The sequence below is a fragment of the Sus scrofa genome, chromosome 1 (genome assembly GCF_054392235.1).
Source record: "Sus scrofa isolate SSC_HxYL_T2T_F1_AM1 chromosome 1, Sscrofa_HxYL_maternal_Yorkshire_Landrace_v2.0, whole genome shotgun sequence".
NCBI classification, from domain to species: domain Eukaryota; kingdom Metazoa; phylum Chordata; class Mammalia; order Artiodactyla; family Suidae; genus Sus; species Sus scrofa.
In genome coordinates, this window is record NC_139383.1 from 247189716 (window position 1) to 247459130 (window position 269415).

A 269415-nucleotide genomic window follows, 5' to 3' on the forward strand; every position below is an offset into this window, starting at 1 on the left:
AGGGGAGAAAGGGCTCTCACGGCAGCTAAAAGACCTTTGAGCTGCGCATACGCACAATGAGCCATTAATTCCCTTCCGTTATTTAGCTTTGGCTTTAACTTCTTTGACCCCGACTTCTCAGACCCACTAGCCTAGGGCGTCCCGGCCACTGGTGGCGGGGTGCGCACCTGAGGGGGCGTGGCCGCTGCCCCGAGGCGGGCTCGAAGGAGTTAAGCAGAGGCCCGGCTCAGCCCCGCCCCCGGCAGGCCGCGGAGCCTGAGCCCCAGCGGCGAAGTGGAGCAGCCGCCGCCCGCCCGCCCGCCCGCCTCCGCCTGCGGGGAGTCCCCCCGCCTGCCCGCCGGCGCCCGGGAGCGCCACCGCCACCGCCCGGCCCAGGCCCAGGCCCAGGCCCTGCGCAGAGCCGAGCGGAGCGGCGTCCACCCGGGCGCAGCAAGCCGGCGCGGCGGGGGCGGGCCCAGGAGCTTCGGCAGATCTTCCATTCTCCAGGGCGGGAGAGGGAGTGGGAGCTCCGGCGCCCCGGATCCGGCTGGGCCCGCACCCATGGCGAGCGCGGCCTGCCCGGGCCCCGGGAACCCTGCCATGTGAGGCAGGCCCGGGCTGGGGGGCCCGGCCATGGCCGGGGAACGGCCCCCACTGCGGGGCCCTGGGCCCGGGCCCGGGCCCGGAGAGGCGCCGGGGGAGGGGCCCCCGGGGCCGGGGGGCGCGGGCGGAGGCCCGGGCCGGGGCCGCCCCTCCTCCTACCGGGCTCTCCGCAGCGCGGTGTCCAGCTTGGCACGCGTGGACGATTTCCACTGCGCGGAGAAGATCGGGGCCGGCTTCTTCTCTGAGGTCTACAAGGTAGGACCAGCAGAGAGGGCAGAGGGGCGGGACCGAGCCTTAGACGCGAGGCTGGGACAAGGGGGCCCAGACCCTGGCGTTTCGCTCGACCTGCGCGGGACTCGCCAGCCCCTGCTGCCCCCAGGTTCGGCACCGACAGTCAGGGCAAGTCATGGTGCTGAAAATGAACAGACTCCCCAGTAACCGGGGAAACACGCTACGGGAGGTGCAGCTGATGAACCGACTTCGGCACCCCAACATCCTAAGGTGAGCGGCCCCAACCGCTTGCTGGGGGAGGGGGAAAGATCCCGCGGGAAAAGTGGGAACTGTCCAGGCGCCGGGACTCTTCCAGACTACCTTGCTGTCTTTCCCATCCTCTTCCAGGTTCATGGGGGTCTGTGTGCACCAGGGACAGCTGCATGCTCTTACAGAGGTGAGGATGAACCAGCAAGGGGGGACCCCACCACCAAGGGGCGAGTCAGCGGCCTGGTGCATCTACAGACGAATAATGAGGGGCAGCAGGACGTCCTCCCAGGGGAGGCTTTCCTGAACTTCCCTTTAGGCAAACCACAAATAAAAGGCCTCAGCTGGTCCCGTCCTTTATATCCTCTAGAACGGTGCTGTCCAATAGATCTTCCTGCAAAGATGAAAATGTTCTATATCTGCGCTGTCCAAAACCACAGCCACTAGCCACATGTGGCTAAGGATCCCTGGGAATGTGGCTAGTGTGACTGAGGAACTGAATGTTCCATTTTGTTTAAATTTAAATAGTTGTGCGTGTGTATGGGACAGGACAGGCTCAGGATATGAATGGAGGAGCCCTAGAGCAGACTCACCCTCCTGACTTTGTGATCCTCCTGGGTCCCCTGGCTTAAAAGTGGGAGACCTAGGCTACTGACTGAAATCTTGACATTCATTCCCCTTCTCCTACCCCTGTGACCCAGTATATGAATGGGGGGACTCTGGAACAGCTGCTCAGCTCCCCTGAACCCCTATCCTGGCCTGTCAGGCTCCGCCTGGCTTTGGACATCGCCCGGGGCCTGCGGTACCTGCATGCCAAAGGTGTATTCCATCGAGACCTCACCTCCAAGGTAGGCTGGCCAGGTGGGTGGGGGCATGAAAGGAGATTTGAGATTTATTAGATTGTAACTAGCCCATGAATATTAGAGTGTGGGTAATAGACATCAGGATGTTGGAGTAGCAAGACATTGGAAAGAGGGGAGGACTGGGATGAGGGGGAGTGCTCTGAGGGACTGAGTATCGTGCTGTTTCTGGAGTGATGGATGACGTTGAAAGATGGGGGAGCATTGGAAAACTGGAAGATTAGAGAGGGCTGGGATTATTCTGAAGTGACAGGTCTTTGGGGCGTATATTGGGAGATCAGAGAACCGAACGTGATGGGCATGTGTGGATGCGATATGTGTATCTCAGAACTGTCTGATCCGACGCGAAGACCGAGGCTTCACAGCAGTCGTGGGTGACTTCGGGCTGGCCGAAAAGATTCCTGTGTATAGGTGAGGTGAATGCCCCACCCACTAAACCTCCCAGAAGGCTCCAATCTAAGTGAAGCCCACAAGGACAGTTCCCTTGGGGTGGGGCGGGGGCTGACCTCATTCCCTTTCGTTTGGGAAGGTGTCTGGGTGGGATGTTCCTGGCCACTCAGCCTCTGCCCCTGCCCTTACAGGGAAGGGGCAAGGAAGGAGCCATTGGCTGTGGTGGGTTCTCCATACTGGATGGCTCCAGAGGTGTTGCGGGGTGAGCTGTATGATGAGAAGGTAAGATATAGGACTTCAGGAGACCCTTGAGATACTCTTATAAGGCCTCATCCCAAGTTCTGCAGCAATCCTACCGGATGTTTAGGAGATGCCCAAGATCCCCCTGACCCCTCACAGGCACCCTCTCCAACACATGAAAACTGGCAAGACTCCCCTGATTTCTGACTTGACATGAAACTATCTTTGCCTCCCCCTGACATTCTCTTCTACCCCTAGGCTGATGTTTTTGCCTTTGGGATTGTCCTCTGTGAGCTCATCGCAAGAGTACCTGCAGACCCTGACTACCTACCCCGTACTGAGGTGAATGATGTCTCCAAGTTTAAAAAAAGAAACTCTAGGAGTGGTGCTGTGGTGCAATTAAGGATCCGGTGCTGTCTCTGCAGTGGCTCTGGTCGCTGCAGAGGCTCGGGTTTGATCCCCAGCCTGGTGCAGTATGTTAAGGATCTGGTGTTGCTGCTGCTGTGGCATAGGTCACAGCTGTGGCTTGGATTCAGTCCCTGGCCTGGGAACTTCCATAAGCTGCGGGTGTGACCCCCCCCAAAAAAAAACACCTCCAGACTGGGCAGCTCATAACCAAGGAGGGGGTCCCTGGAGGTCGAGGCCCTGGTCGGGGCTCAGAAGGAAAACTCAAGGAAGGTTGACCGAGAGACCCCTCCTCTCTGTCCCCACAGGACTTTGGCCTGGATGTGCCTGCTTTCCGGACCCTGGTGGGGGATGACTGCCCACTGCCTTTCCTGCTCCTGGCCATCCATTGCTGCAGTGTAAGTGCCTCACTCTCCCTCCCTGCCTTCCACCCCCATCCATCAGCTGACCAAGCTGGCCGTCCCAGGTGACGGGAGGAAAGCTCGGAGACCCCCTCTTGGAACACTGAGTGAAGCTGCCCCTGTCTCTACCCATCAGATGGAACCTAGCACTCGTGCGCCCTTCACCGAGATCACCCAGCACCTGGAATGGATCCTGGAGCAGCTGCCTGAGCCAGCCCCCCTCTCCCGGGTGCCCCTGACACATGGTCAGGGTAAGTGAACAAACTAAAATCCTTTTGTTTCTCTCTTCCTTAGAGCTTGGAATTACCTGGGGAGACTAAGTGTATCTATTAGTTGAGAAGGCTGGGGGTGGGAGTAGAGTGAAAGGACATCTCAAAAAAGAGAGTTTTTAATTCTAGAGCCTGAGGGATAGGTAGGAGAAAAGAGGTAAAAGGGGGTGGAGGTGACACCTTTCTCTATCCAAAGTCCCCTGTGGGACTCCCTTTTCACAGTTCTAGTCTCACCAGCCTCCTGGTGCATAAGGAGGCCCTCAGGAAACTGTGATCAGTGCTGAAAACAGTGACCACACACTTCTCTGTCTATAGGGTCTGTTCCAAGAGGGGGTCCCTCTGCCACACTGCCCAGGCCAGACCCCCGGCTCTCCCGAAGCCGGTCAGACCTCTTCCTGCCCCCATCACCAGAATCACCCCCTAACTGGGGGGACAGTCTGACTCGAGTCAACCCCTTCTCACTCCGGGAAGACCTCAGGGGTGGCAAGATCAAGCTCCTGGACACACCCAGCAAGCCAGCCGCCCCCCTGCCCCTTGTGCCACCTTCACTGCCCTCCACCCAGCTGCCCTTGGTGACCACTCCAGAGACCCTGGTCCAGCCTGGGACACCTGCCCGCCGCTGCCGCTCGCTACCATCATCCCCTGAACTCCCCCGACGAATGGAGACAGCACTGCCAGGTCCTGGCCCTCCTGCTATGGGCCCCTCGGCTGAAGAGAGAATGGAATGTGAGGGCAGTAGCCCTGAACCAGAACCCCCAGGACCAGTTCCCCGGCTGCCCCTGGCTGTGGCCACAGACAACTTCATCAGCACCTGTTCCTCGGCCTCCCAGCCCTGGCCCCCTAGATCAGGCCCTCCCCTAAACAACAATCCCCCAGCTGTGGTGGTGAACTCCCCGCAAGGCTGGGCTGGGGAGCCCTGGAACCGGGCCCAGCATAGCCTGCCCCGGGCAGCAGCCCTGGAGCGGACAGAACCCTCCCCACCCCCTGCAGCTCCCCGGGAGTCCGAGGAGGGGCTGCCCTGCCCTGGCTGCTGCCTCGGCCCCTTCAGCTTTGGCTTCCTGTCCATGTGCCCACGCCCCGCACCAGCTGTTGCCCGCTACCGCAACCTGAACTGTGAGGCGGGCAGCCTCCTCTGCCACCGAGGGCACCATGCCAAGCCACCCACACCCAGCCTGCAGCTGCCAGGGGCACGCTCTTAGCAGTGGGGCCTGTGGTCTCCAGCCTCCACCTTTGGCCTTCATGATGCCCTGTGAGGACAGAGCGCACATGCTGGACGGTGCCAGCCCCAGACGGGCTGGCCAGCTCTTCTCCCTGTGTAGGGGAGCCTCAGCACGGACACAAGGAACAGAACATTTCCTTTCCAACCCCTGGGCTTGCTCTCCCGTGGGGGTCACTGAACCAGACAAAGCATTGCTGACACATGAGACTAACACGTGCAAATTATTTAAAAATATTTCAATAAAACTGCCTGGCTGGCTCCGGGCTGCCCCTATCCGCTCAGCCCGTGCGCCCTCCCCACCCATCCCACTATGGGAGGTTTCATAGGAAGCCAAAGTCTCTTCTAGAAGTTTCTTCACCTTTCCCCAGGAAGAGTCCAGTTTTGGGGACAGATCTCCAGCAGGCAACAGGCTTGCCTAGAAATGGTGGGCATGGATCAGCCCTTGGCTAGCCACTGTCCAGGCAGAGTGAGGAAACACTGGAGGGAGGTGGATCTTGAGACCTACAGGCTGCATGTTGGGGAATGAAGGGCACAGGCTCTGTTGATGTCAGTATCTGGAGGATTAAAGCCTCAGTCACACAGACTGTCATCTAGCTACCCTGGCTCCCTCCAGTTCCAGGCTTTCCCTGCCCAGCACCCCCTTACATAAGCAGACCAAGACCCTGGAGGCTGTGGACATGGCTGTCACTTTGAGGAACAAGCTTCCCCCAGCCTCTGGGCCCAGCCCTCTGCCTCTGGATGCCCAGGCCTCAGTCCCATCCCCCACACTTACCCAGCGTAGTCCTCATCTGGATGCTTGAAAGCTGCCATCTCACAAAGGGAGGGAAGAGAAGCATGACAGTCCTCTTTCTCCATATGATGTGTCTTGCTTTCCACCTTGACACATCCTGGGCCTCGACCAAAAAACCTGAAGAGTGGTGAGGTAGAACTAGGATAAGCTCTGGCCCCCTCCTAGCCCATCCTCACTTCTCTTGCCCGGCACAAAACCTAACCCAAGTCCTAACTCGCCCTGTCTGCCTAAAGCCATGACTGGGATGGTTCAGGGACAGGTGTCTGGACTCCAACCCAAAGAGGCTATAGGACCAGGGGAGGGAAAAATCACCCAAGGTCTTAAAGACAGAAACTCCAGTTAGGTAATTACTCTGTTTCAGGGTCCCTGGAGCTGATCCTCAAAGTTACCCCATTGCTCCCTTTATCACTTCCTGGGGCAACTCTAGTGCCCCAAGTGGCCTTGACTGAAAAAGTACAACCTCAGTTTGGGTAGTTAAGTGGCTGGGGTTCTTCATCAGCCGTGAAGCCCTAGCTAAACCCTCAAATTCTCCCTCTGAGAGAAAGGTGACATAGTTCACAAATTAGTAATTAAAAAAAAAAATGTGCCAGGGACGGCTTGGTACTAGATACAGAATAGAGAGTAAGCCTGCCCTGAGAGTTATTAATCAAAGAGAACAAATGGACAAATGGGCAATTACAACATTGAGTTGTGAAAGTTTTAGGAGCAGGACCTGGATGGAAATCCCATGACTGTGTCTTTATGAAGGGATTTCAGAAGATTTGTGCTGCCCCAAAGTCCTAACAAACTTACGCAGTGTATCTGGTACCATCAGTCCACTTCCAGAAGTTATTTTGATACCTGAGGCCAATCCAATATGATTCAAGTGAATTCCTGTGTGTCAACGCTTTACTTCCGGGATAATAAGCATGAAAATAACGCTGAAGAGAGATTCAGAGAGAACAGAGGTCTGTGAGGAGTGATGGGAAATACTGGAATAGGGGGAGGCAGTGGGTGTTGAGAAAAGGGGACCTGGGTTAATGGAGGAAAGTGAACACTAGGGGGGCCTATGAGCTTTGGCAAAACAACTGTGCCCAACCTTGGTGCATGACATCGGCTCATCAGTGACCACCCCCACATCCTTCAAGTGCCAGTCACCCTGCAGATGCAGGCTGATCCTTCAGTTCACCATTGCTGTCTCCTCTCTCTCGCTCTCTCGCCCTCTCTCTCTCTCACACACACACACACACACACGCACGCACTCACGCGCGCACACACACATGCAGGGTAAGAATTTCTGCCAGCCTTTGAAGGGGGGTCATTCTCTGGGCTGTTGTCTTTATAATCCAGCCCACCAGGTATGGAGGCCTGAGAGGCCATGAGAGGCCAAGAACCTGTTCCACATCCCAGAGCTGACCAAAAAGCTGAGATGAGAAACAGGTTCAGTAAAGATGGTTTGTAGGTTTCAACTCTCATGCTGACCCTATTCAGTTACTAGGGCTACCTGGAGCACTGGGCTGAGAAGCTGCCTGGAAAAGGTGTGCATGCCCTGTGTGCACCACCTTCCATGACTTGGTGACATGTGTCCCTTTATCCAACAGTATCCACTACAGGCTTTTAAGGAGGGTTTTGCTTACTCCATATGAATAAAGAATGTCAGTCATTTTGGCCAGGTTAGAGGACAGAGATTTACAATGGCTCTGGCTCTCCTCCCAACTTCTCTCATCAACTGAGATGTAAAAGCAACTCCTCTCGTTCAGTATCCATCCCACAGGACAGCAGGTATCTAAAAAGGAGAAAGAGTGTGACAGCACAGCCCAGACCCAGAAGGGAAATCTCAACACTTGGGTTGAAAGTGACTACTCAGAAATCTGTTTGCTAACACTATTCCCTGCAGTAGAACCTCAGTTCCTCAGGTCCTGACTTCTGGTCCCTGATCTTTGCATTCCTTCTCCCTTGGCCTCCCCGGAAATGCCATACCTGTGTGTGTTTGGTAAAAGCCTTCAACATTTTCGACTTTACTCCTTAACAACCTGGGAAGTTTATTTTAAGAGGGCTGGTGAGGGGAGTTCCCATCATGGCACAGCAGAAACGAATCTGACTAGTATCCATGAGGACACAGGTTCAGTCCCTGGCCTCGCTCAGTTGGTTAAGGATCCAACGTTGCCATGAGTGGTACAGGTTACAGATGGGCTCAGATCCTGTGTTGCTGAGAGCTTCCATATGCCACAGGTGCAGCCCTAAAAAAAATCAAATGAAAATTAATATAAAAGGGCTGGTGGTACTCTTCCCAATTTTGAACAGGTGCAGTCCCCACCACCATCACCATTTTGGCTAACCTCACCTGGGCTGTGCATCCATGGCATGTGGAAGTTCCCAGGCTAGGGGTCAAATCAGAGCTGCAGCTTCCAGCCTATGCCACAGCCACAGCAACTTGGGATCTGAGCTGTGTCTGTGACCTATACTAGAGCTCATGGCGATGCTGGATCCCTGACCCACTGAGTGAGGCCAGGGATCAAACCTGAATCCTCACGGATACTAGTGGAATTTGTTTCTGCTGTGCCATGATGGGAACTCCAATCAGTTTTTTTTTTTTTTTTTTTTTGGTCTTTTTTTAGGGTCCAACCTGAGGCACATGGAGGTCCCCAGGCTAGGGGTCAAATCGGAGCTATAGTTGCTGGCCTATACCACAGCCATAGCAATGGGGGATCCAAGCCGTGTCTGCAACCTACACCACAGCTCATGGTAATGCCTGATCCTTAACCCACTGAGCGAGGCCAGAGACCGAACCTGCGTACTCATGGATACTAGTCAGATTCATTTCTGCTGAGCCACTACAGGAACTCCTCCAGATTTTTGTTTTTAAAGGATTACCCTGGGGATTTCCCTGATGGCCTAGGGGTTAGGGATCTGGCATTGTCACTACTGTGGCTCGGGTTTGATCCCTGGCTTGGGAAGTACAGCCAAAAAGTAAAATAAAATAAAATAAAATAAGTAAAGGATTACCCTAGCTGCAACATGAAAGGTGGATTTGGAGGGGGAGTGTTTAGGAAAAACATTCAGCAAGCTGTTGCAGTTATCCTTACAAGAGATGAGGATGGACAAAAAATGCAAATGGATATATAGACTTGGTGGTGGAAAACAGGGAATTCTTCTCTGACAGAGCAGGGCATCTGCTGAAAGTGAGAGAGAGGATGGTAGGGCGAGGAGAGCCAGCCGACCACTGTAGAGTTGCCAGGCAGTGCTGGGGCCCTAGCTGAGATTAAGATTAGAGTTTCAGTGGCACCAAGCACTGCACCGCTTGTCACACCTGGGTGCAGGTATTTCTGTTCATCCAGAGTTGCCAGTCAGATGCACCAAGGCAATGAAACCAAGGAGTGAATGGGGTGGCTGAAGTGATGGGACCCGAATCCAAGATGAGTAGAGAGAGAAGTGAAGACAGGTGATGGCTGATGGGAAGGGAGGAAATGGGAGTTGGCAGGTTGGAAGGTTGGAAGCCTCTGTGAGGTTAAAGAAAAAGTATGGGGAAAGCCAGGAGGAGGCCAGTGGGGGTCAGAGTGAAGATCTAAAGCCATCCTTTCCTCAGATGAGCAGTTTGGGATGCTGAGGTCTAGGGAGCAGCTGTGGGGATGGAAGCAGCATTGGCATGGAACTGAGGTTTGTAGAGAATCAGAAGGTTGGAGAAATGAGGGCTGGAGGTGTCTTACAAAATCTCTCTGTTTTAAGCCTGGGGAGAGTATCCAGATGCCCCCGAGCCAGACAAAGCCTAACCTCTAGACAACCAGTCCATGAACATTCCAATACCCTTGGGCCAGGGACCCTGCCTCAACCTCAGCCTACTTTGGCAAACCTTCTATGTCTCCGCCTCCCTCATCCCCACATACTGGCTGGGCTCCTCCTTTCAAAGTGGATGAGCAACCCACCCTAGTTCCCTGCCCTATCACACCCCCACCCTCCTCACTGTGAGAGCTTCGGCTTTTTTTATCCCACCCAAGACTGCACCTTTTCCATCAGTTATTTTTAATCTTTTGGGGAATCTCAGGTGTGGAAAGAATGAATTAAAGCTATAGATCCTGGAGTTCCCATCATGGTGCAGCAGAAACAAATCCAACTAGGAACCGTGAGGTTGTGGGTTCGATGCCTGGCCTCGCTCAGTGGGTTAAGGATGCGGCGTTGCCATGACCTATGGAGTAGGTCGCAGATGCGGCTGGCATTGCTGTGGCTCTGGTGTAGGCTGGCAGCTGTAGCTTCGATTAGACCCCTAGCCGCCCTAGCCCGGGAACCTCCATATGCCGTGGGTGTGGCCCTAAAAAGCAAAAAAAAAAAAAAAAAAAAAGAAAGAAAGAAAGCTATAGAGCCTGTCTTTAGAAAAAACATGCAAACAACCAATTGCACAACCATATTCAGGTGTGCCCAGATCCTTGATGCTGATGTCAAGCCAGATGAGCCCTGACTTTGCTGCTCTGGACAGTGTCATTTTGCATTGCTGGCTGCCACCCTCCTCTCCTCCACAGGATCCTCCTTTGACAGGATCCTCCTTTGAGCTAGGTGAGTCCCCCTAAATCCTTATCCAGCTAGATCCTTCTCCCCGTTGGCCAAGGCAAGTATTCCGGTTCACTACCCCTTTCCTGAACAACTCAATGGTCCCCTAATAGATGGACAGACCCCTGTCACAAGTGTCTCCTCACTTCGATCCATTGCTCACAGCAGACCCTCCCATCTCTTCTCTCTCAGAGCACATACCTGGTGAGGAGCATGTAAAGAAGGGCTTCAGTGTGTCCTGCATACTTCTCAGCCTCCGCTCCAAGTTTATCCTCTGTACCTCCTTGTTTTTCAAGGCTTCATCTGTCGTCTTCCTGTCCAACTGGCAGGCCTGCAACTCCTCTCTGGTAGTCTGGCAAATCTTCTGTTCCATTTGTAGTGTTTCCTTACTTTGAGCCAGCTCCTTCCTGGACCCCTGCAAATCTTCTTCCCTCTGCCCCAGCTGGGTTATCTTTAGGCGCAGCTGCTGCCTCAGGGTGCTGTTAGTGGCTTCCAGAACCCTGCTCATCTGCTGGAGCTGCCGAGACACCTGCAGATCTGTTTGGCCATAAAGAAAAATTTGAAGGACATCTTCAGCCATGCTCTGATGCCCTGAGACTTCAGCGTCAGCCCTTTTTCTGTTTCTTGCAATTTTTCTGCCTAACAGGCTGGACTATAAGATCTGACTGCCTAAAGCTTAAGGAGATACTGGATTAGTTAAAGACAATTTAGAAAGACACAGTGCTCTGAAGCAGACCTGGCTGGAAGCCAGAGGAAAGGCTGAGGATGTGGTAGTGGTAACTCGGGGCGCTGGGGAGGAAGGGCAACTGTGGGGGAGCAGGTTGTCTGGGGCATGTGGGAAATGGGGGGTAGTCGCCATACTCACAGCGCATTCCCAGGCAGATGGCGGCCACCCCTAACAGCAGGCAGGTGAGGAGCAGGCCCAGAAGGAAGTACCGCGCGCAGCCTGCAGGGAGACAGTAGAATGGGGGTCCATGAACCCCAGGAAAGTTAACAGACTGAGGGGGTGGGAGTGTGGGAGATTCATGGGAAGGAACATCCCACAGAGGACTTGGAGCACGCATGGTGGTTTCTGTCCCGCAGAGTTTCTGCAGGTAGCGGAGGGAAGGTGTTCCAGAAGTAGGGCTGGGCATTGTTACTGGTAAGGACTGACTGAGGCGCACTACCTGGTAGGACCTGGAACTAAATGTCAGATGGAGACCGGGGAGAGGGCGAAGAAGGGAATGCGGACCAGAGTAAGGTCAGTCCCTGGCCAGACCTGCACACCTCCGAGCGGAGCACTACCACCCATGGGAGCGGGCGTTCGCACGTGACTCCCGCGACCACCCTCGCGGACCCTGGAGGGGGAGCGGCGGGGAAGGGCGCACAGCCCGAGGTCCCGCGCGCGGCCCCGCCGGGCGGAGGGCGGAGGGCGGCGCGCGCGTGGCGAGGAGCGTGCGTTACTCACGCGGGAGAATCCGCCTGGCAGCTGGTGACGTCGAGGAGCTCCAGGCGGCCGTTGGCTGCTCATTCTGCGCCCCTGCGGAAGGGAGCGGTCCCAGGTTGAAGACGGGAAGGCCGGGGAAAAGCCCCTTCTCCCTCCCCGACCCCCCCTCACCGCGGCGAGATCCCAGTCGGTCCTAAGGTGCCTTCTGCCACTGCTCCGGGACACCCTTAGCGGTGCCCGGGGTCCCCGGAGTTCCTCATCTCCCCTGGGACTGTCGTGTTCCTCCTGGGTCTTACCTTGTTCTTCCCGGGGGACCCTCTGTCGCCCTCCTGGGTCTCCCTTTATCTTTTCCTCAGGGGCCCCTCATTTGCCTGCCCCAAACCCTCTCCCCAGGAGTGCACTCACCCTTCTCCCCTCCCCTCCCTTCTCTCTCCCGGGACCCCCCATTTCTCATTGGAGCGCAGCTCCCCACAGGGCTGCCCTGGTCCTTCGTCAAAGCCCTAGCTCCCCACTGGGATCCCCCACACACACACCCTCGGAGCTTCATCCTTCCCTGGCCCCCATAAGTGGTGTTCACTCTCTTCCTGAGAACACCTCTCCTCTCCAAGGGTATTGTCCTCCCAAGAATGCTGAGGACGCCCCAGCTCAAGACACAGCACCACCCCCACCACCCCACCCCAGGCAGACACACATCCCCTGGGCTCTCCAGACCTGTGTTGTTCCCTAATCCAGAAGGAGCCAAGATCGAGGGCCCCCCTGGGCCTGGGGGCACTTGAACATTCTCATAGGTGAGTTCTCCATCTTCATCAGCCTCTGGGTCTGGAGAGGAGAGAAAAGGTGGGATCTGGGTGTGGAAGGAGGGGCAGGAAGGAGGTTGGAGATGCAGCATCAAGGCGACATTCATCCACCCTTACCCTGTCCTAGGCGGCTGGAGACGCTCTTCTTCAGGGGAGCCTTCACAAACCGCAGGTCTGCGTAGGTGATGGCCTCAGCCATGATCCTGGGGACCTCTGCTCCCACCTGTCTCCCCCCTCTTCCACGGGCTCCAGGCTTTCCTTGCCACTTTCCCCTCTGTCCCTTCACACTTTTAGGTTCTGTGTTCCCTCTGTGACTACACACAGCTTAGTGCTTTGCCTTGTGACTTACAGTCACAAAAGAGGAAGATATGAGCTGGTCTCAGACAGATGGGTTCAGTGAAGCAAACGGGACCCCTGATCCCCAGTTAGAGGGGCAGGGGAGGGGAAATTGAGGTCCAGAGCATGGGGTTTGGGGTTGTGAGGTGTCACAGAAACATTACTGAGGCTCATTCCTGTGTCCTGCCTGTGCCCCCCTTTCATGCATCCCAGACCCACTTTGGCAGAGCTGGGCTCCAAACACCCACCCTCATCCTCTCCCTTGATTTGCCCCACATTCCTCACCTCACTTCCCAGTCCGGAGGCTTTCTGTGTGTAGTCAGAGCTTTTTTGTGCTGAGCTGTCTATGGAGTATCTCCCCAGTCATTGCTTCTCGGGAGGAAGGGGGGTGTCCTAGCAATGGGGTTCATCCTGGCGTTCCCCGCAGGTGTGGGTTCCCAGAAAAGGGTCCCTGATTTGGTGGGACTTTTCTCTCCGTCAGTTTGGGGGTTGGGGGGATGGGCCCAGCTCCCCTCCTGCTGTAGTCCTAGACAGCTGCCAAGAATCCCACATACAGGGAAGTTCTCGATCCAAAGCTCTTCCTGGGAATGTGGCAATCCTTGGGAGGATGCAGAAAATCTGGGACCAAACTGATTCTCTTATGTAAACACCCCTCGACTCTCTACTCTCGCTTCGCAGCCTTTCCCCCTCCACCCTTTTTGCCCTACTGACAGTCAGCCCCTTCCTCGTTCCATCCTACCCTCTGGCCACTCATGGAAACCTCTGTGTTCTAATATCTAAGCTGGACCCAGCAAGCTGAGTCCAGGAGGCAGAAGCTCTGGGACAGGCTGGACTGGAGTGAGGGACACCCCTGCTTGTGCTCCTCTGGAACAGCCTGGAGCACTGACTGTTCGTGCACCTTGTCAGGGGTCAGGGGTCGGGCAAGCAAAGGTCTTGCACATGGATGAAGTTGGGCCAGAGCTTCTCAGAGGGGAGGCAAAGAAACAGGGCAGGGCTGGGTTCTGAATGGGCAGACTGAAACAGCCAAGGTTTTGATATTTCCTTGCTTTGATTTTGGTTCCTCTCTTACTTCCCTAGTAAAGTTCTTCCTTTTAAAAAGTCCCTACTTTGTCCCTTTACACCCAGCCCCACTGAAAAAAGGGCATTTGTAGGGGAAAACCAGGGACAGAGAGGCCTGTCTGATGGAGAGGAAACAGTGGGGGAGGAGGGCCTGCTGAGCAGTGGTGTTGAGGTGCTCCCTAAAGTTCTTTTACCAGGATGTGACCACCCAAAGGGTTCACTGGGGTTAAGAGCCTGGAACAAGACCAGGTATGGAGCGGGGAAAAAGCCCACCCCTGGCAGGTGACATCCGCCCCCTGAGACCCGGGGCCCCACTGCAGCTGTGGGCAGGAAAAAGGAAGGAGAAAGAGTTCCTCACCACACACTAACTGCTTGTCGTGTACAGTTAGTGGGGTGTGGAGGGGCGCTGTGAGGGGCCTATGAGTCTGTCGAGAGTTCTGCCTAACAGCGTTACCCGGCCCACTCCAGAAGAAGTTCCCACTGACACAGACGCCCACATTTATCACCTGAGAAATGTGTCCGAGGGAGAGGCAGATGTCCGCATGTTTGTGAGGCTGCTGGCATACACACGCATCCCCAGATCTCTGCAGTCTGTGTGAGGCCAGCCTCTCCACCCAAGCCTGTCTGGAGGGTCAGACACAGAAGAGATTTTGTGACCTGAAGGGGGCCAGTGATCGCTGTGGGTTTTTTCCCACAGTGGGAAATGACAGGCCATTTTCAGAAGTCCTAAAATGTCATGGGAAGGGAGTTCCCTTCATGGCTCAGTACCCCGAGGATGTGGGTTGGATCCCTGGCCTCATTTAATGGGTTAAGGATCCGGCACTGCTGTGAGCTGTGGTTTGGTGAGACACAGCTCAGATGCCGCGTTGCTGTGGCTGTGGTGTAGGCTGGCTGCTATAGCTCCGATTCAACCCCTAGCCTGGGAATTTCCATATACTGCGAGTGTGACAACCTCCCCCCCCAAAAAAAGTAGGTCCTGGGGACAGATTCTACAAATATTTCCTTTTTAAGACTCACTGTTTCCTTGGGTGTCCCTGCAGCTGTTAACATCCCTGCTTGATTGAAGTTTCCAACAACCCAGTCCCCTCCCCCAGATAAGGACGGAGGTGTGTGTTGGGGACTCCCTGGGGGCCTCTGGGGGCCTGTGAGAGTAAGTGGGAGTGTATAGCAGCTGGTGGCAGGGGTGGGTGGGGACCATCAGAAACTTGCATCTGTGGTGCACAGCGCATGGGGGAGGGGACAGCATGTGTGTAAATCAGTTGCAGGGACACTTGGAGGAATTCGATAAATTGGAGATGATGTCCCAGTTTTCAGAACCAATACACACCAGGGCCTAGATTAGATGCCAGGTAAAATGCCCAAACCAAGCTTCCAGTATGCACTCAAAAGAAGTATCAGCAGGCATGCTGCCTAACTGAACCCTTGGTGAGGCTTCAGAAGGGAGAATGCCCAGATGGGAATGGATGAGCTAAACTGCAAGCCCACAGTGCCTTGGATGTCTTAGGCCAGCTGGGCCTGTGTTTCTGTCCTCTTTAGCTCTTTTGCTGCTGGTTACACATCTTCAGACATTCTGCATCCCCTCAGTCCTAGACTGTTGTGTAGCCTTCCTTCATGAACAGGGTATGAGAGCAGAGTCTACCTCTTTTCCCGTGTGTATCTCATGGGGTCTTTGCAACACTGACACTCAAATTTCCTTTCAAGGCTGGTCATTAGAAAGGACACTTGTCATTCTGAGCCACACCTTACCTGCCCACGTATCAGGAATGCCTGGGAGCTTCTCAGAGCTGAGGGGCTAGTGCTGTACATTTCAGCTTTTCCAGGATCATAATTTCAGCTTAGATCCTAGAGGAAAAATACCAAAGCCCATTTCTTGTCTCTCCTGACCCCTTCATGATTATTTCAGAGAGTGAGTGCTTTTTTTTTTTTTTTTCCCCAGTCACCCCTGCAGCATATGGAAGTTCCTGGGCCAGGGATTGAATCTGAGCCAGAGCTGTGACCTACACCACAGCCATGGCAGCGCTGGATCCTTAACCCACTGTGCCAGGCCAGGGATTGAACCAGTGCCTCCACAGAGACAAGCTGGATCATTAACCCGCTGCACCACAGTGAGAACTCCAGGGAGTAGATTCTTAAAGTAGACAAGAGGAGGCAGCCCAGCTCTGAGGGCATCGGGAAACAGTTTACTCTGTGGGAAGGGGCTGATCTATATAAACATTAGTGAAGTCCAGCCAACATCAGGAGGTCAAGGAAGTCTCTCAAACTTTAAAAGTTCTGTCCATCTTCATCACCTTTATTTTTTTCTTTTTATGGCCACACCTGCAGTATATAGGAGTTCCCAGGCTAGGGGTTGAATTAGAGCTGCAGCTGCCAGCCTACATCACAGCCACAGCTACGCCAGATCCAAGCCATGTCTATGACCTACAACCACAACTCATGAGCAAGGCCAAGGATCAAACCTGCATCCTCATGGATACTAGTCGGGTTCTTAACCTGCTGAGGCACAACGGGAACTTCTCATCTTCATCACTTTAAGCCACTGACTCCTCCAGGAGGACCTATCTACAGACAGGGTGTGACAGAATAAAGGCCTCCCCTAAATGTTCATAATCTAATTCCCGGAACCTGTGAATAGGTTACGTTACTTGACAAAATTATAGATTTGATAAGTTAAGGCACTTTAGCTGGGGAGAGCATCATGTTTTATCCCCGGAGGCCAACCTAATCACATGGGTCCTTGAAAGGAAGACGATTTCAGGGCCATGGGCAGAAAGAGAATTGGCCATGGAAGAAGGGACAGAGAGGTGTGATGTGAGAACTCCACCCCCAGATACTGGTTCTGGAGGCAGAGGAAGAGACCATGAGCCAAGGAATGCAGGCAGCCTCTCGGAACTCGAAGAGGCCAGGAAACAGATCCTCCCCTAGAGTCTCCAAAAAGGAACCAGCCCTGCCCACATCTTGACTTTAGTCCAGTGAGATCTGTGTCAGACTTCTTACCAACAGCGCTGTAAGGTAAGAAACATATTTTTTAAGCCACTAAGTTTGTGGTAATTTGTTATAGCAGCAATAGAATAGGTTTCCTGACCTGTGGAAGAAGCATGATGTGATGGAAAAAACATGGCACAGTAAGAGAAGCCAGCCCTGGGAGCTCTTAGTGGCTCAGCAGGTTAAGGATCCAGTTATCACTGCAGTGGCTTGCATTGCTGCTGTGCCATGGGTTCAATCCCTGGACTAGGAATTTCCACACGCCATGGGTGCAGCCCTGTCTTCCTCCCAAAAAAAAGATTAAAAAAAAAAAAAAGGGAGAAGCAGCCAGCCCTGCCACAATATGTGACTTTAGGCAGATCGCAGTTTCCTATCTGTAAAATATGTGATTGTTTAAATCTGACATCAGTCAAGGGGGGGCATAGCTGGAGATACAGTAGGTGTTGATTTTAGCAAAAGCATTGCTAAAATCTGCTGAAATAGCTTCAAAGTCAGTAATGAGAACTGTGGGCCACCTGACAGCACTCTCAAGGGGATTTGCAGCTCTTTGATCACTGAAGCCAGAATGCCAATAGGTGTCCAGGGACTGCCTCAGGCCTCTTCTTGGCCCTGTGTGACGCAGAAGGGGCATTCATATATGCCGATGGCGCAGAGCTCTGAAGAAAAGCAGAGATTTCCTATTGTGGCTCAGCAGGTTAAGGACTCAATGTAATCTCCATGAGGATATGGGTTTGATCCCTGGCCTCGTTCAGTGGGCTGAAGATCTGGCATTGCCATAGCTATGGTATAGGTTGCAGATACAGCTTGGATCCTGTGTGGCTGTGGCTGTGGCATAGGCTGGCAGCTGCAGCTCCCTTTCGATCCCTAGCCCAGGCACTTCCAGATGCTGCAGGTATGGCCATAAAAAGAAAAAAAAAAAAAAAACCTCATGATTCAGATGTTGCAGCAGAGCAAAATGATGGCTCCCATCACAAAATGAACTGTAATAAAGATAAATAATAACAGCTAGCATTTATTGAAAAATAAAACTTTGGGCTCAAAAAATATACTATATCAGCATAGGCTTCACAATAGTTTATGCATAAGTATTTGAGGGGAAAGGCAGCTATTCGTTGTTTGGAGCTTGAAGGGATCTTAGTGTGTTCAACCCACTTACTTTACAAATTAGGAAACTGTGCTCAGTAGGCTATAAGTTCATTATGATTTAACCATATGACTAGCTGGGCTGGTGACAAAAGGCTGCCCTGTAGGACTACAACTACTTTACCAAATATGCCAAACATTGTGCTAACCATACCTACAGCCTCTTTTTAGAGCAGCAAACCCCTGATGATGAGGCAGCCATAGACCCCAAAAATTGTGTTAAGCAGCACCTCCTACCCCTATGAACTGAGCTGATTGAGAATACCAAGTGGTCAGTGGACTTGAGGCCAGCCCGTCCAGAGACCAGCCAGCGGCCTCTGGAGTGGCCTGGCCTGGAAATCAGGGAGGATGTGGGCTTATCAAATTGTCGGTCTCAGGAATGGAAGTGGGAAAACACAGAGGTGAGCCCTCAGCTAGCAATAGAAGCCAAAGGTGAAAGAATGCAGAGAGAAGAGTTTACGTGGTGCCACAGGGTCCTCCACCCTAAGCAGCTGTGCCTTGCTCCTTCTCTCTCTCGCCCCCTTAGAGCAGAGTGATTCTTCTGGCAGGGGTGACCCCAGCTTGATTATCATGAGGAGATAGGAGGAATGGATCTGCATGCAGGAGATTCGTGGGTGCCCCTTGGTGCTCTGTGCCTGGTGATACATTATCAATAAATGCGCAGTGGTGGCCACCGCAGCCTGAAAAGGCCACAGTCATCAGGGCTCAGACTTCTTGCAAATGAAGGCCTGGGTTACCCACCAGACAAACCACCTAGGCCAGCATCAAGTGTTGCTTGAGTGTCAGGGGGCATCCTGAATGGATGCGATGGAGGAAGCTGAGGGATCTCAGCTGCAGCCTTAGCACCAAGCACAGCACTGTAGCTTGTCCCACTAGCCTTCCTCCTGTAAGTTTTTCTTCCTTTTCCTCCCCTTCCCACTTTTAAGAAATTGTGACCTTGGAGAAGTGACAGAGTGACTTTAAGGAGGGGCCTGTGTGGAGCTGAGCAATGCGGGGGAAGGCACGCAGAGCCTCAGCCATCCTTGTTCCCCCAGGCCTTTCCACTTGGTGAGCTTCAGCCTGGCTTCCAACTGCCAGCATCTCTGGAGCTTTTCTTCGGCAGGCGGTGAGAGAAAGTGCTGGAAATCAGTGCCTCCCCACAGAGCAGTTCTCAACTGATGACTGGTGGGAACTGGTATATACCCTAGCAACCTCACTCTGGGGGACTAACTCAGAGGGCACATGGTCTACACTGGCTCTCGGCGTTACCCAATGGCGCTGAGCCCAGTTTTCCACCACGGACATAAAGTGGTATCTCCTTGTTATTTTAAATTGCATATCCCTGACTCCTAGTGAATCTGAACATATTTTCATGTTTGTTAGCTAGTTGGATTTGCTCTTCTATTGATGTTAGATCCTCTGTATTTTTTCTCCCTCCAGAATTTTATTTTGAAAATTTCAAGCCTAAAGGAAAGTTTAAAGAACACAGTGAATTCTTATATGTCCTTCATCTAGCATGTCAGTCAAGCCTCAAACCGTTCTTACCACATAAAGAAATGACAATTGTGTGACTGATGGGGTGTTAACCATGGTGGTAAGCATATTGCAATATACAAATGTATCAAATCAACACACTGTACACCTTTCACCTACGCAATGTTATATGTAAGTTCTATCTCAAAAAAGACTCAGAAAAGCAGACCATTAGGGTACACATATAGATATACATACACACATTTTTTTTTCAGTTAAGAATTTTTTTTTTTTTTCAGTTAAGAAATTTGTTTCCTGTCATGGCTCAGCGGAAACGAATCTGACTAGCATCCATGAGAATCCAGGTTCGATCCCTGGCCTCACTCAGTGAGTTAAGGATCCTACGTTGCCATGAATTGTGGGGTAAGTTGAAGACATGGCTCGGATCTGGCATTGCTATGGCTGTGGTGTAGGCCAGCAGCTATAGCTCCACTTGGACCCCTCGCCTGGGAACCTCCATATGCCATGGGAGTAACCCTAAAAAGACCCCCCCCAAAAAAAGAGAGAGAGATTTGTTATAGGACAATTGCTCTTACCCAATCAATGCAATTCTAAGAGCTAGTCTGTGAAAGGTGGTCATCTTTGCTTCTAATGCTGGAGCTTGGAGTCTGCAGGGAGGCAAGGTGGATGGATAGTAGGGCAGAAGGGATAAGCCAGAACCCATGAAGACTGCCTGGAAATTGAGTCAGTCTCTTGCTGCCTCCAGCTTCAATGCCCTGAGTGTCCTGCAAGAGCAGCTTTGCTCTCCCCTACCAGGCGCCACTGCTCTAAAACGCAAGCCCCACTGGTACAGTGTCCCAGCCCAGCGTCGGCTCTCAGTAAACAGCTGCCTGTCCCAGGACCATTTCTTATATTATTCTTACTTGTCCCAAAGAGTTGAACCGCCTTGTTCTCATATGTACAAACACCTAGTTTGGATTCCTGTTTACTTATTGATATGATTAATTGGCCTTAGAGCACATTCTGGTATTTGGTAAGGCACATTTCTCTTGCCTTTTTTTTTTTTTTTTTAATTGGGAGTTCCCTTGTGGCACATATTGGTGTTGTCACTGCAGCAGCTGGGGTCCCTGCTGTGGTGCAGGTTTGTTCTCTGGCCTGGGAACTTCCACATGCCATGGGTGCGGCCAATATATATATATAAATACACAAATATATATAAATATATGTATACACAAATATATATGTATATTTGTCCTTGACTATTCTTTGAAAAACAAATTGCAATTATCTTGATGGTCTACATAAATTTGGGGAGTAACGATATTTTTTCTGATATTTTGTTTTCCCAGTATGGTGGATTTTCTACTTGTCCCAATCTTGCTTTATATCTTTTTTTTTTTTTTTGTCTTTTTTTTTGTTGTTGTTGTTGTTGTTGCTGCTATTTCTTGGGCCGCTCCCGCAGCATATGGAGGTTCCCAGGCTAGGGGTTGAATCGGAGCTGTAGCCACCAGCCTACGCCAGAGCCACAGCAACGCGGGATCCGAGCCGTGTCTGCAACCTACACCACAGCTCACGGCAACGCCGGATCGTTAACCCACTGAGCAAGGGCAGGGGCCGAACCCTCAACCTCATGGTTCCTAGTGGGATTCGTTAACCACTGCGCCACGACGGGAACTCCCTGCTTTATATCTTTTAATTATATTGTATAACTTTCTTCATATGAGTATAGTACTAGGTGTTCCTGACTAAATTTACATACTATAAAACTTCCAGTTATAAAAAAAAAAAATAAGTCCTGGGGATTAATGTTCAGCATGGTGACTATAGCTAATAATACTGAATTGTATATTTGAAAGTTACTAGGAGAGTAGATCTTAAAAGTTCTTACCACGAGGAAAAAAATTGTAACTGTGCAGTGATGGATGTTAACTAGAGGTACTGTGATTACTTTGCAAAATATGCAAACACTGACTCATATTGTACACCTGAAACTAATAATATGTCAATTATATCTCAATTTTTACAAAATGACATACCATAACATGGAGGTTTCAAAAGTAGTCTCAGTGCCAGCTGCCAGGATTACAGCTAATGATCTGGGGTAAATCACTCTATTTCTCAGTGTTCTTTTCTGCAAAATAAGAATGATAATAGTAATCCATCCGAAGAGGGTGTTGGAGGATTGCACAGAATAGTGCATGGCATTATGGTGACTGTTAACAGTTATTACCCTAAGAATTTTATAATTTTCTAACTGTAAATTGAATATTTTTCCTATTATCAATATGAGATGCCTATTGCTAGAATAGGAAAAAAAGCAGTTTATTTTCATTATATTTATCTTACGTCCAGTCAACTTTCCAAATGGTAATATCTTTTTTGTTTGTTCGTTTGTTTTTGTTTTTTTAGGGCCGCACCCACAGCATATGGAAGTTCCCAGGCTAGGGATCGAACCAGAGCTACAGCTGCTGGCCTACGCCACAGCCACAGCAACCTACACCACAATTCATGGCAACATGGGATCCTTAACTCGCTGGATGAGGCCAGGGATCGAACCTGCATCCCCATGGATGCTAGTCAAATTCATTTCCACTGAGCCACGATAGGAACTCCCAAATTATAATGTCCTTTTACTTGAGTTTTTTTTACTAAAGTCTTGAATTTTTTGATATGGTCATATCAGCAAAACATATAGCTATATAATTTTTCAGATAATGTAGCAATTCACCTTCTTGTTTTACTCCATTTGGTAAAACTTCCAAGATATGTTAAATAATAAGGAAAATACCAGGCATTCTATCTAAATTTTTCTTTTTATAAAGTGCTTTAGTGTTTGACTACTGAGAACAGTATTTGCTGTTAGGGTTTAGTAAAAAGTCCTAATTGTATTTAAACAGTTTTCTTCTTTTTTACATAGTTTTTATGAGGAATGATATTGTTATGGTCACTCTATATATTAAATATGGGAGTCTTATTCTATAGTCTCAACTACTTTATTTATTTATTTATTGTCTTTTCTAGGGCCGCTCCAGTGGCATATGGAGGTTCGCAGGCTAGGGATCTAAGTGGAGCTGTAGCCACCGGCCTATGCCAGAGCCACAGCAATGCAGGATCTGAGCCGAGTCTGCAACCTACACCACAAGCTCATGGCAACGCCGGATCCTATGCCCACTGAACAAGGACAGGGATCGAACCCCCGACCTCATGGTTCCTAGTTGGATTTGTTAACCACTGATTTGTTAACGGGAACTCCAGTCTCGACTTCTTTAAATGGCATGGAAATAACTCTTGAAGTTTAGATAGAGCTCAGCTATGGCACTATTTGAAAACAGTCTTTTCTAAAAGTAGATCCCTGGGGTTCCCATCGTGGCGCAGCAGAAACGGATCCGACTAGGAACCATGAAGTTGCAGGTTTGATCCCTGGCCTCGCTCAGTGGGTTAAGGATCTGGTATTGCCGTGAGCTGTGGTGTAGGTTGAAGACATGGCTTGGATCTGGTGTTGCCGTGGCTGTGGCGTAGGCTGGCAGCTGTAGCTCCAATTGGACCACTAGCCTGGGAACTTCCATATGCTGTGGATGCGGCCCTAAAAAAAGGACAATAGACCAAAAAAAAAAAAATTAAAAAAAAAAGTAGATCCCTGATCACCTTTCTGGTCCAGTTTTCTCTAAGATGACTTGAGCTATTCAAACTTTCCTCTTTTGGGGGGGTCAATTTAGATCATTTATATTTTTTTCCTGGAATGTATCCATTTCCTCTAAATTTTAAAATTGGTTGCCAAGGAATTTTAAGTTGTGCTTTTTAAAATTTTTCTTTTTTGGCCATACCTACAGCATATGGAAGTTCCCTGGCCAGGGCCTGAATCTACAAGCCAGAGCTTCGACTTGTGCCACAGCTGTAGCAATACTGTATCCTGTTCCCCATAGTGGGAACTCCAACTCAGACTTTCTTCATAATCCTTTTATACTCTCTTCTATCTGTAATAATGTTTTCTTTCTCATAACTAATCTTTTCTATTTTTACTCTCTTTTTTCTCCTTACTTGGGCTTGCAAGAAGTTTCCCTATTTTATTAGCCCTTTAAAGAACTTTTTTTAAAAGTATATTTTTTAGTATTTTTCATTCTATATATTATAGTATGATTTAATATATATCATAATATATATATATATTCCATTCCATTCACATCAGCTTTTGTTATTTCCTAATTAGTTTTGGTTTCTTTTCTTGTTCTTTTTATTTTTTTATTTTTGCTTTTTAGGGCCACACTCACAGCATATGGAGGTTCCCAGGCTAGGGGTCTAATCGGAGGTACAGCTGCTGGCCTAAGCCACAGCCACAGACAGCAACGCCAGATCCGAGCCACATCTGCAACCTACACCACAGCTCACGGCAATGCTGTATCCTTAACCCACTGAGCAAGGCCAGGGATCAAACCTGCAACCTCATGATTTCTAGTCAGATTTACTTTTTATAATTTTTTGAAGTAAATATTCCCTTTATTTTTTCAGGGATATAAAATATGATACAAGGTAATTGAGAAGGTTTCTGGCATTACGCTATTTTCTCATTCAGCATTTAAGTTTTGTGAACACAGTAAGTTTGCTCTTTTTATTTTATTTTTGTCTTTCTAAGGTCAAACCTGTGGCATATGGAAGTTCCCAGGCTAGGGGCTGAATCAGAGCTGTAGTTGCAGGCCCAAGCCACAGCCACATCAACTCGGGAACCAAGGCAGGTTTTCAACCTACACCACAGCTCAGGGCCACACTGGTTCCTTAACCCACTGATGGAGGCCCGGGATCAAATCCGAGTCTTCATGAATCCTAGTTGGGTCCGTTACTGCTGAGCCACAATGGGAACTCCAATTTTGTTCTTTTTAAAAGCCAGTTTTACTGTATTGCAATTTTTATATATTACATTTTTATATACATTAAATTTTTTTATCAGTTTTAAGTGTACAATCCTATGAGTTTTGCCAAATGTATTTGGCCATGTAACCAACACCACAATCAAGATGCATCACCCCAAAAGTTCTCTCCTACCCCTTTGTTAGCAGTCCCCACACCAATTTCAGCTTTAAACTTGAATTCCCTTTGTTGAATATCATCATTACCACTGCTTTCCGTTTATCTGCCTGGTATCCTTTTCCCACACCTTTATTTTGAAAGTTTCTTTATCACTTTAGTTGTGTTTTGTTTGTTTTTTTGGCCATGCCCCTCCCTCTGCATGTGGAAATTCCTGGGCCAGGGATCAAACCCAAGCCACAGCAACAACCCAAGCCACTGCAGTGAGGATACTGGATTCCCAACCCGCTGCACCGCAAGAGAACACCTTAAGTGAATATATTTTTATTTTTATTTTGTTTTATTTTTTTGTCTTTTTGCCCTTTCCAGGGCTGCTCCCGCAGCATATGGAGGTTCCCAGGCTAGGGGTCAATTCGGAGCTGTAGCCGCTGGCCTACACCACAGCCACAGCAACGTGAGATCCAAGCCGTGTCTGCAACCTACACCACAGCTCATGGCAACATCGGATCCTTAACCCACTGAGCGAGGCCAGGGATCAAACCCACAATCTCATGGTTCCTAGTCGGATTCGTTAACCACTGAGCCATGACGGGAACTCCTTAAGTGCATATAAAGAAAAATAATAGGGGCCAGAATTTGATTTATAACAAAGTCTAACAGCCTTCTAATGGAAGAATTCAGGCCAATCATATTTACTGTAATAAATGATGTATTTGATTATTATTTCCGTCTTGTTCTTAAATTTCTTAACATTATTTGAACTCTTCTTTACCTTTGCTGGATTGAATGAATGACTGCTCATCCCACTTCCTCCCTTGTTATTTGGAGGTTATCGTTCTATTTGTAGTTACCATCACTTGCCCTCCTCTCTTAAATAAAGCACATGTGGCTCTTCTAGTGTGTGAAAACAGAACAGCTATTTCCTTCATACTCTTATCTTCCACTTCCTCCACACCCCAATAAGATATGGCCTTTAGGTCATTTTCGCTCCCCCTCCCCCTCCCATTTCTGCCTCCCAACCCCTCTCCCCTTAGGTCCTGGAACACAAACCTTCCCCTATCCCCACCTCTAGAGTTTTATTGCGATCATTTAGTCTTTATTAGAATTTCCCTCGCAGTGTTCCATCTGTTTCAAGAGTCCTTATTTAGCATTTTTATTACATGTTATAAATACATAGAGGTGTAGATATAAATATATAGATCATGGTTCGTTGCTCCCCACTGCTTTCTTTCCCCTTCTCGTCATCTTCCCCATCTTAAAATCTCTGTTCCGATTCATTTTTTATTTCATTAGAGTCTTCAGAGTATTTCTCAGGTGAGTGATTTTTGCGAATCTTCAGATATCTTCCTTCCTTGCCTGGTTCTGGGTTGCAGACCTTTTAACAGTGTAAGACAGTTTTGCTGTCTTTTAACTTTCGGGGTACCAGATAGGAAGAAAGAACTTTCTTTCTGACTGAAAATGTGTAAGATTTCCCATATCCTTTAAAGCAGAGGAATTTTAACCTGTATATGGCTAGGTGTGTGTTTTTTTTGTTCTAGTCTTACTAAGATATAATTGACATGCAGCACTTATAACTTTAAGGTGTACAGCATAATAATTTGACTTACAGCATGAAATGATTATTGCAACAAGTTTAGGGACCATCATCATAAAAATATGAAATTAAAGAAATAGAAAAAATGTTTTTCTTGTGATGAGAACTTAAGATTTACTCTCAACAACTTTCAAAGGTTAACATACAGCAGTGTTAACTATATTTATCATGTTATGTACATTACATTTCTAGTATTTGTCTAAAAACTGGAATTTTGTGCCTTTCGACTGCCTTGATAAATGTGTGTTTTTTTTCTGTCAATCCAATTTGTAACACATTCTTCAGCTCAGGGAAATTTCATCTATTACTTAATTATGACCTCTCTTGTTCCTTTTTTCCAGGAACTCTTAGAATTTGCAGTTAAGTCTCCTGGGTGTGTTCCAATTTCCTGTCTTTCACCACATGATTTACATCTGCATATTTTTGTTACCTGTTTTGAGATACTTCATCTGTTTATTTATTTATTTATTTTTGTCTTTTTTTTTTTTTAGGGCTGCACCCGCAGCATATGGAGGTTCCCAGGCTAGGGGTCTAATTGGAGCTGTTGCTGCCAGGCTACACCACAGCCACAGCAACGCCAGATCTGAGCCATGTCTGCTACCTACACCACAGCTCATGGAAACACCAGATCCTTAACCCACTGAGTGAGACCAGGGATCGAAACTGCAACCTCATGGTTCCTAGTCGGATTCGTTTCTGCTGTGCCAGGACAGGAACTCCCTGTTTGTTTATTGAAGTAAGTTGATTTACAATGTCATGTTAATTTCTGCTGTACAAGATATTTCATTTGATTTCTAGAACTGTTTTTGAGTTTTAGCAGTGTCTGTCCTCTCCTTTGATTTATCTATGGACATTTTTAGTTCAAATATCACATTTTTCGGTTCAGGGAAATCTTGTGTGTTTGACCTTCACACCTATCTCCTCCCAGCTCTCATTTTTTTTCAGTCAGAGGTTCATCTGTTTCCTTCAGCAGGCCTCTCTGCCCTCTGGTTTGTCTGCACTCTCTCACCTTCAAGAACTGAGAAAGTCAATCCACCATTAGTTTTTTGGAGAGTGAGGGAAATTCAGCGAAACCATGCATTGTTCTTGGGAAGCAGGCCATTTCTGGGACTTGCTGCCTTTCCCAAGGTCCTTGTTCTTGGCTCTGAGGCTATTCTTCAGAAACCTGTCTGTGGGGAATTATCTCAGCCAAGAGTTCAGAAGAGCCCACTTAAAGTTTATCACCTGTAGCTGGGAATTGCCAGAGGGGTGTGGAGGCTTCAGTAGGGTGCCACACGCCCAGAATCCCCTCGATCTGAGCAGTCTAAGTATTATTGACAGATACAGTAATATTTACCAAAAGGCTAAAAAACAGAAGCCATTAATAGTAGGTGCCTCTGGGAACTACAACTGAGTGTAGGAATGAGGTTGGGGCATAGCCTTTCACTTTGTTTTTTCTGCCTCAACTTTGGCACCTTTAACTTTTGGAGCCAGAAATTCTTTGTTGTGAGTGTTTGATCTGTGTGTTGTAGAATGTTTAGGTGCATCCCTGGCCTCTAACTACTATATACCAATGGCACTTCCTCTCCAGCTGTGACAGCCAAAAATGTCTCCTATTGCCAAATGTCCTGGGGCGGGGAGTGGAATGGAGAAGTCATGTATGGTTGAGAACCACTGTTTTGTTTTTCTTTTACCATGTCCTCACACTATTCCTATAATTAAAACATTTAACTGAAGTCATAAGACCAAGTAGGAAATATAATGCTGGAGTGAGGAAGCAGAAATGTGAAGCACGGAATATAAAGGGATGGAAAAGCAAGTTAGCAAAGTGGGAAGCAATTTGCAAGTAAGAGACAGAGAGGGAGTTCCGGCCGGCCCAGTGGGTTAAGGATCTTGTGTTGCTGAGGCTGTGGTGTAGCTGCAGGGGCAGCTGAAAAAGAGAGAAAAAAAAAAAGAAGGAGGCATAATATCTGAGTCATAAGGCTACAGGAGCAGGAGTGTGAAGAACCACATCCTCCTGTTACCGAGGTCCCCTTTGTTGTATTCTTTACCAACAAAGGCCCTGTAGATTTAGTATTCAATAAAGAGATGGGTCCCCACTATTTGTTGCTGCTACTATATTCATTTCACTTTAAGAGAGACTCTGGACAGGCGTTCCCGTTGTGGTGCAGTGGAAGCGAATCTGACTAGGAACCATGAGGTCGTGGGTTCAATCCCTGGCCTTGCTCAGTGGGCTAAGGATCCGGTGTTGCCATGAACTGTGGTGTAGGTCACAGATGTGGCTCATATCCTGAGTTGCTGCGCCTATGGCAGGGTCAGCAGCTACAGCTCAGACTTGACCCCTAACCTGGGAACCTCCATATGTCCCAAGTGCGGCCCTAAAAAGACAAAAGACCAAAAAGAAAAGAAAAAAAAAATTGGAAAGCAGTGTTTGGTAAGGTAGTGAGCTCCCTGTCTCTGGGAGTGTTTAAGAAGCTCATGGTGGTTCCTGCAGTGGGTATAAGTTTGGGTCAGATCTGTCAGCTTCCTTCCAGCTATTCTATGCTAGAAATATAAGAGCTTGACAAGAGACTTACACAGCAAGCAGAAATCTCTTAGGCTCCTATGGCATGATAACACATTTAAGTAAATCAGAGGAGGGTGGCTGGTGGAGGCTGAGGGATAAGGAAAGATCTCAAAGGTTTAGCATCTTCAGCTGGTCCTGGTCAGCTCAGCTGGTCTTTTCTCCCGCAGAATTAGAACTCGTGGTTACAAGATATAGGAAATCTAATTAATTTAGTTTGACTTACAGAAAAAGGGAATTTATTAGCTTACATAATCAAAAAATTCAGGAGTCTGGTCTAGCTCTGGGCGTGGCTGGATCCACAGTTTCAAATGAAGTCATTAAGACTTGGTCTCCATGTCCCAGCTTTGTTTCTCTCCTTTATACCCAAAATTAGCTTGGAAGTTTAGACAACTTTTTTTTTTTTCCTTTTTACCACCACACCTGCAGCATATGGAATCAAATCAGAACTGCAGCTGCGGCTTAGGCCATAGTCTGGCAATGGCAACATGGGATCCCAGCAGCATCTTTGACCTATGCAGCAGCTTATGCCAAAGCCCACCCCTTAACCCACTGAGCAAGGCTAGGAATCCAACTGCGTGCCCAGACCCTCACAGAGAGCATGTGGGGTCCTTAACCCACTGAACTACAACAGGAGTTCCACTTGAGACTCATCCTGACAGAGTGCAGAGCAAAGCCAACTTTGCAGTGGCCTTGGCTGAAGGCTTTCCAAGGCCCCCTTCCCACCTGTAAGTAATTCCTTAAGAATGTTTTATCATTGAGCCTTTGACTGTCCCAAAGACCCTGCCTCTTCACATCTTGAACTTAACCCTGTCCTCCCAGTTGGGATCTCAGGAAGAGGGGGAGAGCTGGGGCCCCTGGACATTTGCCTGGAACAGGGCGTTTCTTCTGGCTGGAAACAGATAGCAGTGAGTGAAGGAAGGCCGATAAAGAAAGCACCTGGAGCTGTGGAAGGGGAGAGGACTACCAGGTATTTCGTGAGCGGTGACCAGCTAGCAAGGTGTGGCCAAGGGGCCCCTAGAAGGTGTCTGAGGCGGGGTCTGGCTACTCCTACTTAGTTCCCTGGACGCAGGAATCAGTAAGTTGGCACAGTCCTGGGCGTTCAATCCTGGGGGCCTAGGCTAGTCTAGGAGCCACGAGCCTCAATGATCGGTGAAGTAAGAAGAAAAATTCAAGGGTGGTAAGGGAGAGAAGGCAGAGGATTCAGGCTTTGGGAACTGAAAGGAAAACCAAGTTCATATCGCACCCAACTTCAAACAGTGAGTCCGCTCCATTCCGCGAACGCGGGAGGCGGCGGCTCTGACAACCACCTGCCCAGAGCTCGGCGAAGTCCCGGGAGAGACTCCCTCTCTCCGCAGGCTGCGGGCCGGGCCGCACGTCGCCTGCGCAGAGGCGGGGGCCAGGCCGCGTGGTGGCAGGAGGGGGCGCTCGGGGCTCGGTCCTGAGCGAGCCGAAGCAGCGGGCACCGCGGAGCCCTGCCGAGAGGGAGGTCTACAGCCTGGATTGGGGGCGTTTGAAACTTTGGCTGCGGTTCCGGGCTTGTCCTAGAAGGTGGGCAGGACTCCAGCTCCTGGTTCTTCTAGAGTCGGGTTCTCCCAGGGAGGGGACACACTGAGCCATCTTCAGCACAGCAGCGCTCAGAACCCCACCTGGCGCTGCCAGTGGTTCCCCGCATCCGGTGCCCGCCCCTAAAGCCACCTTCCCTCCCACACAGCCCCAGCTGCCCGCCCTTAACCGCGACAGGGGCCTCTTCTGGGGAGGCCCAGTTGGGGTCCTCAGAGGTCCAGGAAGGTCTGGGGCATTTGGGTTAGAGTGTGTGTGTGCGTGTGTGTCCGTCCGTCCGCCCGCCCCCCTTCTGATTGGTACCACCAGGCTGATCTCAAGCTCTGTGGTTTTGTGGGGGTTTTTTTGTTTTTCTTTCCGTGACTCTTAAGCGGGAAGGAGAGGAGTTTGGACGTAAAAGCCTCAGCTTCCCCTTTCTTCTGCTCAAATCTTAGTAAACTTTGTCAAGAGATCTACAAAGGTCAGGCGATCTGCAGAGATGGAAGGGAGAAATGGCCGAGATCTGCTGTGGGTTATGGCCCCAGGGAAGGAAGGTCAGAAGCTGGGAAGCTTGCAAACCCTGGGTGATGGGAGTGGGGAGGCTTTGCGTGCAAATCCTGGGGGATATTCTAGAAGTGGCTGGACTCCTTCCTCCACCCTTGGCACCCATCCCTGCAGCACTGATGCTGAGGCCCCTTTCGACGCCTCTCTCTCAGGTAGACCCACCCAGAGACCAAAGTTCACATCCCCACCATATGGAACCTGTTGCAGGTGTGCAGCTCTCTAGGTAAAATCTAAACATTTTTTCAGAAGTTTTATTTAAAAACTTGGGGACACGACAGAGAACAACAGGATAGAGACTGGTATTTTGCCAGGGTTCTCAAACCAGAAATCAAGCTTGGGTTCTTCAGTTCACTGGGTTCCCTCCAGCCTGTGGGATCCTGAGCAGGATACCCATACATATCCTCTCAGGCTCTAACCCCCTCCCCCACTGCCTACTTCCTGTGGCTGAGGAGACACTGAGGCGTCAGCACAGACCATGAGGCAGCCGGAGTGGGGAGCATCTGATTAAACTCCGGAAGGAGGACTGAAAACCTGGGAGTTTGGGGGTTGGGAGGAATAGATGAAAAAAAAGGGGTGGGGAGGGGGCCACTGCCTTTGCTTCCTCCATTGTCAAGAAGCTGGGGGCCTGGCGTTCCTCTGAGATGGGTCGGTCACAACTCAGAAAAGAAGTTAAGGGAACACCCCCCCTGTGACTGGGCAATGGCTGCTTGTCTTCAGGGGGGGTTGGAAAACAGTCACACCTCAGACAGGGTAGCAGTAACCCCTGCAACAGAGGAGGTGGGGGAGATGCGTGCCCCAGTGTGCCAGGCCCTCCATCTCAGCTGGGTGCAGGCTGGCTGTTGGCGTAGGCCTGGTCTGGAAAGGAAGCCCGGGCTCTGCGGGTCTGGGCACACACTGAGGCGTAGAGCTCCGGCTCAGGACCTGAAGCCTGGGGCTCTGGCTCAGAGTCCAGCACCACCTCTGAGTATTTGATGGGGCTTGCAGGGCTGGGGATCCGGCCCTGAGGAGGCCGCAGCTGCAGACTGGTATAGCACATCACCTCTTCTGCAGCCTGGAGATGCAAGGCTGTTAGAAGTTCACTGGACCCTTGAAAAAAATCCCCCACTTCTTCCCGCCACAACTGACTCACCCTGGCAGAGCTTCCAGGTGTTGGTTCCTGTTGGTCTGGCCCTTGTTCTTGAGACAGCCGTCCTGGGACAGGCAACAGGAATCTGGTCACTTCTTGGTCCTCCCCCTGCACCTCTTCATCCCACCCACCCAGGACATGGCCACTGTGCCCCTTCCCTCTGCCACCTTCCTACCTGTCTGCAGATAATGCAGGTTCCCATACAGGGGGACTTCGTCCACAGACTCGCCAGACCTGCAACACAGAGTTTAGGGGATCAGGGGACTTTGTGGTAAGGGGCATCAACCCATTTCTGTTGTCCGCTACTCACCTTCCCAGACCTGGATGCCTCCTGCTCCGGCCTCTAGTCCACTGGGACAAGTGCACAGCCAGCGAGATGAGAAGTAGCAGCGTCACAGCCGCTAAGATGGCCCACAGTCCCCAGGCCGTGATCACAGAGGGGATTCCTGTGGATGTGAGAGGATGGGGGCTCTTACTGCCCAGCCTAACCCTCCAGGTCCCAGCAGGTGGGACATAGGGCCACGTGACCCCTACCCCTGCCCCGCCCAGCTCACCAAGCGCTAACAGATCCGTGCAGTTATGACCTCTGCTCGGGACTGCTGGTGTGGAAGCCGGATTTGCCATCTTGCCCAGAGTCAAGGGTCAGCCTGATTTATGGCTTGACAGCTGCAGCAGCCCCCTTTACTCCCACCCCTCCCTGAGCCTGGCCCCCACAGCGCAGCATCTCCAGTACCAGTGGCGGTGGCCAAGTCGCTGGTTTCCGGGGAGGAAGGGGGAGGGGAGGGATGAGTGAAAGAACAAAGACACCGCCCTGTGCCTGCACCTGCGCCAGCCACCCAGCAGCTCCTAAGCTTCCGCCCCCCCCCCCCGCCCCCGGCGTGGCCCTGTACCCACTTCAGCCAGAGAGGAGGCAAGCCTGAGTTAGCTGAGCCACTGGGCAGGTGAGGTCGTGACCCTGAGGTGGGCAGAAGTACAATGAGGCAGGACCAACAAGACAAGAAAGCCAAGCCTTATGAGATTCCTTTCTGCCACAGGATGTCTGCCTTTTCTCTCCAAACCTTTGAATCCCATGGCAGGGAACAGAGGATGTAGTCCTCAGTGAGCGTGCTATAAAGTGGAGTGGGGTGAGGAGGTCCCCTGGTGCCTACAATCCTACCACACCCTAAGGCTGACTCCCTGGGGCATATGTTAAGATGACACTTGTCTGTTATTACTGGTATAATAGTTTGGAGGATAGAGGAAGCTTAATTCCCTCCTCCTGGGCCACTTCATCCAAACTGTCTACCTCAAAAGTTAGTTGAATTAAAGAAACCTCTGTCCCAGTCCTTGCCTGGGAAACAGTCCTGCCTTCCACTTCTTCCCTTCGGGGAGCAAAGGAGTACCTACCTGCCCTGCCCAGAGACAGCCCAACCACATGGGAGGCTATTGATGTGGGAAGAGGATTTTAAGTTCCAAATACAAACCTTACACCAGAGGTCAGAGAAATGTTTTGTCTGGCCCATACAATGCTTAAATTTTTTTTTTTTTTTGAATCATTGCAGTGATGTGCCAAGGATGGGGGTGGCAGGAGAGGTCCTGCCCCCTCCAGTTGCAGGCGATAAGAGGGTATTGTCTGCAGAGAATTTCAAATGAAAACTGACTAAAAATCAGTCTCAAAGATTTTTTTTTCTTTTTGGGGCCACACCTGCAGCATGTGGAAGTTCCCAGGCTAGGGGTCCAGTCAGAGCTACAGCTGCTGGCCTACACTACAGCCACAGCAACGCCAAATCTGAGCCTTGTCTGTGCCCTACACCACAGCTCACGGAAATACTGGATCCTTAACCCACTGATCGAGGCAGGGATCACACCTACATCCTCATGGATACTAGTCGGATTCATTTCTGCTGAGCCACAGTGGGAACTCCAAAGTCAGTCTTCTTTTTATCGCCATGTTCTAGCGATTCTAAAAAAGATCAATGACAAATTATTCCTTTCAGAAAAATATTTTGTAGATCTACATTCTTAACTTGCTGTGGTTACTGATGAGTTTTAATACTATATAAGCTTCAAATGAGCACATTTGTATTGTAATCTACAAAATGGAAGTTCATCTGTAGAACTCCTAGTTATACAACTTGCTCCTATCATAAGCAGGATGCCACAGGATGTCTGCCTTTTCTCTCCAAACCTTTGAATCCCATGGCACGGAACAGAGGATGCAGGTTCATCTACATGTGTTTTTATATCTAGAATTAGTTCTTAAAAATTTGGAATTGGAGTTCCCACCATGGTGCAGTGGGTTAAAAACCCAACTGCAATGGCTCAGGTCACTGGAGTTTTGGGTTCGATCTCCCACCCTGTGCAGTAGGTTAAAGGATCCGGCAGCTGCAGCTCGGATTCAGTCCCTGGCCTGAGAACTTCCATATGCTGTGGGTGAGGCTGTAAAAAAATAATTTAAAAAATTTAAAATTTGGAATTGTTCTTTGATTTGGCCGCAGTTTTTGTCTCCAACTCCTATGATACTACATATTCCTGCATTTAACCAGTAGATTTAAAATAAACAATAATCGCATAGTGATTGAAAAGTCAAATTAAGCTTGAGTTACTTTCTGTTCTAGGTGACCACATCATTTTTACTTATATTGAAAATTTCTGGAATTTATTGTAAAGTGGAATTTTTATGAATAATCTCCCAGACATCCTATGTTTAAGACTTTCTTTTCCTAGCAATTTTTTGTCTGTTGCTTCCTGTGAAAGAAACTTTTTTTTCTTTTTCCGCCACACCATCAGCATATGAAAGTTCCCTCGGCCAAGGATCAAATCTGAGTGGGAGCCGCAACAACACTGGATCGTTAACCCACAGCTCTGGGCAGGGGCTCCAGCTGGCACCTCCACAGAGACAAGCCAGATCAATAAGCCACTGTGCCACACAGGGAACTCCTGAAAGAAATTTTTCAAAATAAAAATAAAAGATACTCTTTAATCAACTATGAGTGAAGACTGACAAGTCTAGCTATATTTCTCTTGAATATGAATATGCAAAAATTACTTTTGACAAATTTGCGGAAGTTAACTTTTTTAAAAAATTAGCGGAGTTCCTGTCATGGCTCAGTGATAACAAAAAAAAAAAGAAAAAAAGGAAAAGAAAGTAATATTATTCACCACTCAGGTTAATATGTAGTTATACATTTTTTGCTCATTTCTCAAAAAATACTGTAACTAAGAAATGTTAACCCATTACCCTTTCTTATATATTTTTAATTTTTTTGTCTTTTTAGGGCTACACCTGTCACATATGGAGGTTCCCAGGCTAGGAGCTGAATGGGCCTACACCACAGCCACAGCAACATGGGATCCCAAGCCACATCTGCTACCTATGCCACAGCTCATGCCAACACCCAATCCTTAACTCACTGAGTGAGGTCAGGGATTGAACCCAACACCTCATGGTTACTAGTTGGATCCATTTTCGTTGCACCACAACAGGAACTCCGAAGAGGAGACGTTTTAAAAATGATCCACCCAGGTGTTAAATATGCTAAGTATGCCACTGATTCCTCGTCACATTTTTTGTCTTTTGAGGGTCGCACCCGAAGCATATGGAAATTCCCGCGCTAGGGGTCAAATCGGAGCTACAGATGCTAGCCTAAGCAGAGCAAGGCCAGATCTCTAACCCACTAAGCGAGACTAGGGATTGAACCTGCGTCCTCATGGATCCTCAGGTTTGTTATAACTGAGCCACAACAGGAACTCTTTCGTCATCATTTTAAAACTGAGAGTTTTCCAGTTTTTAAAATCCTGATTTGTTGATCTTTTGGGAAAAAGAAGAGCTGGGACTAGAAGGTCCGAGTTCCATAAAGACAAAAATCAGCCAGGGGCGTTTATCCAGCTCAAACCACTTACATTATGTCAAGGTTTGGACTCCTCTGCTCTGCAACCCAGGCTGCTGCCTCTGAGTGGTCTGCTAGAAGTGACAGCTCCCCTGAGTGCAGGCGTCTCCTGTTCTTTTCTGGAAAGACAAGAAGTTACACACGCAATTCTTTTTTCTTTTTGGCCCTCCTCCTACTTGTATTTCGTTCATTTATTTAACACGTGTACCTCATTCATTTACTACACACACACCAATTGCTTGCTTGTGTGCCAAGCTCTGGATATACAAATATGAGCGGATAACGGTTTCTTTCCTTAAAAAGCTCTGGGGGTAATTAGAAAGATGACCCCATGCGCCCTAGACAACTGAAAGACAGTGTGGAGCTGTCGCAGAGCAGGACCCTATGAGGTCTTCCCAGCATGGACCCCCACTCATGTCCTCCATCTGCCTTTTTGACTATAGAAAAACTGTAGTCAAAGAATCAGAGAAGTGAGAAAATACAGAGAAAGAGGAAAACAAGACGTAATAATAGTTTAGCCATTCAACAAAGTCAAGGACCATCAGTTCTTCCTCAAGGACTATAGATAGTATTCTGAGCTGTGTCCTTGGAGCTGTTTTGCATGTGCTGAAGCCCCCAACGGGTATGATGCCCACAAGCACAACGATCTCAGACTAGTTTGAACCAGAAGGTTGATGATGCTGACTCCCAGTTACCTTGCCAGCAACCAATCAGGAAAATGTCCATGAGCTGAGCATGGCCTGCTCCCTAAACACCACACGACTCCTCACTAACGCCCTCCAAGGAGGACAAAGGCCTTGAGGCACTAGCCTGCCCTGTTCCATCTTCGCCTGGCAGTTAAAGCTACTTTTTCTGCTTCCTCCAACTCTGTCTCCACCCTTCTCTTTGGCATCAGGTACAGAGGCAGCTGAATTTCAGCAGCAAGACAAAGGAAAACTATCCAAGTTGGCCTGGAGAAGTCCTGGAAGGCAAGGAGCAGGAAGAGCTCTGGTATCTGTTGCTGTGAGGCAGATGAGAGACTGACAGAAAAGCATTGAGGAGTTCCCGTCGTGGCGCAGTGGTTAAGGAATCCGACTAGGAACCATGAGGTTGCGGGTTCGGTCCTTGCCCTTGCTCAGTGGGTTAACGATCCGGCGTTGCCGTGAGCTGTGGTGTAGGTTGCAGACGCGGCTCAGATCCCGCGTTGCTGTGGCTCTGGCGTAGGCCGGTGGCTACAGCTCCGATTCGACCCCTAGCCTGGGAACCTCCATATGCCGTGGGAGCGGCCCAAGAAATAGCAAAAAGACAAAAAAAAAAAAAAAAGAAAAGCATTGACATCTCTTCCCATCTTCTTACCTGATTACTAACAACTTTCCTGAATCTTAGTTTCTTCATTCTTTAGAAGAGTTTATATTTGCCTGTTGGGTTGTTTTGAACACATTAATTTCATTTAACAAGGATTCACTGATGGGATTGGCACATTGGCATATTGTATGTGGAATGGATCATCAACAAGGACCTGCTGTATAGCACAGAGAATTGTAGCCAATATTCTGTAATAACCTATATGGGAAAAACCTGGGGAAAAAAGGATATGTATATGTATAACTGAATCATTTTGCTGTACAGCAGAAATTACTACAATACTGTAAATCAACTATAATTCAATAAAAATTTAAATTAGTGAAAAAAAAAAAAAAAGGATTCACTGAGTGCCTGTTAGCACCAGGTGCTCTGCTAGGCAATAGGAATAACATGGTTAAAAAAAGAGCTATGGCCCCTGCTCTCATGGAATTTACAGTCTAGAGTATTTTCATTTTATAATTGCATTGATTTTAATTAAAACAGATTTTTCCAGCTTTACTGAGACATAATTGACATATAGTAATGACTTGAAGAAAGTAGAATAGCTGCAATAATGCATAAGAAGTTGACCTAAGTGTTCTGTATAGAACATGCACATACAGTGAGTGAGATTTGAAAATTGTGTTGTCTTTGTGCAGAAAGGAGGTGAGTGGCAGGCAGCGGAATATCTGGGAGAAAGATAATATAATCTCAAGTGCCTGGTGAAATAGTAGCTGCTCAAATTAAAATCACAGTTTTAAGCACTTTTCTTGGAATACCCCCATTTATTCATTATAACAACTCTCATTATCTCCATTCCTGAGTGGAAACAGATTAAATAATTTGCCCAAAGTAGGGGAGGCAGGATTATAGCCCAGGTAATCGGAGTTCAAATTAGGCACTTGCCAGGTGGAGGAGGGAAACAGGAAGCCGTTGTGGGAAAGGGGAATCGCTAAAACAAACAAAAAACAGAATTCTGGGCTTTCTATCCTGTTCCACTGATCTATATGTCTGTCTTTGTGCCAGTACCTTATGGTTTTGATGATTGTTGCTTTGTAGTATAGTCTGAAGTCAGGGAGCCTGATTCTTTCAGCTCCATTTTTCTTTCTCAGGCTATCTTTGGCTATTCTGGGTCTTTTGTGCTTCCAAACAAACTTTAAACTATTTTGTTCGAGTTCTGTGAAAAACGTCCTTGGTAATTAGATAGGGATTGCATTGAATCTGTAGATTGCCTTGGGTAGTATAGTCATTTTGATAGCATTGAGTCTTCCAATCCAAGAGCATGATATGTCTTTCCATCTATTTGTGTCATATTTGATTTCTTTCATCAGTGTCTTATTGTTTTCAGAATACAGGTATTTTGTCTCTTTAGGTAGGTTTACTCCTAGGTATTTTATTCTTTTGGATGCAATGGTAAATGGGATTGCTTCCCTAATTTCTTTCTGATCTTTCATTGTTAGTGTATAAAGATGCCGTTGATTTCTGCAACATCTTCTCAGATCCACCTCTTAGAGTAATGTCAGTAAAAACAAAACTAGGAGTTGCCATCGTGGCGCAGTGGTTAACTAAATCCGACTAGGAACCATGAGGTTGCAGGTTCGATCCCTGGCCTTGCTCAGTGGGTTAAGGATCCAGCATTGCTGTGAGCTGTGGTGTAGGCCGGTGGCTACAGCTCCAATTCGACCCCTAGCCTGGGAACCTACATATGCCGCGGGAAGCGGCCCTAGAAAAAGGCAAAAAAAGATTTTTCTCCCATTTGTAAAGACATGGAAACAACCTAGATGTCCATCGACAGAGGAGTGGATCAAGAAGATGGGGTACATATACACAATGGAATATTACTCAGCCATTAAAAGGAACGAAATACTGGCATTTTTAGCAACATGAATGGACCTAGAAATGATCATGCTAAGTGAAGTCAGTCAGACACTGAGACACCAACATCAAATGCTTTCACTGACATGTGGAATCTGAAAAAAGGACAGAATGAACTTCTGTGCAGAACAGATATTGACTCACAGCCTTTGAAAAACTTAAGAGTTTGCAAGGGAGACAGTTGCGGGGGGTGGAGGATGTGCTGGGGTTGTGGGCTGGAAATCCTATAAAAATGGATTGTGACGATCATTGTACAACTATAAATGCAATAAATCCATTGAGCAATAATTTTTTTTTCTTTAAAAAAAATAAATAAATAACCACCTTGTTACCTTCCAGAAAGGATTAAAATCAGCCGTGCTGAGAATGAGCCCCGTGTGGTTGGTGCGCGGAAGCGCACTGCCTGTGTAACTATTTCGGCTGACGGATGACATCCCTGCCACACGCCGCTCGGCGAAATCGCTTCTTAGCGGATTAACCGTGAGGTGCAGGGACAGTCTACGTGCAGGCGCACGTGGCACTCTCTGCCTTAGGTCCGGGGACTTTCCCCTAGGCGTAAATAAGGAACTAGTCCCTCGTTTGTAGCCTAGGAAACAGGCCTTCAGCACGAGCTTCACTGGTGGGTGGGCTCCTGTAACCTTTTATAGCTGGAAGAAAAAATTTATTTTATGATTAGGGTGAGGATGTGGACTAGTGTGGGAAACCACTTTATCGCATACTCTTCTAAGGTTGTAAGCTTCTGGACACTTTCTGGCTAACCGAATCCCTAAATGGAGATAAGAAATGAACTAATTTCTAAAATAAACTAAGCTGGGCTCCCGGTCCTATGCAAATAAATCCTGGCCCCGCCCATACGCTAGGTGGGCGTGACCTTCCAGGGAGGCCCGGAGCGGAACGGGCTCCAGGGCGCGCGTGCGCGTGCGCATGGGCGCGTGCGGCCAACGCCGGCTCCTCCCAGGTTCTCCTGTAGTCCGCCTGCAATGGCTAGCGTGGTCTCGCTAGCGGGTGCGGTGGGGCTGCTACTTATGTCTGCGCTGCCCGAGGTCCTCGGAGACCGCTCCAGCCCCGACCGCCCGGCACACCCAGGTACCACCGAGGTCTGTTAGAGGGAGGCAGGGACTGCCTACCGGCCCCAACCCCCAGCTCTACTGACCCGCCTCTGCCCTCCTCAGGAGACGCCGCCCAGGTCGGCCCCGAGGCCACAGAACTCCGGCGGCGGTCGCCGCCGCCCAAGGATCAGCGCGACCCAGCTCGAGCCGGGGCGTTGCCCTTGGGGGCGCTGTACACCGCGGCCGTCGTGGCTTTTGTGCTGTACAAGTGTTTGCAGGTGCGGGACGACGAGAGGAGGGAGGGGATGCCCGGGTTCTGAATCTCCCGTTGGGTCCCTATGGTACCAAGAACAAGACTCATTTTCCTGTCCATCTGTAAAGTGAAGACCTGAGTCCTCTGGGTTTCCAGCCTTATGAGATTATTTTGAGTAGCTATCGAGGTGAATGGCACTTGATAAATTGTAAATAAATAATGACCATCCCATTTAATCCTCCCATCAATCCAATGTAGGGGTTAGTCACTTGCTCAAGGTCACCCAGAGCTAGTAACTGGTGGAACTGGGACTTGAACCCAGCGACTGTCCATACTACAGTGAGTGCGGTTCCTGGTAAGATTCCAACCTTGGCACGAGCAGCTGATTACTTAGCCAAAGTGTTTTTAGAGTTCGAGGTACCAAGCAGTCTCAAGTTCTTGGGAAGGAGGCTCTGAAATGTGAACTGATAGTACATTTTGGTAGATTCAAACTGTTGAAATGGAACGTAGTACCTCCCAGGGCTCTGACTTTAGCCGTATCACTTAATTGCATTGGGAAATAGAGGGCTGAGCCAATTTGGAGATAGGAAACTAGGAAGGATAGCTAACCATGATTCATAATAAGACTGGACAAGCTAGGATGAGGGCTGGACAAGCTAGGATGAGGGACTGAATATAATGATGAAATTCAACATAGATAGATAATACTTTTTTTTTTCTTTTTTTTTTTTTTGTATTTTCCAGGGCCACACCCTCAGCATATGGAGGTTCCTGGGCTAGGGGTCTAATCGGAGCTGTAGCCTTCAGCCTACGCCAGAGCCGCAGCAACACCAGAACCGCAGCAACCCCAGATCTGAGCTGAGTCTGCGACCTACACCACAGCTCACGGCAATGCCGGATCCTTAACCCACTAAGTGAGGCCAGGGATCGAACCTGCAACCTCATGGTTCCTAGTCAGATTTGCCAATGGCTGAGCCACGAGGGGAACTCCAGATAATAAATTCTATTCTTGGACCCAAATATAGTCTGGAAGAAACATAATTTAACAGCAATTTATTGATTAATGAGGTTCAGTTGTGTGATGTGACAGCCCACTTCCCAAATCAATGCTAGGAAGAAGGTATTTTGTTCTTTATCTTCTGATTAGAACCCTGCGGGGGAATTCTATTGAGGGCACAACTTTAAGAGCACTATATCCTTTTTTTTTTTTTTTTTTTTGCTTTTTTTGCTTTTTAGGGCCGCACCCAAGGCATGTGGAGGTTCCCAGGCTAGGGGTCGAGTAGGAGCTACAGCTGCTGGCCTACAGCATAGCAATGCAGAATCCAAGCAGCATCTAGGACCTACACCACAGCTCAGGGCAACGCCAGATCCCACTGAGCGAGGTCAGGGATCAAACCTGCAACCTGATGGTTCCTAGTCGTGTTCGTTAACCACTGAGCCACGAACTCCCAGCACGATATACTCTTTAAACAAATCAGAGTAAAACTACCAGAGAAAACCATGTTAAATGAGCATTGACCGAGAAAGACTGGCACTATTAAACCAGAGAAGACATGAGAAAGGGGGTAGGGGGATATCGTGTTGAAAAGATATGATTTTGGAAGGCTCTGATCAGCACCATAATCAGATACATGAAGGACAGTTTTTGGCACTGTATGTAAATTAATAACCAGAGCTTTATCAAACTGGAGAAAACTGCTCCTTCCTGGAGGTGTTTCAGTAGACTGAATGACCATTTTTTGGGGTTACTGACATGTTGCTTCCTGACCTGGGTAAGGAGCTAGACTAGATGTGATTGTGATTCTCTGAGGTTAAAAACTCACTTGCTTTTGCTGCCTGAAATTCTCCTCCTCCTATTGGCTCTGGAAACTGAGGTTATGGAGAACTGTGTTGCTGCAGTGTTGTCCTTTCCTTTTTCCATAGCAGGGGAAAGATGAGGCTGCTGTTCTCCAAGAGGAGGCAGGCAAGAAGGAATCATTGCAGTCAGGTGGGTTTTGCAGAAGTCTGTGCTTGGTGGGGGATTAGGGGACAGAAAGTCAGTAACCATTGCTCTCCTTTTCTCCCCTGCACCAGAGCAACAGCTGGTCCAGCTGACACAACAGCTGGCCCAGACAGAGCAACACCTGAATAGTCTGATGGCCCAGCTGGACCCCCTTTTTGAGCGGTAAGGAGAGCAACGACCCTGTGGCCAGGGGAACTTGTAGGTGGGAGAGGTGCGGACAGAGATTGGGCAGCCTCTGAGCAGACATATCTGCAGTGTGACTACCCTGGCTGGAGCCCAGCAGGAGCTTCTGCACATGAAGCTACAGACCATCCACCAGCTGCTACAAGAGAACAAGCCAAACAAGGGTGTGGAGGTTCCAGAACCAGGTACAGGGCGGGGAGGTGAGATCTGGTGGAGGTAGAGGCAAAGCCACTGAAACTGGAGCATGCCTGATCTTCCCCATCACAGAGGCTCACATACCCTTTTCTAAGAAGTTATGTATAGAGGAGGACGAAGAAGAGGCTGGTGACAGTCAGGCCCGGGACGAGCCCCTCAACTGGAGCACAGGGACAAGGAACCTAGCTACTCCCAGGGAAATGGAGCAGGGCCTAAGGAGAAGATGCAGGAAAGCTGCAGCAGAGGGCCCCAGTCACAGCCCCCACTGGGAGGGAGGGGCAACAGCTGATGGTTTAGTAAAACAGAGTCTGTTCTTGTGACTGGATGCTCCTGTGTGCTTTTTCCATTCCAGCTGGTCACACAAACACACACATCCATACTAGGTGCCTAAGAGCAGCTGGGCCTTCTTGAAAAGCTTCCCTTATTAGGACAAAAAGAAGCCGCCTTCCAGTGCAGGAGCCCAGAAGATAGAGGGAGCTCCAGTCCTTTTTGTATTCCTGAGGCCACCATCACACCAGCTATCAGGGCACAAAAATCCCTTTTCTCATATCACATAGCTGAGACAGAAAGCCTTCTCCAAAAAGGAAAAAAACTTTACTAAAATCTGGTGGGAAAATAAATTATAAAAACTACATGCAACATAAAAGTAGACACATTTGCAAAGCTGCAACCTTGGTAAGTAGCTGTCCAGATAGAGCACAGAGCTTATCAGTCCCAAATCCCCTCCTTTGTGTTGGAGGGGCCGTTTCAGCAGAGGTTCAGTAGGTTCAGACTTGGTGTCCTGATTCTTTTTCGGCTGTTGCGTGGCATGTGGAGCTCCCAGGCCAGGGATCAGACCTGAGCCTCACTTGTGACCTAATTCGCAGCTGTGGCAACACCAGATCCTTAACCGACTGTGCCAGGCCAGGGATCAAACCCACGTTCCAGGGCTCCCAAGACACCACTGATCCCACTGTGCCACATTCTTAAGAGCTGGTCAAATGACGTGGCATGTCTGGGTCCCAGGCAAACACAAACTGACTCTGCTCTAACTATGAAGAGTCTGTGTTTTGTTAGTACTAAAGAAGATTGCTTTGTACTCCCAACTCTGACCTATCCCTGAGGTATCCTGGACTCTGGAATTCATAAGATTCCTCTAGTTCTTCTGGCTCCTGTGGAGAAAATAGTTCAGGCACTGGCATGAGCACTCTATTCCAACAAAATCACCCAGGGTGTTGGAGGGGGGTGGGGATGGGTCCCAGATGTGGGACACGCTCAGAACTCCAGTTCGTGGGCCTCACCACAGCACTCTTTTTGAGGGAAGGTAACTTACGAGATGGCCAGAGTCAGACTGTGGTACCAGAGCAGCAGTTCCTCCTGGTCTGTGGACATAAGCAGTAGCTTCTCATGGGGAAAGGTCAGCTAGGGAGAGACCACCTCTTAGCACATGGCTCAGAAAGTTCCAGCCATAAGCTGAAGGCCTTGCTGTCTCCATGGAGGTAATTCAGGGCTGAAGTGAGAAGCAGGCCAAGAACCCCAAGGCCTAGTATCCTCTCAATGTAGGTGGTTCAGTTCCTCAGGGGACTCCAAGCCAAGGAGATGAATGGTGCACAGACACTTAAGGTATTATTTTAGGCCTCTCCTCCCTTACCTAGGGCTTTTGCCTACTACTTACGCTGAGCAGTCCACCACAAGAGCCTCCTGAGTGGCCAAAGACCCTCTGGAGCTGACACTCCGCCATGGGGTAGAGAGCCCGACAGGCAAAGGTGCCACTCTGCAGCAGGTGCAATGGAGGTCGAGGTTTGGCCATGAGGAGCGCGTCAGAGAAAAGGAAGAACATTCGGGGCCGAGGCTTCCCCTGGGGAGGCACCACCAACAGCCAGCCCTGGCGTAGGAACCAGCGACCTAGGGGACAGGAGAGCTGTTATCCTGGTACAGCTCCAGGACCATGATCCACAGAACAGAAGGAAAGGGAGGCTGAGGAGACAGAGGGTACGTGCTGGTGGTGGAGACGAAAAGAGATCAGAAAAGGGCAGTTGGAGGAGTGAGGGGGAAGCCTGCAGATGACCTGAGGTAAGCCCCTTTGCCTGCCGTCCACTAAGCAGAGCCTGGACACGCTGGAGGTGCTGGTCATTCTTCTGTTTCTGACCAATGGTGTGGACTCTCTGGGCAGTCTCACTTATCAGCCGGGCTGCCCCTGGAATGACATCCCACGCCCAGCTCTCAGCACAGCTTTGATTTGGGGTGACCAGTGATGGTGAAAGGCCGTTCCAGAGGGGACCAGGGTCAGAGTCTGACTTCTTGAAGGGTAGGTAAACATGTCTTTGGATGCCAGGGACATATCAGACATTGGAGGGCAGAGCCAGAAAGGGGTACAGGAGAAGCAGTCCCCAAGGACCGCTGCAGAGGACCAAGAACATACTTGCCAGCTGTTCCTGGTCAGGGCTGTTGGGGCCTGTGTTTTCAGCCAAAGCAACAGCAAGATTCTCATACCTGGAATTAGACAGTTGGAAGTCTCTGAGGGGAAGTTGCGCTGACACACAAATCACGCCCTACACATATGTCAGTTGCAAGGCCAGGAAAGATCTGCTTGTGGCTGTTTTATCCCCCTCTCGTCTGGGACTCAGAACTTGGGTTTATACCACACGGCCCTCATCTTTTCCCACACTGAAGAGTCTAGGGCAGGTTGATCATAATTCAGGAGGCCAGATCCCAAGGTGAAAGTTTATCAACCCAAGGAGGATGCTGCAGACAACCTGACTATAAGTTCTTAACTTGTACTCAGGACAGAAATTCCAAGCCAGGTAAGCCCTTCATCTCCGGAAGCCCTGTTGCTAGCCTTAGTATAAGGCCTTTACCTCAATGTAAGTTCCACAGTCCCAGCTATGGGCCTGAGGCTGCAGAGCCCAGATACTCCAGTGAGTTCACATTTACTCTTGCAAAAGGTTTTTAGGAGCTGTTTGTCCAGGAGAGACACAGTGGGATGATCCCATGGAATCCCACAAAACTGAGAGCAGCAGTCATGCAGACACAGAAAAGAGGAGTTGGTTGAGTAAGGTTGAGTGGACTCACTGCTGGAGCCTTTGCAGAGGCAGAGGGAGCAGGTCCTGGAGCTGAAGACCCCCAAACTCAGGACGACCTTCCTGAAGTCGCACAAACCTCCGGAAACGTCTGTTCTTCTTTAGTTGCTCCTGGCGTGATGGGGAAAGGGTTGGCAGCAAGGAGAGAAGCCATTCCTTATACTGGATTCTTCCATGTACACATCCCCAGCCCTCAGGAAGCTGTGTGCTTCAGAGAGAACCCTGTCTCCCTACAGGGAACTTAGCACAGGGTGGTGGGGCACCCACAGGGCTCTATAAATGCAGGAACAGTATGAATGGAGTTTGGGTCTCCAGATTTAGAGGAAATGTACAGAGGAAGAGGGGAAGGATGTGAGATCTTCAGGTTACCTGCAGGGTGGTCCAGGACCTCTCAGCGTTGGCAGCAAATTGGGTGTAGAGCTCCAGGTGGGGACAGAAGTCCTCCAGCCCCTGTCCCCAGCGCCCTCCTTCAAGGTGGAGAAGCAGCTCTCTGCGTGGGTCAGGACAATGAAAGAGCAGCCCAAGAACTACCGAAGCACCACCTCTCTTAATCCTCATTAACCCTGCCCCAGAGGTAGTGCTATTATCCCGTTTTATAGGTGGAGAACTGGGGCAGGTTAAGGCACTGGGCCAAAACCACAGGGGAGAAAACTGGCAGACGTTGAATGTGGACCTGGGTTTCTCCGACTCTTGAATTCCGTGCAGCTACCAGAGGCCAGGGTTCCCCCTCCTTCTCTATCCCCACGCCCCATCTACTCACTGGCTGGCGCGGTAAATGAGCTCCCAGGGCCCAAACAGGGCCTGGCGCTCTGGTGGTCGCAAGGTGCCCTTGGCTCTCAGAATCCCCACAAAGTACTGCGGGAGGAGAGAATACAATACCGGTATGTAGTGCGCAGAGGAGGCTAAAGCCGAGGTGCCGCTAGGAAGTGTACAAGTCCGCCCGAGAGCCTTATGTGCAGGCGGATGGGCCAGGGCCCACCATACCCCTGGTCACCGACCTCGCAGAGACCCTGCCACACCCTCCGGTCCCCGCCCCCTACGGGAGGGTGCCCGGCCCGCACCGTGGCCACCAGCCCCAGCTGTTCCTGGTAGCGCCGCTCAGTCTCCAGCAGTTCCCGGGCAGTGCAGGCGCGTTTCCGCTCCCAGCGGGCACGCTGCTCTTGCACCGGGCACCGTGCGCTGGGACCCGGGATCTCCATGCCGGACTGAGGGATCGACGTTTCCTCCCGCAGCCCGCCGGAGATTCGAATCCCAACGGCTTCGGGGGCGGGGCCGGAGGGGGGAGCGCGCCCCCTGGCGCCTGGAGGCTGTGCGCGTTGAACCTCATCAGGTCTCTTCCTTAGGGCTTGACCCACCACCAGGGCGGCGCTGTAGGTGCGCGCCTGGGCAGGGCAGACTGGAGCAAGTGGGTGGTCGTCTTCTGAGTGGTACTAAGTTGGGGCAATAGCCTGGACTCTGAGTCAGGAGACTTAGAGGTTTAGACACTGGCAGGGCCGCAGTGTTCCACCCGTAGAATTGAGGAGGGGACGATAGTTAGGCTATGTGTTCTGTTCTGGGCCTATGCCAAACTCTAGGATCCAGTCCCCAGTGCTTTCACTACTAGGAACCCTCACGGGTCACCAGGTTTTTAATATTTTGGCCCCCGAAGAAGAACTGATGTTTTCTCCTTTCATACTGATCCAAAACCTGGTAGCCACTTAGCTTCTAGTTGGCAAATGTCAATAACTAACTTGGTGGTTGAGAACTGCTCTAATTCTGGCCAAAGACAAAAGCTTGGAGTTGATTAATCTGTGTTACCTAGTCAGAGATAAAATGTACCAGATTTTTCTTAGGTCTTTTCGAAAACTGGCAGTAGTGCTGGAGGTAAATGAACAGTGCCATTTTTGTCAGTATGTATATCTTAAAATGTGCCTACTCTCATGACCCAGAAATTCCACTTCTAGGAATGCATCCTAAAAAATTAGATCTATGGACAAAAACATATATATTAGGATGGGAGGCAAAATGTTGTTTGTAACAGAAAACTGGAAATCACCTTAATGCCCACTGGTAGAGAATTGGCTAGGAAAATTATAGTACAGCCATTTGAAGGAATAATATGAAAGTATTAAAGATGATGTAAAAAAAGCTATCAAAATGGAGAAAACGTAGTATATTACCTAGAGAAAAAAAAGCAGGCCACAAAGATGTTTGCACAATATGATCTTATTTAGGTAAAAGAAATATACGACTGGAAGGATAAACAATCAAAAACTAATTGTGGTTTTTATCTCTGGGTGATGGGATCAAAGATAATTCATTCAGCAGATATTTACCAAGCACCTAATCTGTGCCAGGCACTAGATCACTGAGGTTAAAGGGGTAAATAGGATAAATAGGGTGATTTTTAAATTCCCTTAGACTTTTATGCTTTTCCTTAGTTTTCTGCTTGAGCATACACGCATTACTTTGTAATCAGAAAAAAACTGCTATTAAACCCAAAATATTAGATAGAAACTTTCGACCCCATTCCTACCACTGTAGACGCCTATGAATCTGGGCCCCAAGCCAAGAACCAGGGTATTATCATGGTTCTGAGGTCCCTTCTAGTTCACTGACATTCTCAGAATTCTGAGGAAGGAGAAATGCTGGACTTCGATTAGGGAAAAACAATTTGAAGGGCTTGATGGAGGAAAAAGAGAGTTGGGGGGGTCAGACTGTACCTTGGATGGGTCAGAAGGAAGCTGGTGATACCATGTAGGTGAAGGACTGGTTACACTGTCTCAGGTGAATGTGGGACAGACCACACTAAGAGCTCAAGGGTGGAAGAGGACAGATAATCCCATGATGGCTGATAGCACCATGAGCCCCTAACGGGCGGGCGTAGTCCAGATAAGAGGTCATGGAAGTGTGAGCTAGGCTGAAAAATGTGTATGAAAAGCTTAGAAGGTAGAATCCACAGGGCTATAGGGCTTAATGACTAAATGTCGAGGTGAAGGAAAAGATGAAAGAAAAGATGGCACCGATTTCTGGCTTAGGCCACTGGTTGGAGGGTGGGTAGAAGAGGTTTTGGGGACAGATGAATTTGGCTTGAGGCCTGTTAAATTTGAGATGTTTGTGGAGTTCCTGTTGTGGCTCAGCAAGTTATGAACCTGACTAGTATCCATGAGGATGCAGGTTGGATCCCTGGCCTTGCTCAGTGGGTTAAGGATCCAGCATTGCCACTGGTGCTGCAAACAACAAAAAAAAGAGGGATGTGGGCAGAAGGCATGAGGGGCTCTAACACAAGCTCATTATGTCTCATCCTGTGCATGCACTTCAGTTCCAAAACGGCTGATAGTATGGTAGGCTGAATGGTGACTCCCCTAAAGATTGGTCCATGTTCTAACCTCTAGAACCTGTGAATGTGGCCTTATTTGGAAAAAGGTCTTTGTAGATGTAGTTAAATTATGAATCTTAAAATCACCCTGGATTATTGTGGCGGGCCCTAAATCCAATGATAAGTGTTCCTATAAGAGACATCTAGTAGAGCAACACAGAGACAAGAGAAGTTGGAAGCAGACATTGAAGTTATGCAGCCACAAGCCAAGGAATGCTTGGAGCCCCCAGAAACTGGAAGAGTTCTCACAAGGGGCGTTCAGAAGGAGCAGGGCCCTGCCAACACCTTGATTTCAGACGTTTAGCCTCCAGAACTATGAGAGAATAAAATTCTGTTGTTTTAAACCACCCAGTTTGTGGCAATTTTTTATAGCAGCCTAGGAGAGTAATACAGATGGTGAGGTGGGCCATAACTACAAGTCAGCCCCCAAGGCCCCAGAAGGGCCGTGAGCTATCTTTGCTACCAATCCATGTCTGAAGAGTAGGGGGCTTTTTCTCCTCCTACGTTACCAGCAAATAACTCCCGCCTCTGCAACCCTGGGATAAAGCAGAGGCATGTCCCTCAATGTCTTAAGACACAGTCTCTAATGAACAAAGACTGCCTTAAACAACCCAGAGAGGTCGTGTGCCAGGCCAAGGTGGAGCGGGGGAGGGTGTCTTAGTCAATTAGTCCTGAGTACACTCTGTCCCAACCTGGGGAGGTTCAGGAAACAAGACTCTGGGAACTCAAACCTGTTTTAGGGTTTGGCAGACTCCCAGTTGCAAAGGCACGATCCAGGGTCATAGTCTACATTCCCCACCCAGACCAGAGACATAGGCACACACAGAGACAGAGAGTTCAAGAAAGAGACAGCACCATGGAGAATGGCACTTAGCAAATGAGGGAGCTGTAACACAGCCCTGCACCTGGATGCAGATCTGGATTCTGACATGCTGAGAGAAAGCAGCAGAGATAGAGGGGAGACGTGTGGATTCACAGAAATGCCGTGGAGAAGTGTACAAGGAAATCCCGACAGAGATCTAAAAAGGGAAAAGAAGGAAACATTCAGAACTTTTGGAAAAAGGGAATGTGAAATAAAACTAAGATTGGGAGTTCCCGTCATGGTGCAGCAGAAACGAATCCAACTAGGAACCATGAGGTTGCCGGTTCAATCCCTGGCCTTGCTCCGTGGGTTAAGGATCTGGTTTTGCCGTGAGCTGTGGTGTAGGTCACAGACGCAGCTTGGATCCTGCATTGCTGTGGCTGTGGTATAGACCTGCAGCTATAGCTCCAATTCAACCCCTAGCCTGGGACCCTCCATATGCTGTGAGTGCAGCCCTAAAAAGCAAAGGGAAAAAAACCAAAAAACAAAAACTTAAGATTGATGTTAGATAAAGATGTAGACATAGAGACGCCAGACTTCAGTTAGCATGGTGTTTCTGTCCTTTGTGCTTCCCAGGACCTCTTCCACCCCAACCAGATCAGTCATTAGCACATTCTGTCTTGTCTAGGCCAGTCTACTTCAGATATTACCATGTACCTTCCATGCATCAGGGTCCAACCAAGGTTCTAAGAACACAGCTGACCAAGGCAATGAGCTGACCATCCGGGGTGCACACTGGATCAGATTGCCATGGATGGCTCTTATTAGGCCCCAGAAATAGCCACCTAGATCATTTGGCTAACTACCTCCTAAGATGACTGCATGGAGCACAGCTGTTGTTCAGCCATACAAGTTTTGGCACACAGTATGACAGTCACTCTGACAAGGCAGACAGTTTGGGATGCTGTGGAAAGATGATGTCCTGCTCTTGGAATAATTGTGGTTCGACACACAAAGCCCATTGATGGTGAGCTCCCTGAGGGCAAGAAGGCATCTTAGTCAATTTGTTTTTTTTCTCAGACCCTAGCAAGGTGATCTCAGAGAGAAAAATGATCAAGAAAAGACTGCTGAATAAAAGACTGAACCAATCAAATACTGGACCCTGCCCTTTTGGAGCTCAAGGCTATTAGAGCAGATAAAATGTCATAAATCACCTTAATATAAATTAGATCATAGGCAAGGTTATTAGTAAGGGCAGGCAAAGGACTGTGGTGGTCCAGCAGCACCAGAAATCTCTTCTTATGGTGTAGAGTTAGTTGGTCAAGTAAGACTTCCTGGAGGAGGTGGCCTTTGAGTAACAGAAGGGATTTAGATAAAGACAGTAAAACTATTTAACATAGTGGTGGGTGCACAGGTACTGATCCATCAGAGTGGAAGCTGGATGGGGTCCTGGAGCCCTTGCTGTGCCAAGCATTATCTCTTTAGAGAAGAGGTCACAAGGGTCCTGAAAAGTCTCCAGGGAGGACTGAAGTAGCAGGAGCACCCTGGAGTTAGGTTTAGCTACAAATTGGATTATAAATATTTTTTTCGTTTTTATTTTTGGCTGTGCCTGTGGCGTGAGGAAGTCCCCAGGCCAGGGATCGAACTTGTGCCACAGAAGTGACCCAAGCCACAGTAGTGACAACATAGGATCCTTAACTGCTGGGCCCCCGAGGAACTCCAAAATATTCTAGCCTATTTAATTAACCTATATAACCATACTAGTGCACATACCTACTGAATGTTAGCCCCAGAGAAGAATCTCCTGAGATGGCCTTACTCTCTTCTGGTGTGTTGGAGCCATGGTGGCCTTATTAGTATGTGAGCTCTACAAAACATCAGAGGCTGTTCTCCAGTTCAACGCTGCATCCCTAGGGCCTAGAACAGTGCCTGGAGGAAGAGAGGAGGCTCTCTAAGTGTTAAGTGAATAAGCAGATTGGGAACCCCAAGCCATTCTTAGGGTCCTCTCACTCTTTATCGCCTTGCACCCATTCTCCCCCTCCAATCCATGCTCCACATCAAGCCCCAATATAATCCAGTATAAGAAATGGATTCTTTCTTTCTCAAAATATTTGGTGCTTCCCTTTTGCCTGGAATACCATCCCCCACCCCTCTTTTTAGGGCCACAGAGGCATATGGAGGTTCCCAGGCTAGGGGTCAAATTGGAGCTGCAGCTGCTGGCCTACACCACATCCACAGCCACACCAGATCCGAGACATGTCTGTGACCTACACCACAGCTCACAGAAACGCCCTATCTGTAACCCAGTGAGTGAGGCCAGGGATTGAACTCGAGTCCTCATGGATACTAGTCGGGTTTGTTACCACTGAGCCACAATGGGAACTCCTCCCCCGCCTTTTTAAAACTAAACTGAACTGCTACTTTAAGTCCTGATCCAATTTTGCCTACTTATGTATTACTTTCTGAAGCAGAATTCATCTTTCTCCCAAATATTAGGAGAGAGTTCGCCCTCACTCACCAGACAGTGAGCTCCTCAGGACAGTGACTCTTATCTTATTCATTTCCATACCTCTAGTCCACTAGCCCAATGATGACATATGGTAGGTGATAAATAGAAGCGGGAAAGGCATTCCCAGAAGTGAGAACTAGAGGAACAAAGGCAGTCAAAGGTTGGGTAAAAAAGGAGTAGTTTAATTTGGCTAGAATTAAAGGAAAGTAGAATTGAAGGAAAGTAGCAGGAGATAAGATGGAAAGTTTTCTTGGGTAAGATTTTGAAGGGACTTGGGAGTCAGCTAGAGGAGGAGGATGGGCAGGTGGAAGATATTTTGGTAGCCACTGGGAAGCCAATAAAGGTTTCTGAGCAGAGGTGTAATATAATGAATCATACATTTAGTTTAAACCCATCAGAGTTTCTCTCATAAATCTTTGTGGGGGAGTTCCTGTCATGGCACAGTGGTTAATGAATCCGACTAGGAACCATGAGATTTTGGGTTCGATCCCTGGCCTTGCTCAGTGGGTTAAGGATCCGGCGTTGCCGTGAGCTGTGGTGTAGGTCGAAGACGCAGCTCGGATCCCGTGTTGCTGTGGCTCTGGCGAAGGCTGGCAGCTACAGCTCCAATTCGACCCCTAGCCTGGGAACCTCCATATGCCGTGGGAGCAGCCCTAGAAAAGGCAAAAAGACAAAAAATAAATAAAATAAATAAAAAAATGAAATAAATAAATAAATAAATCTCTGTGGGTGTTCCAATCATACTCAAATTTGCCTCCCACCTACCCATCCACCCACTCACTCCCAGACTCCCCCCAGTAGCTTGCCCTGCCCCTCTACCTGCTCCCTGGCTTGGCCAGGGATGTATATATGGGCTGCTTCCTCTCTCAGCCAGAGGATGTGGGGGGCCCCAGCTGCCTGGGGCTGGGAAGCAGGCCAGGTTTAGCTGAGGTTGGCTGGTGAGCAGTGGGGCGGTGCCAGGGAGAACCTGTACAGTGCCAGGTGGTGCCTTGGGTTCCAGGCTGAGCCCATGACCCTGATAACCTTCTGCTTGTGCACATACCTGCCCCGCACTCCACCCCATCCCCTCTTTGCTATCGGGGAGGGGGCACAGGCCAGATAGACCCACAGGACTTTGGCTCCATCTCTACAAAAGGGCTTTCTGTGAGTCAGCCTGTTCCCCTCCAGGCTTGCTCCTCCCCTGCCCAGCTCGTTTCCAATGCACGTACAGCCCGTACACACCGTGTTCTGGGACACCCCATAGTCAGCCGCATGGCTCCCCAGTGTCCCAGCCCCTGGCTCCCTCTGTTGATCCCAGCCCCTGCCCCGGGCCCCACTGTGCATCTGCTGCTATTACTGCTCCTCCTGGTGCCTGCCCATCCCCAGAGCATGTCCTGGATGCAGGGAGCTCCCACCACAGGAGGAGATTCATCTGGGGAAGATGATCCACTGGAGGAGGACCTGCCCAGTGAAGAGGATATACCTGGAGAGGAGGACCAACCTGGAATGAAGACTGAACCAGGAGAAGAGAATTCTCTGAACTTAGAGGATCTTCCTACTACTGAGGCTCCCAGGGATACTCAAGGACCCCAGAAGAATGTCCATAGAGAAAAAAAAGGTAAGTGGTCATCAGCTCTGCAAATCTAGGCTCTAGGAAGTTGGTACTTCCCCTCACTAAACTCCAGCCCATGCAGGGATTATATTCAGGGAAAGAGAGGAGCCTATACTCTTAGTCTTTCCCAACCCCAGGGCGGATCCCCTGCCACCAGCTAGATGAGGAGGCAAAAAGAAGGCACAGGAATTCCTTCTATGACACAATGGTATTGGCAGCGTCTCTGGAGCACTGGGACACAGGTTAGATTGCTGCCCCAAAACAGTGGGTTAAGGATTTGGTGTTGCAAACTTTGGCTGCAGGGGCAGCCAAAACAAAACAAAACGAAACCCCAAAACCAAAAAACAAAAAGGGGGCACAGTTGGAGATAAGCAGGAAGAGATGGAAAAGAGAAGAGGGGGGAGGCTGGGGAGGAGAAAGAGATGAGGAATGTGGAGAGAAAACAAAGGTAGAGAGAAGAGTATGAAGGGAGAGAAGAGGAAGGGTGGGGGATACCAGAGTTAGAACAGGAAGGGCTTATAGAGGTCACCTCAGTCCTCAGTCTACAAATGAAATAGATCTGGGAAGGAGGAAAAAGCCGGTAGGGGAATCTGGTACCTTGACTCTCCATCAAGGAACTTTGGGAAAAGAGATGGAGACCAGAAAGAGAAGAGGGATGAGCAGGGAGAATGACGGTCTACTAATCTGGGCAAAGGGACTGAGGCCCCCACCCACTTAACAGACCTTACCACAGTGGTTGCAAACTGGGATCTCTGGATCCAGTAGGATCTTTGTGTGGTTCACCAAGTTGTGGCCTTATATTTGGCTGCAATGTGCTTTACACTGTGCTTTACACCTGGCCTGCGTCAGGCATTTCTGTTACCTGCTTCTGTAAGATAAGAGTTTGGGAACCCCTGCTAGTGAGGGGGACCCACCTCCTGGCCGCTGGGAGGGACTGGGCTCAAAGATCAGCCTCTTCATCCTTCTCATTTATGCAGGGGATGACCACAGTCATTGGCGCTATGGAGGTGAGACACCCACTCCCTGCCCATACCCAGTCTAGGCACTCAGCTCTGCCGATCCCCGCCTCCCCCTCCTTGTATCAACATCTGCCAGTCCCTACACCCGCCGCCTGTCTCCGTCCACTTCCCTCATTTTTATTTCCCGCCCCGATGCCTCCTGACTCCACCCCTCACTTTTTCTAGTGCGCTTCTTCAAAAGCTCTTGATCTCGTCATCAGACTTCCAGTACATCCTCTCCCACTCCAGGCGCTCCGCCGTGGCCCCAGGTGTCCCCAGCCTGCGCAGGCCGCTTTCAATCCCCGGTAGATATCCGCCCACAGCTCACCGCGTTTTGCCCCGCCCTGCGACCGCTGGAACTCCTTGGCTACGAGCTCCCGCCACAACCAGAACTGCGCCTGCGCAACAATGGCCACACCGGTGAGGCGGTCTCGGGGCGGAGCCTCGGGGGGGGCGGAGACTCTTTGGGGATGAGGGAAGGCGCTCGGGAGTTGGGCTGGCGCTCCTGGGCGGAAGGGGCGGGCCCGGCTCACCTGCCAGCCTACCTCTCCTCACGCAGTGCAGCTGAGTCTGCCTCCCGGGCTGGAACTGTCCCTGGGTCCGGGGCAGGAGTACCGGGCCCTGCAGTTGCATCTGCACTGGGGGTCTGCGGGGCGCCCGGGTTCGGAACATACAGTTGGCGGTTACCGTTTCCCTGCTGAGGTGAGCTCGCAGCTGCCGGGAGAGGGTCGAGGTGGGGCGCGGGGCAGGGGATTTTGCCCACTCCTACTGTGTCCTTTCCAGATCCATGTGGTTCACCTCAGCACTGCATTTGCCAAAATTGACGAGGCCTTGGGGCGCCCGAGGGGCTTGGCCGTGTTGGCAGCCTTTCTGCAGGTACCAGCCCTGGAACACCCCCCAACCCCTCTTCCCCACGCCCGACCCGGGCACAGTGTCTCTTGGCCGCCCCTTCCCCACACCTGGTTATCATCATCATTACTCATCAGTTCTTTCATTCAACACCTGCGAGCCAGGCACTGGGCCACAAATAAGTTAAGAAACTGTGAGTTCTTTTTCTCTAAGGAGCCCACAGCCAGTGAGGGAGGCTGGCAGGATAAACATGTACACAGGACAGAGAGTAGAAGTGGTTAGGGAAGGCGTCGCAGAGGAGGTGAAACTTGAAGCCTCACTAGTGGGAAAGAAAAGGAGATACTCATCCAGAATGAACAGTACCTGCAGAGTTCAGTATATGGCCCATTTGGGTAACAGCAGAGGCAGTAGAATGAACATCAGGAAGAGTCATTTCTCTAATACTCATATAACCCATAATTTCCCCTTTGCAAAATGCAATAGAGTCTAGAGAAACATTTAGTAACCTCTTTGGACTTGTACTGATCAAGCTGCATACGCAGTGATTAGAGGAGGCTAAAAGGAGGGTGGAATGGTGAGACACCTGTTAGGCTCATTTCCTTCCTGACTCCTTAAAGCCAGCCTTATAGCCCAAAGTTCAGAGAAGTGCCGTGGAAGTAGCATGTCCTGGCCCCACAATTAAGGTGAATTATTAAGGTGAATGCAAAGCTAACAGGAATACAGAGTTTATTGGGCTTCTCTCTGGTGGGACCATGGAATGTGTGTGGAGGTGGTGATGAGTGAGACTGGAAAAGTAACTAGAGCCCATTAATGAAAGCCTTGTACCAGAGTCAAGTGGCCTGCCATTCTTTTCCTCCTCCTCCAGTTTGAGAGCTAGTCTGCTTAGTTAGGTCAGTTTGCAGAGTAAGAATAAAGTGACCTTGAGTAATAATACATAAGATTTTGTGTTTCCTCGGCATTCTCAATGCTGAGGAATAGGGGAGGACTGGGGTAGCCCACTTCACCTTCAAGCCTTTTTCTTTAAATTAAATTTTTGCTGTTTTTCTTTCTTTCTTTCTTTTTTTTTTTTTTCTTTTCAGGGCCACACCTAATGTATATGGAAGTTCCTGGGCTTGGGGTGGAGTCAGAGCTACAGCTCTGGCCCACACCACAGCCATGCCAGATCTGAGTCGTGTGTCTGCAGCTGGCGGCAACACTGGATTCTTAAGCCACTGAGTGAAGCCAAGGATCGAGCCCCTGTCCTCATGCATACTAGTCAGGTTCTTAACCCACTGAGCCACAACAAGCCTTTTTTTTTTTTTTTTTTTGGTCTTTTTGGTCTTTTTGCCATTTCTTGGGCCACTCCTGCGGCATATGGAGGTTCCCAGGTTAGGGTCCAATCGGATCTGTAGCCACCAGCCTACACCAGAGCCACAGTAACGTGGGATACGAACCACGTCTGCAACCTACACCACAGCTCATGGCAACACCAGATCCTTAACCCACTGAGCAAGGGCAGGGATTGAACCCACAACCTCATGGTTCCTAGTCAGATTCGTTAACCACTGAGCCACGACGGGAACTCTGCCTTTTTTTTTTTTTTTAATGGTATTTTTTTCTTCTCTTTGAATTACACATGGAAGGCAAAACCAGGTGTTTTTTTTTTTTTTTTTTTTGGTCTTTATTTTTTAGGGCAGGTGGGTGGAGACAAAGGTGGTTCAGGGCAATGTGCAGGGAAGAAAAAAATACTGATGTTGATAGGTCATGATAGGATTCATGAAGCCCTGAAGGCCTAACCATGATTGGTCATGATAGCTGTGACCCTATATATATGTTATTCACCTGTCTTGTACTGTCATCTTCTAGGAAGGCCCAGAAGAAAACAGTGCCTATGAACAGTTGCTGTCACATTTGGGAGAAATCGCCGATGAAGGTCAGTTTGTCGTTCTGGCCACTACCCTTGATACCTTTGTTCATAAAGAACTGCTCTATGCTCAGGTCTGAGGATGGAGAGGGGCTCCCTGGTTTTAGTGTGAATTGGCTACCTGTGACCTTGATAATAACTGTGAAGCTGAGGGGAGTTCCCCTCGTGGCGCAGTGGTTAACAAATCCGACTAGGAACCATGAGGTTGTGGGTTCAATCCCTCCCCTTGCTCAGTGGGTTAAGGATCTGGCATTGCCATGAGCTGTGATGTAGGTCGAAGACATGGCTCGGATCCTGCGTTGCTGTGGCTCTGGCATAGGTGGGTGGCAACAGCTCCGATTCGACCCCTAGCCTGGGATGCGGCCCTAAAAGGACAAAAGACAAAAAAAACAAAAAAACAAAAAAAAACCTGTGAAGCTGAATACAGGCAAAGGCAAACTGCTGCCCACAGGCTTTATGGTTAAAAATCAAACAGAAACCAAAACCGGACAAAAACAGCCTAAGACCAAAAAAATAGTGTTTGGCACTCAGGGGTTGAGTCTGAAGAGCTAAACATTTTCTGAGAACTATTTCTCCTTCAAAAGCATCAAATATCTAAGTTTGTAAATGTTTTTGTTCTTCTTTTCCTTCTCAGTCACTGCAGGTCATTTTAAACCTCACTTCCCCTCCTGTACTTTACGTTTTGTTCAGCTAGAGAGAACCGTACTTTTTGAGTTTTTTTGTCTGTCGTTTATAGTCATAAATATTTATTTACACGTTATTCAGCTCATTTTCTCTTTTGATTCCCTCTGGGCTTAAATCTGCAACCTGGCCTGTTATCCCAGTATGCAAAGTAAGAGGGAAGACTGCCAGGGGAGCAGTTCTCTCACTCTGTAAGCCCCACAGCCCTTTCTTTTCTTCTGAGTCACGTCTTGTGCTGAGTTGTGGGAAGGGAAACACTTCATGTGGAGAGGCCTCAGGGAGCTGAGTCAGCTTGGCTTCTGGGACATAAGAATGTATCTCTGCATCCCAAAGCTTTGCTGCGTGGGGGCCAGTCTCAGTGAGACTCCAGCCCAGGTCCTCTCCACAGACTCAGAGACTTGGGTCCCAGGACTGGACGTATCTGCACTGTTGCCCTCCGACCTCAACCGCTACTTCCGATATGAGGGGTCTCTCACCACACCCCCCTGTGCCCAGGGCGTCGTCTGGACTGTGTTCAACGAGACAGTAAAGCTGAGTGCTAAGCAGGTGGGGTTGGGACGTGCGGGTGTCCTGGGGGATGAGGGGGAAAGGGGTCTAGGATGAGGTGAGGAAGAGGAGGCATAAAGAGATGATGGGGTGTTGGGGGGAAAGAGGGGGTTGTGGATGGTGGAGCTCTGAGATGCTGGCTCTAAGCCTGTGACCCTTTTGCTTCTGTGTCTTGGTCTGCTGACCTCCCCAGCTCCACACGCTCTCAGACTCCCTGTGGGGACCTGACGACTCTCGGCTACAGCTGAACTTCCGAGCAACACAACCTTTGAATGGGCGAATAATCGAGGCCTCCTTCTCCACTGAGGTGGACAGCAGCCCTAGGGCCGTTGAGCCAGGTGCAGCTTTGTCTGCTGTCCCATAATGCCATGTTCCCCTCCTCCCACGTGTCCTCCTTGGTCTGTCACTGGTGATCACAGTCCCCGGCTCTAATGTCTCCCTTTTCTCTTCAGTCCACCTGAATTCCTGTCTCGCTGCGGGTGAGTCTGTGTCCCTCCTCTGGCTCCTGAGGTTGGGGACACCCCTTGGCACCATTCAGCCCCAGAGGCTGGTCAGGACCATGGCTGCTTCCTCTCCTTCTCTGCAGAACAGACCTCCAACCCCAATAGGATAGTATCAGATCAAGGTGTGGGGGGTTCCCCGTTGTCCCCAGGGCGAGAGTTGGTCAGAATGAAATCTCTTAGCATCTTCCTTCCCAAACAACCTCTTTTACTTCGATTTTTTAGGAAAGAAAATAGGTGCTTATCTTGCCCCTTCTTGTGTATCCATCCCCACCCCTTTTCTGGTCTCTGCTGAATTCTGAGACACTGGGGCAGCTGGAGAACTTGGGGCAGGGGTGGGGGGCAGGTGGAAGCAGACTCCTTTTGACTCCCTGAGGCAGCCTCTCCCCTCCTCCCTCCAGGTGACATCCTGGCCCTGGTTTTTGGCCTCCTCTTTGCTGTTACCAGTGTCGTCCTCCTTGTGCAAATGAGAAGGCAGCAAAGGTATTATATCCACCCTCTTCCTCAGGTACAGCCCCCACCAACCCAAGCGGAGTCCAGAACAGCTTCACGCAGATTGCATGCAAATGAGCTCATTCCTGGTGAGATTTCTGATTCGATTTCCCTGTGTAGACACTCAAGTGGAACCAAAGGGGGTGTTAGCTACCACCCAGCAGAGGTCACCGAGACTGTTGCCTAGAGGCCTGCAACTTGGAGAGGGTGCAGAGAAGCCAGCCAGAAGAATCTGAGGGGGAACTGGACACCCTGTCTTGCCTGTAACACTACTTTCTTTTTAACCTCCAAGGATTTTTTTTTAAAGTAAATATTTATAATAAAATACGTGGTAGGCACCCTTGTTCCCCAAATCAAAAGGATGGTGTATTCATTTCCTATAGCTGCTGTAACAGCCACCACAGACTTAATGGTAATGGGAATTCTCTTAGAGTTCTAGAAGTCAGACGTCCAGAGTGAATCTTAAGGACTAAAGTCAGAGTGTGGGCAGGGCTGGTTCCTTCTGGACACTCTTGAGGGGAGAGTATCTTCTTGCCTTTTTCAGCTTCTAGAAGCCAAGCATTCCTTGGCTTGTGGCCCCTTCCTTGCATCATTCCAATCTCTTGCTTCCATTGTCACATCTCCTACAATTGCCTTTGACTTTCTTGCCTCTCTTCTAAGGACCCTTGTGATTATGTTGGGCCTACCCAGTTAATAATCTCCCCATCTCAAAATCCTTAGTTTACAAAGTACCTTTACGTTTCCTTTTTTTTTTTTCCTTTTGTTTTTCTTTTTTGTCTTTTGGCTGTTCCCACAACATATGGAGGTTCCCAGGCCAGGGGCTGAATCGGATCTACAGCTGCTGGCTCACGCCACAGCCATAGCAACACCAGATCCAAGCCGCATCTGTGATGTACACCACAGCTCTGTGACGTACACCACAGCTCGTGGCAACACCGGATCCTTAACACACTGAGCGAGGCTAGGGACTGAACCTGCATCCTCATGGACCGTAGTCAGATTCGTTAACCACTTAGCCACGAAGGGAACTCTATTTTTTTGTTTGTTTGTTTTCCCTTTTCCTGTGTAAGACAACATTTCATAGGATTAGGGTGTGGACATCTTTGGTGGGGGGACTTAATTCTGCCTAACGTAAGACATTATCAGGAAGCGGGCAGAAATGACTGATAGTGTTGGAATGGTGTGTGTATGTGTGTGTGCATGTGTTATGCAGTGTATGTGTCTGGAGGTAGAGCAGGCTCAGCCTCTAGGCTTCAAATCACATTGAGGCTTTTAGAATTTCACCCCTGCTCAAGTAGAATCTGCGAAGCTTTGCGGTTTTGCCTTCCAATTGTGTTTGGCCCATGTGCCTGCTGGAATGGGGCAGTGCCACTGACGGCAGCTCCTTCGCCCTGTGGGGAATAAGGGCCAGGATGCTCCCAGCCCTGCCGGGCTTCTCTGCTTCACGGAGCCTGTACACAGCCCCTCCTTAGCGAGCCCAGCGCCCTTACCCCTTGGCGCACTCAGGGGTCCTTCCAATTCCACTGTTCCCCTCAGGCATCCTCTCAGCCTCTACTTTGGAAAACAACCATCACCATCGCCAACACCAAAGAAAAGTTTAAAGGGCCCCATGATGCTGGTACCAACAGGTTTATTGGCTGGGGAGGCAACTATAGCCTGGCTCAGGGCAGGACCAGCCCTCACAGGTTGTTGAGCTCCAGCAGGGTCTGGTCGAGGGTCTGGTGAATCTCCACGTTCTCCTCCTTGGCACTGGCCAAGGTCTCTGTGAGGGGAAGCAACCGTGAGCAGGGGGAGGGGAGACACGAGGGGAGAAACATGGGGAGGTACGGACGGGGGGCGTGACAAATAAGCACGGAGTGGGTTGGAGGCACAGGAGGTCACAAGCACTCAGGGGTCTGAGGACCCGTGGCTGGGGCAAATGATGGACTGACCAGGACAGATGGGGGGACGCCTCAAAGCTTTGGGAAGGCCTGAGTCCTAAATGAATTTACTCTCCTTCTTTAGAAGGTTTAAGAGAGTTGGAGACAGGAAGAAAGAGCAAGACTGAACCAGGAAAAGGGAGTGTCAGACAGACAGACAGACTCAAGGCAGAAAACAGACCTGTAGCAAAAGCCCCACGTTGCTGGCATCCAGTGTTTTTCCAGACTTCATCCCAGACCTTGCACAGCCTTCTTGCCCCTCCCTGCACCTCACCGCCCCACTTCCCTTCCAGTCATTCCTTTAGATCTTGGAATGGCAGCTGAGCCCTCGCAGGGCAGCGACATGCCTGGGTCTGCAGAAGGGCCCTTGGTGGCCGATGCAGTTACACGTGCCCACATGCAGCAGCGAGAGTCAGAGTGGGAGTGCCTGTGCAGAGGGGCTTCCGGAGTGGGTGCTTTGTGGGTGAGCTCAGTGGGGAAGGGGTCACAAGATTAGGGGTGCTCAAAGGAGGCAGTGTCTCAGCGGTGAACCAGTGCTCTGAGGGGGGCGATGGATGTGCTCTCTGGAGGGCAGGAAAACAGCATAGAGACCAAGTTGAGTTTATTAAGCAGCAGAGAGTGAGAGAGGCTGGCGAGTGGAGGGGGGAGTGGGTGGATATAGGAGGATGAAGCAAGTGCCAGAGTGGGTGGCAGACGTGACAGGGGCTCTCCTAGGCTGCGTCCAGCCTAGGCTGTGCAATGTTGGCAGTTTTTGCTCCTCTGCTTGCCCCCCTCCCCATAGAGAGAAAGGGAAGGAGAGGAGAGAAGGGGCCGAGGGGGCCACACTGTGAGGGGCTCAGAGGGAGGTGATGTCATTGAGCGCGTTGTCCAGCTCCTCGCTGATGGCCTTGTACTTCATCTTCTGGGCGTAGACTTCGTCTGGGGGGGTTCAGGGGAGGGGGGCCGGGTGGGAGTGTGGGGAGAGGGAATGGAGGGAAAGAGAAAAGGAAGGAGAGAGGGTGATGGAAAGGAAGAACAAGAATCAGAGAGAGGTGGCCGAAGATGGAGTGAGAGAGACAGGCCAGAGGACAGGCTGGACAGCCGTCAGGGCCCCTCCTACCCTCTCTGTACCCCTGTCCCTTTTGTCCTCCTTTGCACCCCAAACTGGTGCTTCCCCTAGGAGCTCCTGCCTCCCCCAGGGCCCTGGGGCATAAGCAGGAGAGCCTGCTTCAAGGAGAGGGCATTCGAGCTAGAAAGGTCTGAAGTCCTAAAGTTGGGAAGAAAACTGAGGCTTGCCTGAGAAGGCTGGAAGCAAGAGACAGGGGAATTATGAAATTGAAAGGGTTTTCATAGAATAAAAAGGAAAAGACAGTTTTAGGTGCAATGTTGATAACAGTGAGAAGTAGATACAGACTAGCCTATTCCTGGCTGTTTTGTTTTCACCAAATCTAGCTTAAAATCCTATTTTCCATGACTGTTGTCATGAAAACTTAGAAATTAAACCAAACAGCTCTCTATTTAATAAAGAAGTCTCTGTGAGATAGCTCTCCTGTGTTGTACTTGGAGCCAGGACCTGTCTAGATCAGCGTTGCTCAGAGTGTGGTCTGAGGACCAGCAGCATTGGCATGACCAGGGGGCTTGGGAGACACACAGATTCTCCAGCTTGAAGTGAGCAGTCACTTTGGAGCAGGACCTGGGAATCTGTTTTAAAAACTCTCTGGGGCATTCTCGTGTACACTCAAGTTTGAGAAGCACTGGACTTGGATGGGAAATACAGACCCCTCGGTGGTTCCACCCTGATGTATGGTTGGCAGATATCATGGGATGGGAAGATGAGGGACAGCCTGCCAGTCATGGGGAGCACAAACCTATTTTAAAAGGTCTGGGGGTATGGGGCACATCCCCTTTACCTTCCAGGTCATCGATGGTTTTCTCCAACTTTGCCACCGACCTTTCGGCAAACTCTGCTCGGGTCTCAGCCTGGGTGTGAAGGCAAGATGGGGAAAGTGACAACGTTTAGGCCCTTCCAGACACTACTTCTTAAGTCACGCTGCTCTTCCATCCCTGCCCCGGATCCCCTGGCACAGGAGGTCTCTGGCGGGAATTGGGGGGCTCGAAGGATTCTCACCTCCTTTAGCTTCTCTTCCAGCAGTTTGATCTCCTCTTCATATTTATCCTCTTTGGTGGAATACTTTTAGGAACAGACACATGCCATCAGTACATCGCCTCCACAAGGCCTTCATTTCTCCACTGAGCCCCACAGGCTACTCCTGATCTTGCCTCCATCGAACACCCAGCCCCGCCCTGCCTGGGCCCATCGCCGCCCTCCCCTGAAGGACCCCATCCTCACTTGCCCCTCTACCCCCCTCTACCTTGTCCGCTTGGGCTTCCAGGGATTTCAAGTTGTTGGTAACAATTTTCAGCTCCTCCTCTAGGTCCCCACATTTACTGCAGGGGGTGTGTGGCAGGGTGGAGTGTGAGGGCACAGTGAGGGAGACAGTGGAGGTGGCACAGTGGGGGAGGGGTGGAGGAGAGAAGAGAAGAGCAAAGTTGTGAGAGTGACAGCAGGTAGAGTTTGGAAGCCCCAGGCCCTTCCCGACCCCCAGCAGGTGGGAGAGAGCAGCCTGAGATGGAGGGGAAGGTGAGCTGAGAGAAGGCGTCATTGCCCAGAAAGGTCCAGAGAGGTGACTACCTCCTCCTCTGAGGCCATCAGGGACTTGAGGGCCTGGTCCATGGTTCGCAGTTCCTCTTCCAGCTGCCTGGCTCGGCTGGGGGCAGCGGGTAGGGGTCAGAGGCAGGACCCGTCCCTGTGGCCCACGCCTGGGAAACTCCTCCCTACAGTGCAGAGAGCCCCATGGCTGTGGACTGAGGCCGAGTTTCGCTTGCTACCGTGGGGTGTCCTTACCTCTCAGCCACCTCAGCTCTCTCTTCTGAGCGCTCCAGCTCTCCTTCCAGGATCACCAGCTTCCTGGCCACCTGTGGGGGCGGGGGGGGGGGGGAGGAGATCAGGGTGAATGCCTTGGGGCTGTCTGGGACTTGTGAGTGAGAAGGAAGCTGGGCAGGGCTGTCACCTCACCTCCTCATATTTGCGGTCTGAATCCTCAGCGATGTGCTTGGCCTCCTTCAGCTGCATCTCCTGCAGCTCCATCTTTTCCTCATCCTTCATGGCTCGGTTTTCAATGACCTTCATTCCTCTGAGAGGCGGGGTGGGGGTGGGGTCAGGACCAGCAGAAACAGGCTCCCAGCCCCCTCCCTGGCCCACCCTCTGAGGAACCCCCTTGCCCACCTTTCACTCTCATCAGCTGCCTTCTCGGCCTCCTCCAGCTTTTGCAGGGCTGTGGCCAGACGCTCCTGCGCCCGGTCCAGCTCCTCCTCTACTAGCTGAATGCGGCGGTTCAGGGAGGCCACATCTGCCTCGGCCTGTGAGTCAAAGGTCAGAGGTCAGAAAGGGTTTGCCTTGGATGAGGATCAGAGAGGCTTCGGAGGATGGTTAAGACTCTTGTTAGAATGAGCCTGGGCTTCCTGGCCTCCAGACTTTCAACCTATTTTTCCCCTAACCAATCATCTTTGCACAGACTCTGTGCTCCAGCCCGTTATACACTTCTGAACAAGCTTCACTCCCTGCTCCAGGGCCTCCTCTGGCACTGTGCATAGTCTCCCAATGGTTATCTGCAACTGGTCCTTCTGTCCTTCCTGAGAGCACTCCAAGTGCTGGGACCAGGTCTGAGGCAGCCCTGACTCCACACAGAGCCTGGCCCAGGTAAGGGGTGGAGAAGAATCAGGCCAACCAGACCGCAGTGCTGCTAAAAATAGCCAATCCCAGAATCAAGCTCCCTGACGTCACTGGCTGCCAGGCAGACGCCCAGCGAGAGGCTCAGGAGGCAAGCCAGGCCTATATAGGACATCCATGGCTGTAGCAAGGGGCTCCCTGCCAAGGCCAGAGGCAACTGGGGGCAGTGCAAGGGCAGTGCGAGTGGCAGATACTCAGCCCCTGATCCTGCGGTATAGAGGCAAAACCGTGGAAGTTTTGGAGAAGGTCCACAGAAATTGATGATGCCTTGAGAAAAAGGACAGAGCAAGAAGGGCCCCAAGGAAGGAAAATGAGAGAAGCGCTGCAGTTTGGTCTTAAGAACATCAGCTCTGAGTCAGACTGTTGTCTTTGAGCCAGGGCTCAGCCACTCAACGCTTGTGTGACCTTGGGCAACAGATTTGGCCTCACTAACCCTCAATTTCTTCCTTCTAAACCAGAGTTAACAATAGCAGTTCCTCCTTTGTAGGCTATTCTCAGATAATGCAGTGCTTTTAATAGTGGGTTAAGAGGACCATATGGGAGGTGGCTGTTAGAAACAGGTGCTCTATCTCCATGCTGGAGCCACTGAACTGAGATCTCCAGAGCAGAGTCTTAGAAATCGTCCATTTTTTTTTTTTTTTTTAATCTTCCAGGTGATTCTGATGATAAGTCAACCTTGGGAAATAATAAAATAATATGCAGAAAGCACTTATGCACATTGCCTGCACAGAATCCACACCTCATAAATATTAGGTTATCCCTTGTCTCTCCCTCAAAGACAAAAACATAGGGACCTTGAAATTTGAGATTGGAAAGGAGAACAGACCAGTGTACAGGAAGGAGAGAGTGAAAGGGAAGAGATGGGTGGCAGCTCTGGGGGCAGAGGGGGTAGAAAGCAGGTCCTGAGTGATACCAGAGGGCAGAGGAAACAGCACCATATATAGAAAGTAGTTGCAGCTTATCCTTCAGGTGCTGAAAGCCACCTAGAGTGACAAGAGCCCATCCTGGGCACAGGGCCGGATGACTCAGTGTGGAAGGATTCTGGGGACAGCACTGGGGGTTGGGAAGAATGACTCTGGGGGACACAGGAGGTCTATTCTAGAGAGAGAGATGAAGGTCTGTAAAAGACTCGCTTCATAGTAGTGGGGTGACAAATGACTGGAGAATCTGGGAGATCCTAGGGCCTGCATCACAGGATTGACTTTTGCCATTTTCTGCTTCTTAAGCTCTTCCCAGTTCTGGATGCTACTCTCTAACCACAGGACAGGCACTGCTGTCCCCACTGGACTAGTGGGAAGCAAGAGAGTAAAGGGAAACTGAGGCACTGTGTAAGTTAAGTGCTGTGCTCAAGGTCACACAATAAATTTGGGCAGTTTCTTATCTACTCCTCACACTGCCTCTCTGCTTCCCTAGCTCTGTCCCTGGCCTCCCCAGCTCCCCTCCAGCCCCCACTCAGCTCCTTGGATTTCCAGTCCTGCCTCCAGCTGCACTGGGCCTTGGTTATTTATAGACTGTCAGATGCCCGGGGCCATCTTCACTAGCAGCTGCAGGGCAGCTCCCTCCCAAGTGCCAGGACTGGTGAAGAACAAAAACCAAAGGCTGGAGGTCAGAGAAACCAATCTTGGGGGGCTTGGGGGGATGGGGAGCACGGCTAATGGTCAACACAAACCGTAGTGTCTTCTTTCATCTCGGCCGTTCAGACCATGCTCGTGCTAATCCCTGCATCCACCCAACCACAGGCTCATCTTAAACAATCCTGGGTGGAAGGCAAATGGGGAACCTGAGGCAGAGAAAGTACCATTGCCAAAGTCTTATGGCTGTTCTCCTACCTTAAGGTGGGGGCTGGGAAGAACAGGAGGTAGAGAAGTCTGGTTAGGGGGTGTGAGGTGGGCAGAGAAATCTCAGAGTGAACAGGAGCTGCCAAGGTGGTTGCCTTGGCATTAGTGGCCCTGTCCCTCTGCCCTGTGGCCTGGCATGGTCTCAAGACTGACAGCTTAATGAGGGTAAATGAGGGACCGTTAGAACCTGAGCTGGGGCGCCAGTACACAGCAGGGCCACTGGAGCCAGAGGTCAAGGCCAGGGAATTTCTAATGGCCCCCCAGCAGTGTAACTCAAGTCAAGGCCCATCTGTGGATTCCTCTCCCCTCCTCCTGCCTAACAGCACCTCCACCCACACCCCATACCCCACAAATGTAGCTTCAGTCTCCTCTCCATCTTCAGCTGGAAGATTAGTTGAGGTGGATGGTAAATTCTTGTGCCACCCGCCCCCGCGATGACTCACTGCTTGATCACTGTGCCTTCTAAGAGCTGGAACCAAATGGAATTAAAATGTTGTGTTCTCAGGGGGAAGTGGTAAGTGGTTTTGATTTACCCACTGTCTTGGATTAATTGTGCAAGCTTGCCCTGGCCTGCGTTCCTGAGAGGAAACCGTCTCTGTCCTGATGGTGAAAGTCCCTCTCATCCCCATGTCTGGAACCCCTCCCAAAGCACTGAGTCTCCTACTGTCCCCCCAGGTTCACACTCACGTCGGTGGCCTTCTTTTCAGCCTGCTCCAGTTTCTCCTGGGCATCCTTCACTGATTCGGAATACTTTTCCACCTCATCCTCCGTCCCTTTCAGCTTCTTCTGGAGGGCCTGCTGCTCCTCCTCCAGCTGGGAGAGAGATGCCTCAGTCAGCCAGGCCCAGGCCCAGGCAGGAGGCAGGGGTGTGTGTGAGGGGTACTAAGAGATATATAGAGGCTGACAGAGAGGAAGAGGGATAGCAGAGGAGGGTCAGGGCAGCTAGGGGTGTGGGAGGGAACTGGTGGGAGTAGAGAGAAAGCTTCCAGCCCCAAGGAGCAAGGCCCATCATGGCTCTGTAAAGGGAGGAGTGGAAATTAGGGGACTGGGGCTCCTCGGACGAGGGTGGGTGAGATGAAGTGTAGCTCTGGCTAGGGCCCTGGGGGTACTGTGAAGGCCCAGCCCCCACACTGGATGGTAGCGAGGCTTGGACGGCAGGCCAGAGGCTGGGGAGCACAGAGTGGCACAGGCTGCCCTTGTTGCGGATTGGGGACAGAGGTTACACAGAGCCTGGGACCCCCACCTGCTTGCAGCGGTCTTCAGCCTGCTTCTTGTCAGCCTCCGCCTGCTCAGCACGGTCGATGGCATTCTCCTTGTCCAGCTTTAGCATCTGCATCTTCTTCTTGATGGCATCCATGGTTGCTGTTGGGGACCGGCCGGCCGGCGGGCAGTGTGGACCGGGCGAACGGGACTGGCTGTGCTGACTGGGCGCACGGGTGGCGGACGAGGAGGACCTAGCGGGGCTGGGACGTCCCAGCCGCGCGGGCGCCTAAAAGGCTGGGAGGGACCGGGCGGAGCCGGGGGCCAGGACCCTCCCCCATTGCAGCCCAAACCTTGTAGGGGCAGAAGCACAGCAGGGTTGGGGGGGGCGCGGCCACCCCCTACGCCCACCCCTTCGGAACCGCCCCCTAGGGCTCCGCCTCTCCCTCACCCCATCCCCCCCAGCCGTCGGAAGGGAAAGTAGCTGGACGGTCTGCTGAGAAAGACACTAGCGCTGTGGAAGGGAGGGGACCTTGGGGCAGGGGGCTCCGTGCTTCTTCTGAGTGACAGCCTGGCCCGGTGGCAGCTGCGGCTGGGGCCCCTGAGGCTATTTCAGGGCTTGAGCTCACGGCAGCTGCCCCAAGCGCAGGGACCAAAAGGCCCCCCCTCAACTGCAGCAGCCGCTGCCCTTAATTTAGAAGTTTCCTGTAAATCCCCTCGGATTAAATGTCTCTTGGGAGGCGGGGCTCCTCCGCAGTTTGAGTGCCTCAGTTTACCCCAGTCCCAGATGCTGGGTTTTTGCTACGGACATGGTGGTGATAGTGGAGAGTCTTACCAGAGACTTGGGGAAACTGAGGTAGGAGGCGAGCCCAGAGCCCCGGCAGCCCTTCGGAGCGAGGACCGGCTTGTTGCCCCCGAGGGCGGGCCTGACCTCTCTTCCCCTCGCTTCCCCTTCCAGCCCCTGCCCCTGGAGCCAGGGCCCCTCCTCTACCATCGCCGAGCACGCAGAACCCGGATCCGCGCCCAGCCCGCCCCGCCCCCCACGTGCCCCGCATATTTTCCGCGGCCACTTCTGCCCCGCCGGACCCGCGCTCCCCGCCCCCATCCCCACCCCCACCCGGGACGAGTCGCTCTCCGTCCCCCTCCTCACCCCGCCTCGCGGTCCACCGGCCCCACCGCCCGCCCCCCACTCACCCCCACCCATCCCGATTTCCCCTAGCTTCCCTGTGCGCCCTCCCTTCTCCTTCCATTCTCCTCCCCTTCTCCCTGCGGACTCTCCTCCCTTCCCCTGTGGGCCAACTTTACGCTGAAATTTCTTTTCTGCCCTTTTTTGGGATGTTTCCCGTGGGGAGGCGGGGCCGGAATGGGGCAAGGAAGGCAGGGGCGAGGGCAAGAGTTACGGAGCTGCTGGGCGTCTGGAGCTGGGGGTGAGATGTTCCCTCTGACCGAGGCCGCCAGAAACAGCTCCCGGAGCCGGGAGCCGTGGCCTAGGGTCGGGAAATCGGAGGCACCCGTGCGAGGCTGTTTGTTTTCGCTTTTTCCTTGGGGTGGGGTGAGGGGAGAGGAAGTGGAGAGCCGCCTTGGGGTGGGGGGAGGGGAGACCAGGGTAGGCAGAGGAAGCCTCGCTCCCCAGGGGCAGGGGGGCGGGAGGCCTGGCTTTTGCTGGCTGGGTGGGAACCGTGGGAACCATAGGTCCACGGCCAGGGGAGGTGGGGGCGGAAATGTATTTAGATCTGCTTAGTGGACCGATGCTACACATGGAACAAACTTGACCTCTGTCCCCTCCTCACCCACCTCCCGGTCCACCGGCCCCACCGCCCGCTGGTGTTCACTCCATCTCCCTGTTCTCCCCAAACTCTTGGAAGAGTCTTCCATCCACCCTGTAGCCAGTGCCAGACCTCTCACTTCCCACAGTCCCTTGATCCTGTAGGTTCTGCTCCTACAAATGAGCTTCTTCCACTGAAGTCTCCTCCTCAGGCAGCTCCTTATATTACCTCCTGCCTGGGTCTGTTGTGAACTCCTGACTCCCCCAACTCTCCTCGACCTTGTTACACAAAGATCTTTGAAAAAGTTGGTACAAGTAGGACCCTAAGATGCTCCAAAAGCCCCTCCCTTCGCCCTCCCTCTTTTGCCAGTAAAAGTCACATTTCTTAATATGGTGTATCAGGCCCTTTGTTTTGGCACCTGCCTACCTCTCTAGCCCTACCTCCTTTCAGTTCCAACCTCACTCTCAGCACACAGATTTGTACTTCATGTAGCATTCATACTGAGCTAAGTGCAGGAGCTAGAAATCACCAAGCTTTTCTTAAAAGTTACCACCATTTTTTTTTTTTTAATTCATTTTTGGTCACCAACACTGGATCCTTTAACCCACTGTGCTGGGCTAGGGCTGAACATGAGTCCTGGTGCTGCAGAGACACGGCTGATCTGGTTGTGCCACCATGGGAACACCAAAGCTACCGCTTTATACATTCTGTTATATATCCCTAAAATGCCCTTCCCTTGGCTGATTCCTGGTGGCTGTAAAGACTCAGACCGTGTCAACTTTTCTGAGGAGGCTTCCCTAGCCTCTTCCCTTCCCACCCTCTGCATGTAATAAATGCTTATTCTTGGGGCAAGCTCCTAACAGTCTGTCTCGGCATAGTCCCTGTTATGACTGTTGTTATACCTGTTTGCCTAGTGGTCTGTGAGTTCTCCAGAATGCCAGGGCCTATCTTTTTCTTTTTTTCTTTTTTTTTTTAGGCAAGAAATAGATTTATTAGGATAGGACGCTTGCGAAAGATGCAAGCGGGCAGGCACTGAAGCTCTGCCCCCAGGATCCGTGGGATACAGTTATTATCAGCCAAGGGGAGTGGCTATCTTTTTCAATTCTAAATCCCCAGTGCCTGGCATAGCCTCAAGCATAGCGTTGGCATTTGATAAACATTTGCTAGTGACTTTTTTTGTGCACCAGGTTCAGGATACACAATGATACTCTGTGGATCTAGGGAAACTCATGGTCTGGTGGGGCAATTCTCAAACTTTGGTCCTAGAACCCCTTGACAGTAGGGTTTGAAGATCAAAAAGCTTCTGGTAGAGTGGGTAATATCTGTCAATACTCACCATATTAAAATGGAAACTGGGAGTTCCTGTTGTGGCTTAGCAGGTTAAGAACCTGTCTAATATCCATGAGGATGTGGGTTCGATTCCTGGCCCACTCACTGGGTTAAGGATCTGGTGTTGCTGTGAGTTGTGGTGTAGGTGGCTGATGCGGCTCGGATCTTGCACTGTGGCTGTGGCATAGGCCAGCAACTGTAGCTCCATTTCAGCCCCTAGCCTGGGAACTTCCATATGCCAAAGGTGCAGCCCTAAAAAGAAAAAAAGTCACTATATTCACCTCCCCAAATTAGTGAGAGTATGGCAGTTATACATTTTCGCAAATTTCTTTAATATCAGGCTTGATAGAGGACAGTTGGATTCTCAAAATCTACTTGTGCTTTCTATCTGTTGCTGTGTATTTGTTGTTTGAAGTACTATATGTGAAAAAAAGTCTAGTCTCACACAGACACATAGTTGGAAAGGAGAATAGTATACAGTTAACCCTTAAATAAGACAAGGGTCTGCAAAGTTGAAAGGTCATAACTTAGCCCATTGTATGCTAGGTTCCTGTGTATTATAATTCTGCCTCCTTAGATTGACCCAGCCTTGGATCATGTAATACTGTAGTAAGCTATCTTTTGATCCACATATAAGTGGACCAGTGCAGTTTACAGTTTACAGTGGCATTTGTAGCCTTTTCAGGTAATTGTGGATATTCTTCTTTGATACATCAACACTTGCCAGATGGTATTCTTTTAAGCGTTAGTTGTAAAATCCATTTTACTCGAAACCCTATCAATAACCTTTTGGTACACATTGGTGGTATTGCACTTTGGTTGGATCTTATATTTAGGGATAATTTTTTTTTTTTTTTTTTTTTGCTTTTTAGGGCTGCGCCCACGGCATATGGAGGTTCCCAGGCTAGGGGTTGAATCAGAGCTACAGCTGCAGGCCTACACCACAGCCACAGCAACTTGGGATCTAAGCTGAATCTGCCACCTACACCACAGCGCACAACATTGCCAGATCCTTTACCCACTGGGTGAGGCCAAGGATCGAACCCGCAACCTCATGGTTCCTAGTTGGATTTGTTTCCACTGCGCCACGACAGGAGCTCCAATTCACAGATAAATTTATAACATCATGCGTTGGTCATTTGGAAAATGACTTACTGAGCTGTGTGGGATGTTCTAAATATCAACACATTTCATTATTTATTATTAAAAATCATGATGGTTTCAATAAAAAAAAGTTTGTTTTATGTTTGGGGAAGCTGATACAAGTTTTCTAAAATTTTAATGTTCACTTGAAAGCTTGAATTATATCATTGGCAACAAATACTGCCAGGTTTTTCACTAGTGACAGACTGTTCCTTTTTGAGAAAAGATCTGCCAGATACCCAAGTCTGATAACCATGGTTTGTCTGGCAATCATTCTTTACAGTAAATGCTTTCCATGAAAGGAGTTCCTGTTGTGGCTCAGTGGAAACAAATCTGACTAGCATCCATGAGGACCCAGGTTTGATCCCTGGCCTCGCTCAGAGGGTTAAGTATCCGGTGTTGCCATGAGCTGTGGTGTAGGTCGCAGACATAGCTCAAGTCCTGCATTGCTATGGCTGTATATGTTGGCCGACAGCTGTAGCTGATTCAACCCCTAGCCTGGGGACCTCCATATGCCACATGTGTGGCCCTAAAAAGACAAAAAAAAAAAAAAAAAAAAAAAAAAAAAAAAAAGTGCTCCATGAAAAAGCAGCTAATTCAGCTCACAACTCAAAGGATCGTCTGAGTGCTTTTCTTGAGACACTGTTAACTTCAGTGTACGGCAGAAGTGTTCTATGCATACGTCCCAGTTTCATCACACAGAATGTTGACAAGACTTGTCACTAAAGTATTTTAAGATTTAATAAAATTAACATTTTTTTTTTACTGCTTCATCGGGGAGATTTCTTAAAGTGCCAGTGCATGGTGGTGAAGACTGCGATGATTGTTGGTACAGTTTGGGCTACTGCTGATTTATACTAAGGCAGTTTACCCACAGTGTTCTTGCACTGTCAGCGTCAATGTTGACACTGTGAAAAAGGAAAATAATGCTTAGTATTATTATGAAAATAATCGTGACCTTATGGACCCCCAAAAGGGTCTTGGGAATCCCTAGGGGTCTGAGGGCCAATCACATTTTAAGAACTGCTGGCCTAATGGGTATTTGAGTCTCTCCCCAGAAGGCTCCCTGAGGCATCACTAGTGAGAGGGATGTGACTGGTGCCAGTTGCTGAGGATATGGCAGGGAAGTGGTAGCAGGAGCAAGCAGCTGCCCTGGGCTCATAGCTGGAGAAGTTCAAAACAGCCTGGACTACCACTTGGGGAAGTTGTAAAATGGATTTAATCTCTAAGGTCCTCAACGATGGTAGGACATTGAACGTGGGGTGCACGGGCTCCAGCAGTATGTACTGTAGTTGCCAGTCTGCGTCAGAGAGTGATAATACATCTCTATTTTCCAGTGCTTAGCACAGGCATGGCTAGGTAAATATTGAATGACTTAATCACAGGTGACAGGAGTGATGGTGGAGGAAGGAAGTTGGCACTTCCCCTAAAGGTCTGCCCTGAAGAGAACAAAGTAATTCCGTCACTTTAATGGTGTGGGAGTAGATGTCATGGCTTCAAGGTGACAGAATAGCAGCAGATGGGTGGTTTGTGTTCTACTTGGAAGGAGATGCAAGGAAATAACAAACTGGGCAACAGGGCAGGTTAAAGAATCATGCATGAAAATAGTGCATATCTCAGAGGACCCCCAGGTAGTCAGTCCATGGCAGCGTGGGTGAATGTGGGAGGAAGTGGAAGCACACACAGCACCCAGCTCTCTGACCAACTCCCTCCATTCAGGGCCCCCGCCCGGGTTAGCAGGCCAGCTGGAACAGCGCTGCCCGCACCTGCCTGGCCACTAGGGGAGCTCTGGCCCAGCCTATGCGGCCTCTTGCCTGGGTCAGGCTTTTTCAGTTCCTTTTCTTTTTTGCTGTTCTAGGCAGGAGTAGCAACAAGGTCTGGAGGACCTAGAAGTGCTCAACCCGGCCAACAGTTGAACTTGAGGTGGCCTCAGTTTGGATTTTTTGCTTGTGCACTGCCTTGGCCAACTCTGTGGCCACAGTTCTTAGGCTCAGACACTTGCATCTGTAGGCTTATTATGTTCAGCAAAGCTGCTTTTGAAAATTCGGATTTGGCCAGGGACTGGATTTGTTTGCATACTCTGATCAGTGATGAAGAACAGAGGGTCTCCGGTAGCCACAAAGAGCAGTGGCAGCTGGTGTTCTGGCAACAGAAGAATGACGCTTGGTGAGGCGTAGGCGCTGGCTAATGAGATAAGGGATGATAGGAGTATGACTTCTGAGGGACAACTTCCTGACGAGGATGACTTTAGGGATCTGGGAGCAAGTAGGAGGAAGGGGCATCGGGACAGATCGCTAGTCTGCCCACCTCTGTTTCTGAGCCAGAACAAGCTGGGTGACGGAACTCACTCCCATTCTCCTCCCCAGTGCCCCGGGGCGGGGGCGGGGGGGTGGACGGGCAGAGAGGAGACTCTGCCTTCCCCTCAGGAAGCCCGGCAGAGGCTGTAGGCAGAATCACCTTTATTGGAGCATGACTTGTGTGGGGCTGACACCTCCATGGCCCCCACAGGTAGCTGGGGGTGAGGGTAATAGTATAAAAAGGGATGAGTAGATCGGAGGCTGTGGGCACTGGCTGGAAGCTGCTGGCAGGGTGGAGCGGGCTGGGGCCCTGGCAGGTTCAGACTGAGGTACAGCAGCGTTAATAATACTCTTGGAGCGTTAATACTCTGGGGAGGGGCAGGCACTTAGGGGCCCTAGGGCATGAAGGCACTTGGAGTCGGGAAGGGACAGGGGATGTGCATCGGGACTGGGCAGGGCCAGGCCCAGGGTTTGGCAGGCACTTTGGGGAGTGCTGGGGTTGGGCAGGCTGGGCCCGACAGCCCAGAAGGCTTTGGTAGTGGCAGGCACAGTCTCTGGGCTGGGTCCACATTAAGTAGAAGCGACGGCCCTAGTGCTCATCTCGAAGCTCTGAAGGAAGGAATTTGTACTGTTGCTGCCGGATCTGCGCCAGCTTCTTCCGCGCCTCTTCCAGCTCTCGTTCCTTCCGAAGCATCTCTTCCTGGGCGGCAATGATCTGAGGGGTGGAGATTAGGGACTCGGTTCAGTGAGTACACGCGTTAGGGTTTCAGGTAGTTGGGACTGGTGCAGACCTCGGGACTGCCCTGCTGACAGCGTCCCTCAGAGTGTCTGGGGCAGGGCTTACCTGGGCGATGCCCCCAACCATCTTCTCCTTCACCACCACCGTCTCATTCTCTGGTTCTTCAAAGGCTGCAGCCTTCTGTGCCGCCTTCACCAGGTTATCCGAGGCTCGCTTCACCGCGTTGCCAGCAGCCTGGGTAGAGGAGGCAGCATGAGGTTGGGAACTCAGGTAGGGGCCCAGCTGAGACAGCCCCTCAAGTCCCTCACAGAAAGCATGTCTTGGGGTGACAGTTTTAAAGCAGCACAGCTCGGAGTTCCCATTGTGGCGCAGTGGTTAACGAATCCCACTAGGAACTGTGAGGTTGCGGGTTCGATCCCTGGCCTTGCTCAGTGGGTTAAGGATCCGGCGTTGCCATGAGCTGTGGTGTAGGTTGCAGATGTGGCTTGGATCCCAAGTTGCTGTGGCTCCGGCACAGGCCAGGAGCAACAGCTCCAATTGGACCACTAGCCTGGGAACCTCCATATGCTGCGAGTACAGCCCTAGAAAAGACAAAAAAAAAAAAAAAAGATAAAGCAGCACAGCTTAAGGTATAATGGGATGGGTCCAGGTTCCTCACCTGAAGCCGTTTCATTGCCTCAGAGTCCTGGTCAGCCTTGACCTTGCAGGCCACGAGGAGCTGGGCTGTGGAGGCAGCGACCTGCTTGGCTGATGAGATGAGCTTCTCCTGGCTGGCATGGCCTTGTACAGCTGCGTTGGCTGCTTCACACAGATTGTTGGTGGCTGCAGCCACCATCCGGGCCTAAAGCAGGGAGATTAGATTAAAATACGCCTCCTGGCCTGGTCCATCCCCTCTCCAGCCTTCTCAAGTCTCTTAAGCTCAGAGGGATCTAGGGGGAATTATACACTCACAGCAGAAATGAGGCCCTGGGACCATTGCCCATCATCTAGTGCATTGGCTGGAATGGCGCCCACCTGTGGAGGAAGGAGGGAGCCTGCTTAGACCTGTGCTCTTGGCAGGTCCTAAGAGCCTACACCGGCTATAACGCGGGCATAGACCGCAAAGCTGCTGCTATCCTCATTCTTGTGGGTATCTTGAGTCCCTACCTTCCCTTGGGCCACCAGTTCCCTCTGGGCAGCTGATGCAGCCTTCACCAGGGCACTGGTGGCTGCTGCAATAGACTTGGCAGCTTCCAATATTTGCTCCTCAAAGTTCAAGGACTCATCTGCCTCCTGCAGGGAAGAGACAAAGGTTGGCGAGGGAGATGCAAAGTAAGAGGGGCTGAAGGTGGAGACATTCTGAGGGTAGGGAAGAGGGAGGGGGCAGGACTGACCTTGGGTTTGGCCCGGGGCTTCAGCTGCTCCAGCTTTTTGGCTGCAGCCTCAATGGCAGCAGCAGCTCCCAGGAGCTCGTTCTCAGCAATGACTGTGGGGTCCTCTGGGTCCACCCATTCTGTTCCTGGTGGGATGAAGGGGGGGAAGGCAGGGGCTGAGGCAGAGCAGGGAGGTCACTGGACAGCATGGTTACTATCACCAGGGCCCTGGCACCTGTGGGGCAGAGGATGGCTCCGAGCAGACAAGCAGGAAGTAGACATCTCCCTGGGACAAGGGGTCCCTCCCCTCCCTGCCCCTGGTCACCCTACCCTTCATGGCCTCAGCAGCCTGGATGAGCTCAGTGACTGAACCAGCCACACGCTTTGAGTGCCCCGTCAGTTGCTGTTTCAGTTCTGGGCTTGGCTTCTGCAGGGTCTGGGGAGGATGAGGGCAGGGAGCAGAGAGCATCAGATCTTAGCTTCTACCCTGACCTGTGAAAACAAGGCAGACCACGGCCCCCCACCCCTCCCACGACCCCAGCCCTAGACCACTCCACACTACAGCCTCAAACACCACACAGCCTGTCGAGGTGCACTCCGGGCATCACACTGCACACGTGGTGAAGACAGCGGGGCTGTGTGTCACTCACCGGCTGACAAGGAGCAAGGAGAATGATGAAAGGAGAAGAAAGAAGAGATGACGAGGGGGAGGTCAGGTGGGAAAGAGAGGAGATAAGAAAAGGAAGAGTTGAGTGGGAGAACCAAAGACCCTAAAATGATCGGGGCCCCAGTGAAAGGGAGACTTGGAAACAAAAACAGATTTGGGGAATAGATGGTGGGGCGGGGAGGAGATTTGAACAAGAAATTGGAGAGCAGGGTCTGAGTGGGAAGAGGACTGCGTATTCAGGGAGGCTGGTGCAAGGAGTTGACAGCTCCCGCCTTACCAGCAGCACGTGGTCCAGTAGTTCCAGGTAGCCGTTGGCACACTCCCGGCCATAGTGCAGGGCTCGAAGCCGCACATCAGGGGCCACATCTGGGTGGAACGCTGCTTCCTACACCACAGAGTAATATGTGAGCTTTAGGATCGCAAAGAGTTCCCAGTCCCCCAAGACCCTGCATTTTCTCCCCTACCATGTTCCGCCCTAAAGCTGCCTCAAGCTTCTGCCTCACCACCAGCATTTCTACCTTGCAAGCCCGAAGCATATCTGCAATAGCACGACGACTTAGATTGGCTGTGGCAATGACATCTTCCTGGCGACAAGAGTTCCCGGCAGCAACAGCCTTGGCTGTTGCCATGGTGATACCCTTGGTCATGCGGATAAAATCTTCTGGGGTAGAGGTCTTGGCAGGTGGCTCTGGGGAACAGAAGACCTGTTGGGGTGGAACAAGAAGAAAACTTCCACAGTGAGTGAGGCTGTGAGATAAGGTAGCACTCATACGATCTGGGTCATTCATCCACGTGTTCAGTTAACAAGTATTTGTCATAGGTCAAGTGCTCAGAGACTTTCACACATTCACAGCTAATATAATAGAAGGCAGCTGGTCATCACTTCTTTTGTTTTGTTTTTTTTTTTTTGTTTTTTTTTTTTTTGGCTGTACCACTGACATGCAGAAGTTCCTGGGCCAGGGATCAAACCCACATCACAGCAGTAGCCCTGGCCTCAGCAGTGACAATGCCAGATACTTAACCTGTTGAGCCACAGGGAACTGCATGGATCTATTTCAATCATCATGATTGCTTTGCAAAGTAGATATGGTAATTCTCATCTTTTTCTTTTCTTTTTCTTTTTTTTTTTTTTGGTCTTTTTGCCTTTTCTAGGGCTGCTTCCTGCGGCATATGAAGGTTCCCAGGCTAGGGGTCTAATCAGAGCTATAGCTGCCAGCCTATGCCAGAGCCACAGCAACACCAGTTCTGAGCTGTGTCTGCAACTTACACCACAGCTTAGGACAATGCCAGATCCTTAACTCACTGAGCAAGGCCAGGGATCCAACCCAAGCGGATTTGTTTCCGCTGTGCCATGACAGGAACTCCTATTTTTTTTAATTTTTAAAATTTTTGGCTGCCCCATGGCATATGGAGCTCCCAGGCCAGGGGTCAGATCCGAGCCATAGTCTCAACCTAAGCCACACCTGTGGCAACGCCAGATCCTTAACCCACCGTGCTGGGGTGGGGATTGAACCTATGACCCAGAGCTCACAGGATGCAGCCAATCCCACTGCACCACAGTGGGAACTCTGTGGGAGACCATTTTAAGTACATGGTAGAGCATGAAAAACCAGGATGCCAAATGGGGAACATCAAGGAATGCCCTAGAATATAGTGCTCTGAGGAAAAGATTCTCGAGACCTTGACTCTCAGAATAAGGACCTTATACTTTTATGTAACATGTAAAAATCATAAAAGTATTTTGATGTATGTGTTCATGCAACAAACCACTGAAGATAAGTGAGTTGGCGGATTCTGTGTGAGGTGCTAGGGCGCAGTGGGGAATAAGGTAGACAGAGTCCTTGTTCTCGTGACTCTTATGTTCTGGTTTTGGATACAGATGACAAGTAGGTAAACATGCAGAAAAACTAGACTGTGGAGGAAAAAAAGAGGGTGCTGTGAGGAGACATGAAAACAAAGTCCTTTTTCAGAAAGGTGGTCAGGGAAGGCCTCTGTGAAGAGGGGGCCTTTTAAGCTGAAGCCTCAATAATTAGAAGGAGCCAGTTCAAAAAGCTGGAAGACGGAGTTTCCTTCATGGCTCAGAGGTTAACAAACCTAACTAGGAACCATGAGGACGCAGGTTCGATCCCTAGCCTTGCTGTTGGTTAAGGATCTGGTGTTGCCATGAGCTGTAGTGTAGGTCACAGTGTAGGCTTGGATCCCATGTTGTTGTGGCTCTGGCATAGGCCAGCGGCTGTGGCTCTGATTCGACCCCTAGCCTGGGAACCTCCATATGCTGCAGGTGCGGCCCTGAAAAGAAAAAGAAAAAAAAAAAAAAAAAAAGCTGGAAGACAGCAAGAGCAGGGGCCTGTGGTGGGTGGGAGCCCCGAGGGCAGTGGGCCTGGGGCAGGGAGATGTGGGGAGCAGCCTGAGGACAGACTGGGAAGGTCAGCAGGGCCTTGGGGCTGGGAAGACAATGGTAAGGAGCGTGGATTTTAACCCAGGGGCAGGACAGTCACCAAAGGGTTATAAGCACTGAAGTGACATAATCTAATCTACATATTTAAAAGATGATGCTGGCTACTGTGTGGAGAGCATGGATTAGAGGGGGTGAGTCGGGGAAGCAGGAGAGCAGAGAGATGCTATCACATAAACACAGCTAAGAGTTGATGATGGTTTGGACAAGGCAGTGGCAGAGGTGGGGAAAGGGGAAAATGACAGCTATTTGGAGGGAGCACTAAAAGGACTGCAGATGGGCTCAGATGTGGGCAGCGAGAGAAAGAGGTTAAAGCTGGGTTTCTGCCTTGAGGAACTGAGTTACTAAAAGGTGCCATTTACTGAGATTCGGAAAGGCGAGGGAAGGATCAGGTTTGGGAGACAGAAAGTTACAAGTTTCAATTTAGACATCTCCAAGAAGAGGTAGAAACACAAGGTCAGAAAAATGACTCATGTGGAGTTCCCGTTGTGGCTCAGTGGTTAACGAATCCGACTAGGAACTATGAGTCGGGTTCGATCCCTGCCCTTGCTCAGTGGGTTAACGATCCGGCGTTGCCGTGAGCTGTGGTGTAGGTCGCAGATGCAGCTCGGATCCTGCGTTGCTGTGGCTCTGGCGTAGGCCGGCGGCTACAGCTCCGATTCAACCCCTAGCCTGGGGATTTCCATATGCCGCGGCAGCAGCCCAAGAAAATGGCAAAAAGACAAAAAAAAAGAAAAAAGGAAAATGGATCATGCTAATTTTTTAGTATATGTGCTGCTGAAGCAAGCACTAGGTTGGAAGAATGAATTTAGAAGTCAGATGAGTAGGAAAGATGAAAGTGACAGACACTGAAGGCGGGGAGACCAGGTAGAAAGCGGGCACAGCAGTCAAAGTGAGGGACAGTGTTGACAGTGGGCCCAGAGAGGAGAGAGAAAAGGAAGCGAGAATGGAGGAGGGTGGCTGGCCAGACCTGGCGATGGCCTGCATACGGCGAGTAAGGCATGAAGTCAAGGATGACTGAGGGGGAGCTTCAGGACCCGGAGGCGGTCCCCACGGTCAGGGGGACGGAGCACATCAGGAAGGAAGGACAGCTGGCTGGGAGGCACTGCAGCCCCGTGCTGACGCCATTCAGAAATAACGAAACTCAGAACTGGAAGTCAGCTTGTTAGCGGACAGCAGTGAGAGTGGTTACACTTGCCAAAGAAGAGGGCAGAGTGTGAAGGCGGTTTGTGAAATTCTGGGAAGGGCTCTAGGCCTCTACGTTTACTAGGTCGAAGGGGATTCAATGACAACTGCAGAAGAGATGTGAGAGACAAGAGAAGAGGCAGTGTCAAGAGGGCCAGAGTAAGAGAGGCTTTCAAAGAGCGGCTTGTTGGAGTTCCCGTCGTGGTGCAGTGGTTGACGAATGTGACTAGGAACCATGAGGTTGTGGGTTGGATCCCTGGCCTCGCTCAGTGGGTTAAGGATCCAGCGTTGCCGTGAGCTGTGGTGTAGGTCGCAGATGTGGCTCAGATCCCATGTTGCTGTGACTGTGGTGTAAGCCGGTGGCTACAGCTCCGATTCAACCCCTAGCCTGGGAACCTCCATATGCCGTGGGAGCAGCCCAAGAAGCGGCAAAAAGACAAAAAAAAAAAAGGAGCGGTTTGCTTTGGAAATGTTTGAAGATGATGAAGGCCAAGAGGTGGCCTCTGCATGTGGCAACTGCATGTGGCAACTAAGAGGCCGCCGAGACCAGAGAAGGCGGAAGGATGAAGAAGGTGGGTGTTGAATGCTAGGGAGCGAGCAGCTGGAGGAAGGGAAGACACAAGCGTGGCTCCTGCTGGGCAGCGAGCAGGAACTTGTGGGTCGACACCTTTGTGAGTGGGTGTGCGGCGCGGTTCACGACCTAGCACGACCTGCTCTCGGACCCGAGTCCCCGATGCCTCAACTTGCACTCACCGCCAGCTCCTGCCGTATGTGCTCTGTGGTTGCCTCCAGGGCCCGTGTGCCTTTGGTGGCCTCATCCTCCACAGCTTTCACGGTCTTGAGCAGGGATGTCACATTGGTCACCATCACCTGGGGACGTCAGAGGAGGTGGGAGAGAGATCGTCTTAAGGATCAGGAGGAAGCACAGTGATCCATTCCCCCTCCTGAAGGTGTTCTCATCCCCTCTGACCTTGGCAGAGTTCTTGAGCTGCCACACGGCAGGGTCATCCCCGACTTTGCCAGCCGCAGCCTTTGTTGCGCTGATGAGGTCTCCCAGGGCCTTGGCCACGTCTTTCACGGCATTGATCAGCACTACCTGTGTGGGAGAGCAGAGACTCTGGTCTACGGGAAGAAAATGGGGAGCAGGAAGTGGTCCTGGCCACCCCTGGGTATGTCAGGTGGCTACCTGGGTCTCAGGGTCCTCGGCTCCCAGGCTGGCTGCGCCCAGCTTGACCACATCAGCGAGGCGGGTGATGGTGGCCACGGAGGACTGGGCAGCTTGGGCCAACTTCTCCTGGCTCCCAGCTGCGTTCTGCACCAGGACCTTGGTGTCCTCCACCAGCACCTTGGCCGTCTTCAAGATGCCCTCCCTGAGGGAGCGCCCAGCCCAGTCAGCGCTGCTCAGGCACCGCCCCCGCCCCACCCCGGCCCCGCCTCCACAAGGCCCTGTCCCTGCCTCACCGGTGGTCAGCGAATGTCTCGGCCCCCTCGCGGTTGAGCGTGCCGGCGGTGGCAAACATGATGGTGGTGTCCAGGTCGGCAATGATGCCGGACACGGCACTGGCTGCTGTGATGCAGGCCTGGGTGCCACGATTCCCGGCCTGGAGCGCAGCCAGCACGTGGGAGACCTGGGCGAGAAGAGGGGTTTGGTGACGGTGGTAGGGGCCCCGTGAAAGGGATAGGTGATGGGGGTGCCTGAGAGATGGGACGGAGAGGGCTGGGAAGGTCGGAGGAGGGTGGGGAAGGTGGCAGGGTTTGGGAGCCCCAGGCCCCAGTCCGAGGGGATGAGCAAGGCCACCTTCTCGGAGACTCTCCGGGCACACTCTATGAGCTCCTTCTTGGTGTAGGCGTCACTGGGGCTGCACTGCAGGGCGCCTGCCTTGGTGACCAGAGCAGCACATCCGTGCCCCAGCTCCTGTACCCGGTGCTTGATGTGGGCACCTATCTGTGAGCAGATGGAGAAGAGAGATGGATTTTTACGAGAGGCACTCGGGTACCTCCACTGCGCTCGGAGGCGTCACTAAGAAGCTAAAACAAACAGGCATTGCAAACAAAAGGGGTCATGAGAAAAAGTGCCCAGCACAGCCTTGTCCCGTCAGGAGGTTGCCTCCCACACGTGGAAAATAATAGCCTGTGGGCACCAGCTGTGAGGCCCGTGTTAAGCTCAGTAAGGAGGAGGGGAGCAGCACTTCAGGCTGGGTGTTTGCATCAGAGGCCGTGGCTTACAATTTGGCCTGCGTGCGGTTGTGGAGGGGTTTGGGGCTGCGGATTAGATGTGTCATGCTAAGATCCAATTACTTGCTTTCTTGGAAAGCCAGGAGCTTAGGGAAGGAAGAGCTTCAGGGCTTTGCAACATGGAAGAACTAGGAAGGGAACACAGGCTTGCAACAGAGCAGAGAAGCAGCCACAGGCCCAGAGGAGGGTCAGCAGAGGAAAGAGTGGCAGACAGGGAAATCTCCAGACCCAGGGCCGTCTTCTTCATGCTGGTGACTGAAGGCTTTGATCCCATCCCTACACAGGGCCCTGATCCCTGTTCTGTGGAGTGGCCCCGACGATGCGCTCCCCTTTCTTTGAAAGACCGGAAGGGGGCGAGGGTGGCACCATCCCAGAGGCTGGCATGGGACACTCTGCTGGGATTTTCTGTGGGGGGCAGAGGGAAGGTCAGAAGTGCCTCCAAGTTACCTCTTCATTTTCAGCAGCCACAGCTGCAGGCTTGGCCTCTGAGGCCAGACGGCCATAGTCACTGGTCAGCTGGTTCGCGAGAGGCCCCAGCTCCTCAGGGCTGGTGTTTGACTTGGTTACCTGGTGAAAATGGAAGAAGTGAAATTCTGTCTAAACGCACCTCTCCAAGGGCAGTCCTCTCCTCCTCTCCCACACTCACCATCTCCTGAACAGTGACAGCAATGGCCTTGGCTGTCCGCACCATGGTTGTCTGGTAATCCACGAAGGAGCCCTCTGGTTCACCCATCGGTCCTTCATCTAGCTGGAGGAGGAGAACGGAGGAAGGGGAAAGACTGTGGGTCTCTGCCACTGGGCACAGGGGCCCTGGTCCCCAGGCTCTGTCCACAGGCACCCCAAGACTCTAACCTGGTTGATGGCCTGGGTGATGGAGTCCACCATGCCGCCAACAACACCAGCGGCACTGGCTGCCTCATTGAGGGTGGTTGTCAGGTCCTCCACAGCCTCTGTCATCATTTGCACGGCCTCCTCCAGGGCTTCCTGGGTGTGAGCTGCTTGCTGTGGGGCAGGGTGAGTGAGTGAGTTGGGGGCCCGGGTGTGCCTGCTTCTTTGACTTCTTGCTAGTAGCAGCCCCTCAACCCAGCCCTCCGTACCTTGGGGTTACCGCCAGCTTCCTTGGCTGTGTACAGCAACTGCAGGGCCGACTCAGCCAAGGTTTTAGTCTGGTCCAGGAGCGCCATCTGCTGTGGGTGGCTCAGGGTCTTGGAGGCAGCACCCACTGCAGCCAGGGTGAGTGGCTCAAAGTACTGGGCCATCTGGGACACCTGGGGCAAGGGGTTGGACTGGGGGTCAGCCGCGCCAGGCACCCTTGCTCACCCAACTCCACACCTGCCACGCGTCTCTGCAGGTACCTTGTGTCCCAGCTGAGAGGCTTCAGCCCGCGCGGCACTGGCCAGCGGCTCAATAAGATGGGAGATCTCCTGCACTGCAGTGAGCATCTGGGTGTGCAAGGCCTGGGGAGGAAGTGAACTTTAGCCTGACTGTGACCTGCAAAAGGACCCTCTGGGTTCACCAGACCCCACTCTTCCCTCCACACCCAGCTAACCCGCTGGGCGTGTTTCATTCCCTCAATGTCTCTAGGAAACCCCCACCCAGATCCCCCATCTTCCTCACATCTGCCGGTCCTCCTCCTAGATACAAGCTTCACAGGACCCCTTCCCTCTCACCTCCTGAGAGATCCCCTCACGGGGAGCAAGCTGCTGGCTGACTGCAGCAAGGGAAGCCTGGTCCAGGTCTCGTAGACAGCTGTTCAGAGCTGCAATGGCCGTCTCACACTCCAGCTGCCCTGGAGCCTTGTCCCTGCAGACACATCACAGGCTCCAACACCAGCAACACGCTTAAGCACGAGGCTGGCCTCCCTCTCCCCGTGTCCGCCAAATCCTGGACAGCAGGTGGCCTCCAGCAATATCCCATCTCATTGCCCACCCCTCCCTTCTGCCACAACCTATGTCCCCCAGTCACAATGGTTCTCTGCTGAGCCCCCCATACCTCATGCTTGTAATGAGCTTCTTGATGGAGTCAGAGACAGTGCGGGAGTGGCCAGCCAGCACTGACCAGCGTGGCGGGTCCCGGGGATTGACTGCCAGGGCCCGGGCTGTCTGGATCAGGCCCCCGGCACTCTCCAACATTGTCTTGGCAGAGATCACAATGGGCTCCATGGCAGCCCGGCCCTGGGGAGAGCGGAGGCAGGGCACTCAGTCTCCAGACCTCTGGGGAGATGAGGTGGCTGCCGGGCCATCAGTTCTCCCTTCACACCGCCTCACCTCAGGGCTGATCTGCGCAGGAACGCTGGAGAACTCAGGGTTGGATGCAAAGGCGCTGAGATTGTCCACAGCCTCCAGCAGAGGGGCCGTTGCTGCTCGGCACTGGGCACGGTTCTCCTCTGTGAAGGCCCCGTCTAGTGCCTGCAGTGGGAGTGACAGGGGGGCCCTCAGGACAGACAGTAGGCAGAGGCGGTGAGGCCCGGGTCTCCCTCCAGGTTTTAACGAGTGTGGGGAGAGGCTGGTGATGACCAGCGTGGACAGGAAAGGCCTTGGGCTCAGGCGGGTGGGTTTGGCAAAAGGCCTCAGGGAATGACATCGGGTCCAGGGAGGGAAGCCTGGCCAGGTCAGGGACAGGCTGAGAATTCAAACACGGAACCTTGATGGTCTTGACAAGATTGGCTGTGCTGTTGGCCACCTCCTTGGCCGATTGTACGAATTGGCGCTTGGCAGTAGGATTGGCGGTACGAGCAGAAGCCAGGCGGCAGCTGTTACACAGAGCGGAGGTGTGTTTGGCCACAATGGTGGCTGCAGAGAGCACCTGAGGAGACAGAAACGGGGAAGAGCCATGATGAGGGCGGGAGGGAAGTGCCCACCCCAGGGAGGGGCCCCTTTAGCTTGGGGGGATGGAGAGCAATACCTTCGGAGTCTAATTAGGAAAGACAGAGTCACCAGAAAAGTCAAGATCTGGAAGGCAGAAGACGTATGGATGAACAGGGTGTGGGGGAAGGAAGATGAAAAGCTGACACGCTAATGGAGAAATCCTAACAGGCTCGGGAGGAGAGTGAGCTCAGACGTCCACAGGGAAGGGCCGAACCCGGCAGGAACCGAAGGGACAGTGAGAAACATGAGGAGACAATTAGCCAGAGAAGCTGCATGTGGAAAGTCAGAGGTGGGGCTCTGCCCTCTCCTTCCCTACGTGTCCTGCAGCAACCCGCGCCCCCCAAGGGGCTGGGCCGTCCTGGCTCGGCAGCCTTTCCCAGACTTGCCCACAGTACCTGTCCCCTTGGGTTACCTGGGCCTGGGTGCAGCCAGGCTCCCCCAAACTCTGACAGGCCATCTGAATTGCCTGGTTTGCTCGGGCAAACTGCGTGGGCTCCACCAGCCCTTGCTGTCCAGCTTGGCTGTTGGGGTCAGAGACACCAACCAGATAGGCAGCCTGGGGAGAGAGAAGAGGTGGGGTGAGGAGTAAGGCATAGTCCTCAGGTGGGACTTGAACAGCGACAGTGGGGACAAAGGGGAGTGGGGACAAGTTTAGTGGCCAGGGTTCTATGTGAGTGGAGGTATAGCAACAAGCTATACTTGCATTTCAAAAAAGAAAAAAACCTCTCCTGCTTTGTTAAATATGGTAACATTTCAGAAGATTAAAAAAGTTTTTTTTTTTGTGTGGTTTTTTTTTTGTCTTTTTGCCTTTTCCAGGGCTGCTCCCACGGCATATAGAGGTTCCCAGGCTAGGGGTTCAGTCAGAGGGGTAGCTGCCAGCCTACTCCAGAGCCACAGCAATGCAGGATCCAAGCCACGTCTGCAACCTACACTACAGCTCACGGTAACACCGAATCCTTAACCCACTGAGCAAGGCCAGGGATCGAACCCACAACCTCATGGTTCCTAGTCGGAACCACTGAGACATGAAGGGAACTCCAGTTTTTTTTTTGTTTTTTAAAAAGGAAAGTCACATAGTAAGGTTTTTATCAAAATTCTATTTAGGTGTGCATGTGTATGTATGCTGAGTCTTAAGGTGAAAAATACTGCTTACTGCAAGGGGCAGGGAAAAAAGTTCGAAAGCCCCTCCCCCCGCCCAAGTCTCTTTTAGAGACAGTTCTCAAACCACGGAGAGTGTTAGGCTAATTAACATTTACCGTAACTCCAAGGTTCAGAGATTTGGAAGGAGGGGAGGGATGGGTATAAGAGTCGCCAAAATAATTCTTGACTGGAAGATGATTAAAGGTTTGATTCTTACTTCACCCAACACATGGTAGCTTTGCTTTTTCCTCTTCATGCTTTTCCAGAAATAAGTCAAACCAAATAAGGAGGCCCACCCAACAGCCCAGGGCAGAGGGAGGCAGGGGAGGTTGGAAGAGCAGGATGACAGGCTCTCAGGGAAACAGTCTAGCTGATGAACTCTCAAGCCAGTTTAGGAATTCATATATTAAGGGAGTTCCCGTCGTGGCGCAGCAGAAACAAATCCGACTAGGAACCATGAGGTTGTGGGTTCGATCCCTGGCCTCGCTCAGTGGGTTAAGGATCCAGCATTGCCATGAGCTGTGGTATAGGTCGCAGACATGGCTCAGATCCAGCGTTGCTGTGGCTGTGGTGTGGGCCGGCGCTACAGCTCCGATTCCACCCCTAGCCTGGAAACCTCCATATGCTGCGGGTGCAGCCCTGAAAAGACCAAAAAAAAAAAATTCATATATCAATATAAAATACTCTCAGCACTAATAGATTATTTCATACCGTAGTGTAGAAAAAGGCAAAATTAAGTGGTGACTCAACTAACCAGGAATTTGGTCTCCGGTACCAAGTATTAATTACATGAAGTGATTTGCATATGCGCATCAGCACACACTAAGGAGGCCAGGGCTGGAGAAGGCCCAGTTGTGGGAGTGTGTGATCATAACCCAAAGCTCTGGGGCTCAGGGTTGATGGCGGGCCGAACTGATGGTGTTCTATGACTGCTGACAGATCTCTCTCCTTCAGGAGCGGAGAAGAACCCTGGTTACCCCAGAGTGGGCTTTGCAAGCGGAACTTTGGGCTTTCTGTGTGTGTGTGTGTGTGTGTGTGCGTGTGTGGAGGGGCAGGGAAGGCAGGAACTTTGGGCTTTCTGTGTGTGTGTGTGTGTGTGTGTGTGTGTGTGTGTGTGTGTGGAGGGGCAGGGAAGGCAGGAACTTTGGGCTTTCTGTCTGTGTGTGTGTGTGTGTGTGTGTGTGTGTGTGTGTGGAGGGGCAGGGAAGGCAGGAGCATTCCGGGGGCCCCTCCCAGGAGAATAACCTGTGCAGCAGCCTCGGTGAAGCCACAAAGGGCCTTGGAGGCTGTGGCGATGGCCTCTCCAAACTCCGGCAGGTTTCCGTTCTTGGCATTTTGGGAGATGCCAGTCATGGCCTCACCCAGTACCTGAGGGACAGAGGGTATCAGGAGAGTCAGATCCTGTCCTCTGAGGGGCAGAGCAGCCCCCCTGGTGAGTTCCATCTTCCTGCCATCTGCTCTCCTGGGTTCCTGGCTGGGCTTACCTTTGAGTTTTCCATGACACTGTCCAGGCAGCCAAAGTAGGACATGTCATTGATGGGCTGGACTGGGTTTTCTAGGAGTTCCCGGACCGTCTGTGGAGGGGGAGGGGGAGGTGAGATCCAAGACACCCTGTCACCCCCGAACCCAGAACACTTTCCTCAACCGCAACCCCATCTGGGCCTCCAGGGCCCACCTCCAGTTCCCGCAGGGCATTGTCACACTCTTTCTGGCCTGGCGCCTGCTGGGTACACATAGTGATGAGCTGGTTGATACTGTCGGTCACAGCCCTGGAGGAACAGAAAGCGGAATGGATGGGTGCACAGGTCATCATTTCTGTGTCTTGTACATGAGGGATGTCTCTAGCTATTTCTCTTTTGTCTGTAAGCACCCCTAAGCCAGGGACTTTTCATAAAATGTCCCCCGCCCCCCCAGTCTCTTCAACATTCTAGGGCTGGGTTTCCCAGCTCTTACTCACCGGGCAGCGGCAGCCAGCTGACTCTTGAGGTTGGGGGCAGCAGGGTCTGTAGACAGGGCCTTGGCAGCCAGGAGAAGTTTGCTCGAAGACATGGAGATGCCCTTCAAGTTGGACACGACCTGGGCACGGTCCTCCTGGCTCTGTTGGAGGCGAGAAGGTCAACACATTGTCCCGTCCCTTCTTATCTGTCTCTAAAAGGGATCTTCTGTCCCAGACACTCAAGCACTGCTAGAGTCTGGGGAGGGGAGGGAGCCAGGAGCGGGTCAGGACTCAGTGGTCCCGCAGATGCCTCCCATCTAACCCTTGAACCAGACCCTGTGCCTCTTCGTACCGGTGCCTGGCTTGCCATCTCCACACCGGCTTCCAGGAAGGTGCTGAAGTCCTGTCCAAAGCGACCTGAGGCTCGAGCCAGGTCCTGAGGGGTTCCCCGAGAGGCCTGCACCAGTTCTGTGGCTGCCTGATTGAGCCCAGCAGCAGCTTCATTCAGTTGGCTCTGAGCTTCTTGAAAAGTCCCCGTGCTGGGGGGAAGCTGCAGGGTCAGAGAGAAAGTCAGTGCAAGAATGGGAAGTGGTGCAGCGGAGAGTCTGGTACAGGAGCACTGGGAGGTGGGCACAGGGCCTGCGGGCAATGTCAGGGGATAAATCCGGGAAGGCAGGGTCAAGGACAGGTCTAGAGGCAGAAGTAGCTTGGATCTCTTCATCCCGTTTCCCCCACAGCCCTGTCCTCCTACCGAGTCACTCAGGAGTCGCTTGCTGGCGTCTCCCACCGCTCTCAGGGCGTTGTCCACATCTCGCTGGCCAGGCAGGCAGCTGACACAGCGGTTCAGGGCCTGGGTCACAGCTTTAGCCACCTGAGGTGGGAAAGGAGACGGGGGCTGCCAAAATGGAAACAAGTGGGAGATCCCCTCCTCCACCCACAGGAGCCTCTGAAAGTGAAAGCGGAAAAGGGGTGTTGTAGCTGAATGGGCTGAAGTGATGGGGATCAAACTTCCCCAAATGCAGTGTCTAGCTGGGCTCCTGTCCCAGTCTAGCTGAGACATGTCTACCAAGACTGAGAGCAGGAAGGGCGGAATCCAGGGAAGAGCTATCGGTGTGGACGGACTCTCCCCAGGCAGGGTGGGCCTTCTGATGGGATCTGGGGGAGAGGGAGGAGGTGGCCCCCTCCCAGGACCTGACCTGGGCAAGCCGCTGCTGGCTCTCAGGGTCCCCTGGATGGCCAGCTGCCTTTTTCGCCTCCTCGATGAGACTGCTGGCCTTGTCCAGGACGTCACTGGCTGTGTCAAGCACAATGGCTTGCACCGCAGGGTCTGATGTCAGGGCAGCTACACCCCTAGCGGCTTGGGCCAGTGACCGCAGCCCACCTGCCACTTCCCGAGCAGCAATACCTGGGGAGGGAGGGAGACAAGGAGAGAGGAAGGAAGGGAAGAGGCACCCTCACTGCCAGGCCCTGGCGCTGGTTTCCCCCACTCATCCCACTCTGGTTCCCCATCCTCCTCACCGCATGCCTCATTTCTGGCCCTGCCCACATACCTGCATAATTCTCATTGCCCTGGGCAACCTCCCCCAGCAGCTGGGCAATGGCGGAGCTGACTGCTTTGGTGCTGTTGCCCAGGTCCTGGGCACATTTCTCCATCTAGGGATGAAGGAGAGACTGGGAGACTCAGGTACAGGAGGAACAGGGGAGGGGGAACTTGAGAAGCTACTTAGGGACAGATGGCAGGTTAAATGGAGGTTCTGGGCAGCTCCAGGACTTTGGGCACAGGTAAGAAGACTTCGGGGCTTGAATAAGAATGAGCTCTTATGGGAGTTCCTGACGTGGCTCAGTGGTTAAGGAATCCGACTAGGAACCATGAGGTTGCGGGTTCGATCCCTGGCCTCACTCAGTGGGTTAAGGATCTAGCATTGCCGTGAGCTGTGGTGTAGGTCGTGGGCGAGGCTCAGATCCCAAGTTGCTGTGGCTGTGGCGTAGGCCAGCAGCTGCAGCTCTGATTTGACCCACAGCCTGTTAACTTCCCCGTGCTGCGGGTGCAGCCCTAAGAAAAAAAACAACACGTTCTTACGAATACCCACCGTCTCGCCAGGTAAGGGTTTAAGCTTGCCATCTCGAGCTGCTGCCTTCACTTCCTGCAGGTCTCTCTCTAGGTTCTGTACCACGCTCAGAGCAGAATCCATCTCCAAAGGCCCACATGCTTCCTGAGCCTACAAAGTGGGGTTTGAGATGTAGGAGGTACAGCTGTCTCACTGGTGCCTCAGGTTACACTATTATCCACTTTAGGATATCTGAACAGATTCTCCATCATTCCGGGTCCCCACCCTCATCTTCCCAAGAGACGGCCAGCTTCCATACCTTCTGGGCAGCGGTACGGAGTTCGGCCAACGCAGTGCCGAGGTTTTTCGCACACTGACTCAGCTGCATGGCTGAAGCCTGGTCCTGAATTGTTGGCACCGAGGCCTTCGCGGCTGCCACCATCTTCCCACCTGGCTGTTGGGGAACAGGTGGGCAGCTGAAGTGCACCATATGCCCTCTGGGCCTGGGTACAGGGGCCTGATGATGGTCAGGATGTGGTGAGCATTGGGCTCAGTATTGGAAGAGAGACTATGGCTGAGATTTAACTTGACTACATCAGAGCTCTTGGAGGAGAGAGTGGGAAGGGTCTGGTGAGTGGTGAGCGGAGGGTGCCTTGCCTGCAGGAAGCTCTGGCTGGCGGCAATGAGGGCGAGCTGAGCGCTGGGACTGTCGGGCTGGGCTTGGCTCCCTCGGACGCCCTGCACCAGCAGTGGAATCTGCTCTGCCACAGCCTGTTGGTGAAAAGGTTATGAGAGCCACTTCCCCACAGGCGGGGGGACTTCCCCCTCCCCACAGGCCGCCTCCCGCCCCCGCATGCTTCCTGGCATCTCACCTTGCAGCTCTGCACCAGCAGTGGCTGGGGGCCAGCTGTGGTCTTGGGGGTGGAGGCAGCATGTTGGGCGGCAGCGATGGTCTGTGTAGCCGAGGCTGCAGCCTGCTTGGCTGCGTGCTTTAAGGGCAGAATAGTGAGGACAAGGCCCAGACATTCCCATACCTGATCCTTGGCTTACCCTGCCCACGATATCCCCTAAGGAAATTTTCTTTTTTTTTTTTTTTGCTTTTTAGGGCTGCCCTCGCGGCACATGGAGATTCCCAAGCTAGGGGTCTAATCGGAGCTACAGCTGCCAGCCTACGCCAGAGCCACAGCGACACCAGATCTGAGCCATGTCTGCGACCTACACCACAGCTCACGGCAATGCCGGATCCTTAACCCACTGAGTGAGGCCAGGGGTTGAACCTGCAACCTCATGGTTCCTCATCAGATTCATTTCCGCTGCGCCATGACGGGAACTCCCTCCCCCAAGGAAATATTAACCCTTTCTCCACACATCCCTCCCAGGTTCATTCCTCCTACAGCACCTACACTAGCCTGTTTTCCAGCCTCACCTCCAGGCGCTGCACCAGCTTCTTCTTGATGGCATTCTGTGCAGCCACGTTGGTCGCCATGCGGAGACCTTCAGCTGCTTCGCGAAGGCGCTGCTGCTGCTCCTCACTGTCAGGATGGGCGGCTGCTCCCTGAGAGGTGGTGGGAGGGACAGTTACGCCCAGCATCTCTGTGGATCCTCAATAAGCTCTTCTCTGACCCCTCCAAACTCAAGTATATTTTCCTGAAATCATTTCTAACTATCCCCGCTGAAAGGTGGTTGAGATGGGCTGCCTCTGGTGGGCAGATGGGGAGCCTCGGGGGGACCCTGGCTTCCATCTGTGATGCTGAAAGCCTTCCTCAGGTAGAACTGTTTGTGCTTCCCCGCTTTAGGGAAGGGGCCAGATTTCTTCCTCACTCCCCACAAAATACTACTGCAAACGGGGATGAGCAGGGCTCTCTGGAACAAGGAGGACACAGTTTAGAGCAGGGATCTCAAGGGTCCGATAGCAGGGGCCCTGGTTGTTCCTGCAAACTGAAGAGCCCCAGAGCCCAGGAATCTTTTGGCTTCTTCCTCATGGTCCTCTGCAACCTTGTGTCCCTGTGTCCGACTGCCTTGTCCTTCTCTGTGCGGCTAGCGCGGAGCCCCCAGGACTAATGCTCGTGTGCATTCACAGAAGCCCAGGAAGCAGAGGGATCCAGGAAGCAGGCAGGTGGTGGCAGCAAAGTAGGGGAAAGTAGGAAGTGCAGACCTTAGACTCAGAAGGAAAAGGGCACTGTTTCCCGTTCGTCAGTGAGGACTCTGGGCGTTACACTGGCTGGCAGCCTGGCGCCACCCGCCCGCTGCCTAGGGTGCATTTACTCCCTCAGTGCTCCCATATGTGCTGTCTTGTATCTTCTGCTTTTCCTGGGTCTCTCCCGTAAATGGGGGTGACCATCGGGACCTTTCTACTTCCCTCCGGGCCCCGGTCTGGGGTCTGCACAGAAGGCTCTCTACCTTGGCAGCCTCCACCATCTTGGCTGTGGCGTCGGCCAGGATCTTGGCGGCGCTTAATAGCTTGCGGGAATTCTCCAGATCGCTCTCCCCCTCGGCATCAGCCTTGATGGCATTGACCAGGTCAGAGGTGGCTTGGGCCAGGATGCGCGCCTGTCGCACCATCTCACCTGAGACACACAGGCAAAGTCAGAGAAGGGAGCAGAGACACTGAGAGGGTGTTAGAGAGAGGGACGTGGTGCAGATGAGGCCAGTGGGGCTCTTAGGGATAGTCAGGAGAGACAAAAAAGTTCTTGAAGTGACTTCCCTGGAGTTATGAGAGGATGAGGCTCTTGGTGAAGGATTTTGGGGGTGAAGGAGTGGCGTAAGGGCAGCTAACTCTTAATAAAGCCACTTTCTCTTTTTGTGTACACTGTGGTTTGTTATTTAAATGCACCAAGGAAGGCAGAGAGATTATATTCCTGTTTTACATATGGGGAACCAGCTGGAGGTTTCAGCTGTTCAACACCCAGCCTGCTGTGCTGAGTCAGGGGGAGGGGGGTGGATCTGCAAGGGAAATGTCCAAGGGGCCTGGGAACCTCGTTGGGCTCTCTGTCTCCTGGGGGAGAGTGTCCTTACCAGCATCGCCCATGGAGCTAAAGATGTTCTCAGTGACAGTGAGAATGGTGTCAGTGGCCTGGTCATAGCGGCCAGCAGGCCCGGCCCCTGTGGCGTGGGCCCTCACGTGCTGCAACAGCTCATTCAGGGCCTGGGTGACAGCTGTGGCTGCCGCTCCCACTCCTCGCAACAGCTGCCCATCTTCTGTGGCGGCCTGGGAGGCGGACACACAGCCCTCCACGGCTTTGGCCACTAGTCGACCGGCTTCCACCAGCTGTTCTTGGCAGACAGGGGAGCTGATCGTAGGTGCCACCACCTGTGGGCAAAGCGAGTGTCAGAGAGGTAGACGAGGGCAAGGAGTCGGGAGGGTGGGGTGTTGATGGCCTTCACAACAGTCATTTGTTTGGGTAGTGAGGCCTCGGGGACCAAAGTGATAACATGAGAGGCTCCCGTATGTGTGACAGCATCACCCCTCAGCACAGGCTGGAGCAACCTCTGGGGCTCACCTTGGTACAGGCCACCAGCTGGGAGGTGGACAGGGCACACTGTGTTGCCGCAGCAATAACCTGGGTCTGAAGCCCCGAGTCCTCTGTGCGCTGGGCCACACTCTTGGCCTTGAGGACCAGGGCAGCTGCAGCGCTTGCCACAGCCTTGGCTAGTTGCATGAGCACGTCCTGTGAGAAAGCAGCGGTCAGCACGGCCTGAGATCCACCTTGGGTTCCACAGACCCTCCTTGGAGGCATAAGCGGTTTCATTAATCCCACGGACTCCAATCACAGCACCGTATGTGCAGAAGCAACCGGAACCTACCCCAAGCCCCTGCCTCGAGCACCGAGTAGGACAGAACCCCCACCGAGGAACAAACCCACACCGAGAGAAACAGAGCCTACACCAAAGGAAGAGATGCATGAGGCGGATACACTCGGACGGCGATGGGGAGGGCAGGCGGGCAGTGCTGTTTCAACGGGACAGACGGAGGAGGGACCTCTGGGGTCCCCCCTGCCCCTAGCGTCTTTCCTCCGCTTCGTCTCAATCTTGGGTAGAAGCAGTCACCCCGGGGAGCAAGTCTCTACCCTCCCTGATCCCATTTTCTCAAGTCCTGCCTGTGCCGTGCCTCCCCAGCTCCCGTCACGGTCTGCTCCCCCAGGAGGCCTGGGGAGGGGGCAGAGCGAGTGTATGCGGCTCAGAGAGGACAGAGCTGGGAAGGTCCAGGCCAGAGGCCATTACCGTGGGGGGATCGGGGGGAGATCGAACCCCAGCCCCTCTGGGTGCACATATCTGCGTGGGAAATCCAGGATGACAAATCAGCTGAGGACACTGGCAGGGGGTGGGGAAGGGGGCACGAGAGGAACAGTGTCCTCAGGGCATGTGGCCTAACGGATTGGAAGAGGGGGTCCGAGATGCCTTCAGTTGGGCAAGACAGGGAAAGATGACAGGCGGCCAATAAAATATCACCAGTAAAGGCCAAGGGTGAACCTACAGATTAAGTTTGGATTTAGGGGTTCGGAATTCTTATCCCCCCAAAAGGGACGGGAGGTTCCCAGTGTCATCCCTGGAGACAGAGGTTCAGCTTGGCTCCGAGGGGTCAATTTATCGTAGCTGAGGACGAGCAGCTGGATTCAGGATCAGAGGTCACCTCCTAGAAACTGGGGTTCTGGGGGTTGGGTAAGTCACCAACCTGGAAGTGGGGGTCAGTATCACTTTCCCCAATTTGCTGCAACAGCTCCCCACTGGCCTGGCCCACGTTCCCAGCTGCTTGCAGCAGGTTCTGACGGGGCTGTGGAGAGTGAACACCAGTCAGAAGCTGCCCGATCCCCACCCACAGGTCCTCAGGTCCTACAGGCCCAGGGGTCTCGTACTTCCACCCCACAACCTGGACCGCCCTCCTCTCCTTGGGCTCAAACCCTCGCCTCTCCCTAGTGTCCACCCCTGGCCCTGACCTCAGCACTGGCCGGCTGGGCGGTGCGCAGCAGTTCCGACACTGCCCCAGCCAGGCCCTTCGCTGCCTGCAGCAGGGGCCGGCCACTGCCACCTTCATCCTCCAGCAGGGCGGCCAGCAGCTTCACGCCGCGGGACATCTCCGTCAGGTTGGAGGAGATTGTGGTGACTGCGCAGCCCACCGCAGTGTAGTCTGTCTCGGCGGGGTCCCCTGGGGAGTGGGGGAAGAGGAGCACGGGTGAGGGGCAGGGCAGGAGAGGCGACGGTCTAGGGAGGAGCACAGTCAGTTTCACACACACACACGTCCTGAGATAGACGCACACACAGTCCCTGCCATGAGTCATGCTGCAATCACACCTGAGCCACTCGCAGTCACACTTGCAGAGTCACTTAGACACACACACACACACACACACACACACGTCCTGAGATAGACGCACACACAGTCCCTGCCATGAGTCATGCTGCAGTCACACCTGAGCCACTCGCAGTCACGCTTGCTCACGCTTGTGCATGCTCACGCACGCTCGCCCTCCCCTCCCCTCCCGCACGGCACACCAAGCTCCTGGCACCCGGCCTACCCGCTGTCAGGTTCACCACCGAGGCGGTGCCGGCTGTGATGGCGTCTACCTGGGAGTGGATTTCGTGCTTCGATTCGTCCATCTTGTTCTTACGCCAGGCTTTCGAGGCCTGAGAGAACGAAAAACCAGCCTCAGCATGGGCTCTGCTCCAGTCAACCCAACCCTGCTCCCTGGAGTCCCAGCTTCGGGACCGGCGGCCTGGCCTCCAGCCCATACTCACGGCATCCTGGCCCAGAGGGGGGAGGGTGTCAAAGTCGTCCAGGGTGGCCTGGGCAGCCTGCACAGCCTGCATGCTGGAGTTGATGGTTCCAGTGAGGGCCTGCTGGGCCGACGTCTACCAGACAAGAAGAGGCATAAGGGGACGTTCAGAGGAGAGAGAAGGTGCAAGACAGCCTGAGGCCAAGGCGAGGAATACAAAGAGGGACTCGAAAAGACGAGGCCTAGCCGAGAGCGAGTGGGGCCCTCTTACCAAAGGAGGCATGTGTCCTCGGTGCATTTGGCCACTGGTAATCTGCTGCTGGGCAGGTGGCATGCTGCCCACCTGGAAATTTTCAGGACCAGAGGCTCCAGAGCGCATGATGGCAGGCAGAGCCACAGAGCCGTGTTCCACCTTCCCCACCCGGTTGTACTGCTGCTGAAGGACGGTTGACCTGGAGGGGGACGAGCCCGGGGAGCATGTCAAGGACCCTCCCTCTCGGCCCCTTCCCACCCAGAGCCACGGGAGGAGGTCTCGTCACAGCCTGAGACTAGTTAGAAAACCATCCCGACGACGCTCCACCTCCAGAGTCCCTGCAGCCCTGCTCTGCCTTCCCTGTCCCTAAGGGATGGGGGGTCAGCCCAGCTCCCTTCGTACTTTTTGGGGGACACCGAGTCCTCCAGCATGGTAGACTCCTCGTCTCCCTCCAGCCCAAAGTGATCCTTGCTTTTTTTCTGAAGGGAGGAAAAAGGAACAAGAGTTAAAGAGGGAAGTGGGAAAGGCAGCCTTTGCTTTCCCCGGTCAGCCCTTTTCCAGAACCCAGGTCCCCATTTCTAAAGGTCTGGCCTGGGGACAAGGTGAGGGCAGAGAAGGAGACAGCGGGGGGTGGGGGGTGGGGGCCAGCGGCACTCACCTTCTTAAGGATGATATCAATGTAACCAGCAATGAGCTGTGCGATCTGCTCCCCTTCGGTCGTCTGTACGGAGTAGTAGCCATCCTGGTAGTCGCCAAAATCCTGGGGGGACAAGGTGGGGACTCAGTGGGAATCCACCCAGGATGGAAAAGGGCAGGACAGGAGCCCAAGGTCAAGCTGATGAGGGTGTCCTCCCATGCCAACAGCCTCTAGGAAGAAGGCCGCCTTTCTTTAATCTCCTATTTCTTTCTTTTTTTTTGCATTTTTTAAGGGCTGTACCCACGGCATATGGAGGTTTCCAGGATAGGGGTCGAATCAGAGCTACAACTGCCGGCCTACACCACAGCCACAGCAACACAGGATCTGAGCTGCGTCTGCGACCTACACCACAACTCAGGGCAACACCGGATTCCCGACCCACTGAGCAAGGCCAGGGATCGAACCTGCATCCTCATGGATGCTAGTCAGATTCGTTTCTGCTGCGCCAGGACGGGAACTCCCAATCTCCTATTTCTTTTATTTCTGAGGAGTGCTCCTTATGCTACACAGTTCAAATACATGCCACTTAGGAAATCTCTTTTCTCACCTTGATAATATTAGAAGGACACTTTTATCATTAAATGACCGTAGTTAAGGATTAGCACTAGTATCCCAAATGGAAAAACTGCCCTTCCTAATTTTCCTCTGTCAGGGGCACTTCCTCAAGGTGGGATTGGTTTGGAATTCAGGACGCCAAATATAAAGCCAGAGGGGGAAACTACTGTAAGTAGTTGTTGCTGAAAGAAAGAGGGGAGGCTTACTTCTCTCTCTCTCTTTTTTTTTTTTTTTTTTTGGTCTTTTTGCCTTTTCTAGGGCCGCTCCTGTGGCATAGGGCGATTCCCAGGCTAGGGGTCAAATTGGAGCTGTAGCCACCAGCCTATGCCAGAGCCACAGCAATGCAGGATCCCAGCCGCATCTGCAACCTACTCCACAGCTCAGGGCAACGCTGGATCCTTAACCCACTGAGCAAGGCCAGGGATCGAACCCACAACCTCATGGTTCCTAGTCGGATTCGTTAACCACTGCGCCACGACGGGAACTTCCCGAGGCTTATTTCTCTATCACCTTTTCCTTTCCTCTCCCCAGACTTCCTGCGATCTCAGCTTGCTGGTTACCATTTATTCTGTTGATTTTAGAGAATGTTTCATCTAAGCTTTCCCTCATTCTCCAGGAAAGAGTTTCTTGGTCTATTCTAACCTCTGCTTTGCTGCTAGAGTTCCAAAGTTCTCCCTTTTTCTGGAGTCACATTAGGGCACCCACCCCCAGACAGGGGGGACCTCCGTGGCTGCCCCTTCTCTGCAAACGGTCCCAAGCCCCGAGCCCTGAGCTCACCAGCGTGAAGCTCTTGGGAGAGGCAGCCCAACGTTTGATGTTGGTGAGGTTCCATTCCTGGATCACCTCTTTGGTCTTCTCATCTACTCGCATCACACACTCCTTAGTGATGCCCAGAAGCCTGGGCACCAGCTTATTCTTCCCTTTCATCTTTTCCTGTGAGACAGAGGTTGTCGTTGCTGTTATTGGTCAGGGGATCAGATGGAGACCACAAGGGGGTGCTGAGGGGGGCAGGCGGGCTAAACCAGGGTGTCTATGGAGGGACCTGAGACAAGGATGTGTTAGGATAAAGGGAAAGGGAGGGAAAACCCGGGGTAGCAAGGGCAATGATGCGGGGGACCCACGGTGGGGCAAGTTTTCACAGAGAAGAGAATGGGACCCTTGAGGAACGACGGGAAATGGGACTGAGGGCCAGGTCAGAGACGCAGAGAGGACAGGGGAGGAGTGGAAATAGGAGAGGGCAGCGAGAAGGGCCTGGAACCCACCTTGACCAGGAAGAAGGAGACGCCGTATGTCTTGAGGGAGCGGGCTAGCTTCACGTAGCGTACCTTGGCCTCGATCTCGCTCATCTGTCCGCAGTTCTTGTGTGCCTTCGAGTATGAGATGGGGACGCATTTAGCAAAATGCGGGGCAGGGGTGGGGGGAAGAGCACAGATGAGGTCTTAAGTTGGGACGTGGACTGCGATGGACGAGTGCCGTGCGGCAGAGGACCGGTTAGAGGGTGCGGGCTGTGAGGAGGGAGAGGGTGCTGGGCTGATAAAGGATATGGAGAAGCAGCGGTTCAAGAAGTGAGGGGTACGGTTAAGGAGCTTGTAGACTGTCTGTAGAAGAGAACGGACAGTTAGGAAGCAGAAGGTCCAAGAGGAGGCCTTTGGAGCTGAGGACTCGGAGGGAAGATAACACCTTCCGTTAGTACAAAGAGAGAGTCTCCACAGGTACTTGCAGGCGTGTGTCTTATCTCATCCCCCGGGCAGTGCCACGCAGGGCAGACACTGTTATCCCACATTAGAGGGAAAGAAAAGCAAACAAGAATGTTGAATTGAGTTCCACAGCAAATGCAGGGATGCAGCTGAGACCAGAAGCCCGGGTCTTCTGCGTTCTTGGCACAGGAGAGGGGGGAGGATAGCTTGGTGGGTGGAAGCGGGGTCGCGGCGGGGCCGGGGTCCATTTAGTCAGTAGGATTAAGCAGCCAAGCTCCCAGGCAGCCCAAACACGTCCCCCTGCCCCCATTCACCTGGAAGATCTTACGCTCGCCCTTCTGCTTCACATACTCCTTGGGCAGGAAGTCCTTCAGGCTACACCAGAAAAGGGAGGGTCAGCATGTAGTGGACAGCATCAGGGACATGTGGGCCACAGCCTGTGGGCCTAGGGCTGTGAGGAAATGCCTGGGACAGTGTTCTCTTTGGGGAGAAGGAAGACGCAAGGGACTAGAGTGCGGATGGTCCCTGAAATCGAGGTGACTCTTGAGGCAGCCTGGGTCTCTTGCTACAGGGAAAGAGACTAAGGGAACTTGAGTTGGCGACTCCTTCCTTGAAGAAAAGAGGGTTGAGAGCACCATTTCAGGGACCAAGAGCAGCAGGAGCTGACGAGACGGATGACCATGCTGGTAGAGAGCTGAGAAAACCACACCAGACTCTGTGTATTCTGAGAAACACCCGTGGATGAGACCTTGTAAGACTTTTGAAATCGGATGTTCCCTGTGATGAAAATGCACTGTGTCCCTCTGGCGATGGCTTAAATTCTTCAGAGAATCTCACAAGTTACAAGCTGGCTTCAGAGGGAGGGAGCGGGGGCAGGGGTTCCAGACTATGGTCCTGTTCCGCAGGGGGCCAGGCAAGAGACAAATGGGTGGTGGAGGCTGAAAAGGTGCCCATGTGGGTCGCACCTTGGTACCTCGGAAGAGGACACAAGGGGAGAAGGCCTGGGATGGAGGCAGGCCCATGGCACTGCAGCCACGATGGCAGTGAGTCCTGGGCCCTGACAGGCATGGGATGGGACGGGACGGGGTCACTCACTCGAGGAAGCCGGCCTTGTGCTTCTGCTCGTTGTGGGGCCCAAACTGGATCTGGCATTGGAAGCCAGCGAACTCACAGGCCTTGTCGAAGGAGACGGGGTGGGAGCCATTCAGGATGTCATCTCGTGCCTGGGGAGCACAGCGGAAGGAGGCGGAGGTTGTGCAGGGCACAGGGATAGCCCTCTGGGAGCTTCCACCCTCCCCCTACCACCCTGCCCCAGGCAACAGGGTTGGGGTGGGGGGGCACCTACCGAAGGATCCCCCATACCTGCACGTAAAGGAGGTTCAGCTGGACGGGGTCCCGGGAGTCCACATTCTGGTCGGAGTAGAAGAACTTCCTCCGGAGCAGCAGCGTCTCGTGCTCCTCCACCCCCTGTTCCCTCAGGGTCCGGCCGTGGTCCAGCCAGTTCACTGGGACACAGAGAGTCCCCTCAGAGCCAGGCCCCGACAGCCCCTCTGGCAGCCAGTCTCTGGTTTTTGGTTTGTGTCTTCACGCCCTACGCGCTCTCATTAAGACACGAAGTTCCCTGAGTGGAGGGCTTTGCGTTATTATTACGAACGCACCCACCCTGGGCAGTGAAAGAGGGCCTTGCAAACAGCAGGCATTGGGTACATATGGCATAAATGGCTGCCCGCCACCCCCGTGGTTTCCAATGCCCTCTTCTGGCCGTGTCTGCTTACGCTCGTCATCCGTGTGCAATTTCTGCTTTAGTTTCTCCATCTTCTTCTCATCTCGAAGCAGCGTCTTGTCCTTCCGTAAAGTCCCCGTCACCTCCTCCTTTTTCTCTTCCATGATCTCGCGCACCAGCGAATATTCGTCATGGTTGGTGATGCCTGGGGGAGGTGGTGGGTGGGCAGCACCCCAGGCACTTCCCGGTCGCCTGGCAGAGCTGGGCCCTCCCCGCGTGGCCCCGAGCCCCGCGCCCCGCCAGCTGCCTTACCGATGCGGGCACAGATGGTCATGAGCATGTCGGTGACCGTCTTGGAGTCGTCTACCATGACCGTCTTCACAGTGCCGTCGAGCATCCGGATCTTCAGGGGCCTCTGTTTCTTCCTGTACTCCATGGTGTCCTGTGGGCGCGGGAAGAAGAGGTGGGGGCCCACCTTACGCTTAAGCTCTGACTTCCTTTTTAGGTGGCCAGAGGGGAGGGAGGTAGATTTTTAAAAGGAAGACTGGGAGGAGGGCCCTCCTTTGAAAGCAGAGTGTTATGACTCCTGCAGTGGAAAGCACCAACAGATGTGGTGCTGAAAACAGGGGGCAGACGCGGGGAGGCGATGGAGGAGGATACAGGTGGTCCTGGATGAAGTGACACTCACCCCATTTCGGAGCATGTAGTAATCCAAAGCTTTCCCGGCCTCCAGCCATATACCCTTTTTGGGGTCATCATCTGACAGAAACAGCCCAAAGTCGCTGGCTAAAAGACAGGATGGATCACCTTAGATTTATAGGGAGCCCAATGTGGCTGAATGGCTGCACCATCGCCCCTTTATGTCTCCCCAGGGACCCCGGGCCTACAGGGAAGGGAGGGAACCGAGGAGCTCAGACATGAGGGATGAGAAGCCTGGAGACAACCGAGTCATCCCCCCTCCAAGGGCAAAGCCTGGGGACAAGAAGGGCCCAAGGACGCCCGCCCCAGCCACGTGGGTAGTCAGACTCACGAGGGCCAGCCAGGGCCTCTGGGATGCGCTCACGGATGATGCGACAGGCGTCATACACCATGGTAGACGGCTCGAACTGCATCGTCTTCACCACATTCCCAATGCTGATCTTCAGCGAAAGTGCAACCATGGTGGCAGCTTCTCCTCTCCAGCCTGGCTATACCTGGCCCACAGCATCAGGGCATTAGGATCCACCCTCATTGGAGGAGAGGTGGTCCCCCAGACGGAGCCCCAGCAAAGGGATTCACCAAAGCAGACAGTAGTGAGGTGGTTTTTGTTTTATTTGTAACTTTCTTTCCTTCTTTTTTTGTTTGCTTTTTAGGGCCACACCCCATGGCATATGGAGCTTTGAAGGCCAGGGGTCTAATCGGAGCTGTAGCTGTAGCTGCCGGCCTACGCCACAACCACAGTAATGCGGGATCTGAGCTGCATATGCGACCCACACCACAGCTCACGGCAACGCTGGGTCCTTAACCCACTGAGTGAGGCCAGGGATCGAACCCTGCCCTGTTTTCATCCTCCCTAGTTCAGTCTTTTTCTCTCTTTGTCTCTTACTATATCCTGCTGACTTCTCCTTGTCTAGGATTTTCAGAGCTCTGGCCTGACTCATCATATCATCTTCCCTCTCACAGCTTTAGCCTCCTCTGCAGAATGAAGACGTTGTATCAGATAATCCCCAAGGGCTCTTGAGGCCTGCAGAACACGGGCTGTTCAAGCCATCCAGACCCACTTGTCTCAGCTTTCCTCTAGCTTGACATGCTGCCGGCCTCTCCGAGGAGCTTGGCTCGTATTTGGCTTCCACAGCGGTCAAGCTAGAATCACGATCTTCTAATCCAAAGGGATCTCAGAATTGATCTAGTCAGCTCTTCAGTTTTGCAGAAGGGGAATCAGAGTGTGTGTGTGTGTGTGTGTGTGTTTCAAGGCAGGTGAGAGAAAGAACCCAGCCCTAGTTCGGTCCTTGCTCCTTTGGAGTCATCAGGTTAAGAGCTAGTTCTCACTGTAACCCCTCCTATACTCTCAAACTTCAGTCAGTCCTTCTCAAACTCTGCCCTCCATCTCAGCTGCCTCTTTCTTGACAGTATTTTCAGCACAGCCAGGGACACTAGGCCCACCCAGCCCTCCCAGCACCACCTCGTGGTGGAGCCGCAGGTGGCGCGCGGGGGGCGCCAGAGGACAAGTCTGCCTGGCAGCTGATGATGTGACCCAGCTCTGTACAGGGATTGGTGTCGCTTACCTAAGAGAGGGAGCAAATCCAGGCTGCCCCTTGCCCTCCTGGCAGACTGCGAGCCCCAAGGGGGAGAAAGCAAGACTGGGGGCTCGGCTGGAAGCAGAGGCGGGGGAGTTAGAAAACAGAAGGCAGTTGAGAACCAGGGCAGCTGAGAAGGGCTATGTTTTTGGAGGGTGAAGAGATTAGGAGCGACTGAAAATCTAGGTAGAAATAGGAGACAGAAGGCAGCTGTGGGAAAGGTCTGCATCAGGGTATGAGAGATAATTTCTGACCTTATAAATAGCCCAGAGTCTCAAAAAAGAAGAAACCACAGCTCATCCTCTCTCTCTCTCTCTCTCTCTCTTTTTTTTTTGTCTTTTCTAGGGCCGCTCCGGCGGCATATGGAGGTTCCCAGGCTAGGGGTCGAATCGGAGCTGTAGCCACCGGCCTACGCCACAGCCACTGCAATGCCAGATCTGAGCCGCGTCTGCAACCTACACCACAGCTCACAGCAACGCCGGATCCTTAACCCACTGATCGAGGCCAGGGATCGAACCCACAACCTCCTGGTTCCTAGTCGGATTCGTTAACCACTGAGGCAGGACAGGAGCTCCTCATCCTCTCTCTTTACTCCCAAACAAGACACTCCCAGTCTCCCCAGTTCCAGGTCTCTACCCTCCTCCCCATTCCTGGGGCACCTGCTCCTAAGAGCTGGACAGACCTGTCGGGTGGCTGGAGGGCTGGAGGGTCCACGCAGCTGAGTCACACTGAAAAGACCTTCCACCCTAAGCTGAACTTGCATGTCTCCCCCCACTTCCTCCGGACACACGGACACCCCCTTCTTCCTCAAGCGCGGAAACCTCTGGTGAGACCCCGATAAGGGAGTGAAGTCACGGCTACCCTCATTTTCAGGCAGGTCCTGAGCCGACAGCCACATGGCTACAGGAGGGAGAGGGAGGAAAGGGGGCGGCAGCGGGGTGGGGGAGGACAGCATAGAACCAGGCCCCCTGGAAGTATAAGGAGAAGCTGTCCAATTCCTGTTCCGGGCTCCGAGACCTTTGCTCCCCTTTCTATCATGTTTTATGGAATTGGAACAGCAATAACACCCCCCACATGACCCCCTCCCGGGGAACTCCTCCTCCCTCAAGACATTCCTGAGATGCATTCCAGAGGAGTTGGGCAATGGGGGGGGCGGTGGGGGGGGTGCGGAGGACAGGAGGTCAAATCCCAGCAAGGAATGGAATGTAAGTATGCGGGGGGGGGGGGGAGGAATTTGGGGTACAGAGAGAACACAGCCAGAGCAGAGCCCCACAAAGGGAGCTGCAGAAAGATAGGGAGTTACAGAGAGGGACAAGGCGCAAGAGAAAGCTGCAGATAGTGTCAATGGAAGAGAGTTGGGGGCGTATCACTCCGTCTGTTACCAAATTTGGCCTCTGAGTCTGCAACCGCGGGGAGGGGGGGGGAGGGTTGTGGGTGAGACTGACATATCCGGCCTCGGGCTGCTGGAGGCTCATGTAGGGCTGGACTGGGCAGCTGCAGGGCTGGACCTGACTTCCCCCAACACGACCCTTCCCCACCTACAATCCCAACCCATGCCTATTCATTCTCCCTAAATGGACCCCAGCCTATGCGCAGAGCTCTTGGCCACAAAGCGACTGACACTGGCTCTACATACACATTATCGCAAACGCACAGCCCCTACACGGATCCATCACAATCACGTTATCTTCCTGTAAAGACTCCATCCCATGCACACAGCTTCCCCACAAATACAGCTCTATCGGCAAGCACACAGCCCTCGGGCCCAACATCTCTCCACCCAGTAAGGAGACAAGCTCGTTCCATTCATCTAGGGAGCATTTTTGAGCGCCTGCTGTGGGGAAGGCCCTGGGCCAAACACTCAGTGGCTGGGAACCCAGGAGGGGAAGCCCTGGCCTCTGCCCTCAGGGGGCTCCCAGTCAGCAGAGCAGATTCACCATAAACTGAGTTTTAATAGAAGGCAGGATGGAGCAAGCCGAGTGGTATGTGCTCGGGGGAGAGATCCCTTTAGATTTGGGAAGGGGGACTAAAATGCCTCCAGGAAAAGTGTCATTTGAAGTCAGGGTTTTAAAAAATAAAGATAGTAAAAAAAAATAACAACGATCTTTTATTGACTATTTGTCAGTTGCTTTGTGTACATGATTTCATTGAATCCTTACAACAACCCTGCAAGGTAGGTGTCATTATTTTCATTTTTACAGATCAGGAAACTGAGGCTCAAAGAGGTTAAATAAACACGTGTTCAAGGTACTTGTCCAAAGTCATGGAGCTAAGTGGTGAAGCCAGGATCCAAACCCAAGCTTCTCTGACTCCAAAGCTCAAGCTCTCTCCACGAGGCCGGAGATGAGTCAGGGGTGGCCTTCCAGGCAGAGAGAAAAGCATAAGCAAAGGTGGAGAAGCAGGAAATCACGGAGGAGCATTCAGGGAAGTGAGGAGGCAGGCTGGTTGAGGCGCAAGGTACCTGCAAGCGAGCAGTGGTGGGGAAGTAAAGGTTAGGGTGGAAAGGCAGGCGAGGACTTAGGAGGATGTGTCATCCCACCTACCAGAGGGTGACAGGAGGCCAGGGCGGGCTTTGAGCAGAGAGGACATAACCAGAACTAGACTTTAGGAAAATAACACTGGCAGCTACCTTGCAGATTGGTTAGAAAGGCACTGCATCAGCCCAAGTGACAGGTAATGACGCCAGAGTCAGAATGGGGGAGAGGAGAATGGCACTGGTTAGAAATTTTAAGAGGGAAAACGGACAGAATCTGATGACAGCCTGTCTTGTCCACCCTCAGGAACCAGGGCCCAAAGTCCGGCTGGGGTCCCCTAGCTTCCATTCATCAGTAGCCACTCAGAGTGGCTGGGGCAGCTAGAGTGTAGGTAAGGAACTGGGAAGGGGGGAGGGAAAGAGAGGATCCCATGGAGCTGAGACTGTGAAGATGTGGCTGCAGTGAAGGGCTGTGGTGAGTAGCCAGGTAGGGGCAGAAGTGATGGGACGAGTGACTAGCAGGCTGGAAATGAGGAAGCCAAGGTATCGAGAGAGGCTGGGGAAGGTTAACAGTAGGAAAAACACAGATATAATTAGTCACTGGATCAGGCTGGGGGAAGGAGAAGAGGAATTATGTGGATGGTGGCTAAGAGGGGGAATGACGGGGTGAGGTCAGAGGCCAGGTCAGGCTGCAGGAGGCTGGGAAGAGATGGGGCTGTGGTCAGTGGCTACATTAGGCTGGGATGGGGGGAGAGTGAAGGGACACTCGCAGTGTATAAATAAAGATGGGGCTCGAGAGTGATGAGGGGCAGCCAGTGGCTGGGTCAGGCTGGGGAGGGGGTGGTACCGTGGTCAGTGACAGGGTAAGGCTGGGAGTGAAAGGGGGTGTGGTCAGTGGCTTGGCTGGGCGTGGGATCAGCAAGACCCAATTTCCTCTTTGGGTCCCGTTTCCTCTTTTCTGTGTGGGGAGTGGGGGAAGGGGATCTATAAGCAGACCAAGAAATTAAGGAGGCTTGGAATCAGGGAATGGCCCATAGCAGGGACCATGAGGACTTGACAGTTGCGTTGGGCTGGGGGCGGGGCGTTCGGCAGATGACCCGGTGCAGGTGAAGGAGCGGGTGAAAATGGCAGGAGAGAGCTTTAACATGACCGGCAAGCTCAGATGTGGGCGAGATCAAATGCAGGCAGGATGTGTGGATTAAGAGATGGGAAGGGAGGCCGAAGGCAGGCTGAGACAGATGATAAGATGAACACCACGGGAGTGTTAAAGGCAAGCGGAGTATTCTGAAAGTGGGTATGCATGACGGGTTGGGCGTGAACTGCAGGGCCAGGGAGGAGAGTTGCAGAGGAAGGCTTAGCATCTAGGGAGTGAGGGAACGGGGAGGCAGTAGGACTGAACTCTAGAGGATTAAGCCATCCCCTTCTCCCATGGCAAGCTTCCTTGGCCGGCCTTTCCCTTAACTGACCCACCAGGCCCCTCTCCCCTAGATAGTCCCCCATTTACTATGAAGCCTAGCACATCTCCTGGGTCCCTAACACCTTCCCACCTCCTACCTTGTAAATAACATGGTCCAGGAACCCCTGCCCCTCACCTGTGGTGGCCACAGCAAGAGCCTTGGGCTTAGAGAGTACAATGCAGCTGGAATCCCAGATGCCTGCAATTCTAGCTGAAGCTCAGAACCCTACCCTGTAATCAGTTTATCATTTCTCTGCGCCAAAGAAGCCCCCACGGCGACAGAGAAACAAGAGCCCTCCCTGCAAAAAAAAAAAAAAAAAAAAAAAAGAGCACCTGCCAATCTCTTAAATTTTACCTGCCTGAGGTCACCTACCCTGACCTCAGCCTATAACCCCTAAAACTGTCCTTAGTTCCCAACATTAACCCCGATCCCAATTTGTCTCCTGATGCCCAATACTGGCTTTAACATTCAGCTCTTTCCCAGCAGACACTTGAATCCAATCCCTGATCCCTAATTTTGATCTAAATTTTACCTTTAGCACCAAATCCCAACCTTACCCCTAGAGCTTGACCCCTGAACCTAAAGATCATGTGTCACTTGATTCCTGAGTCACTCCTTCCCCGTTTTACCCCTAACACTGGCTATGCCAACGGTCTCTAATGCCTAAAACTGGATCTCGAGCGCCGTTCCTGCTGCTGACCCTTAACCCGACCCTGGACTCTAACTCTGGCTTAGGCTGACCATCCTAGAACACAAAATAATGTCCTTAATCCAAACTTTACCTACCCAAAACGGACCTGACTCACGCTCATAACTCGAAATTTAAACCCCTAAAGCTAACCTTGGCTCCTAAACCCAATACCACCTAATCCCCAACCCACCCAGGGCGCTCCTACCCACATACCCGCCATCAGCCAACCTCAAAGCCGATCCCCGCCCTGCGTCGCACTGCCACCCACTCTTCACCCTCCCCCAAACCTATCCCAGACAGGGGGCTGCTCCCAGCAAGGGAGCAGAAAAGCCTCCCGCAAAAAGGCCTCTTGAACTCCCAGCCCAAGCCGAGAGACACTGGACGCTGACCTCTCCAACAGGACCCGAAACAGGAGACGCAGTCAAGTCAGGGGCCCCGCCCGCCTCCCGGGCCCGGCCTTGCGGCCCCACCCTGAGGCCCCGCTCGCGGCAGACCGGCCTACCTGCGCTGCCCGGCTCTGCGCCCCGCCCGCCGGCCCGCTAACCCGCTCGTTCTCCCGGTGGCTCTCGGGCTCCGGCCTCGCCCTCCCTTCGACACTCTCGGCCACTTCCGTCCGGGAACGTCCCCCGCCCGCGGGCGGCGCCCTGGGCCCGCGCTCTATGGTTGCGGGGACCGCAGGAAGCTGCTCTGGCCCCAGATCTCGATGCTCAGGAGCCGGCCGAAGACCCGCAGCCCCTCCCCGGCAGGAAGCGAGGGTGCGGCGCAATCCCAAGAAGACGCCCGAGCTGGGCCCGAGGTCCCGGTTGCGCGGTAGTCCTTCCTTTTCCTAGCCCGGGGCGAAGGCGGAGGCGGAGGCGGAGGCGGCTCGCCGGAATGCCCGCCCTCGGGGAGTGAGGGGCTGGCAAGGACGTCCCCTCTATTTGCATAGTGCCCGGGACGTGGCGTGCACCAAGGCCACTTCCGCGTCCGGGGAACTCCAAGTCCCGGGATGCCTCAGGGCTCGGTGCGTCACTTGTGTGGTGTTGGAAGTGGCTAAGACTCAGGCTGGGAGGCGGGTCGGGTTTGTGAGCCACCTCCGGCATCCAGGAGGAAAACCCCGCTTGCGGAGCCCATAGGTGTGGCCCACTGACGATCGGTGGGAGTCGTGCGTGGGGTTGGGAGTTGACTCCGGGTGTACTTCTGTGTTTCTGCTCATCCTTTCCGTAGATGTCTCATATGGAGCTGGGGTTGGACTCGGGTGACGATGACTTGCTGGGCTTCCTGTTAGAGGAAAGCGGAGGTCTGGGGGCGGCGCGGGACGAAGCCTTGGAGGCGCCCCTGGATTGGGAGCTACCACTTTCCGAGGTGGGGGGGGGCTCTGAGTCCGGGAGGCCCCGGGCGGGATGGAGGGGTGTCTCTGAGGCAGGGGGTGGTGATCAGTCAAAGTCTGTTAATCTGAACCCTGGGCAGGCATTGAGCGATTGGGACGTAGAGGATTTCCTGAGCTGCCTGTCGAGTCCCCCAGCATCGTTGACCGATTTTAGCCACTCTGACCCCTATCTTGTCCACCATGATCACACCTATTCCCTGTCACAGGAGTATGTCTCCATAGATCTAGGTGAGTCTGATAGAGGTGAAGTTTGGGGGAGGGGAGGGGACTATGGACCTGGCTGTTTATACTTTCCCTCTTGCAGATAATGAGGATTATGAGAAGGAAGGGGCCCAAATGACTTCCCTGCGTGTGGAGGCGCCCGCAGAGCAGGTAACTTGACTTGGTTTACAGGACGATTATTCCCACATTGACCGGGTTGGGGCAGGAGTCCGAATTTCTCTCTGACACCCTCTTGCACCTGTGCTGCCCACCTCTTGGAACCCCAGGAGATTGGTGAGCTGATACTGACGGAGGAGGAGAAGAGGCTTTTGGAGAAGGAGGGGCTTACTCTGCCCGGGACACTTCCTCTCACTAAGGTAAGACTCCCATTCGAGGAGCAAAGACTGGATGCAGGGGTTAAGTCCCTAGTAGGCTGACTCTGTTAATTTTATATCAGTAACTTGAGAAAGGACTGAGGCGAGATGCTGAGTCCAGCTTCGCAGGTAAGGGCTGAGGAACGGGTGCTGTAAAACTTGAGAAAAAGTTAGCATAAAACAAGACACAGAGACATTTATCTTAATTGCGGGTGGGAACTGGGGGACTCAAGGTCTCAGGGACCAAGAGCAGTGCCTCAAGAAACCACACTGCTTTTATTGTGCTCTTTAGGATTACATCAAGTGAGGAGGGGGTTGTAGGTGCAGGACATAGTTCTTTTATTATTTTAAAAGTCACATAGCTGGTAGCTGGTTAAGCTTTTATTCTGACCTTTAGGCATTAACAATCACTAGCATTGAAGAAGCTGGATATTAGCTCTCTGTGCATAGCACCTAGAGAATTATCATTGTGCTTCCACAGACAGCATGCCTATCTGCTGCAACCTGGCATGCCTAGGTTTGTACCTCCTTGCTGATGCATATTCTGCTAACGACCGCTCATAAACCCCCTGGGGCCTTGAGGCGCCTCTTCCTCTTATTTTAACAGGACGTATCATGCTGTGCAAACTGCATGCCTAGACCAACGCATTATGTCCTCATTCAGCTGACCACGTGAATACTTATGCCTTTTGGTCTTTGTTCTTAAGCTTAAATTATTTACTAGCATGGTGACTGTTTTTCAAGCTGGAATATGGGGTTAAGTAAAGCAGGACAAAATGGAATTTTCAGCATAGAAAATAGAAGCAAAGAGGCTAAGAAAAGATTGTAGAAACACGTCTCCTGACAGCGAGAGATTGGCACGTTTGTTGTTTGTAGGAAGCTGTAGTTAATATGCTGGATGCCGGGGCAGATCCTGGTTTTTGTAGGGCTTGTACAAACTTTGGTGTTCTCTTTAAGTAAGAATTCAAAATCATTAGTGTAATATTGGTATAGGGATTTGCAAAGTACTGTGGGAACAGGGGGGTCCTGACACTTAGATTTCACTAGTTTTACACTAATCCACCTATGGCTGAATGGTTAAGTTTTAGAATTCATCAAGGCTGGACTAAGGAGTATAACAAAAATAAATGTAAAATCCTGAGTTTTGCTTCAAGCAATGAGTGGCAGCTTCACATGTGCGGTATTGTGATACTATGATGAAATCAATATTTACTGATAGAAAGATAAAGAGACTTTAATTTCTTAAAAGTACAGTAGTGTGATATGACTACTAAGAGTGAATAGGCCTGGAGTTCCCGTAGTGGCGCAGTGGTTAATGACTCTGACTAGGAACCATGAGGTTGCAGGTTCGATCCCTGCCCTTGCTCAGTGGGTTAAGGATCCAGCGTTGCCATGAGCTGTGGCATAGGTGGCAGATGCGGCTTGGATCCCAAGTTGCTGTGGCTCTGGTGTGGGCCGGTGGCTACAGCTCCGATTCGACCCCTAGCCTGGGAATGTCCATATGCCATGGGAATCAGCCCTAGAAAAGGCAAAAAGACCCCAAAAAAAAAAAAAAAAAAAGAGTGAATAGGCTTGCAAGCTATATCAGCAGATACTCATTATCTAGTTGTGTTGCCTCTAGAAGAGCAGTAACCACTTGCTCTCCTTTATATCAGCCAGAACGTCACATCTCAGTGTCCAGGCTTGAGCCCAGATCTTTTGACAGATATTACGAGTATACATTCCATCCTGAGAAGAGAGCAGATGATGAGTTAAAACTTTTGCCCAGATTTTTTTTTCACTTGGAAGAAATGTCAAGTGTTTTAAAATAGCTAAAGAGGAGTTCACATCACAGCACAGTGGAAAGGAATCCGACTAGGAACCATGAGGTTGCGGGTTCAATCCCTGCCCTCGCTCAGTGGGTTAAGTAAGGATCTGGTGTTGCCGTGAACTGTGGTCTAGTTCGCAGATGCGGCTCAGATCTGGTGTCGCTGTGGCTGTGGCATAGGCCGGCAGCTGTAGCTCTGATTCGATCCCTAGCCTGGGAGTCTCCATATGCTGAGGATACAGCCCTAAAAAGCAGTAAATACATAAATAAAGTAAAATAGCACCCAGAGATTGGGTGCTAGGTAAATCCGATAGGTAGAAAGAACAGGGGCAGATGTTGGCTCATGACAAGGAAGTGTTTTTTGTTTTGTGTTTTTTAGTTAATAATTAAAATGGTTCTGGCTTGTGAGGGCGTTAACACCTGTTCTCGGGGGCATTCATACAGAAGCAGAGTGCTCAGGAAGGCTGTAGAAGGAATTCGCCCATTGGGAAGCTTGAACTCCGTTGCCTTCAGGCTCTTTGGTCGCACCTTCTTCTGATGTTACCCTTTTCCCCAATGTCCCTCAGATGGAGGAACAAGTTCTGAGACGAGTGCGAAGGAAGATTCGAAACAAAAAGTCTGCTCAAGAGAGCCGCAGGAAGAAGAAGGTGTATGTGGGGAGTTTAGAGAGCAGGTATAAAAGGGAGAGGGACTTCGGGGGGACAGGGAGAACAGAAGTAATTGGGAGCGTCAGGTTTCTGAAGGATGGGTACAGGCCATATCCCCACAGCCCTGTTATTTCTCCAGGGTCCTGAAATACTCGGCCCAGAATCTGGAGCTACAGAACAAAGTACAGCTCCTGGAGGAGCAGAATCTGTAAGCAGCTCTTCGACCTCAGTGCTTTCTCATTCTTCCCGTTTAATACTTTCTTATTTCCCCTGCTCCACACTTGATTTCTAACTGGGCAGCTCCTACATGCAAGGCCTGGTGTTGGCCTTTCATGGGTATCTGATTCCAAGAAGTTCACAGCAATGGGGAATAAATTCCCAAGTTAACTACAGATAAGTATCAAGAAAGAAAGAGGGAGCAAAAAAGACCTCACGTGGCAGAAGGCATTTGACAGTAGATGGGGATTCTGGAGTGGCGGCAGGGAGCATTTTAGGCAAAGAGAACACCACATAGTCTAGTGTGGCTGGAACCCTAACCCAGGTGAGTTGGGCCATAAGGTAGAGAACATAGAGGGAGTTCCCTGGTGGCCTCCTGGGGTAAGGCCTTCTCACTGCTGTGGCTCTGGTTTGATCCCTGGCCTGGGAACTCCCGCAGCATGTGGGTGTGGCAAAATAAATATAAAAAAAGAACATAGAATCCCTGAAGAGGATTGAGTGTGGAGCTGATCAGGCAGTTGTACAAGCACTAAAGGTGTTTGCAGAAGGAGTTTAAGTCAGGGGCAGGGCAGAGTCCTGTGTGTTTGTTTTAATGAGGAACTTCAGGCATTTTTGTCTAGAGAGGAGGTGATCACTTGCAAAAATAGGTCAGAAAGTAAGAGAGAGGATCCAGTGCACAGAGGGAGGGGTGGCCTTAACAGGAGGATTTTGTTACATGTCAGGGTGCCAGGCCGGGGGCTGCTCACTGTCCCCCGTTCTTCTGCTAGGTCCCTTTTGGATCAGTTGAGGAGGCTGCAGTCCATGGTGATTCAGACGGCAAACAAAGCCAGCAGCAGCAGCACCTGCATCTTGGTGAGGATGGCGATGGAAGGAGAGATTCTTTTCTCAGGTGGCAGGGACAGGGGTGCAATCCAGAGCTCGTCCTCATCTCTTTTTTTTTCCTGTTTGTGCTCCAGGTCCTGCTCTTCTCCTTCTGTCTCCTCTTCGTACCTGCCATGTACTCCTCGGACACAAGGGGGAGCCCGCCAGCCGAGCATGGAGGTGAGAGGCTTGAGACCACTCAGGAAGGGCCAGGGGGGGAAGCCAGGGTGGCCCCTGAACAGTCTGTGTCTCCTCAGTGTTGTCCCGCCAGCTTCGTGCCCTCCCCAGCGAGGACGTTCCCCAGCGGGACCTGCCTGCACTGCAGTCAGAGGTACCACAGGACAGCTCAACCCACGAGCTCCAGGCTCCTGGCAACTCTTGCTGCCTGTTCCACCACATGGCTTGGGCTCCTGGGGCAGAATCGCCCATGAAGCTGCCACTGCCCGACCGCTTCTCAAGGTCTTCTAGCCCAGGTCCCATCTTCCCCCTGCATGCAAATCTCACAAGAGAGGGAGGATGGCTCCCTACCCACAGCCCCATATCTGTTACCTTGCAGGGCAGGTACTCAGGCTAGATGTGAGAATGCAGGGGGCCTCAGCCAGAGCCTGGTGCCCCCAGTCTGTGTTCAAAGGAAAAGGAATGGGAGAGGGTGAGCCTCAGGTCCTGTCCCCTGTCAGGAAGCCTGAGGGCACAAACACACCACACTTACTGGCTTTCTGGGGTTTTATTTGCACCCATGTATGTCTGTTGTTCCATTAAGGGGCCTGGGAGAGTCCACTGACTTCCTTGAACATTTCATGCAATGAGGGGATGGGGTGAAGAAAGAAATAAATAAGTGATTCTGATGCTTGGGTCACCCTCAACCCCTCTTTACTGGCGTGGTTGGTGGGGAGAAGGGAGCGCATGATTGTCCTGGTGGCTCAGGGTTGCAGGAGTCTGGATGGGGTCGGGGTGGTGGAGGAGGAAAGGCCTGGCTGGAGGCTGGGCTGTTAGTGCCTCCTTCCCCCTCTGGGCTCAGGTTTGCATGGCTTCCTTTGGTCCAGGTTTTAGGCCGGAGCTTTGTCCTGTGTCCTGTTTGGCTGTTGGCCCAGAGGCCTTTTTATGCTGCTGCTGCTGCAGGGCTAGCTGCATGGCCCAGATGCTCAGTGGTCGCATGTAGGCGAGTGAGCGGAACACCCGCTGCTGGCAGTATGCCTCAGGGGTCTGGAAGGCCAGGCCCAGGCGCTCCCACACAGTACGGTAGCAGCCTTCTGCTGTACGGAAGCCCTCCCAGGTCAGGCCCTGTAGAGAGAAATGGCCATCATATTCCTCGGCAACCCCTGAAGAGCCACTTCAGCTGGACAGATGGAGACAGTAGGTCTCTGCCCTCAGGGAATTCCCAGCTACGGAGGGAAATAAAACTGACTCACAGGCAGAAGCCTGAAGGCGGGAGGTGGGATGTGTGCCAGGGAAAAGGGGGAGGCTTTCTGGATGGATGAGGTGGCACTGGATCAGGCCGTACAGAAGTCTGATAGCTGAGGAGGTTTGCTAGGCTAAGGTGCAGATGGCAGAGAGGTGGGGAAGGGAGTGAGTTACCTCTTGGATCATGGTGGCTGCCAGCGCGTAGACCACACCCACCCAGACTTCATCAGACTGGACGCTGGATCTATCAGGAACACCATGGGGCTGCATTCCATTCACAGCCCCCATGGCCCCTCCTGCAAAGGCCTGGACATTGAACTCAAAGATGGTCTGGAGAGCTTGGACCACGTGTGGGGTAGGAAATACCTAGACGGGCAAGTGATGAAACAGTTTCTTCAGCCTGCTTCCCACCTCCAGGAGAAACCCTTACCTTTCTCTCTGGTTCCGCCTTCTATTCTCTCACCTCAGTATCTCCTTCTCCTAGGCCACTGGCCCTCAGGAACCACTGGCCGGCACACTGATCAGACATGATGCTATAGGCCTGAGGCTGAGAGCTGCAGTCATAGTTGTAATAACGGCCTGGAGAAGCAGAAGGACAAAGTAGGGCTCCCTGTGTCCCCAGAGCTGCCTTCAGAGTCCTTAGGATCCCCTGACTCACCGTTCCAGAGCAGTCTCTCATAGGCTTCTCGGCCCCGGCTGAGGATGGAAGAAAACTGATCCTGGACCTCCCTGGTCCCACACAGAGCAGCCATCTGGACCATCACAGCCACAGCTGCCAGCCACAGTCCTCCACAGTAAGCACTGGTCAGGGACACAGGTTCAGGGATCAGACTGGCAGCTCTAGCCACTCCCAGGCTGTATAAGGCAGGTCACGCTTCCTTGAGCCCACAGTCTCTTGACTGTTCCCCACCTAGGCCCCTGGAAATCCCTACCCACCCCCCCCAACCTGGGGCCTGTGGTGACCCATCCATCATAGGTTTGGTCTGCATAGCCTCCGTTCTCAATGAGTCCGTCTTGGTCCTTGTCAAACTTCATTTCAGACTCCATCACAGCCTAGAGAGGGACCAAGAGACTGAAGACCTAGGTACTAAGGAAAGACAACAGTAGCCAGCTGGGCTCTCCATAAATACCAGGCAGCATGCCCCTGGCACACCGGCCACTGCACACGCATCTCTTACCAGACACACAGGCCACATGTCCCTCAGGAAGACCTGGTCACCCGTCAGGTAATAGTCCCGATAAACCTGCAGCACAAACTTCAGGTTCAGGTCCTTCCAGTCAGCAGTGTCGTGGACCACGTATGCATTGACCCGGAGCCATGGCTCGTCATCTGGGGAGGGGAGGAGACCTGGTCCATTTGCGCTGGGGGGGCGGGGTGGGGTGGAAGGGGCAAAACTTGAGGGAGGGGAGGCTCTCTTGTGATGGAGGGACTCTCACCTGGGTCCCCGATATCGTGAGGGATGACGTTCCTCCTTTTCACAGGTGCTGTGATCCCACTCATCAGGTACCGTCGCTCTGTCAGGTCCTCCCTGAGAGTGGCCAGAGCTGGGGGAGCAGATACACAAGCGGGGCACGGGGCAGGGAATGGCTAGGCTTGGGGTCGGGCACAGAGCTGTGTGTGTGACTCCAGAGGGGACCCCTTAAGTGGGATGCAGAGACAGCCTTGAGGGGCCACAAGGTTCCAGGGCGTGGGGAGCTAGGCGGGCAGAAGCAACACAAAAGGGACCCTCACCCATGTCATACTGCAGGCTGAGCTCGAGTTTGGGCCAGAGCATGATGAGGGCAAAGGAAGCATAAAAGTGGACGTCATATGTGTTGTACATGCGATATTCCTGGCCTGGAGGAACGAGGGAGACGCACCGTTGCCATGATTCCTGCTGCCTCTTCACGTTGCCGTCCCCAGCTCGTCCTCTAGAGTTGGTGCAGCACTGTCACACTGCACACCTGCCACTACCCCCATCATCCTCAACCAATACCCAGGGAGAGGCAAAACCCGCCATCCTGCCTTGGGGCACGAACTAGCCTCATGGCTAAGCCTGCCACACCTTGCCCCCCACCCCCCACCCCCGGCAGCCCCTACCTTCAAGGTAGCCGAAGCGACCGTACTCCTGCAGGATGGGGCGGAGCTGACACATGCTGCCCACCAGGTCCTCTGGCAGTGAGTCCTCGGGGACTTCCAGCCACACTGTGCCCCCATCCGCCAGGAAGTATAGTTCATTGAACAGTGCAGATTTGTACCAGGCAGGCAAGGATCTGGGGGGTCAGGAAAGGGGGGTGGTCTAATGAATATGGACCTCTCAGGAAAGGACGGATTCTGGGGCTCAGCAGAGTAGGGCTACTAACTCAATCCCCGCTCAACTCTGCTGACTTTGGTGTGTGGAGAGTGAATCAAGGAGTCCTACTGAGTTCCCATCGTGGCACAGGGATTAACGAATCCGACCAGGAACCATGAGGTTGCGGGTTCGATCCCTGGCCTTGCTCAGTGGGTTAAGGATCTGGCGTTGCCGTGAGCTGTGGTGTAGGTCACAGATGCGGCTTGGATCCCGCGTTGCTGTGGCTCTGGCGTAGGCCGGTGGCTACAGCTCCAATTCAGCCCCTAGCCTGGGAACCTCCATGTGCCAAGGGAGCGGCCCTAGAAAAGGCAAGAAGACCAAAAAAAAAAAAAAAAAAAGTCCCAGTTGGAGTGGGAGCGCCTGGGAGAAAGGCAAGCGAGGGGCCCCACTGGCACCTGTCATCCAATACCGGGCTCTGCCAGGCGGAGATCCTCTCTTCCCAGTCTGCGTATCTGCTCAGTGCGTGGTGGCTAAGGGCGGGTGCTGCGTCGCCATCTGGACCAAAGAACCTGGTGTACCGCCTAGGGTGGCCAGCAAGGGGAGGGATGAGCATGCGGGCTCCGGCGCCGAGCCCCATCACCGTGATCCGTGCACTCTCCCGTTCCCGTCACCTGTGGTAGACCTGGCCCTTGGCTCCAAACATGATTCTGGGCATGTCCCAAGCCAGCGAGAACTCCAGGCGGCGCCGGCCTCCAGGTGGCAGCCTGGTGGTAACACACACGGCCCCGGCGATGCCCACTCCTTTCTGCGAGGGGGGGCTTTGGCCTGAGAGAAGCACAAGCTGAATCAGCCCAGGCACCTGCTTCAGCCGCAGGGATCCTAACCTGGGAATAAGGCTTCTATTACCAGGCCTCCCGCCCCTGCTCTGAAGACAGGGACAACCTCTCTTCCCGCCACCTCCCTGTCAGACGCCCCCCCATCACCAGCGGGGGAGTCCAGCTGTCCATCTTGAAGTAGATCCTGCCACACCTGCTGCCCAGTGCCATCGGGGTCAAAGGCTGTGATGTGCGTTACCGTGGTGTCTGCCTATAAAGGGGCCAAAGACTGTGAGGAGAAGCCCCACAGGCACCCCGGCTTCTAAGTCTCCCGTACATAGTCTAGGGGCTTAAGGGCTGTGGTGAGGGTGGGACTCAGGAGATGAGGAAGTCAAGAGACCACAGTGGGATCGTGGTGGGTTCTGGGGCCAGGCCGGGAGTGGGAGCTCAGGGGCTGTCTAGGGCAGGTTCCCCCATACCGTGAGTCGAGCAGCCATAGCCATCGTGTAGGGATTTGGAAGGGTTGGATGATGCAGCAGCAGCCCCTGTACCGTCTCCCCATCACGCTCCAGACAGAAGGGCTCATTCCACAAGCCTCCTGGGGCATCCTCGTCACCCCCCAGTCCATTCCGCATGGAGAACATGATGGATACATCCAGGGTTTCGTCCCCTTCATTTTCCGCATCCCACACAAAGACTCCTACCGGCAGGCTGCTGTCCTGGGAGCAGACGATCAGACTCAGATGGTCCCCAGGAGCCCCCTCTGGCTCCCCTTCCAGAAGCAGCCCTTGGCACTGAGGGCCTGACTCAAATACCCCCATGTGCTGTCTTCCCTTGCATCCCCCCATGTTCCCAGGCAGGCTCTCCACCAAGAGACAGAAAACCAATCGGGCCATGGTCCTGAGCAACCAGTGTGATTTTCACGCTCCATCTCTTCCCCTGCACAGGTCATGGAACTTCCAGGAGAGACAGATGCTGGGGAAGGGAGAGCGATGGAGGAAAGAGAGGGGGAGCCTCACCTGGTAGTCGTGGGGCAAGATGGGTGTGATCTGGCGGCAGGTGAGGGTGACATTCTGGCCGGGAAGCTGATAGACCGTCCAAGCTCGGGGATAGAGGGCGTGGTAGAATGCAAAGGACCCACACAGGCCCCAGTTCCAGCTGCGCAGGACACTGGGGTGCTCCACGGACAGGACCTGCTGGTACACGGTCTGCCCTTTCCGACGCAAGCACACGGTGAACTAAACCAAGAAGGTATATGGACTGAAACTGGGTGACTCAAAGGATCCTCAAAGGAGACTCCCTCTCCTTAGGTAGCTCTTCCCAGAGCCTGCAGTGGCAACCAGGGCACCACAGCTGGGCTCATGTCCCAGGCCCTTCCCCTACGCTCATGGAGACATTTAAGTTGTGCCCCCTCCATCGGTCTCCCAGCTTCCTCTCCCTTCTCACTGCTGCGGTCTTCGTGCCCCAACCCACACCCTCACCATCTTTGCTTTTACTCTGCCCCTCCTCCTCTGGATTTCAGATGGATTCTTCTTAAAGAGAAATCAAGATAGGTTCATCTGTATTTTTTTAATGTTTCGGTGACTCCGCATGGCCCTCAGGCTAAAGTTTAAACTCTTCTACATGGCTTCCAAGGCCCTTCTTTTCTGGGGGGAAGGGGGGACACCCATGGCATGTGGAAGTTCCTGGGCAGGGATTGAACCTGCGTCACAGCCCTGCAGTGATGATGCCAGGTCCTTAACCCATTGAGCCACCAGGGAACTCCTCCTTGAGACCTTTCTCGATGTGGCCTCTCTCCACCCCTCAGACTCATTACCTGTTCAAGCCTCTGTAGTCTAGTTGTGGCAAACACTGTTCCTTGAGTATACTGTGTTTCCTCCTTCGTGGTTTTGCTTATGTTCATTCTCCATTTGCTAAAGAGCCTCATCCTTCAAGGCCCAGGTCAGATGCCATCTCCTGTCCTCAAGCAGTGAATCATTCTCCTGTGTGTCCCCCTACCCCTCTGGTCTAGCATGTTACAGTGTGTTTACATTCGGACCCCCTGGCTGCTCTGGAGGGGAGGGGCTGTGAGGGGTTAAGAGCTCTTCCCTTGTTTCGATAATGTGTGTAAACGTGTAAAATGGGCATAATAATGGTACTTTCCTGGTAGGAGTCTCTTAAAGTATTAAATATTATAGGAAAAGCCTAGCATAGGACCTAGCACATGTTAAGCAAGCAAAAATGACTTTAACTGTAGAGTCAGGAGTCTGGAAGGCATTCCCTCAGGATACCTAAGGGATGAGCCAGAGAGGAAGCGTGGGGCACTGGGCAGGGCTGGTAAACCTGAACAAGGAAGGGCCTTGTCATTAATAAGACTCTAGGTCTGCTAGTCACTTCTCCTTTGAAGATGAGCTAAAAGCTGGAGGCCTCCCTCAGACAAGAAGTAGGAACTTGGTGGACAGCTCGCCGAGGAGGGCACTAGAGAGAGATGCTGAAAGGTAGGCCATGTGCCTCTGGCAATCACTAGGAGTGATGAAGAGACACAGGGAACTAAAGCTTCCATAAAGGGAAGAAGGGGATCTTCCTGGGAGAGAGGCTCCCAAGGCCCCAGCCTCCAGTGGAATGAGCGCCAGGAAAGAAGCAGGCCTCTGGCTAAAGGCCGGCAAGTCAGGGCAGGCTGTGGGTGCTCTGTGCATCCTGTTTTCTCACATATTTGTAGACTCTGGGGTTGTTTTCCCTCTGATCTTTCAACCAGTTAAGTGGTCCTAGAATTCTCCGCCTCTCTGTAGCTGGATACTGGCTCAGCTAGTGGAACTGGGGCAGCAAAGTAGGTAGAGGCATTGACTAGAGAGTTGAAGGGCACAGGGGTACCTTTACTCTTTCAAGGAACGTGTGCTCTGAGTGTGTCATTCCTATGCATCCTAGCACAGGGCTGGGCACATAGAAGTCATCCTGGAAGTACTTACTGGACTGAATCAGGTGCATATCTCCCTGCCGCATCCTACATTAGCCAAGAGACCCTTCCTGGCCTGACAAATACTATCCCAGATGTCTCTTCTTCCTCCTGGCACTTACTTGGTCAGCAATGACTGTCTGGTGTCGGTACATTCCCGGATTAAGCTGCCAACGACAGAACTGGCCTCTCCAGCCTCGGGTGATGGTGCCTCCCCCAATGCCACCTAAGGGGCAACCTAGAAGAAGAATCAATATAGTTAGTGGGGCCCGAGCAAGGAAAGTGAGTCCACTTCTCACCTTCTAGACTAGAAAGATGGGTTCCTCTAAACACCAGGGGGCTGTCAAATCAACACATTGTATACTTTAAACCTACAGGGATGTTCTTTGTCAGTTACATTTCAATAAAGCTGAGGGAAAAACGCCTAGGGGCTGGGTCAGCGCAACCCGCATGAGCTGAAAGCCTCTTTGCCTAGCTTTGTGCAGTAGGCCTGGAGGCTGGGCCCTCTCTGACTGGGCCAAGCCGGAGTGAGACTCACCATAGATCTGTCTCAGGGGCACGCAATTGATGAGGTCGATGAAAGGTGTCTTCTTCTCTACCCGGGTCTTCCGGTACCACCACTGCAAGTACCTGAGGAGCAAGGGGCAGTGTGAGTGGAAGGGGGGTGGCAGGTTGCTGTCACCTGCCTCTCTGGACACCCAGATGTGACTTCCCATTAAGCTGCGAGGACCCATCACCTTCACTTCCAAACCTCTGCCCCCCTCGACTCCTCTTACAGTTCAAGGTCTGTCCTCTCAGCTTCCCAGTCACCCCATCTCACGGACTGGGACTGTCTTTGCTTCTCCTCTCTAGTCTCCGCAGAAGGCGCTTTCTGATCTTTCCTCACCTCTAATTTCACCACCACTGCTTTAATCTACCCCAGGAGATTTCTTCTGATGTGCCGAAAGGGCCAGTTCCGGATTCCAGATTTATAACCACACCTACCCCACCAACAGGCATGAACTGCTGGGATAACTTTCTTCTTTCTAAAATGATTATTCTTCCTTTTTTTTTTTTTTTTTTTTTTGTCTTTTTGCCCTTTCTAGGGCTGCTCCCGCGGCATATGGAGGTTCCCAGGCTAGGGGTCTAATCGGAGCTATAAGCGGCCGGCCTATGCCAGAGCCACAGCAACGTGGGATCCGAGCCGCATCTGTGACCTATACCACAGCTCACAGCGACGCCAGATCCTTAACCCACTGAGCAAGGCCAGGGATCAAACCCGCAGCCTCATGGTTCCTAGTCGGATTCGTTAACCACTGAGCCACAATGGGAACTCCCTTCCTGATTATGAAAGGTGAAAATTGGGAGAATACATGCGGTAGAAGGTGAAAAAAAAACCCCGACCCATATACAACCAGTGTTTACGTTTTGGGGGCATTTCCTTTTAAGTCTTTCTCTCTGGTTTTTTCTTTTTCCTTTCAGTTCAGCATTTAAACTGTAAGCTTTCTAATTTTACTCTCCCATAATATCCCAGTGATGCCTTCTAAAAACTCCAACATTTTCCTGGTCTGTATCCAATAGGCAGAATGATTGTGTTTGGGATTCAAGGCTCTGACATCTCTCTCAGCCTATTTTCTAATTTTATTTCCTACAAATTCTCATTCAGAGCAGGTCTTCAATAAGCAACCCCTGCCCTGTCAGACTCTCACAATCCCACTCCCTTCCCTACCTAGTATTTTCAACCCATCGTTCACGCACACCCCTTGTAACCATGTAATTGGGTAAGTAACCCTGCTGAGCCTCAGTTTCCTTATCTATAAAATGGGGATACCTCTTGCCCTTCCTAACACAAGGGAATAGTCAAAAGAACAAATGACACAATAGATAGGAAAACCACAAAGTGGAACATCCGTGTCACGTAGGTTCATTACTTGTATATGTACTATCTCAACTCCCAATCAGACGCTGTCCTGTTATTTATTTTTTATTTTTTTTGCCTTTTCTAGGGCCGCTCCCCCGCGGCATATGTAGGCTCCCAGGCTAGGGGTCTAATCGGAGCTGTAGCCGCCAGCCTACGCCAGAGCCACAGCAACGTGGGATCCGAGCTGCGTCTTCAGACCTACACCACAGTTCACGGCAACGCCGGATCCTTAACCCACTGAGCAAGGGCAGGGAGAGAACCCGCAACCTCATGATTCCTAGTTGGATTCGTTAACCCTTGCACCACGATGGGAACTCCATGTCCTGTTATTTTAGTGTTGCTCATGTGAGTCTGACATACTTTTAAGTTCCTTGGGGAAAGGGACACAGACAAAGACTAGTTGATTATTACCCAGAGCTTCAAGCACAGGGCAGGGCACATGGTCGCCGTCAATAAACAGTTGCTGAATTGACAAAGGACCCATGTCCAAACAAGGCAGCATGAGAGAGATGAACCAGGGACATGAGCAAGGGAAGGAGAAATGTGAAGAAAGAATATAGAATACCCTGTCCTGGTATAGGGAGCCAAGTCCGGGGGCTAAGCACAGCTTCAGGCCTCTGTCATTCTTAGGTGGCTAGGATGCCTACAGGTTCTTGATGTCAATGTCCCCACCACATGCAACCCAGTGTGCTTCAGGGGTGAAGGGGGAGGGAGGGAAGGCTATGATGATGGGGAGGCAGATCTTCTCTGCCAGCTTAAGAGGAAACTAGACTTTGACACTGGAGGCCAGCAAGGACTGGCGGACGGAGGGAGGGAGGGAGGGAGGGAGGGAGGGTGAGGAGAGGATTCGGGCAGTGAGGGCAAAGTGCAAGATATGAAGATAGGCAGAACAAAGGGGTATCTGGCACAGAACGAGCATGCAATACATACTCATTGGATGGATGGATTCTGGCTGGAGCGGGGAGCAAACACAATTGAGTGCTTACTACTCTGAGGCCAAGAGAACTCTGTGGTGCTAGAGCTCCTGATCAGAGTACTCCCAGTTCAGCTCCCTCTCAGGGCTCACCTTTCTCTCACTCCCTTTAGTGAGAGATTAGCAGCTGGCCCTTCCTGACCCATTTGGCCTTTTCCCTAATTTCAGACCCAACTTAAGAATTATTGTTTTGAATTCCTCTTTGTCTCACCCCTGCTTTCTCAAGGCAGGACCTCATCTCATTCCAAAGCCCCCTGTGTCAGCGATCTTCACCCTGTCCTGGCATGGGGAGCCAAGCCCAGGGGGCTGAGCACAGCTTCGGGCCTCTGTCATTCTTAGGGGGCTAGGATGCCTACAGGTTCTTGATCTCAATGTCCCCACCACATGCAACCCAGTGTGCTTCTCTCAGCACCCCTGTCGTAGACCCTATTTTGACTCAAAGCCACTTGGGGTCAAAACTGGGCTGGGTCAGTTTCAGAAGCAGCCTGGAGGGATTATTGTTCTCTGGGACAGGCCACCTAGAGGAACTGACAAAGGCATCAGATACGCGGGCAGTGCCAGGCCCTTCCCACTGCCTAGGGCTTGGGTTAGGTACGTGGGCTCTCTACCCCAGCCCCACAGCACTGACTGCAGAAAAGAAGGATGCCCTACGTTGAGGCTGCCAGGGCTGGATTTCCCAAACTTTAAGCCTCCCTCCCCAGCTCTGTGTTTACTCTGTAGACTGACTCAGGATGATGCTTTCTGTCCTACGGCCACTTGTTCCTGTTAATAGGTCTTGGCTCCATCACTAGTTTTTTGAATCCAGTGGGAATCGAGGGATCTGGAGGAGTTCTACAGTTCAGGGTAAGCTCTTGGAGTGTCTGCACCACTTGTGGGGGAGAGATAAGGAAATGCTCTGGAAGATCATTACTAAGCTCTGGGGACACCTAAGGCAGTGCCTCCCTGGCCAAAGGTCTTCTTTGCTTTTTATATCAGGGGCTGTCTATTCTAGAACATCTCTTATCGCCTGCCCTCTCTTTAGGGCTGAGAGCAAGCAGCCTCTCACACACTCCTTGGAGCCAAAACTGATGAGGAAAGAAGCTGATGGGCGTTGGGGCTGTAAAATGCTGTGCCGAAATGAGGGTCAATAAATATTCCAGCTGCTCAGGGGAATGTGGGGCTGAGAACGCCCCCCCCCCCATGACACAACAATGTATCAGTACCATATCCCCTAGAATATTCTTTCCTATCTTGCCACAAAGTATAATCCCAAAGGGCAGTCTTTGGAAAAGAGGGAGTCTGTGAGACAGCCTAAATGGGTAAGACTGACCAAAAGGTCCACATGCTCCTGTTTTTTTTTTGCTAAAAAGATGAGTTCCTGGAAGGAAGAGGGTTGCAAAGAAATGTGACCTAATCTCACCAGCCGGAACCAGTGGCTTAGAATATGTTGGGGATGGGGCCACCAGACTAGAACAAAGCACCCCCCTTACTTTCCTGCCTCTGCTAGAACAAAGCCAGGCACAAGTTATTTTAGGCAATGGGATCTACTCACCTCAAGCCCATCCCAAAATGCTTTATCAGGTTGCTCAGGGAGATGTCGTTGGCATTAAAGGGTTTTCTCTTCTCTGCAAACTCATGAGCCAGGCAGATGCGCCAGCCAAAGGGAGGCACCTGGTAGCCCTCCGCTTTACCCTCATAGGAAACCATCAGCTGCCCAGAGTCCTCTGGATTGCTGTGGCTCGGCTCATTTTGGGGTTGATTGTCCTCAGGGTTCTGGCAGTCCGTAACCTGCGCAGTCTCAGTGCCTCCAATATCTTCAGGGTAATAAGTCTGCGGATCCCCTGTGGCACAGCTGGTCGGCTCCGAGGCTGGGACTCTGGTTCCCATGTTTCCTGGATCCTGGATCCCCACGACCTCGGTAGTCTCGGGTCCCGAGCTTTCTGGTACAAAGTATCTGGCCAGCCAAGCCCAGACGCGGGCGCGGACTGCTGTTAGGTGCCGTCTCCGAGGGCTGCCCGCTGGGGAAAGCTGAGGTGAGCTGGTGTCTCCGTGGAGCCGGGGAGCTGTGGCTGCAGCGGCGGCGGCGGCGACAGCAATAAAGCCGCCAGGGTCTCGTCCTCGGTCGTCTCTCTGGGCCCTGGGCGGGAAGGATCGGGCCTCGACGTCATTGGGCCGTGGTGATTAGCTGGCCCGGCCAAAGGGCGACTTTGCCCGCGGAGAGGGGAGGAGTCCCGGGGACCGGCCCGCCAGGCACCGCCCCCGGGACCCGCCTGGGAGCTCGCGGCAGCCTCGGTCCCGTCCCGGGGCTGCAGCACCAGGCCCCCCAGGGGTGGGCGCCGGGTCCCGCCGGCCGGTGTCGGGCAGCGCCAGCGCCGGGGCGCCAGCCCGTGGGAAGGTGACCCACGGCGGCGGGACCACTCGAGCCCCTTCCGGCCCAGCCGGCCCGGCACTTCCGGTCGGAAGGGGCTGGGAGGGGGAAGGAGGACCGAGGGAAGTCCCGCCTCTGCTGCGGCCGCAGCCAAGCACTTGGCCGGGTCCAGGAGAGGTGGGCGGCGGAGGGCCTCGGTGCACCAAGCCCCCGGTTTCGACCGTGCAAGGTGTTCGGGCCAGGGGCGCGAGGTGACGGGCGGCCCTTGCCCTGGACTGAGGCCTGGAACCTCGAGGGAAAGGGGCGGAGGCGGCCTGGGGGTTCTGTCGGGGTAGGGGGACTGACCGGGCGCTGAGAGGGGCGGGGGCCCGGGACCCCGAGCGACGCCCTCCCCCTCCGCAGTGCCGAGACACCTGCCACCGGACCTCCCTTCCGCCTTCCCGCATCCCAAATCTGGGCGCTTACCTCTGACACCGTGGTGCTGAACGCCCCGTTTCCTCGGTCTTCACCCCCGGGCTCGCCTGAGACACCCCTCCCTGCCGTGGTACTGACCTCTGACACCCCTTGTTTCCTTCCAGATCCGATTCCGGAGCTGCCATGATTGAAGTAGTAGCAGAGTTGAGCAGAGGTCCTGTGTTTCTGGCGGGGGAAGCGCTGGAGTGTGTGGTGACTGTCACCAACCCCCTGCCGCCTACGGCCACGTCTGCATCCAGGTGGGGATGCTGATACTGAAGACGGTGGTCCTTCTGGGAGGAAGCCTGGTATCTATAGTGCTGAGCTGCCTATAGCTACATCATCACTTTGTTGCTCATTGTGCTCTCATTGCAGGAAAGGGCTATTTAACAGGTGTGGGTGACATAACCCTCTACTCTCCTTTCTTCTCTCATCCCCCATTCTCCTTTTTACTCCCAATATATTTTTCCGGATTTAATGGTTTCTCTCTGGGGTTCTGGATTCTCTGGAATGGAGGCCATCCATCTCCCTGTGTTGACCTTCTCAGTGTGGTAGGGAGTTTGGGAGAGCCTTTGCGAGGTCAGGAACTCCCCTCTGATGTCCCCTTTTCCTCCTCCCATAGTGAGGCTCTGGCTTGGGCCAGTGCTCAAATCCACTGCCAGTTTCATGCCAGTGAGAGTCGAGTAGCCCTGCCTCCCCCTGACTCCAGTCAACCAGATGTCCAGCCTGAGAGCCAGACTGTCTTTCTACCACACCGAGGTTAGAGATGGGGCATTTGCCTTTGGAGGGGGATAAAATCATTGCTGCCCAAGGGTAAAAACTGTCCAATTGTTCGAGTGGGTCACTGAGGTCTCTTTTGCATTGGGGATGTGCAGGAGCATACTTGCTGCTTTAGGGGTGTAAAACTGTTCCTCTCTCAATAAGAAAAGAGGACTAGCTTAGTTTGGGTTGCCCTTTGTTGGCAGTGCTTCTTGCCCCCACTTGCTCTGCTACCCTCCTCCAGTACCAGACAATGGGGTCATTAAATTGCAATTTTTCTTTTTTTGTGTGTGTGTGTCTTTTTCAGGGCTGCACCCACAGCATGTGGAGGTTCCCAGCCTAGGGGTCTAATTGGAGCTGTAGCTGCTGGCCTACGCCACGCCCACAGTAACACCAGATCTGAGCTGCGTCTGCAACCTACACCCCAGCTCACAGCAATGCCGGATCTTTAACCCACTGATCGAGGCCAGGGATTGAACCTGCAACCTCATGGTTCCTCGTCGGATTCGTTTCCACCGCGCCATGACGGGAACTCCAAATTGCAATATTTCTTTTTTTTTTTTTTTTAGGTGAGAGGGGTCAGTGTATACTTTCCACTCCACCAAAAATCCTGTTCTGTGACCTGAGGCTAGACCCTGGAGAGTCCAAATCATGTGAGTGATTGCCCCCCTTCCCTTCCCTTCTAAGGCTCCCAGAGGGAGGACTCCTCTGGCTGCTTCTGGCTGTCCTGACTACTACTTCCCACCCAGACTCCTACAGCGAAGTGCTGCCTATAGAGGGACCACCCTCCTTTCGGGGTCAGTCAGTGAAGTATGTCTACAAACTGACCATTGGCTGCCAGCGCGTCAACTCCCCCATCACTTTACTCAGGGTCCCACTGAGGGTTCTTGTGCTGACTGGTAAGTAAGGGTTCCTGAAGGAAAGGGCTGGGGAAGAGCCTCACCAGAGCAGAAATGATCTTTAGAGGACTGGAGGGAGGAGCTGGAGGGAGGCTTTCTGGGCTTAGTGAACGTGTGAAGAGGTTGGGGAGAGAGAGTTCTGGAGAATAGATGAAAAACGTGTACCTTAGCCATGGCACTCCTTACCTTCAGCCCTCTCAGGTTAGAGTCTAAAACCCTCATCTCTACTCTCACCTCTGTTCCCTCCTACCACCTCTCCACTCATTCTCTCTCTAGGCCTTCAAGATGTCCAGTTTCCCCAGGATGAGGCTGTAGCCCCATCCAGTCCATTCCTGGAGGAGGATGAAGGTGGGAAGAAGGATTCATGGCTCGCCGAGCTGGCTGGGGAGCGCCTCATGGCTGCTACATCCTGCCGCAGCCTCCGTGAGAATCCTTTCAGAATTGTCCCAGCCCATCTTCCCCTCAAGTGTTTCTGTCTCAGAGACAGAGACTCCTTAACTGTCCCATTCTTCTGAGGATCCACTGATATCTCACCCCAGATTATAAAGAAAAGCCCCACCTTTTAGCCTCTGGCTTCCCGCCCTAGACATTCCCCAGTATGGACTCCAGGTTTACAGCATCCTGTTTTCCCCAGATCTGTACAACATCAGTGATGGCCGAGGAAAAGTGGGGACGTTTGGCATCTTCAAATCTGTATACAGACTCGGCGAGGATGTAGTGGGGACCTTGAACTTAGGGGAAGGAACTGTAGCGTGTTTGCAGGTAAGAAGGGGGTAGGAGGAGTTCCCATCGTGGCTCAGTGGTTAACGAATCCGACTAGGAACCATGAGGTTTTGGGTTCGGTCCCTGGCCTTGCTCAGGGGGTTAAGGATCCGGCGTTGCTGTGAGCTGTGGTGTGGGTCGCAGACGTGGCTCGGACCCTGAGTTGCTGTGGTTCTGGCAAAGGCCGTTGGCTACAGCTCCGATTCGACCCCTAGCCTGGGAACCTCCATATGCTGCAGGAGGGCCCTAGAAATGGCAAAAAGCCAAAAAAAAAGAAGGGGGTGGGAGCTTTTGGGGACCTGGGGTGGAGGGAGAGAGCCTGCATAAAGAGGGTGTAGAAGAGGGGATTGGGGCCCCCTAGGGTCCCTCTGGTAAAACAGCTCAAGGTTGGGCTGCCCTCTTACCTGGAGGCAGCATATCCCAGTGTCAGCCAACATGTGCTTCTTGTCTTGCGCCCAGTTTTCAGTAAGCTTACAGACCGAGGAGCGTGTGCAGCCTGAGTACCAGCGGCGCCGTGGGGCAGGGGGTGCCCCCTCTGTGTCTCATGTGACCCATGCCCGGCACCAGGAGTCCTGCCTGCATACCACCAGAACCAGCTTCTCCCTCCCCATCCCCCTCAGCTCCACCCCAGGCTTCTGCACAGCCATTGGTGAGACCCTGACCATTCTTAGGGGGTGGGGGGGCATAATAAATTGCTGTGCTTACTCAGATAGAGTGTAATGGATCCTGCTTCCTAACACCCTCCCAGACTTACCCCCATCCAGCCTCTGATCCTTAACTTTTGCAGACCTCCAACCCATTTCCTGGGTGTACTGACCCCTAAACTCTTCACAGCTTTCTGGATCTTCCCAGCCCCAACCCACCAGGGTTCTGTGATGCACCGATCTCTGATTCCCCAGCACGTTTACCTCAAGCTACCAAGCCTTGACTGTCCCACACTTAGGTTCTCAGGCACTTGATGCTGTTGTCCTTATTGTTACATTTCCAAGTAACATACTAGATTTCTTTCATGAAAACTTCGATCCTAGCTCCCTACCCCATAGCCTCCCCCCTTCTTCCTGAATACAGATTTTTTTTCTAATTTTGCTAACCACATCCTGTCATGGGCTTTTCCTCCTGGGTTCTAATGCCTCTGCCTTTATTACCTTTTTTCCCCCACAGTATCCCTGAAGTGGCGTTTGCATTTTGAATTCGTGACATCCCGGGAGCCAGGGTTGGTGCTCTTACCTCCCACGGAACAGCCCGAGCCTGTCACCTGGACGGGGCCTGAGCAAGTGCCTGTAGACACCTTCAGCTGGGACCTCCCCATCAAGGTGCTGCCTACAAGCCCTACCTTGGCCTCCTATGCGGCCCCAGGTCCCAGCACCAGCACCATAACCATCTGAAACTGGCCCACGTGGCACTGCTTTCTTCCGGATACTGAGAACTCAGCACCTGGACTCTAGTAGGACCCGTTTTTTCCACCTGGGGTCCAGCGGCACAGACAATGAAAGGCAGGCTTTCAGCTGTAGCATTAACTTATTTATTCAGAATAAATTGGCAGCTGCTAGTGGTTTCCCTGGAAGTGGCAGCAGCAGTGGGGGGTCTGCAGAAGGGCGATCAGTTGAGTTTAGCTGGAGTGGGGAGCAGGAGCCGCAGGAGCAGGGGTGTTAGCCGAGCCCCAGTCTAGGTCGGGCCCGCCCCCTTTGCAGGGCAGCCGGGGGTCAGATTTTTGCACCAGGGAGAACTGGCAGGTTCCTGCCTCCTGACGTACTTCACACCCAGCGGGGAAGTCAATAGGATGCTGGGACCTGTGAAACCAAAGGATGGGGAAGGAGTCAAGACAGCAAAGGTCCACCTTTATCCCTGCCCTTCATCTCCCCTCTCCCAGCATTCCTCTCATATCTTCCCCCAGTGCGCCCTGTCCCCCGTAACTGAACGCTTGCCTACCATATATGGATTCTTTTGGTTGCATAGCAGGAATATTTTCCTCCAGATCCACCCCGACTTCCCGCACTTTGTAGCCTGAAGCCTTTTCTCTCACATTCTTTATGGTACCTTCAGGTTTGGCCAGCCTCACACTGCTACTCTGTCCACTGTCACATCACAGCAGCCTAAGCACCCCCTGGCCAGCTCTCAGTCACTCATGTCAGAGCTATTCTCTCTGGCCATCTTTGGTCACTCACGTGTCACAGCAGCCCACACCAACGGGATGCAGACAGGTGCAATGGAAACAGTCCTTGCGGAGCCAAGACTCCCCCAGGCTGAAATGTTTCCCTTCATAGTGGCAGGGGGCTAGGGAAGAAGAGGCCCTGTTAGAGTGCGGGAGCGGAGGAAGTAAGGGTACACTGCCCCCCAGGTTGAGTCTCCTGGTTCCCAGCAGGAGGGAGGCTGGGTTTTTTGACACGGGGTCATCTCTGAGCCCCCTCCTCCCAGTGCCCTCTGCTCCTGTCCTTCCCTTGTGCCTCACCCAACTTTACCTTGAGCTTGGAAGTAGCACTTGCTGTGGACTCCTGGATGCTGGAGGAGCAGAGATATCACCAAGCAGATGACCCCCCAGCCGCCCAGGGTCCCTTTAGCCTGTCCAGCCCAGAGCATCCTTAGGGCCATTCCTGCAGTAGCGCCCGTTCGGACCCTTCTTGGCTTCTGTTCGGGCTACCCTGGTCAGGTCTCCTTGGCTTGTCTTTGTTCTCTCTCTGAGTCTCAGCTTCTGTCTCTCTCCCCTGGGCTTCTGTCTCATACCATCTCCGTGCCCTCTGCTCTCAGAGGCTTGGGGATGTTTATAAAGTGAGGACCCTGGCCCCCTGCTGAGTAGAGCTGGAAAAGCTGTAACTCTGTTTCCTGAGGTGAGGGCATGAAAACAAGAGGTCTCGCTTTAACAAGCTGTGAGAGCTGATTCATGCCCCCGCACAGCTAGGGGGAGGGAGGTGGCCATGGAAGGGGCACTGGACTGGGCACTTCCCCAGCAAGAAGGCGGGAGGGGGAGGGCCCCCAGGTGGTCCCCGGAACTCTTCCCTGACTTGGAGAGAAGGAAGCATTCCACCATCTTCCCCCCCCCAACCCCCCGCTCCATCACACATACACACACACACACACTCCAGGGGTGTGTACGCTGGGATCCCTGCCTGGACCGGAGGGAGGCATTTCCTGGGGATGGCTAATCCTGTGCCCCAGCCAAACCGAGGAGATGCAGTAGGGTGCAACGGCCAGCGGCTCCAGGAGAGCGGACAAGCACCTGGAGTGGAGAATGTTTCAGACCCTAGGGCATGGTCTCCTTGCAGTATCCTAGAGACGTGGCTGCCCCTCAGAGATTGGGGGTCGGGGCTGGGTCTTTCTTACGGGCATCCCCGAGACAGATTCTCTATCCATTGTTCATCACTCCCAAACATAGAGCAAATAAATACAGGATCTCCCTGTACCTGGGGATGTTTCTTTCAAAGAAGAACATCTCTAAATGCCCTGATGGCATGGGTCACTCCAGTTTCACAGAGGTACCACTCTTTTCTCCTATATATTATGGAATGAGGATTTAGGAACTTACCCTGTAACCTCCTCTTTTGGGTTTCCTGCAGGTTCTGGAGAACCCCAAGATGGGTGATTAAGACTATGGGTTGTACTATTTGGATTCAGATTTTTTTGTCTTTTTGCCTTTTATAGGGCTGCTGCCGCGGCATATGGAGGTTCCCAGGCTAGGGGTCGAATCGGAGCTGTAGCCACCGGCCTACGCCAGAGCCACAGCAACGTGGGATCTGAGCCACATCTGCAACCTACACCACAGCTCACAGCAACGCTGGATCATTAACCCACTGAGCAAGGGCAGGGACCGAACCCGCAACCTCATGGTTCCTAGTCGGATTCGTTAACCACTGCGCCACGATGGGAACTCCTCAGATCCTGATTTTACTTAAGAGCTGTGTGACACTGGGCAAGTCAGTTCACCTCTCTAAACCCGTTTCCTTGTCTGTAAATTAGGACAGTAATACTAACTCATAGGGTTGTCGAGAGGATTACATAGATAATGCACATAATGCTTTTGGCACTGCCCCTGGCACCTAGCCCCCCAAAAGAGGAATTCCTGTGGTTGGTGCTAGAGCTCAGACACAAAATCATTAGCTGTTCCATTCTTTGATGCTGAGCAGCTCTGGGTGGACAGTCAAGGGCTTTGTCAGGGTTGCTATCTCCCGATACAGACTTCTGCCCCTTTCAGACTTCTGCTCCATGTCTTTCCTTCCACCTCCTCCAAAAACCTTCTCCAGGAACATTTGGTTTTGGTCCTTGTATCCTTGAGATTCTAAAATTCTGCTTTGAGAAACAATGTTGCCGATAAGCCTACTTTCCCTGGGTCAGTACCCTGGAAAAGGTATCCCTTTTTTCATCCTTCCAGCTACCTTTAGGACTCCAGCTTTTTCTCATTCGGATTCTGATCCATTTCTTCCCATCCTCACTCATGTGAACTCTCACGTTCTTCATTCTGATCCGTCTCATGCTGGCCATCTCTTTGGGACTACTAAGGGGCCCTGGCCAACCTGGCTTTCTTTCACTTTTCCACACTCCAAAGACCCCTGTTCCAGCTATTCCCCGCCCACCCACAGGGTCAACCACTTTGGCATTTATTCTTTTCCCTTCTATGTCTCCAGTTCCATGTACTCCAAGACTCCCACTCCCTGTCACCCAGTGGCTTCTGGCTGACTTTTTTAGAGGGCTACCCTTTCTCTCACCTCCCCACCATTCTTTCAGAAACAACTTCATCAGTCCACCTCAGACTCCCAGACCTCTTCCAAGAAGACAGCTTAGGTGGCTGGAGATGCAGACTGCATTTCACCTTCTCCCTAGTCAGGTCTGATACCCTTTCCATTTCAGAGGAGCACCAAGAGGAAAAAGAACACTCATGGAGGGCGTAGGGTGCCCTGATATAGGCTGGTGTGTGGAAGGCATGGCCTTGGATTGCTCTCAGCTGGAGCAGGTGGGTTAGAAGGCCTGACTAGCACAAGGGCCCAAAGATCTTGTTAGTGGTGGGGAGCTCAGGTGCTGCCCTTATAGGGGCACCAGCTGACACCCTTGGTGTTTGCCCCGTAGACTACCTTCTGTTCCTGCAAGTCGGTGCCAACCAGAGAGGGGGCGGACTGGAGTGAGGCGCTTAGAGAGCTTGAAGGTGATGGTGGCGAGGCTTTAGGCAGAGCGGGCTGAATGAGGAGGAGTGTGAGGTCATGGGACAGGGAGAGGGGAAAGGGACCCGCCTGTGATGAAGATGAGGTGATCTTACAGGGGCAGGCATAGGGGGCTTCTGGAAAGGAAGCCTGGGGCGGAGCCGGGCGTCCTCTCCCAGAAGGTGGGGCTGGGGGGTCGGCAAGGAGGTGTTGGTCGAACCCGCTTCTTGCAGGGCTGCTGGTGTGCGCGCGTGCGTGCGTCTGTAGAGCTTCTTGGGGCCAGAAGCCACGCTTGAGGGCGCGCGGGCGGGGAGGGGGCGGTTGGCGCGCGCTGCCCACGCGGGAACAGAAAAACATCCGCCGGAGGCCCGGCCGGGCGGCGCTCCAACCGAGCCGGGCAGGTGCGCGGCGAGGAAGTGAGCGCATTCCGACCCCCCGGCCGCCGGGCCCCCCTCCGGTGAGTCACTCACCGCCGACCCCCGCCCGTCGCGGCCGGATAGGAGGGGCGGCAGCGGCTCGGAGCCTTGGGGGCTCGAGCCCCGAGGGGAAGCGGGGTGGGGAGAACGCCCGAGAGATGGAGGGGCAGGGACCTGAGGGGTCCGGGCCCGCAGGCACAGGCACGAAACACCTTATGGTCGTCTACGGACCTCAGAGCTCGTGCCTGCACCAAGGCTGGCGGGCGAGCCCGGTAGAACATTAGCACTAGAGGGAGAGGGGTCCCAGGGCAAAAGCGGAGAGACCCCGAACGGGGAGGGGGGAGAAGTGTGGGGCTCTGGAGCCAGAGCTCTGGGTTGCAAGGGCTGCGCCAGTGTAGGCCTGGGCCAGCCAGAGCCTTGGCTGGAAAGAGCTTCCAGCGAGGTGGGAAGGGGGCCAATCCCCAGAGATAAGGTCTGTCGGAGGCCTGTGCCCGCGGAGAGTGAGGGATAAGTTAGGGAGTAGTGGGGATCGGTAGAGGGTAGGGCTCTGAGTACCGTGATGACTAGGTCGTTAAAGGCTTTGAATGCCGAGGTGAGGAAATCAGATTTGGCCTCACAGGTGGAACTGACGGTCTCTGGAGCAGGAAGAGTAGTGAGGAGCTTAAAGGCGAGGTTATCTGTGTCTAGCATTACTGCCAAAGGATCAGGCGTTGGTACTCTCGTTTTCATAGTCATTTGAAATGACTGTATTTATCAAAACGATGTAAGTAATTTCGTAGAATTTAAGAAATAGAAAAGCTGAAAAAGCTGATTCAGTATTTGATGTAAAAATTCGTGTTGTGGTGCAGCAGAAACGAATCTGACTAGTATCTGTGAGGATGTGAGTTCGATCCCAGGCCTCCATCTGCCACGGCTGTGAGCTGTGGTGAAGGTCGCAGTCGCAGCTTGGATCCTACATTGCTGTGGCTGTGCAGCTGTAGCTCCAGTTTGAGCCCTAGCCTGGGAACTTCCATATGCAGCAGGTGCAGCCCTAAAAAGCAAAAACAAAATAAAACCAACCCCCCCCAAAAAAAAACAAAACCCCAGAAAACCAAAGTGAGTCTATCAAAAAAAAAAAAAAAATCTGGTGATGGTTTAGGGGGTTAAGAAACCAACATAGTGCCTGTGAGGATGCAGTTCGGTCCCTGTTCTCTATCAGTCGGTTAATCGGCCCCTGTTGCCACAAACTGTTTGCACATGTGGCTGGGATCCCAGGTTGCTGTGGCTGTGGCGTAGGCGAGCAGCTGAATTTGACCCCTAGCCGGGAAACTTTCATATCCCGCAGGTGCGGCTGTAAAAAGAAGAAAAAGAGAACCAAAGTGAGGCTATCAAGATTAGTAATATGGAATTGAATCTTTTACTTTGTCTTGTTTTTGTGTTATTTTTCCCCTCGCCGAAGTATGGGAATCCTGTGTTCGTGCCTGGGTTCTATGTCAGTAGCATAGCAGTTTGCCTCTCCCTGATCTTAAGGGTTTTATTTGTAACCTTAATTTTTCTGTGCAGCCTTTTAAACTGCCTTATGTATTCTAAATCCGGTCAAACATTTCTTGGGGTGGAGGCATTAGGTTACAGTACACCAAGAAGTAACTCAGCTTTACCATATATGTTAGGTTTCTTAGTATCTTCTCTGGACATCGATGTAACTATACAGTTTCTGTATTTACCCTATGCTGATAAAAAGGGCTAAAGCTGTGTTATAGAAATACTATAAAAAGTGATTTATTAGTCTGATTTCGCTTCTGAAATGAACTCTACCCTGGTGTCTGGTCCTTGTGTCAGAAACTGACGCTAATTCTATCATGATCTTTTAAATTTATGTTATCTTGGACCAAAGGCAATTGCAAGGATTAGGATCACTATAATTTATTTTGGAAGATTCTTAAATTCTGCAGTTGCTTTTGGCTCCAAGTAAGAAAATCTGGGTCAGTTAATTTTTTTAAAAAGAAAATAATTTCCTACTTTGGGCCCTGTTGCTTTTTCTCCTGTGCTCTTTCAGCCCCAGCCCTCCCTTATTCCCAGTGGCCTTTGCCTTCATTCCTGCTTTGCTCCGCTGGGCATCTTTAGAGGAAAACTTCATTCACACCAACTTCCTCTACTATAAATTCTCTCCCTCCCCTCAACTCTGCAGGTCTCTTTGCCAGCATACACCACTGCTTCTTCATTGATTTTTTTTTTTTTAAGCCCTTTCTGGCTCCTTCCCATATGAAAATCTTCTCTTTTTCTCCCTTTCTCGTTGATAAGACCTCAGATTTTTTTAAAGGCTAGGCTTTATTTGTTCTGCCTGATCCACTTCTGTCTTCCCCTTATATCATCTTTTTCTTATTCTGGACTGTTTGTAAACTCTGTTCTGCTTGCTTTCAGCAAGGCTTCAACCTTCTCCTTGTAATTCAACATTCTTCCTCTAGGAGTTCCCTCATGACTCAGTGGGTTAAGGATCTGGCATTGTCACTGCTGTGGCTCTGGTTACAGCTGTGGTGCGGGTTTGATCCTTGGCCCAGGAACTTCCGCATGCCATGGACGTGGCCAAAAAAAGATCTTCTAGATATAGCAAAAGATGCTCATGTTTCCATTATTTTTCCTACAGAAAAAAGTTTTCATATTCACATCTACATCTACTTTAGTCTCTTTTCCCCAGTATTTTCCATCTAGAAGCATGACATGGTTGATATTGTAAAGTCTACTGAGTGACTGCTTAAGTTTGGTGGTGTGCTAAGCACTGCGTGGTGCATTTCATAATCCTGCCAGATTCCTGAGTACATACCAATAATAGATGTTATCACATATGTGTGCATGAATGTCCTCGTATACACATGCACACTGAAGTGCACAGATAATAGAACCATGATTCAGTGCATGAATATATATATATATATATACTCAGGATATTACATTATAATCAAGCCAGATCCCTTTTGGGGTGGAAGATGAGGATGGGTAAATTCATAGCAAGGATAGAAGGTTAGGAGACAATATCCTGTGGCATTCTCTATTTGGACAAGAAGGACAAGAGAGCATCATTCCTGTGGAGATGAAGAGGCCTTATTAAGGAGGCTAAATTTTAGGAGTTGAGGACGATGACTTGTAAGGCTGGTGAATGACAAGATGATGGGATGGAGGTGCCAGAGTCCCAAGAACATATAGTTGCTATACCTGAACAGCTCATATTCTTTCTGGCAGAGAATCTAAAAGACTGTTGTAGTACTGATTTCAGCTATAGTCAAATTTCCATTGATAACCTGCGTTGAAGTTTTCCTGCCTTGTCTCTGTACCAGTGGAACCATTCTTAACCAACTTAAAAAATTTTTTTCTTCTTACAAATTTTTACATTCATGGTAGCCTCCACCGCTAATAATTAACCCCCAGCTAACCACCATTAATTTTGACTGAATTTCTTATCTACTTATATGCTTTAATTTTTTTTCTGACTGCCCCACAGTCTGCTTGTGGTAGTAGTGACTTTTAAAATTACATTTATAACATTCACTTTTATGTCATTCGTAAATGGTTCTTTCTTTCTTTCTTTCTTTGTCTTTTTAGGGCCACCACAGCATTTGGAAGTTCCCAGGCTAGGGGTCAAGTTGGAGCTGCAGCTGCTGACCTAAACCACAGCCACAGCAACTCAGGAGCCAAGCCTCATCTGTGACCTACATCACAATTCACCGCAATGCCGAATCCTTAACCCACTGAGCGAGGCCAGGGATCGAACTCTCATTCTCATGGATCCTAGTCGGGTTCATTACCACCAAGCCACCACGGGAACTCCCATAAATTGCTCTTTTCTTAAAATCATAGACTCAAAGCTAGATACTTTGTTATCTCTGAGGTATGACCAGGTAGGTCTTTGCTTGACTGTCTCTACCGAATGGAATGGATTACTGCCAGCTGCAGTGGAGGTGGCTCATTCTACTGTCATCTAGCTTTAGGTACTAGAGGGTTGTTCAGCTGAAATCTGCCTTGCTCTAGCACATTTTCTCCCATAACTATTCTGTTCTTTGAAATAATACGGGAAAAAATGGACTTGTTTTTCAATGTGGCAGCTCTTTAAAGATTTGAAAAGAGCTTGTTTTTGGTTGGCTAAGCTTTTTTCTTTACTCCAGCACTGTCCAATAGAACTTTCTATGAAGATGGAAGTGTTCTTTTTTTTTTTTTTGGTCTTTTTGTCTTTTTGCCATTTCTTAGGCGGCTCCCGCAGCAATGGAGATTCCCAGGCTAGGGGTTGAATCGGAGCTGTAGCCACCGGCCTACACCACAGCCACAGCAACGTAGGATCTGAGCTGCATCTGTGACCTACACCACAGCTCACAGCAACGCCGGATCCTTAACCCACTGAGCAAGATCAGGGATCGAACCCTCAGCCTCATGGTTCCTAGTTGGATTCGGCAACCACTGAGCCACGACAGGAACTCCAGAAGTGTTCTTGACCTGTGCTGTCTTATCTGTAGCCACTAGCCACATGTGTATACTGAGTACTTGAAACGTGGTCCCTGTGACTGAGGAATAGAATTTAAAATTTTCGCTAATTTAGTTATTTTATTTTATTTTAATTTTTTGTCTTTTAGGGCCGCACCCGTGGTATTTGGGGTTTCTCAGGCTAGGGGGCCAATCAGAGCTGTAGCCACTGGCCTATGCCACAGCCACAGCAACTTGGGATCAAAGCTGCGTGTGCAACCTAAACCACATCTCATGGCAACACCGGATCCTTAACCCACTGAGTGAGGTCAGGGATCAAACCCGCAATCTCATGGATCCTAATCGGGTTTGCTAACTAACCGCTGAGCCACAATGGAACTCCTAATTTAGTTGTTTTACATTTAAATAGCCAAATGCAGTGAGTGACTCTTGTGTTAGTGCAGCTCAAATCTCTGGGAGTTAGTGCACTATCACATGGCTGTTAGTGTACAGCCAAAGGCTGCTCCAGAAATCCTACGGTCACCTCAGACCAAAAACGTTTGTAACTGGGTTCCTGATCTGTCTGGAGGCCAGTCTTACATATCACATCTAGGAAAAAAAAAAAAAAAAGACCCACAAATCCAACCCCCAAAAACCCATCATGTGAGTGATATCAGGTTTTTGTTTGTTTGTTTTTGTCTTTTTAGGGCCACACCTGCAGCCTATGGAGGTTCCCGGGCTAGGGAATAAGTCAGAGCTGTAGCTGCTGGCCTACATCACAGCCACAGCAGTGTGGGATCCCAAGCTGCATCTGCGACCTGCACCATAGCTCACGGCAACACCAGGTCCTTAACCCACTGAGCGAGGCCAGGAACCGAACCTGCATCCTCGGGGATGCTAGTCACATTCATTTCTGCTGATCAACGATGGGAACTCCTGATGTCAGTTTTTATTGGAAGTTTCTTAGAATGGGTAGAAATGGTTGTCTCTCATCTTCCATATCTCAAAAGCAATGCTTTAAAAAAAAAAAAACCCTCATGTAGTCTCTCTTTCCCTAGGGTCCCTAAATCTCCCTTCTTTCTCTCTCTCTCTCTCTCTCTCTTTTTTTTTTTTTTTTTTTTTTTTTTTTTTTTTGTCATTTTGCCATTTCTTGGGCTGCTCCCATGGCATATGGAGGTTCCCAGGCTAGGGTTGAATTGGAGCTGTAGCCGCCAGCCTACACCAGAGCCACAGCAACGCAGGATCCGAGCCACGTCTGCGACCTACACCACAGCTCATGGCAACGCCGGATCATTAATTAACCCACTGAGCAAGGCCAGGGATTGAACCTACAACCTCATGGTTCCTAGTTGGATTCATTAACCACTGAGCCATGATGGGTTACTCCTCTCCCTTCTCGTTTGCCTTCCTCCTCAGAAACATCGTAGCCCCTCCCTTTGAGCCTCAGTCCTCCATGCTCTTTCAGCACCAGCTCTACCCACTTCCCCTTGGAGAACGGTCCCTGGGTGAGCTCCTCGTCTTCCAACTCGCCTTCCCTTTCATTATCTCTGCTCAGTAAAACCAAGGAACTTTTTCTGGACCCATCTTCAGGGGGTGGTTAGGGCTAGAAGTTCATAAATAATTATATTTTTCCTTTCTTACATAATTCCTGACTTCCTTCTAGGGGTCCTGTCATTTTCTTCGCATTGCTGAAGAGTCTTTATTGAGCACTCTTGTGCAGAATCATCTCTAATGTATTCTTTTTTTTTTTTTTTTTTTTTGTCTTTTGGCCATTTCTAGGGCCGCTCCCTCGGCATATGGAGGTTCCCAGGCTAGGGGTCCAATTAGAGCTGTAGCTGCCAGCCACAGCCACAGCCACAGCAACTCCAGATCCGAGCAGGGATCCACAGCAACGTGGGATCCATGGCTCACGGCAATGCCGGAACCTTAACCCACTGAGCAAGGCCAGGGATCGAACCCACAACCTCATGGTTCCTAGTCGGATTCGTTAACCACTGAGCCACAACGGGAACTCCCTCTAATGTATTCTTTTCATTCCAGATCTGTTCTTGTTAAATTCTAAAGCTACTTCACAGTTCCTTTATTCATTTTCTTTTCTTTTTGTTTTTTTTTTTCCTTTTTTTGCTTATATGTTATTTTAATAGGTTGATCTTCTCTTTTCCAGTCTTCTGCATGTGGATGGGCTGCATCCACCAGGGGAGCAGCATCCATTCCCACCGTCGTCACCCAGTGCCTCGTCCTCCCTTGATTCCCTTCTCAGTTCACTGTTGTTGTCCATTCCTACCTTCCTTTCTTGTCTGTTGTTCTCATTTCCTCCTCATCCATATCTTTAATGACATTTACTATTTAAAAAAATATATATATTTTTGAGGTCTCAAGTTATTTTCAGAGGACCTCATCTAAGCCTCTGTACTGTGACTAAGTGTGTCTATAGCATTGATTCCTGTGTATTAGGGATGATGGGGTTGAAGGGCAGCCACCATGGCACTCATGTTTTGGGCTGGATAGTCCTTTGTTGCAAGGCAGTCCTGTGCACTGTAGGATGTTTAGCAGTGTCCCTGGTCTCTACCCACTACGTGTCAGAGGTATCCTCTCAGGTGTGACAGCCAAAAACTTCTCCAGGTATCGCTAAATGTCCCCTGGAGGGAGAATTCTGCCCCCTAGCACATTCAGAACTACTCTGCTAGAATATCAGCTTTCTAAAATTGGTAAATGGTTATACTTTTTTCCCCCCAACTGCTGATTTGCTGGCTTAGCTTGGGTTTTCAGAAGTGTGATCTTTGTCTTACTTGGTAGGAGGTAGCTTCTTAAAATTTCAGATTCCTGAGCTCATTTTAAACCTACTGAATCAGAAATGCTGGAAGTAGAATCAGGAAATCTGATTTTTATGATACTGCCCCCTGCCAACCTGATAATTCTTATGTCCTAGGCTTGACCCTCCTGTGGCCTAACTGTTGCATTACCCGCATTTTTGTTCTGCAAGTCTTCCTGGTGCTTCAGCTTTGCTTCCGCTCTTGGCCCCACCATGCCAACACAAATAGGAAGGCCTCAGGTTACTAGGACAACCGGGGCACAGGAAACTGTAAAGGCTCAGCACTCCTACAGGCATCACAGGGTGGATCTGCCAGCTTGCTTTCTCCTTAGGGACTCGGTCTTACTTCCTACTCCCCTTCCCTAAATCACCCAGTCCGGAAGGTACCCAGCCCCAAGTCCCAGACCCTCATTTTAGAGACCTGCTGGTGGCATATGGAATGGGTGGGATGAGGAATGGTGAATGAAGCTTTTTGACTAACATTGATATTCGAAGTCATCTTGGTGACAATTAAATTTTGTACCAGTGAGAATTACATTCCCCTGAGAGTTGATGAGATTACAAGCTTGACGTCAGGGTGCTTCCATTTACACTACAGATGCTCTGTTTCACTGGACCTTGAGTCTTCCATCTTTTGGGGTCCCTAGCTAGATATTTCCACAGTTTGCTTTGGGTTAAATGATTTAGCAGTCTACTCTGATACACAGGGACCAGCTAATGTTTAGTAAAAAAAAGTAATAGTTGCTAGATAATGAGTTTGCGTTCTATTTACACATTATTATAAAGCTAGTCATTTGTTTTAAAGATCATCTGATTTGATTGTCATTAAAGCCATGAATTGGTGCAGCTCTGCTTATACTTAAATGCCTAGAAAATGTTGAATTGATCCAGAACTGAAGCAGGCCACCTCTATTGAACGTTCCTGACAGGCCAGAGCAAGAGAGAATAAAGGGGGGGTAAGATAGACGTGATAGTTCCTCTCGAACAGTTGAAGTACTATCCTGTGGGAGAGGGGTGAGATTTACTCGGTTTAGCTTCAGAAGGCAGAATAAGGACCTTTATTTCAGATGACAGTGATGGAGGACAAATTTTGACTTAATAAGGTAGAGTGTTTGAATAGTCAGATTGGAATGAGCTTAATAGTTAGGCAGTAAATTATTTGTGACTGTATTGTTTATATAGAGGTTAGATGGCTACCTTTTTTTTTTTTAATTTTTTTTATTGTCTTATAGGGCCGCATCCACAGCATATGGAGGCTCTCAGTCTGGGGGTCAAATTGGAGCTGCAGCTGCCAACCTACCCCACAATCGCAGCAATATAGGATCCAAGCCATGTCTGTGACCTACACCACAGCTCACAGCAATGCCGTAGCCTTAACCCACTGAGCAAGGCCAGGGATCAAAGTCTGGTCTTCAGGGATACTAGTTGGGTTTGTTAACCACTGAGCCATGATGGGAACTCCTAGATTACATTTTGTTCAAGGTTTGGATGGTATTTTGGACATTAAATTGGATTTGACCTGTAGGGAGAAAGAGGCAAATTTATTAGAAGTCAATTAATCCTTTCCTATATGATTCTTTGGCAACTATTAAAGTCATTACTATTTTCCTAGCACCTCTGCCAAGTTTACCCCCCTTGAGTCATTGAATATTAGAGCTGGTAGTAGAGTCTTCAGAGGTTTTTCAATACCCTAGTCCTCCGGCAATTCTTTGGGAATGCCTCAGAGGTGGCTGAGAGGTGTAATGAGGGATAGCTGGGGCTCTGAGACAGAACAGTCTTTTTTTTTTCTTTTTTCTTTTTTGTCTTTTTAGGGCCACACTCACAACATATGGAGGTTCCCAGGCTAGGGGTCTAATCAGAGGTGTAGCTGCCGGCCTACACCACAGCCACAGCCACGCCAGATCCAAGCCTTGTCTGTGACCTATACCACAGCTCACGGCAATGCCAGATCCTTAACCTATTGAGCAAGGCCAGGGATTGAACCCACAATCTCGTGGTTCCTAGTTGGATTCATTTCCGCTGCACCACGATGGGAACTCCCTTGTTCCCCCATGTTCTTCATTTTATTGACAAGGAAACTGAGATATGGAGTGGGGGAGTGTCTTACCAAATGTCACAGAGCTAATAAATTTCAGAGTTGGAATTCAAATCTACTCTTTTATTTCCACTTGTTTCTTCCATTCTGTGGTCTACTTTCTTATAATTGAGTGTAAGTTTCTCTCCATTTTTCTGGCCACCACTGAACTAGTCTCCCTGCAGTCCAAGCTCTCCTTCTCCTGATCTATATTAGATACACTGTTGCCATGTTATTCTTTCTGAAACATTGTCTTCAGCATGAGATTTCCTGCTCAAGAACCTTCTCTGTTTTGCCTCTAAGGACTTTACAGCCTGACACATACATAGCGTTCTTAAGGATCCTTGTTCAGCTAGTTGAACTTGAGCCCATTCTATGGGTAATTAATGAAATATGTCATAGATTAACTGAATCTCACCCTACCCCTAGACTCCAACTTTGGCAGGATTTTTGTGTATATCGTTTTAATCTGGGATGATGAGAAGATACATAAGAAATAGGTAACAACTCATAAAGCAAGTCGCATAACAATATGTATAGTATAATCCAATTTATATGACATATACATGGATTTTTAAAAAAGCAAGAATGAAATGTATAGAAACTGGAAAAAATAACAGACATTAACTCTGATGAGGGGGATTGAGAAAGGATGGGGGACAGGGGAGAAAGCAGGGAGCTTAAAATACTCATTTCTCCACTGAAGAGAACTTCACAGGATGGAAGGGAAACCTGAGAAACCAGGCTTGGAACCGAAAGAGAAAGAATTGCCTGACTGCCTTGCCTGATTCCACTGTGCGTCGTTTCTTTGCCTCTTGCCTCTCTCTTTGAAAGAAATGAAGCCCCAGGAGATTATATGATTGGTCAAGTTTAAATCCAGGGCCGTCTATGGCAGTAGCAGGATATAGAGAGAAAGGATCTGGGGGAAGGAGCCGCTAGGGAAACTTCTTGGTTTCTGTCAAGGGAGGGCAAACATTTGATTTTACCCTCCTAAAAAGGCTGTACACAGGAGTTCCTGTTGTGGTGTAGTGGTTAACGAATCTGACTAGGAACCATAAGGCTGCAGGTTCGATCCCTGGCCTTGCTCAGTGGGTTAAGGATCCGGCGTTGCGTGAGCTGTGGTGTAGGTCGCAGATGCGGCTCGGATCCCGCGTTGCTGTGGCTACGGTGTAGACCGGTGGCTACAGCTCCAATTAGACCCCTAGCCTGGCAACTCCATATGCCGTGGGAGCGGCCCTAGAAAAGGTAAAAAGACAAAAAAAAAAAAAAAAAAAAAAAAGGCTGTACAGAGAGAGAGATACTTGCCTGAAAGGGTATCAAAGTCCTCTTAGGATGTTGGGAACTAGAAATGTCAAATGTCCATTGACTTCATCCCCCTCTCTCCACTTCTTACCTACACCTGGATGCCAGGCCTGCCTTTTCTTTTGGCTCAACCAAGCCCTCTGGTGTGGTTTCAGCCTTTACTAGGGATTGAGGGGCAATGAGTTAAGGGCACCTGGGAGAAGAGACGCGTGAGGTAGGGCAGGCAGAGAGGGACGTTAGCAGGTTTTACTGTGCTTGCACAGAAAGCCTCTTCTGTGCCTGACAGTTAAAAAATGATCATAGTAAACATTTGGGAGTCCAGTTACAAATAAAACCCTTATTCATCTGGTTATTCTAACAACTTGCTCCTCTGACGGTAGAGCCATAGGGAGTGTGTTATAGGGGGTATGGCCAGGGAGGCAGCCTCTTTGCCCTCTTTGGAAGTTCCAGACCCCAGTCCGATTATGTACCCAAAGTATTTTGTTTTCGCACAGTGGGATTTCTTTACTTTTTTTTTTTTTTTAAATGTTATGGCCACACCCTCTGCCTATGGAATTTCCTGGGCCAGGGACTGAATCCAAGCCACACCTGTGATGTATGCCACAGCTGTGGCAATGCCAGATCCTTTAACCACCTGTACCAGGCCAGGGATTATACCTGAGCCTCCACAGTGACCCAAGCCCCTGCAGTCGGATTCGCCTCTTCACTTTTTTCGTATGCATTTGTGGGCATGTGGAAGTTCCTAGGCCAGGGATTGAACCCATGCCACTGCAGTAACCAGTGCCACAGCAGTGACAATGCCAGATCCTTAACCCACTGAGCCACCAGGGAATTCTGGATTCTTTACCTTTGAAGCATTAACCTTCTGATTAAAAAAATACCTTTCTTCAACTCTTTTCATAGCTTAGGCCTGACCTCTGAAAAATTAACTGGAGTTAATTACAAGAGGATGTGCAAATTCATACTCTAACTTCTGCGGATTGGAAAACAAATTCACACTAGACAATGTCCTTGCTCCATGGAGTCCACATTTTAGTGAGGGAGACTGTGTTTTAGGAGTATCCATTTTTTGCATGGCAAAGTCAAGAAAATGTTGTTGCCTTTATCTGTGATTCCTCAACTGAAGGAAGTATTTCAGATCCTTGGCAATCTACTTAATCTTATTGTATGATAAAGCAGAAACTCTTTTTACAAAGCATCACTAGTCTGTAGAGACTGCATACAGCCACCTCTAATGGAGTATGGGAAGTGGTACAGCAATACAGGATGAAAAGTCATAGTAAGTGTCTCAAGCTTCTGGCACCACTGTGGTGTAGTGACTGGACTTAATGGTGGCCTTGAGCATGTGGGTGGATGATGGTGTCATTTACTGAGTAAGAGGACATTGGAGGTGGGAGGACATTTGGGGTGAAAGTCATGTGTCAGGTTTTGGACATAAGAGTTTGAAGTGCTCTGAAGGCCAACAAGTAAAGCAATCCAGGAAGCACCTGGATATCTTAATTTACAGCTGACAAAAGTGGACTGGTGGTTCATTCTTGGCATGTGGAAATGGTTATTGGAGTTGTGGGTATAGATATAATTATAGACAGAGGGCTGAGTGGCAAAAATCTGGAGTAGAGTCTCAAGAGAGAGGTAGCAAAGGAAGGGTCGGTAAGGGACTGAGAGAGAACTGCCAGGTGGTTTCAAGGAACCTGTCGTGTGGTGTCTCTGAAGATGTGTCACTCCATTTTGCCGTTGAGATGTGTCAGAGCATTTGGCTGGACTCCTGGTGGTGCTGAAGTGACCCTAATATTTAGTGGATGAATGGGCTACAAAAGACCAGAGGACACACCTAGAGCTCCCGGCCTATCTTAGTATCTCCCTAGTAACCCTGCATCCTTCTGTTGGTCAAATGTGAAAAAACCTTGGCGTTCCTGTCAAATCCGACTAGGAACCATGAGGTTGCGAGTTAGATCCCTGGCCTCGCTCAGTGGGTTAAGATCTGGCATTGCCATGAACTGTGGTGTGGGTCGCAGACGCGGCTCGGATCCCGTGTTGCTGTGGCTGTGGTGTAGGCCAGTGGCTACAGCTCCGATTCAACCCCTAGCCTGGGAACCTCCATATGCTGTTCCCCCGGCCCTAGAAAAGGCAAAAAGACAGAAAAGAAAAAAAAAAAAAAGAAAAGAAAAGAAAATACCTGGACTTAGAGGCTCCGAGGAAGGAAATGGTTCCACACAGCTGTATTATCTACAAGGCTCTGCCTTTAACCTGGTGAGGATCACAGCGAATCCCAGTCCACAGCTTTCGTTGCATTCTTATCACTTCCTAGACGTGTATCCTCACCATTCTTTTCCCTATCTTTGCTACTCTGATTCTGATGCCCAGTTGGTTCCCTCAGTTCGTGATCTTTGGGTTAGTTGACCAGCTCCCCTTTTCTGAGGAGCTGCTTCTGTATGTACTAACAACCCCTCTGCTTGGCTGGCAAGCCCCAGGAGCTGCCTCCTTATGCACCCCTAATAAGCAGTCAGCACAGAGCACAGCCCGTTTTATAGGCCTAGGTAGCAGAGGCCTCCTTTACCCCTTCTAGAGTGTTAGTGGCTCTCGGCCTTGGAAGTTCTCCCCAGTCATCTCCTTCTCTTCTGTTTTACTCAGCTATTCCTGGCTAGATGTTCAATGGGTCTACCTTTCAGTGAAGCTTGGCTTTTATATCTACTCTTCTGGGCCAGTATCTGGGCCTAGTTTTGTTCATGGCCTTAAGGCCTTTATTGCTTTGTCTTTCTAGGGCTGCACTCACGGCATATGGAGGTTCCCAGGCTAGGGGTCTAATCAGAGCTGTAGCCACCGGCCTACACCACAGCCACAGCAACGTAGGATCCGAGCCGCATCTGCAACCTACACCTCAGCTCACGGCAATGCCCGATCCTTAACCCACTGAGCAAGGCTAGGGATTGAACCTGCAACCTCATGGTTCCTAGTCGGATTCGTTAACCACTGCGCCACAACGGGAACTCCGGCCTTAAATCTTTTAATGGCTTTTCCTGTGGAGTAATAGTCTGTGGAACTTTCTACCATGTGCTTTCTTTCATTTCAGGATTAGTTAAAAATTAGCCCCCAATCGCTCTCTTCCTATTCCAAAAGTCTGCAACTTTTATGTTCCATATGCTGGGTCTGAGGAATGCCTATAGCCCTTAGCTTATTTCAGGACATATGATTAACATACCCTGGGTCTAAATAATGAATTTTCAAACCCAGTGGTGGCTTATCATTTCTATATAGAAGCTTAAGGGCAGAAATCTGATTGGAAGGAGAGAGAGGCAGTTAGAAGATCTGTCTTGAAGCTGAGCACAGAAGAACAATGTGATCAGCTGACCGCCAGAGAACTAAAAAACACAGGTGTGGTTCAAAAGAAAATTTACTTTGTTCATATAAGTGAGTTCTGCAAATGTAGACTCTAAGGCCTTTAAAAAATTCTTTTTCTGGCTAATTATTTCATTGACTTAATTCCTTCCTTCCCAAACCAGGTATGATATGATTAACCAGAGAATTTTAATCATGCGCTTTGTTGACTTTTTCAATTTATGTGTTTTTATTTGGTTTACTTTATGGGAAGAGGGAAGGAGTTTACTGCTATTGATGCCAACAGCTCTTCCTCACATCCTCCAAGCAGTCTTTTCCTTGGTGAGTTGTACTGTAAAATTCTAATCATTACTGTTGTGCAATATCAAAATGCCTTCTATATGTATCAATGACAGCACTCATGCCCACGCACAGGGAAACAAGGTCATGTTCCACCTGAGATCATCCCCATTGAGGTGACAGACGATGCCGTGACTGTGGGTGAACTCACCAAGGAAGTGAGTGTGGGAAGAGGAATGCAGAAAACGGAGGACCAGAGCATGGGGGGGAAAGGCCATGGTTCAGAGGAGGAAGAGGATCTGCCCTGGGGAGCGATCAGTGACGCTGAGATGGAAGGGTAACTAGGAGGATAAGCTGTGGTGGAAGCCATGGTTAAGAGTTAAGGAGTTCCTGTTGCAGCTCAGTGGGTTAAGAATCCAACTGGTATCCATGAGGATGTGGGTTTGATCCCTGGGCCTGCTCAGTGGGTTAAGGATCTGGCATTGCTGTGAGCTGCAGTGGAGGTCGCAGACATGGCTCGGATCTAGTGTTACTGTGGCTATGGCGTCGGCCGGCAACTGTAGCTCCAGTTCAACCCCTAGCCTGGGAACCTCCACGTGCCACAGATGCAGCCCTATAATGCCACAGATGAAGCCCTAAAAGGAAAGAAAGGAAGGAAGGAAGAAAGAAAGAAAAAAAGAAAGAAAGAAAAGGAGGGTTAAGAAAGAGAGGAAGGCGATTGTTGATAGCATCAAATGTGTTTGAGGTATAAAGGAGGAAATTCCTGTCATCTGTAAAGTAGGTACTTCACTGGGTTCTTCCTCTTCTCAATCATTTATAAAAATTTTATGCTAGACTATTCAGTTTTATTCAATAAATATTTATTGAGCTGCATTCTAACTGTATAGGGGTTGTAGGAAAGAGTTATAAAGTAATAAGTGTTTATAAACGAATATACTGGTTAATTTATACACAAAACTCCATCAGTTTTGGCTGGTATATTTGGTAAATGGGAACTACAGATCCTTTTCAGTGACATTAAAAAAAAAAATTCCTTCATCCCCATGATACCTTTTTTCCTTTTCTTTCCTTTTCTTTTTTGTTTTTTAGAGCCGCACTCACAGCATATGGAAGTTCTCAGGCTAGGGGTCTAGTCGAAGCTACAGCTTCTGGCCTACACCACAGCCATAGCAACGCCGGGTCCTTAACCCACTGAATGAGGCCAGGGATTGAACCGGCATCCTCATGGATACTAGTCAGATTTGTTGCCACTGAGCCACGACGGAAATGCTCCCGTGATACCTTTTCTAAGAAAGACAACCCTTATCTAATTTTTTCTTATTATAAATAAGCAATACACAATCATTGAAAATACAGTTATATATGAAATTCAAATTCATATTATCTCCAAAGGATAGCCATCCTCAACATTTTGATTTCTACAATTCCAGGTTTCTACCATGTCTGTATGTGTGTGTGTGTTAACTGGGCTTATTCCATGCATTTTTCTTTTCTTTTTTCTTTCTTTTTTTTTTTTTTTTTTTTTTTTTTTGTCTTTTTGCCATTTCTTGGGCCGCTCCCTCAGCATATGGAGATTCCCAGGCTAGGGGTCTAATCGGAGCTGTAGCCACGGGCCTACGCCAGAGCCACAACAACACGGGATCCGAGCCACATCTGCCACCTACGCCACAGCTCACGGCAACGCTGGATCCTTAACCCACTGAGCAAGGGCAGGGATCGAACCTGCAACCTCATGGTTCCTAGTCAGATTCGTTAACCACTGTGCCATGACGCGAACTCCTCCATGCATTTTTCAACTTTCTGTTTTCACTTAATGATGCATGATGAACAATTTTTGATATCATACATCTCTGAAACAATGTTTGGATGTTAATATATGAGCATAACATAATTTAATTAAGTCCCATTATTAGAAACTTGGGTCTTTCCTAACTTTTCATTGTTATAAGCAGTGCTGTGTTGAATGCCTTTGAAGCTAAATCTCTAATTGTTTTCTTTAGCTAAATTTTTCCCCCCTGCTTTTTAGGGCTGCACCCATGGCATATGGAAATTCCCAGGCTAGAGGTCAAATCAGAGCTACAGCTGCCAGCCTACGCCACAGCCACGGCAACCCAGGATCTGAGCCAAGTCTGCAACCTATACCACAGCTCATGGCAACACCAGAGCCTTAAACCACTGAACGAGGCCAGGGATCAAACCCACATCCTCATGAATCCTAATTAGGTTCGTTAACTGCTGAGCCATGAAGGAAACTCCCTCATTAGCTAAATTCTTAAAATGGAATTATTGGGTTAATGGTAAAAATATTTTAAAGGCGTTTGATGAAAATTACCAACTTTCTCCTAAAGTTGTACCAGATTGTACAGTGTAGAGAGTACCATTTTCCTGCACGCTTACTAGCATTAGATATTATTTCTAAAAATCTTTTTTAGGAGTTCCTGTCATGGTTCAGTGGCTGACAAATCCAACTAGGAACCATGAGGTTGCGGGTTCGATCCCTGGCCTCACTCAGTGGGTTAAGGATCCGGCATTGCCGTGAGCTGTGGTGTAGGTCGCAGATGTGGCTCGGATCCCACGTTGCTGTGGCTGTGGTGTAGGCCGGCAGATACAGCTCCGATTTGACCCCTAGCCTGGGAACCTCCATATGCTGAGGGTGCTGCTCTAGAAAAGACAAAAATAAATAAATAGGAGTTCCCGTCATGGCACAGTGGTTAACGAATCCAACTGGGAACCATGAGGTTGCGGGTTTGGTCCCTGCCCTTGCTCAGTGGGTTAACGATCCGGCGTTGCTGTGAGCTGTGGTGTAGGTTGCAGACGTGGCTCGGATCCCGCGTTGCTGTGGCTCTGGCGTAGGCCTGCAGCTACAGCTCCGATTAGACCCCTAGCCTGGGAACCTCCACATGCTGCGGGAGCGGCCCAAGAAATAGCAAAAAGACAAAAAATAAAATAAATAAATAAATAAATAAATAAATAGAAATCTTTTTTATAATTGAAAAAATAGTTTTTCATTGTTATTTCAATTTATAGCCACTTTAAGAAAATATATATACATACATATATATATACACACACATATATATATTTACTGGTGGGAAATACTTATTCTTTGAAGAAAAATTTTATTAAAACAGCTAAAAATTATCCTAAATTGGTTTAACAAGGTGAATGATCAATCTGGATAGTACTCTTTTGGATTGAAGGTAGACATGACCCTGAAGTGGCTATATCCCAGTTCTCTTTCTAACTAACTGGGTAAGTCTTAGGCAACTGGTTAATGTCTCTAGGCCTCAGAGTCTTTACCAAATGAGGACTATCATAGGACTTGTCTTAGAAGGTTGTTAGATTAAATGGGGCACTAGATGCAAAACTCATAGCCAGGTAGTTGGCATATGGCACAGAATAAATATTAGCAGTAGTTATTGATGAGTCTGATTTTCTCATTTTCTTTTATTTTTATTGTTTTTTGTCTTTTGTCTTTTTAGGGCCGCACCCACAACATATGGAGGTTCCCAGGCTAGGGGTCTAATTGGAGGTGTAGCAGCTGGCCTACACCACAGCCACAGTAACTTGGGATACAAGCCACGTCTGAGACCTGCACCACGCTCACGGCAACGCCAGATCCTTAACCCACTGAGTGAGGCCAGAGATCAAACCTGCAACCTCATGGTTACTAGTCTGGTTGGTTAACCACTGAGCTGCAACAGGAACTCTGAGTCTGATTTTCCTGTGTGACTCTCAAACTCATTGAAGGCAGAATAAAAAATGGAGTTTCAGAAACTCCCTGGTGGCTAGGTGGGTTAAGGTTTAGGCAGTTGTCACTGCTGTGGCATGGGTTTGATCTCTGGCCCAGGAACTTCCACATTTTGGGTACAGCCAAAACAGAAAAATAAAATAGGAAAATGAATACAATAAAGTAAAATATAAACCAACCCAGACTGAAAAAAAAAAAAAAGTGGAGTTTCAGAAACAGTTTTTGTTGTGTTTGTTTTTTGCTTCTTAGGGCCGTACCTGCAGCATGTGGAACTTCCCAGGCTAGAGGTCGAATCACAGCTATAGCCACCGGCCTACATCACAGCCACAGCAACACTGGATCAGGCCATGTCTGCGACCTACACCACAGCTCCTGGCAATGCTGGATCCTTAACCCACTGAGTGGGGCTAGAGATCAAACCTGCGTCCTCATGGATACTAGTCAGGTTCGTTACCGCTGTGCCACAACAAGAATTCCCCAGAAAGTTTTTTAAAGGCATCTTCTTGGGAGTGATCTGAAGGCTACTGTAGGTGTTAAGGGGGTCCAGTGATGTATAAAACATATCTTCTGTTTCCAGGTAGCTTACTGCCTCCCAGGAAGCGAGAGGTGTGCCCACATTACTCTAATAGGAGGCAGAAAGCGAAAGCCTCATAGAAGAGATTATTAGATAGTGTGCTGGGAGGGTTCAGGTAAGAGATAATTCTCTAACAGCTGGCAGTATTTTTTTTTTTTTTTTTTGGTCTTTCTGCCATTTCCTGGGCCGCTCCCGCGGCATATGGAGGTTCCCAGACTAGGGGTCCAATTGGAGCTGTAGCCACTGGCCTACGCCAGAGCCACAGCAACACAGGATCTGAGCCGTGTCTGCAACCTACACCACAGCTCATGGCAACGCCGGATCCTTAACCCAATGAGCAAGGCCAGGGATCAAACCTGAAACCTCATGCTTCCTAGACAGATGCGTTAACCGCTGAGTCACGACGGGAACTCCCAGCTGGCAGTATTTGAACCAGACCTTAAAAGATGGCTAGGGTTAAGGTCGAATGTGTCAGATGTGGGGTGGGTGTGGGGCGGGTTTTCTTGGCAGAAGAACACCTGGGCATGAAGGCAAGTAAAGCTGGAGATAGAAACTTGGGCATTATCAACCTCTGCCACTGGCTCAAATCGTGGAAGTGAATAAATGTGTTAATTGGTACAATTGCACAGTCACAGGCTTGGAAGTACAGCGATTTTAACTTTTGTTTTTAGAAGTGACATCCCTCCCTCTCCACTGATAGAAGAAAACTTAACATTATACATTTTAGGTATATTTTATCCAATCCAGTGATGTGTGTGTATTGGGGGTGGGGTGTGGATGTGAAAACTAAGATTCGTAACTCTCAGGGCAATTCAACACTCCATCCCTCCATCTCTGGGCTTTCTACCAGTTTAGTACTGCCCTTCAGAACTGCTTTCCAGGATATAAGCCAGGCACCTGCAGGAGAGGCTCGTATCGTTGTTTCAGGTCTCATCTTGGCCATTTCCTCTCTCTGCAGCAGCTTCTTGTGTTCTCCTCTAAGGTTCTAAGATGATGATGGCCAGTGGTAGTTTTGATGGAAGGTGCATCAATGAGACACATTGCTGTCTTCCTCACCACCAGCAGGTGACCTCTGCATATTCTCTTGCTTTTCCAGAGGCTCAGATCTGGCCTTGCTGTGGCTGTGGTGTAGACCGGCACTGTAGCTCCAATTTGACCCCTAGCCTGGGAGCCTTCATATGCCATGAGTGCAACCCTAAAAAGCAAAAAAAAAAAAAAAAAAAAAACCCAAACAAAAAACAAAACAACAACAACAGCAAAAAGAAAAGAAAACAAAGAAAGAAGGAAAGTGAAGGAAGAGCTGGGAAGCCATTCAGGGGAAGGTGAGGCAATCCAGAGATTAGCAATAGCTGGAATTTTCTCTTTCCTAGGCTGAAGGAGTGAGCATAAGTTAGAAGCCAAAACTTCAGAGCACCTGCCTGAAGGCAGCCAAGGGACTCTACAGCTTCTGTAGGACATGAGGGGCAACGGGACGGACTACGTTTGTTCCACGCTGTCTTCCATTCTCCTGTCAGTGCCTCTTGGTGACTGGATGCAGCAGGGACTCTGGGAGCTAAGGGCTCAGCCTGTGAGTATCAGCCTCACTGAAGGTCCCAGGCTAGGGGTCGAATCACAGCTGTAGCTGCCAGCTTACACCACAGCCACAGCAACATGGGATCCAAGCCGTGTCTGCGACCTACACTACAGCTCATGGCAGTGCTGGATCCCCAACCCACTGAGTGAGGCCAGGGATCAAACCCACATCCTCATGGATGTTAGTCAGATTTGTTTCCAATGCGCCACAACTGGAACTCCAAATTTAACAGTTTTTAAACTCTTGTTTGTTCATGTATCACCGACTGGCTCCTCATCTTAGACTTTTCAGTGAGGAGATGAAAACCTTTACATAGTCATTATGAAAACAAGCAAACTCATTCTTTTAAAACTTTTCATCTTTCCAGTCTATGACCTCATACTGTTGACAGTGGGGTCTAGTTCCTTTTTGGGTAGGAAATATCTGTAATAATTACCATAATAATTAACATTTTCACAGTGCCTTGCAATGTATGAAGTACCTTTACATTTATTTTCATTGTAAGTAGGTTTTAATTTGGGGATCCTAGAATCTGTTGGACCTCTGTCAGATTAACATAAAGCTTAGTGTTGAAAGATAAGCCTCAAGGACCTTTTCTCGTTTTCTTCTGACTCGCAAAGGGTGGGCAACCTTCTCTCTCCTTTTTGCTGGTTTAGTTACTCTCAGCGGTTGGTAGGAGATGTTCTCAGCTGCCATTTGGTGGGAGAGGCTGGCATCACATTACTGCTCCATTTTTCTCTCTCGGACCTAGCAGGTGTTTGACGACAGTGACCGTTCATCTACTCCCATGGAGTTTTTGCGGTCATACATAGCACACCTATTGTTTTTAGAGCCCTGTTCTCATTCAAATATGTGTAGATGTACAGTGACCCTTGAACGATGTGCGAGTTAGGGGCACCGACTTCCAGGCAGTTGAAAATTCACACATAACTGGTAGAGTTGGCCCTCCATGTGTGGTTCCTCATTGGCAGATTCAACTGCTCATGTAATAGTGTAGTACTTATTTAGTTGAAAAACAATTCACATATAAGTAGATATCTTAGCATGATACTGAAAAGTAAATTGATAGTGTTAAGCAACCAGAATGGTTTGGATGACACATTTCATTCAGAAAACTGGTATCTGGCATGGAGTGCTTCTGGAGGCATGCATGTCTCCAAATGTCTGACTTTCCAGGATTTGCTTTATCTGTAGAAATATCACTCCTTCCTCCTATGTATACAGCAATGGCCTCTTACCTCCTGCTTGCTTTCTCTGAGCCTAAGACTTGCTAAACTGGGGTCCTTTGGTCCCTTCATGAGTCTCAGGAAATCCTGGATTCTTGTGTCCCCAAGATGATATGCAAAATTTATATATATATAAATTTATATAATATATATATTTTTTGGGGGGGGATGAGGAGAGAAAGTGTCCATGGGTTTCATTCAGTGTTCTACCCCCAGTCTGTCTCTGTCTTCTTTCTTTTTTTCTTTCTTTCTTTCTTTTTTTTTTTTTTTTTAGGGCCTCATGTGCGGCATATGAAGTTCCCAGGCTAGGGGTCGAATCAGAGCTATGGCTGCCGGCCACAGCCACAGTCACAGCAATGCAGGATCCGAGCACCTGCAACTTGCCCCACAGCTCATGGCAACACTGAATCCTTAATCCACTGAGCAGTGCCAGGGATCAAACCCACAACCTCACAGTTCCTAGTCAGATTCATCGCCGATGCACCACGATGGGAACTCCTGTCTTCTTTATTTATTCTTCCTGAACCTTCAACTTCTAGTTCCTCCCCTTACTCAGAAAATGACTTTACCTCTTCATTTAGGAATGCGGTTGAACCCCTTATTTCACATAACCTTTCCTTCACTTCAGGATTTTGTAGAAGATATGGAGCTGAGTTTTTCCTATTGCCCTGGAATTGGTGACTAGGGTCTAAAAACAGGGGCAAAGAAACACTAAATACCACACAATCTGGAGAGAGCTGGTAATGGTTGAGGTCACTCATCCTGTTGAAGACAGAGAGGTAGCAGAACTGGCTCTGGTACCTCTAACCACTGACCCCACCCATCCCTCATCACCTCTCCTCATTCCCAGGCTATGTAATATATAAGGTGACTCAAGAGAGGGAGTCATGAGTCCAGCAGGAAGTGCTTTTCCCTCTTTTTGCCCCCCAAACCAAGAAGGAGGGTATCAAAGAGAATCTACTTTTGGGAGTTCCTTCGTGGTGCAGCAAGTTAAGGATCTGGTGTTGTCGCTACATCTGCCCAGGTCACTGCTGTGATGTGGGCTTGAACCCTGGGCTGGGAACTTCCACATATTGCAGGCATGGCCAAAAGAAAAAAAAAAAAAAAAGAGTAAAGAGAGATTTTGTGAAAGAGGGACTGATTCTCCTTCCCTGGTTAGATTCTCTGTTTGGACTGTGTACTTGTTTAACTCTGTATTTATCTGAGAAGAAAGGCTGTTAGAGGTGGAAAGACGGGGGAGGGGGGTTAGCAGTAGGACAGCCTATATTCCTTCTTCTTGGCTTAGCAAGGTTATGTGAGTTTCTTGGAGTCTCAGGCACTCTGAGGAAGATAGCTGGGCTTGAGCCATCTTGCTGGTAGCCCATGCAGGAGTCTGCCCACTGGACAGAACTCAACTAGTATCCATGAGAATGCGGGTGTGATCCCTGTCCCAGCCGAGTGGGTTAGGGATCTGGCGTTACCATGAACTGTGGTGTAGGTTGCAGACGTGGATTGGATCTGGTGTTGCTGTGGGCGTGGTATAGGCCGGAAGCTGCAGCTCTGATTCGACCCCTAGCCTGGGAACTTCCATAAGCCATGGATGTGGCCCTAAAAATAAAAATAAAATAGAGTGAATGAGATGCCCTGGAGCAGGATTGTCTGCATTAGGGCACAACTCGGTGGAGAGGCCTCAGTGGACTTTCTAAAGAACACACACAAGTGCCGCATAAGAGATCTAGTATTTCAATGTCTGTCAAACAACAGGCTAGGATGGCCTGTCATCCACAGCCAACAGTGGTTTGGGCTAACAACCACCTTCTTAATGAGGAGACACTTACCTCCTTCCTCTCCGCTCTCCTCCTGGTCCCCAACCCTTGAAGAGCTAGAACTCTTCTAGACAAACTTCTAGAGGAGTAGAAGAGTAGGAGAAGGCATAGGAGGGAACAAGTTCTCCTCCCCACTTCAGGGCCCTTCAGTCATGGCACAGGCTTAGGCTGGAAGAGGGGAGGAGATGAGTTCGGTGTTGGACCTGAGAGTGGAGTTTTAAATTAATTGGATTGGAGAGAATTTTCACATAACTGAAAGGGAGCAGAGAGCTGTGGAATCTGTCCACACTGTTGTGAGGGCTGGGAAAGAGAGGCGTCACAACACAAATGAAGACTGGGCTGGGATAGGGGGGTATCACAGAGGGAGCTTTATACTCACCGGAGTCCAACACTCAACAGGTGGTTACATGTATCTGTCACTGAATCCACTGTCCCATCTTTCTCTGCAGTCTAAGAGCAAATACTTTCCTGTAAAGTGAATCCAGTTCATCTGTATACTTGTTTATTTATTGAGAAAACCTTCATTTGACATATTAAGTGTTTTGCCAATGTTCAGGTACAAAGATTAAACAAGAGAGAATTCTTTCCCTCATGGAATACATAAACTAGTAGAGCAGGTAGAAAGTAACTACCTACTTTAAGAAAAAGGTATTGGAATTCCTGTCGTGGCTCAGCAGTAACAAACCCAACTAGTATCCATAAGGATGTGAGTTCGATCCCCGGCCTTGCTCAGGGTGTTAAGGATCCATGAGCAGTGAGCTGTGGTATAGGTCTCAGACACAGCTTGGATCCTGCGTTGCTGTGACTGTGGCTGTGGCCAGCAGCTGTAGCTCCTATTCCACCCCTAGCCTGGGAACTTCCACATGCTGTGGGTGTGGCCGTAGAAAGCAAACAAAACAAAAAAGCAAGTTATTAAGGGTTATAAAAAGTGGCTTGGGGTAAAATATGTAACTAATGGGCTGATTGTAGAGAATCCTGGCATGGGCTAAATACCCCATTTCCAATACCAAGTTTTATCCTTAACAGAGGTATGTATTTGGTGAGGAAGGCAGGCATGCCCCTTAATTTAAGGCACCTTGATTTATCTTTAAACATTTCCCTAGACCAGTATCTTCATTTATCTGTCCCTTGGTTGAGTACCCCCATATTTACACTCTAGAACACTTTCATCACAGAAGGTTTGGCAGGGGCGAGGGACATGCCTCTTTTGCAAAGTGGGGGAAGGACTGTGTGAGCACGAGCTCATTCTTGGGCAGCTTCGTTTTAGGAAAGAGCGCCTATGGAAGATGAGGATCTGGAAATGAATTCGCTTGAAACAGTCCCCACATACATGGCCCTTGGAAAAATCTTCTGTGCATCCCTGTTTTGCAGGCTACTTACTGCCCAGAGTTCACGGCTCAGAAGATCTGTCTGAGAGGCACTCACGGTGTGGGATGCGAGGTTCCAGGCCCACCTCTGCTCCTTCATCTGCAGCAGCTGGGCTTTTCTGTTTTCTGTTTCCACTTTTGTTTGAAGGAAGCTTTTGCTGCTAACCATAACAGTTTGGAAGACACAACTTCCATGGGGAACCACTGAAGAAGTGACATAATTAGGTTTTTGTTTCCAAAGGGCCATTCTGGCATCTGAACCTGTCGTTGTGGAGGATAAATTGGAGGGAGGCGAGACTGGAGGAGAGAGACTTATCACAAAGGCTGTTGAAACAGCCCAGAGGAAAAATTGTAAGAACTGGTCATTCTAGGCTCCATCCTGGAGTGGCAGCATCCACTTTAAATGGAGCACGGGCTTCATGGTTGGCAAATCCCCCTCCAGATGCCTCTCACATTTACACTTCCTATGTGGCCCTGGAGGGCCATCACCTTGTGGGCCTTGCCTTGGAGGAATCTTTGACTCTTTCCTCTTCACCTGTAGATCCAGTCAGCCACCAAATGCTGTTGTTTCTTCAAATTATCTTGTATTTGTTTTTCTCTCTCCATCATTTTTCCATCATATTAGACCAGGCACTTAGCATTTGATGCTTAAATTTCTCCAGGAGCTTCTTATCTTCCTGCCAACCAGTCATTGCCACTGCAGCCACTCTTTTTCTTTTCTTTTCTTTTCTTTCTTTCTTTATTTTTGGTTTTTAGTGCCGCACCCATGGCATATGGAAGTTCCCAGGCTAGGGGTCGAACCAGAGCTTCAGCTGTCAGTTTACACCATAGCTCATGGCAACGCCAGACTTCCCTGAGTGAAGCTGGGGATCAAACCTGCATCCTCATGGTTACTAGTCAGATTCGTTTCTGCTGAGCCACAATGGGGACTCCTCTTTTTATTTTCTATGACATAGTGCAGCCGTGCAGAAGGAGTACAGTTTTGTCCAATTTTGCTTCAGATTTCTCCTCCTCTTCCAATCTTTGGCTTCTCTAGAAACTTCTAAGTAGAGAAGATTAAAATAGGGATTAATACATTTCTATTTTCTAGAAGCTGTTTAGATCTAGAAGATCATGTTTCCTTTGCCGCTGTTTATGAAGATGTTTGTAAATTGAGCAAGACTTAAAGGTGAGGGAGCACATGCCATTTTTTCTCAGTGAAAGAGTTTGTGAAGAAAGTAGAACTTTGAGTGGAAAAGGAAGTATAACCAAGAATATTATATTTGAGACTTTATGGTATCTGATGCTCCCAAGGCGTAGTAAGTCAGTACCGGGGATGGTAATCATGGTGAAGATTGGGAGTAGGAACATATGGGAGCAGTATATGAACCTGGGAAAAGAGGCCAAGAGTGCAAGAGCAATGAAAACCATTGGGACCTTCCTGGACACTCACAGAGGTGCTGGTCCAGGCTTGGGGGGGACACAGAAGGGTTCACCTGGAGCTTGAATCATCATGAAGATAAATGTACATGGTAGCTTTTCCTGACAATTCCTGAATTCCTTCTTAGGAATCATTGGTACTCCATGAAGCATTTTCCATGGAATAAACCACTCTTCTGGACAGTCTTTTTGCAAAACTGATATTTGTGACCCTCAAGGTATATACCAGTTCAACTTTGAGAATACATGTCAAGACAGGTAAGTTAGAAACTGAGATCTGATTTGAAAATATTTTAAACTTTAAAACTTTTTAACTTATAAAAGAAAACTGGGAGTTCACGTCATGGCACAGTGGTTAACGAATCCGACTAGGAACCATGAGGTTGTGGGTTCAGTCCCTGGCCTTGCTCAGTGGGTTAAGGATCCGGTGTTGCCATGAGGTATGATGTAGGTCGCAGACTCGACTCTGATCTGGTGTTGCTGTGATTGTGGTGTAGGCGGGTGGCTACAGCTCCGATTAGACCCCTATCCTGGGAACTCCCATATGCCATGGGTGTGGCCCTAAAAAAGACCAAAAAAAAAAAAAAAAAAAAAAAAAGGAAAAGAAAGAAAACTGTATGTGAATTCAAAGTAAAAAACAACCCTTTAAACAACAGTAGCAGCTCTTTGAGGATATTGAATACAATGAGAAGATGAACAGGACCCAAAGTCTAGAACCGTGCTGTGTGCTGCTGCTGAATGGAGGGTGAGAGAGGTAGAGAGGGGGTGGGGAGGGGGTTATATGAGCAATAATGGGGGTTTGACCTGTTTTTCAGGATTCTGTTTTGCCCTCACTGGGGCTAAAAAAATAATGCAGAATTTTAGTAAGGCCTCTTTTTTTTTTTTTTTTTTTGTCTTTTTAGGGCTGCACCTGCAGCATATGGAGGTTCCCACAACTCATGGCAACAATGATCTTTAACCCACTGAGCAAGGCCAGAGATCGAACCTGCATCCTCATGGATGCTAGTCAGATTCATTTCTGCTGAGCCATGACAGGAACTCCAGTAAGATCTTTTTTTTTGTCTTTAATATGTTTCACTATTTTTTCTCTTTCTTTGCCACCCTGCAGCACATGGAATTCCCAGGCCAGGGATCAGATCTTGAGCCAAAGTTGTGAGCTTCGACCTGTGGCAATGCTGGATCCTTTAATCCACTATGCCAGCCTGGGGATCAAACCTGTGTCCTGATGCTGCAAAGACACTGATCCTGTTGTGCTGCAGCATAACTACACTGTTTTCTTTCTCTCTCTCTTTCTTTCTCTCTTCCCTTCTTTCTTTCTTTCTTTTCGCCTTTTCTAGAGCCACTCCCATGGCATATGGAGGTTCCCAAGCTAGGGGTCTAATCGGGGCTGTAGCCACAGCAACGCGGGATCCGAGCCGCGTCTGCAACCTACACCACAGCTCACGGCCATGCCGGATCCTTAACCCACTGAGCAAGGCCAGGAAGCGAACCTGCAACCTCGTGGTTCCTAGTCGGATTCATTAACCCCTGAGCCACGAGGAGAACTCCTATGTTTTCTTTTTTTATACTGCTTCCTCCTCCCCCTTACCGAAATGCTGCATTTGAAATATATCTTTTTCTGCCGTATTTTATCTTACTTTCCACGGCTGCTCTCTGCCTCTCTTGGCAAGTTCTCTTGGACAGTCTTGTGTACAGGAGATAATCACATATAAGTCAAAGCCATTTTCTGCAAGTCAAGTTGGTCAAGCAGAGAGAAGACTGGAAGTTGTTTTGTTTCTCTGGAATCTTATAGGCCTGAAGGCCTGGTTTGGTGTAGAGCAAACCGGTAAGACAGAATCCAGAGTTAGTTGTGAAGTCAGGTAGGTTACAAGTTCAGTACTGAACTGGGAGTCTTTTGGAGCATCAAGGCTTCATATGGAGATTAGCATGAGTCCAAATCCCGTGGTGGTCTCAGAACTCAGCAAGGGTCTTGAGGATCTTTTGGTCTGAGTGTGACTGGATCAGGATTTCTTTGCATTGAGAAACCAGGCAACTTGGAAACTACAGTCCTTTTTGGCAGCTAGCTAATTTGAGGCTCTACAGTTTAGTTCTTGATCAGTTATGAGGTGTTTGGGCTGGTCCCAGCGAGATTATAGATGTGAAGCAGGGGGAGGCATTACCATCCCTGTAGAGAGAAAGTTGGCTCCTAGCGGGGTGCTGCTCAGGCCAGCAGGACCTTCAGGTTTCCCAGGCTTTGTATGAGTTGCAGTGGGGCTGCCACATACAGGCAAAATATTATTGTTCATATCAGTGAAAAATGAGTAGATAATTGGAATATATAGATAACTAAAGTTTTCATTTATCTAATATTTTCAGCCTCTCTCCCCAAACGAAAAAACAAAGCAAAAACCTTTCAGTGGATGTTAATCAGAAACAGCATTAAGTAAGTAACTTTTATTTCCCTGCCCTTTCCACTTTTTTGTCTTTGTGGCTGGTTGGAAGGAAGAGGGAAGGGGCAAGATGCTTGAAATGACATATCATGCATTTGTGTTTTTTTAAAATTATAGTTGATTTACAATGTTGTGCCAATTTCTGCTGCACAACAAAGCAACCCGGTCATACATTTACATACATTCTCTTTCTTATATTATCTTCCATCATGCTCTATCCCAAGAGACTGGATATAGTTCCATATGCTGTACAGTAAGACCTCATTGCTTATGCATTCTAAATGTAACAGTTTGCATCTACTAACCCCAAACTCCCCGTCCATCCCACTCCCTCCCCTCTCCCCCTTGGCAGCCACAAGTCTGTTCTCTGTGTCTGTGAGTCTATTTCTGTTTTGTGGATAGGTTCATTTGTGCCATGTGTTTAAATAATTTATTAAATTATAGTTGATTTACAATGTTCTGTCAATTTCTGCTGTACAGCAAAGTGACTCAGTCATATACATATTATGTATACATTCTTTTTCTCACATTGTCTTTCATCGTGTTCTATCTCAAGTGACTGGTTATAGTTCCCTATGCTATACAGCAAGACCTCATTGCTTATGCATTCTAAATGTCATAGTTTGCATCTACCCCAAATTCCCAGTCCATCCCACTCCCTCCCCTCTTTCTCTTGGCAACCACAAGCCTGTTCTCCATGTCTACGAGTCTGTTTCTGTTCTGTAGATAGGTTCACTTGTGCCATATTTTAGATTCCACATATAAGTGATATCATATGGTATTTGTCTTTCTTTTTTTGCTTTTTAGGGCCATATCCACAGCATATGGAAGTTCCCAGGCTAGGGGTCAAATTGGAGCTGCAGCTGCCAGCCTACACCACAGCCAAAGCAACGCTGGCTCCAAGCCTTGTCTGCAACCTACACCACAGCTCGTGGTAATGCCAGATCCCCGACCCACTGAGCAAGGCCAGGGATGGAACCTCCGTCCTCATGGATACTAGTCAGATTGGTTTCTGCTGTGTCACAACAGAAACTCCCAGTATGTGTCTTTCTCTTTTTGACTTCACTTAGTATGAGAATCTCTAGTTGCATCCATGTTGCTGCAAATGGCATTATTTCATTCTTTTTTGTATAGTATTCTATTGCATATATGTACCACATTTTTTTTTATTTCTGATGAATTTTTTTAGGTCATGCCATATATTTAAATTTTTAAAAAATTATAGTTGATTTACAGTGTTGTGTCAGTTTCTCCTATATAACGTAATGACCCAGTCACACACACACACACACACACACATATATATGTACTTTTTCTCATACTATCTTCCCTCGTGTTCCATCTCAGGAGATTGGATATAGTTTCCTGTGATGTACAGTAGGACCTCATTGCTTATCCATTCTAAATGTAATAGTTTTCATCTACCAACCCCAAACTCCCAGTCCATCCCACTCCCTCCCCGTTCCTGTACCACATCTTCTTAATCCATTTATCTGTCAATGGACATGTAGGTTGCTTCCTTGTCTTGGCTATGTGAATAGTGCTGCTATGAACATATGGGTGCATGTACCTTTTTGAAATGTAGTTTTGTCTGGATAGAAATATCATACATTTGAACTTGTCTGGGGCGTCTGGGCAATGGTGGTATCCGGTCCTCACTTGGGTCTGCAGCTGTTCCAGAGAGACTCTTCTGGGTCTTTGGTGGCCATTACCCTCTCACCATGGCTTCACACAGTAAGTTCCATGCATTAGCAGAACGTTTGTACAGAGTCCCACCTTAGTGGGCAGAAAATCTGGATTTTTTTTTTTGTGTGTGTCTTTTTGCTATTTCTTGGGCTGCTCCTGCGGCATATGGAGGTTCCCAGGCTAGGGGTCTAATCGGAGCTGTAGCTGCCAGCCTATGCCAGAGCCACAGCAGCGCGGGATCTGAGCCGCGTCTGCAACCTACACCACAGCTCACGGCAACGCCAGGTCCTCAACCCACTGAGCAAGGGCAGGGATGGAACCCGCAACCTCATGGTTCCTAGTCGGATTCGTTAACCACTGCGCCACGACGGGAACTCTGGAAATCTGGATTCTAGCCTCTGTTCTGCTGTTAAAAAGCTACATAGGGTTAGGGGAGAGGGGCTGTGGAGGAAGCTATGGACTTCCCTCTCTGGTACTCAGTTTTCAGTTATCTTTAAATAATTGAAAGTGAACAGTACATTAAGAGTCTTCCTAGCCCTGAAATGCTGTGATTTTGGCAGAGATCGTGTCATTTGGATTTAATTCTCTCATTAAACTGTGTGTAGTTGCTTGAACATTATTATTTGGTTGACTGGTTCTGAAGTTAGAGCCATGTCCTTTTCAGATTGTCTCATCACCCTTTTGACTGTTCTAGCCTCCTTTTCCTTGCTCAGATAGGACAGAATTTCTTTATACTAATAGTGTCCCTAACTGGAACTGGAGTTACATGTCTGTTAAAGAAAGAGCTAAGTTTTCCTAAGGGCTGGAAGCAAGAGACATTGTTGGAGGGCTTGCCTTGGGCCTCTGCACCCGAGGGATTCCAGTTGTATGCTCTTCAAAGGTAAGCCTGTGTCATTCAGCTTTTTGTCTTCACCCCTCAGCTTGTGCAAGGCGGCGGGTGTTCAATAAAGAAATATCCTTCCTAAGAATAAAATGGCATCATCCTTAATTTCCCCCCCAACTACTAGGTGTCGCCTTCATCTCAGAGAAACTAGGCCCCTCCTCTCCCCTCACACCCACCTTTCTCCCTCTACTCAAGGGACTCTCTCAGCTTCTTGGCACTAGGATTTTGGGAGAAGTGGCTTGAAGTGGGAGACAAACTGTGGCTCTCAGCAAGGGGAGGATAATGGGTTTATGTGTATCTCCTTTGTGACAATTTGAGGAAAACTCCCTAAGGCCCCACTGCAATCCCTCCCAGCCACCATGATATCATTCCTCACAAGCTGTTTCCCAGATCAGATCAGCCCTCCCTCCAGATATGGGGTGTCTGGGATGAGACTTCTAGGCTTGAAGCTAGGCAGCGGGGTGTAACCCAAGGGGGACACCGTGGGCTTCCGTTGCTGGGGGTATATGTTCTGCTCAGTCCCTGAGCTTTTATCAGGTGCGAGCTGGGGCTCTGCAGGGAGGCAAAAGACAGAAGAGGACGTTCTGGGGTCCAGCCCTGGAGCAGATGGTGCAGTGGGAGCCCAGAGGGCTACAGTGGCCTCTGAGGACCTGGCAGGGCTCAGAGGATGCTGGGGCTGGGGGTTGGGGACAGGAAGAGGGAGACTGGAGGGTTGGGTCCTGTGGAAGAAGGAGGCTCACAGACTTCGAAAGGACTCAGGAAAAATCTGCCCTGGTCCTGGAGGGGGCTGCCTTCCAGGGAGCAGTCTTACTGGTGAAGGAGGGAGAAGTTCCCGGCAATGAGGAGGGTGGTATGGTTTCCTAGGTGGAGGCCAAATGAGGATACCAAATATGTGGGTCCTGACTGCTTCCTGGAGACTGTGGAGTGTTGGAGGGACTCAGGCAAGTTAAGAAAGGAGACCCTAAGAAGAGTGGGAGACGCGAGGGGCTGGGACGAGTGACTCTGGGCTGGTGGGAGGGTGAGAGATGGAGAGCCGAGCGGGGTGGGCCAGGGGCTTGGGGGAGACTGGGGTAGGCCTTGTAGTGAGGGGACGCCCGGAACCTCGCCGGCCTGAGAGGCCCTCGCGCGGAGCCCCCCGACTTGTCACCGGGTGGGCTTGGGATCTGGGACGTCCCCGGTCCCCCGGGTGGAGGGTGGGGGGAGACAGCAGGCGCCGGAGGGTGGGGCCGGGAGGGGAGGAGGAGGGGCCGCGGGGAGGGGGCGGGGAAGGCGGGCGGCCTGCCCCGGGAGTCACATTCGGCCGCCGCCGGCGCAGCGAGCGGAGACGGCGGGGCCGCGGCGACCTGACCTGGACGAGCGGCGCGCCCGGGGGCCCAGGCGGGGGGCGGGAGGAAGCGCCGGGCTGCGCCGGCCGCCCGGGCCCAGGAGAAGCGGAGCAGAGAGGAGCTGGGACACGGGCGGGGCCGCCGCAGCTCCGGATGGGACCAGCGCCCTGGGCCCGTTAGTCCAAGCAGGAGCTTCAGGAGAAGCCTTCACAGGGAGATTTACCCCTGCCTTTCCCTCCCCTCCGGCCCAGGCCTCGCTTCGCTCCCCGCCTGCCCATGGTCCCAGTCCTTCCGCGGCGCTGGCCCCCTCCCACCTTGTCCCCTCGGTCCTCCTTTTCGCAGCTCTCTGCTCCCCTAGCCCCTTCAGCTGTGGGGTCCCCCCAGGCCTTCTCTTTGTACCAGTCTCCCCCCCACCCCCACCCCCACCCCATCCCAGTCTCCGATCCCCTTTTCCTTCTCAGCTTTGGATTCATCAGCCGACTTCACCTCCCACCATTCCCATCCCAGTCGCAGGCCCCCTTGGTCCCTCCCTCCTCCTGCCACCCTACTCCTAGTCCTCCCCTGTCCATGCCCTAGGTTGGTGGACCCGCTCAGTCCCTGGGGTTCCTCCCATCTCCTCCTCCTCTCCCATCCCTGCCACTTTCTGTATCCCAGCCTACCTGGCTTATCCTCGCTTCTCTTCCTGGTAGTCTTTAGGTTCCAGGCTGGGTGGTGCTTGTGCCTCCTCCGTAGGCCAGAGTGGCCCCAGGTTCTGGGGGTGGTGGGGCTGCCGCTTTCTCCCCATGGCACTGCCATCACTCCTGCTGTTGGTGGCAGCCCTGGCAGGTGGGGTGCGTCCTCCCGGGCCACGGAACCTGACGCTGGCGGTGGTGCTGCCAGAACACAACCTGAGCTATGCCTGGGCCTGGCCACGGGTGGGTCCTGCTGTGGCACTAGCTGTGGAGGCGCTGGGCCGGGCTCTGCCCGTGGACCTACGGTTTGTCAGCTCTGAACTAGATGGCGCCTGCTCTGAGTACCTGGCACCGCTGCGCGCTGTGGACCTCAAGCTGTACCATGACCCCGACCTTCTGTTGGGCCCCGGTTGCGTGTACCCCGCTGCCTCTGTGGCCCGCTTTGCCTCACACTGGCGCCTTCCCCTGCTGACTGCGGGTGCTGTGGCCTCTGGTTTTTCGGCTAAGAATGAGCATTACCGTACCCTGGTGCGCACTGGCCCCTCTGCTCCCAAGCTGGGTGAGTTTGTAGTGATGCTACACGGGCACTTCAATTGGACTGCCCGTGCTGCCTTGCTGTATCTGGATGCTCGCACAGATGACCGGCCTCACTACTTCACCATCGAGGGCGTCTTTGAGGCCCTGCAGGGCAGCAACCTCAGTGTGCAGCACCAGGTGTATGCCCGTGAGCCAGGGGGCCCTGAGCAGGCCACCCACTTCATCCGGGCCAACGGGCGCAGTGAGTGTGGCCCAGGCTATTTCAGGGTTAGGGGAGGAGGGTCGCTGTGTCCCTGGAGCTCAGCGCTGGGAGACAGGCTTCGAGGAGCTGAATGTGGTGGTCGGGATCAGGAAGCACATGTGGACTGAATCCCTGGGCGAGGGCTAGGGGCTTGTGGACATCTCAGGCAGATGTGAACAAGGGATAAGATAGCATGAGGGGTGAAGCTTGTGTTGGGGAGATCGTGGGATTGGGGGGGGTTGAATTTGAGGAGCAATCTAGAGGGTCCTGGAGTCATGAATGTGGCTGATGGTCACTCCAAAATGTGTGCCTGTCTGGGCAGAGACTTCTCAGACTGGGCCACTAAGCCCTCTTGGTGGCACAGAAAGAGTGGGGACTCCATGAATGGGCTTTGGGGTGCCGCAGATTTGGCTGGGAAATATGGTAACGCTCATGTGGAGAGAAATTCTGAGCCGTCAGTGCCTTTGAGCTTAGAGAAGGGCAGGGCAGAGTGGGGAGCGAGGAGGGCTGGGTGGGGAGCAGCAGGCAGGGCTCGGGGAAGGGGAGGGGCTTGAGGGTGAGCTCCCTTCCTCTGGGGTCTGGAGTCCGACTCTGACTTTTGCCAGATGGTCCATACAGCCCCCAGGGTACTTAAGACAGAATCTCCAAGGGGGAGGGATGGGGAACATCTGCTGGGTGGTTGATAGTTAGGGCTTCTGTTCCTTGCTAAAGATGGAAACGCAGATGGTCAGAGAGGGGGCGGTTCAGGGTCCTGGATACTTTTCTCAGAGCGCCCCTCTGTCATGTACCTGCTCCCAGTTGTGTATATCTGCGGCCCTCTGGAGATGCTGCATGAGATCCTGCTTCAGGCCCAGAGGGAGAACCTGACCAACGGGGATTATGTCTTCTTTTACCTGGACGTCTTTGGGGAGAGTCTTCGTGCAGGCCCTACGCGCTCCACAGGCCGGCCCTGGCAGGACAATCACACCCGGGAACAGGCACAGGCCCTCAGAGAAGCTTTTCAGGTATCATTTGAGCCACGCTTGAAGGGGCGGAGGGAGAGGAGCTTCTTTGGGGATTATCTGTCTCTCACAGGCCCTCAGAGAAGCTTTTCAGGTATCATTTGAGCCACGCTTGAAGGGGCGGGGGGAGAGGAGCTTCTTTGGGGATTATCTGTCTCTCACAAGACCCCACAGAAACAATAAGGAAGGAATTGTGAGCTAAACAAACTGAGACTTTCCAAGTCTAGACTCAGATTCTTTTTACTTCCACACCTTTGTGCCTCTTTCTCAGTGTGTCTGCCAAGGCTGCCTCCCAAGATCCCGAAACACTGACTTTGCTCAGTAGCGGTAGTAGATATACTGTGGGAGAGAAAAGTTCAGAAGAATATCTAGTCCCAGCCCCTGGGAGGGCTTCCACCCTTTCTGGAGAGGCCAGGCATGATTGCATTACAGTTGGATGCAAGTATGAGAAAGGTTGTGATTATGTGTCCTGGAGCAGACCCTAAGAACCTCAGTGGTTCAGAGGAGAGAGTCAGGGTGGACTGAGTTTAAGGAAGGCTTTTATCAAGGAAGTGAGAGGAGTTCCCGTCGTGGCTCAGCAGTTAGGGAACCCGACTAGCATCCATGAGGACTCAGGTTCGATCCTCGGCCTCGCTCAGTGGGTTAAGGATCCAGCATTGCCATGAGCTGCGGTGTAGATCGTAGATGCGGCTCAGATCTGGAGTTGCCATGGCTGTGGTGTAGGCTGGTGGCTACAGCTCCAATTGGACCCCTGGCCTGGGAACCTACATATGCTGCGGATGCGGCCCTAAAAAACTACATAAATAAATAAAGGAAGTAAGACTCTATTGTGACTTGAAAGGGAGATGTCGTATTCCTAGTTAGAGTGGGAGAGAGGATCCAGGCAGCTGGAGCTGAGAAAACAGGAGTGGGCATGTGTGGGGGTCCAAGAAGATACTGACCTGTCAAGAAAGAAGGCTTCACTTGAAGCGGGTTATAGGAAATCATATTGTAGGGGTAGACTTGGATTAAGGAGGGCTCTGAACCTAAGACTGAGGTGCTAGGACTTGAATGGTGAGGTCCTTGAGTTTTTCCATGAAGAGAAATACACTGACAGAATTCCAGTTGCACTAGAAGAGGAGGAGACCAGAGGCAGTGAGACCCCCCTGTAATAGATTAGAATGTGGTGAGGAGAGATGGGCTTGAACCACAGTAATGACAGTAGGGGTGACAAGAGAGGGATGGAAGAAACAGTTTGTAGGGGAAATTGACATGACTCTGTTCATTTTGCTCCTCTCCTCAAAACTTTCAGTGACTTATTTCCGGACTACAGTCCTGACTAGCGGCATATGGAAGTTCCCAGGCTAGGGGTGTAATTGGAGCTACAGCTGCTGGCCTACACCACAGCCACAGCAACACCAGATCTGAGCGGTGTCTGCGACCTACACCACAGCTGACGGTAACGCCGGATCCTTAACCCACTGAGCGAGACCAGGGATCGAACCCGAAACCTCGTGGTTCCTAGTTGGATTCATTTCTGCTGCACCACAACGGGAACTCCTCAACCCACTTTAAAAAATCTTACCTTCCCATACTGCTGAGACCTCGCTCAGGCCCACTGCCCTGGGCCTCCCTGCCCCTGCTTTCATGCTTTTTGCTCCTTTTGTCTGGAATGCTCTTCCTTCCCCCATCCCACATCTCTGCATCTCAAAAATCATACCAGGAATTGCTTCCTGATTCTCTCACCAATTTTTCACCAACTATGTACATTAGTTTTTTACTTATTTATGCATACCCCTCCTTTTCCCAAAAAGGGTTTGAGGTGGGCTTTGGGATAACCTTAGGGTCCCTTCAACCCTGAGATTCTTTGACTCTAAGTAGATGTGTGTAAGGCCCAGGCTTGGGTAAGGTGGAGTAACCTTGAGTAAGGTTTTATGTGGCTGTGATTATATATTTGGTTGTGTCTGGCTGTGAATGTTATACCTGTTCGCATGCCTGCGTATGAGTCTGTGACTGTCACACTTGAACATGGGCAGTGGCAGGGCAGGTTTTGTTGATGCTGTAACTTTTGCCTAAAACAGCCTTCTTGCCTTTGTCTGTCTGAATGATGCTTGTGTATTCTTTTAGACTCAGATCAGTTATTTTCCCTTCTAGGAGGAAATCCCTGAATCCTCAGGTTGACTTTCTTCCTCTTGTGCCCAACTCTGTCTCCTTTAGAAGTTACCACAATATTCTGTCAATGTTTGATTCCTTTGAAGACTGACTCATTCTAATAGGTATTTATTGAGCAGCTATTATTTCCTAGTCACCGTGCTGTACAGCAGAGAACATAATAGTTGTAGTCCCTGCCTTTTTGGAGCTTACATTCAGTAGAATAGACAGACATAAGCAAATAAGCACATAGCAACATAGAACAAGTTGTAAGAGTTCCCACTGTGGTGCAGTGGGATCAGTGGCTTCTTGCGAATCCTGGCCTGGCACAGTGGGTTAACGATCCAGCATTGCCACGGCTGGATCTGAACTGCCACAACTATGGCTCGGATCTGGTCTCTGGCCCCAGGAACTCCATATGCTTCCGGGACTGGGAGAGTGACAATAAAAAGAACCAGTTGTGATGTGTTCTTAAAAAAGAAAGAATAGAGTGGTATGAGAAGAGAGTAACAAGGGGATTGTACTTTAGCTCTTGGGGTTGAGGAAGGTCTCTCTGACCCTCCCAGATGGGAAGACTCCTGGGCTGTGTTCTCTTTCTCGTGTGAGAATTCCTTCCAGCCGAGTAGCCCCAGCACTTCAAGCAGGGGGAGGAGGGACCTAGTCCACTAACAATTAGTTACCTCCGGTTGATCTTGAATATTGTGGTGGATGGGGGCAGGTGAAAACCAGAGTCTGACTTTACAGTCAGGCCTCCTTATTGGATGTTCCGCTTCTGTGGATTCAACCAACCACGGATCACGTAGAACTGTCATCTGTGTTTACTGGAAAAAAAAAAAAAATCTCTGAATGAATGGACCTGCGCAGTTCAACCTGTGCTGTTCAAGGGCCAACTATAAATTGATTGATTTTCACCTCTCCCACTCACTGTTGGTGTTATTCAGACAGAAACACCAAGAGGGAGATTTTGCTACATCTTAAGAGAAGTGGGAAGGCGGAGTTCCCATCATGGCTCAGTGGTTAATGAATCCAACTAGGAACCATGAGGTTGTGGGTTCGATCCCTGGCCTTGCTCAGTGGGTTAATGATCCGGCGTTGCCGTGAGCTGTGGTGTGGGTCGCAGATGCTGCTCAGATCCCGCATTGCTGTGGCTACAGCTCCGATTCGATTCCTAGCCTGGGAACCTCCATATGCCGCGGGAGCGGCTTAAGAAATGGCAAAAAGACCAAAAAAAAAAAAAAAAAAATTGGGAAGGCAAGAGTATGCGGAGGGGCAACTCAAGGGTGTGGGGTGGGGTGGGGGTGAGGGGCGGTGAGGCATCCTCTTACAGAGCTCCTCTTACCCTTTTCTAGCCCTGAATCTGGGCAGGGGCTGAGGGAAGTTGTGTGGTCAGTTCCAGACAGGGATTAGAGCGCAGAGAGCCCCTACTGCCCCAGAGATACCTGGCCCACCAGAGGGTGCCAGACCAGGCCAGGAAAAGGTGGCAGTAGAGCCAAGGAGTCCCTGATACCGATGCCCACAGCCTTTCCAGAAGGGTGTCAGGCCCAAGGAAAGGGTCCCTGTTCACCTGGGTCGTGGCTACTGCTGGGGAAGAGGGCTCTCAAACTAAGTATGTTGCTCTTGATTCTTCTCTCTCCTTAAGCCGTAGCTGCAGGAGGGCAGGGATCATGCTGCTGTTTGTATTCTGGGTGCCCAGCACATATTTGCTAAATTGAGTCAAGGTGTGTGTTGGGAAGAGAGACGGTTAGGAATTCGTCTGGGCAGGAGTGGAGCTGTCAGGTACTGTGAACCACTGATCAGCCAGGATAGGTGAGAATAAGCAGTTACAGTGGAACTAAACAAACAGAGACCAGGCTCTAAGGATCCAGAGGCTCTGTCTGGACATTTGAGGGCTCCGGGGTCAGAAACACAGGCAGAAGACACAGCCTGGGTGACCAGTGGGGTTACAGATGCGGAGACACGAGTGACTAGAAGGATGTAAGCACTTAACCAAGGGCAGGGTAAGGCAGCATCTCTTCTGGAGGCCACTCTGCCTATTTAGGCCACTGTCGATAGCACTTCCTGCAGTGGCAGTGGCAGAGTAGGCCCGGGTGAGGGTGGGCCCACAGGTGGAGCCGGGCATCTTCTGTCCTTGCACAGTTCCTAGGTGCCCTTCTGGCTTCCACCCACCACTGCACCCATTTTTGTCAGCCTTTGCTTGTTTTTTTGTTTTTTTTCCACCTGGGGTCCCCTGTGAACTGGGACACATTTACTGTCCCTCTAGTCCCTGAGCAGGAACAGAAATTCTTTGGAGGTTCTTCTGTTTCTCTCTCTCTCTCTCTCTCTCTCTCTGTCTCTCTCTTTTTTTTTTTTTTTTTTTTTTTTTTTAGTAGCTAGTAACCACAGCAAAACAGAGGCTAGCATAGCAGTTTTCAAAGTGTGGTCTTGGGATGCTTGGGCCCCCTGGAATCCTTGTAGGGGGACCGTGAGGTCAAAACTATTTAAAAAGTAGTACTGAGATGTTATTTCCCTCTGTCACTCTCATTCTTCCATGATTGCACAGTGGAGTTTTCCAGAAGCTACGTGACGTGTGGTGATGTCATCACTCTGGCAGCTGTGGAGGGTGTGTTTGTGTATTCTTGTGTTTTAAAGCTGTCAGTTTTGGAGTTCCCGTCATGGCGCAGCGGAAACGAATCCGACTAGGAACCATGAGGTGGTGGGTTCAATCCCTGGCCTCGCTCAGTGGGTTAAGGATCTGGCATTGCTGTGAGCTGTGGTGTACACGGTCATAGATGCAGCTTGGGTCCTCCGTTGCTGTGGCTGTAGCTCTGATTCGACCCCTAGCCTGGGAACCTCCATATGCCACGGGGCGCGGCCCTAAAAAGCAAAAAAATAAAACTCAGTTTTAATTTTTAATATGGTAAATGTCCATAGACATAATCCAAACAAACAAAAGCTCCTCAGGGTCCTCAATAATTTCTAGTAGTGCAAAGGAGTCGTGAGACTGGAAGATTGAAATCTGCTGTTTAGCAAACCAACCAACCTAGGGAATTAGTTTTTAAAAAGCATTAAAAACATATCAACCTATATATTGAAATATAAATTCTGTTAGGTCTGATCTTTTGATGTTTTCAAGCTCGCTGTTTACATGGTCGACAATATCCCGCCTTTCTATTGTTACTGAATGAACCCTTCCAACCCCACCCTCAGGCACCCTCTCCTTATTTTAACGTTGCTTCACAAAATGGGACAGCATTAGCAGTGTGTGAGCAAGCGTCCAGATGCTCCAGGGAGGGAGTTCCCAGCAGGTTACGAGCCCGACTAGTATCCAGATGCTCCTGTGAGAATAATGACATCATGAAGCAAACTCCACTCTAATATAATGAATGAGGCGGAGGCAGAGGCAGAGAAAGGGGAAATGTGTGAGGCTGGTGGGAGCCAGGCAGGCACCGCAGTGAGAGAAAGAGTCACGCTGCCTTGTGGCCGTGAGAAGCATGCGACCACATGTGCCACTGGCTTATCTATGAGATGTGTGTGGGCATGTGAGTATGTGTTTTCCTTGTGACACGTGATGTGTGGGACCACGCCAGTCTCAGGACAGTGCTGCTTATGGTGGGTGAAGTGAATGGGCTTATGGCTTTTTACAGATGGGATCACTGTCTCTAAGTATTTCCCCCAGTTGTCATGGGACCTGAAATCTCTCTCTCTCTCTTTTTTTTTTTTTTTTGCTTTTTAGGGCCAAACCTGCAGCACATGGAGGTTCCCTCCCAGGCAAGGGGTCGAATTGGAGCTGGAGCTGCTGGCCTGCACCACAGCCACAGCAAGGCCAGATCGAGATACGTCTGCAACCTACACCATAGCTCACAGCAACGCCAGATCCTTAACCCACTGAGCGAGGCCAGGGATTGAACCTACGTCCTCATGGATACCAGTCAGATTTGTTTCTGCTGAGCCATGATGGGAACTCCCAGAAATCTCTTTATTTCACTGGGTGAACACACTGTGCTCACGTGGTCCACATGACAGTGTAAATATTTGGAGTTCTCTGGTGGCCTAGCGGTTAAGGGGTCAGCGTTGTCACTGCTGTGACTTGGGTTCATTCTCTGGCCCAGAAACTTCCACATGCCACGGATGCAGGCCCCCCCCCAGAAAAAACCAAGGAAACATTTTACTGATAACATTAGCAGTCATTAACCCTGGGAGAGGAGCTGTAGCTCAGAGTTGTCCTTGCTGGTAAACAGGTACCCAGAAAGGATGGGGCAGAGGAGTGGCGCATTCTGTGGCTGCCCTGCCAGGAGGCCTGGGTCACTGTAGGGGCTTCAGGAAGATGAGGAGCCAGGTTTGAGGGTTGGAGTCAACTTCATCTGTTTCCCAGTCTCCACCTTCCCAGAACCATCCTATCTACCTTTCCAAGAGGAGTGCCTCCCCCTCTCTCCAAACATATTAAACATACACCACACACACACACATACCCCACACTCACACTCCACACTCAACACACATGCATACATGCAGTGTTTAGTATCCTCTTGGCTTTCAGACTCACCCATGTACGTTTATTTATTTATTTATTTTTTTGTTTTGGTCTTTTTGCCTTTTCTAGGGCCGCTCCCATGGCATATGGAGGTTCCCAGGCTAGGGGTCCAATATGAGCTGTAGCCACCGGCCTACGCCAGAGCCACAGCAACGTGGGGATCCGAGCTGTGTCTGCAACCTACACCACAGCTCACGGCAATGCCGAATTGTTAACCCACTGAGCAAGGCCAGGGATCTAACCTGAAACCTCATGGTCCCTAGTTAGATTCGTTAACCACTGCTCCATGACGGGAACTCCATCACCCATGTATGTTTTATGCCATGTATGTTTCACCAAGTTCCCCCATCCTGCTTCCTGTCTTCCTCTAATGCCCATCCTGAATCCTTTTCACTCTCCCACGTGCTGTTGATACAGACGGTATTGGTCATCACCTACCGAGAACCCCCGAATCCTGAATATCAGGAATTCCAGAATCGGCTCCTGATAAGAGCTCGAGAAGATTTTGGTGTGGAGCTGGCCCCCTCCCTGGTAAGTCGATCTCTCTTTCCCTGAGAGTCAGACGAGGCTTTGGGGAAAGGCCCTTCTCCCTAACTCAGTGTCCAGCCATGGCCACGGAGCCAGCCCTACTTTGGGGGCTGCTTGCTTTCATCCAGGATTTGGCGTCCTGCCCTATTGTCCAGTGAGGTAGGGGTGGCACCTGAGGAATGGGGGGGGAGAAGGCAAACCGGAACGAGGGGAGATAGGAGACCCCAGAGATGGGGAAGGGACTGGCGGGACCTATGGAGAGCTCTGCTGAAGTTACCCCCCTCAGATGAACCTCATTGCTGGCTGCTTCTACGATGGGATCCTGTTGTATGCTGAGGTCCTGAACGAGACAATACAGGAAGGCGGCACCCGGGAAGATGGACTTCGAATTGTTGAGAAGATGCAGGGCCGAAGATATCACGGTAATGGGGAGGGTCAGGTGGGGGCCAGAGTGCTGCTGTCAGGCTCAGGAGTGGAGTGGGCGGAGGAGAACACAGATACCAGGGGCAGGCAGGAGAGTCAGTAGGGGTCCGAGGACATGGCAGAAGTGGACGCAAGTTAAGAAAGGGAATGGGGAGGGTTCCCATCGTGGCGCAGTAGAAGCGAATCTGACTAGGAACCATGAGGTTGTGGGTTCGATACCTGGCCTCGCTCAGTGGGTTAAGGATCTGGCGTTGCCATGACCTGTGGTGTAGGTTGCAGACACGACTTGGATCCTGAGTTGCTGTGGCTGTGGCGTAGGCCGGCAGCTGTAGTAGCTGTGATTTGACTCCTAGCCCGGGAACCTCCACATGCCGTGGGTGCAGCCCTAAAAACATAAAAAGAAAGGGGATGGGGATGGACTATGAGGTAACTGGAGAGACTGGGGGCATAGGAGGGGGTCTAGGGTAGATCTCAAAGTAAGAGCTACTCCCTCTCTCTTAGGTGTAACTGGACTGGTCGTTATGGACAAGAACAATGACCGGGAGACGGATTTTGTCCTGTGGGCCATGGGAGACCTGGATTCTGGGGACTTTCAGGTGATGGGGGAGGAGGCAGGGAGGAGAGAATGGGCCCTGCAAACCTAATTTTCAAGGGTTCAGCAGGGGCAGGATCCAAGCTGCTAGAGGCAGGGGCTTCTGGGTGGGGGAGGCAGGTAGGCTGGGGAGAAGGGCAGCAGGAGAGCTAGGTTTTCGGGGGGTGGGGGGAGGAGGCTGGTGGGAGCAGGCCTGTGGGCCCCCTTTTCTCCTTCCTCACAGCCTGCAGCCCACTACTCAGGAGCCGAGAAGCAGATTTGGTGGACAGGACGGCCCATCCCTTGGGTGAAGGGGGCACCCCCCTTGGACAACCCCCCCTGTGCCTTTGACTTGGACGACCCATCCTGTGATAAAAGTGGGTGTGTGCAGGGGCTGGGGGCCATCCTTCCTCCCTTGATTTGCCCTCCTCTTACCTCCCCCTCCCAGACTCCCCCCGCCCCCGAGCTCAATTTGACCTCTTCTCCTAGACACCCCCCCCTTCCCTCAAGAGCTCTGTCTGCTCCCTGCACCCTGAGCTTCCCCCCGCTGTCCTGTTCACAAGGCCACACGCAGTCTTTCTCAGGGTCCCCCTGTCCCCTTCAGCTCCACTTTCAACTCTGGCGATTGTGGCGCTGGGCACAGGAATCACCTTCATCATGTTTGGGGTCTCCAGCTTCCTCATTTTCCGGTGAGTTCTGGGCTTTCCCCTGGCCTGCTCCCTCCCGCCCATTGCCACAGCCTTCGGGCTGAGGCCAGGGGGCCCTAGGACACGGGAGGGTAGCAGGTCTCATCGTCCTTCCGTGATTGTCTCTTAGACCTGACGCCGTCCTCTCTGGGTTTTTCTCAATAGTTGTCTTTTAGTTTCGGTGTTGTTTCCCACCATTTTGCTTCTAGACAGGGTGTGCTAACTAGAGATTTCCAGAGGGTCTTACAAGGGCAAGGATGAACTTGCCAAGGATGCTGCCACTTTAAGAAAGTGCTTTTACCCGCAGCCTGTGTGTTTTAAGGGAGCAAGGGGCACGTGTCAGATCCCTAGGGTAGGAACCACATCGCATCCGTGTCTCTCAGTCCTGCTCAGTTTCAGGAGCTGCAGGGAAGCCCCTGCAACCTCCCTGTTGGTTTCTGGGGTGGTGGGATTGGGCTTGCCAGTCAACTGAGGTGTACAGTCCTTACAGAAAACTGATGCTGGAGAAGGAGCTGGCTAGCATGTTGTGGCGCATTCGCTGGGAAGAGCTGCAGTTTGGCAATTCAGAGCGATATCATAAAGGTGCAGGCAGTCGCCTCACACTGTCGCTGGTGAGCCCTCGTCTCAGCTGTCCCTCTGCTTCCCTCTGAGTGCCTGTCCTTTCGTACCTTGGACCTTTCCCAGCACATCGGCCTGTAATGACAGCCCCTGCACTACCACCACCATCTAATGTTCCTTTCATCCTTCCGCCTCCATGTTGCCCTTGGCCCCAGCGGGGATCCAGTTACGGCTCGCTCATGACAGCCCATGGGAAATACCAGATCTTTGCCAACACCGGTCACTTCAAGGTGAACAGTCGTCCGCTTGTTCTGGTCCCCACCATTTCATCCTGTCTCATCCCCATCTGTCACCTCTTCCCGTGCCTCTCTGCCCCTCATAAGCCTCCTCTCTCTGCCCAGCTGAGCTCCTGGATGCTCCCACAGTTCTCCAGGCTTTCTGGCACCCAGAACCTCCTTCTGATATTAACATTCCTCTTCCCCTCTCACTTCCACCATCAGGGAAATGTGGTTGCCATCAAACATGTGAATAAGAAGCGCATTGAGCTGACCCGGCAGGTTCTGTTTGAACTCAAACATGTATGTCATGGTTTTTGGGTTTCGGGTGAGGGCTAAACAGGGATGGGAAAGACTAGGGGATGGTAAAATTGGCTGGGAGGGTAAGGGGTCTATTTACACATGATTTTAAGTTGTAGCTGCAATTAAGAGAAAGGCCCTCCCCTATAGTGGTAAATTTCTATATATATATATATATATTTTGTCTTTTTTAGGGCTGCCCCTGCGGCCTATGGAGGTTCCCAGGCTAGGGGTCTTCTCAGAACTGCGGCTGCTGGCCAACACCACAGCCACGGCAATGCCAGATCTGAGCCGCCTCTGCAACCTATACCACAGGTCATGGCAGTGCTAGATTCTTAACCCACTGAGCCTGGCCAGGGATTGAACCTGCAACCTCATGGTTCCTAGTTGGATTCGTTTCTGCTGCACCATGACGGGAACTCCCTCTATATCTAATTTTTAGCTCTTTCAATTCTCTTCCCTCTCTCTCTCTCTTTTGGCTAGATGAGAGATGTTCAGTTCAACCATCTCACTCGCTTCATTGGTGCCTGCATAGACCCTCCCAACATTTGCATCGTCACTGAGTATTGTCCTCGTGGGAGTTTACAGGTAAGGGACCAGTAGATTATGGGGGTGGGGGAAGATTGGCCCAAAGCTACACTGACTCTGCAGGTGATAGTGGGACTAGGATAGTCACATGATCTCTTCCGTGTCACTTACCAGGATATTCTGGAAAATGACAGCATCAACTTGGACTGGATGTTTCGTTATTCACTCATTAATGACCTTGTTAAGGTGAGCCTTCCCCACTCCTCCTCAAGTTTATCCACTTGAAAATACCTCCTTGCTGTCTTTGCTTATGATTTCTCTTCCTCTAAAAATTCTGTTCTCTGTATTTCCCCTTATTCTTTTTAAAAAATTTTAAATTAGAGTTGATTCACAATGTTGTATCATTTTATGCTGTACAACAAAATGACCCAGTCATACATACATACATACACATATATACATATACACACACACACACATATTCTTTTTCTCATATTATCTTCTATCATGTTCTATCGCAAGAAATTAGGTATAGTTCCCTGGACCTCATTGCTTATCCATTCTAAATGTTTCCCCTTATTCTTATGGTGGAGTAATAATAGGTAAATAAGGGTTCTTGGGCTTTTAATTGAGGGAAATAAGTTTAACTGCCACAGAGAGTCCTGTATTTGTAGAGAGTTTTTGTCTTCCTGCCCTTGATACCTCAAATCTGGATCATCTTTTTTTTTAAACAAACAAACAAACAAAAACAAAAACCTCTGAGCTTATGTTAAAATCTCTTAGCAGGAAAAGATGAAAGGGGTCTCCAAATATATTTATTTGTTTATTTTTAATTTTATAGCATTTTTTATTACTCAGTTATATTTGTAGTTGTACAACGATCATCACAACCCAATTTTATACAGATATGTTTATGTCTTGGTTTTTATCCTTATCACTTATTCTCTAACATCTGGCACATCTGCTCTTTTGTTCAGAAAATTGACATTTAAATAAGAACATTTATTGGTTAAGTAAGAGAAACCAAGGAAAATTATACTTAACCTTTGGTATCTTCCAAGATACCAGGTTTTAGCTATTTTCAAGTGACCCAGAGGTCCGTGGATTTGCAGAGATTTGAATCTTGCACAGGTCGCCCAGGTCTTCAGAAGCAAGTCCTTAGCCAGTGAGCTAGCCTAGACCACCTGTTTCACATCTGAAGCTGGATTTGGTTTTTCTGCTTAGTTCTCATCAGATTACTAAAAAAATTGTGTGTTAAGGTTTGCTATCAGATGAGAGCTAAAATATTAGCTAAAACTGATGTGGTGCCCAACTGGAGGTGTGATGATAAGTATGAGAAAAAGAAAAACATGACTCTTGAGAGAACAATGATTTGATGGAAAGGTGATTTAAAACAAAGCCAGAAGGAGTTCCCTTCGTGGCTTAGTGGTTAACGAATCTGACTACGAACCATGAGGTTGCAGATTCGATCCCTGACCTTGCTCAGTGGGTTAAGGATCCGGCATTGCCATGAGCTGTGGTGTAGGTTACAGACGCAGATCGGATCCTGAGTTGCTGTGGCTGTGGCATAGGCCAGCAGGTATATACCTCCATATGCCGCAGAAGCGGAGAAAGGAAGGAAGGAAGAAAGAAAGAAAGAAAGAAAGAGAAAGAAAACAAAGCCAGAAGCCTAATCATTGCTGGGTTCACAAATTGGGAGATTCCCAAAGGTTCTGTTGATAACAAAAAGAATAAAAAGGAAGAGTTCACAGAGACTGGAGTTGTGAATTGTTTAGACAGAGGAATTTTGATTGGCACGCAGAACACTGTATCCTTTCTCTGTTCTGCCGGAACTGACGTCCCAGGGAAAGCACCCCTCTGCCCTCTTAGGACCTGCCTTACAGTCCCTCATAGACAAAGCTTCTCTCCTCTCTGGGCCCATGGCGCCACAAGTTTCAGGCTTCTGCATTGGCCTGGCGGCTACCTCATGCTTTTGTTCTCCACTTTCTCCCTGGCCCAGCATCCCCTCCAGTAGACGGCTTTCCTCCTCCATCTAGACCTGCCCACACATGCTGATGTGGTAAAGTTTACAACTGGGGGCATCTAGGTGCTCTTGCTTTCTGGGTCTCAAGCCATGTCTTCCTGAGCCGTGGCCATGCATTTGAGGCCACCATGAGTGTCATAGTCTTGGAATTCACCCTCACTGTTCCCTTCACTACTCAGAGGATGGTCTGCCCTTTCCAGGATGATAACTGATAGCTCCCCATGTCCTTCCTCTTAAGCATATCTCCTATCCCTGGAGCCCGGATGCCAAAGTACTGTTTAAGGTATCAGGAAGGGATGACTCTCCTATTTCACCTGCTTCCTTGAGTAGAAACTACAAAGGATGCCTTCCAGCGTTGGCTTATTGTTTTTGTAGTCCCGAGATCTTTAGACAGATAGCTAATGCCCATCTTGTGGCGCGGGATTATCCTAAGCCAGATATGATCCAATCCCATGACTTGATCTATATCCTGCAGGGTATGGCCTTTCTCCATAACAGCATTATTGCATCCCATGGGAGTCTCAAGTCCTCCAACTGTGTGGTGGATAGTCGTTTTGTGCTCAAAATCACAGACTATGGCCTGGCCAGCTTCCGATCAACCGCTGAACCTGATGACAGCCACGCCCTCTATGCCAGTGAGGCCTTCCCCACCACCCATTTTTACCTTGCCCCTCTGGCCCTGATTGTTTCCACCTAGGGAGGGTGGGAGAGGGAGATGGAGTGACAGTAATAGAGCGAGCATTATGGGAATGAGTCCAGGTGGGCTTGAGGCCAAACTCGGAGGACCTGGCCCTTTTGAGGACCTGGCCAGCCTGTTTCCTCTTTTCAGAGAAGCTGTGGACTGCCCCAGAACTGCTCAGTGGGAACCCCTTGCCAACCACAGGCATGCAGAAGGCTGACGTCTACAGCTTTGGGATCATCTTACAGGAGATAGGACTTCGCAGTGGTCCTTTCTACCTGGAGGGTCTGGACCTCAGCCCTAAAGGTGAGAATCAACATACTACCCAGAGCCTCCTCTACCTGGGGGGACCTGTTCTTCATCCAAACCCTTTATCATCCTCAGAGATTGTCCAGAAGGTCCGAAATGGTCAGCGGCCTTACTTCCGGCCAAGTATTGACCGGACCCAACTGAATGAAGAACTAGTTATGCTGATGGAGCGATGTTGGGCCCAGGACCCAGCCGAGCGGCCGGACTTTGGCCAGATTAAGGGCTTCATTCGCCGCTTTAACAAGTGAGAGGACACTGTGGTGCAGGGGCTTCCCGGGGATAGAAGCCTCATCAGTTTTAGTGGATGAGGTGGGGCTGATGGGGCCAAGAGGGTGGGTTGGGTAGAAAGTGCTAGGAATCTTGAGCGTCTTGGAGCAGGTACCACATCCTGGCCTCCCTTCAGGGAGGGTGGCACCAGCATACTGGATAACCTCCTGTTGCGCATGGAGCAGTATGCCAACAACCTGGAGAAGCTGGTGGAGGAACGCACACAGGCCTATCTGGAGGAGAAACGCAAGGCTGAGGCTCTGCTCTACCAAATCCTACCCCAGTGAGACTTCTGTCCCCCTTTGTGAATTTTCCTTTGGTTTTCTGCTCTCTTGGGCTCTGCCTCATCCAGCTCCTGAGAACTCACTTCCCAACCCTTAGAACCCTGCTTTCCTACATCTTGCTCCCATGAGCCATGCTGTCGTGGTTTATAACCATGTGTTTTCATTCTGTCTCCAAATGAGCTGTGCTGCCTTCTTCCTGGCTTCCCGTCCCTTCTCCTTAGGACACTGCTCTACCAGACCTTTGCTCCAGCCACTCTATGCAGAACCATCCCAACTTGAGACATTTAGCCCCCAGGGATCCCCAGCTCTCATACACCTTACCTTGCCCTGGACTGTGATGTCTTCCCAGCCACCTCCCTTCTCCTCCACGGCCCAGCTTTCATGTTGAACTCACCTCTGCCCCAGCTCTCCGCCTCTGTCCTCTCCCTCTCCCATCCTCTTTCTCCGAGGTTGGCTCAGACCTCATCCTTGCTTCCTAGTTCAGTGGCGGAGCAGTTAAAGCGGGGAGAGACTGTACAGGCCGAGGCCTTTGACAGCGTTACCATTTACTTCAGTGACATTGTTGGCTTCACAGCTTTGTCAGCGGAGAGCACCCCCATGCAGGTAAGAGCCCGGCTGAGGAGTTAGGAGGTGGGGTAGGGAGGACCTGGGGGCGCTTCACTGGGGCATAGGGATCCTTGATATTGGGAAGTTTGGTTTGGTCTGGGGTTCCCCTATCTTGTTTAGGGCTCGTGTGTTATGAATTCTTAGAAAGTTGAGCCCAAGTCTTAAAACCTCTACTTTCCCATCCCTGTTAGGTGGTGACACTTCTTAATGATCTGTATACCTGCTTTGATGCCATAATTGACAACTTTGACGTCTACAAGGTGAGAGCTGGTGCTGCCCCGCCCCCCCACGGACACTCCTTTAGAAGCCAGTCTGCCCGCACCCCATGTACCTTACCTGCTTCATGGTCAGTGTTCCTGCCCGGGTCTCCAGCGTCCTGGGGCTAGAGTGCCCTTCACAGACACATGAGGCTCTGGCACTGTAACTGTAGTCTCACTGAACCTCTTGTGAATCCTTAAGGCTTCCTTAATCAGAACCATCACAAGATTTAGCCCATCTGCCCCTCCTTTTTTTTTTTTTTTTTTTAATAATGATTTTTATTTTTTCCATTATAGCTGCCACTTCTTGCCTAGGGGTAGAGGCACAGCCTAGACATCTTTTCTCTTCTCTCCATCCCCTCCAGACATGGAAGAATCATGCAGGATATAAGCGTAGGGTGATTTACCGGGGTGAAGGACAAGCTGCTGTTGTAAAACCTTTCTGTCAAAGATACTGACTTGGCACAGGGCAGGCTTTATTATGTTTGGGAGTAAAAATGATCTGGCTTTGTGCCTAACTGTGTGGCCTTGGGCAAGTAACAGAAGCTCCCTGAGCCTCATATGTTTTCTCTGTGATGGGAATAATAAATTTATTGTGGAAAGTGCCTAACATTTTGCAGATGATAAATACCCACTTCTATCCCTTCCCTTGGACTGACTTACTCTGCCATCTGTTATTATTGTAATAACTCCCCTAAACCCATTGCCTGGATTCACCAATTGTTTATATTTTCCCCCATTTGCTTTATTTTTATTTTTTGTCTTTTTGCCATTTCTTGGGCTGCTCCCACGGCATATGGAGGTTCCCAGGCTATGGGTCGAATCAGACCTGTAGCCACCAGCCTACACCAGAGCCACAGCAATGCGGGATCCGAGCCGTGTCTGCGACCTACACCACAGCTCACGGCAACGCTGGATCCTTAACCCACTGAGCAAGGCCAGGGATCGAACCTGCAACCTCATGGTTCCTAGTTGGATTCGTTAACCACTGAGCCACAACAGGAACTCCCATTTGCTTTATTAAAAAAAAAAAAAATCTCTGTCCATATAATAATGTTCGGAACCTTTTGCAACTCAGTTTCAGACCTAGTGTCCCTTTAATCCTTAAAGGGGTCAGAGTGCAGTTCCTAAAACAAAGACCTTCTCTTACACAACTTCAGTACAATTAACGAAGCCAAGTGCCTGCTTTCTTACCTTTGACACTTGAGGTTGTCTGAGGCCCATTTCATCCGGCCTGCGTGACCTCCCCACCAGCTTCTGTGCTTTTCAGGGTAGCCCATTGTCTTGCTTCCCATTTCCTGACAGCAGCGCCTATCTGACCGTGTCCTGTTGCAGACAAGGTGTCCCCTCGGCAGGCATTTACAGAGTACTCGCCAGGTGCTGGGCTGGGGCAGGAGGATTTAAAGATTCCCTTGACTTCCCCTTCTCCCAGATTCTTAGGACACGGCACTTATTTTCTAGTGAATGTTTGGCCTCCAGGCCGTCAGGATGACTCCTAGTGCTTGGTACCCAACTTGTCTCCTTCTGCTCTTGCCCATTCTCACCGATACATCCAGAGGTGACCTTTTTTCATTCCCCTCTCAATCAGGTAGAGACGATTGGAGATGCCTACATGGTGGTATCTGGTCTCCCAGGCAGAAATGGTCAACGCCATGCCCCGGAAATTGCTCGTATGGCCCTAGCATTACTGGATGCAGTTTCTTCCTTCCGCATCCGCCATCGACCCCACGACCAGCTGAGGCTCCGCATAGGGGTGCACACGGGTAAGGCTGGCTCTTGCTCCTGTCCCCATGTCCGCTCTTCCCAGGCTATCCCAACCTGTTTCTTCCCACAGGGCCTGTCTGTGCTGGGGTCGTTGGCCTGAAGATGCCCCGCTATTGTCTTTTTGGAGACACGGTGAACACTGCTTCCCGAATGGAGTCTAACGGTCAAGGTGAGACATTAGCCCTCGAGCCCAGCTTCGGCCTCAATGTGTGTTGCCCTTTTCTTCTTTTCAGAGGTCCTCCAAATCTCTCCATCTGAGAGACCACCGTTCCCAACTGCCTCACCCTTGGACCTATGTTGGTTCTAGGGCCTGTGTCCTGGGAAGACTGAGAACCTCCTGCGGGATAGGGGTCGGGTAAAGCGCTCTCTGCTGCTTCCAGTTCTTTAGTTGCCTTTTCTTTGATTCCTCTTTCCATTATCCCCCTGGGATACCCCAGCCCTGAAGATTCATGTCTCCTCTACCACCAAAGATGCCCTGGATGAGCTAGGATGCTTCCAGCTAGAGCTTCGAGGGGATGTGGAGATGAAGGTGATGGCAGGCCATGGGGAGGGAGTCACAGAAAGGGAGGATGAATGTGACGGTGGGGACCCCAGGGAAAGAGAGGGAGATCCAGGGAATAACAGAAGAATCTAAATTATCTCTACTCCTCCTCTTCCAGGGCAAAGGAAAGATGCGAACTTACTGGCTCCTAGGAGAGCGGAAAGGACCTGCTGGCCTCCTATAAGCCCCACTTCTTCCCAAGTCAGACAATCTCCTGCTGCTGGTACCTGGGTGGGCAGTGGCCATCATCTCTCCATGCCAGAAAGGGACATTGTCACATGAGATGGAAATCAACATGTATAAAATCCCCACCTTATATGGAAGTTGTTGCCCTTTGCAGCTCGGCCTTGTACATATTCCTGCCCCTCTCTGGCCTAGTCCCCTTCCTCCCTACCCTCTGTAAATATCTGTATCTAAACCAGAATATTTTGGCCAAATATAAAACAAACAAAAACAGTCATGATGAAATAGTCTGGCTTAGGGGCAACTCCAGAGAAGGGTTATGGGATAGACGTGCTAATGCCCGGAATCAGTGAATCAGCCGTCTCAGGATGAGAGAGAACCCTTTTTATGGAAAGCCTCTTCTCCAAGTACAGACAGAATTCAGACAGATTCTTTAATCCACATCTGCTGCCCTCCTCAACCCTTAGACTGGAGTGGTTCTATCCCCTCCACCACCCCGCCCTCCTCCCTGACAGGCAGGGGAGGATATTTCTCCCAATTAGTGGGAATAATCCTCAGGTTCATAGGGCAAAGGCTGCCCTAGAGACAAAGGCACTGGTGTTGAGAAGCTGCAGTTCTTCCTGAATGGCGTGTCCAGCGTCCTGATGTTACTGACGCCCTGGAGGACAGACCCAGAATGAGGACAGACCCAGCTCTCAAGCCAGAACAGAGCAGCCTCTCCCCTTCTGCGCCCCCTCCCCCCAAACACCTGGTCCCTCTCACATACCGGTAGCTGCGGTGCCCTCTGTATCCAGAAGGTTTCAGGCTGCTCAGTACGGTAGTCATGAGGCTGTGAGGGAGAGATATGGAATAACTCTTGGCTTGAAGCTCCCTCTCTCAACCTCTGGGCCTGCTGCTCTCCCATAGGCTGTCAGGGCCCAGCTGGCCAAGTGGGGTGGGGTAGGTTCTTACCCTTGTTGGAGTAGGAGGCCCTGCATGCACCAGCTCCTTTCTGTAGTCATGATGTGTCACAGACTCGACCTCAGAGTCCTTCCTTGTGGCTTCCTGCTCTGCCTGCACCTCTTTACTACACAGGCCTGGGGAGTGTCAAGGCCATTTTCCCTTGATTTTTGTCCTCCCCCTCCCCTTTCCCAACTGCACCCAGTTTCTCACCAGATCTGGTGGCGCAAGAACATCTCCAGCATGGCTTCACGCTTCCCTGTGGGAGGTCAGGGAATGGACAGAGTGGGGGGGAATCTGGTTAAGACACAGGCCCCAAAGAAAACTATTTGGGAAAAGGAAGGAGAATCAGGTTTTGCCCTTACATCCATCAGACAATCCATAGTCCCACCCGATATTCCTTCCTCTCCTTTTTTCTCTCATGGACTCGTTCTGGTCCGTTCTCTCATACTTCGTACCTCGGACTGGCTGAGAGTGGTTTCCTGGGGGCTGGTATGAATCTTTCTGGGTGGTTCTGGAGGACATGGGTGACTGTGGCCACAAGGTCAGCAGCCCCTGGTGTCCATGTCGGAAAAAGAAACTCTCAGAGCCATCTTGCATGCTTGGGACTTGATCCAGGTGGTTGGTGGCTCTCTGTGGGTCCCAAGTAGAATGACCATGATATCCTTTCTGGTACCCACCCTCATCAACTGGGGGCAGCTTTCAAGCAGAGAGAGCAGGTCAAAACCTTAATACCTCCTCCTCCCAGTTGTAGAGAAGGCACTGGCCCCGTGGCAGTGTTTCACTGGGTATCTTACTCTTCCCTTCAACCTCAGAGGGCTTCCAGTGTCCTCGGGTGCCAGGTTCTGATACTTGCAAAAATTTCCAGGGTTGTTTCTGAGGCTCCCAGTGGCTGTCGTGACTCCAGGAGGCATAATTAGGGACCAGATCTGCCCTTGGGTTTCTGAAGCCTGGAGGAGCAGAGGAGCTGAACCCAGGGTCATGGCCACAGCCTGGACTATGCCTAGAATCAGAGGCAGGACCGGGACCAGTGCCTTCACCAGATCTACCACCAGGGCCTGGACCAGAGCCACCACCAGGACCAGAACTGGTGCCAGGACCAGGACTAGAGCTGGAGCCAGGAACAGGGCCAGAGCTGGAGCCAGGAACAGGGTCAGAGCTGGAGCCAGGAACAGGGCCTTGGCTAGAGATAGGATCATTTGCAGTGTAGGAATTTCGAGCAATATGGGAGACCTGGACAGGCTCAAAGCCAAGTCTCCCATGGCCTATCTTGTGGGTAAATCTGGGGGTGGTGTGGTGCGCCGCAGTAAGATTGTCAGAGAAGGGCTCCAGGAGAAGGCTCCGTTCTGAGTAGGGCGCTGGGGTCTGTGTAGATAATGCAGCTGCCTTGGCAGTGGAGGCAGCTGCAGTGGCTGCAGCAGCTGCTGAGGCTGCTGCAGTTGCAGCTGCCAGAGCCGACCTATGACGGCCATCCAAAGAAGGCAAGGGATCTGAAGTGGTCCCTAGTTCTTCGGAGCTAGGCTGTTCGTCTAAAGAGCTGAAAAAAAGTGAAAAAGGCAAAGTCGTCAAAAGGGCAGCGGGGGAAGTCCACTGACCTTCCTTGTCCCCTTATGCCTGCAGCCAGAGCTGCAGATCTCACCGCGATGGCGATAGCTCTGTGGAGTCAGTGGTTTCCATCTTGCGACACTCGCTACTGGGTACTGCGTTGCTATAGAGACGGCAAACCATTCCAGGAGACTGCGCAGAACTAGAGCTGGGCGGACGTGGAGGGCGGGGGTGGGGGTGGGGGTGGGGGTGGGGGTGGGGGTGGAGGCAAGTTCTCTGCGGGGCGGAAGTCTTGAATCTGGTGCACTCTGGGAAGTGCGCTTTCCATCCGGCCTGGCTGCTAAGATTCGCCGGCCTAAGGTCTCGCCCTTCATACCCGCGCAGGACTTTTGGAGGCTTTCTAAAGTGGTTCTTTGTGTTGAATACAGGCACAGTGCTGTGGAATCAGACAAAAGCCTACTTGATGTGTTTCTACAAGGGACAATGGTAGCTTCCCCTAATTTCATTCTCAAAAGTGGGGCATCTTTTTAAAATTTTTAAGGTGGAAAATACATCAGACAACAGCTTAAACAGAATGGTGAGACATGGGGCAGCAGATGTTTTGAGTGTGATAACTTCTCCAATGAAAGGCCCTCACCTTGACCCTCCTCCTTCCAGACCCCCTTATAACTTGGCTTGGTATCTGAATTGAGCAAGTCTTGGGATACTGGCTTTACTTATTCAGGCACATTCTTAGAACTGCTGCTTTTCTAGAAGTTTAACCCAGGTGGACCATGAGTCATGAACTCATAGATACACAGGCAAGTGCTCCTTTGACTGCATCATGGGCTTCCTTAGTGTTTCAGACCATAGTCAAGGGGGATCAAAGTCTTGAATCAGTTTTCTTTTCTATTTGAGGTATAAATCTTTATATATTTAAGACAGGGATCCAGAATTGAGGGAGAACAAGTTTATTGGCATCATTGGGTCCTGTTATTTCCCTACCCCGTCCAAGCATCCAAGTCTGGGGTCCTTGGTCCTTTGGTAGGTTCAACCTGGAGGCCACTGGAGCTGTCTGCCCCCAAGTACATGAATGTGCAGGTGATACACAGACTGTGCACCCAGCTTCCCATCGTTGATCACTGAAATGGTGCGTCGGGTTAGGGGGTTAAGATGGTCAAAGAATGAAGATCATATTGAGAGGTTAGATCAATTGATGGTGAGGGGCTCAAGGGCCAAATGTCACTCACCAAGTCGGTATCCATCTCCCAGTCCTTCAGCCTTTGCTGTCTTCTTTGCCACAAGGAGAAGGTGTCCTAAAAGCTACAGGGAAAGGGGAGGGAGACAGGTGGCTTCATTTACAGGGAACAAAACCTTTCCCTCAGCCAAACCCTGGCCCTGTTCTTCCCACCTGCTGGTCTTCTTCTTCAGCCTGGCTAATCCGGGGAATGGGCTTCTTAGGAATGACCAGGAAGTGCACAGGAGCCTGAGGGGCCACATCACGGAATACAAGACACTGGGAGCAGTGAACATGCCAGAGGCCACCATGTTAGTTCAACAAACTGGATGGTATTTATGAAATTCTTAAGGGGATGGGTCCTAAGGGTACCCCACCTGCTGGTCCTCATATAGAATGTCAGCTGGGAGGCTTCGATCCAGGATCCGGGAGAAGATGGTTGGGGCTGCTCCCCCAGGAGCTGCCCGCTGGGCCTTGGCCACTTCATTCCCATCAGTCACACCTGCAGCTCCTCGGACCTGCAGGTGGGTCAGACACACCCACGGGAGGGAGTTGGCAATACCACTCTCCCATGTAATCAGTTGGGGCTGACAGAGGCTGGGCTTTGAAAGGCATTAATTTCACCCTTCCAAGAACCTATTAGTGGTTCCCAACCAGGGGAAAAGCTCCTCGATTTCAGAGCATCAACAGCAGAGAGCAAGGCCAGATACTGCTGGGCCTAGTTAGGTAACAGGCCGTATTACAATGCAGGATTCAGCAGTGCAGTCGACTACTGCTCCTAAAGTGTTGAGGAAATCTAGCGCTGTTTCAAGGGAAAGGATCCAGAATGAAAACCTGGAGGTTTAGGTCCCAGTTCCTATTTTACTATTTAATCACCTTAGATAAACCCCTTCTTTCTGCTTCAAATATAAAGAGGGTGGTTTGCATCATCTCTTAGGACTACTTGGAACTTTTTCCATTTGTTCTCACCTTTCAGTAAGTTTCCACTTAATTCCATTACTTGTTTTCTGATCTTTAAGCTGTTACTTGTTTTAGCCATATTTTAATACAATTGCCCTGTATGACACAAGGGCGTCTAGGTGTCACATCTGACCTCTTACTGTGAACTTTGACTCCAGTCCCCTGAATCAGTGCAGGGAGGCGTTCAGCTGAGTGAACACAACTAACCCAGCCCCAGGGGACTGAGGTTAGGGAAGTCCCAGTTTTCCAAGGGCTGAGAGTAGGCTGACGTCAGAGGTGTCACATTGTGGGAGAATGGGACGGGATGAATCTGACCCCTTGAGTCGCTCTGGCAAGGGGGAAGAAGAGATGTTAGCACTAGTGCTCAGGAGAAGGCCAAGGACCTGACGGAGCAGAAGACTGGCTCCCAGACAAAAAAACCTCACGTCCCGCAGGGGGCACTGAGGAGCTGCCCGGAGCAGGCGTTCAGCTGGCCGGGCAAAGGCAGCAGCCGCTGCACTGACCCTGTGCCGACCTCGGCGCCCCGGTCTGGGCACGGCGTCGGTCATCGCCAGTTCGCTTCTCCCTCGGCGAGGGTTTCGCGACCGCCAGTCCGACCTCACCGCACACTCCTGAAGCCTGCGCCTTGGGAGGCGCAACGCTCCCGGCAGGACGCTTGGGCTCCCGCCCCACAAGGCCGCAAGGCTACGCACGCGGGGGCGAGCTGGGGAAGAACGTGGCTTCCGGCCCTGGAGGGCGTCAGAGTCCGCGGGACCCCCTTCTTGCCCCAGGGCCACCTCTCACCTGCGCCCCCCACGGCCGTGCAACCGCCAGCGCCCGGCGCGCCATGCATAGCCCGGCGGCCAGCATCACGGCCGCCGCCATCTTCCCCTCCGCCGTGGGAACCTCCCACCCCGCCCCGCGCTTGGGCTCTGCGCCCTCTGAATCGGAGCGCGGCGACCATTGGCTCCGCCCGCTGCGGGGAGCGAACCCTGCCATCCCATTGGGTCGTGCCCTCGGGCTCCCGCACGCCACTGGCTCCGCCTCCACGGTAGAAGCGAAATCTTTTCATCCGATTGGCTTCTTCTGCCAACTCCAGGGAGAATTTTCCACTCTATTGGCTTCATCCTCTAGTTAGCGTGAAATTCCTTTACCATTGGATAATTTCACTCCTTTGGAAGGACCGAGAAGCCTGGAGATGGGATTTTCCTCCAATTGGCTCTCAGCACAATGTCGGCCCTTCTTAGGTAGCGGCTCGCGGGTGGTGGAGCTTTTATTTTTACTGTATTGACTCCTCCTATTCGGGTCGGGCCACTTGTGCGTGTGGAGGAAGGGGGCGGTGCTCCGTCGCCAGCGGCGCAGAGGCTCGGAGTTCGTAGGCTCGGAGTTCGCAGACTCTTTCCCGAGTGGGCTTGGAGGAGGGCGGCGTTCGGAGCAGGGTTGCTGGGGTACACTCGGCGCTTATTGGCTCCAGGAACCACCGGTATCCCTGGAGTCCCAGGCCCAAGGAGTCCCTTGAAGAAAGGGGCGGGTGGCACTGAAGGTGAATAGGGACAGAGTCTTTTTTAGCTGGTGGGATAGCTACCCAGCATTTTCCCCACAGGCATGGTTTCAGACCCTTGACCACTTCAAAGATGTTAACTTACTCGTCTCAGGGCAGTTCCTCCTTAGTTTATGTGTTTGTTGACATATTCATTCCAAGATTAAAGATTCTGTAGTTTTGTTTTGAGGGCCGTTTTTTGCATTTGTCTTTTTCCTTTTTTTTTTCTTTTTTCTTTTCTTTTTGCAACGGGCAGAGGCAAGAGTGTCTTATCTTTGCCACACAACTAAGCAAAGGAGTATGTGTCCAGTGTTCTTTCGTTCTTTCAGAAAAGTGTGTGATACGGTTAGCTCTGTGCCTGGCATTTTCAGTGAGTCGGTCGGTTTGAAGGACAAGGGAAATGCGTTATGGCTAAGTCAGTAGTATATTTCGTTCTGCTGGAATGTATTTATTTTGACATAAGAAACATGGGGTTACGGAGTTCCTGTTGTGACCCAGAATAACGAAACAGACTGGTATCCATGAGGACGCGGGTTCCATCCCTTGTCTTGCTCAGTGAGTTAAGTAACGGATGTTGCGGTGAGCTGTGGTGTAGGTCCCCTAGGCGACTTGGATCCAGCATTGCTGTGGCTGAGATGTAGGCAGGCTGCTGTAGCTCTGATTCGACCCCCTAGCCTGGGAACTTCCATATGTGGCACATGCGGCCCCCAAAAGACAACCAAACCAAACCAAACCAAAAAAGCATGGGGTCACAAAATGCTAATATACTCACACCAGGTAAGTTTAAGTCTGACTTTAACACAGGACAGCAGTCACCACTGTATTTTGGGTTTTTTTTTTTTTTAAAGTACATGGCCTGGCATATATAGGTGCTCAGTAATTATTTGTGGAATGAATGACGTTTGTTGTTTTCATTTCTTTTTCCGTAATATATAATACACATGTATTGCATGTTATATTCTTATTCTCCCATTTGCAATCAATTCCCCATATTATTACAGTCTAGGTAAATATACTTTGTAATGACGGTGTAATATTTCCTTGAATGGGTATATCATAGTAACCATTTCTTTATTGTTGACTGTTCCTTGAATTGATTTTAGTAAATCGTCATCCTGGTGCTAATTGCATATAACCAACCAGTAATGAGGAATTCTACTTCTGGAGAGAGTAATGATTTCTTTTCAATAGCCATATTACTGTTAGAGATTCCTTTCTTTTTCAAAGGGCAAGCGTGACCCTGTGATTTCCCGCAGGAGTTCTAGTAGTCAGAGTTACGCTCCTTTCCTTGGAAGGTTAGGAAGCCTCCCTAAAAGTGAGGAAATGTGGACTGGCCTTTTTTGTACCCTGGAGAGTGCAGTTCCCTGTGGTGCCTTTGGAACAGCAGCCGCCTCTAGAGCTGCTCTGGAGAAGAGCAAGAAATTAGAGGTGCTGGGATCTAGGAAGAGGAAACCAGCCAGGAGTGGTAGGTGAGGACAGAACATTTGGTTATTTCTTTGGGTTCTTCTGGGAGCAGGTAGCAGAGAGGTAGCATAGATCCAGAATCAGAGGCCCTGAGAGAGAAAGTGACTTGCCTGTGATCACAGAGTCCGTTAGTGTGAGACTCTCCTATTCCCCATAAAAATCATCTATGGGCTTCCTGGTCACTCTCCCACATTCACCGATTCTGGCCCCTGGCCCACAGCATTCGCCATTCCAGGCCCTTGCGATCACTTGCAGCTGCTCTCATCTGAAAGCTGCAGGTTCTGGCCCTTATTTCCTGTACTTTAATCCCTGCCACTACATCTGCTGTGGGACCTCATTAGAGACTTCTGTTCCTTCGATTGTTCCTGTTTTCAATCTGTCAATTGCTTCCTGGCTTCACTTTCTTTTCTGATTTCTATACTCAGCTCCCTCCACAGCCTCAAGCCTCCTATTGCTTTATTTTCCTTTTTTAAAAAAATTTAATATTTATATTGGACTATAGTTGATTTATAGTATTGTGTTAGTTTCAGGTGTACAGCAAAATGATTCAGCTATATATATATATATGTATGTATATATATATATATATATACACACACACACACACATATATACTTATTCAGATTCCTTTTTTTTTAGCCGCACCTGTGACATGCAGAAGTTCCTGGGCCAGGGATTAAACATGTGCCACAGCAGTGACAACCGTGGATCCTTGACCTGAGCCACCAGGGAACTCCCAGATTCTTTTCCTATAAAGGTTATTACAGAATATTGATTGGAGTTCCCTGTACTACAGAGTAGGTCCTTGTTTTTGTCTTTTGTTTTTAGGACTGCACCTGCGGCATATGGAGGTTCCCAGGATAGGGGTCTAATCGGAGCTGTAGCTGCTGGCCTACACCACAGCCACAGCCAGAGCAACTCTGGATCTGAGCCGCATCTGCAACCTACACCACAGCTCATGGCAATGCTGGATCCTTAACCCACTGAGCGAGGCCAGGGATCGAACCTACAACCTCATGGTTACTGGTTGGGTTCGTTAATAACTGAGCCACAATGGGAACTCCTAATTATCTATTTTATATATAGTAGTGTGTATATGTTAATCCCCAACTCAAAATTTATCCCTTCCTCCACCTTTCCCCTTTGGTAAGCATAAATTTGTTTTCAAAGTCTTTGAGTCTTTTGGTTTCATAAATTAATTCATTCATATCATTTTTTAAGATTCCACATATAAGTGATACCATACGATATTTGTCTTTGACTTACTCCACTTAGTATGATAATCTCGAGGTCCATGCATGTTGCTGCAAATGGCATTTTGTTCTTTTTATGGCTAATATTCCATTGTATATATGTACCACATCTTTATCCATTCCACTGTCGATGGACATTTAGGTTGCTTTCACGTCATGGCTATATAAATAGTGCTGCAATGAACATTGGGGTGCATGTATCTTTTTGAGTTGTTGTTCTGTTCGGATATATGCCCAGGAGTGGGATTGCTGGATCATATGGTAGTTCTATATTGAATTTTCTGAGGAACTTCCATACTCTCCTCCATAGTGGTTGCGCCAATTTACAGTCCCACCAAGAGTGTAGGAGGGTTCCCTTTTCTCCACACCTTTTCCAGCATTTGTTTGTAGACTTTATTTATTTATTTTGGGCTGTGCCTGGGGCCTGTGGAAGTTTCCAGGCCAGGGATTGAACCCTGTGCCACAGAGTGACCCAAGCTGCTACAGTGACACTACCCGATGCTTAACTTATGGCCCACAAGGGAACTCTCTGTTTGTCGACTTTTTGATGATGGCCATTCTGACTGGTCTTTCGCCTTATTTTCCTGATCATTCTCCCTTCCACCCTTCCCATCACCACCCATTAATCTAAAGATTTGGCTTCTTTGCTTCTCTAACTAGGTTCCTGTTTCCACCTGTACCTGAATGACCCGCTGGTTAGGTTTTTCTCCAGTGCCTCTCATTCGTCTTTCCAAACCTTTACTGCTCTCTTCCCGTCTCCTACTGCCCACTCTTCTCTCTCTCCTCCCTCACCAGCAACTCACCTTGTCTCCTCCTTCACAGGGGAATTTCCACAAGATCCTACTCCCTGTAGCTCAGTGGAGGCTCCTTCCTTCCTTCCTTCCCTCCTTCCCTTAGGGAGTGGTATCTCCTGTCCAGAGTGAATCCCTTCACCTGTGCCTTGACCTCATCCCTTTCTTCCATCTTTGGGATCTGGCCTCACCAGGCATCTCTCTCTTCTGCATCCTTCAGGTCTTTTTCTCTACTGGCCCCTCCCTTTTTCCTCCGAAAAAATGCTTGCTTGACTCCACATCCCCCTGTAGCTATTGTCTGACTTCTTCTCTGCTCTTTTCATCTAAGCCTTTTACAAAAATTCCTTCACACGCACTGCTGTTTGGTTCCTGCCTCCACTGCACCACTGAAACTACTCTAACTAAAGTCACCAGAGGCCTTCTCATTGCACAATCCAGTGGCCACTTTTCAGCCTTTGTCTTAACTGGAGCCCCCGGCTGTCTCTAACATCACTGCTCACTCTATCCTTGAGATCCCCTCCCTTCTTGAATGTGGGTGTGGAGGAGGCGGATGACCCGATCCAGCCTCTCTCCCACTTGGTCTGCTCTCTCCCCTCAGTAGGTGGTGTGGACTCGAAGGTCCGAAGGAGCCTATCCCTGGGGCGGGCTCTATCTGCCTCACACAGAACCAGTCAGATGCCAGTGGCTTTCCCTTTATTGTGGATCACAGAGGCCTGCACCAGGCATTGTCTGTCCCTGGAAGAGGGAAGAGCAGAGGTCAAAGGGTCAGGTACGGGGCCCAGACATGGGGCCAGGCCGGACGGTGGGTGGAAGCCCAGGGGGATTAGGGTAGGAGTGGGGATGGTCAGAGGGTGCCTGCTTCTGGGGGGCCTCCGAGTCAGAGTTGTTGCTGATGGCCTCTCGGAGGGTAGACATCTCTGCGAAAGGCGTGTGGTCTGCTCCTGGGGATGGAAAGTGGTGTGGGTATGGGATGCAGGGAGGGAGGGTAAAGGAGTCTTGGATGGCATGGTTGAAGGCAGAAGTGCCTTCCTGCCAGGCCTTCTGATGACCGGCCTGGAATTGGGCCCCTATCCCACATCATCGCCCCCTCACCGTGAGGCCTCCCTCCTCGCCGCCGCGTCTCCTCGGTCTCAAAGAAAGTTTCATGTTCCTCCCAGCGCCGGTCACAGGCCGCACAGAGGAAATTAGACTCAAAGCAGCTGCAGCAACAGCCTAAGGCAAGGGGGTGGCCAAGAAATGTAAAGGGGAGTGCCCGTCATGGCGCAGCAGAAACGAATCTAACTAGGAACCATTAGGTTGCAGGTTCGATCCCTGGCCTCGTTTGGTAGGTTAAGGATCTGGTGTTGCTGTGAGCTCTGGTGTAGATGGCAGACATGGCTCGGATCCCGTGTTGCTGTGGCTGTGGCATAGGCCGGCAGCTGCAGCTCCGATTTGACCCCTAGCCTGGAAACCTCCATATGCCGCAGGTGCCGCCCTTAAAAAAAAATAAAAAGACAAGTAAAGGGAATTGGGGCTTCCTCAGGGGCTGACAACATTCTCATCTCTTCTTCATCCACCGCAAGCCCAAGTCCCTCTTCCCAGCACCCCCATCCACATCCCCAAACTGTTCGCAACCTGTCTCCACTCATGCCCACCCCTGAGCTCCCCTTGCCCTGGAAGGTACCTCTGACCCTGCAGGAATGGGACCCGGTAGCTGCGTGGTCTTCGTGGCTGTGTTTGCAGCGACACTGGGCCCTCCAAGCCCTGGGGTCAAAGGTGGCCCGTCTTTTGAGCCAGAACTCACCCACCTCCTCTGGGCGTGATGGGATAAAGCAGAACACGAGGCAGCGGCACTGGCCCACACTGCAGGGCACAGATATGTCTATGGGGAGGGGGATGGGTGGTGGGGTAAGACCAGCACCTGACCGGGCCTGGCCTTCCCATGTCAGTCCCCTCCCCCAAACCAACACCCCCCACCCCCCCGCCACTTGCTCTCATACATCCCAGCACATGACAGAGGACAGTTATCCCTCCATGCCAATGAGCGCTGGTCCCGTCCCCCCTACCTGAGATGATCTGGTGCTCTCTCAGCAAGTGTCCACAAAAGCACTTGGACTCCTCCCCGATCCGGAAACAGTCCCATAGATAATGGGGGCAGCGCCAGCCGATATAGAGACCTGGGTGTGGAGGGATTGAGTAATAAGGAAAAGTAAGGGAGATCCTGTTGTGGTGCAGTGGAAACGAATCCAACTAGGAACCATGAGGTTGCAGGTTCGATCCCTGGCCTTGCTCAGTGGGTTAAGGATGTGGCGTGGCTATGAGCTGTGGTATAGGTCGCAGACACGGGTGGGATCTTGCGTTGCTGTGGCTGTGGCTACAGCTCTGATTCGACCCCTAGCTTGGGAACCTCCATATGCCAAGGGTGTGGCCCTAAAAAGACAAAAAAAAAAAAAAAAATGAGGAAAAGTAAGAAGGAAAATAGCGGAGTTCCTATCATGGCACAGTGGTTAACGAATCCGACTAGGAACCATGAGGTTGCAGGTTCGGTCCCTGCCCTTGCTCAGTGGGTTAAGGATCCGGCGTTGCCGTGAGCTGTGGTGTAGGTGGCAGACGCGGCTCGGATCCCGAGTTGCTGTGGCTGTGGCGTAGGCCAGCAGCTACAGCTCCGATTCAACCCCTAGTCTTGGAACCTCCATATGCTGCGGGAGCGGCCCAAGAAATGGTAAAACAACAACAACAACAACAACAACAAAAAAAAAAAAAAAAAAGAAGGAAATAGCCTAAGCTCCCCTCTAGGGGCTCTCACCTCCCCGCCCATGTTTCTATCTCCACCCATGAGTCTCATCCCTCCACCTTGAAGACTTTTCCCCCCAAGCTGTTCTCATCACCCCACAAGTGTCTTCAGATCCTTTCCCACCCTAAGATCCACTCCCTGTGTCAGCCTGTCAGAGGGGCCCAAAGCCAGTCTTCACTTCTAAGCAGGAAGATTGTAAGTGAATCTTGTTTGATGATGAGCATGTATTTCGCTGAGTTCTCTGTGACTGTGGGATTCTCATCTCCTCCCCTCCTGATGTTAGAGCCCCCCTTTGCTTTGTTTCCTTGATGGGTCTCAGGTGAGGGGAAGGGTGGATGATGGGTGGGGGATTGGCGCCTGAGGAGCGTGGTATTGAAGGGACCTGAAGAGGAGGAGGAGGTTGGGCAGCCCTGGTGCTGGGGGGTAGGAGGAGGGCTCCTCTCACTTCTCCAGGTTGGCACCTTCATACTTGCCTTCCCTGAATGAATACCCTCTGTGAACTTGAGAAGTGCTGTCTGTGGTCCCCCCAGGGTCACGAGAATGGGAGAGGCCAGAAGTCATGAGGGGTGAAGAGCAAAAAAATATAAGGGTATGAGGCTAAGAAAGGAGGCATGGATCGGTCCCCGAGAGCAGCAAGAGGCCAACCCCCTTGAGCGCCTGGTTGCAGTGGTGAGATCTAAACCTTCTGGCTTCACTGTCAGTCTCGCTAGAAGGCAGGGGTGGTGCTGCGTAAACATGGGAAGAGAACCAGAGCACTTCCCACTCAGGTCTTCTCATCCTGCATGAGAGCTGAGAGTACCCCAACTTCTAGCCAAGATTTCTGAGGCCCCTCCCCGCAAGGGGTGGGGCCTTGAGCTGTAGGACTCTTATTCCCATTTAAAGGCTCTCATGGGAGTTCCCGTCATGGCACAGGGGAGATGAATCCGACTGGGAACCATGAGGTTGCGGGTTCGGTCCCTGGCCCTGCTCAGTGGGATGAGGATCTGGCATTGCTGTGGGCTGTGGTATAGGTCACAGATGCGGCTCGGATCCTGCGTGGCTGTGGCTGTGGCTGTGGCCAGCGGCTGCAGCTCAATTTGACCCCTGGCCTGGGGACCTCCATGTGCCATGGGTGTGGCCCTAAAAAGCCAAAAAAAAAAAGAATCTAATGAAGTGTCACCTCCACCAAAAAGTTGTTGCTGACTTTGGTCTGTGTAGGGGCCCCTCTTCTTGCCTTCCCTGGCCCTTGTGCTACTCCTACCAGAATACATTGCTTTGTAATGGACTCGTCACTTGTATTCCTGTTAAACTGAGTTCCCCTAAGGAAGGGTCTGTCTTTTCATTGATGTCTCTAGCCCTAGTATAGGGCCTGGCACAAAAGAGGTGCTCAAAGAACACAGGTTGCTTGACTGAATTGGTAAATGAGAAAATTCCTTTGGGGAATTTTGTGGTGCAGTGGAAACGAATCCGACTAGTATCCCTGAGGATGTGGGTGTGATCCCTGGCCTCACTCAGTGGGTCAGGGATCCAGTGTTGCTGTGAGCTGTGGTGTAGGTTGCAGACAGGGCTTGGATCCTATGTTGCTGTGGATGAGGTATAGGCTGGCACCTATTCGACCCCTAGCCTGGGAACTTCCATGTGTCACGGGTGTGGCCCTAAAAAGCCAAAAAAAAAAGACAGAAAGTTCCTTCAGGAGGGAGGAGAGATCCAGTATTCCAGGCAAAGCCCAGAAGTTCTGTAAGGAGAATAGGAGTTAGTGTCTTCTGGTCTTTGACTCTGACCAGGACCACAATCTACAATTCTGTGCCTAAATGTCAAACTCAGTTTTCTTGTCTTACCCATGGTCTCTCAGGGTCAGAAACCTGTCCAGATGTGGCTTTTGACTTTGATGCTTCCGTCTTAACACTGACAGCGTAGTGCCCCGTTACACCAGGGAAGCTTGGTTGAAAAGGCAGTTTAGGCCAGGTCATAATGGAGGTGGGTGGGGACCAGATTCCGCTAGAGGGAATCTAAACTCTGCCCGGAATAGCCGGATACAGTGGAGGAACAGATGAGGTGCAGAGGTGAACAAGGGCTAGTGCCCAAAGACAAAGCCCAGCCTCAGGGCCTGGGAGAGTCAAGTTCAAGCACTAATGTGGGAGTCATTGCCCACCTTTCAGATGAAGAAAACTGGAGTCTGAACTGGGGGAGTGGCAGCTGTACCTCAGACTCTCTAATCCCCTCAAAGTGGGACAATACACAGTGGGCTGTGTATTCCAGAGTAGGGCTTTTGGCTCTGCCCTGATTCCAAACCCTCTTCCTGTTATGATTGGACAGGGGCTGGCAGGGGGAGGGGACATTATCCAGGATGGGGGGGGGGGTTCCAACTCTACAGGACACATTGAATTTCACAATCACAGATCACATGGTCTCATTTGCATAATAACATCTCCTTATGCCTAAAGCATCTCCACACAACACACGGCTGCCTTTACCCAAGGATGTCACCACCCTGACCTCTCCCCTGAGCTTTAGACCCATAGAGCCAGCTGCCTACTAGACTCTATCTCCAGCATGTTTCACAACACTACGGATGTGTTATAGCCAAAGATTCTTTACAAACTAGAAAGGAATTCCTCGTCCTTTGTCCTCTGTTCATCCAATACAGTTATCAAACACCTACTCTGTTTTAGGCATTCAGATAATGGTACCATCATCCAATCAGTAACTAAAGCCAAAAACCTAGGCATCATTCCAGCCATGTCCCTCTGTCCTATCCTATCCATCCAGTGATCCAGTGGTCAGTTTTACTTTCTCAGCCTGCCTTTCTTTCCTTCCTCCCTCCCTCTTTTTCTTCCTTCCTTTCTTCCTGTCTTTTCTTTCTTTCTTTCCTTCCTTCCTTCTTTCTTTCATTTTAGGGCCACGGGTGCAGCATATGGAAGTTCACAGGCTAGGAGTCAAATCTGACCTACACCTGCTGGCCTACACCACAGCCACAGCTACGCAGGATCCAAGCTGTGTCTGTGCCCTATACCACAGCTCACAATGACACCGGGTCCTTAACCGGCTGAGCAGGGCCAGGGATAGAACCCACATCCTCATCAATACTAGTCAAGTTCGTTTCCGCTGAGCCACAACAGGAACTCCCTCTTACATTTGTTGAATCTCTTTCTTACTTCTCCCTACCTCTGCCCACCCACTTCTGAGCTGGATTATTACTAGTGCCTCACAGCATAGTCTTCCTGTCTCCAGTCTATCCTCCTGCCAGAGGATCTTTGAAAAACACAAATCTGTTCATGTTATTGTTCTATTTAAAATTTTTGATTGCATCTCAGCTGCTTTCAGAATATAATCCCCATTTTTGAGCTTGGCACAGAAATGCCTGTGCAGTTCTGCCCTTCCAGTGCTGAGCTGGGCTACTCTGGCCAATACTCTATGCAGCAATACACTGAAGTGCTTGCAGTTCCCTACTGGTGCCTAGCCCTGTCTTGTCTCATCTCACCCCATTTTTTTTTTGTATTTTTGTCTTTTCTAGGGCTGCACCCACAGCATATGGAGGTTCCCAGGCTAGGGATCTAATCGCCACAGCCACAGCAACACAGGATCTGAGCCGCATCTGCGACCTACACCACAGCCCACAGCAACGCTGGATCCTTAACCCACTGAGCAAGGCCAGGGATCAAACCTGCAACCTCATGTTCCTAGTTGGATTCGTTAACCACCGAGCCACGACGGGAACTTCCTCACCCCCCTTTTTATCTGGCCACCCTTTCTTACCTTACAGATTTCAGATGAGAAGGCATCCCTTCCCCGAGCCCCCAAGATTGGGTGCCCCTTTTCTCTGCTCATGCAGCACTCTGGGCTGACCTCAATCACTGAAGTTATTAGAGTGAATATAATTGTCCTTTTACTTATTTGTGTCTTATTAGAGTGCAAATTATTTGAGGGATTTTGTCTCTGAAATCCTACCAGCACCATCATCTCCACAGCTAGCCCAATGCCTGGCACATAATTGGTGCTCAGTAAATGAATGACAAGTTCCTGTTGTGGCGCAGGGGAAATGAATCTGACTGGGAATCATGAGGTTGTGGGTTTGATCCCTGGCCTCGCTCAGTGGGTTAAGGATCTGGCATTGCCAGGAGCTGCAGTGTAGATCATAGACGCGGCTTGGATCTGGCATTGGTGTGGCTGTGTTATAGACTGGCACCTGTAGCTCCTATTCAATCCCTAGCCTGGGAACCTCTCTATGCTTTGGGTACAGCTCTTAAAAAAAAAAAAAGGAAAAGAAAGAAAGAAATTACTAGTGAATAAAAGAAAAGCTTATCCTTGCTAATTCTCTACACATCTCCTATACTGTTAGAGTCTCCAGGGGTCAAGATCCTCCCCAATTCAAAGGGAACCCAAAATACCTTTGTTCTGGATTGAATGACACTTAAATTTGTATATAAAACTGCCTTTTTAGACAGGAAAATGATGTTCAATCTGAAGAAACACAGTGGCCTTGAAGAGTGGGGAGTAGTAGATCAGAGGTTCAGAGAAGGAAAATCCAGAGACTGAACAGCCTCTGTATGTGCACGAAGAATAAATAAGAGTGACAGAAGATGTTAAATAAGCAAGGCTATTTCAATGCCTAAAAGGAGACTGAGAAACAAACGAGTTCACTGACTTTTGTGGCCAAGGTGGAGTGGGGCGGGTCCCTGCGTGGGAATGAAGAAAGAAAATTACATGGAGAGGAACAAGAACATAGAATTACCTGGTTGTCTTTTATATCTCGGGTCCATCTAGTTTGGACATAACTCTATTCCCATCGTAAGGAAAAAGGAAGTGTGGCAAACCAAACAATGCAATGATATCTATTGAATTCAGCCTAGAAATCGCCCCCCAGATCCTTATAGCAGGTCAGGGTGGTGCTCTTACGAAAGATAATTCCTGTAGCCATGAAATTCAGTAACACAGGTGCACACACACAGGATGGCGTATGTTCACATGAGTTTGTTTGCACACCCTTCGTATACAGACATAGAGAAGCCCAGCCTACCTCTAATGGGACTGTCCAAAGTACTGACTCTGGGCTGAGACTTGGAATCAACAGGACAAAAAGACATGGCTCTCCTCCTTAGTGAGGAGACTCAAAGCTTTGGGTTTCCATGGGAGTTCCCATCATGGTGCAGTGGTTAACGAATCCGATTAGGAACCATGAGGTTGCAGGTTTGATCCCTGGCCTTGCTCAGTGGGTTAAGGATCTGGCATTGCTGTGAGCTCTGGCATAGGTTGCAGATGCGGCTCAGATCCCACGTTGCTGTGGCTCTGGCGTGGCCGGTGGCTATATCTCCGATTAGACCCCTAGCCTGGGAACCTCCATATGCCATGGGAAGTGGCCCTAGAAAAAGGCAAAAAAGACAACAACAACAACAAAATAAAAATAAATAAATAAATAAAAGCTTTGGGTTTCTAGATGACCATGGGTCTGGCATGCAAAGATGACAGCCTTTTAATGGAGTTCCACCGAGAAGACTAAGGCCTTTTGCTCCATCAGAGCAACCAGTCTCCTAGAACCTGTCCAGGGTCCTGGGCCATCTCTGCCTTAGGGTCTGTTTGGTGCAGGGTCTCTGTGCCCTAGTTCAGCCACCTGTTCCTGCCTGGGCTTGATGTGAATATCCCCACTTTTTGTCTGCATCCATCTTTGTCTACCTTGGCCTACTTGCCTGCTCCCCTCCAAATTCCTAGGCAGGTGTCACTGCCATTTCCACAGGGGGTAGCCATCCATTGAGCCTGTCATAAGCCCTTGAAAGGGTGCTTGAGCTCACCTGTCTGGATGGCATTCAGGGCTGCATCCTTCTCCCACTGGAAAAGATAATTCACCTGAGCACCACACTTCTCTCTGTGCACTGCCTTCACTGCTTCTCCCGGCTCTGCCTGCTGAGCAGGGACCACTGGGTGGACGGCATAACCTGGGAAGTGAGAAGGCCCTAAAAGAAGGGGCCAGGTCAAAGAATAACCCGATCTCCTCCTCCTGGGGCAGGTCAAAGACAGTGATGAGAAAGCAGAAAAGGGCAGGAGCAATTACGGCTGACTCCTTTCTTCCTCTTCTTCTTGCCCCGCTGGTGTTCATGCTGTGCTTTGTGAGTGGTTCTGTCAGTGGCATTCACCCCTTTCTTGCTCTCTTCTTCCTCTTCCCTCTCTTTTGCAGATGTGTCCAGGTGAACCTGGGCTGGAGGGCCTGAAAGGGGGTGCTTTTGAAGGCCCTCGGACTCAGAGGTGTCCTCACTGGATGGAGAGTGAGAGAGGAGGTCTTTCTTCAGATCATTGGAGGAAGAGCCAGGGACAGGGCTTCGTGCTGAAGTATGAAAAGTAAGGTCTTTCTCTGGGACCTTCGAGATCGGAGTCTCCAGAGGGACCTCAGAGGCAGAGAGTGCTAAAGGGGTCCCAGGGATGGAAGGCTCCAAAGGGGTTTCAGAGGTGTGGGTCTCTAAAGGGATCTGGGAAGTGGATGGCACTATATGAGATTTAGAGGCAAGGGGCTCTAAGGGGATTTCAGGGATAGGGGGCTCCTGTGAGTCCTCAGCAGAGGGGTCCTTTGAAGAAGGGTGCTCTTCTGCATCCTCTGTGGTGACATGAGGCTCTTCTGTGCCCTTGTCTGCTTCCATCTAGTGGTAGAATAGGGTACAGGTTTCATTAGGTTGGGATTGGAAGGGCTGCAAGTTAGGATTCACAGGGGCTGTGGAATCACAAGGTTTTGTTTTTTTGTTTCTAGGGCCACATCTGTGCCATATGGAGGCTCCCAGGATAGGGGTCAAATCGGAGCTATAGTTGTCAGCCTACACCACAGCCACCGCAGTGCCAGATCTGAGCCACGTCTGTGACCTACACCACAGTTCAAGGCAACGCCAGATCCCTGATCCACTGAGCGAGGCCAGGGATCGAACCCACATCCTCATGGATACCAGTCAGGTTCATTTCTGCTGAGCCACAATGAGAACTCCACCATAAGGTTTTCAGTGCCCCTGAGATATAAGGGAGAAGCCAGAGGAGCTCTGGGTCAGGGTATGGTGCTAGGAGGTTCATGCATGTACCTAGACCCCAAAGGACACATTGAAAGGCCGAAGCAGTCAGAATCCCATCAGTAGATGGTAGCAGAGGAGGCGTGCTGAACATAGCGTCTTGGCTCTTCCAAGAGCTGGGCTCTGGGCATACCTTTTGGCCCATGGAAGTCAGGCTGTGGAGTTCTAGAGATTGGAAAAACCAGGCCAAAGTGGGAGTTTGCTCCCAAGAGTGCAGGAGAATGCCATGATGCAATAGGCAGGGCCCTGACCACAGTCTAGTTTTGTCTAGGGACCGCAACCTCTGGTGATGTCATTCATTTCAAGGCTTCAGCTACTTCCAGCTGTATGCTGATAACTCCGAAATCCATATTTCCAGCTCATAACTCTTTAAACACCTGTACTTCATAGTCATACCAACTGCCTCTGGGTGTTGCTAAATGGATGTCCCACAGGGCATCAAAACTGAACCCTGAGAATTATCCTTGTCTTTTCCTTTCCCCTCAGCCCTTATCTTCAAATGGAGACCAAGGACTCTATTTCCTATCTTCTAAATATCCCCCAGGAGTTCCCATCATGGCTCAGCACTAACAAATCTGACTAGTATCCATAAGGATGCAGGTTCGATCCCTGGCCTTGCTCAGTGGGTTGAGGATCTGGCGTTGCCATGAGCTGTGGTGTAGCTCGCAGATGCAGCTTGGATCTGGCGTTGCTGGGGCTGTGGCAGAGGCCAGCAGCTACAGCTCCGATTTGACCCCTAGCCTGGGAACTGCCATATGCCACAGGTGCAGCCCTAAAAAAAAAAAAATAGAATAAATAAAATAAAATAAATGAATATCCCCCCAATCCATTCTTTCCTTTCTCTCCAAATTTGTTCAAGTTCTCATCATTTTCTAGTTCAATTATGTAATAACTTTGCCTCTCTGATACCTTTCCCAGCATATTAATCCACTCAGTCATTCTTTCTTTCATTGACTTATGAAACTTACACTTTTACAAAGAGCTGAATCTTAAAATTTTTACTCAGGCACTGGACTCATTTGAAAGAGTCTGGATAGGAGTCGAGTTAACCAAAATGACCTTACCAATGAGTTGGTGTTTTGCTGGGGTACGCCCAGGATGCTGTGGGGAGTGGGGTGTGCCTCATTTATCTTGGGAGGATGTCCGCAAGGGGTCAGTCCTCCTCAATGACTTGGGAGAGACTTTTCTAAAATACAAACCCAACAATGGCATTCCCTTGCTTAAAAAACACTTAGTGCCTCAGCCTAAGGATTAGGTCCAAATTTCTTGGCCCTGACAGTCAAGGCCTGTCATCATTTGCCACACTGCCCAAGGATTCTAGCCTTAACTTCCCTTGCTCTCTACTTTGTCCCATGCTCCAGAAATAGTACATTTTTTTCTTTCTCTCTTTCTTTCTTCCTTCCTTCCTTCCTTTCTTTCTTTCTTTTCTTTCTTTCTTTCTCCTTCCTTCCTTCCTTCTTTTCCTTTTTGCATTTTAGGGCTGCACCTGTGGCATATGGAGGCTCCCAGCCTAGGGGTCAAATAGGAGCTACAGCCATAGCAATGCCAGATCCGAAACTCGTCTATGGCCTACATCACAGCTCACTGCAAGGCCAGATCCCGGATCCACTGAGCAAGGGCAGGGATCGAAGCCGCATCACCATGGATACTAGTTGGATTTGTTGCTGCTGTGCTACAGAAGCTGCATCCTCATGGATACTAGTTGGATATGTTGCTGCTGTGCTACAACGGAACTCCACATTTATTATTTCTTAAACTCATCAAGGCCTTTCCAAAGGGGAAGTTTGGGTCAGGAGGTAGGATGATGGGGAGGAAGATGGCCAGATATTTAGCAAGAGAAAAATGGGCCAGAGGGTGAAGAACCAAAGGATGGGAGGAGAGGGAAGGAAAAAGAAGGGGAGGAAGGAACTGAGTGGAGAAACGTGGGGGCGGGGGGGGGGATAAGGATGAAACACAGGAAATGGGAGGGGGTTGGACTGAGGTGGGAAGAGACAGACAGTATTAGAAGGGAATGAGAGTTTGGAGGAGGGGCCGTTTGAGAGACTACATACCTCTGGGCTTTGTTTCAGCTGTTACAAATCCTTAGATCAGGATCTTGTCTGAAGCTGGGAAAAGAAAATGTTGGCCCCAAGGGAGAGGAGGCACTTGATTGTAGATGAGCCCTGGCTGCGGGTGCTGTGTGGTGAGAGGCCTTGCCTGCAAGTTACGACTTTGGGAGGGAACTTGGACACCTGCGGAAATTCGCAAAGGAGCTGTGGCCAGTTCTGAAGGGTGGGAGGAGGTGGGTCGAGGTGGGTCCAGGCCAGAGGAGGGAGGGTCTTGACTGAAGCCTGTGGAACCCAGGCTGGGGAGTAGTGCATCCGTCACCGTGGCAACCGGAACGCCCAGTAGTCTCCGTGGCAACAGCAGTCTGGCCACCTCACGGGTGGGCGAGGTCTCCTGAGGGGACTGCATTGGATCCAGAGGAGAGAAACCTAGAGGGATCACTTCTTTTAAGAGGGATTCGAGGGATCTCTGTGAGTGTTTTTTCGGGATCTTTTGAGAGTCTCTGGGGAGGGCCTGCAGATATCTCTGGGGAGGTCCGTGGGTGTCTGGGTTTGTGAGGGTTCCTAGAGATGTCTGTAGGATGGTCAGTGGAGGTTATGAAGATCCGATGGGGGCTTCTGGGTTCTTCGGTTGGGGTGAGAAAGAGACTCCGGTAGCTGGGGCTGGGGCGGAGTCTGTGTTCGAACCCAGCAGGGACAAGTTAGAGACCAATGGAGTAGAGCCAGGGGCGGGCTTTAGTAAGAAGGACCAATAGAACTAACCGGGGGGCGGAGCGTCATATGACGTCAGGCAGAGGCCGCCGCCGCGGGGCCTGGTTTTCGCCGGTCCAGCGCAGCCCGGAGTCGCCCAGGCCTGAACTCCTACCCAGGTCCCCGGCCCGGCCCCAGCCGGCCCGACCCCGGCCCCGGGCCCGCGAGGACGCCGCAGGCCATCCCTCCGGGGGTGGGAGCGGAGCCGCGGGTCAGCTCTGCGAGCGCCCGCGCTGGCCTGTCCGGCCCCGCCCCCGCCCCGGGCCATGGCCCAGCCCTTGTCCCGGCCCCTGGTCCCATCCCGGTCCGGTCCTTGGCCCCCGACCCCGCCCTCTCCCCACTTCCCAAATCGGTTCCAGCTCCGGCCTGGGTCCCAGCGAATGCCCAGATCCGGGTCCCAGCTCAGGCCCCCACTCCAGTCCCAGTCCCAGTCCCAGTCCCAATCCCAATCCCAGTCCCTGGCCTGGCTCCCGTCCCAGCCCCTGCACCTGTTTCACCTCCTTTCCCAAATCCCAGCCCAGCCCCTGTCCCAACCCCATTCTCAGTATTTACTGAAGGCGGGGGCCCAATCCCTGCCCTTGGTCCAGTCCCCATCACAGCCCCTCCTTCCACCACATCGCTTACCCTTATACAAGCTCCAGTGCCCAGCCCAGCCCAACTCTTTACCCCAGTCTTTGTCCTCATCTCTGTGTTTACCAAAGTCTCTCCCACTACCTACCACTCTCTCTCATACCCTACCCTTCTCCCAGCCTCGACTCAGGTCTGGGCTCCAGCTGCCATCAGCCTTACTGCTGCTGTTGCTGTTGTCTGTCCTTGGCCCAGGGGCTGGTGAGTGCAGAAGCAGGAAAGACTGAAGCAGGGATGGGGTTTTGGCAGGGAGGGGCTGACTAGAGGGATTCAGGAGAGGTGGGTCCTGGGCACCTAGATCATTGGGGAAGAAGCAGAGAGAAATAGGAAGGAGAGAAGTCTTATGTAACTGAGAGGAATGGTGAGGGTCGAAAGAGTGGTAACTGTGGGCTCGAGGCTCAGCAGGTGGCTTAGAGTCCTGAGGCCAGAGATTCCAAGGTTTTCCTTCTTGGGGTCCATCCTGACTCTACTTCGACTCTTGTTTTTCCAAAAAAGTCTTGAGGGCTTTGCTCCTGCTTATGAAGTTAGATGGGGGAGACACAGTCCCTCAGCAGAGAGCCTCTAGTTCAGTGTGGGAGAATCTGGCTTAAACTTTTGAGGTACTTGGCATATGTTTAAAACGAGTTTTAAAAATAACATGTAAATGGACTTGGGTTAGCTGCCATTATAATGAATTTTCTTCCGGTAATGAGTCTTTTTCCAAATAAGCTTGATTTGCTTAGGAATAATTCTTGACACTTTTAGAGCAGGGCCAAAGCTTGAGACCATTTTACAGGTGAGGAAACTGAGGCTCAGCAAGGGATCAGTTTGCCTGAGGTCTTACAGCTTGTCAGTGGCAATGCTAGGGCTAGAAAAACGTTCCCCAATTCTTGTCCCACACTAGTGTTTTGTTTTGTTTTTTCACTGCAGTTTTATGCCCAATAGGAAAACAGATGCAAGTGCAGAAAGGCTCAAAGCACAACCTGTCCTCTCCCCCTTCTGCCCACAAGGGGGCTTCATCCATAAACTTTCCTCATTTGCTAGTTGTCAGCCCAGGGCCACCATCCAGTGAATGGGAAAGAGAGATATCCAGCTTCCTAGTGAGTGGAATGTGGGAGGAGGAGGGGGGCCTGGCTGTAGGAGATGTGCCATAAAGATGGTCCTATAATAAAGAGTCTTCATGACCCCACCCCCCAGCCGTCGCTGGTGGGGGGCACTTTAGATGGGCTGGAGATGTGCCATAAAGTTGGCCTTATAATAAAGAGTTTTTACAGCCCCACCCTCCAGCCATTCCTGGTGGGTGGCACTTTAGATGGGCTGGAGATGTGCCTGAGGAAGCCTTTGGCCATAACAACTAGCAGCTGGGGATGGGGGCTGTGTTTCCATGAGCTCTGGGGTCCTGGTTCCATTACAGACTTGAGGGGGTCGATGTACACCAAAGGTTGCTGAGTGTACCTGAGGGGTCTGCAGGAATGCTGAGAACGTGCAGTGTGTGTATATGCTTGTGTGTTGGTAAGCGTAGGCTCATGTATGTTGTGTGGGGTGCAGGTGAGCCTGTGTGTCCTTAATGCCTGTTATTGTGTGAGGGGGGGCCACATGGTGTGGCCCAAGCATGTTCCTCTTCAGTTCTCCTGTTCCTTCTGCAGACAGACCATTAAAGTGTCACCTGCCTAGAGGACAGTTCCTTGGTTGGAGGCAGTGTTGGGTGCCTCCCCACAACATATATAAGCAGTCCACCTACCCTCAGCCAGATTCCCTGCAGGAAGGAGCTGTGGAGGGGCTCGGTGTTGATTACCGCTCCTGGCAGATGGGGCACTCAGCAGAGGCAGAAGCCAGGTCAGTGTTTCATTTTGGGTGAGGGGGCATCCATTCTGTGGAGCCCGGTTCACAGCTTCCACCCTTGTCACCCTAGCTTCTTTGTTCATGAACTCATTGAGCAAACCCTGGGCTGATGAGGAGAGGGGGGCGATTGACAGCCACAGAGCTGTAGGAAGTTGAATGATGTGGGTTAAACCATGGTTGTCCAGAAGCAGGTGCAAGTGCTTTAGGAAGACTGTAATGAGTTTTGGAAAAGAGCACTGTCTAAAAGGACTGCCCTGAGTGCTGCCCCTCGTCACTGGCCTGCAGGGGTGCTCTGTGCAGGTGATAGGTTTTGCCTGAAGAGAGGTTAGCAGGGTCACAGGACTGAGATAGAACAGTTGGTCTCAAGAAATCCTTGGGTCTTTTCCCTGGACTTATCTGACTGTGGTTGCATAACCCAGGCATGCCTTGCCATTACAGAAATGATCTTTATTCTCCTGAGTGATGTCACTAGCAGGCCAGTCTCAGCCTCTTTGTGTGTGTGTGAGAATCACCCTAGCCTTGTCTGGAAGTGCTGGTGCATCCAGGACAGGTGCCTCTCAGCCTGGTTAGGGCCTCACTGCTACTTCCCCTGGGATATGGCTCTGTAGGCGCCCCCCTGAAACCCCACACCAAAGCTTGGAGTGAATGGGGCTGTGGATGTTTTTTCAGACATTTGCCTTCAGAACTTCTAGGTGCCTCCGCTGCTTTTTACTCCCCTTTCCTACCCCTGTTCTTGAATCACAGGGTTCTTTGTGCATGTCTGTCCATTGTTTCCTAAAGGTCATTAGCTTCTTTCACCACCAGCTCTCTTAGAGAGTCTGCCCTGGGAGCCTGGCCAACATTTCTTTCGAACACTAGCAATGGCCCGTTTGATAGCCCGTCCCTGCCTGGTACCAGCTTTGAGGAGGAGAAGCCTTTCCCTAACTCCAGCAGAGGGTGCACCAGTGCGCCTCTTTGCTGTAACAATGGTGTCCAGGCTATTCTGCTTTTGGTGTTTTTTGCCTCCTAGTTGTCACAGCCAGAGCTCCTAGGGAACCTATCTTTCCCATCAGTTGGTTCATTTCCCTTCATCCCTCTTGGATACATTGCCACTGCGCTGTGAGCGCTGCTCTGTGAGCCTTTCTGGTTCCTGAGCAGTGCTCAGCTTGCAAGGTGGCAGGGCTGCCTTGCTGACAGGGGAGAGGGATCATGTGGTCTGAACTGCACAGACCAGTACTTGGGTGTAACCATAGCCTTTCAATATGAGCACAGGCCAGTCTAGAGCCAGTAGCCTCCACCTATATAAGACGGCTTCCTGCTGGGTGACTCAAAAGATTGCCGAAGTTCAGTGGGGCCCACCTTGACCTGTGTTCCCTCCTTCAGCAGCCTTCCTTTCCAGGTGCCTCTTCTCTGTTCGTTCTTTCGTTCGTTCTTTCTTTCTTTCTTTCTTTCTTTCTTTCTTTCTTTCTCTCTCTCTCTCTCTCTCTCTTTAGCTTTTTCGGGCTGCACCTGCAGCATATGGAGATTCCCAGGCTAGGGGTCCAATTGGAGCTACAGCTGCCGGCCTACACCACAGCCACAGCCACAGCAATGCAGGATCTGAGTCATGTCTGCGACCTACACCACAGCTCACAGCAATGCAGGATCCTTAACCCACTGAGCGAGGCCAGGGATCAAACCTACAACGTCATCCTTCCTAGTTGTTTCTGCTATGCCACCATGGGAACTCCTTTCTCTGTTATTTCAAATACTTCATTTTTGGAGTTATAACTCTCATCTCCGGGGTCAGGGAGACTGTCAGAATAGGCAGCACAGTGGGTATTTCCTGCTTGGCTGAAAACTCCTTTTTGGGGTCCCCCGTACCCGCTGCCCCTACTCCTGTTCTGCAGCTGCTTGCGTTCCCAACCTTCTCATCCATCCTGGGGGCATCCTTTGGGGCTTCGCTGAGCAGTCAGGTTCCCTAGAGCTTTGCCTGCCATTTGGGGTCCTCTTCTATCCAGCCGGGCCACTGCGTTCATTTCACTGTCATGGCAGTCCTGGTCCCTGTGTATTTTCCTGGTAGCTGCTTACCCCAGACTTTCCTGCTCACCAGGCTCGGCTCCTAATTAACCACGATCTGGTGTCTTGGCCGTTCAGCTGCTGAGAACCACTTCATCCTACCTCCCACCCCTGGCCAACTCTGAATAGGAATATCCCCAAACAGTTTAGATTCCACTGGCTCACCGATTGGCTGCCTCACTGGGCCTCCCTCCGGGAAGTGCCCCCCTCCGGGAAGTGCCCCCCTCTGCTGCTCCTTCTGAATCCCAGAGGCCCTGCTGACTCTCCTTCCCTCCTCTCCCCCAGGGCTCTGGTGGCGACCCGCCAGCTCCCGTCCTTGCCTCTGCCACCCAAGCAGGCCCCTTGCAGCCTCACCGCACTTTCCCCTCCCCACGGCCTCCCTGGGCCAGTGTACAGACAGCTCTTGTGAACCTTCGGAGGGTTTTTTATGGCTCCTGACCACAGGGGAACAGAAGGGGCAGAAAATAAACAAGGAAGTGTCACAGTTCCATGCTGACTCCCAAGCCCACAGGTGGAGCTCCAGGCGGCTTGGATGCCTGAGAGCCCACGCCAGCCAGCACATCCGCACACACACCATCCACTCCACACCTCTGTGCTGTTGGGCTTGCTGAGAGGAGAGCAGTGGCTCCTAAGAGGGGGCCAGCTGTGGGGTCTATAAAGGTCCTGGTTTTAGGTTTAAACAGATCTAGGTTTGAAGCCTCAGTTGAGTCTAGGTTTGAGCCTCAGTTTCCTTATCTGTAAAAAGAGGTCATTTTCCCCCAAGGTCATTGTAAGGATGAAAGCAGACCACGCGGGCAGCTTGAGACCCAGTTTCTGGCTCAGAGGAGAGCATTTGTTGAGTTGGTGCTGCAGGGAGGCAGATTGGTGTGCCCGGGGCTTACTGGAAATGGCCTGTCCTACTTCGCTCCTTTCTCTTCCGCCTGCTCCCCAGGAGGCCTCTTCCTGACTGACTACTCCACCTGCTCACCCCGCAAGCTGAGTCCCTTCCGCTCCTTTGCCAGCACTGAGCTCTTCCACTTCCATGTTCCCGAAGACACGTTCCTGGCTGTGTGGAACCTCATCATCTTCAAAGAGCAGGGGGGCACCTTTGGGGACCACTGCCCAGACCAAAGTGTGACCGTGTGAGTGTCTGAGTTAACCTCCTGACTGCCCCCCCCCTGCCCCCCGCTTGCAACCCCAGGCCACGTTCCCAACTAAAATGTAACTTGATGACTCTCTAAGCTGACCTCCTGACCGTGACCCCTGACCCTTGATCAGATTGCAGCGTGCCTGCCTGAGGGCCTCGGCGTCTGTCTGCTGACCCTTCCTGACTGCTGTGTGACTGTGTGAGTGCCTGGGCTGACCATTTGCCCCTTACGTTCTGACCCCTGGCCTGCAACCACTTTGTCGTGTGGGTCAGTGTAAGGAATCCACTGGTTTTCCTGGCAGTGAGTGACAGTTCTCCTTTCTTTTTCCTCTTTCCTGTTTCCCGCCCCATTACCTGCTTGCCTTTTTTTCCTCCCTTCTGGTCGCCCAGGTATTTCCGGTCTGGGGCACCGCCTGTCATCAACCCCCTGCACACACACTTTCCAGGGGACACGGCTGTGCCTGGGGTTTTCTCACTGACCCTCAGCTGGACTCTGCCCAATCGCACCTCTGGCATCTTTAACGTCAGCAGCCCCTTACCTGGGGACTGGTTCTTGGCTGCCCACCTTCCCCAGGCCCATGGCCACATCTCTGTCAAGGTGGGTTGATGCGGTCCGGGGCAGGAGGGGTCAGAGCTGCTTCTCTATCTCTGGGCTACCTGGCACATCAGCCTTGTGCCAGGGTGGGCAACAGCACCAGGGTGATGGGGGTGGGGCGTAGCTAGAGGTCAGCAGATCTCCTGGTGGGCTAGAGACTGTGATCTGAAGGAGGCCATTTGGGAGCCTTAGGAGGACATGGTGGGTCCAGGTAAGCTGGTGGGAGAGTCTAGAGTCTGCAGTCAGAAGCCTCAGCCCTGGGGAGTGGTGGCTTTCCCTGTTGTAAGGTGCAGGGTGAATTGAGGTGATCAGAAGCCAGCCAGGGACTGTCAGATGCTACGGCACAAACCCAGGACTAGTCTTGTTCTATGTCCTGGTTGGTAATAGCCCTGTGGACTCTTGTAGGCTGCAGCCCAGACCTTAGTCCATCTGGGGGGGAATACATTCCTCTTCTGTCCTAATTTCAGCTTCCTATATCTTTGGAAGATGGCAAGAGAACACTCCTGGGCAGGAGAGTGTTAAAAGGAGGCTTTAAGCAACTGGTTTCCAACCTGACTGTATCCAAACATCAGCTGTGATTTCACAGAGCAGAGGTTGTTAACGTCTCAAGTGTTTTAGGGTCCAGGTCAAGCTCCCCCTCCGTTCTGGTTTGGAGGGGAAGGACATGCTGCAGAGTTTTCCTGCCACTCCCAGGTACTGGGCAGCCTAGACCCCTTTATTATAGAGACAGGATCTAAAGGTTTCTTACTCCTGTCATTGGTGGGAAGGGAGGGGGCGATGAGGTGGCTGTGTCAGAATGGGATGACCCTGTGTGTGGGGCCAGCAGTAAGGGTGAAGGACTGAATGTGAGCTGAGCAGGATTTAAAGAACAAGACATGAAGAACAAGAAACTTGGTGGAGTTTGGCCATTGAGAACTGGGAAGGGCAGAAACCCCCAGTCAGGTGAAGATTTGACCCAGATCTCCCTCTCCAGGGTGAGTTCCTTGAGGGCAGTGGCCCTGGACTGTGTCAGACGCCACTCTCCTCCTCTTGCTGTAGCCCAGCGTTAAGAGGTGCTGTAATGCTTTCGAATGAGCTGAGAATTACACAGGGGCAAGTGTACGGGCACTGCTGTCGTCAGAGATGGGAACTTGGGTTGATGTCGTGTCTTGAGGCCTCAGTGATAGGCCAGTTTTTCCTGAGTGATGTTTAGGAGAACTTCCTGTCCAGGCCCGGGAGCCCTCTGGGTGAGAGCATGTTGGGAACTTGGCTGGAAGTGGCTTTGGGTTCTAGGTTCTTGACTCCCATCAGAACCAAGGGATCTTCTTCTTTTTTTTTTTTTTTTTTTGTCTTTTTGTCTTTTTGCTATTTCTTGGGTCATTCCCGCGGCATATGGAGGTTCCCAGGCTAGGGGTCCAGTCGGAGCTGTAGCCACCAGCCTATGCCAGGGCCACAGCAACGCGGGATCCGAGCTGCGTCTGCAACCTACACCACAGCTCATGGCAACGCCGGATCGTTAACTCACTGAGCAAGGGCAGGGACCGAACCCACAACTTCATGGTTCCTAGTCGGATTCGTTAACCACTGTGCCACGACGGGAACTCCCCAAGGGATCTTCTGATAGGAGGGAAGTCTTAGGTCTTTGGCCAGATCTCAAAGAGCCTGTTCCTGATCCCAGCTCCGATCCTTGACTCTCTCCATGAGAACTGACACAGAAGACCCTTCTGAAGTCCTGCTTTAGTTATCCAGAAACCTTTTTTTTTTTTTCCTGTGTTTTTAGGGCTGCACCTGCGGCATATGGAGATTCCCAGGCTAGAGTTCAAATCAGAGCTACAGCTGCCGGCCTGCACCATAGCCACAGCAACGCCAGATCTGAGCCATGTCTGCAACCTACACCACAGCTCACAGCAACGCCAGATCCATAACCCACTGAGCGAGGCCAGGGGTCAAACCTGCAGCCTCATGGTTCTTAGTTGGATTCGTTTCTTCTGCACCATGACAGGAACTCCCAGAAACCTTTTCGATTGAACAGGAAGAACCTGACATCTAGGCCTGGGCTGGGATTATGGGAGCTGAAGCCTGGTTAGGAGAGGTCAGAACCCGGTTTGACATGCCCATTTGCACCTAGATATAGTGAGTGGGGCCTGGGGAACTTAGAACTGCAAGCTGAAGTCCTAGCAGCAGAGATGGGCAGGGTATGGTGAGATTAGAGTGGCGAGGGCAGTTAACGACTTGGCCTGCGAGTGGCAGCTGTGAGTGGGCCCCATGAGAGACATAGCTCTCCAGTCAGCCCTTTTCTGGGGCTTGGGGGCAGTAGTCTTCTTTGTGGTTCCTCTAAGTATTTGACTACCTTTTGGAATCTTATATGGTCCTCTAAGGATTCTTCAGTCCTCTGGTTAATTCCCTAGACTCAAACCTGTGGGTGGATTGTCCAGCGCGTTTCTCCAGGGCTCTGTCTTCTCAGCCTGCCTCTTCCTCCTATTATGTCCCTGACCTTGGTGAGGTTTGAACAACACAGGAAGCTGTGTGGGTTCAGGGATACCTTGGGTGGGAACTGGAGGGTCCCAGCAATAAGACGGTAGCACTGCTCCTCAGTCTGGGGGAGGAACTCAGACCTCCCTTTAGATCTTAGTCTTCGAGCACTTGGGTTAGCCCAGGCCTTGGGTTGGATGCTAGAGACACAGATAAATAAGATGTATATTAGGGAGATACAGGAGATCTTTTTTTTTGGCCACATCTGCAGCATGCATAAGTTTCTGGGCCAGGGATTGAACTCACACCACAGCGCCACCAGTCACAGCAGTGACAACACTGGATCCTTAACTCATTGTATCAAGAGGGAACTCCAACACAGGAGATATTTTAAGAGGACAAAGGAGAGGTGGATAACTCAGCTTGCTAGTGTGGTGGAGAGGTGGTTTCAGGAAACAGTTATGAAATGAGGCTGATGTTAAGAAGCAGGGAAGGGCATTCCAGGTGGTGGGAAGAGCATGGGCTGAAGAAGGGAGAGCTGAAGTGGTTCTGTGTCAGGCAGTTGGGGCTAGGGAGGGAGCTGACAGAGGCCAGATCATGAAGGGCCTAGAAGTTCAAACTTCGCCTGACAGTGATAGGGAGCCTTAAGTGGTTTTTTCTTTTTTTTCTTTTTCTTTCTTTTTCAGGCCACACCTGGAGCACATGGAAGTTCCCAGGCTAGGCGTCCAATCAGAGCTGCAGCTGCCAGCCTACACCACAGCCACCACAAAGCAGGATCGGAGCTGTGTCTGTGACCTGCACCACAGCTCATGGCAACTCTGGATCCCCAACCCACTGAGCGAGGCCAGGGATGGAATCTGCATCCTCATGAATACTAGTTGGGTTCGTTAACCACTGAGCCACGATAGGAACTCCTGGGAGCCTTAAGAGGTTGTGAAAGGGAAGTGACTTAACCTGTTCAGGCCACTCTCCTGAGCTCCGGTCCCATACTTCTGCTGCCCTCTGAGAAGTGTCCTAACCTCCCCCAACAGGGCATTTGCCTTTATTCTCATCCTAGGTTCTGGGTTCCCCCATCCTCCTGACTCCACCCTCTTCAAGCTTGAGGTTGACTATACCCACACCTCTTAGTAACTTAAAAGTTATGGGGCTTGGTTGAATGCCCTTCCCCAAACCCTCCCCTTAGGTGGCTGCTAGAAGAGGGGTAAAGTGCTGGGCTTCTCCCTTCTGCCACTTATTCCAGCTCCAAATTAAAAGAAAAATCTATTAAAAATGTAGGTTTAAAAAAGTACAGTCTTTGGAGTTCCCTCTGTGGCACAATAAGCTGGGCAGTGTCTCTGGAGCACTGGGATGGAGATTTGATCCCAGCCCAGCACAGTGGATTAAGGATCCAGTGCTGCCGCAGCTCTGGCAGAGGGTTCGGATCTGATCCCTGGCCCAGGAACTCCATATGCTGCCGGGGGGGAGGGGGGGGCAAAAAAAGAAAAAATAAAATACAGTATTCACTACTGTATTCCTAGCACCCAGCACAGAGCCTGGCTCATGGTGTGGATTGGCAAATTCTTGCTGCCCTTCTTCTACCATCTTCTCAAACTCATGTTGTCTAAAACTGATCTCGTTTCTCTTCCTTTCTTTTTCCCCTGCTTCCTATCAACCTCTTCTGTCTTGACCTGTGTCCTCCATCTCCCTGCCTTTCCTGTGTTGGAGCCTGTGTTCATCCTGTGGTGTCCAGCTGCCAGTCTTCCCTGAAGGGCTGACTTTTGCGTTGTGGGTAACATCTGGTGCCAGATGGCTTAGTAGGGCAAGTTCTGCAAATCCCTGGGGCACAGTTCGCCTCTAATGCTTCCTCTTCCCAGCTTCAAGATTTGAAAGTAAATGAGATCAGGTAAAATGATGAAAACAATGGTAAGGAAAGCAGGAAGCAGGCTGTGCAGAAGAGAGGATTTAGTTGAATCCACCAGCCAGGACCAAGCGTGGGTCAGTATCTCAGCTGAAGTGGTTAAAATCTGCTAACAGTCTTCCATCGGCTCTTCTTCTTCCTTCTAAATCATTTTATTTATATTTCAAATAGGTAATATATGCAGCTGGTACAACATTCGAAAGGTACAAAAGGCATACAGTGAAAAGTAAGTCTTTCTCTTCCCTTTGTCCCCTTTCAGTCCCCATGTGCCCTCTCCAGAGTTATCTAGTAACTATCTATTACCTAGTTCCTTATCTTACCCTTTCCTTCTTCACTCATGTTCTCCCCTTGACCTTTGTGACTTGACACGACTGTCCTGGTTTTCCTCCCGCCCACTGCCCACTCCTCTGCCTCCCTTCCTGGCTTCTCCTCTGCTTGATCTATTTGTGTTGTGGTGCCCCAAAGCCTGGTCCTGGGACATTTCTCCATTCTCTTGCTAGGCATCTCCAGCATAACTGTAAGTTCATGTCTTCCGAGTGTCTTGAGCAAGTTCTAGTGTCTTTGAATCTCAGACTTTATATCCAACAGCTTACTTGACATCTCCACTTGAATGTCTAAGACCTCTCTCAAACTTAGCAAGTATCTCTCCAAACAAAGCCAACAGTAAAAATCTCTTTAATTCCTATTTCATTTCTCCCTGCCGAAGCCTTTGGGGTCTTCTGCTCAGTAAATGGCACTGCCATTCACCAGTTGCTCGAGCCCCAGATTTAAGCATCATACTTGATTCTTCTTTTCCCCACATTTCCCCACAACCAGTCCACAAGGAGAAAGTCTCATTGACTCTACTTCTAAAGCATGCCCTGATGCATCTACTGCTGTTTCCACTCTTAGCACGCCTTCCCTCAGCCTCCTGCTGGACCTCCTGCTGGACAGGAGCCTTCCAAGTGGTCTCCCTGCTTCCACGCTTACCCTCTGCCATCTGTCCAGCACTTGTGTACTTCCATGTTGATTTGTGCTGGCTGACTGTGGGCCGGGGCTGTGTCAGTCCTGGAATATTCTCACTGAGAAGGCCACGTGTCTTTGGGCATCTTCAGTCTGTAAGCCTCATCCAGAGCCTGGCACTGGCCGTCCTGATCAGGCCTTTCTCAAGAAACCCAGCCTACCCATACTATGACGGTCTAGGACTAAGCTTCTGTTCTAGCTTCTTTCAGAGCGTTTCTTGCTCCACGTCTCCCTTTTGGCCGTCCTGACTTCTCAAGCTTTCTTGCTTTGGCCTGTTCCTTCCATGACCACTGACACTGACTGAGTTTGGATTCTCTCACTTGGTTTCTGCCTCGGCAGCTCTTGAGAACCTGCTGTCTGGTGCCTTTTCTGTGGCCACATTACAGGTGATGGTTTCTGCACCTTGCGTGGTCTGCACTGACTGAATGCTTCCCTTCACAACAAGGAGGTGTTGGACATGCATGTTACACGGTTTAAGGAAGGACCACATCCTAACCACAGAAGTCATGTCCACTGGTCCTTTAGATGGGCCAACAGCAAGCAAAACATGGAGCAAATGGTTTCTTCCCTCTGGACCATCTACTAAGGAAATGGGCCACCCCTTGAGTGCAAGTTCCCATCCTTGGGGCTCATTCACCACAAGATTATTGTGGTGGTGATTCCTGCCTCAGGAAGTGGTGTCAATGAAATGACTTGTGAGAGTATTTCTGGTCCTTAGGGTTTGACACCAAAGATGAGGGACATCTGCTTTGGATATCAGGGATGGAGGTCTCTCAGCAACGAGGTGGGATCAGGAGCTCTCTGAAAGGACCCTGTTTGTGACACCCATTCTTTTTCATGTGAGCACGCCACACCTGTGCATGTGGAAGTTCTCCGGCCAGGGATTGAACCCATGCCACAGCAGCAACCCAAGCTGCTGCATTGTTAACACTGGATCCTTAACCTACTGCGCCACAATAGAACTCCCCTTGACACCCATTCTTTAACTCAGCCAATATTTTCTGGCACCTAGTGTGTAGCAGGTGGTGTGCTTGCATTGGGGACATAGTGATGCAAAAGGCACAGAAGAATTCCAGGCAGAGGATGATGAGATTTTCTGCCTGGCATCAGTCAGGGCCTCCTTAGCTGGCTGGTTCCATGCCATGGAACTCGTGGGATGTCAGAGCCTAAAATTCTTGTCCCAGAACAAGGCTGATGGTATATCTTGGTCAGCATAGCTACATAAATGAACAGTGGCTCTAGTTTACTGGGCCAGCATAAGGCCATTTGTTCTGAAGATGAGGAAAGCCTAATCAGGATCCCCCCCACCTCTGGACTGATAGGATTGAGGGCCCAGAGAGCTGCAGATGCTGCAGAAGAGGAACCAGAACTCTGGAGATGCTGGACCATCTCCCTGGAGATGCTGTGGCTGCCTGGGCCGGGTCGTGTCACCTGAGTAGAGAGCCTTAGGGATTCATCCAGAAGAACAGCTCAGGGAGATGTGGCTCTTCTCCTCCAGTGACAGAAGAAACCCAGACTGAGGCAGAAGGAGCAGACAGATGTATCTGTGGGTCCCTGAGGCGGAGCCATGGGAGGGGAGACAGAAGATAGGTTTTGACTTCATAAAGGTCCGAGCTGCCTCCAGCTGGGTTGATTCCTTTATTCACTCATTCATCTGTGAGATGGCACTTTACATTAGGTTCTGTGTCTGGGGGACGGCAAATAAGACCAGGTTCCTGTTCTCAAGGTGCCTGTAGTCTGGAGGTTGCCTGGAAGTAGAGTGGCTCTTCCCTGGGGGGTCTTAAAGCAGAGGCTGGACCAGCACTTGGGGGGAGGCAGGTGGAGAATAAAATAAATTAAAGGGAGTTCCCATTGTGGCTCAGTGGTTAATGAATCCGACTAGGAACCATGAGGTTGCGGGTTCGATCCCTGGCCTTGCTCAGTGGGTTAAGGATCCGGCGTTGCGTGAGCCGTGGTGTAGGTCGCAGATGCAGCTCAGATCTGGTGTTGCTATGGCTGTGGTGTAGGCCAGTGTCTACAGCTCCGATTGGACCCCTAGCCTAGGAACCTCCATATGCCATGGGAGCAGCCCTAAAAAAGGTAAAAAGACAAAAAATAAAAAGAGAAAAGACAGTCTTTAAAAAAAAAAAAAAAAAAAAAAAAAAAAAAAAAAAAGAAATTAAAGATTCCGGTTGGGGAAGGGGGGAAGTTTGGACTGGAGGCCTTTGAGGAGCTTTCCAGAGCCCAAAGAGTGCACTAAGAGGGCCCTATGTTCCTAAGGGCTTGGTGGGGGAATGGAGTGGTTTGAACTTATCTCAAGGGGCTGTGTGGGAATGCTTGGGGAGGAGGGGTTGGATTGGAGGAGGGGGCAGGCAGGGTCTGATTGTCAGGAGGGGGCTCAAACCTCAGCCAGTGCTGAGGGTCACAGCAGATCCCGCAGACTTAGGAAGGACCCAGAGCTTAGAGAGACCACAGTCGTAGCCCCAGAAGCAGGAGGGCCAGAGGAGGTTCGCCCCCCGCCGCAGGGGGCTGGTTGCCTTGCTTTAGGAGCACCTTACTCTCTCTCCCCTCCTACCACCCCGCTTTTGTCTCAGGGTCTCCAGGATGAGTGTCAGTACCTCCTTCAACCGCAGCTGATTGTCCGGCGTTTGCTGGATGTTGCCGTGCTGGTGCCTGGGCGACCCTCAGAGCAAACCCTCTCCCCCCACAATCGCTCAGCCCTGTACAAGTAAGTCCAATACAACCCCCAAACTGGGCCCTTCGCATCTTCCTCCCCTGACCTCCAAAAGGGAACAAGGTTCTCTTGGCTTCTCAACCTTCCTGCTGCCCGTGCCTCCTTCTGGCTAACCTGGACTGCTGGGCCACCCAGGGCCCCCAGGATGGCTCCCCATCTGTCTCTCTCCCAGCACAGAGGGGGAGACCTGGAAAGGTCTCCTGTTCTGTGTCCCCCCAACCCCTCCGTGACCCCTTCTTCCCAGTGTCTCCCTGTGTTGTGTCCCTCTCACCTCTCTGTACCCTGTTTTCTTATCCCCAACCTCCCCTCTGCCCAGGGTCTTTGTGCCCAGCTTCACTTACAGGGTTTCAGCACAGCTGGTGTGTGTGGGGGGCCGAGGGGCACCCGCTTGCCCCCTGACACTGCGCCTACGTCCCAAGGCCCCACCCCTGCACAACTCAAGCTCTGTGGCCTGCGGAGGTGCCTCAGTATGCCAGCTGGAGCTGGCTCTGCCCCCCTGGGGGCACTGGGTCTACGTGCGCGTGGAGACACCATCCCGGGGCCCGGGCAGGACCATCCGCTTCCAGCTGTGTGTGCGGTTGCAAGGTCAGAAGCCCCCACACCTGCCCCAGCCACCCGGCCTGTGCCAATATCTGTGGGTAGGAAGAGGCAGCAGGCATGGTGGCTGTGTTCACTGGTCCTTGGCCCTATCCCTCTGACCTCTCCCATGCCACCAGGCTCCTTACCCCAAAGCCCTCTCCCTTGGTGCTGTAAGTCATTGGAAGGCCTTCAGGTCCTTTTTTGGTGCCTGACTTGGGGCTAACTAAGGGACCTCCTTACTCTCCTTGATCTAATCTCTGTTTCAGTGTCTGGGTATAGGCAGGGACAGCTTGGACCTCTGGGACATGGTCCTTGCCAAAGCCCTTGCAAGTCAGTGAGAGGGCCCATCATCTGTTTCAGCAGTGTCCTCACTGCCCTTTGGGAGAAAGCAAAGGTCCTTTGGGTCCCTCCAATGTGACATTCCATTAGCTATGACCGCTTAGGAAGCCTCTGGACCCTGTCCTGTGACTTTAGATGCAAGCCTCCAAAGGGATGTTTGATTCTAGTTCTCACCCTCCTCACCCTTTGTTAAATCCTGTGTGGCTCAGATCTGGTTTGTGGGGGTGCCGCAGGGCTGTGATGGCAGCAGGCGCCAGCTCTGATTCCCTCTGCCCCACAGAGTGCCCACAGCCCAGCCTGTCCCGTGCCTTGGTCCCTGGAGCTGCCATGAACATGCCCCAGTCGCTGGGCAACCAGCCGCTGCCCCCAGAGCCGCCATCCCTCGGGGCCCCTGCCGAGGGGCCTGGGGCCACATCCCCACCCGAGCACTGCTGGCCAGTGCGCCCGACGCTGCGCAATGAGCTGGACACCTTCTCCGTCCATTTCTACATCTTCTTTGGCCCCAGTGTGGCCCTTCCCCCTGAGCGCCCAGCCGTGTTTGCCCTGAGGCTGCTGCCAGTGCTGGACAGCGGAGGCGTCCTCAGCCTGGAGCTCCAGCTCAATGTGGTACTCTATGTGGAGAGCGGGGAGGTGGGCGGGGGTGGGGGTTGCCCTATGAGGGAACCCAAAGCAGAAGGTGTCAGGGGTGAAGGGGCCCTTGCCTCCTCCAGGAAGCCTATCCAGGTTGCTTTCACCCAGTTTTATGGTTAGAGACCGTGCCTCAGCCCACTTCTGGTCAACAAACATGCCCTGAGTATTTACTACAAATGGGCTGGGTCAGCCAGGGCAGCTCAGAGTGGTCCCGACTTTTGCAGTTTTATAGGCTTGCCTGCCACTCACTAAGGGCACCTCTCTATGGCAGGTATTCACTTTTTCTTGTGTATCTCCTATGATGGGGAGCTTACCACCTCTTGAGGCCATGGAATCGTATTTATTCAACTCCGATCGCTAGAGGCATTCTTGGCATTCCATCAGTCTGCCTCCATGATTTTTACCCACTAATCTTTGCTTTGCCTCAGAAGCTATATCCAGAAGTCTACCCTTGTCCTTTATTTTTTTTTCCCCTTCAAATTAATAGACTTTATTTTTTAGAGCAGCTTTAGGCTCACAGAAAATTGAGGAAAGTACAGAGAGTTCCCCTCTTTCCCCACAGTTTCCCCTATTACTCACATCTTGCATTAAGTGTGGTACATTTGTTGGATCCCTTTCCAGTTTTAGCAGCGTTTTTCAGATGCCTCTCAACCTCACCAAAGCTGAACAACCTCAGCGTCTTAGACTTCTCAGCCTCCGCTGTCTCCTCTGGTCATACTTCTGGTCATCATGCCACTGAAATGAATGATTTGAGGTGGTCTGAGCCAGGTGGGAGGCAGCGTTTGTGCAGCCTGAGATCAAGTGACCTCTTTCAGCTGTTGCCTCACCCTGTGAGGATCACCTGAGGCTTACGGTGAACAAAGGCCTCTGGATCTTTTTCCTTGTCTTCCTTTTTTCCTTCAAAACATTTGTATACATTTCCTTTTTTTTATTATCTGAATAGCAGGATCACATATAAAAGCTTTGGAAAATAGAGGAAGATATCCCTGTAACACAGCTGCTTAGCTTTTTGGTATATGTCTCCTAGTCCTTATCCACATTAACTGCTGTGTTTATCTAGTTGTAACTAAGGAGCATGCACATTTTCATGCCCTCGTCTTGGTTCATATGAACTGCTGCCAACTCCTATCTCGTATTTTTTGCAGTACACTTTTTAATCTGAGTGGAAGAATTTATGTCCATCTTTGAGGCGTTGCCTAACATTGGTTTGGATCTTGGGTCTTCACTACTTCGTGTAATTCATACCCTTGAAAAGCTAGCCTTCTGTATACCTCTTAGTTATTATTTTTAGCACTGAATAAGACTGGGCTAAGGGCAGAGCCTTGTGTCAGTTCATTGGCAACTGTCTTGGGTTGGCGTGGATCTAATACTTTATCTCCTGTTCCCTCAGCCAAGAACCCTTTTAACTCTGCTAATCCCCAGCTCTAGGGCAGGGACCATTTTCCTATCAGCCCATCTAAGACCTGTTCTGTGGCTTGAGGTGGTATTTTATGGGACATGACTCAGAAGTTTCTAGTGGTCCTGCTGGTCAGGACAGAGCTGATTGTTCAACCTCAGGATGTTCCTTATTTTCATACTCAAATTCTGGCTAAGACTGTGTATATTTTATATTTGCTTATTGCCATGCTTTTGGGCAACGACAATGAAGCCTTGATTTGACCTTGAAGTCTTGATTTGACCTTGTAGAGCCTATGTCAGAGACCAGCCCTATCCTTACTTGGTCTTCCTCAGTATCCTGAGAGGAGAGACCCAGACCCCCAGCTGCCTTGCCCTGTCCCTGTCCCTCTCTGCAGTCTTGTCCATTTTCTCTGAAGGGTATCTGCTTACACTCCAGCCATCTGCGTGCTGTGACACTGCTAAACACCTCAGATGCTCTGTTATATTTATTCTAAAAGGTATATTGGCATGTCTACTCTGATCTTTCCCCCCAAGTATTTTGATTTCTTTCACTTGGATCAGGAACTGGACATTTGGATCAGAAAACTGCATACCTAGAGGGCAGTTTTTTCTTTGGCTCCCACCAGAATGGCTTTTGCTGAATAATGCTTTGGCATCTTGCCCTAAACTTGCATTGAGGGAAGTTATGAAGAACTTATATGAAATTCACTCTCTCAGCAAAGGGCAGGAGGCAGGGCAGCACATAGTGCTTCTTTGATGTGAAGTTAACTGTGAGCCCCCCCTTTGGGTGCAGTGCTTCTGAGACTGATTAACTTTTGCTCTGCGGACTCACAAATCTGGTAACTCACTATGTTTCCTTCTTTGCCTTGGTTGCTTGGAAGTCAGCATCATATACGTGGCCCACATCTGGTGACAGACTTTATTTTCCTATCCAATTATATGTACTTAATAAGCTGCCTCAAATCCTTCTTGAATGAGATGAATTTATGGTGTCTTGTTACCTTTCTCCCCCCCCCCCGCCCCCGCCCCGGACATCCCTTTCCCTTTCCTCCTGTGGCTATTGGTTTCTTTTAATCCCAGCTAGGTTGCTACATTTAATCCCACAGGCATTCTACTACCATTGTTCTGTACCTAGGATCATTTCACCTGAGAAGAGTGCATTTCTTTACACTCCTCTCACCTTCAGGCCCAGGTGAAGGTGTGAAGAGGACTGAAAAAACTTAACAGTTACCTTTGTTCACAACTAATTTCTACATCCACCCACAGTGCTCCTCTCCTTCCCCCTACCAAGTTAGATAGGACTGAATTGCCTGGACAGAATATAAGCAGTTCTGCCCAAAGAAAGAATTCAGAAGTGGCCTTGCCTTCTCTTCAGTCTTTGAAGGATCTCTGCTGTGGAAGATCTGGTGTTTCCCAGTTTTTCAGTTTGTAAGAAGGAGGGGGGAAGGTGTTTTGGTGTGGAGAGCACCTGCAGGAATGGAGTGTCCTCTGAGGGCCAGGAGGGGTTAAGAGAGGTAGGAGTCTGGGGTGATGGTGGGGGGATCTGGAGGGTGTGATCACCTCATCTTTACACCTGTTCTGCCCAGAGCTCCCTGCATCAGGAAAATGTGACAGTGTTCGGATGCCTAACTCACGAGGTGCCCCTGAGTCTGGGGGATGCAGCAGTGACCTGTTCTAAAGGTGGGGTGAGGAGCTGGAGAAGGGGAGGGGGCTGGATGTCTGGGGCAGGGGTCAGGGTTTGGAGAAAGGCTGGGCCAGGGCGCTTGGGAATTGGGGCAGGCGGGTGAGGGTTCTTTAGGTCCCGACCCCGCACTGACCCCTCCGTTCTCCCCTCAGAGTCCCTGGCCGGCTTCCTTCTCACGGTCAGCGCCACCTCCAGAGTGGCTAGGCTGCGAATCCCATTCCCTCAAACGGGGACCTGGTTCTTGACGCTGCGCTCGCTGTGTGGGGTGGGGCCTCGGTGAGCGGGGGCGGGGCCTCGGTGGGCGGAGCAGGGCGGGACAGGGCGGGATGGGATGCACCAGGGGCCCAGGTGACGCCAGTTTGTGTGTAGGTTTGTGCGGTGCCGGAACGCCACGGCTGAGGTGCGGCTGCGCACCTTCCTGTCCCCGTGCGTGGATGACTGCGGGCCCTACGGCCAGTGCAAGCTGCTGCGCACGCATAACTACCTGTACGCGGCCTGCGAGTGCAAAGCCGGTGAGCAGGCTGGGCTGGCGAGGCAGCCCACCCGGCGGTCCGGAGGGAGGCAGCAACCTGTGGAGCCGGGTTTGGAGCGAAGGGGGCGGAGTCAGGGTGGGACCACCCTTCACTGGCAGCGGCGTCGGTCTGGGCCAGAGGCCGCCAGCAGAGGGATCGGCTGAACCTCTGGCTGCTTTGTGTCCTCTTCCACTTGTGCCCCGTCCCGCCCGCAGGGTGGCGGGGCTGGGGCTGCACCGACAGTGCGGATGCGCTCACGTATGGATTCCAGCTGCTGTCCACACTGCTGCTCTGCCTGAGCAACCTCATGTTTTTGCCACCTGTGGTCCTGGCCATTCGGAGCCGATATGTGCTGGAAGCGGCAGTCTACACCTTCACCATGTTCTTCTCCACGGTACGCGGTGGCATCTGTGTCTTCATGAGTCCTTCTCCTTGGTAGTGGGTGAGGGTCTACATTCTTCACCCCGGCCTCCTGGTTTGGGAGATGTCCACACCTTCGTGGTGTGAGGATGTCTCCTCTTCACAGTGTCTTCTGCAGCAGGGCTTCCCCACCTTTTCATATCACGGCATGCATACATCATGGTAATTTTTCTAAGGCACTTTGGGATAAATGAAAAAGGCTGTTTGCAACCTAAGATAACAAACAGTAGAGTTCCCATTGTGGCTCAGCGGAGACGAATCTGACTAGCATCCATGAAACGCAGGTTCGATCCCTGGCCTCACTTAGTGGGTTAAGGATCCGGTGTTGCAGTGAGCTGTGGTGTAGGTCGCAGACGCAACTCATATCTGGCATGGCTGTGGTGTAAGCCGGCAGCTACAGTTCTGATTGGATCCCTAGCTTGGGAACCTCCATATGCTGCGGGTGCAGCCATAAAAAAAAAAAAAAAAAAAGAAAAGAAAAAGAAAAAATCCTATATCCTGCCCGCCTACCCTAAGGGCCGAGGGGAACTTTACCTCAATTCACTGGCCAAGAAACCTTGTCCTGCAATGTGGAATTGTATTTACCCCTTCACCATGTTCTCCTCTGCACGGAGGCAGGAACTCTACATTTTTACCCACATCTCTACATGGGGAGTCCTTGCTTTCATCATGTTCCTTCCTGAGTAAGGGCAGCTATGCTGTGCTCATGCTTGCCATTGTACTGGGCATTTCTGCATCCTTAGCATGTTCTTTCTCATGGTGTGAAAAGGTATCTCCCCATTCAGTTGCTGTGGCCTCCTTGATTTCCACATACAGCGCTTCCGCTTAAGGCAATAAGCAAATGATCAAGGAGAAGATACTGTCTCTGAGGTGTTGCCTGAAGTCCTGCTCTAACTGCTGTTCATTTCACACATGCGTGAAAGTGGAGAGCTACGTGTGATCCAGTTTTCCCAGGCTGCTTCTCTGTTGTCCTTCTCTCCCCTTCTTTATTTAGTTTACACTTATTTCATTCCTAAGCAGTCTCCATTTAAGCACCCACTGGTCATATTGCAGGCATTAGCACCTGCACAGTAGGTGACAATCTTCTTCCCTGTCTTCAAATTCCGGATAGTCTACACCTGGGAGTAGTATGTCTGTTCCTCTCCAGAGCCTGGGAGCAGACGGAAGCTTTGTTCTTCAGGAGTTTAAAATGCAAGTTGTGGGAGTTCCCATTGTGGTTCAGCAGTAACAAATCCAACCAGTATCCGTGAGGATGCGGGTTCAGACCTTGGCTTTGGTCAGTGTGTTAAGGATCTGATGTTGCTGTGAGCTGTGATATAGGTTGCAGACGCAGCTCAGATCCTGCATTGCTGTGGCTGTGGTGTAGGGTGGCAGCTACAGCTCCAGTTTGACACCTTGCCTGGAACGTCTATATGCCGCATGTGTGGCCCTAAAAAGCAAAAAAAAAAAAAAAAAAAAAAAATATATATATATATATATAAATAAATAAAATGCAAAGTGTAAATATATAAAATATGTTAAAAACAAAGCAAAACAGGCCACAAATCCAGCACTTGATTTGTATATAGTTGAACAGCTCAGGTCACAATAACTGAAAAATAGCAAAACATACATGCTGTGTGTCAGACCCAGCTCAGTGAATCATCCTTTTAACACTATAATAATAGATAGGTATTGCCATTATTATATCTTTTTAGATACTTTATTTTATATGTTTATTTTTATTTTTTGGTCTTTTTAGGGCCATACCTGCAGCATATGTAGATTCCCAGGCTAGGGGTTGAATCAGAGCTGTAGCCTCTGGCCTACGCCACAATCACAGCACTGCAGGACCTGAGCCATGTCCACAACCTAAATCATAGCTCAGGGCAACGCCAGATCTTTAACCCACTGAGCAAGGCCAGGGATGGAACCTGCATCCTCATGGATGCTAGTCAGATTTGTTTCCACTGAGCCACTATGGGAACTCTATTTATTTATTTATTTGCCTTTTTGCCTTTTTTAGGGCCGCTCCCTCGGCAAATGGAGGTTCCCAGGCTAGGGGTCTGATCGGAGCTGTAGCCGTTGGCCTACACCACAGCTCACAGCAATGCCGGATCCTTAACCCACTGAGCTAGGCCAGGGATTGAACCTGCAACCTCACGGTTCCCAGTCAGATTCGTTTACCACTGAGCCATGATGGGAACTCCTCCTCTCTCTCTCTCTTTTTTTTTTAAAGATGAAGAAAGTTTAAATACTTTTCCTAAGGCCTGAGGTGAGTGGTAGAACCAAACTTCTCACTCAGCCTGACTCCAGATCCCTCTCATGTAATTGCTGCTGTAATGGTCCCCTTGCACCTGGGCAGTGAGTGCACATTGATATATTTCTAACTTGACCTCACTTTCTCAGAAGTCCTGGAGTATATAGAGACACTTATAACCTTAGTTTAGTAGTTTTCAAATTCTTAAAAGAAGAGCCAATCAAAAGATCAGAAAATATAACCAAACCAAACACAAGAAATCTCAGAGAAAATATATGCAGTATTGTAGTTGTGCATCTCTGACCATACAATTGAAGCCACCTATCCTTCGAAGTGCTGCAGGAATCCTCATAATTGGATCCCCAAGGACCCAGACAGAGCTGACATTGTGGGGCCCTGCAGCCTTCCTTGCTGATGGCTGAGATCCTGGCTGCCAGCCCACCTCCTCATTACCTCTTCTATTCCTCAGACCATTGCAAGTAATTCTCAGTAACCCTAGGCAAAAATCTCATTCTTTCTTGAGTGCTAATATTCCAGTATTTGCATGGAGAGTATATTTGCATCTCTGGTTTTAAATTCTGTTGTGCCTGAAGACTCTGCTTTGGAGCATCAATGAACTATGTAGTTATAAAAATATAAAATTCCACGAAAGAAAACAATTTAGGGTAATTTTCCAAAATTATCTTGTAAATAATGTCCAAAGCTGAGGAACATATCAAGTTAAAATAGATTATACTAGTAGAAGACAGTTTGTAGTCTGAATTTCTTAAATTTCTCAACCTGTGTTATTTCTACCACTTCCTTTTATTGCTAATGACAAAAGGAATACTAATCTAAAAATTAGTTCACAATCTACAGAGAGACAATAATACTGCTCTCTCTATGTATAAATTTAGATACATAGTTTATATGTATTGTTTTGCATGGGGGAAGTTTATTACTGTGGGAATATTCTCTCATGAATATATGGCATAAAATATAAGATAATTAAAACTTTTTTAGTACATACTGTGTGCCAAACATGTAAGAGACTTTCAGGATAGAGTCACCCAGGTACCAGTATAAGTAACTCAGCCTTCAGTAGCCCATTCCAGTATTCTGTTGAGCCAGTTGCTTCTAGGTGATGGGTAAATGGTTACACTGGTGAAATCTAGGGTGGTGAGCAATTTGCTTTACTTTGTCTACTATAAATTGTGTCTCCTGGTTAGAGACGGTGATGAATAGGTGCCATGGCAATGGCTAATGGATTCTGCTCCATGAATAATAAAGCAGCTGACGGCTTGCAAGCAGCAGAGACAAATATATACCTAGACTATGTGATGATAAGATGCTCTCTCTGCCAGGTTGAGGAATTTCAGTTAAAGAAGCTGCCATAGGTCCTTGGCTGGTTTCCCCAGCAAACTGTGCCTTGTGAGGGAGTTAGTGATGGACTTACTGATGGCATTTTTGGACATTCAGCGATGACAGTAACTAGGTCGGGATTGGTGCAATGTAGATCATGTTGTTCACCTCCCCTGCAGGCTTTTTTTTTTTTTTTTCTTCTTCTTCTCTTTTTAGGCTCATACCCACGGCATATGGAAGTTCCCAGGCTAGGGGTTGCAGCTGCCAGCCACAGCCACAGCAATGCCAGATCCGAGGCATGTCTGCAACCTAAACCACAGCTCTTGGCAATGTTGGATCTTTAACCCACTTAGTGGGGCCAGGGAATTGGACCTGCATCCTCATGGATACTAGTTGGGTGCATTACCTCTGAGCCTCAATGAGAATTCCACACACTGCAGGTTTTAAAAAAATGGTATTGGAGTATAGTGGACTTGCAATATTAGTTTCAGGTGTACAGCAAAGTGAATCAGTTATACATACACATATACCCATTCTTTCTCAGATTCTTTTCCTAAATAGGATGTCACAGAATACTGAGTAGATTTTTTGGTGCTGTACAGTAGGTCCTTGTTAATTATTTTATGTATAGTGGTGTGTATATGTTAATCCCACCCTCCTAATTTATCCCTCCCCTCAACATTTCCGCTCTAGTAATCCTAAATTTGGTCTTGAAATCTGAGTTTGTTTCTTTTGTGAATGAGTTCTTTTGTATCATTTTTTTTTTTTGTCTTTTGTCTTTTGTTGTTGTTGTTGTTGTTGCTATTTCTTGGGCCGCTCCCTCGGCACATGGAGGTTCCCAGGCTAGGGGTCGAATCGGAGCTGTAGCCACCAGCCTACACCAGAGCCACAGCAACGCGGGATCCGAGCCGCGTCTGCAACCTACACCACAGCTCACGGCAACGCCGGATGGTTAACCCACCGAGCAAGGGCAGGGACTGAACCCGCAACCTCCTGGTTCCTAATCGGATTCGTTAACCACTGCGCCACAACAGGAACTCCTCTTTTATATCATTTTTTATTGGATTCCACATATTAGTGCTCTCATATGGCATTTGTCTTCCTCCATCTGACTTACTTCACTTAGAATGATAATTTCTAGGTCCTTCCATGTTGCTGCAAATGGCATTATTTTGTTCTTTACTGCTAGTAATCTTCCATTGTACATGTGTACCACATCTTCTTTATCCATTCGTTTGTCGATGGGCATCTAGGTTGCTTCTATGTCTCAGCTGTTGTAAACAGTGCTGCAGTGAACATTGGGGTGCATGCATCTTTTCGAATTTCATTTTCTCTGGATAGATGCCCAGGAGTAGGATTGTGGGATCATGTGGTAGTTCTCTATTGAGTTTTTAAAGGAACTTCCATACTCTTCTCCATAGTGGTTGTCTAATATGCATTCCCACCAGTAGTATAGGAGGGTTCCCTTTTCTCCACACCCTCTCCAGCATTTATTGTTTGTAGCCTTTTTTTTTTTTTTTTTGCTTTTTAGGGCCACTCCTGTGGCATATGGAGGTTCCCAGGCTAAGGGTCCAATTGCAGCTATAGCTGCCTGCCACAGCCACAGCCAGAGCCACATCAGACCTGAGCCGTGTCTGGGACCTACACCACGGCTCACAGTAACACCAAATCCTTAACCTGCCGAGCAAGGCCAGGGATCGAACCTGCAACCTCATGGTTCTTAGATTTGTTTCCACTGTGCCATGACAGGAACTCCTATTGTTTGTAGACTTTTTGGTGTTGGCCGTTTTGACTAGTGTGAGATGATACCTCATTGTAGTTTTGACTTGCAGGTCTCCGATAATTATTGATGTTGAGCATCTTTTCGTGTGCTTTTTGGCCATCTGCTATTTCTTGGGCCACTCCCACGGCATATGGAGGTTCCCAGGCTAGGGGTCGAATCGGAGCTGTAGCCACCGGCCTACGCCAGAGCCACAGCAATGCCGGATCCGAGCCGCGTCTGCAACCTACACCACAGCTCACGGCAACGCCGGATGGTTAACCCACCGAGCAAGGGCAGGGACTGAACCCGCAACCTCATGGTTCCTAGTCGGATTCGTTAACCACTGCGCCACGATGGGAACTCCAGATGGTATATTTTAGAGATTAATCCCTCGTTGGTCACTTCATTTGCAAAGATTTTCTCCCACTCCATGGGTTTTTATTTTTTGTAATGGTTTCCCTTGTTATGCAAAAGCTTTTAAGTTTAAGTAGGTCTCATAGGTTTGTTTTTGTTTATTTTCATTATGCTAAGAGATGGATGGATCAAAAAAGATATTGCTGGAGTTCCTGTCGTGGCTCAGTGGTTAATGAATCCGACTAGGAACCATGAGGTTGCAGGTTCGATCCCTGGCCTTGCTCAGTGGCTTAAGGATCCGGCATTGCCGTTAGCTGTGGTGTAGGTTGCAGACGCGGCTCGGATCCTGCGTTGCTGTGGCTCTGATGTAGGCCCGTGGCTATGGCTCCAATTCGACCCCTAGCCTGGGAGCCTCCATATGCTGCAGGAGTGGCCCAAGAAATGGCAAAAAGACAAAATAAATAAATAAATAAATAAAAGATATTGCTGCAGTATATGTCAAAGAGTGTTCTGCAGTAATGAACCTAACTAGTATCCATGAGAACGTGGGTTCAATCCATGGCCTTGCTCAGTGGGTTAAAGATCCAGCATTGCCATGAGCTATGGTGTAGGTCTCAGACACAGCTCTGATCCCAAGTTGCTATAACTGGCGTAGACTGGTAGCTGCAGCTCCTATTAGACTCCTAGTCTGAGAAACTCAATATGCCTTGGCCCCATGTGCTTTTTAGGGTGCAGCTCTAAAAAGCGGGGAAAAAAAAAAGGAAGTGTTCTGCCTATGTTTTCCTCTGAGTTTATAGTATCTAGCCTTATGTTTAGGTCTTTAATCCATTTTGAGTTTATTTTTGTGTATGGTGTTTGCGAGTGTTCTGATTTCATTCTTTTACATGTGGCTGTCCAGTTTTCCCAGCACCACTTACTGGAGAGCCTCTCTTTTCTCCATTGTATATTCTTGCCTCCTTTGTTGTAGATTGATTGACTATATGTCCACCTCACACTGCAGTTTTAATTTGACTCTAGCCCAGTGGGTTTTCTACAACCTTAAACAATCCCTTTGACCTTTCAATGTAGTTGGAGAATAACCAGTCATAGAACATTAGAGAGATGATTTCCCCCAAAACCTTTCCACTCAAGAGACATCTCTGCCTTATTCCCTATTCTTTTTTTCAGGGCAGAAATTTCTAGGAGGAAATAGCCTTCAATAAATCATTTTCTTAGATGTGTCTTCAGCATTAGGTGATCCAGCTTTGCTGATATACATCCTCTATTATCTGAGACTGAAGGATTTATTACAAGTCCCTCTTCCAGAAATATTTGGGCATTTCCTTCTATATACCTGAACATCAGGCATATGGAACAAGTGTTTGGTGAAACTTAAAGTGTAAAATTAGATGCTTTCAAATAAAATCCAAACCGTAAGACAGTATTGGATAATTTAGTGAGCTGTAGTATTTATACCTGGTCTTAGAGGTAGAGAAATAGAAAAAAGACCAAAATATCGATTTGTTTAGGAAACAGATTAGCGCCCAATTAATCACATAGAAAGCATCGAAAAATAAAACTTCAAGGCATATTCAGACATTAATTCTAATGCTAATGTAGAGCCACATGCAAAGTCTCTCAGAGTTTCCCAGTAAGAATTCATTTTCTCAGTTTAATGGTATATAAGAGGGATTCATGCCCCTAGACTTATAAACCCTCTCTAAAGCCTGGGATATTCACTTAAAACATGATCATTCCTGAAGAGACAACATTCTCTACCTCCGAAGTGGAGGAAAGGAAAGATGACAGGTGCTCAAGTTTAAGACCTGCAGTTTCAAATTTGAGGGACTCAAGCCCGAGGTTTCCCATCGTTAATTTACATTCCTAAGTTTTCTTTTTCATTTGTTTTTCTTTTTTTAAACTCTTAGCTTCTCCCCGTTGTTATATTATTAACTGGTTCCCCTCTGTTGAAGTGATACGTTTTGCAATTTGAATAACTGGATGAAATCTTCAGCAAGATCAAAAGAAACATTAGCAATTTCTTTCTCATCCTTTGTCTCTTGAGGCTAAACTTTTGAGTCTGTTTTCCCATTCTGTTGGTGTGAGCTCTGCATCTGGGCTGGCTTCTGTCAGTTTTCTTGACAGACCCGCTTCAATTTCCCACCCACTTTTTCCTAAGCGGGGTTGCTGTTTGAATGAGGTTGGGGTGTCATGGTTTGTGATAAGAATTTGGGATATAATGACACTCCTTTTTTCCTGGACTCTTCTTCCTGACCTCACCTCCAACCTTCTCATTCTCAGCTCTTAACTCACTCAAACAGGAGACTAGGTCCTCACATTTCCATTCTCCCCAGAAGTTACCAAGACCCCACTGCTGCCAGTGAGTGAATGACTTGTGAACAACTCTCTCTCTTCCTGCCTGCAACTGGATTTCCTTCTCCCGTCTCCACACCCAGAACTGTGGTTCTTGATGTCTGGATACCTGTCCCCCCAGGTTTCTAAGGGTTGCCTCTCTTTTGGGCTCAGAACCCTTGTGACTTAGGGTTGCCCTTAATAGTATGATGAAGAAACTGACGTGGGCTGAAAGTAGTGCCTAAAAGATTCCTCTGTTCAGTGATCCAGCCACTTCAAAGGCCACCTTCAAATGGCACAACACTTAGCTGTCCTGCCTCAGCTTCAGTTCAGACTGATGCATTTCAACCCACCCTGGCCACTACGGTTGAGTTGTTTCTGCTGGGAAGAGATGCCGTCAATAGCCATGGATCCCAGAGGACCTGGGCTAGAGTGCAGGAGACAGAGGTCAAACAGAGTGGTTCACAGATTCCTAAGAGATTCTTTTGATTCCCCTAAAATCTTCTGGCGGGTCTCAAGCCCAGCTCCAGTGGGTATATTTTTGGTCAAGTTTATATAGGTCAAAACCTTTTTCTTTCCCTTTATAGCTTTGTAATTTTCTTCTTCTTCGTCTTCGTCTCCTTCTTCTTCCTCTTCTTTTTGTCTCTTCTTCTTCTTGTCTCTTCTAGGGCTGCACCTGTGACATATGGAGGTTCCCAGGCTAGGGGTCTAATTGGAGCTATAGCTGACAGCCTATGCCACAGCAACACCAGATCCGAGCTGCATCTGGGACCTATACCACAGCTCACGGCAACGCTGGATCCATAACCCACTGAGCAAGGCCAGGGATTAAACCTGAAACCTCACAGTTCCTAGTCAGATTCGTTAACCACTGAGCCACAACGGGAACTCCTATAATTTTTTTCTTAACCCTGCTTCCATCACCGTAACAACCCATTCTTTCTGACACGGAGCAACAACAATATCAGGAGGTGGGAGGGGTGTTGCTTGCTCTTGGTCAGAGCTGTCTGTCTTCAGAGGTTTCACCCAGTCTCTTCTTTGGGGGTGCTCACAGGGCTCATGGCACAGGGAGAGACATGTTCTTGCATCTTTGCACCAACGATATTCTTAAAACCAAACATGGTCTTAGTGTTGGGCATCCAGAAGTACTCACATTACATAAATACATAAATTCTACACAGAAGTTCAGAGAAAGGCAACAGCAAAATATTCCAAGACAAAACAAATTTGAACTCGGGTTATCTCTGGGTAACTTTTTTTTTTTTTTTTTTTTGCTTTTTAGGGGTGCACCCAAAGCATGTGGAGGTTCTCAGGCTCGGGGTTGAATTGGAGCTACAGCTGCCAGCCTATGCTACAGCCACAGCAACTCAGGATCCGAGATGTGTCTGCGACCTACACCACAGCTCACGGCAACAGTGGATCCTTAACCCACTGAGCAAGGCCAGGGATCAAACCTGCAACCCATGGTTACTAGTCAGATTCGTTTTTGCTGTACCACAGCAGGAACTGCATCCCTGGGTAACTCTTTTCATAGTAAGGGAATGCAAGCTGCCAAGGCCATGATAGCCTCATCCAGAGGGGCACAGGGGCTGGGACCACAGACCCAAGGGCTGAGGGCAGACCTTGGTTCCTTTTTTTTTTTTTTTTTCTTTTTCTTTTTGCCGTTTCTTGGGCCGCTTCTGCGGCATATGGAGGTTCCCAGGCTAGGGGTCTAATCAGAGCTGGAGCCACTGGCCTATGCCAGAGCCACAGCAACGCGGGATTCGAGCCGCATCTGCGACCTACACCACAGCTCATGGCAACACCGGATCCTTAACCCACTGAGGAAGGCCAGGGATCAAACCCACAACCTCATCGTTCCTTGTCGGATTCATTAAACACTGAGCTACCATGGGAACTCCAGACCTTGGCTCCTTAATTGGGGTGCCCAGCATAGCTTGTTCCAGTTCCACTTGTGTCCCTTGCACCCCCTTTTAAGCTCCTCAATGCCCTCTTCTTTACTGTGTTCCCATGGTGTGGGTAGGTACACACTGTCCCTTTCCCATGTTCTTCCCACAGGTGTAAAGTGCCATGCTCTTCTTATTTTTTTTTAAATTGTATTTCCAACACAGTTTTTCATTTTTTACTTTTTAGGACTACACCCCCAGCATATGGAAGTTCCCGGGCTAGGGGTTGAATCAGAGCTGTGGCTGCTGGGCCTGTGCCACAGCCACAGCAACTTGGGATCTGAGCTGTGTCTATGACCACAGCTCACAGCTATGCCAGATTCTTAACCCACTGAGCATGGCCAGGGATTGAACCCGTGTCCTCATGGACACTAGTCGATTTGTTTCTGCTGGGCCACAACGGAGAACTCTACCATGCTCTTCTTCATGGTCTTAGGGACTGCATTTTTGCTTACTGTGCGCCTCCCCAGCTATACCCCTCACCCCTACTGGCTTTAGATGGGAGGGGATGCAGAGGGCTCACTAATGGAAAGCCTGAAGGTGATGCATAACTGAGGGTCTGAACTATCCAGGGAGACTGGGACACAGGGGAGGCTTGGGGTCTGGTTGGCCAAGAGGCCAGAGTCCAGCCCCAGAGCTTGGACCAGGGAGAAAGTATAGGACCCACGTGGGCATAAGGAGATACAGGCAAGGATTGGCCGTGACTTGAGAGACCTGGTTCACCTGACTTGGAGCTCTTTCCAGAAGCAGGAAGATTAGAAGGGTGAGTTTGAAGCTCAGGGATGCCAGACACAGCTTAAAAAACAGGGAGTTCCCTGGTGGCACAGTGGGTTAAGGATCCAGTTTTGTCACTACAGCATCTCTGGTCACTGCTGTGGCGCAGGTTCAATTCCTGGCCTGGAACTTCCACGTGCCATGGATGTGGTCAAAACCCAACACACACACAAAAAACCCTCAGGCAGCCTACCCTGTTCTCAGGAGTGGGGAATTGGGCATTTCCTAATTCTGCTCAGTCTGTGCCCTCTGACCTCTCTTCTCACAGCAGCACACCCTTCTTGTGGCTTCTTTCTCCAGTTTTGTAGACCTGAACCTCTGCCTCAGGTTCTCTGAATGCCTGTCCTTTGTTCCTCCAGTTCTACCATGCCTGTGACCAGCCAGGCATTGTGGTTTTCTGCATCATGGATTACGATGTGCTGCAGTTCTGTGATTTCCTGGGCTCCTTAATGTCCGTGTGGGTCACTGTCATTGCCATGGCTCGTTTGCAGCCTGTGGTCAAGCAGGTCAGTCCAGAGTGGGCCCTGGGGGACAGACAACCACAGCCAAAGTCCTCTTGAATCCCCGCCCGACCTCTCCCGGGGGCATGGCCAAGTGCCTCCCCCGATCCTGGCCCATCCCCTCGGGTCCTCGTTCTCTAGGTGCTGTACTTGCTGGGGGCCATGCTGCTGTCCATGGCTCTGCAGCTTGACCGGCATGGACTCTGGAACCTGCTTGGACCCAGTCTCTTCGCCCTGGGGATCTTGGCTACAGCCTGGGTAAGGTTGGCAGGACTGGGGGGAGTGGAGGGCCTAGCAGGACCTGGGTGTCCGGTTCCTGGTTTAAGGTGGGCTTGACCCTGTTGTCCTCACTCTGCTGCCTGCAGCGCTCCACTCCAGTCTTGGCAGGAGCCTTCAGGTCATGACCATGCTCAGGGGGAGCCTGAGAGTGGGCAGCTCTGGCTTGGGTTCCAGGGCCTCATGTTCCTGAGCCCCACTTCTCTGCCTCCCCCAGACAGTCCGCAGCGTCCGCCGTCGGCACTGCTACCCACCCACATGGCGCCGCTGGCTCTTCTACCTGTGCCCGGGCAGCCTCATTGCGGGCAGTGCCGTCCTGCTATATGCTTTTGTGGAGACCCGAGACAACTACTTCTACATTCACAGCATTTGGCATATGCTCATTGCCGGCAGTGTGGGCTTCTTGCTGCCCCCGCGTGCCAAGACTGATCACCGGGTCCCATCTGGAGCCCGGGCCCGGGGCTGCGGTTACCAGCTGTGCATCAACGAGCAGGAGGAGCTGGGCCTTGTGGGCCCAGGAGGGGCCACGGTCAGCAGCATCTGTGCCAGCTGAGAGGGGCTTTGGGCTGGCCCCTGGGGGACTTAAACCCTTCCTAGGGGAGGAGAGCCCTTCCTGGAGGTCTTCCTGGGAGCATGGAGCCCTCCCAGGGGTAAGAGACAAGTGGTGTTTCTTGCGGACATGGAGTCTTTCTTAAGGACGTGGAACTCTTGCAAGGACCTGGCATACTTCCTGAGGGCCTGGAGTCCTGCTGCATCTTGAAGACTGGAGCCTGGGTGGGGCCACAGAGCCCCCTCAGGACCAAGCAGTCCCTCTCAGGGGTGTGGAGCCCTTTCCCAGGCATGTGGGGCCCCCTGAGAACATGGATTCCTTCCCAGGGAGATAAATGCCTCTCAGGACATGGCATCGTTCTTCAGGAAATGAAGTCCATCTTGGGGAAGCCGAGTCTTCAGATCTTCCTAGCAGCCAGCAGCTCTGGCCTTGGTATCTTCCCAGAGGCATCATTTGGGCTGTGCTGTGAGGGGATTGCAGGGCAGGCGAGGCTGGGCCTGGAGCTGGGGCGGCTGGGATCCTGAGACGATGCAGGAGGAGTCTGGTGTGTCTCCAATGAAGTATTTGCTGGTTCTGTGCTGCCATTTTTCCCTGGGGGCAAAGGTGTGGGGAGGGGAGGGAAAAAGGGACCCTGAGGACATTGGCAGGGGTGACAGAGCCCGGCTGCCTTGAGCTGCTGGAGCTACTGGCTGAGGCTTTTGGCCTGCCTGTCAGCCTGCAGCAGCCAGGAGTGGGAGTTGTGAGAATGTGTGTGTGTGTGTGTGTGTGTACGTGCTGAGATGATTTAAATTGATGAGACAGACCTCCCTTGTGGTGCCCATACCAAGCAGCGAAGGAAGCTGAAGACTCAGCAAATTGGACTACAAGGTACAAATCTCAGATGTGCGAGAAATATCTATCACAAGAGTATAACTTCTATTTTGAGTCCCCATTTGCCTGAGTGCCAAAACCATAATGTTTTTTGTCAATTTGGGATTTCTTCTTTTTCCACAAAGGTCACAGCTGAGTCCCGAAGGTCTTACATAACACAGAGACGTTGGGTGGGCGTTCTCTCTGGTCAACCAAGGTCCCTAGGATGCACCTCCCCTGAGGTTTGCATCATCCCATCTGGTCCCCAGTCAGAGGAGCAGGCAGACCATCCCAGAGCAGTTTCTTGCCCCCATCTGCAGAACCCTGTAGTCCGGAGGCTCTCCACCATTTCTGTGCCACCTGCAAAGGCCCATGAGACCTTGGCTACCAGACACACGTCAAGGCCATTTTTACCCTGAGGTCCTGCTCTGCGTTTTCACTTGACCAACAAGGTGAAGGGCATGATCAAATTGGTGTGTTGTTTTATTTTTTCAGATTGTTTTTTTTGTGTGTGTGTCTTTTTGTCTTTTCTAGGGCCACACCTGCAGCATATGGAGGTTCCCAGGCTAGGGGTCCAATTGGAGCTGTAGCTGCCGGCCTATGCCACAGACACAGCAATGCAGGATCCGAGCTTACAGCAACGGGGATTCCTGGAGGGAGAGGGCCAGCAAGAAGGCTGTGCTGGGCAGAGCAGCTGAACCAGGTCTGGGACCCTGGCTCCCCAAATGGGGGTCCTTTGTCATTTCCTGACTTGTTTCAGGACTTCCTGGAATACAGGACCATGGCCATCAGGTACTGCTGCTCCTTGCATGTGTCTGTCCACACAATCGGACAAAGACCCCTGACTGCTTGCAACTGCCTAGAGCAGGCTCCACAGCACAGGCTCCCCAGATGTGACATTGTGCGGGCTCCTGAGTGACAGTTCAGTTCAGTAACCCTCGCTAGGGAAACCTCTGGGAGCTGCAGAGATGAGCTGGACCTGGTTGAATCCTGCCCTCCAGGAGCGTACACTGTGGGGAAATATTATGAATGCCAAGCAGAATGGCATAGATGTGAGGAAAGGGTCCAACAAAGGGCTATGGGGCATAAAGGAAGGAGATCCCCTTCAAAGTGCACCAGGAAATGGAGTTCCTGTTGTGGCACAGTGGTTAACGAATCCGACTAGGAACCATGAGGTTGCGGGTTTGATCCCTGGCCTTGCTCAGTGGGTTAAGGATCTGGCATTGCTGTGAGCTGTGGTATAAGTCGCAGACGTGGCTCGAATCCCACGTTGCTGTGGCTCTGGTGTAGGCCAGTGGCTACAGCTCCGATTAAACCCCTAGCCTGGGAACCTCCATATGCTGCGGGAGTGGCTCAAGAAAAGGCAAAAAGACAAAAAAAAAAAAAAAAAAATGCACAAGGAAAGGATATGTGGGAGATTCGGTGTCTAGCTGGCTCTGAAAATAGTTCCAGGTCTCACAGAGGCCACCACGAGCAGGACACGGAGGTTCGGGCAGATACTGTAGTGAGGAGGGGATGGCTGTGTGAAGGGGTTAGTGGACCGTCCAGCCGAAGAAGCCGCTGAGGACTCAGCTGAAGAATTTGGGCCTCATGCTGTGGTAATAGGGAAACGTCACAAGTTCTTGATTGAACTTGTGATGAGTCAGCCAGAGTTTGACCAAAGTAGCAGGACCACTGTGAGTGGCTTAAGGGGTTTGAATAGAGAATAAAGCTATAGATTGTGGGAACAGTTGGTTCTCCTGGGCAAAGCTGTGCCTCTGCACTTGGTGTTGAACCAATGGTTGAGTTGGCTGGCGTGTAGGGGGAGGTAGGGACAGACCAGCACCCAGAAGACAAACTGGAACCTATGTCTGGCCCTCACTGCCTTCAGCTTCAGTGACACTGGTGGCCTGCAGGAGGAGCTGGCACTCTGCCTTGGAGCTGGAGCTGCACCTGACACAGGACGCAGAGCAGCTGGAGTTGGCCGCTGCGCTAACAGCAGGTAAGGCCCTGTTCTCCTCCCGCTTAGCGATGCAGCTTTGCCCCTGCCTTCTGATCTCATGCAGATTTCCCTCCTGGTCAAATCTAATCCAGAAAGGAAGAAAATTCCGGGAGGCGTGGTTCTGACCTGGTTAGCTTGACCCAAACCAAAACCACCACATGGGAGCCAACCAGCGCTTTCCTGCCATGATTAACCTGGCAGCAGCCAGTGAAGTCTCTAGAAAATTTTAGGAGCCCCTGAGCTGACTATAGAATGGTGTGGCCAATGCAGAGCAGATCCCCCAGCCAACCTGCAATGGACTCGCAGCATGGGCAAGAAAAAAACCTTTGTGGTTTTAAACCCCTGAAATTCTGTAGTCACGACCGCGGGATAACCTAGCCTGTCCTGCCCAACAGAGTTAGAGAGCGGCAGGAAAAGTGGGACATTTTCCTGGAGAGCAGATCTCCCCTCAAAAGAGCTATGGTGGCAGCCTTCACCTCTGCATTCCTCAGGCTGTAGATGATGGGGTTCAGTGAGGGTGTCACGAGTCCATAGAACAGTGCGAGAATCTTATCCATGGTGGGATCCTTGGACCTGGACTTGAAATACATGAAACAGATAGTCCCATAGAAAACCACCACCACCGTGAGGTGGGCAGAGCAGGTGGAGAAGGCTTTGCGCCGGCCGGCAGCAGAGGGCACCTGAAGGATGGCAGCAAGGATGAAAACGTAGGACAGGCAGATGAGCAGCAGCGGGGCCAGGGTCAGGACAGTGGTGGTCAGTGTTAGCAGTGCATTGAGAGAGATGTCCTCACAGGCTAGTTTCAGCACTGCCAAGATCTCACAAAAGAAGTGGTTGATGACATTGTGGCCACAGAAGGGGAGGCTCCAGGTGACAATGGAATGCAGCAGAGAGTTGGCAAAGCCGGTCCCCCAGCTCAGCGCCGCCATCCACGCACACGTCTGCCTGCTCATGAGCGCTGAGTACCGAAGCGGCTGGCAGATGGCCACATATCGGTCACACGCCATCACGGCCAGGAGCAGGCACTCCGTGGAGCCCAGTGCCAGGGTCAGGTACATCTGCAAAGCGCAGCCAGGGAAGGAGATGGTGCTTTGGGTTTTCAGGAAGTTGACCAGCATGAGGGGCACGAAGGAGGATGTGCCACAGAGGTCCATGAGGGAGAGGTTGCTGAGAAAGAAGTACATGGGGCTGTGCAGGCGGGGGTCCAGCAGGTTCAGCCCAAAGAGGAGGGTGTTCCCCAGCACATTGATGGAGTAGATGCCCAGGCAGAGCACAAACAGGACCAGCTCTAGGTTGTGGTGCTCGTGTAGCCCCAGCAGGACGTACTCCGCCACCGCCGTCTGGTTTGCCTGACCCATCTCATTCTCCCTCCTCTCCCAGCTGGACCACAGGGGTGTTGGAAAGGGCACTGGCTAGTCTGGGAGCCAAGCAACCTAGATGTGTGACCTGGGGCAGGCCAGCCCTGCGTCTGGAATTTAGTCTCAGCATCAGTGTAACAAGCGAGTGGACTTCAAGGCTGCAAGATGCCCTCTCAGCTCTGCAGTTTTGTTGTCACTTGGGGGAAGTGGGGCCCATTCTAATCCCCAAGGCTCTTCTCTCTTCTCCTCACAGTGGGCTCAGGGGAGATACTAGTGTAGGATTCATGGTTTACATGCTCTTTTAGAATCTAAAGCATTCTTGGCTGTTAAGAGGAAGCATCTTCTCTAGGTTATGACTTCACATGGCTGACTTATACCCATAGTATTTCAGATTCATTCACTCACTGAATGTTCCTTGACTGCCTACTCTGTTCTAGGTGTTGTTTAGGTGCTGGGGCTACAGCAGTAATACATGTAAGTGGACAAAAAGATGCCATGCCTGTCACTCATGCTGCCCCCTTTCCTTGAATTAGGTGAGATGAGCTCTGGAAGGTGGATGGCTGATGAATGATGCTCACCTCATGTTTCTTTGGGTGTACGTGTTGACCATTTCCACTCCATTGGATGTGTACGTCTGATTCCTGGTTATCTCTCCTTAGGGAATCACAGACCGTCCATTGGTTTTTAAAAGAACGTACAAAAACATACATATCCCAATAGAGCCACTGATCATAGCATTTAACCCTAGTCGTGAAAGCCAAGTGACTCACTTCTTGGCTTCCATACTGCTCTCGAGGACACACGATGTTGGCAATAACATCACACAAGGAGAGAAAGCTAGGTTCTAATCTGGCTGAGGTACTTCTGGTCACTGACTAGCTTTATAAAGACAGGGTGGGAAGGGGCTGCTGTCTTCACCCAAGTTACTTTCATTGCTCTTTGAGCTGGTCTCAGCCTCCTTGGGAAATGCCTGTGTCAGGTGGGAGGCAGGGGTCAAGTGTTAGGTGGGAAAGCTGTTTTCTGGTCCAGGTGATCCCTGGTCTGAGGGAGAAATAGGAGCTGAGGGTGAACTTTAACCTTTTAGAAGATAGAATTACCCCCTTCCTCGGTCCCTTCACTCCTGGATTGACTGTGAGTCCAGTGTCCTGTGACAACATTGGAGTCCTATCCATCCTTCAGGACCGGTGGATCTTTCCTCTTCATTCCTCCTACTTAATTGCATCTATCATTTGTAGGGGCTGATGGGTTCACCCTCTCCTGAATAAACCATGTCTTGTCCCAGCTACGTCTTTGCCTAAGAAGTTCCCTCTTGTAGACAAGTCCTCCCTCTCTTCCCCCGGGGTGGGGGCATCTCTGCTTCCTCTTCAGAGCCCAGCTCCATCTCTCCTCCTGCTTCTCCCTCCTGCCCCTGCAGAGTTACCTGCTCCCTCCTTGTGCCCCCACAGCCCTTGGCTATCCTCCCTCTTCTTGTGCTGTGCACCTGTCTCATCTACTGCAGGACTCTGTCTCATTCCTTCAGGTGCTGCCAAGGGCAGTGGCTCCAGATATTCAATGCCCGATTCAAACAACCCAGCCTTGCACCCCAGCTTCTGCACTAACTAGCTGTGTGATACCAAATCACCCGGCTCCGAGATTCCATTTTCTTCTGAAAAAAGGGGATGCTGTGTGGCTCAGATGAGAAACACACAGAAAAGTGCTGGTGAGCCACTCGGCACCAAGGCTCCAGATCAAAGACTGTGTCCTCAGTCACAGCTACCTGCTGGCTCTGTGCTCGCCACCTCCTGGACCAGAGCTCCAGCATCTTCACGACCCCTCCCTCCCCAGGGCCTGTGCTGGTTTTCCCTCCTCCAGCCTGAAACAGGGTGATTATTAAGAGAGTGTCTGGAACATACAGGAGTAGGTGATTAACCTGGGTCAGCAACCAACCCTAAATCTTATCCGCATAAACATTTGAAGGTAGCTATTCTCTTGCTGAAGTTTGGTTAAACAAAAAGAATTGCCGAGTGTGATGGGTCAGCCACTCGGTCACTCAGCAGATTGTTACTGAGCACGTACTGTGTGCTGGGTGCTGGGAATCTAGCAGAGGCAGACGCAGCTTCTGTCTAGCAGAATCGATACTCATTTGTTGCTCTCTTGGTGACCTTGGACACGTCCCTTCCTCTCTCTGGGCTTTAGAAACTTCTGAGAGTCCCTTTGAGTCTGGGATGTAAAGACCAAATAAGACTCGAGGTCTGGAAAGAAGTTAAAAGGAAGCATCTTTTCTAGGATATTACTTCCTATGGCTGGATTAAGCCCACAGCTTAGTTTCAGGTTCAGTTATAAGAGCTTGGTCTTTGTCGGGTGTGTTGCTACAAAAAGCCCTGTTGGAGTTCCCACTTTGGCTCCATAACAAACCTGGCTAGTATCCCCAAGGTTGTGGGCTTGATCCCTGGCCTCTTTCAGTGGGTTAAGGATCCAGTATTGCCATGAGCTGTGGTGTAGGTCCCAGATGTGGCTCAGATCTGGTGTGGCTCTGGCTGTGGCTGGGACTGTGGCTGGCAGCTGCAGCTCCAATTCTATCCCTAGCTTGGGAACTTTCATATGCTGCAAGTGCAGCCCTAAGAAGACAAAAAAAAAAAAAAAAAAAAAAAAAAAGCAAAACCCTGTTAAACTCAAATCCTGACATTGGGCACAGGTGTGGGGGTGTTTTCAGGCAGGTAAAATGTGGGAACCCACCTGACTCTGCATTTCTCTTCCCCACCCTTGTCTCCAACAAAAAGCCCGAATGGGAATGGCAGAGGCACATGATAGCTTTTGTGATCAGGCCCTGGCCTGCCACCGCCCCCCCCGCCCCCGCCCCTGCCTCACTCCTGTACATCCCTGCCCACATGCCTGCTGCAGCCTCCCTGAGTGAACTGATGAACAGACCCCTCAGGCTCCTGTCTTGTCCTTCTCGTGTCCCTTCCTCAGGCTGGAGCAGCCTTTCTCTTCCACTCACCCTCCCAGGCTCAGCTCACACACACCTCTGTGCGGCCTTCTCAGATACCTCTACAGACATGTACATCCTGACAATGGGATGCTCACACCGCCGTTAGCACCCTTAGTGTGTTGTGTGCACTTCTCTCTCAAAACAGCTAGTGGTTCTGTCAGCCTCAGCTTCCTTACCTTTAACGTGGAGATAAGAATGGTATTTCCTTGTGGGGTTATTTTGAGGATCCAATGAAAGCACAGAGCTTGGAATGTGGTTAAGGGTTTGGTAAGTGGTAGCTGATGTTCTTCCTACCATTACGTTCCCTTCCCCAAGCAGATATTCTGTTTTTTGTATGTTTAAAAAAGACTTCAGGAAGTCCCCGTCGTGGCTCAGCAGAAACGAATCCAGCCAGCATCCATGAGCTTGCAGGTTTTATCCCTGGCCTCTCTCAGTGGGTTAAGGACCATGCATTGCCAGAGCTGTGGTGTAGGTCACAGACGCGGCTCGGATCCCCCTCTGCTGTGGCTGTGGTATAGGCTGGCAACTACAGTTCTGATTCGACCCCTAGCCTGGGAACCTCCATATGCCCCAGATGCGGCCCTAAAAAGCAAAAAATAAAAAATAAAAAGAAAAGATTTCATGAGAAAAGTCAATGTACTGGATGGGTTCTCCTTACCTCCTACCTACTGGGCCAGTGGCATTAGTGCAGGCAGGTGGCTGGAGCGACTGCCAGGTGAGATGACCCGAGGCTTGGGAGAGTAAGTGACCTTGAGAGCAAGGAAGTGAGTTCCTCACCAGAAGATACTCTGTGCTGGGCTGGGCCAGGGCCGAGGCCCCCAGGGCCAGTCTCTCGGTCCCTTGGCATTTAGCTCACATGTTCCTTGCCCTCGGGGACCTCGCAGTCCCTGCCCAATTTAAAGTTCAAACTCTGCAACTACACGCATTTGCAGATATGGCAGCTAAGGGGCTTTAGAGATCCCAGGTTCCTTGTGTTGTCCCAGGAGGGCCCTGGCTGGGTGAGGTGGGCCCAGGAGGGACTCTGGACAGAGGATCTGAAGACTGGGTCTCATGGCAGCCCTGCCCCTTGACCCCCTGCCCTAAGCCTCAGCGTCCTGGGCTGTGATATGAGTCTCCTTCCAGGAGTGCTATGGGGACCAGCGCCCATGAAAGGTTAAGGAAAATGAATTGTTATTTAAAAATAACGTTATTCGTAAAGTCCAGGGTGAGACCCCTGAGCACTTGTGTGGGACCATGAAGTCAGCGGCTGAGCCAAGTGCATGAGTTTCTACAGGTTCCCCTTGCCATTTCCCTTCCCATGTCCTTCTCTTTCCTTCCCAATAAAGAACGACGCCTTGACACAGTTTGGAGACCAAAAAACAGCCTGAAATAAATTGGTAGCAGATGCAAATTTTCCCATTAGACCATGATTTGTGTTTTGTTTTTTTGTTTTTTTTTTTTGCTTTTTAGGGCTGCCCCCACAGCATATGGAGGTACCCAGGCTAGTGGTTGAATTGGAGCTGTAGCCACTGGTCTACCCCACAGCCACAGCAATGTACTATCTGAGCCACTTCTGTGAACTACACCACAGCTCATGGCAATGCTGGGTCCTTAACCCACTGAGCGAGGCCAGGGATCGAACCCACATCCTCATGGATACTAGTTGGATTCATTTCCACTGCACCATGATTTGTCTCTTAGAATTTTATTGTTGTTGTTAAGAACACAGGTCAAAGTAAAATATTGTCACCATGTATCTTCCAGTTGCTCAGGAATGGACCCCTCTTGCTGCCCCATGGATGCCCAGGTCAGTGCTTTAAACAAGCTCAGCACCCCCTACCCCCACCCCTCCAACCTGCTTCTCTCGTCTTGCCCATCTAGTGTCTCTCAGGTCGGAGTGCCATTCACCCACATATGCCAGAATCCTGGGCATCAACCACTGCCCCTCTCTCCTTCAGTCACCTCTGCAGTCAGCTGATTGTCCCCAACGTTTCCCAGCTTCTGCCTCCCCGCCTGACAGTCCAGCGAGTTCAGGCCTCATCAGTGCCTGTGTTATGGCAACAGTTCCCTCACTTGCTGCTGTCAGGCTAAGCTGTCTCATCTGTGCTCTGCTCTGGAGCCAGGTGACCTTCCATTTCTCACAAATAATAACAACATTTTTAAATTTCAAAGCCACATTCATTTTAGAGCTATTGGACAATATTGGAAAGAATAATGAAGAAAACAATATTTATCTGTAACCTCAGCTCCCAGAGGAAAGACCTGTTAGTTACTATTTTGTCATAGTTTTCCAGAATCGTCTAAATACATGCTTATTCATAGATTCACAAGAAAAACACCTTTAAAGATTGGGATTATACTGAATACAAACTTATATTCTGCCTTTTTCTATTAATTACAGTATGAGTATTTCCCATAATCAAATATTCTTCAAAAAATAAGATGTCTAATGACTGTGTCACAGTCTGTCCCTGGGCTCCACCAGAATTTATTTAAAAATTTTTCTATGGTTGGACATTAAGATTCTTAGAATTTTTTCATTACCATAAGTAATGTCATGATTCATATACGTGTATGTTCATAAATCTTTGACTGCCCCTCTAATAATTTTCTTAGATTGATTCCTAGAAGTCAAGGTTTGGGTCAAAATGTCTGATGTTTTAAAGTCTCTTGATTCATGCCTGTATCTTACTTTGCAGTAAGTCCAAATTCATTCATTCCTAGCCTCACCAGCAGTATATGACATTCCCTACCTCACTGCACCATAGTTAACAACAGATGTTTTTTGTTTGTTTGTTTTTTTTGTCTTTTTGCCATTTCTTGGGCCACTCCAGCGGTATATGGAGGTTTCCAGGCTATGGGTCGAATTGGAGCTGTAGCTGCAGGCTGATGCCAGAGCCATAACAACGTGGGATCTGAGCCACATCTGCGACTTACACCACAGCTCACAGCAACGCCGGATCCTTAAGCCACTGAGCAAGGCCAGGGATCGAACCCGCAACCTCATGGTTCCTAGTCAGATTCGTTAACCACTGAGCCACGACGGGAGCTCTAACAACAGACATTTAAAAAAATTCTTCTCCAATTTCATGGTGAAGAATGGTATCTAACTGGTGACCTTTCTAAAAGTGTTATTGTAAACCCCCAATCCTCACAGGCTAAAACCCAAACTCCTGTCTTAGCAGCAGAGGCCCAGCAGCAGAATGTCTTAGCAGCATTCACCCTGGCTTGGTCAGGCCATGGGCTGCAACTGGGCTCTGTTCCAACCAACAGAGGAAGCAGAAAGAGGGACTGAGGGAAACCGAGGGCTCAAGCCAGGGCTTCCTTAGAGCCAGGGGACAGGCCAGTTCTCCCATCACAGGGGCGGTGCCACTGAGGCCAGAGGGGGCCGGGAAGGGAGCTGCTCTCCGAGTCCAAGTCCATTTCTACCGCATGTTCACGGAGCTTTCATAGAGGAAATCTGGGAAGGGGTTGCTGTGGGAGGGCCCTAGGGGGTACAGGGAGGAAGGGTAGAGTCTCCCCAAACCGGGTGAGGCCTGGATGCCAGGCAGGAAGGCACCAGAAGCTGCTGCTGCTGCTGTTAAAGGGACACAGGAATCCAGGCCCCTGGGCTGCTCAGGGTCATTGGTACCCTGGTGGCTGGGTGGGTCTGGAAATCTTGGATGTTAAGGCTCATCACTGCCTCTGCTGTCACCTCCCAAGTCACTAGGCCATGCCTGTCATCTGTGAACTTCATCTCAGCCCTGCTCAGATTGGGAAGGACCCCTGACTCTGCCATTGTTTCCCCTACATTGATGTGTTTTCTATTTTTTAAAGAAAACTATGTGGGCCTGGGATTGGGCAGGGCTGGACCTTGGAGCAGAGTGGAATCCGACACAACCTGCTCTTACAATAACACTGAAAGTAAAGCAGGAGCTCAGTGAGCAGTGCAGTATGGGAAGGCTTCCTGGTAGAGGTGGCATTCAAGATGGACCTTGAGTTCCCTTCAGGGCTCAGAGGTCAATGAACCGGACAAGTATCCATGAGGATGTGGGTTCTATCCCTGACCTCGCTCAGTGGGTTAAGGATCCAGTGTTGCCAGGAGCTGGTATAGGTTGCAGACGAGGCTCAGATCCTGAGTTGCTGTGGTGTGGGCAGCTGTGGTGTAGGCCAGCAGCTGCAGCTTCAATTAGACCCCTAGCCTGGGAATCTCCATATGCCATCCATGGGTGTGGCTCTAAAAAAACAAAACAAAAACAAAAACAAAAACAAACCCCCCCCCACACACACAAAAAAGGACTTCCCATTATGGCTCAGCAGAAACGACTAGGAACCATGAGGTTGCTGGTTCAATCCCTGGCCTTGCTCAGTGGTTTAAGGATCCAGCATCACCACAAGCTGTGATGTAGGTCACAGACGCAGCTTGGATCTGGCGTTGCTGTGTCTCTGGTGTAGGCCAGCAGCTGTAGCTCCTATTTAACCCCTGGCCTGAGAACCTCCATATGCCACAGGTGTGGCCCTAAAAAACACACACACAGAAAAGATGAAACTTGAGATTATGGGGGAGGGATTAATTAGGAGTTTGGGTTTAACAGTTACATACTACTATATCTAAATAGAAACACAAGGAGGACCTACTGTATAGCACAGGGACATTATATATATATATATTTTTTTTAGAAGTTCAGGTAGTCCTTCTAACACATGGAGCTGTGTGCTGGGTGGGGGCTGCTTTACAGGGAGAAACAAGAAGGGCCCAGAGCTGGGCCATGCTGGGCAATACCGAGGCTTGTGTCACTGAAACGTAGCTTCTGTACACCGGCACTGAATTGAATCACGGAGACAGAAGTTTGGGTGGAGTAGAAAAGAGTAGCTTAATTGCTTTGCCAGGCAAAGGGGGCCACGGCAGACTAGTGTCCTCAAAACTGTGTCCCACCCTGGAGGGGAGAGTGACGAGTCATAGTGTTCAAGGAATGGGGCATGGTCAGCTCGTGGACATTCTTCTGATTGGTTGGTGATGAGGTAATTGGGAGCCAGCACGATCAACCCTCTGGTTCCAACTGGTCTGGGGTCTATATGCTTGTGGGCAGCATCCAGTTAGCTTCTTCCACCAGGTGGGGGTTTCAGTAGCTGCAAAACAGCTTAAAAGACAAAGCTCAGAATATTATCTATAGTCTCAGAGGAGAACTACGAGTCCTTGACTTCGCTGAACAGCTAAACTATTATTTTGTCTTGCTTGACTGATTTTGTCTTTCTTGATTTTTTCCATTCCTGACTAAATGAATTCTCTCTCTTTCTCTCATTTATTTATTGATTGATTGATTTTATTTTTTTGGTCTTTTTAGGACTGCACCTATGGCATATGGAATTTCCCAGGCTAGGGGTCTAATTGGAGCGGCAACCTCTGTCTTACACCACAGGCACAGCAATGTGGAATCCGAGCCGCCTTACCGACCTACACCACAGCTCATGTCAACTCCAGATCGCTAACCCACTGATCAAGGCCAGGGATCAAGCCTGCAACCTCATGGTTATTAGCTGTGTTTGTTACTGCTGAGCCATTAGGGGAACTCCTAAATTTATTCTTTGACTAAAATTTTTCTGCAGACGAAGGGCAGACGGAGGACATGTGTGGAAGTCAATCATGGGAAGGGGCTGTAGAGGCCTGCTCGCTTACACTCACCCTAGGCTGGTGTGTGTGGCTGACAGGAGGGGGCTATGGGGCAGAGGGCAGGGAGGGCAGTAGACAGGGCCAGCAGATCCAGCCTGGGGGGAACTTGATTGCCCCACTGAAGACCTTACACTTCACCCTGAGAGCTCTGGGGAGCCACTGAGGGGTGTCAGTCAGGAGCGTGGCAGGATCACCTGCACTTTTCAACGAGAGCCCCTCGGATCCCCCTTGGGGGATAGAATGGGGGGAACGAGAGTGAAATCGTGAGTCCAGGTGCTGGTGTGAAGATGCAGGGAGTGAGGCTGGGAGCTGGCCTAGGGCACTGGCGGGGAAGGAGCAGAGGCGATTGATTGCGAGCTCTTCTGTGGCGGGATCAGGGGGACTTGGTGCTGCCTTTCTGGGATGAAGATTCCAGACTCACAGCCCCTGTCCTCACTGTCGGCAGATGAAGGTCTCACCTGCTAACTTGCGGAGCCATGGCCGCACTCACCGGGAGGTCCATGTCCCACCCCACACCTTCCTGGCGGCCTCCTTCACCTCCTTGTTCCTCAGGCTGTAGATGATGGGGTTCAGCATGGGCGTGACCACCGCGTAGAGGACCGTGAAGACCTTGTCCGAGACATGGACGTCCTTGCTCTTGGGTTTTAAGTACATCAAGATGAAAGTGCCATAGAAAAGCAGCACCACGGCCAGGTGGGCCGAGCAGGTGGAGAAGGCCTTTTTGCGCCCAGCAGCCGAGGGCACCCTCAGGATGGTGGCCAGGATAAGCATGTAGGACAGACAGATGAATGCCAGGGGCACAGGCAGCAGCAGGATGGCATCCACCAGCAGGAAGCCCTCGTTGACTGATGTGTCACTGCACGCCAGCTTCAGCACTGCCAGGATCTCGCAGCTGAAGTGACTGACCACGTGGTGGCCACAGAAGGGCAGCCTCATGGTGATGATTGTCTCAGCCACTGACTTCAAGAGACAGAGGACCCAGGCGGCCCCTGCCAGCAGCAAGCAGAGCCGGTGGCTCATAAGCACGGGGTACCTGAGTGGCTGGCAGATGGCCAGGTAGCGATCGTAGGCCATGACGGCGAGCAGCACACACTCCGTGGAGCCCGTGGAGAGGCCCAGACACATCTGGATGGCGCAGCCGATGAAGGAGATGGTCTTCTGGACCGACAGGAGGTGGACGAGCATCAGGGGCACAAAGGAGGATGTGAAGCAGATGTCCAGGATGGAGAGGTTGCCCAGGAAGAAGTACATGGGTGTGTGCAGGTGAGCATCCAGCACGCTCACCGCCACGATGGCCGCGTTCCCCAGCAGGGTCACCAGGTACATGGCTGAGCACAGAGGGAAGAGCAGGTGCTCCAGGGCTGGGTATCCAGAAAACCCTTTCAGAAAGAACGCGGAGACCTCGGTCCAATTGGCCAGCTCCATTCTGAAGGGCTCTGGAGGGATGCCCAGCTGGGATGCAGGGGAGGAGGGGGCAGGGTGGCAGGGGGCACCCGCAGAGTCTCTCTTGGGCCAAAGCCTATTATGTTAGGGTCTTTTCCAGCTCTGAGAGACGCCCTCTCCGCAGCTTTGGGCAATCCCCATCCTTCTAGGCTGTGATCTGTCCATGTGAGGCAGGAGGATTCATTTGGATCAGAAGGTCCCTAGGAGAGTGTAAAGGACATGTTAGTGGGTGATGTGAAACATCAACTTGAGACAACCCTGGGTTAGTCAATGGTGAATGCTTTCCTGCAGGACTTCTCAGAGCCTTGAACACACCGCCATGATTTGGGATGTTCTGAAAGCTGGGTGGAGCGTGGCATCCCCAAACATATTTGCCCATAGACCCTCCTTTTACAGAGCACCCGCTCACCTGCTGCTGGGAACAAGGGGCTGGCTCAGAGGTCCTCAACTCTTGGAATCACCTGGAAACTTTGTTAAACGACAGGCTGTCTGGCTCCACCCTGGCGTTTCTGACTCAGTAGGTGTGGGTGGCGATGTTGGCCAAGGCACCGCACTTTGCGGATCCCGGAGCAAGGTGGTCTCCGAGGGTCCTCCTGGCTTTAGGGAAGCCTGAGCTTCTTTACACTGTTTCTGCTGCAGGGGATGCTCTTCTGCTTTATCCCTCTGCTCAGCCTGCGCAGTCTGACTTGTCTCTGCAGGTCAGTGGGAGTGTCCTCACAGGAAGCACACACTGTGCCTCGCACTGGAGGGGCACTTGGCCTCTGAGCCTACCCTGGAGGCTCGTCCAACTGTCTCGTCCGGCTTCATCAGCTGCTGTGTGTGGACTGACATTCCGAATCTGCCCTCAGCGTGTCTCTTTGAGCTAAAACTTGATGGACCTTTTGGCCCTGCCTCTAGCCTCTTCTTTTCTACGTACCTGAGCCATGGCTGCTTAGACCTCATGAGCTTCCAGGCCTCTGCGTGGAAAACGCTCCTGTGACTCGTTGGACCTCCCGTTGTGCAGGTAGGGCAACTGAGGCCACAGGGAGGGTCCCTGGCCAGGGGAGTTTAGATCTAGCCCTGCTAATGGTGTGACAGGGGCATCATGTTCAGAGCTGGTAGTTGCTTCTGCTAAACCCCAGGTGTTGTTGGTTCTGTTATTGCACTGGATGGATGTCTGCTCCCAAGTCCCCCCGCCCCACCGCCCCCCATCTCCTCACCAGTGAGGAGCATGACTTGACCTTGGCTTAGTGTTTTGGGTATTTGGCACGATGTCACTCAACCGTGGGATGCACTGCGCAAGCCTGGCTCTGGGTTGAGCCCCAGGTGCTGTCAGTGGCTCCCTTGTGGGAGAGGCTTTCCTTCCCTTAGTCCTCCCATGTTTATTCCTTTTAGTATCAGGAAGTGATTGGGAATTCCCGTTGTGGCACAGAGGAAATGAAGGTTGCAGGTTTGATCCCTGGCCTCACTCCGTGGGTTAAGGATCCAGCGTTGCCATGAGTTGTGGCATAGGTTGCAGGCACAGCTCGGATCTGGTGTGGCTATGGCTGTGGCTGTGGCTGGTGGCTACAGTTCCAATTCAGCCCCTCGCCTGGGAAGCTCCATATGCCCCAAGTGCAGAACTAAAAAGCACCAGGAAAACAAACAAACAAAAAAACCCGAAGTGACTGGGTTCCTACCTCAGGCCAGGCATTGTGCTCAGCATTAGGGGAGCAAGTGAGGACCCGAGGGCACCTTGACCACCGCCTCCCAACCATTCCCGGGCACAAGTGCTCTCTAGTTCCCACACCTCGCCCCTTCCTGCTTCTGTTTGCCCATCTCTGGTGCCTGGAAGCACATTCCTTCCTGAGACGTACGATTCCTCTTTTCTCTTTGTGTCAGGCCCCTGGAAGGGTCCAAAAATCCTTTCTGATTTGGAATCTCTCTGGCCCAGCACGGCCCAGGCTGGGTGGCCCGTGTGGACGGTCCTCTGCCACGTACAGACGCGGCGTCCAGAGCTTGCCTGGGGACCAAGGAGCTTCTGAGTGAGGAGAGCTCTGATCTAGTGCTGGGACTCCACACAGAAGGTCTTGCCTCAGCCCGACTGTCTAGAGAGGTTGAGGGTGTCAGGGGAGTGTGAGCTGCGAGCTCCCTTCCAGGTTCAGTGGAGAAATTTGAGGCTGGAGAGGTGCCATCTGTGCACAGAGTAGCAGCAGCAGCCGCAGGGCTGGGGCAGGCACAGAGGAGGTGTGGTGCTTTCCTGCATCCCTGGTGGCTGGCTCAGGCCCCAGCTTCCTTTGTGCCTGGTTGCACATACCATAACTTCCCCCTAATGTCACTGGCAAACATTGGCTACCCGTGAGAGGATGCGTACCCCACACCCGTTACCACACACCCCCCACATGCATGTGTGGCCAGACGTGTGCCTGAATGCCTGGTGCCTACATCCCCCTGTGGGTTAGGTACAACTCACAGCTTATGTGTATGTGTGTTTGGTCACTCCCTTGAATATATGTGTGTGCGGCAGGCACTTACTCTTGCTCTCTTACACACACACACACACACACACACACACACACACACACGCACACTCAAACATTCAAATACCAAACTGGTAGTGCAGACCCTTGGACCGGGGCCAGGGCTACAGAGGACAGAGCAGGACCGGTCCCCCTCCCCAGCCCCTGCCCAGAGGAGGTGTGGGGAGAGGAAAGCAGGCAGGGGAGGCTGTGCAGGGACTGTGCTCAACAAGAAACAGCCCTGAGGGCGGGGAGCAGACTCTTCTGGGGATGACCCAAGAGGACCCAGAAGCCCCGAGCAGGGGCATGGTCAGCAGACCCGCCCAGAGCCTCATCTGCCTTCTGGCCTGAGTGCTGAGCCTCCAGCTCTGCCTTCTCTCCTGCTGCTGGGGGTCGGGGGGCCCTGTGGGAAGAGGTGAGGAGGAGGCTGTGGATGGTGCTCCCTCCTCTGGCCCCTGCCTGTGCCCACCCCTGCCAGCCCACAGCGATGCCCTCCCTTCCCCTCCCCTCCTCTCCTCGGCCTGGTTCTGAAGGCCAAGGTGAAGCCCCTGGTCTGGCCACAGTCTAAGTGTTGACCTGCTGCCACTTTCTGGGGCTCAGACAAATTGACAGTGAGAAGCCGGCTGCCAACACCGAGCTCTTCCTAACCTGGCTGCCGCCTGCCAAGCTGGGGGGTGGCAGGGCGTACAGATCAGCGAGCCTACCCTCTGCATTTACACGGGGAACTGAGGGTGAGAGAGGGAAGGGGCTGGCCCAGCTCTGCAGAGAGTTCGAGGGGGACGCCAGGGCTCCAGTCATTCCCTGGGGCTCCTGACCCCCAGCCCCTTGCTCTGCCCCCACTTCCCCACTTTTTCCCACTTACGTTCAGGCTCTGCCGGATCCACGTCCCTTGCTCCCTGGGAGATGTGTCAGGGACCAGGAGCCTTCTCTGGCTGGAGCTGGGAGAACACAGGTCAGAGAAGCAGGCCTGGACCTCCTCCGTCCAGGGAAGCACAGTGGGCAGGACACCGAGTTTCACACGGAGCCATCTTTCCACACCAAGCAGACAAGCCTGGGCTCTTGTAGAATTCAGGGAAGTGTTTGTACGTTGGTGGAGTTAACAGGAGCTGGTTTAGCATTTGGTGGGAGTAGACGAAGTACTTGGAATTGAGTGGGGTTCTGCGAAGGATGGCAGGCTTGGTGGAATTAGGAGATGCTGGTGGGCTGGAGGCTGAACAGGGAGCCCGAAAGTTTACTCTGGGCAAGTGGGGGCTGCCTGACCTGGTTGGTTCCCAGTTCCATGCCAGTGGGCGGGCGCTCCTGGGGAGCTGGTGGGCCAAATGGAGCAGGTAGCTTTCCAAGCTCCCTGGCCCGAGGGACGGCACAATCCCCAAGGCCATTGAGAGGGGCAGGGGAAATGCTCCCTCTTCGACACTTTGAGGGATGATGCTTCAGGGATGATGTCCCAGAGACCCAATTAAACAGAGTCAGCTCTGAAATCTCCATTAGTGTGGCAGAGTTGGAGCAAGTGGCTCTGGGCCAGGGATCCACCCTCCCAGGTCAGTCCGCAGCCAGTGGGGGCCTGTGAGCGTCTCCAGGAGGAACAAATGACTGGATGGGTGCACAATGAAATAAATGCATGAGCAGTTTGTGGTGACTACATTGACAGAGAAATGAGTGAGTGAGTGAACCAGTGTTTGGCAGAGTAGCTTTCCAGGAGAGTGGGAGGTCTTGGCTCAGCTGTCCCAGGGACCTTCAGAATGAGAAGTCTGGAGTTCCCATTGTGGTTCAGCAGTAATGGACCACCCAACTAATATCCATGAGGATGCGAGTTCGGTCCCTGGCCTCATCAGTGGGTTAAGGATCTGGCATTGCCATGAGCTGTGGTGTGGGTTACAGATGCTACTTGTTTCCAGTGTTACTATGACTTGTTGTAGGCTGGCAGGTACATCTCCGATGTAACCTCTAGCCCGACGACTTCCATATGTCAAAAGTGCAGCCTAAAATGAAAAAGTGAAAAGAAAAATGCGAAGTCTTCAGGTTGTAACTGGGGAGGGAACTGCATGTAGAGACAAAGAATCCCAGACTCTCAGGGCAGGAGCATGCTCACAGGGCATCCCTCACTGCAGTGACAGGAAAGCTGCCCTCAAGAGCGAGGGGCTGGCCCCGCTTCCCTGTGAGGCAGAAGAACGGCCCTGGGTTGGCTCTGATTTGTCTGTCCTTGACCCCTATGTCCCCAAGTCAGGGCAGAGCAGGTCTCCCCAGGACTGGGTGCCTCACACCCCCACTGCCCCTCTTCTTGGCCCTCAAAATAGTCATCGTGATGCTCCCTCGTCCAGGTTGCTTCTGCTTTGCAGAGTCCATGCCTCTACCGGCTTAAGATCCTCCCTATCAAACAGGGGCATTTTATTTTGGGAGTTGGTGTTGTTATTGCTGTTGAATGTTTATTTAGCTATTCTGAAATGAAAAATGATGTTCTGAGCTTTTGTTGAAATTCCATATAGATCATCTCATACAAAATGGAACAAATGTAGGAGCATATAGTGTAAAAGGGATACTCCCTTTTCAGGGCCCCTCCTCCCCCTTCCCCCCTGGTAACCCCTGTTGTGATGTATGTCTATCAGGTACCTTTCTGGTCCTTCATGTATGTCTGTCTACACATAGAGATTCTGTGATCATATACAGATGTGGCTTTTAGCAGATCCTTTTGTTGCCATCTTATTGAAGTTAAGTGATGTACAACTGCCTATATTTAAGTCATAGACTTTGATGAATTTGAACATGTGTATAGAGTCATGAAACCATCACCAAAATCCAGATCGTGAAGTTATTTCTCACTCCGAAGCTTTCCTCAAGCCCTTTGATAATCCATTGCTCCCTCCTGCAATAAGACCGCCAGTGATCTGCTTTCCATAATGTGTATTACCTGGATTTTTTGCATTTTACATACATGGGATTCTACAGAATGTACTCTTTTTTTCTGTCTTTTTGTCTTTTCTAGGGCCTCACCCAGGGCGTATGGAGGTTCCCAGGCTAGGGGTCTAATTGGAGCTGTAGCCACCGGCCTACGCCAGAGCCATGGTAATACCAGATCTGAGTCCCGTATGCGACCACAGCTCATGGCAACGCCGGATCGTTAACCCACTGAGCAAGGCGAGGGATTGAACCAGCAACCTCATGGTTCCTAGTCTGATTCGTTAACCACCGAGCCACGACAGGACTTCTGTGAATATACTCTTTAATATAGGACTTCCTGGAGTTCCTGTGGTGGTGCAATGCAAACGAATTCAACTAGGATCCATGAGGTTGCAGGTTCGATCCCTGGTCTTGCTCAGTGGGTTAAGGATCTGGCATTGTGGTGAGCTGTGGTAATGGTCAGGGATGCGGCTCGGATCTGGCATTGCTGTGGCTGTGGCATAAGCCCATAGCTGTAGCTCCTATTCAATCCCTAGCCTGGGAACCTCCATTTGCCACAGGTGCGGCCCTAAAAAGACAAAAGACAAAAACAAAAAAAGACAAAAGATAAAATACGGCTTCCTTTATTCGGAATAATTATTTCGAGGGTCATCCATGTTATATGTATTAATAGTTCTTTTTCAAAGTAGCAGATTTGGAGTTCACTGGTGGCTCAGTGGGTTAAGGACCTGGCATTGTCCCTACTGTGACTAGAGTTCCATTCTTGGCCCAGGAACTTTCCCATGACACAGGCATAAAAACAACAACAACAACAACAAAAACACAGCTTTTTGTGGTACAATTCAAATGCCATACAATTTAGTTAAATTGTACAGTTCAATAGTCTTTATTATGTTTGCAGATTTGTGCAAGCATCATCGTAACCAATTTGAGCACCTTCTCATCACTTGCAAGGGAAACCCTGTACCCATTAACAGTGACTTCCCCCCCACCCCCTCCTGTTTCCCCTTGTCCTAGGCAACCACTCGTCTACTTCTTCTATAATTCTCTTCTGGTCGTGTTATATAAATGGCATCAAGTGATTTGTGTCCCTTTGACTGATTGCTTTTACACAGCATAATGTTTTCCAGGTTGATCTCTTTGTAGTGTGTATGGGTACTTGATGTCTTTATTTTGCTAAATCACTGCAGTGGTGTGGGTGTCTTTCCCACTTGAGCTGCTCTAACGGAATACCATATACCGGGTAGCTGAAAAGAACAGAAATCTATTTTTCATAGTTTTGGCGACTGGGAAGTCTAAAATCAAGGCTCAGGTAGATTTGGTGTGTGGCGAGAGCCCACTTTCTGGTTCTAGCTGTGTCCTCACATAACAGAAGGGGTGAGGGAGCTCTCTGGGGTCTTTTTTATAAGGGTGCTAATCCCACTCATGAGGGCTCCACTCTTATGGCCTAAGCACCTCCCAAAGGTCCCCACCTCTTAATTGCATCACATAGGGGGTTAAGATTTCAACACATGAGTATTTGGGGGTCCCGAACATTGTTTCTGGCAACAGATATTCTAATTTATGCTTTCATCAGTTGATGGACATTTGAGCTTCCACTTTGTGACTGTTATGGATAATACTGCTAGGAATATTCACATAGTTTTGTGTGGATACCTATTTTCATTTCTTGTGGGTATTTACCTAAGAGTGGGGTTGCTGGGTCATAGGATAACTCTATGATTAACCTTTTGACGAATTACCAGACTGTTTTCAAAAATGGGTGCACCATTTTATATCCCATCAGCAGTCTATGAGGGTTCCAATTTCTCCTAAACCTCACAAACACTTGTTAATATCTGCCTTTTTGATTCTAGCCATCCCGGTGTGTGTGGTGTGGTGTGATCTATTATGGTTTGCATTTTCACACTTTTTTTCTTTTTTCTTTTCCTTTTCAGGGCAGCACCCAAGGCATATGGAAGTTTCCAGGCTAGGAGTCAAATCGGGGCTGTAGCTGCCGGCCTACAACACAGCCACAGCAACACTGCATCTAACCACGTCTGGAACCTATACCATGGCTCATGGCAATGCAGGATCTGTAACCCACTGGCGAGGCCAGGGATTGAACCTGCAACCTCATTACTAGTGGGTTACTAGTCGGATTCGTTTCTGCTGAGCCTCAGCAGGAACTCCATCCCTGGGTAACTCTTTTCCTAGTAAGGGAACACAGGCTGCCGAGGCCATGGTAGCCTCGTCCAGAGGGGCACAGGGTGGGACCACAGCCCCAAGGGTTGAGGGCAGACCACGGTTCCTCAAGTGGGGTGCCCAGCAAAGCTTGTTCCTGTTCCACTTGTGTCCCCTGCACCCCCTTTTAAGCTCCTCAATGCCCTCTTCTTTACTCTGTTCCCCATGGTGTGGGTAGGTGCACACTGTCCCTTTCCCTTGTTCTTCCCACAGGTGTAAACTGCCATGCTCCTCTTCTTCTTTTGTAAAATTATATCTCCAGCACAGGTTTTATTTGGGCCTTTTGCCCCCCCCCCTTTCTTTAGGTACTCTATAGGGCCGCACCCGCGGCATATGGAAGTTCTATCCAGGGAAGGCCCCATTGGGTCCTGCTCGCTTACATTCACCCTAGGCTGGTGTGTGTGGCTGACAGGAGGGGGCTGTGGGGCAGAGGGCAGGGAGGGCAGTAGACAGGGCCAGCCTGTGGGAGCCTCAAATGCTCCACCTTACACTTCACCCTGAGAGCTCTGGGGAGCCACTGAGGGGTGTCAGTCAGGAGCGTGGCAGGATCACCTGCACTTTTCAACGAGAGCCCCTCGGATCCCCCTTGGGGGATAGAATGGGGGGAACGAGAGTGAAGTCGTGAGGCCAGGTGCTGGTGTGAAGATGCAGGGAGTGAGGCTGAGAGCTGGCCTAGGGCACTGGCGGGGAAGGAGCAGAGGCGATTGATTGCGAGCTCTTCTGTGGCGGGATCAGGGGGACTTGGTGCTGCCTTTCTGGGATGAAGATTCCAGACCCAGAGCCCCGCACCCCTCCCTGTCCTCACTGTAGGCGGATGAAGGTCTCACCTGCTAACTTGCGGAGCCGTGTCCGTGCTCACCAGGAGGTCCATGTCCTGCCCCACACCTTCCTGGTGGCCTCCTTCACCTCCTTGTTCCTCAGGCTGTAGATGATGGGGTTCAGCATGGGCGTGACCACCGCGTAGAGGACCGTGAAGACCTCGTCCGAGACACGGGCCTCCTTGCTCTTGGGCTTCATGTAGATGAAGATGACGGTGCCATAGAAAAGCAGCACCACGGCCAGGTGGGCCGAGCAGGTGGAGAAGGCCTTTCTGCGCCCAGCAGCCGAGGGCACCCTCAGGACGGTGGCCAGGATAAGCGTGTAGGACAGACAGATGAATGCCAGGGGCACAGGCAGCAGCAGGATGGCGCCCACCAGCAGGAAGCCCTCGTTGACTGACGTGTCACTGCACGCCAGCTTCAGCACTGCCAGGATCTCGCAGCTGAAGTGACTGACCACGTGGTGGCCACAGAAGGGCAGCCTCATGGCGATGACTGTCTCAGCCACTGACTTCAAGAGACAGAGGACCCAGGCGGCCCCTGCCAGCAGCAAGCAGAGCCGGTGGCTCATAAGCACGGGGTACCTGAGTGGCTGGCAGATGGCCAGGTAGCGATCGTAGGCCATGACGGCGAGCAGCACACACTCCGTGGAGCCCGTGGAGAGGCTCAGACACATCTGGATGGCGCAGCCGATGAAGGAGATGGTCTTCTGGACCGACAGGAGGTGGACGAGCATCAGGGGCACAAAGGAGGATGTGAAGCAGATGTCCAGGATGGAGAGGTTGCCCAGGAAGAAGTACATGGGTGTGTGCAGGTGAGCATCCAGCACGCTCACCGCCACGATGGCCGCGTTCCCCAGCAGGGTCACCAGGTACATGGCTGAGCACAGAGGGAAGAGCAGGTGCTCCAGGGCTGGGTATCCAGAAAACCCTTTCAGAAAGAACGCGGAGACCTTGGTCCAATTGGCCAGCTCCATTCTGAAGGGCTCTGGAGGGATGCCCAGCTGGGATGCAGGGGAGGAGGGGGCAGGGTGGCAGGGGGCACCCGCAGAGTCTCTCTTGGGCCAAAGCCTATTATGTTAGGGTCTTTTCCAGCTCTGAGAGACGCCCTCTCCGCAGCTTTGGGCAATCCCCATCCTTCTAGGCTGTGATCTGTCCATGTGAGGCAGGAGGATTCGTTTGGATCAGAAGGTCCCTAGGAGAGTGTAAAGGACATGTTAGTGGGTGATGTGAAACATCAACTTGAGACAACCCTGGGTTAGTCAATGGTGAATGCTTTCCTGCAGGACTTCTCAGAGCCTTGAACACACGCCATGATTTGGGACGTTCTGAAAGCTGGGTGGAGCGTGGCATCCCCAAACATATTTGCCCATAGACCCTCCTTTTACAGAGCACCCGCTCACCTGCTGCAGAGACATATTGTGCCAACACAGTCTGGGAACAAGGGGCTGGCTCAGAGGTCCTCAACTCTTGGAATCACCTGGAAACTTTGTTAAACGACAGGCTGTCTGGCTCCACCCTGGCGTTTCTGACTCAGTAGGTGTGGGTGGCGATGTTGGCCAAGGCACCGCACTTTGCGGATCCCGGAGCAAGGTGGTCTCCGAGGGTCCTCCTGGCTTTAGGGAAGCCTGAGCTTCTTTACACTGTTTCTGCTGCAGGGGATGCTCTTCTGCTTTATCCCTCTGCTCAGCCTGCGCAGTCTGACTTGTCTCTGCAGGTCAGTGGGAGTGTCCTCACAGGAAGCACACACTGTGCCTCGCACTGGAGGGGCACTTGGCCTCTGAGCCTACCCTGGAGGCTCGTCCAACTGTCTCGTCCGGCTTCATCAGCTGCTGTGTGTGGACTGACATTCCGAATCTGCCCTCAGCGTGTCTCTTTGAGCTAAAACTTGATGGACCTTTTGGCCCTGCCTCTAGCCTCTTCTTTTCTACGTACCTGAGCCATGGCTGCTTAGACCTCATGAGCTTCCAGGCCTCTGCGTGGAAAACGCTCCTGTGACTCGTTGGACCTCCCGTTGTGCAGGTAGGGCAACTGAGGCCACAGGGAGGGTCCCTGGCCAGGGGAGTTTAGATCTAGCCCTGCTAATGGTGTGACAGGGGCATCATGTTCAGAGCTGGTAGTTGCTTCTGCTAAACCCCAGGTGTTGTTGGTTCTGTTATTGCACTGGATGGATGTCTGCTCCCAAGTCCCCCCGCCCCACCGCCCCCCATCTCCTCACCAGTGAGGAGCATGACTTGACCTTGGCTTAGTGTTTTGGGTATTTGGCACGATGTCACTCAACCGTGGGATGCACTGCGCAAGCCTGGCTCTGGGTTGAGCCCCAGGTGCTGTCAGTGGCTCCCTTGTGGGAGAGGCTTTCCTTCCCTTAGTCCTCCCATGTTTATTCCTTTTAGTATCAGGAAGTGATTGGGAATTCCCGTTGTGGCACAGAGGAAATGAAGGTTGCAGGTTTGATCCCTGGCCTCACTCCGTGGGTTAAGGATCCAGCGTTGCCATGAGTTGTGGCATAGGTTGCAGGCACAGCTCGGATCTGGTGTGGCTATGGCTGTGGCTGTGGCTGGTGGCTACAGTTCCAATTCAGCCCCTCGCCTGGGAAGCTCCATATGCCCCAAGTGCAGAACTAAAAAGCACCAGGAAAACAAACAAACAAAAAAACCCGAAGTGACTGGGTTCCTACCTCAGGCCAGGCATTGTGCTCAGCATTAGGGGAGCAAGTGAGGACCCGAGGGCACCTTGACCACCGCCTCCCAACCATTCCCGGGCACAAGTGCTCTCTAGTTCCCACACCTCGCCCCTTCCTGCTTCTGTTTGCCCATCTCTGGTGCCTGGAAGCACATTCCTTCCTGAGACGTACGATTCCTCTTTTCTCTTTGTGTCAGGCCCCTGGAAGGGTCCAAAAATCCTTTCTGATTTGGAATCTCTCTGGCCCAGCACGGCCCAGGCTGGGTGGCCCGTGTGGACGGTCCTCTGCCACGTACAGACGCGGCGTCCAGAGCTTGCCTGGGGACCAAGGAGCTTCTGAGTGAGGAGAGCTCTGATCTAGTGCTGGGACTCCACACAGAAGGTCTTGCCTCAGCCCGACTGTCTAGAGAGGTTGAGGGTGTCAGGGGAGTGTGAGCTGCGAGCTCCCTTCCAGGTTCAGTGGAGAAATTTGAGGCTGGAGAGGTGCCATCTGTGCACAGAGTAGCAGCAGCAGCCGCAGGGCTGGGGCAGGCACAGAGGAGGTGTGGTGCTTTCCTGCATCCCTGGTGGCTGGCTCAGGCCCCAGCTTCCTTTGTGCCTGGTTGCACATACCATAACTTCCCCCTAATGTCACTGGCAAACATTGGCTACCCGTGAGAGGATGCGTACCCCACACCCGTTACCACACACCCCCCACATGCATGTGTGGCCAGACGTGTGCCTGAATGCCTGGTGCCTACATCCCCCTGTGGGTTAGGTACAACTCACAGCTTATGTGTATGTGTGTTTGGTCACTCCCTTGAATATATGTGTGTGCGGCAGGCACTTACTCTTGCTCTCTTACACACACACACACACACACACACACACACACACACACGCACACTCAAACATTCAAATACCAAACTGGTAGTGCAGACCCTTGGACCGGGGCCAGGGCTACAGAGGACAGAGCAGGACCGGTCCCCCTCCCCAGCCCCTGCCCAGAGGAGGTGTGGGGAGAGGAAAGCAGGCAGGGGAGGCTGTGCAGGGACTGTGCTCAACAAGAAACAGCCCTGAGGGCGGGGAGCAGACTCTTCTGGGGATGACCCAAGAGGACCCAGAAGCCCCGAGCAGGGGCATGGTCAGCAGACCCGCCCAGAGCCTCATCTGCCTTCTGGCCTGAGTGCTGAGCCTCCAGCTCTGCCTTCTCTCCTGCTGCTGGGGGTCGGGGGGCCCTGTGGGAAGAGGTGAGGAGGAGGCTGTGGATGGTGCTCCCTCCTCTGGCCCCTGCCTGTGCCCACCCCTGCCAGCCCACAGCGATGCCCTCCCTTCCCCTCCCCTCCTCTCCTCGGCCTGGTTCTGAAGGCCAAGGTGAAGCCCCTGGTCTGGCCACAGTCTAAGTGTTGACCTGCTGCCACTTTCTGGGGCTCAGACAAATTGACAGTGAGAAGCCGGCTGCCAACACCGAGCTCTTCCTAACCTGGCTGCCGCCTGCCAAGCTGGGGGGTGGCAGGGCGTACAGATCAGCGAGCCTACCCTCTGCATTTACACGGGGAACTGAGGGTGAGAGAGGGAAGGGGCTGGCCCAGCTCTGCAGAGAGTTCGAGGGGGACGCCAGGGCTCCAGTCATTCCCTGGGGCTCCTGACCCCCAGCCCCTTGCTCTGCCCCCACTTCCCCACTTTTTCCCACTTACGTTCAGGCTCTGCCGGATCCACGTCCCTTGCTCCCTGGGAGATGTGTCAGGGACCAGGAGCCTTCTCTGGCTGGAGCTGGGAGAACACAGGTCAGAGAAGCAGGCCTGGACCTCCTCCGTCCAGGGAAGCACAGTGGGCAGGACACCGAGTTTCACACGGAGCCATCTTTCCACACCAAGCAGACAAGCCTGGGCTCTTGTAGAATTCAGGGAAGTGTTTGTACGTTGGTGGAGTTAACAGGAGCTGGTTTAGCATTTGGTGGGAGTAGACGAAGTACTTGGAATTGAGTGGGGTTCTGCGAAGGATGGCAGGCTTGGTGGAATTAGGAGATGCTGGTGGGCTGGAGGCTGAACAGGGAGCCCGAAAGTTTACTCT

General features: G+C 51.1%; 20 protein-coding genes, 2 long non-coding RNA genes and 1 other non-coding gene across 113 annotated transcripts; 8 read left to right on the plus strand and 15 right to left on the minus strand.

Annotated features, from left to right (window-relative positions):
* Positions 1-251: 251 nt before the first annotated feature.
* TESK1 (testis associated actin remodelling kinase 1) lies at positions 252-5116 on the plus strand. Its single transcript, XM_003121984.5, has 10 exons — positions 252-837; positions 962-1083; positions 1201-1249; positions 1761-1907; positions 2248-2330; positions 2501-2591; positions 2808-2891; positions 3263-3352; positions 3492-3606; positions 3940-5116. The coding sequence occupies exons 1-10, from the start codon at positions 613-615 to the stop codon at positions 4821-4823; spliced, it is 1890 nt and encodes a 629-aa protein (XP_003122032.2). The 5' UTR covers positions 252-612; the 3' UTR covers positions 4824-5116.
* CD72 (CD72 molecule) lies at positions 5065-12710 on the minus strand. 4 transcript variants are annotated; one of them, XR_014804889.1, is made up of 9 exons: positions 12495-12710; positions 12292-12399; positions 11602-11673; positions 11020-11100; positions 10356-10691; positions 7250-7852; positions 6426-6553; positions 5616-5750; positions 5065-5351 (listed from the first exon to the last, which is right to left on the minus strand). XR_014804889.1 is itself a non-coding variant. In XM_005660185.4 (9 exons), the coding sequence occupies exons 1-9, from the start codon at positions 12574-12576 to the stop codon at positions 5345-5347; spliced, it is 1098 nt and encodes a 365-aa protein (XP_005660242.2). In that variant the 5' UTR covers positions 12577-12710; the 3' UTR covers positions 5065-5344.
* Positions 12711-30512: 17802 nt separating this feature from the next.
* LOC146407089 (uncharacterized) lies at positions 30513-39091 on the plus strand. Its single transcript, XR_014823895.1, has 2 exons — positions 30513-30600; positions 36501-39091. It is a non-coding gene; the product is annotated as an uncharacterized LOC146407089 (long non-coding RNA).
* On the minus strand, positions 30835-39418 carry SIT1 (signaling threshold regulating transmembrane adaptor 1). Of its 3 annotated transcripts, none has more exons than XM_084989579.1 (9): positions 39136-39418; positions 36941-37162; positions 35619-35724; positions 33602-33678; positions 32291-32360; positions 32047-32182; positions 31912-31970; positions 31740-31801; positions 30835-31661 (listed from the first exon to the last, which is right to left on the minus strand). In XM_084989579.1, exons 5-9 carry the CDS (start codon positions 32358-32360, stop codon positions 31428-31430), a joined length of 561 nt encoding a protein of 186 aa, XP_084845705.1. In that variant the 5' UTR covers positions 33602-33678; positions 35619-35724; positions 36941-37162; positions 39136-39418; the 3' UTR covers positions 30835-31427. The 3 variants fall into 3 exon arrangements, with proteins under 3 accessions (XP_084845705.1, XP_084845689.1, XP_005660278.1); XM_084989563.1 differs by having other exon boundaries at positions 39128-39418; XM_005660221.4 differs by lacking the exons at positions 33602-33678; positions 35619-35724; positions 36941-37162; positions 39136-39418 and having other exon boundaries at positions 32291-32497.
* On the minus strand, positions 39158-39415 carry LOC106509199 (RNase MRP). The gene has a single exon (XR_001306517.3).
* A 351-nt stretch (positions 39419-39769) lies between the features above and the next one.
* CCDC107 (coiled-coil domain containing 107) lies at positions 39770-42810 on the plus strand. 4 transcript variants are annotated; one of them, XM_084989516.1, is made up of 6 exons: positions 39770-39900; positions 39976-40130; positions 42032-42092; positions 42179-42269; positions 42363-42475; positions 42558-42810. In XM_084989516.1, the coding sequence occupies exons 4-6, from the start codon at positions 42241-42243 to the stop codon at positions 42803-42805; spliced, it is 390 nt and encodes a 129-aa protein (XP_084845642.1). In that variant the 5' UTR covers positions 39770-39900; positions 39976-40130; positions 42032-42092; positions 42179-42240; the 3' UTR covers positions 42806-42810. The 4 variants fall into 4 exon arrangements, with proteins under 4 accessions (XP_084845642.1, XP_005660279.1, XP_005660280.1 ...); XM_005660222.4 differs by having other exon boundaries at positions 39770-39889; positions 42029-42092; XM_005660223.4 differs by having other exon boundaries at positions 39770-39889.
* Positions 42811-43060: 250 nt separating this feature from the next.
* ARHGEF39 (Rho guanine nucleotide exchange factor 39) lies at positions 43061-46795 on the minus strand. 2 transcript variants are annotated; one of them, NM_001195686.1, is made up of 9 exons: positions 46606-46781; positions 46305-46399; positions 45914-46034; positions 45537-45655; positions 44887-44957; positions 44533-44661; positions 44140-44369; positions 43798-43886; positions 43586-43636 (listed from the first exon to the last, which is right to left on the minus strand). In NM_001195686.1, the coding sequence occupies exons 1-9, from the start codon at positions 46741-46743 to the stop codon at positions 43621-43623; spliced, it is 1008 nt and encodes a 335-aa protein (NP_001182615.1). In that variant the 5' UTR covers positions 46744-46781; the 3' UTR covers positions 43586-43620. The 2 variants fall into 2 exon arrangements, with proteins under 2 accessions (XP_005660248.1, NP_001182615.1); XM_005660191.4 differs by lacking the exon at positions 43798-43886 and having other exon boundaries at positions 43061-43636; positions 46606-46795.
* A 6637-nt stretch (positions 46796-53432) lies between these two features.
* Positions 53433-93153, plus strand: CA9 (carbonic anhydrase 9). 13 transcript variants are annotated; one of them, XR_014823609.1, is made up of 12 exons: positions 53433-53810; positions 53942-54046; positions 54782-54811; positions 55052-55222; positions 55362-55504; positions 55586-55678; positions 57497-57563; positions 58569-58781; positions 58975-59119; positions 59234-59260; positions 59683-59764; positions 59894-60126. XR_014823609.1 is itself a non-coding variant. In XM_013993646.3 (12 exons), exons 1-12 carry the CDS (start codon positions 53465-53467, stop codon positions 59958-59960), a joined length of 1434 nt encoding a protein of 477 aa, XP_013849100.1. In that variant the 5' UTR covers positions 53433-53464; the 3' UTR covers positions 59961-60126. The 13 variants fall into 13 exon arrangements, 11 of the variants coding, with proteins under 11 accessions (XP_013849100.1, XP_084845269.1, XP_020921389.1 ...); XM_013993646.3 differs by having other exon boundaries at positions 58624-58781; XR_014823610.1 differs by lacking the exon at positions 55586-55678.
* TPM2 (tropomyosin 2) lies at positions 61387-68764 on the minus strand. Of its 6 annotated transcripts, none has more exons than XR_014836297.1 (9): positions 68543-68764; positions 67987-68112; positions 64958-65091; positions 64748-64865; positions 64577-64647; positions 64044-64439; positions 63800-63862; positions 63582-63651; positions 61387-61535 (listed from the first exon to the last, which is right to left on the minus strand). XR_014836297.1 is itself a non-coding variant. In XM_005660207.4 (9 exons), exons 1-9 carry the CDS (start codon positions 68654-68656, stop codon positions 61453-61455), a joined length of 855 nt encoding a protein of 284 aa, XP_005660264.1. In that variant the 5' UTR covers positions 68657-68764; the 3' UTR covers positions 61387-61452.
* Positions 75180-109812, minus strand: TLN1 (talin 1). 5 transcript variants are annotated; one of them, XM_021065668.2, is made up of 58 exons: positions 109694-109812; positions 103325-103487; positions 102983-103080; positions 102607-102736; positions 102347-102499; positions 101934-102076; positions 101667-101794; positions 100886-100946; positions 100137-100241; positions 99652-99807; positions 98281-98382; positions 98025-98101; positions 97641-97821; positions 97392-97505; positions 97172-97280; positions 96593-96801; positions 96331-96429; positions 95880-95930; positions 95159-95326; positions 94674-94968; positions 94059-94225; positions 93085-93213; positions 92531-92647; positions 92316-92429; positions 91978-92112; positions 91701-91829; positions 91161-91263; positions 90807-91015; positions 90362-90481; positions 89963-90160; positions 89632-89771; positions 89350-89443; positions 89159-89248; positions 88920-89042; positions 86947-87090; positions 86311-86472; positions 85935-86075; positions 85660-85841; positions 85338-85470; positions 85023-85124; positions 84765-84935; positions 84520-84669; positions 84314-84415; positions 84115-84234; positions 83231-83377; positions 82894-83060; positions 82619-82802; positions 82403-82528; positions 82186-82302; positions 78311-78496; positions 78070-78177; positions 77456-77561; positions 77147-77271; positions 76920-77045; positions 76725-76787; positions 76432-76614; positions 75879-76007; positions 75180-75749 (listed from the first exon to the last, which is right to left on the minus strand). In XM_021065668.2, the coding sequence occupies exons 2-58, from the start codon at positions 103452-103454 to the stop codon at positions 75624-75626; spliced, it is 7677 nt and encodes a 2558-aa protein (XP_020921327.2). In that variant the 5' UTR covers positions 103455-103487; positions 109694-109812; the 3' UTR covers positions 75180-75623. The 5 variants fall into 5 exon arrangements, 4 of the variants coding, with proteins under 4 accessions (XP_020921327.2, XP_084844615.1, XP_020921347.2 ...); XM_084988489.1 differs by lacking the exon at positions 109694-109812 and adding an exon at positions 105253-105295; XM_021065688.2 differs by lacking the exon at positions 95880-95930.
* Positions 109813-109886: 74 nt separating this feature from the next.
* On the plus strand, positions 109887-115511 carry CREB3 (cAMP responsive element binding protein 3). 7 transcript variants are annotated; one of them, XM_005660189.4, is made up of 10 exons: positions 109887-110194; positions 110398-110535; positions 110641-110788; positions 110865-110932; positions 111049-111138; positions 113509-113615; positions 113729-113797; positions 114573-114657; positions 114762-114846; positions 114924-115511. In XM_005660189.4, the coding sequence occupies exons 1-10, from the start codon at positions 110180-110182 to the stop codon at positions 115238-115240; spliced, it is 1122 nt and encodes a 373-aa protein (XP_005660246.2). In that variant the 5' UTR covers positions 109887-110179; the 3' UTR covers positions 115241-115511.
* On the minus strand, positions 115376-128186 carry GBA2 (glucosylceramidase beta 2). Of its 11 annotated transcripts, none has more exons than XR_014803842.1 (18): positions 127860-128122; positions 126492-127076; positions 122626-122717; positions 122210-122325; positions 120175-120393; positions 119635-119874; positions 119324-119426; positions 119012-119165; positions 118796-118921; positions 118148-118320; positions 117800-117904; positions 117505-117612; positions 117246-117397; positions 117014-117154; positions 116726-116868; positions 116531-116646; positions 116242-116433; positions 115376-115947 (listed from the first exon to the last, which is right to left on the minus strand). XR_014803842.1 is itself a non-coding variant. In XM_084956678.1 (18 exons), exons 1-18 carry the CDS (start codon positions 127904-127906, stop codon positions 115681-115683), a joined length of 3045 nt encoding a protein of 1014 aa, XP_084812804.1. In that variant the 5' UTR covers positions 127907-128186; the 3' UTR covers positions 115376-115680.
* On the plus strand, positions 127388-133577 carry RGP1 (RGP1 homolog, RAB6A GEF complex partner 1). Of its 4 annotated transcripts, none has more exons than XM_003480546.5 (9): positions 127388-127484; positions 127886-128020; positions 128383-128519; positions 129089-129172; positions 129269-129418; positions 129695-129841; positions 130053-130180; positions 130640-130829; positions 131342-133577. In XM_003480546.5, the coding sequence occupies exons 2-9, from the start codon at positions 127905-127907 to the stop codon at positions 131563-131565; spliced, it is 1176 nt and encodes a 391-aa protein (XP_003480594.1). In that variant the 5' UTR covers positions 127388-127484; positions 127886-127904; the 3' UTR covers positions 131566-133577. The 4 variants fall into 4 exon arrangements, with proteins under 4 accessions (XP_003480594.1, XP_005660283.1, XP_003480593.1 ...); XM_005660226.4 differs by having other exon boundaries at positions 127464-127638; XM_003480545.5 differs by having other exon boundaries at positions 127464-127558.
* MSMP (microseminoprotein, prostate associated) lies at positions 131790-132772 on the minus strand. The gene is made up of 3 exons (XM_003121986.5): positions 132640-132772; positions 132346-132454; positions 131790-131970 (listed from the first exon to the last, which is right to left on the minus strand). The coding sequence occupies exons 1-3, from the start codon at positions 132767-132769 to the stop codon at positions 131790-131792; spliced, it is 420 nt and encodes a 139-aa protein (XP_003122034.1). The 5' UTR covers positions 132770-132772.
* A 1984-nt stretch (positions 133578-135561) lies between the features above and the next one.
* Positions 135562-188138, plus strand: NPR2 (natriuretic peptide receptor 2). Of its 19 annotated transcripts, none has more exons than XM_084981741.1 (28): positions 135562-135763; positions 161340-161417; positions 161797-161926; positions 164024-164090; positions 165697-165831; positions 167531-167607; positions 168808-169440; positions 170239-170444; positions 177499-177612; positions 177896-178031; positions 178534-178628; positions 178848-178980; positions 179208-179292; positions 179780-179900; positions 180063-180137; positions 180348-180425; positions 180906-181010; positions 181125-181196; positions 183449-183608; positions 183803-183958; positions 184037-184205; positions 184365-184511; positions 184992-185115; positions 185310-185378; positions 186964-187138; positions 187210-187308; positions 187577-187668; positions 187799-188136. In XM_084981741.1, exons 4-28 carry the CDS (start codon positions 164068-164070, stop codon positions 187862-187864), a joined length of 3345 nt encoding a protein of 1114 aa, XP_084837867.1. In that variant the 5' UTR covers positions 135562-135763; positions 161340-161417; positions 161797-161926; positions 164024-164067; the 3' UTR covers positions 187865-188136.
* On the minus strand, positions 172672-173392 carry LOC146407090 (uncharacterized). Its single transcript, XR_014823902.1, has 2 exons — positions 173252-173392; positions 172672-173041 (listed from the first exon to the last, which is right to left on the minus strand). It is a non-coding gene; the product is annotated as an uncharacterized LOC146407090 (long non-coding RNA).
* Positions 188139-188232: 94 nt separating the features above from the next.
* On the minus strand, positions 188233-190994 carry SPAG8 (sperm associated antigen 8). Of its 5 annotated transcripts, none has more exons than XR_014823696.1 (7): positions 190442-190497; positions 189538-190339; positions 189261-189435; positions 189016-189061; positions 188815-188939; positions 188630-188692; positions 188233-188521 (listed from the first exon to the last, which is right to left on the minus strand). XR_014823696.1 is itself a non-coding variant. In XM_005660229.4 (7 exons), exons 1-7 carry the CDS (start codon positions 190477-190479, stop codon positions 188402-188404), a joined length of 1359 nt encoding a protein of 452 aa, XP_005660286.3. In that variant the 5' UTR covers positions 190480-190497; the 3' UTR covers positions 188233-188401. The 5 variants fall into 5 exon arrangements, 4 of the variants coding, with proteins under 4 accessions (XP_005660286.3, XP_084845372.1, XP_084845358.1 ...); XM_005660229.4 differs by having other exon boundaries at positions 188815-188929; XM_084989246.1 differs by having other exon boundaries at positions 188815-188929; positions 189538-189752; positions 190398-190497.
* Positions 190745-193751, minus strand: HINT2 (histidine triad nucleotide binding protein 2). 4 transcript variants are annotated; one of them, XM_084984687.1, is made up of 6 exons: positions 193307-193411; positions 191941-192081; positions 191738-191842; positions 191577-191649; positions 191332-191468; positions 190745-190783 (listed from the first exon to the last, which is right to left on the minus strand). In XM_084984687.1, the coding sequence occupies exons 1-5, from the start codon at positions 193385-193387 to the stop codon at positions 191377-191379; spliced, it is 492 nt and encodes a 163-aa protein (XP_084840813.1). In that variant the 5' UTR covers positions 193388-193411; the 3' UTR covers positions 190745-190783; positions 191332-191376. The 4 variants fall into 4 exon arrangements, with proteins under 4 accessions (XP_084840813.1, XP_005660263.1, NP_001231257.1 ...); XM_005660206.4 differs by lacking the exons at positions 190745-190783; positions 193307-193411 and adding an exon at positions 193657-193751 and having other exon boundaries at positions 191282-191468; NM_001244328.1 differs by lacking the exon at positions 190745-190783 and having other exon boundaries at positions 191282-191468; positions 191738-191812.
* Positions 193752-198105: 4354 nt separating this feature from the next.
* Positions 198106-210034, minus strand: FAM221B (family with sequence similarity 221 member B). Of its 5 annotated transcripts, none has more exons than XM_021065903.2 (7): positions 209394-209724; positions 206349-206928; positions 206089-206232; positions 199596-199706; positions 199214-199392; positions 198643-198762; positions 198106-198491 (listed from the first exon to the last, which is right to left on the minus strand). In XM_021065903.2, exons 2-7 carry the CDS (start codon positions 206926-206928, stop codon positions 198222-198224), a joined length of 1404 nt encoding a protein of 467 aa, XP_020921562.1. In that variant the 5' UTR covers positions 209394-209724; the 3' UTR covers positions 198106-198221. The 5 variants fall into 5 exon arrangements, 4 of the variants coding, with proteins under 4 accessions (XP_020921562.1, XP_020921565.1, XP_005660289.1 ...); XM_021065906.2 differs by having other exon boundaries at positions 198107-198491; positions 199338-199411; XR_014823740.1 differs by having other exon boundaries at positions 198229-198491; positions 199338-199392.
* On the plus strand, positions 209340-242615 carry TMEM8B (transmembrane protein 8B). Of its 13 annotated transcripts, XM_084988849.1 has the most exons (15): positions 210202-210256; positions 210887-210965; positions 215554-215743; positions 215880-215947; positions 216139-216346; positions 224267-224400; positions 224723-224991; positions 225605-225930; positions 228939-229032; positions 229189-229312; positions 229406-229548; positions 229764-229942; positions 241075-241221; positions 241357-241473; positions 241709-242615. In XM_084988849.1, the coding sequence occupies exons 8-15, from the start codon at positions 225652-225654 to the stop codon at positions 242042-242044; spliced, it is 1419 nt and encodes a 472-aa protein (XP_084844975.1). In that variant the 5' UTR covers positions 210202-210256; positions 210887-210965; positions 215554-215743; positions 215880-215947; positions 216139-216346; positions 224267-224400; positions 224723-224991; positions 225605-225651; the 3' UTR covers positions 242045-242615. The 13 variants fall into 13 exon arrangements, with proteins under 13 accessions (XP_020921500.1, XP_084844958.1, XP_084844975.1 ...); XM_084988862.1 differs by lacking the exon at positions 215880-215947 and having other exon boundaries at positions 210202-210348; positions 224826-224991; XM_084988841.1 differs by lacking the exon at positions 215880-215947.
* Positions 242616-244812: 2197 nt separating this feature from the next.
* On the minus strand, positions 244813-248858 carry LOC100152003 (olfactory receptor 2S2-like). The gene has a single exon (XM_021065911.2). The coding sequence runs from the start codon at positions 246227-246229 to the stop codon at positions 245246-245248; it is 984 nt and encodes a 327-aa protein (XP_020921570.1). The 5' UTR covers positions 246230-248858; the 3' UTR covers positions 244813-245245.
* Positions 248859-255208: 6350 nt separating this feature from the next.
* On the minus strand, positions 255209-256251 carry LOC100157239 (olfactory receptor 13J1-like). Its single transcript, XM_005660233.4, has one exon. It carries the CDS (start codon positions 256249-256251, stop codon positions 255313-255315), a length of 939 nt encoding a protein of 312 aa, XP_005660290.1. The 3' UTR covers positions 255209-255312.
* An 8401-nt stretch (positions 256252-264652) lies between these two features.
* Positions 264653-265658, minus strand: LOC110257046 (olfactory receptor 13J1-like). The gene has a single exon (XM_021075536.2). It carries the CDS (start codon positions 265656-265658, stop codon positions 264720-264722), a length of 939 nt encoding a protein of 312 aa, XP_020931195.2. The 3' UTR covers positions 264653-264719.
* Between the last annotated feature and the right edge of the window lie 3757 nt (positions 265659-269415).

Excerpts from the sequence above, each read along its gene's own strand:
- TESK1 (XM_003121984.5), top strand. The coding sequence starts at position 613 with ATGGCCGGGGAACGGCCCCCACTGCGGGGCCCTGGGCCCGGGCCCGGG. Across the intron at positions 838-961 it reads TCTTCTCTGAGGTCTACAAG|GTTCGGCACCGACAGTCAGG; the intron begins GTAGGACCAGCA and ends TGCTGCCCCCAG. Across the intron at positions 1,908-2,247 it reads ATCGAGACCTCACCTCCAAG|AACTGTCTGATCCGACGCGA; the intron begins GTAGGCTGGCCA and ends TGTGTATCTCAG.
- CD72 (XM_005660185.4), bottom strand. The coding sequence starts at position 12,576 with ATGGCTGAGGCCATCACCTACGCAGACCTGCGGTTTGTGAAGGCTCCC. Across the intron at positions 10,692-11,019 it reads CATCTGCCTGGGAATGCGCT|ATCTGCAGGTGTCTCGGCAG; the intron begins GTGAGTATGGCG and ends ATGGCCAAACAG. Across the intron at positions 5,751-6,425 it reads GATGGTACCAGATACACTGC|GTTTTTTGGTCGAGGCCCAG; the intron begins GTAAGTTTGTTA and ends ACCACTCTTCAG.
- SIT1 (XM_084989579.1), bottom strand. The coding sequence starts at position 32,360 with ATGGCAAATCCGGCTTCCACACCAGCAGTCCCGAGCAGAGGTCATAAC. Across the intron at positions 31,802-31,911 it reads CCTGCATTATCTGCAGACAG|GACGGCTGTCTCAAGAACAA; the intron begins GTAGGAAGGTGG and ends TGCCTGTCCCAG. Across the intron at positions 31,662-31,739 it reads CACCTGGAAGCTCTGCCAGG|GCTGCAGAAGAGGTGATGTG; the intron begins GTGAGTCAGTTG and ends TTGCATCTCCAG.
- CCDC107 (XM_005660222.4), top strand. The coding sequence starts at position 39,784 with ATGGCTAGCGTGGTCTCGCTAGCGGGTGCGGTGGGGCTGCTACTTATG. Across the intron at positions 42,093-42,178 it reads GAAGGAATCATTGCAGTCAG|AGCAACAGCTGGTCCAGCTG; the intron begins GTGGGTTTTGCA and ends CCCCTGCACCAG. Across the intron at positions 42,270-42,362 it reads CTGGACCCCCTTTTTGAGCG|TGTGACTACCCTGGCTGGAG; the intron begins GTAAGGAGAGCA and ends ACATATCTGCAG.
- ARHGEF39 (NM_001195686.1), bottom strand. The coding sequence starts at position 46,743 with ATGGAGATCCCGGGTCCCAGCGCACGGTGCCCGGTGCAAGAGCAGCGT. Across the intron at positions 45,656-45,913 it reads GGTCCTGGACCACCCTGCAG|GAGCAACTAAAGAAGAACAG; the intron begins GTAACCTGAAGA and ends CCATCACGCCAG. Across the intron at positions 44,370-44,532 it reads GGCAAAGGGGCTTACCTCAG|GTCGCTGGTTCCTACGCCAG; the intron begins GTCATCTGCAGG and ends CCTGTCCCCTAG.
- CA9 (XM_084989143.1), top strand. The coding sequence starts at position 53,465 with ATGGCTCCCCAGTGTCCCAGCCCCTGGCTCCCTCTGTTGATCCCAGCC. Across the intron at positions 54,047-54,781 it reads TCTGGAGCACTGGGACACAG|GGGATGACCACAGTCATTGG; the intron begins GTTAGATTGCTG and ends TCATTTATGCAG. Across the intron at positions 55,505-55,585 it reads GTTACCGTTTCCCTGCTGAG|ATCCATGTGGTTCACCTCAG; the intron begins GTGAGCTCGCAG and ends TGTCCTTTCCAG.
- TPM2 (XM_005660207.4), bottom strand. The coding sequence starts at position 68,656 with ATGGATGCCATCAAGAAGAAGATGCAGATGCTAAAGCTGGACAAGGAG. Across the intron at positions 64,648-64,747 it reads CAGACCGCAAATATGAGGAG|GTGGCCAGGAAGCTGGTGAT; the intron begins GTGAGGTGACAG and ends CCGCCCCCACAG. Across the intron at positions 64,120-64,576 it reads AGAGCTGAGGTGGCTGAGAG|TAAATGTGGGGACCTAGAGG; the intron begins GTAAGGACACCC and ends CACCCCCTGCAG.
- TLN1 (XM_021065668.2), bottom strand. The coding sequence starts at position 103,454 with ATGGTTGCACTTTCGCTGAAGATCAGCATTGGGAATGTGGTGAAGACG. Across the intron at positions 89,772-89,962 it reads AGATGGCAAGCCAGGCACCG|AGCCAGGAGGACCGTGCCCA; the intron begins GTACGAAGAGGC and ends CGCCTCCAACAG. Across the intron at positions 77,272-77,455 it reads GGCTGCTGAGGCCATGAAGG|GAACAGAATGGGTGGACCCA; the intron begins GTAGGGTGACCA and ends TCATCCCACCAG.
- CREB3 (XM_005660189.4), top strand. Across the intron at positions 110,789-110,864 it reads GTATGTCTCCATAGATCTAG|ATAATGAGGATTATGAGAAG; the intron begins GTGAGTCTGATA and ends TCCCTCTTGCAG. Across the intron at positions 113,616-113,728 it reads GTGGGGAGTTTAGAGAGCAG|GGTCCTGAAATACTCGGCCC; the intron begins GTATAAAAGGGA and ends TTATTTCTCCAG.
- RGP1 (XM_003480546.5), top strand. The coding sequence starts at position 127,905 with ATGATTGAAGTAGTAGCAGAGTTGAGCAGAGGTCCTGTGTTTCTGGCG. Across the intron at positions 128,520-129,088 it reads TGTCTTTCTACCACACCGAG|GTGAGAGGGGTCAGTGTATA; the intron begins GTTAGAGATGGG and ends TTTTTTTTTTAG. Across the intron at positions 129,419-129,694 it reads GAGGGTTCTTGTGCTGACTG|GCCTTCAAGATGTCCAGTTT; the intron begins GTAAGTAAGGGT and ends TTCTCTCTCTAG.
- GBA2 (XM_084956622.1), bottom strand. The coding sequence starts at position 127,906 with ATGGCAGCTCCGGAATCGGATCTGGAAGGAAACAAGGGGTGTCAGAGG. Across the intron at positions 127,077-127,772 it reads TCAGCACCACGGTGTCAGAG|GGCCCAGAGAGACGACCGAG; the intron begins GTAAGCGCCCAG and ends CTTCCCGCCCAG. Across the intron at positions 116,869-117,013 it reads TGGGTCACCACAGGCCCCAG|TGCTTACTGTGGAGGACTGT; the intron begins GTTGGGGGGGGT and ends GTCCCTGACCAG.
- MSMP (XM_003121986.5), bottom strand. The coding sequence starts at position 132,769 with ATGGCCCTAAGGATGCTCTGGGCTGGACAGGCTAAAGGGACCCTGGGC. Across the intron at positions 132,455-132,639 it reads GTGCTACTTCCAAGCTCAAG|CCCCCTGCCACTATGAAGGG; the intron begins GTAAAGTTGGGT and ends CTTCTTCCCTAG. Across the intron at positions 131,971-132,345 it reads GGTGTGGGCTGCTGTGACAC|GTCCCAGCATCCTATTGACT; the intron begins GTGAGTGACCAA and ends TTGGTTTCACAG.
- NPR2 (XM_084981667.1), top strand. The coding sequence starts at position 165,736 with ATGGTGGTATCCGGTCCTCACTTGGGTCTGCAGCTGTTCCAGAGAGAC. Across the intron at positions 179,901-180,062 it reads GTCGCCTCACACTGTCGCTG|CGGGGATCCAGTTACGGCTC; the intron begins GTGAGCCCTCGT and ends CCTTGGCCCCAG. Across the intron at positions 187,669-187,798 it reads GAGGGGATGTGGAGATGAAG|GGCAAAGGAAAGATGCGAAC; the intron begins GTGATGGCAGGC and ends CTCCTCTTCCAG.
- SPAG8 (XM_005660229.4), bottom strand. The coding sequence starts at position 190,479 with ATGGAAACCACTGACTCCACAGAGCTATCGCCATCGCG. Across the intron at positions 190,340-190,441 it reads ACAGAGCTATCGCCATCGCG|CTCTTTAGACGAACAGCCTA; the intron begins GTGAGATCTGCA and ends ACTTTTTTTCAG. Across the intron at positions 189,436-189,537 it reads TCTACAACTGGGAGGAGGAG|AGAGCCACCAACCACCTGGA; the intron begins GTATTAAGGTTT and ends TGGGACCCACAG.
- HINT2 (XM_084984687.1), bottom strand. The coding sequence starts at position 193,387 with ATGGCGGCGGCCGTGATGCTGGCCGCCGGGCTATGCATGGCGCGCCGG. Across the intron at positions 191,650-191,737 it reads CTGAAGAAGAAGACCAGCAG|CTTTTAGGACACCTTCTCCT; the intron begins GTGGGAAGAACA and ends CTTTCCCTGTAG. Across the intron at positions 191,469-191,576 it reads GGGAGATGGATACCGACTTG|TGATCAACGATGGGAAGCTG; the intron begins GTGAGTGACATT and ends GCACCATTTCAG.
- FAM221B (XM_021065903.2), bottom strand. The coding sequence starts at position 206,928 with ATGGAAGCAGACAAGGGCACAGAAGAGCCTCATGTCACCACAGAGGAT. Across the intron at positions 199,707-206,088 it reads CCTGAATGCCATCCAGACAG|GTCTCTATATCGGCTGGCGC; the intron begins GTGAGCTCAAGC and ends CTCCACACCCAG. Across the intron at positions 198,492-198,642 it reads GCGAGGAGGGAGGCCTCACG|GAGCAGACCACACGCCTTTC; the intron begins GTGAGGGGGCGA and ends TTCCATCCCCAG.
- TMEM8B (XM_005660230.4), top strand. The coding sequence starts at position 210,404 with ATGGCCCAGCCCTTGTCCCGGCCCCTGGTCCCATCCCGGTCCGGTCCT. Across the intron at positions 229,313-229,405 it reads CTGTGTGGGGTGGGGCCTCG|GTTTGTGCGGTGCCGGAACG; the intron begins GTGAGCGGGGGC and ends GTTTGTGTGTAG. Across the intron at positions 229,549-229,763 it reads GGCCTGCGAGTGCAAAGCCG|GGTGGCGGGGCTGGGGCTGC; the intron begins GTGAGCAGGCTG and ends TCCCGCCCGCAG.
- LOC100152003 (XM_021065911.2), bottom strand. The coding sequence starts at position 246,229 with ATGGGTCAGGCAAACCAGACGGCGGTGGCGGAGTACGTCCTGCTGGGG.
- LOC100157239 (XM_005660233.4), bottom strand. The coding sequence starts at position 256,251 with ATGGAGCTGGCCAATTGGACCGAGGTCTCCGCGTTCTTTCTGAAAGGG.
- LOC110257046 (XM_021075536.2), bottom strand. The coding sequence starts at position 265,658 with ATGGAGCTGGCCAATTGGACCAAGGTCTCCGCGTTCTTTCTGAAAGGG.